The following is a 288,358-nucleotide window of genomic DNA, read 5'->3' on the forward strand; positions in this document are numbered from 1 at the left end:
TGAGACTGCCATCTATTCCAGCTACTGCACTGTTAAATATCACAGATGATATGATCCTGGACTATTGTAAGGGGCTGTCTGACGCCATGCGTTCTGTGTCCCTTCAGGTGCAGGCTGCAGAGGTTCCAGCGTGCCAGGGCCCTTGCCATGACCTGTATCCTGGGGACTGGGTCCTGGTGAAGAAACATGTGAGAAGAAGCTGCTTGGATATTCGTTGGCGTGGGCCCTACCAGGTCATCCTGATCACAAGTACAGCTGTAAAGGTGGGAGGCCTGCCCAACTGGATACACGCGTCGCATACGAAAAGGGTTCCAGCACCTCTGGAAACAGCTCCTCTCTCGAATGGACGTCCAGCAGAGGACCAAGAAGCCATAGAGGGGGCTAGCCAAGCTGTAGAGGTGCCAGTGGAAGCAGGGAACGAGTCTGACCAAGCTGAGGACGGTCAGTACAACAGCGAAACAGAAGACGCTACAGAAGGAGAAGACAGCTGGGAGTACGAGTCTGACCCTGACAGGTCTGAAAGAGAGCGAGAACAGACCAGAAGGAGAAGGAGTAGAAGGGCACGTGGAGAAGCAAATTGGCCGCAAAGAAGAAGTTCTAGCCTGAGGTCAACTCCAGAAGCAACCCTTCCTCCGATATCAGAAGACTCAGACCCAGAAGAAGGTGCTCAGGGCGCTGAAGCATCAGACCGAAGAAGGTCAAGAAGAGTGCGTGTGCCTAACAGAAGATACTCCACACCTGAGTGGACATATCTGGCGACAAATGTCTGTGAAACCGGAGACAGGGAGGATCCGAGCGGTGGTGGTGTCCAGTTCTGAGCCCATTATCACCGTGGAAATACAACTGTTGGTACCCGGTGTCGAACAAGAAGGGTCACTAACATTCGTGCTCCCCAGACCTCCCCGCCTCAGCAAGTTAAAACACATGTTTCTTACAGAATTGAAATTCCCCGACTTTGGTACCACGATAACAGCACATGAAGAGCATACTCTTCGCATGGAAATATTGAACTATGCTATTGAAGCTGCAACCACAAATCTAATAGTCGATTGTTAAAGGACTTTTGTAAATAAAGCAAGCAGAAGGAAAGAAGATTACCTAGCGCCCAGGAAGCAGAGAATTTTAGGGAACCCCTTGAGTGGATGGAGAAGGGCTAGGGTTGTCTTTTTGAACTGTGAAAGGACTTTTTGCGAAAAAGGCTGTCAGCCTCCAGCTGTGTGGATTCTAAAGACAAAAAAGGATTGAAAGAGACTGTAAAGGAACGAGAGGAAAAGAACTTTTTTTGCAAAGAGAAAGGGAAAAGCTAGATTGTCTGACGAAATGGAGGCCGGCACCCCGAACCGCAGAGCTAAATGTATAATAGGTACACTAATAGTAGGAGTGATAATATTAATAGCTTTAGTGGTAACAATTTCTTATGTAAAGGGACATGAGGAAGAGGTAAAGGTAACTGATGCGAATTCTGTAGTAACACTTACACCCACTGTTGCAGGTGAGAAAAGGGAAAACACTCAAGAGAAAGCGTTATTGGCTGCAGAAGCCCGCAGGTTACATGTAGACGAGTCCCAAGGAGACTTTAGGTCAAATGCTTATGCTAAACTTTTGTATGAATACGTGGATGCCATGGAGGTTAAGGATTGCTACGTCTGCATGCAGTTGCCTGCGTCTGTAGATGAAGGAATTCGATATCATCACCTCCCTCTGACATATGGCATTACATGTAGCTTATTGCTTAGTATATTTTATGAGAGAGATAGTTTTGAATACTATTTCTCCAATTATGATTCTGTGTTGCCAGAAGTCCCGAATTATAAGCAGATGAATAAATGGGATTACTGGAAGAGTGAAGACAGATTGGCCAAGTTCTTCATTCCTTGGATTACCTTAGATACTTCACATGCCCGTAGAAATAATCTGACATGCAAGGTGTCAGAAGTCGAGAAAAAGTTCATAGGGCAGGTGGATGATCGTTACAGGAGACAAAAGATTTTGAAAAAATCAGGACAAGGGAAATTAGATTGGACCGAGGAAGAGAAGTCACATAAGAGAAAGGGTAGTAGTGGTCCAATAGCTTTAGATAAAGCGCAGAAAGGAAAGTTATGTCTTCACCGAGCCAAAACGTATTATGAAAATGTATACGTGGGTGAAGTTGACTGTGAACATGCTTTTAATTTAGAGTACTACACTAAGGATTTCCTGAAGGGAATGCAAGTGATTCCAAATGTGTATTTTGTATGTGGAAGAAATGCTTACGTGAGACTACCTGACAACTGGTATGGATCATGTTACTTGGCAATTGTCTTCCCCAAAATATATCATGCACAAGACTTATTGATCATTGAGGGCCAGACATCATCGAGGGGAAGGAGAGATTTAGGCGATGCAGAAATGGTTGGAGATGTCTTTGGAGCTATGTTCCCTCTTTTGGGAATAATCCTTAATGATGTTAAAATTAGACGACTGGCAACAGTTGTCGACAGGTTGTCTGCCAGCACTGCTCAGTCCTTAATGCTGGTAGAAGGAGAGATGCAATCGATAAGGGCTATGGTTCTTCAAAATCGGCTTGCATTAGATGTCTTATTAGCAAAAGAGGGCGGAGTCTGTAAGGCTTTGAAGGTTCAGGAATGTTGCACTTACATTCCAGACCTTTCAAAACCCCTTGAGAAAGTTATTAAGAACATAACTAATATACACAAAGAGATCGAAGACTTGAGTAGAGAAAATGTCTGGGAAAAGGTGGGCCACGGAATGAGTACAGTTGGAGGGTGGTTTTCCACCTTAGGCAAAAGCTTTATTTGGTATATCCTAAAGCCTATCATCATAATATTGATCTGTGGGATAATATTGTGGGGATTGGTGAGGGTATTCAAATGGTACAGAGCAAGAAGGTCAGAAAGGGCCCAAAGAGAACAGTTGCAGAGATTGGCTGCCATACAAGATAATCAGTACAGGAGCCTGAGAGCTCTGGAAGCGCAGAGAATGCCAGCAAAAACTGCAGTTTAAATGTTAGTGATGACCCCGAGAGGTCATCAAAGGGGGGAACTGAGAGAGCGCAAACTGATATAAATATATGAGTACATCACACTTACCTATAGTGAGCATAAGTCATGATGAGAAATGCCATGAGTGCTAATAGTATCTGAAATTATATTCTAAATGTATAGCTAATATAGAGATTTAAGTAGAAGTGGAACTAATACAGAAATGTGTGACTTTATATGATTTTATTAGACGTGATTATTTTGAATCTATGTCGTGTAGCTGTTAACATATAAGATGGTCTGTGGTAAAACGCAGAACGTGGTAGGCCTCAGGGCCAGAGCTGGAGCTAAAAGGGAAGGTGTTTCTTTTCACGACACAGATTGTTTAACGTTTTTGGTCATTGCATTAATGGGCCATGATTTAGAGTAATGTTTTCTAAATAATAGAATAAGAGTTTTAACATGCTTTAATTAAATGAAGAAATTGAATGCTATAATCATAATGTGAAATATTGTAGGCCTGAAATGTTTTAGCATTGATTTACACGTACATGTCTGGGCTGAGAAATGTTGCAAGCCTTTTTAGAAGTCTATGAGAGTTGGGTTCTTGGCGGCAGATATCTGTCTGCAACAGGAAAGGGGGGATCCAATTATAAGTGAATGAATAGAGGTCTGTTCAGTAGACGGCCCAGACATGGAGGAGGGTTCTGGAATGTTTAAGGGGTATCAGCGGGCCGGAGAAGAGACTGAGAAGCAAGGTCAACTCTAACGTCTGAGGCCCAATACAAAGCATCATGGAAAAAGCCTGAAGTTGCACCACGTGAGAGGCGTTTCGCAAGGGGCGTCTCAAATGTTGTTGACTGTTTTGTATTAGGGACAGCACCCCTGGGTGGAGTTAGAGCAGAGACCTGAGGACCCTTTAGAGAGCGGATGGGTAGGCAGTGAGGGGTCATGACTGGAGAACTTTAGGTTTTCACCAAGAGACTTAGAGTGGGTGACTTCCCTTGGGGGTCATTCATGGCTGACACCTTTGTTAGGTTGGGATTTGGTTAAGTAGGGATACCATCTAGAACAGGGTAGGGACGCCTAACCTGTGTTTGTTTTCCTCCAACCTAAATGAAGGAGAGATATGCGTCTATGCTGATAGCTTTGCTATTTTTAGAACTTGTGTTAGTGATTTCTGTTGCTCGTCTGAGGGCTTTTCGAGAGCACATGTATGTAATTGGACCTGTGTATCTCGTGAATCTCATTCTGAGATGCTTGTATTTGCAGCTCATTATATCTTTACAATAAACTTTTGAAACCTAGAAGTTGTCCGTGATCTTTGAGAGTAGAGTCCTTTCTTGGGTGAACTAATTTGCAGATAGGTGTACTGTTTCCTTCCAAGACAGGCAATAAAGGTTCAGTCGACCAGATCGAGGTTTGGATCAATAGAGATAAGGTATCGATCAAAATCTCGCCCTTTCAGAACCAAAACGGCCCTGTAACATAAACGGCCCCCAGGGCCCAAAACCGGCCCCCACCCTTGCGGCGCACCGGGAGGTTGCCCGGTGCCCGCAAAGGCCAGTCCGGGCCTGGAGGGAGCTCGGTGCAGCTAATACGTGCCACATATTTACAAGCCCTTTCTTGTCTCGTGCTGGAGTTCTCCGGTCAGGGACTGCAAACTGTCACCAGCTGCGCCACGGTGAATGACGCACATGAAAAAAGTCCATCGCCAATGCACCAGCCGACATGTCCCTTTGAGGGACCGAGGAAAGATTTTGCTCACGTTCTCCATGCCTGGCTGTCAATGCCCCCTCCGTGACCATTTGCCCACTCCCCGACCATTTGCCCACTCCCCTAAGCGACAAGTTCACCCTGCACAAATTAGAATGGTATCTCCCTGCTGGAGCTGGAAGCCTGCCCTTGGCTGTAGGAGTTGCCTGGGCGCGCCTTCCAATGTTGGCACATGAAACATGTGGGGGTTCCTTGCCCTCTTTCCTGGTTTAGCTTCCGCCCTTGTCTTCCTCATAATGCCTTGTCCATGTTGAGAAATAGTAGGCAGGTGTAAGCAGGAGGGTGTCCCCTGCACACACCTGTGTGTTTCACGCTGCAGAGGCGCACGAAGCGGGCAAGGAGCAGGTCTTGAGGCTGGACAACTAAAGGATAACTCAGGACTGCCATTGACAGGATACCTCAAAGATCAGACGCCTCTGACGCCTGCGTGCTTTCTCTACAGGTTCTTCAAGTCCCCTTCAGGACTTGTCTGCCTCTTGGATTCAGAAGAGAACTTCACATTAGTGGCCAGGACGCTCACGCCGAGATGATGAACGCCCTACTGATCCCTCTGTTGATGCAAATCTCTCTTGCCATCGCTGTCTTTCCAGGTAGGTGCTCACACTGTGCCCGGGCACTCTCAGACACGGTGTCCTATGCCACAGTGTAGCATATACTCAGTTCTCAGGATGCACTTTGGAAGCTATAGTTTCCCTTTTTCCTTTTCTGTACATGATCCACCCATTACTTTCAGCTGAATCTGCTCTTACCTCTTGTAGCCATCTTAAATCCCATGAACCACCAGAGGTCATGTGAGATGGGTTCACTACATTATTCTTAACCCAGTTCAGCATCTTTAGAAACTTTGGAGGAATGTTTCATCATTCTGCAGACGAGGTGTGGAGCGGTGGCTTCTTCTGAAAGTATGCCCCCAGAATACCAAACCCACAATTTCGGTGGGACAGGATATCAATGACCAAATATCGAAAAATCAATATCGACAGATAAGTCTAGATTTTCTATGCCCAACTCTGCATATATGACCTAAGCGGTACATATGTCTTCAAGGTACATAGATGTGGAGTTAGGAATAGTATATCTATACTTCCATATAGCTCCTTACCTTTCAATAGTTTTTCTCACGATATTCTGTCCTCGAAACTCTTATAACACAATATTGTTGCTGACGATATTTAGTAGTACACTCCTTTCCAAAGATAAGAACAAGAGTGGCCATCTCCTCTGAGTTACATATTGGATTTCTACATGGACATCAAATAAGTGTAGCCAGGGGTAGTACCGTTGGCAAGTCCTTTGGTAGCCCTCCTAGTCACAGGGGTCTTGTAGGCAATGGCAGGAACAGAAAGTAGATAGTGCTCCTGGAACTCTCTTTACTTGCTATAGCTTCAGCTCCTTCCTATTCTGAATGAAATTGTATGGCGTTGATGGGCAAAGGGTGGGCTATGGACCAACCGCATGTTATCATGTCGGGTTAAAGGGTAAATGATTTCACGTCCACTCTCCCTGGAATATTGGTGAATCGAGGTCCCCGGAATTCTGTAGACAAGACCCGGTCTGATTGTACCTACTGAAGAATCTTCTTAAACTCAGTTGGGGGTGGCCCAATGACATGGTATCCTGCTAAGGTTTGAGTGGCAGCCTGCTTGGAGTGATGTGGTGTCCAGCTTCCGACAGTAACTGGAGCGACTTTCTGGGAAGGGCGGTATAATTTTCTCTTTTGTGAGAGACATCCTGCATACAATATTAATCAATAACTATATTGGGTGGTGAAAGCAATGCAACTTCATGTTACAGGCCATAGCTAGAAAGGAAGTCTCCTCTGGGCAATATTGTACCCTTCATTACAAAGCAGCGAGGGATGTCTGTCTCCCTAAAGTTAAAGTATATGCTCCCCATATACTAATCCCTTGTTGCATCTCAGATGCAATATTTGTGCAGCATCTAAAAGGTGGTCCGAGAATATAATTTTGTGCATCAATGGACGTACTCATAATGGCATTCAGAAGGATTTGTAGAATATCTGACCATTGATATTTAGTCGGAAGGTATTCCGTTTGCAAATCATTCCAAATGCCTTCACATACAGTAACAGTCCACTTCCGGTCTCAGAACCTGGCTACCCCTCCAATCCTTCACTAACGGTATCTTTGCCTCTGTACAGCACTCGACTGCCTGTCGGGTAAGTTTGTAAGTCTGTGCTATGACAGTACCACCTATATACACGAAGGCCGTCCCTGCCCCCCCCCCCCGTCCTTGCCCTCAAATTCACAGAATGCCAAGATGGCGACTCCTGACCTTGAAGGGACATTAGCTGCCATGTACCTAAACACATTGTGGCATCTTGAAAATGGGCATTGGGAGGGGATTCAGTGGTCCTCTGGAAGGCTGCAAACCCCAAGGCCCTCAGCTGCGATTCACAGGCTTAGTTAGAGCTGTTCACAGGGGGCAGCTTCCACCCTGAGAATTGCTACCACCGAGTTTGACCGATTGGTAACCCGTCAGTGGTCTGTGAGCACAACTGTGGTTGCAAAACATGGATGCATGCCAATGCAATGCACAGGGAAGGGAGGACCCCCTTCAATGCTTCATTCTTCGTCTCCCAGGGCACCCTTGGTACATTGCCACTTACCTCATTGCGGCTGCAAAGATTACACTTATCAAAACCGCCGCCCTGCTGATGGCAAAAATGATCCTTACTTTGGCCCTAAAAGTGGTTTCGCAGCTGTAAAGATCACTGTTGTCTCCAGGACCGGATGACTCGTTGCTTGCTCAAGCCTGGCTGAGTCCTCCTCCGAAACTCAAACTCAAAACGCTCCCATGTGCCCTTTAACTCCCATCTTCAACCTAGATGGACTTGCGGGTCTGCAGCACCGACCTTTGGAGCCCCGGATTCTCAGGACATCTCAGCCCGAACTAGCCCTCAGGGCGCCCCAGCAAAAACTGCGGGGCAGCTGGCAGCGAAAGTGAACCTTCTCTGCCAGTTTCCTGCTTTGGAAGCGAGAACAATCATCACCACACACACACACCCAGATACCATCAAAGAGCGCTTGTGTAACTGCTGGCAGCAGCCAACAAGGACTTACCGCGGTAGATGTCGCTTGCAACCGGTCGCGTCCGTGTGAAAAATGCTCATGTGTCACCTCTGGGTAACATCATTCTTATTTGTGTAGGAAAAGCCACGTGGCACTTCTGGGTGAACCGCAGTCCTCTGTGTGTGGTTAATGCCTTCATGATACCTCTCGATAAACCACAGCCCTGTCTGTGAGGTAAACAGCTCTGTGGCATCTCTGGGTACACCAGAGTCCTGCCTGTGAGGTAAACAACTCCATGGCATCTCTGGGTAAACCGCAGTCCTCTGTGTGGTAACTGTCTTCATGATACTTCTAGGTAAACCATAGTCATGTCTTTGCAGTTCATGCCTGTGTGGTATGTCTAGGTAAACCACAGTCATGTCTTTGCAATTCCTGCCTGTGCGGTATTGTTAGGTAGACAACAGTCCTGTCTGTGCGGTAAAATACTATTGGGCATATGTATCAAGCCCTTTTCCCATTCGCAAACGGGCAGATTCTCAGAATCGGCCCGTTTGCGAACGGGAAAAGGCCTTTTGGGATGTATCATCCCAAAAGGGCATCGCAAATTAGAGAATCGCAAAATTGCGATTCTCTATTTTGCGATTACATTTAAGGAATTGCAAATTGTGATTCCTTAAATGCGATATAGAAGGCACCTAAGTTGTGCGAATTTGGCATAAGTAATCGCAAATTACCACTAACCTAATTTGCAAATTCTTTGAAAGAAGCTCTTTTTTGCTTTTTTCAAAGTGCCATGTACCACACATACAAGCAAGGGCATATATGTGCGCCACATGTGAACACATACATATTTCAGGGGTGCAACAGGGTGCCTTTTTGACACCCTGGCACCCTTGAAATTGCATTCTCAATTGGCGATTCTCTAATTGCGCATCCCAAATTGAGAATGTCTTCCCATTCATTCATATGGGCCTCCTAGCCAATAGGACTGAATGGAAAGGTATTTCTTAATTGCGATTCACAATTTGTTAATCGCAATTACGGAATGCCAAGGAATCACAAACAATTTGCAAATTTTTTATTACATCCTGTTTTGCGATTCTCAAATAGCGATTCTCTAAAAATCGCTATTTGAGAATCGCAATAACGGTTTTTTATACCTATGCACCTATGTGGCATCTCTAGGTAAACCACAGCTATGTCTTGAGGTAAACAACTCTGTGGCATCTCTGAGTAAACCACAGTCCTGTCTGTGAGGTAAACAACTCTGTGGCATCTCTAGGTAAACCACAGCTATGTCTTGAGGTAAACAACTCTGTGGCATATCTGAGTAAACCACAGTCCTGTCTGTGAGGTAAACAACTCTGTGGCATCTCTGGGTAAACCACACTCCTCTCTGTGTGGTACCTGGCTTCACGATACCTCTAAGTACACCACAATCCTGTCTATAAGGTCATATTTGTATAGAAAAATCCCCATGGCACCTCTGGGTAAACCACAGACCCCCTCCCCTGTGTGTGGTAACTGCCTTCATGATATCTCTAGGTAAACCAGTCCTGTCTGGAAAGTAAACAACTCTGTGGCATCTGTGGGTAACCTGCTTCCCAATACCTCTAGGTAAACAACAGTCCTGTCTGTAAGAAATGCTCGCAGTCCTGTCTGTAAGAAATGCTCGCAGATGAAACTTTGAAATAAGTTATCTTTTGTCGAAAATGCATATATGGTACCTCCTTGCAAACCACAGTCCTGTCTGTACAGTAAAATGCTATATTTCTTTATTAATAAGTTTTATATAGCGCTTTCTAGACCAGAAGGTATCAGAGCGCTTTACAAAACCATGACCAGATAATACAGTAAAACAGACATGAGAACACAAACGAGGCGAGAATTCAAAATAGCAAAGTAAACATCCAAGAAATAAAAGCAGTACCAAAAACAAGAGAAGCAATTCGAGAGGCTCTAATAGACAGCATAAAGCAGATAGACAGCCTATGGTTGCCGAGACTAGATCAGTACACGTGATAATTGTATTGTATTGTATTGTAATTGCATTTGTATAGCGCTTACTACTCCTGACAAGGTGACGAAGCGCTTTTTCGGCGAGTAGCATGCTGCTCCGGGTCTCGAAGAGGATTAGTGTTGAATTAGTATAGTGAAACATGCAAGTACATTTTAGGTGGTGGATATGTTAGTCAGTTATTTGGATGCAGAAGGATAGAAGAGGAAAGAAGGTTTGTATTTATATAGTGCTTCTAACTCCTGATGGGATGTTGAAGCGCTTTTTTTAGCGAGTCAAAAAGGGGGGTGGTGATGGACAGAGTATCAGAATTAAGCAGAACACTCCTACCCAGTCAAAAGATCAGGGCTTGATCCATCACCGTTTTTTCGCTCACTGCACCATCCCAGTTCAGAACCTGGCTACATGCAAATTAGTCTGTCCCTGGCCCAGTGCATCATGGGAACAGGACAGACCAAACTACCAAGCCAATTCTTTACTGGAAAGGAAACAAGCTTCCGGGACCGGTTTCTGGCATTACAGCCGTCTTCGGCCCGGCTTGCTTGAATCCTGATGGTCCATCACCACCCCCTTTTCTGAATCGTTTTGGCCACTATAGGAGTGGCAGGGTATGCTCAGACATGAGTCTCTTGCTCACTGCACCATCAGGATTCAAGCAAGCCGGGCCGAAGACGGCTGCAATGCCAGAAACCGGTCCCCGGAAGCTTGTTTCCTTTCCAGTAAAGAATTGGCTTGGTAGTTTGGTCTGCCCTGTTCCCATGATGCACTGGGCCAGGGACAGACTAATTTGCATGTAGCCAGGTTCTGAGCTGGGATGGTGCAGTGAGCTAAAAAACGGTGATGGATCAAGCCCTGATCTTTTGACTGGGTATGAGTGTTCTGTTTAACTCAGATGCTCTGTCCATCACCACCCCCTTTTCTGAATCATTTTTTAGCGAGTAGCACGCTACTAGGGAAACCCATAAAGGATTAGAGTGAGAAGGATAGCGGAGGGATAGAAGGGAAAGAAAGGTTTGCATTCACATAGCGCCTGTTACTCCTGATGAGGTGTTGAAGCGCTTTTCTGCGAGTAGCAGGCTACTCCGGGAACCCATAAAGGATTAGTGTTGAAAGTTAGTATAGTGAAATATGAAAGCATTTGAGTGGTGGATATGTTAGTCAGTTGTTTGGATTGAGACGGGTTGGGAAGGGGTAAAAAAGGAAAAATGGTTTGCATTTATATAGCTCTTGTAACCCTGATGAGGTGTTGAAACGCTTTGTTGGAGAGTAGCATGCTACTCTAGAACCCATAAAGGATTAGTGGTGAATTAGTATAGTGGAATATGGAATTAGAGAAGTGAACATGTTAGTCTGTTATTTTGATTGAAAAGGATAGTGGAGGGATAGAAGAGTGAAGGATTTCTCTTTTTTAGGTCATAGCAGTAGGAGGCTTTTGGATGAGTAAAAAGGGTTTTTGGAGGGGAAGAGTCAGAGGGAAGAGTTTAGAAAGGTTTGTTTTGGAGGATAGGTATAGTAAAATATTTGTCAGATGATGCAAGGAGGGGTAAAGTAGGAGAGAGTCAAGAAAGGGTTATTTTGGGGTACATAGAAGTGGTATGGGGTTTGGGATAAATGGGAGAGTGGGTGTAGAGGATATAATGATAGATGTATAGGGTGAGAGATAGGGTAGTGAATTGGAAAGAGTAGTAGAAAGAAGTTTGAGATGAGTCAGAAAGTTGGGCTAGAAGATGAATTGAGAGAAGTATAGGCTGAGACATAGGGTAGTGCATTGGAAATGCTAAATTAGAAGAACATGATAAATATATAGATCCATAAGTACATTGAAAGTATATAGATGCATAAAGGAGTGTTTATGCAGATTAAAGATATTGATGGAGGTACAGGATGAGAAATAGGGTAGTGCATTGTATATGCTTTTTCAGGCGAAAAGTAACAGACACATTTCCAAGTACATGGAGGTACATAGATGCACAGTGGAAGCAAGTACATGTAGACCAAAAGTGATTTTTTGTGTGTTTTTGTTTTGTTTTTATAACAACATATTTATTGTACATGTTTATACAAAGCAATACACAAAGATGGGCATATATGTATAGTGAAAATAAATGCTTATATACAGAGGGACAAATACATAGGGTGGGTATTAATGAATGGGAAAACAGGCAGCATTCCTGGCCCTGGTCCCAACAGGCTCGAACAGGGTCAAACAGGCACTCGCTCTTGTCCTCTCCACCCTTAGCTTCTACACACGGGGTGAGATGCCCTAAACCATGGCCGTTTATAGCCCTAATAGTCAGGTGACCCCTTCAGCCAATGGAAACCCTAGCCCTAACACCATCCAATCACAACACTAGCCCTAAAATCTAGAACCAATAGGGAGACCAGGACCTTACAGCCAATCTTAGCCCTAGTCCAAGCACCCAATAATGAATCCAGGTCAACAATCTAGGAGTTAAAGTATTTGTTGAGAACGAGTTGTTTCATGTTTCTTTTGAAGCTAGGGAAGGAGGGGTTGCATCAAAGGTCACAAGGTCAAGAGTTCCAAATGTTTCGGAGCATTTCCGTAAAAAGAGCAAGAATTGGTTGTTGATTTTTTTTAGATTTGGAGTTATGAGTATATGGCACTTCCTTGCAAACCACAGAACTGTATGTGAGGTAAACAACTCTGGCATCTCTGGGTAAACCACAGTCCTGTCTGTGCAATATGTGCTTCTGTGGGTAGAACCACATTCCTGTCTGTGAGATACACAACTAACCATAGTCCTCTCTGTGTGGTAACCTGCTTCATGATACCGCTAGGTAAACAACAGTCCTGGCTATAAGGAATGCTCGTATATGAAACTTCTAGGTAATATATTCCTTATCGAAAGTGCATGTATAGGCACCTCCTTGCAAACCACAGTCCTGTCTGTGCGGTACAGAACTCTGTGGCATCTCTGGCTAAACCACAGTCCCAAGATCATGGAAGGTTCTTCTGTCTTTCAGAGTACCACTTGGTGCAATTTTCTGACTGTACATTGCTACAAAAAGTAGTGCATTACATAAAGATTTTGCTGAAGCAAGTTAAACTCTAATTCCAATTAAATTAGGGAGGTACTTTGGGTAACTTAACAGATAGAATTAATTGCATTGCTAAAGATTGCATCTACTTGGGCCATGCAACAAGATACGAGGCAAGAGCAATTTGCTAATAAAAAAAAAGAACTTGGCAGAAACAAGAACTGAAATAGAAGAAATGGCAGTAGAGCAACGGAGGTAATATGAGAGCCCCATATATAAACAGATTAAGGTTAGGGTTTAAGCTATTAGGATGTAATTTATGAACCCCGTGTTCATCCATTCCAAGTGGTTGTAACCACACCTTCGACTAATCAACAGGTCCCCAATCTGGCAAGTATCTCTAAACTGAGTCTCCCAGACAAAAGCCACAACTGTAGATATTAAAGATTTTACTATAAGGTTATTTTTTTTTTTTTAAGTTCAACAGAGTTTATTGAATATTACACATGTACCACAGCTGTGTGCCTACAACCCGGGGGCCGGCAGCGTATATCAAAGGGAACAATCTTCAATAAAACACAGCCCATTAGCCGACATCACAGGGGCACGGCGGCGATTAGGAAAGGACACCCCAAGTGGTCGCTGTACATGAGGGATGAAGATGACATAGCATTTCCAGTTGAACTTTGTTTTTTCAGGTAACCAATAAGATACAAACAAAAGGACAGCGCAGGCATGTGGACAATCCAACAGCAGAGCAAGCAGCATACGGTTTCTCAGATACCAAAAACCTCGTTCTGGAGACTGTGCAACACAGCAAATGCAGCAGAGCAGACATAAAGATAGGGGAAGTGGTCAGCGTGCGCGGGCTAGACTCACATCCACGTAACCCTCTCGCTTCAAAGAACTTCCTACATGCATGATTCAGCCCCAAGAAACATATCGGGGTCAGCCGCAGGAGCCGCCTCCCCTGAGCCCTCCCGCTCATCCTCGATAGCCACAGCAGTCTCAACAGGCACTTCATTATGGACCGCACCCTCCAATACAGCCGCCCAACAGTTCTTAGGTCTATTCCTGGGGGGCATCAGGCCACTATACAGCTCAGTCTGGGTGCAGCAATAAACCAGTTCTCTCTTCCACACTCGCACCGTAGGCGGGGGGCCTCTCATCCAGGTCCTGGCAATACAACGCTTGGCCATCAGCAGCGCCATATCCTCAATGCGTCGCTGGGAGGAGCGCAAGGGTTTGGAGTAGCCCAGGAGAGCCAGTAAGGGTTCCGGGGTTAGTGTCAAGTGAACCGTGTTGTTAATCTTAGCAAAGATCAATTGCCAGAAAGAGAAAACTGCGGGGCATGACCACGCCACATGGAGGAAATCTGCCAGTGGGGCCCTGCACCTCTCACACTCTGGGGATCCACGGAGCCCATATCGGTGAAGCCTCTCTGGCGTATAGTATGTCCTGTTCAGGAATTTAAAATGCGTGAGTCTATGGCGACCATTAAGAGAGATTTTGCGGACGCTGGCGCAGCAATAGCTCCAGAGGTCCTTGGACATTTCGATGTCCAGGTCATGCTGCCAGGCCAAGCGTGGCTTGGTATAATCCGCATACAGCTCCGCCTGGGCTATCCGATACAGGTTGGAAATCAATCGCAGTGGGGACTTGGCCTTGACAACATAATAGCAGGCAGTGTCCGTTACCGGCTCCGTCATATCTGGCCCCAGAAGTTCACGCAAGGCGCTACACACCCTATGGAACAGAAAGCGCGCTATCAAAGGGGGGTCCCCCCCGCAGCGGTCACCTCGGCCCACGTCCGCGCCGTGCCCCCCCAAAAACAAGTCACCCATAGTATGGATACCGAGCCGTCTTAGTGCTCGAATCACTCCCTTTTCCCTAGAGGGACTCAGCCAGTGGCACCACTCAAGATTCGCGCTCGGGGAGTATAGTAGCGAACACGCCTGGGTGTTCGCCATGAAGTGCCAGGCGTGGGTGACCGACAGCAAGGAGTCGACCAGACCAGTGCGGCGATCCCGAGCCTGCGCTAGTAGGGCCGGCTGAGGGGTCGGGTCCGCAACAATCCGTTCAATACGGACATAAGGGGCGTCCTGCGGGCCGTGGATCCACGAGTAAGCATGAGCAGCCTGCGCTGCACGATAGTAGAGCTCCAAGTCCGGGCCGTTGAGCCCACCCGCCGCATACGGTCGCAGTAGAATATGCCACGCGACCCGAGGTTGTTTACCCGCCCAAGCAAGTCTCACCAGCAGTGACTGGAGCCTGCGAAAGAACTGAACTGACTATACCATAGGGATATTATTGAATAGAAAAAGAAAACGCGGGAGTATCACCATCTTCATTAAAGCGATGCGCCCCAAGAGAGACAGCGGAAGAGAAATCCATCTCTCCACATCATCCTCCAACTTCGAGACCGCGCAGCCGTAATTTTCCCGGAGAACGATTTCTGAATCAGTATGGAGCCGAATGCCAAGGTATCGTACCGCCTCGGTAGTCCACTGTAGTGGAAACTCAGGCTCAAACTGCACCGTAGCCGCTGTAAGCGGAAACATAATCGACTTCGTCCAGTTCACCCGAATGCCAGAAAGGGCGCCAAACCGGACCACCTCATGCAATACCGGGGAAAGATGATTCTCGGGGTCTCGAACGTAAAGGAGCGTATCGTCCGCGTAAGTGGAGACAATGAGCTTATACGTAGGGAAGCGGATACCCCGATGTCCATGGTACTCGCGTAGGGCGCAGGCCAGGGGCTCAGCCACCAAAGCGTAAAGTATCGGGGAGAGCGGGCACCCCTGTCTCGTGTCCCTTCCAACCTCAATGGGGTCAGAGGTCAGAGGACCAATACGGATCCGGGCCCTCGGCTTGGAGTACAGGACCGACAATAGCTGCAGGAAGAGAAGGCCAACACCCATCCTGCGAAGAACATGATGTAAAAAGGTCCACTCAACAGAATCGAATGCCTTCTCCATGTCTAAAAATACTGCCACAGCCGACACATCCAGACGAGTATGCTAAAAAGCGGCAAAGACCGTCCTAATGTTGTAAACAAGATTGCGTGTGGGGACAAATCCAGATTGCTCTGGGGCCACCAGGGTCGTGACCATAGGATGTAAACAGTTAGAAAGCACTTTAGCGAAGATCTTCGTATCTACGTTCATCAGGGAGAGTGGGCGATATGAGGCACAGTCATTCGGGTCCTTGCCACAATTATCACCTCATGCATGGAGGGAGGCATAGAGCCAGAATTGGCCATATCTTCAAACAGGCAGAGCAGATGAGGAAGCAGCAAATCAGTGTAAGCCTTATAGAAAGCCACCGTAAGGCCATCACCGCCCTGGGCGCTACCAACCCTCATGGAGGACAGGGCTAACACCACCTCCTCTCTTTCAAAGGGGCGGGCTAAAAACCTACGGTCCATATCAGATAGCCATGGGAGTTCAATGTGAGATAGGTAGTCCACTATACCTTCCTCCGGAGCGGGTCCTCTCGAGGCATACAAAGCCTCATAGTAGTCCCTAAAGCGCACGGTTATCTCATCGTTCGAGAGCAGGAGCCCGGAGGCGCCAGATCTCATTATCGGGACGGAAGAGCGCTCTCTGCCCTGCTTAGCCAAGCGGGCCAGCACCGCGCCCGGACGCTCACCCTCACAGTAAGTTCTGGCAACGGCATACTTTCCTAGGTGTTTAATCTCCAAATCCGCCTCGTCATTGTACTCCCAGAGGGTCCCAGCGATCTCCCGGTCAACCGAGCCGTCGCCAGACCAAAGGCGCAGCTCCTCCAAATCTCGGAGTTTCCGCTCCAAGAGGTCAAGGCGGTCCTTGATCGACTTTAACACGCCTCCGTGCTTAGAGATAGTAACTCCCCTAGCATAAAGTTTAAACGCTTCCCAAACCGACTGGGATGAATTGGTCTCGAAAAAAATCTCCAGCGCCATAAAGAGTTCCTCCTTGAAGAGGGGATCGAGCAGGGAATAAGGGGGAAAATGCCAGGAAAAAGGCGGTATCCGTCACACTGGCACCGCGCAGAGCAGTAAAGGCGAATGGTCCGAGTAGGTCCGCGGGAGGATCTCGCAGTATCGTACGTCCCGGAGGTAAGCAGATGAGACAAACCAGTAGTCTATTCTCGTGTGAATATTATGAGGGGCTGAGTAGTGTGTGAACCCTCCCTGCAATGGGCACCTATGGCACCAGACATCCAGCAGATCAAGATTAGTCAATTGTGTAGCCAGTGTGCGCGCAGAGGCCGAAAGCATCCGAGACGGCCCATCCGACCTGTCCAGTGCTGGACGTAAAGTCAGGTTAAAATCACCTCCCCAAAAAACAATCCTGTCCGCAAGCGCATATACCTTCCGAGCCAGTGTCGTGTAAAAGTCAGGGAGATCAAAATTGGGGCCATATGTATTCAGTATACACATGTCCAGCCCTTTGCCAGAACAGGTCGTAATCGTGAATCGCCCCTCACTATCTGTGGCCACGGGCGTCCAAGCAAGGGAGGACTTAGGAATAAACCAAGTGAGTAACCCCCGGGCGTGAGTGATAAACCCTGCAGCATGGACATTATCATGGAGCCCTCTATAACCAAGGATAGGACTGTGTGCCGGTAGGTGTGTCTCCTGCAGAATCGCAATGTCTACCCTGTGCTTCGCTAAATACTGGAGGACTCGCGGACCTTACGGTGGTCATTTAAGCCCCGCACATTCCATGTCAGGAGTTTTAGTGTATCAGGAGTCGCCGCCCCATCTGTCATCTCCCCTGCCATATGAGCATAAAAGAAGACGCCTCTGCCGCACACTGCATAGTAACTTGGAAGGTTATATATTCATCGCTGTCATCCCCACCAGTTGATTCACATGCCTCAAACAATAATCGTTCCGCGCCGCAAAGCAACAAAAAGTCTCTGAAACAGAGCAACCCCATCCCCCACCCACGTTTGCCCTACCCCAACTAGGCCGCGTTCATCCATCCACCCCGACAAGCAACCTCCCCCTCCCCATGCGTCCCCCAACATCACAACAGTCGCAGACAGGCTGTGTTCATCCGACCCTCCCAACCAACAGACTCCCATCCTCCTCACAGTCCCCAACAACAATACAGCCACAATCACCTCCACCACCCACACAACATCCAACCCCTCCCCCCCCCCCAAAAAAACATGGTAGCAGTGGTGAGCACACAAGTGCAGAAGTAGCCGAACTAACACGTGCCAGTGTCACCCAACGAAACCAGCACAAAGACCACCCTCCGTCACCCCCCGTCCCGGAACCTTGAATAGGTAAGCGCGGCAACGACACCACTATGCGCCCATTTGGAAACCCATAAAAACATAAGATCAATAGTGCATCACACCAAAGTAGGCCATTGGACCCAGGGTAGTACCAGTGCAGCCGCAGCTACGCAACATAAAAGGATACATTGTCAAGCACAGTCCAGCAGGCAATGATTAACAGACAAATACCATGATAGACCCATACCCCTTAGAGTGGTGCAATGACATTCAGGTTAGGATGCAAATGACTCAAGTTCAGTATAAAAGAACTGTCAATACCGGAGAAAGAAAGGTGAAGCAAAGCAGTTTAGGGGGCACCATGTCCCCTGGGTCAAAGGAGGGCTCTGCCAGCGTAAAGTGAATAAAACATCAACCAAACCTGAGGTAACCCATCATACAGCGATCAGCTCGCAGCAGGTCCCAGTCAGTCCTGGTTCTCCAGGGAGCCTCCATCCAGATCGTCGTTTTCCTGTCTCGCCCGTCATTTCTCTCGCTGCCAGTCCTTCAGGGTCTTCTGCAGAGCTTTAGGGTCCGTGAAGATCAGGGACTTCCCCTGCCGGTTGACGCGCAATTTCGCCTGATACAGCATCGCGTAATCTGCACCCAGTTCCCGTAGCTGGCGTTTCATAGGGGCAAATTGCTTCCGGGCCTCCTGGACCCGAGCTGTGAAGTCAGGATAAATAGACAAGGTGGATCCGTCATACTGCAAAGGCTGTTTCTCTGTAGCCAGTTTGAGTGCGACATCCCAATCCCGATAGTTCAAGAGTTTGGCTATAATGGGACGCGGGGGAGCCCCAGGCTACGGTCGTGGTCCCAAAGAGCGATGCGCCCTTTCCACCACAAACATGTGGGAGAATGCGTCATCACCCAGTAGTTTCTTCAGCAGGTTTTCCATAAAGAGCTCCATGTTGCCCACAGGAGTGCTCTCCGGAAGGCCCGTAACGCGCAGATTACAGCGTCGCGAACGGGCTTCCAAGTCCTCAGTTTTGTCCAGGAGCGTCTGCATAGCCCTGACCATCTGTCTATTGTCCGTCTCCAGCGTGGTGTGGGCCTCCTCAACCTCAGTAAGGCGGCGTTCCGACATATCCAGTCTCTCCGCATGCTTATTCAGTCTTTCAGCCATGCGGTCCATACGATAGGTCAGGGCATCCAATTTCGTGCCAATAGCTGTCATGCCGCCCTGAAAATTCTTTTCCATGGCAAGGAGTATCTCTCTAAGGTCCTGTTGCTGCGACCCCTCCTGCTCGTCCCCACCACTCGCGCCACCACGCCCAGCGCCATCCGCCGTCTTCGAGTTTTTCTGCGTGAAGGAGAGCTTTGGCTGGGTTCTATCCGGTCGCCCCATGTTGCGGGCAGAGGCCTCCAGTCCCCAAGCGGAGGTCTACAGTCAGTGCACACTGAAGCAGCAAAAATGAGGCCAGGTGAGCCCTAATGTCCCGCAGGGGGGGAGAGAGGCGGTGTAGCAGGAGATAGAGAAGCACCCGCAGTTCACTATGTTGGTACACAGGGGGAGAGGCAACTCAGCAGGAGAAAGGTCTCGCAGGCTCCACGCGCCCAACAAGTCGCCAGGGACCAGCCGGGCAGCAGCACAGGGAAAAATAGCTGGACACTGCACCTGGCCTGCCAAGTGTTGTCAAGCGGACCACAGGGGCTCCCAGTCCCCCCTCCAAAACCGGCACACAAAGCCAATAGCTGGGGGATAGGTAAGGTCACCACCAAGGGGGGGCCCAGAGGCAGCCAACAAGAGCGCGGGCTCAGAGCACCGCAGATATCCCAAAATGGTCGTCACAGAAGGGCACTCTCCGCCGCAAACAACAGGGATCCCCTAGGGGGGAGAAGTTATGCCCGCAAGTACACACTCCACAGCGTAGCGACAATGGGGGAAGCATAGGAGGAGCCAGGTCCTAGCACTAACGGCAGCTCCCAGGCGGCAGTCCACACAGCGCCGCTCTTCTCGAGTGTCTTCGCCGTGATCAGTCGTCTCCCAGCATGGCCGGCCCCCGCAGCCCGCTGCAGCTCAGCACGGCAGTATCGGCCCAGCCAGTCAATGATATCGCACTCGGGGGAAGGTGGGAGTGGGGGGGGAAATGACGCCCCCGCACACCAACACGCGTCCCCGCTCACCGCCGAGTCTGTAGATCCCGTCTCGCTCTGCAGCGCGGGGTCGCGCAGATCCTCACACCGGCAGGGACGGTCCTGACAGCGGGCACAGCTGGAAATCGAGGCCGCGGCTTCAAAGGCCCACCGCGCGCCTCCTCACCGGTTAGCAGGTCTCGGTCCCCAGGTCGCGGGCCCACTTTTCGCCTCCAGAATGGTCTCCGTAGCTATCGCGCTCAAAGCAGGACTGTGTATTGCCGCACAGGAAGCTCCAAACGAACAGGATAATTGCAGGATGATGGTTCCGAGCGGAGGAGCTCCGGACTCAGGCAGCCATCTCGGTTGCCGGCTAGCTCCGCCCCCCCTACTATAAGGTTATTTTTAGTATTAAACTGGGTTAGAGCCAACAGCATGTGCAGCAGCCCCTTGGAGTCAAATTCAGTAGGATTCTGTTATCTGCATACAGCAAAAGATACGCTGGTCAGCCATTCAATTTTGGTGGAAAAACACTTTCTTCTTCTAAAGAAGCCCCATATCTTTGGTGTAAAGACTGAAAAGCGGTGAGCGAGGGGGGACACAGCCGTTTCAGACCTTCATTAATTCTGATTCTGTTCGATATATGCTAATTCTGACCTAGCTTGATTCATACTCAGGTGTTAGTATGTGATGGATTGATGGGATTCCGAAGGGACTCTGCAATACCCCAGTTTTAAAACTTATACAAGAGTAAATATATAGCAACTCTGTCAAAAGCCATCCTATAGGTCAATAAAACAGATAAAAACCTACACTTACAAAAGGTAATCAGCATATAACTCACTAACTGTAAAGCCAGAAAGTTGTCCATTGTGTAGCAGTTAGGTCTGAAGCCTGTCTGTTGTAATGGGATAAAAAGTAATTCGTTTGCCTAATTTTCAAGATCCTGCAGTAATAGTTTTGTAAAATATTTTGTTTTGTTGTTAAGCAATGGCGATTCTATATTTTGATTTCATCCCAATATCACCCTTCGTACGCTTTGGCTGCAACATAGAATCCTGTCAGAAGCTGAAAAAATATAAAATTCTGCCAAATCTTTAGATAAAGGAAATGATAACGTTGCCTTTAAGATGTGGCCATCTTAGACTCTTTGGTGAAGGAAATGACCCGATTAGGGTCACCCAGGTCACTTACGACCACCTCATAGCCTTCCAAACAAGTGAGGCGTCGGTCAGACAGTAGAGAATACAAACAATCATTTAGTAGTAAAATACACTGCAGCAGAGTCCAATCTGACCAGCACCCATGGATGGCTGTCAAGGGGACTGGCTCCCCAACACTTGGTAACGCATAATCAACCCCCAACCACGCCCCCAGTGGAAAGTTACCGGCTTGAGCCGTACATGAACAAAAAAGGCACAGAAGAATGGGCTACCACCTGCGAGATGGGTACACACTATCACTATCGCAAGGTTGCCTTGCTAGGGCTTGGCTCCTCCTAACGCGGGAGCATGGCTACGGAGAAGGATAGGCATGCAGAGGCAGAATGGCTTATTCATTAGTAAGTCAGAATCCAACTTTGAACACAAGAGAAAAAAATTGTTGAACACAGTCTTCTGCTGAAGAAAGCAATACAGATAATTGGAGCCTAATCCAGTCAGTGTGTAACACAGCCTACAAACTAGCCATACACAGTTCAAGCTGGGATTTCTGTTTCTTATCTTGACGAGACTTAAAACATTCGGATCTGAAAGTATCTACCATGTGTCTTAGTAAGTTGTCAATTACCACAGCCAAATTAATGCTGGCTGTATAAGAAGTGAGATTGGGAGATATTAGCTCAGAAAGAGGTTCTTTTGTTATTATAAGGACATTCCTTTTCATTACTGCCTTCACTTGCGGGGAATCCCATTTAATCCTTTTCACAGCCTCCATGCAGGCAAATACACCAATGGATTTACAATCTTGCAAGGCTTCCAAACTGTACCTAATGGAGATAATTTGAGCTGAAGTATCACTTTCAATTCTATGTACGATTTTATACTCAACGACAGGTACAAGTTTGCGCTGTAGCAAAAGTACAATCTAATGCAGGGTTGTTTGAGTGTGAGAAATGTGCATATCTGATAGGATCATCCTGCCTTTGCCTTGCATTTAAAGCTCTTACATAAAGGGCCTGTAGGGAAGAGAGAAATTGCAGACCTACATTAGTATTTCCAAGAATGGGTGTGTAACTGATCTGTAAGTGAAACAAAGTCATCACACTGAATGCTAAATTCCAATTAAAACCTCATTTAAAATGATGAACGAAGAACCTCATAAATTACTGAAAAGCAAACATGTTTTGTTATCAATCCTAAATTTCAGGCTTGCATAGAGTATGCATAAATTAACAATCAGAAGGGTCTAGGCTTTAAGTTGGACTTGTGAACTTTACTATGATTGCATGAAAAAATGTGCTTTCAGTGTTGATACATGATAATAAACACTGCAACCAATTTGCCAAGTAAATCATTAAACGTCCATAGGCATATCTACAGCCTTTGTCCTATGGGCCTGGGACTAAATATTCTCTTTAGCTGGATTACTAGGCTGATATTAGATGCCGCCTTACCTGGAGAAAGGAGAAAGATGATTCCATACCCAACCACAAAAGCTGCAGGGCAGTAGAGACCAATACCAGTTAAACACTGTCGTTTCATGGTGTACTCTATATGAATAACATGGGGACAAATGCATTAAGCCCTCACGAAGAATACCAACTATGATTTCAAGATTGCTCCGTCTTTTAAAATGTTCTAGAAACAAACCTTGTATGTTTTTTTTTTTACCAGAGATCATTTTTGTGGGAAAAGGGGATCATAATTTTGGGGTATTTGGAAAACAAATGAGGGCCATTGATTGTTGCTATGTACCTTTGTTAACTGAATTCATCATAATGCAAACAATTGCATGCCCAAAGGCATCACCTTTGCAAAGTTAAAGGAATTTTTTAAATAAAGCTTACTTTCGTTTTGAAACAACCATACAGAAAATAAAAAGGCCATTTTAGAATTCTCTATATGAAAAATTAGTTGATTACATTTCGTATTTAATGTATTAAGTTGTTGAATCTCCATCCCATGTGAACTTAAGGTAAACCTATCTGAGTTCTGCCCTACAAGGACAGAGGAGGCACTGGAGAGATATTGAAGTAGCCACTTCTCCAGAAGCAGATTCTCAGATTTGTCCTCCCAAGTTACCACACTGTAAGGGAAGCATTGTGGCCAGCAAATCGTGGATTGCGAGGTTCTGTTGTTATGAAGAGGGTGTAATTTACAGATACAGTCGTCAACCTTTCCTCTTCAAAAAAAGGGCAGACAATAACCCTAATTTCTTTTGATGTAGGGGAGTAACATTAATTGAGAAAATTGTGTAGATATATATCCTTATTTAACTTTCTTAATGTCTTTCTGTTTTGCCGTGAGTAACAGAGAGAGTTGGACTGCTGGTTGTTTTCCGAGAAATAATCTCCCAATGTCAGTGGAGGTGCCTGTCACGTTTGTTGCAATTTGCATCCCACCATTTGTTACCAAATTGCTTCTAAGTGAATATGCAGCAAAGTCTTTGGGATGTGTTTGGCAGACACAATGACCACTATGGTGTGGGTGCAGGTTGCTTTCCAACAATATGTTTCAGCCCTACCTTTAAATTAAACAATACATCCTGTAAAACATTCATAAAAGTGGAAAGATTGTCAATAATGAGGACTCAAGCACATGCTGAAGCCATCGTTCATGATTCCTCCTGTTTATAAGTAGAGGAGAGGGTTCAAATACCCCAATCTAGCATCAGTACTCGCCATCATTCACAATAAATCAATTTGAGTTCCAAATGCATCTGACTGCCTGTCAAGGTGGCATTGGTGGCCTCGGGTATCTTTTCAAAGGAAGTAACACAACCAGTAGGTAATATTAAGAGGGTTGCACATGTTTGGGGGGAAATTTTTGGCAAAATCCTCACCACATCTGGCATTTAATCTCAATTTTGAGGGGGCCTTATTATTAGAAGGTGACACTACAAATAATGTAGATGAAGTGCCGAAGACATTAGAAGGGACGAGCATGGGTGATGGCTCTGTCCCAATTCTCAGAGCTCTAATAGAGCCAGAAAGGGACTGATGCACCTCCTCGGCGACTATCATGGTCTTTCTTCTAGCTCTTGTTGACATACCCTTCTTTTTAACATCCTGAGTGTACTCTAGAGTTGGGCGCTTTAAAAAGAACATCATTGACTGGGAATGTTGAGCTGTTTTTGGGTAGTCATCATTTGCAGTTGTTAAAGAAAGTGAAGGACCTGGAAGTTTAGTAAATTTAATTGGGTGCCACATTTTGTAGTTCAAGTGAAAAAAACTGGGATTTTAAAAGATACAAGTTAGGTCCCAGAGAAAAGCGAGCAGGTTTCATAATCAAGCGGCCATGGTTCTCTCAGTAGACATCAATGCTCCTTGATAACTTCATACCTATCATGTTTGGTGTCCTTTCATTGTGCTGCACCAGTGATACAGTTTTATTTTCCCTGTCCACTGGCAAATGGGAGGGCAGCCATATTCTGACAGCTCCACCTCACACAGTTCTTTTCCTTACACACCGTGACCTTGTGCCATAATGGACTTATGCTGCGAGAGAGAGGAACAATAAGTGCTGAGGGTGTCCAAAGTGCAAAGGTATGAAAAAGCTGTCCTTAATGCTTAAAAGTTCAATCGAATTAGGTGCATATGGAAAATACCTCTATGACTCCTCTAGAGGTCCTGCCGGTGTCGTAGATACCTCTATGACACCTCTAGGTAAACCACAGTCCTAGCTGTATGGAAAGTGCCAATATAATACAGAGTGCTTATTTGATATGGTCTTCTAACGGTTCCATGTTTAAATATCGATGGCAAAATATAGTTAACAAAAATATCGATGTAAAAATATCGATTACAAAAATATCGACTCCCTATACTCAAACAGGTAAGTACAATAATATTGACTCAAAAACATTGATGTAAAAAATATAGATGTAAAAAATATCGACTTTAGAAAATAACATAGCTTAAATTAAATTAATTGGATATTATTATTATTATTATTAACAAAATTAATTATATTTAATATATATTTTAACTAATTATAACAAATAAACTTAATTTAATAAATATAAACACAAAAAATGTGTACATATACATATAATTACTTAAATACCTTTTATTAACTATTTTCTTTATTTAATGTTTAAACTTTTTAGATTATATAAGAATAAACTAAACATATATAAATAATTTAAAGTAAAATTAAATATTCTATATTTAATTACCACATTAAACTATTAAAAAGAACAATAATACATGCATTTAATAACAAAATAAAAACATTAGTAGTTAAAACATTGGATAGCGTGGGGGTAAAAATGAGTATTCCAACTCCAGTGAGTGCAACAGTAGGGAAAGCGTTGGATAGCGTAGGGGTAAAAATTACTATTCCAACGCCAGTGAGTGCAACAGTAGGGAAAGCGCTGGAAAGCGGTGGGGTAAAAATTACTATTTCCACTCCAGTGAGTGCAACAGCAGGGAAAGCGTTGGATAGCGGAGGGGTAAAAATTACTATTCCCACGCCAGTGAGTGCAACATTAGGAAAAGCGTTGGATAGCGTAGGAGTAAAAATTACTATTCTCGCTCCAGTGAGTGCAACAGTAGGGAAAGCGCTGGAAAGCGGTGGGGTAAAAATTACTATTTCCACTCCAGTGAGTGCAACAGCAGGGAAAGCGTTGGATAGCGGAGGGGTAAAAATTACTATTCCCACGCCAGTGAGTGCAACATTAGGAAAAGCGTTGGATAGCGTAGGAGTAAAAATTACTATTCTCGCTCCAGTGAGTGCAACAGTAGGGAAAGCGCTGGATAGCGTAGGGGTAAAAATTACTATTCCAACTCCAGTGAGTGCAACAGTAGGGATAGCGTTGGATAGCGTAGGGGTAAAATGTTCTATTCCGAACTCCAGTGAGTGCAACAGTAGGGAAAGCGCTGGATAGTGTAGGGGTAAAAATTACTATTCCAACTCCAGTGAGTGCAACAGTAGGGAAAGCGCTGGATAGCGGAGGGGTAACAATTACTATTCCCACTCCAGTGAGCGCAACAGTAGGGAAAGTGATGGATCCCAAAACAATAAAACACAAAACTATTGTGGAGAAGCTTGTCCGGGTGAGATCCCTAGGTGGGGGTTAGCTTTGCAGTATTAATGGGGTGTCACATGTTTGATTTATTGATTGCCTAGACATGTTATAAGGATTACTAGGGGCGTCTCCTTGATTTTTGGGCTGTGTTGTATTGTCGACAGTGTTAATTGCCAGTGGACGGGGGGCTTGGTTCCCCCCATTTGCGCTTAAGCATGGTTGGGAAGGGTAGAGGCACTCTGCCATTTTGGGGGGTGAGTCGTTCTACATCCACAGGCAGGGGATCAGGGAGGGGGGTGAGTGGAAGCTGGTGGGGCGTTCATTGGGGGTTGCGGGAAGGGTATTCAGTAAGGTTTAGGATTGTGGGGTGGGATTGAGGGGATTTTTTGGGTTCTGGTTCAAGTTTTAGTTTTGGGCTGCATCCATTTGCTATGATGGACGGGATGTGTGATGACGAGAATGGTTTGGAACACTGTAATGATGGTAATGGAGGACCAGGAATTGATGTGCACTGATGTTTCTGCTAATGCCCCCTCTTTGACCCCTGTGCCCCCGATGACCATTGTTACTTGGAATGTACATGGGCTGGGAGATAAGATTAAACGGGGATTGGTATTACAGTACTTGAGGCGCACAGCACCGGCTATAGCATTGCTTCAGGAAACACACTTGGTGGGATCGACTTGCAAGGCCTTGGACCGCTGGGGGTATAAAATGGTAGCGCACTCAGAATTCTCCACGGGCTCCAGAGGGGTTGGCATCCTAGTGCGGAAATGATTTCCTTTAATTATACATCAGGTACGGGAGGACTCCCTTGGAAGGTTTGCTGCCATAATGTGTCAGTGGGAGGGGAAACAATTCAATATTGTTTCGGTGTATGCTCCCCCCGCCCTCCACTCGGTGACCTTTCCAGCTCTTAGAGCAATGGACCGCCACCCAAGCAGAACGGGATGACGGGCAGACAATCCTGTCGTGTGTAGGGACCGCCCGCCATAAGGGCGGGGGTCCCGTTGGGGGCATTAGGATGCGCCCGCCACAGTGGCGGGCGCATCCTGTATCTTTAGCATTGCGGCGGACGATGCTGAATGCACCGCCCGCCGCAATGCTAAAGATACATGTTGTGCATTACAAAGCACAGCGTGGCAGGCATTGCCGCCACGGAAAGGCATTTGAAAATGCCCATGCTAATATGGCTGGTGGTGTCTGATAGACACCGCCACCATATTAAACCTTTTCCGCCCCGGCGGCAAGGCGACCGGGCCAGAAAAGCGCCGGACGGTCTTTCCGACCACCGCGGTCCCCCCCACCATACTAATATGGAGGGGGGCATTCCGGGTAGGAATCCACCCGCCATCCTAATGGGCCCCTAAGTCTTCAATGTAGCTCACTTTGCAGCTGAACTTGGTGTCAGAGACACCAGTGCAGTAATGTACCCCCCCTCCCCCCAGCGCCTTGAGACCCTCCCGGGTGAGTAGCGCGCTTTACAAATGCCATGATTGATTGATTGATTGAGACAGAATTCTTTGGCAGTGCTTCATTTGTAAAAAAATAGATGCCAGGACTCTTGTCAGTAGGCTACTGCGGCTTGCACCGTCCATTGCCCTTGCCAGCGCTGCCAGTGCCATTACCAACACCTCGAACCTACCACAGGCACCACCTGCGGAGCAGGAAGGGGGGAAATATAACCTGGCCAGCAGCCCCCATCCCAAGTGGGAGGAGGAGGCAAGCCAAATAGCAAGATCTCAGTTTTGCTGACATTGCGTTGTAATTTGCTTGCCCGCATCCACTGAAAGAAGGCTGTCAGACAGTTCTAAAACATCTTAGATAGATCGGGTAATGTCAACACAGCATCTTGTTAAAAATGTTTGATGATATGTCATCTATGTGGGTGTTGGCTTTGAGGGTGTCGAGGATGTCAGTTAATCAAGTATGTAAGGGAAGATTGAAGACTGTCCACCAAGCGGAAGATCAGTGGGGTGTTTGAAGCAAGGTGGATGTCTGGTTGGGGTTGTCTATGTGTATTCTGAGTTTGCTTATCTGCTATTCGTCTCAGTGATTCATGGTATGGCACTTGTCAACTGATTGAGGGATTCGTAGGTCTAGTAGTAGACTGTCACAGTGCTCAACTGCTTAGAAAAGTACTTTGATTCTCTTGGTTGCTCTGGTCCCATCCATGAGAGATCTACATATACAATGGAGTCCAATGAGTTAGCTGAGGTTGGCAGGAACATTGGTCTGTCTCCCTTTCCTGTTGGTGTGTGGAGAACTTGTTCAGTAAGTCCTTCTGCACCATGGTGCTGAAGGTTTGGTTTTGAGGGAATACCTTTTGATTTGTGAGATGAAGTCTTTGTGATTTTTCATGGAGGTGTGTTATAATTCAACGACTATGTTGGCATCTGGTGAATGCCGGTGGAAGCTGGATAGCTTGATAAATGCAGTAGGGAAGAATGTGGTAGTCAGTCCAGGCCAGGGGTATTAAAAGCGTGCATTGGTTTATTGGTGATGTACTTATGAGGTACAGGGTATTGCCTTGGAATGGTGTGGGTTCGGATATGTTCTACTTAATGTCCAATGTGTTGAAACATTTTTGGAAGACATTTTTTCATTTTGTTGGTGCTTGAGTCTTTGTGGGGGTGGAAGTCTCCGAGGAATGCAGTGTGGATGTCTTGAATGGAGGTAGAGGTGATGCGGTCTGAGACTTCTTTGGTGAAGACCTTGATACTGCTGGGTGGTCTGTTGGAAAGAATACATATTGTGGTCTTCAATGCAGAGACAGTCAAACAGAACATTAATTTGAGGGCTTCTAATTTGCTACGGTTGCAGAGCCAGGTGGATTTGAGAATGATGGCAACACTCTTACTTGCCTTATGAGTGTGATCAGTGCATTGAATGCCGTGGCCTGTGTAGATGAGGATATCTATGGCATATGTGAATGTGGTGTGGGAGTCACGTTTTTGTGATAAGAGTGCATTTAGTTTGTGTTATGTGGTGTCAGTGAATAACTGTCAAATATGCATTGGTGAGCATTGGAAGCTGGTTGGTATATATGCTGGTGAGATGGATGTAAATATGATTTTAGAAGTTTGCCATGAGAGTGTTATCAGGGTGGACAAGTGGTACAGATCCTCAGTGCGGGAATAAGACCATGGTTTTTGAGGCACATGGTGAAGATACTGTATTTTTCTGGAGGTATGGAATCTGGATCCTTCCTGTCCCTTACTAGCCAAAACAAGAGGCGCCCTTGACCTCAAATACCGATTGCTGATGATATGCAGGCAAGACAAGCTTTGGGGGTGTCCATTTTTTAAAATGGGGATGGGATACAGTGATCTTATTGGTGGGTGGAACAAATTATGTTGCAGGACTTGGCTGTGGTGGCTAGTGGGTCGCTTTTGGCCTTAGCAAATACAGACTGGCCATAGGTGCTCTAAGTAGGAAGGCAGGAAAGGAGTGAGAAAGCTGATTGGCTGGTGGAGACTGGAGATGTTGTCAGTTTGACTGATGTGGAGTCAGGAGTCTTTGATTGGTTCTACTTGCAATATGTTGGAAGACAAGAAGGGAGGAGGTAAGTTGAGTGGCTGGAGAAGGCTGTTATTTAAATAACTGCAATGACTTCTATGGTGCTTCGGTACTTAGAAGGCATGCTCTGTGATTCCTATATGTCCCCAGGGAGCATTTCTATAGCGCTTATAAGCATGTGACACTAAAACTCCTGCTGATACTCTGAGTGTGTGAGTGAGGTACTCGAACATATTAGGTGCAATGGTGATTTTTAGTGCAGGGCCCCTACAATGTGCTCTGCAATGGAGCTTGCAGGGAGGGCCCCTTGAGGTTTTATTATGTGACCATTGTTCTTTTCAGTCTTGGTTGTCCCTGGTTCCTTGTAATTAAACAGACAGCTCCTGTTTCTTATAAACCTCTAGGTAAACCAACAATCTTTTCGAATTGGAAAGTGGCTTTATAACACCTCTGGGTAAACAACGACCCTGTCTGTGTAGAAAGCGTCTCTATGACATTTTTAAAGGAACTATATACCAGCCTGTACAGTACATGCGTCTGTGTCACTTGTAGACGAACCATAGTCCTGTATGTATGAAAACTGTCTCTATGGCACTTCTAGGTAAACCGCCCTCATTAGAAATTACATTAAAAGTACTCCTATGACAACTCTAGGTGAACACCAGCCCTGTCTGTATGACAAGTTTCAATCCCTTCTATGTAGCAATGCCTCGGTGATCCCTCTAGGTAAACCACAGTCTTGTCTGTATGGAAAGCCTCTCTATGGCACCTCTAGGTAAACCACAGCCCTTTTTTACGGAGAGGGACTCTATGACACCTCCAAGAAAGCCACAGCCCTGTCTATACTGAGAGGGACTTTATGACACGTCCGGTTAAACCACAGTCCTGGATGTATGAGAAGTACTCCTGTGACATCCCTAGAAAAGCGTCAGTCTTTTTTGTTTGGAAAGTATTCCTATGACTCCTCCAGATATATCTAATCCTTTTGTAGTCAAGTTAAGTCAAATATAACTTTCTTTTGGTACAACCCATAAAAGTGTACATTATAAAAGATAAACATGCAGCAATATATACAAATCGTTTAAAGAGAGAAACTCACAAAATAGCAGCATACATCTATTAAAAGCACAAATAGTGAAAACGTTTCTCTCATGTAAACAACCAATAGTGCAAATTCCAACAGAAACAAGCATTGGAAATGCAAGAGGTCCCGCATTTGCTTGAGTTTGTGCTATTTAGGCTGTAAATGACAATGTCTTTTACCCCGGTGTTGTGGAGTGTATGTATGGCGTGTGCAGTGGAATTATGTTGGTTGGATTGGAATTGTTAGTTGTGTAATTGTGTGGCATGGGATAGTGTGGTGTGGAGTGGATATGTGGAGTGGAATTATGTGCCATGGTGTGCAGTGAATTACATGGATAGTAATTGTGGTATTACGTGTCCTGGAATTATGTGTAGGATTGTGTGTTATTGAGTGCAATTATGTGGAAGGATATTTTGTGTTGTGGAGTTGTATGTAGTGGAATTTAATTATGTGGTGTGCTGTTGAAGTTAGTGGCATGATCTGTAATCTTGTGGTGTGAATTGGATCTTTGTGGTGTGTTGTGTAGTTGTGTTGTTTAGTTGAATTATGAGGTTTGGTGTTGAATTATGTGGTGTGGAATGGAAATGTGTGGAGTTGAATTGTGTGGCGTGGACTTGTGTGGAGTTTAGTGTAATTATGCTGATTGGAATCATGTGGCATGGTGTGGAGTGCATTTCTGTGTATCGTTGCTATGTGACAGAGTGGTTTTATTAGGTGTGTATTTATGTGGTATTGAGTAGAGTGTATTTATATGGAGTTGAATTATGTTGTTAAGTGGTATTATGTGGAGTGTAATTATGTTGGGTGGTGTTTAATTGTGTGGCAGTGAATTGTGTGGTGTGGAATTGTGTGTCACACTAAACATCCAGGTATGCTACACAGAATGGAACATTTGAAGATGCTCTCATACATCATAGAGAAAGGTGGGCTAGAAGTGGGCTAGCCACTGAAAGCTTGAAAGCTACAGAAAGTTCTAAAGCCATTGAAAAGCTCTAGCCAGGCTCAGCTAGCGTGTCTTTTTTCACTTCAAGCTCAAAACAAGCTGAGCTTTTATATGGCTTCTCCTGCTATCCATGCCCTACCCTTATGGGCAAAGAGTTAAAATCAATGCATTAGCATTTGAGATACAATGGTAAGACCCATAGCTACCCATTTAGTGAAAGACTTGTACAACCAGAACAAGCCCCTTGTTCAACACAATATCTCTTGCAAGTGAGAGCGCATGCGCTGACGCAGGTGAGACCTAAATAAGAGCAAAATCAATAGGCAGCTCCGTTAAAGTCTCTTGTGCCATATTTTTGCCAGCAAAAAAATGCTAAACTGGAAACTAATGTCCAACAAGATCAGGAAATTCATGCTGTTGTTAGCCAATTAGGTTTGAAACAACACTTTGAATGTGCATGAATACCTAAAAAGTTACAATGTTGTGCCTGCTCACCAAAAATTACATTCTTGTGCACCCTTGAAAACACCCATTTCTCCAACCTTAATTTCAAAATCTGTCTCCGTTAAACATCGTTCTTACTTACGGAGTATGCGAAGTGTTGAGGTACATTTACCAACGCCATTGTTCACAGCAATGGATGACTTGAATTGGGTTATGTAAATTGCACATAGAGATCACTGGTTGTGGGCTGCAAGCTTAACTTTGGTGCAAATAAAATACAAAATGCTTGAATGAAGAGGGTGATATAAAAAATAAACCTGTCACAGGACGGTACGCCTTCAATGGAGTTTAATGGAACAAGGCCAGGGTTAGACCTTGCGTCGCATGTTACGTTAATCACCTCTCTACAACATGCCACTCCAAACATCCTCATGGTTTGTGCGGTGCATACATGTTTTGTAGGGTCAATGTCATTTCCAAAGGTTGCCCTAGGTGGGGCTGACACAACAAAGAGGCTGCATGAGTGTTGGAACTGAGCAATGGGAGTGGGGTAACCAATGGCAAGTCCTCAAACCCCCTGAAACACTTCTCACTTGTGGCTCTTGTTGCGAATTTACAGAGACACGAAATCAGAGCTTCAGATGCCACAAACCCAGTGAAGCATACATTAAGGACAGAGGGGAAAGCAGGGTGAAGCTGAAGTGGCGGAGGGATATAGGACTGAGCAGGGAGAAAGGACCGCGGAATTAAGGGATGTGAGGAAAATGTACACAGCAGTGAAAGGGGGCTGAGAGGAGTAAGAATGGGGTGGAGCTGAGGGAAAAGGGTGGCAAAGAGCATAGCAAAGATAATACAGAGGCAGGGACAGGCCGTAGTGGACACCAGGCGTTTCCCTGGTGGGCCACGAGGGTGAGGGCTGTTTTTGTTACACGGCCGGTTTTGCAGCATAGCTGTAATATCCGCCCCCTGTGACAAAAACAGCTGTGTGTTTTATTCAGTTGAAGTTGTCTCTATTATTTATGAGTTTCTTATTGCGATGTAAATCGTCTGATGTCCGCTCTGGCCAAGCCCCATCGCTGCCTGAATAGAAAGTGCATCTTTTAGTCTCAATATTTGCTTTCTGGTTTAATATTAATAAAACTGTTATTAAACTGAACGAAAGTGCCTCTATAGCACCGCTGACTAAGCCAAATTCTTATCATCAAGAAAAGTGATTCTATGACTGCTCCTGCTGTGACGTAGTGGTGTCTATGTTGGAGGTTTCAACAAAACATTAAGGGGCATATTATCAAGGGCCTTAATTCATGTGTTAGCGACCTTTTCCGGTTGCTAACGCATGAATTAATTATCGCCCTATTATCAATGCGTCACTAACTCAGGTTAGCGACGCTTTTCATGCGTTATTCATCGCCCCCACGCTGGGGGCGATGAATAACGCTAATGAGATGCAGGGTGTGCGTTCCCACGTCCAACCACATGTGAAATGTGGTTGGAGGTGGGATTGCCTTATTCACAAGGCAGACCTTGGGAGAAGAAGACCTGCGATAAAGCGTCTATCGCAGGTCTCCCAACGATTGCTTTTAGAACGTGTTAGGCATTGCTAACATGATGGGGTGGATCATAAAGCTGAATCCACCCCCCCATATTATCAAGGCACACATTAGCGCGTGAAAACAGCGCTTGTTTTCACCCGCTAATGCGACCTATTGACGATTTCACATCACCTGTTGGCTTTAGCGTTGAGAATACGCTGCTAACAGGCGATGTGAAATCGGCGATAGATATTTCCACGTTATCAACGCTGTGCGATATTTTTTGCACAGCGTTGATAATATACCCCTAAGAGAGGCTGTCCACGTGGAAAGTGTCTCCATAGCACCTTTAGATATGCTGGAGTGCATCTACCTATGTACGTGGAAGAATGATGGCCTCCAGAACCTTATCCAACCCCCTTTTTTTCCCTTCCCTTTCCAATGCGGATGTGTAAGAGTGCTGTCTAGTGTTAACATGGAAGGGGGCTCTACTGCGAATATAGATGTGGCAGTGTTTCCCACCTGAGTCCTGTTGTAGCCCAGAGATGTGCAGAGATCTGTCCTCTTGGACAGTGTCTAGTCCACCTATAGATGCCTCAGTGTGAAGTCCACATGAAACACCTATAAAAATAAGTGCCAATGAGCTATCCACATAAAACTTGTCAGTTGCATATTTTGGTGTGCCAGAGAGTGCTGGTAAGTTTGTAAGTGCCTCTCTTACACTACTAGATGTGACAGAGTACTGTCCACTCGAATGTGTCTTTGTTGCACCTGTTGGTGTGCTAGAGTGCTTCCAAATTAAGAAATTCCTTTGTTACACATATAGATAGCCAGAGACTTGCCCACAGAAAAATGTCTCTAGTGTATCTTTGAATAGACAAGAATGTTGTTCTCGAGAGTGAGTAATTACACAGGCCCCTGGGTGCTCTAAATGGGATAAATGTGAAGGTCTGTAGAATCAGCACTTAAGGGGTGATTTGATTTCAGAATTTATATAGTGCAAATGATTACTTCATAAAGAGGGAATCAAAGCTCTTGAATAAAACTGCGGGCATAGCTCATCCACCCTCGGGGTGAATGGGGGATGTGATATTGACACTTGGGCCACATCCTATGTGAACAGAAAGGTTGTTATTTGTATCTTTAACCCCAACAGATTGGGCTGAAGCCTGGTCAGAGAAGGTAACGCTATCCAGATATTGGCTATAATGACTGCAAGACAGCAACCAGCCTGTCTGCTTTCCTATATCTCGGGGTGACTACAAAGTCTCCTTGTGTTAGGTCTTAACTCCATGAGAGGGATATATAATGAAAAAAAATGGAGTTCCTAAACCTATGCTTACTATTTCCTTAAATGGTTATCAGAACCTCTTTCAGAGGGCCACGGGGTAGGTAAGGATTACTGGTTCCACAATGGTGGTTGAGGCATTTTAATCCTGATGTTTTGGGGCCCGACCTATTATGAATTCTGAGCAACTAGGCCAAGTACCCCTTCAGCACTTGACTTTCAGTGGTAACCATAGTCGAACAGTCCAAGGCTCCCTCAAGAGAAAAGTGTGTACACAGATTATGGAATACGGGCTCACGACTCAAAATGCATGCAACAAAATCAATAAATCATTGGCCGGCAAAATACTTTTAAGAACAAAGAGAAGTATTTTATTTTTACCAATACCACACAAAGGAAGAATACAATATTCACAAACAATTACACAGTCCTCTCCCTGAGGTCGTAGCTGTAGTGTCTATCAGGTGATTCCCTGTCCCATAATCCCCTCGTGCTAGTACTCATGGTTATTCTCCATTCACTACTAATAACATCCAGGGTATGCCCCACTAGTATTCTGAGTCTCAAGAGCCCTCTACGACTCTGATTTAAAGTCAATAGTGCTCCAGCGCACACATGCTTGATTTGACAGCAAGGCCCCCTCGGGCCGTCAGGTCCAAAACAAGTCTTACCAGCACCAGCAGGAGGACAGTGTTCAGTGTCCTAGAATGTCCCCATCCATAAGTGCTCGCAGCGGCTCCAGCCCAAGTCAGGTGAGTCGGCCGCATGCAGACTGAGCGGCTACACTCAGCAGGCGCAGGACCTTTCCCTCCCAGTTGCACTCCTGCAGCGATCGGAGGTTTGCTGTGGCTTCCCCTGTGATGTAAGTGTTTACACCTGGGGATGACTACTGCGATCCTGCTTTTGATCCCATGCTTGGGTGAAGGTTTTTCCACATCATCCTCACTTATCCAAAGGGGTCCGACCAGTCGCTGTCCTTGGTGCTTCAGGTGACCTTCTTCGATGCACAGGGTCACTCCTGCTCACTTTCCACAGGCTCTGGCCCGGTCAACATGGCACAGTTATCTACGGCAGCCCCCCCGGCATACTGTGTTGCTCTACTGATAAAACCCAAGGCTTCGACCCTTATCTCACTGCAGTTTTGCACCACGGCAGCCGCTCCTGGCATGCAAGGGCACCGCACCGCTATCACACATGGTTTCAGCCCAGACTGTAAAGCAATCTTTACCATTGCAGCCCCTCCTTGCATACAGGATCGCTGCACTGCTAGCGTGCAAGGGTTTGACAGTCTTTACCATGGCTATCTTTGCAGTGGCCCTAACTTGGCATATGTGGGTCGCAGACTCAGACCTGCATACAAACAATGACCTGAACGGAGCAGCATCAGTTTTCTCACACCTCGCACTGGGAGTCCACTTGACAGTGGCCCCCACTGGACTCTCCCCCCTGGCAATCTCTTCTTCCTCATCGGGTACAGTGGTATTGGCCAGTAGGCAGGCACTGGTGCCCCAGGCATATGGTCTTGGATTACCAGAGTAATTTATCCACATCCAGCAGGGGAACTAATAGGTCTTGGCCCCCAATCCTGGTCACAGCCAGAAGTATTTCAGAGCTCCTCCTTCTCACACAGCCTGTCTGGCTGCTTGGCAGATGACAAGTTTTGGGGTCACAACCTCCTCTTTCCTATAGTCTATTTCCAGACACCAAATGTGAAATAGGGTCTGAGCCTTTGAAGTTTTCTGTTGGGTTTCTGCATCTTTTGAAGTCCATGCTCCTCTTGAAATGCAGTCTCTCACAGTAAGGATGTCTCAAAGCTGGTAGTCCCACAACACAGGCCATGGAAATGGCTAGAGTTCACACCTGGATGTCAGCCACAGTGATATGTGGAAGGTTAGCCCAAGGTTCCCAGCCCTACTCTTTATGATTCTTTTATCAACCCCATTCCCTTCCTGAGAGGAGCCCAGGCCCCTTCCTTGTGATCTCCCACTGAATCAAAGAGCACCCTTTTGATGTGTACAGGGGCGGCCTGGTCCTCCCCTCCCCAGTGTGTGTCCCACCAATCATAAAGGAATACAGCAATCCACAAATATGTCTAACAGGATCGTTCCACCTCCACTCCATGTTTCACCATACAGGCATGGGTTTCCCAAAATGAAACTCAGGACCCTCCATGCATTGTACCATTCACAGGCACACATACACTCAGTGCATGTATACAGCATACAAGTACTGCACATTACTGTATCCTCTATGTACTGTACAATTCAGAGCCACACCTACATCCAGTATTTGAATTTAACATGTGTGCACTGCTTAACACTGTATCCTTTCTGTACTGTACCACTCACAAGTACACATACACCCAGCAAATACATTTATCATGCACGCTCTGTACAACACTACGTCCTTCAGGTACTGTACCACTTCTGGGTAGATGTGCTTCCAGCACAAGCATACACCATGCACGCACTGCTTAGTACTGCACTATCCCTGTAGTGTACCCTTTGCCAGGCACATATACACCCAGTGCAGATACAAAACCTCTGCAGTGCTCAGCACTTCATAGCACACAAGAACGTAACTTTAAAAGACAGGAGTGAGCCTGTAGGCCTCACTCCAGTGACACAGGTTAAAATGAACCTATTCAATCCTGCTAATCAATCCACGGGATGCTGCCACCACTACGCTTGTGCTGCTTTTCTCCTGTAGAAGGCAGTAGCCTTCCACCACTATGAGGGTTACTCTTTGGACGCCCCTCCTGATCGAACTAGACTGGAATGCTTGACACAGGCCTATGCCATGACGCATACACATGATCCATGTCTGCCTATGACAAAACAAAGCAGCATGACAGATCCAGACATCAGTACAGTTGGGCACTCAGGGCAGGGATGCACGTCCATTACCACGGAGAAGACTTTTCTGTCGCAACAATAGTCTTAGGGCAAGTGGATAATGCTTTTAATATACATTTTTTTAGATCAAAGCCTACCAGACAGCACAGCTGGTTACAGAAGGCTTCTTGGGGGCATTCTGAAAGCTGATCTATGAATGAAATCAGCCTATTGCTTACCATTCGCTTTTTGTGTTGTCATTCACTTTTCCTTACTTTCCATTTCCTGGCCTTGTTTGTTTTAGTCCATCTGGCTTGTGTTTGGCCTTCCCATAGAGCATAGACTATTTACCAGCTCTCTGATTGGCCGATCAGAATCTACTTTTTTGGATCTTTTTTTTGTAAAGCACTCCATGAGAGGTCATCTGCTTTCAAGCCATAGTCTCTGCCATGTGCTTTTTTTCTCCCATCCGCTTCCCTTTGTCTTTCATCTGCTTGTGTTTGCCCCTCCTATCTCTCTGCTTTTATCTCCATCCTCTCTCCCAACCTGCTTTCATGGGCTCCCAGCCCCTGCAACACCTCTTCATTTTGATTTAATTTTCCTTTTTTAAGCTCAATCAGCTTTGCTATTTGATCTCATAGACGCAATATATATTAGCTTTGCTAATGCTTGTAATTGTGTCTGGAGTTACTGCTTATGGGCAGGATCATTCGCGAGCAGAGTATCAAGTTTATTAAACAATGGGGAAGCTGCATTCCTGACAAGGTGATAGCCCTGCCCCCTCTTCCTGATTCCAGGCTCTGTAGTTTAGTGCACAGAAGTGAGTGATTCCCTTGGTAAGGTGGAGTCATTGATAGGTTGATGGCCATGTCGCTTATCTCTTTACTTCTTGCCTTACCCCCAAAGATTACATCTATTCCCATCACACACAATGTGGTGGAAAAGTGCTCTGAGCCGTGCACGACCTTCCTGCTTACCATATCCACTTATTTTGAAGGACCAATGGTCAACAAAATGACACCGGCCGAAGCTGTCGTAGAATGAACAGTGGGCTTGCACACCTTCATATAAACCTGGAGGCACTCTAGTGGAAGGTGGAGCAGCATACCACCCCGTCTGCAAATCCCTGAAGGTGGTCCAACCTCCCAGAGAGAGCTGTCTCTGCACCCCTGGTGGTGTGTTCCGCACCCTGACCCTATCCACTGAGCAGCGGCCTAAGTCCGTGCCTAGCTTCAGGGCACTGAATGGGCTCCTTCACTGCCTGTTTGTTTACAATACATCAGTGTTTCAAACAAAAGATCCCTGCGAGCAAATGTAAGGCCCATCTCTTGCTATGTGCATATTACACAGTACATACATATAAAACACTAATTAGGGCTCCATAGATCCCAAATTATAATCATACCAACTGGAGGATTTAATAAAATAAGATTTCATAGCAGTCAGGTATTTTTAACCCATAAAGAGACCCTCCATCTCCTATCTTCCATCATGAGTGGTCTGATACTATTCAGTACTCCTGTGTAACTCAAAGGTAGCAGCACTCTCCGTTCTGAAACAGAACGAGAAGGAACCCAATGATGAAGCATGCCACCAAGGCGTTACCCTGGTGGGTGAGGGTTGCACTTCACAAAAGCATCTGCTTTTCCCAAAGTGGATACACAACAAAATAGGTGAGGAGAAACAGTTTCTCAATGACAATTTATTAGATCAAACTGAACAGATTAGTTTGATCCGCCAACTAACTTAAGTCTGGCCACATACATATAATGAAAATATAATGTAACCATATTTTTTCTGGATCCCAGTCATAGGCACTGTTTATTTTAACTTGCATTTTATAACATTTTCAAAGAAACTATTTACGATACAAAAACATTTATACACATCACAAGAATGTACAAACATATCATTTTGACTAAAAACAAAATTAAGGTTATTCCAGGCCGCCTCACCCAACCGCATCTTGTATACATAAATGGACCAGAATATGTAGTTGTGATATTTTTTTCCACAAGTGTCTAATCCACCAAATAAAATGATTTTAGGGGACTTTTAATATTCTATTTTTCCTAGTATGATTTCCCTACAATCCTCAATGTTGATCTTTGGATTCTATTCCCCTAAAAGATGGATGGTCGACTTGTTTCGGCCTTTGATACATTTAAGGCCTCATAAGGACCCGTCATAAAAGGGGTGACCAATTAATTCTCAGTGCTCTATAGTCACTCGAATACTTATATCCACAAACTCATCCTGGTAATGATTCATAATGGTGAACTAAGCGGGACAACCCCACACTTGCTTGGCAGTGTATTTGCCTTCTTTACTGCAAAAACAATGTTCGGGCTCTATTATGTTGGAAATGTATGCTTTTTATCAATAGCCGCAGTGCGAATTCCACCATTGAGTGAGGAGGGAGAACTTTACTCAACACTATAACTCTCTCAAAGCGAGCAACTCAATCTCCCAGAAGCAATGATAGCCCATATGTTAGAGTGGGGTTCTCAATTTTGTGTTGCACACTATATCAATCCTGTGTTTTGACTTCTTTATACTTAATTTTGGTAAATCTATGACCCATAAGACAGTACAACTTTTGAATGAGTCTCACTGGACAATTGTTATATTAATACATGCCTACTGTGACCCACATGGGCAGAGAGGGTTGTCCTTGTTATTTAAACACAAATACATGATGCTGGTATGCTGCCTTTCCTGATATATAGGTGCCTGTTTCCACCTGAATGTTCTGGTATTTCATGGCACTTCTAAGCTGTTGAATAAACAGCCTAATCAACTGCCAAAATAAATTGGTTGAATAATACGCAATTGCGTCAGACCTCAATTAAACTGTTGATGTTCTTTCCCAATGCCATCTTCTCACGAGTGATTTGGAGAGTTGCAAGTTATTAAATGGTGAGGTTTCCCTTAACAAGACTAGAACCTTGAGGGACCTCCGCGTGAAACTGATAGACTAATAATTAAAACTTCAATCATACATTTGTACTTTCCATTGAAACATAGAAAGCACTGTAAAAGTGCGTTTAGTTTCTACTAGCTGCTCTGAAGATGGCTTGTCACTTTAATGTTGTTACATTTCTGAAATGTGAGCAATGGAATACTTTCTATAAACACATGCAGATAAGCCAATGAAGAGCTGAGTTGTTTCTTCAATGCGTTTCAGTTGTAAAATTATGCGTCTGGCTGTGGACTTTTGCCCTGGGTTGGGTCTCGCTGAGGGAGCTTTAGTCATTATAGCACTCACACCCATCACAGAGCAGCACTCACTGGGGTGACCACTTACTCCATGTCACTACCTACGTGATTTCCAGCCACAGACTTTTGTCTGACAGCCTACCACATTTTTTATGTTGTGGTCTTATTTTGCACCCATTAAACTAATACAACTAACACAGTAGACAGCAATTATTTGCAGGGGAAAACTCAGGACTAGAAACAATGTCCGTAATGATGTGGAGTGAGGTAGTCACTAGGCCTGGGCGGAGTTCCCAGAGTTCGGAGAAGTGAAAAAAACACTCCTCTGCACTCTGTGGAGATCTGCAAGTGGCAGAGTGAGGTAAGTTGCACTGCTCGTGCTGATTTTTAGTGCTGGGCATTTGTCCCAGGCAGTAAAATCAGAACGAATAGCACCACGCGCAGCACAAGAGGGTCCTGTTTCTTTAGGACGCTCAAGTAGATGTTCTACTCGAGTGGCAGCCTCTGGTCGGTAGTGACCTGCCGCGACCGCCCGCATTGAGAAATCTCATGAAGAGGTGGGCTAGCATTGGAGTTTATTTGCTTGCGCTTGCCAACTTAATGTTGGTAAGCCGCAAGAGCAGAAAAACTCTGCTCCGCACCACTCCGTGGAGTTTTTGGGAACTCCGCGCTCTACATGGAATGTGGAATGGGAGAAACACGGCAAACCCCGTGAACAGAGCGGAGTTTACCGCCCATACCTAGTAGTCACCCGAGCACTCACATAATATTTACAGTGCTCAAAACCTGCACATAGTAGCTTTTTTCACACTATCAATGGCACTCACTTCTGACTGATTAGCCATTACACACCCTTCAAAATGCACTCTCCCACCCCTAACCAACTAACACTCACAACTTATCAACAGCACTCTCAAACTCACACTGAGTAGCAGTTGCACAGAACTGCCAGCACTCTCATCCCTCCAATATCGCTAAAAACCATTGGCAAAGCAAATAGGTCACAACGGCCAGACTTATTGGCTTTGTCAATGCTTCTGGAGTTTGTCCAGGTGTTGGATATCAGAGTATCTCTTATTAGACCAAAGATCAGCCTTGTAGCAGCATTCTGTAATAGCTGGAGATGGTAGCTGAGATATTCTGATAGACCAACAAAAAGGGCATTACGGTAATATATGCATGTCAAAATAAGTGTTTAGATCAATTCATTCTTCACTGACTTGGAGGGACAGGAGGATTTTCTTGATGAAATGTAGTAATCCGATGTCATTAGAGCAAATCGGTTTGACCTGTTTGTAAAACTTCCATTCTTGTCCAACATGACTATCCAGTTACGATCGTCTGTTATTGACACTGGTGCAATACTTAAGAAGTTTGGCCACCATTTCTCAGACAATGCAGATTCTGGGCTATAGACAATTGTTGAAGTTAGAAGTGATCCTTTCAGAGGGGCCGATACACAGAACTAATCTGGTTCAAAATCCTAAACTTACTACTTTTGGTATTCACAGAAGGCACCTACGAATTCACAGAATGCACTTACGACTCCTAACTTTACGTCCGCACTCGGGCTGCAATTTCCATACCCGGACCGTAAGATATGCACCCGGAGCGTACTCTCCGGCTAGGGCTGTACTCTACGGGTTGAGCCGTAATCTCCGGCAGGGGCCGGATAAAGTGTAATCAATAGGCCAGATTGCAATTTTTACAAAAAGGAACATTAGGAATGAGTGATAAATGGTAGAGGAGGTCATGAAAAAATTGTTTGGGCATCGAAAAGGGTACGGCCAGACACTACATCATAACTCAAAAAAGTTTTCTCCTTTGCATCATGGTACATGCAGTGCACAATTTGTGCTCCCCTCAGTGTTGACTGCCCAGCATGAGTGTATGGGTACTGTCTGAGTGAATGGATGAGTGCATGAGTAGTGCCTGAGTGGAAGGTTTGATGGCAGGGTAATTTCTGGGTCATTTGACGAGTGCAAGTATGAGTGCAAGAGTAATGCCTGGGTCATTGGTTGAATGCATGGGTAGTGCCTGAGTTAATGGATGAGTACATGGGTACTGCCTAAGTGAATGCTAGAGTGCAAGAGTTGTGCCTGTCTGATTGCATGTGTAGTAACTCAGTGATTGGATGAGTGTATAGGTAATACCTGACAGGAAGAATGGGTGCAAGGTTAATGCATGGGTTTTGGATAAGTGCATGGTTAGCAACTCAGTGAATGGTTGAGTGGAAGAATAATGCCTGAGTGATTGCATAAGTACATGTGCAGTACCTGGGTGATTGTGTAAGTGCAGGGGTACTGTCTGAGTAATTGGATGAGTACATAGGTAGTGCCTGAGTGACTTTATTAGTGCATGGCTAATGTCTGGTTGCTTAGATGAGTACATGGGTAGTGCCTGAGTAAAAGGATGACTGCAACAGAAATGCCTGGGTCATTGGATGAGTGCATGGGTAGTGTATCACTGAATGAATGAGTGCAGAAGTAGTATTAGAGGTGGATGAATGAGTTCAACACTAGTACCTGAGCGATTGCTTGAGTACATGGGTAGAACATTGGTGATGCATAAGTGCAGGGGTAGTGTCTCAGTGATTGCATGAGTGCATGGGTTTTGCCTCTGTGAAATGAAAAATGCAAGGATAATGCTTGCGTTATCCTATTAGTACAAAAAGTACAGAGATTAGATGACAGCATGGATAGTGTTTGTGTGAAAGGATCACTACCTGGCTGATGACATCAGCAATATAATGAACGTTTTTAAATAGTGTAAAGGATCAACACTATTTATAATAGAAATAAATACCATAACAGTGTTGACTGCACAGTCAACACTGAAGGGAGCGCAAATTGTGCACTGCATGTACCTGTTTTTAAAGATTTTTACAGATAAATACAGACAGAAAACAATGTGTTTTCTGTCTGCATTTATTTTTAAAAGTAGATAAATACAGAAAATGTGCTTCTTTTAAGTGACTCTTCATGCTCTCTTTCATGAATTATAGCCCAACAGCTGAGTAGATGGACAGCATGGGAAATTCAAAAACAGGTTGAAATTTCTTTAACCCCTTCGATGCTTGTGACGGAACCATTCCGTCATGCCTCACGGTTGAGCTGTGCGGATGACGGAATGGTTCCGTCACGACCACACCCGCGAATGGAATGTTCAGCACCGGGGGAGAATCGGCGCCGCACGCAAGGTGTTAAATAACTGCATGTGTCAACATACATTTGTGGTATAATGTTAACATATGCCAGTGGATGTACTGCTATGTAATATTTGGCAACTTAAATAGCTAAAACACAACAGTCATCCAAGTATGAGTGCGCATCTATCATTTAAATAAATATGGAAATGTACAGTTTTACAACTACAATGATACGCAAAACACAAAATAAATATGGATAAATACAGATAAATAGGCAAAAAAAGAAATTTGGATAAATACAGCCGATAATGCTAAAAAAATAAATACCATAAAACCGGGAGCCCTAGTTATGATGTGGTGTCTGGCCGTACCCTTTTCCCTGCCCAAACTATTTTTCATGACCTTCTCTACCATTTATCACACATTCCTAATGTTCCTCTTCATAAAAATTGCAATCCGGCCCAATGATTACACTTTATCCGGCCCCAGCCGGAGATTACAGCTCGAGCCGGAGAGTACGGCCCTAGCCGGAGATTATGGTCCGGATGCGGAGAGTATGCCCCCGGTGCGGAAAGTACAGTCCAGATGCGAAAATTCCGGCCCGAGTGCGGACGTAACGTTAGGAGTCGTAAGTGCATTCTGTGAATACCAAAAATCGTAAGTGCCGTCTGTGAATACCAAAAGTAGTACATTTAGGATTTTGACTCAGACTAGTTCTGTGAATCTGCCCCAGAGTTTCCAGCAGATCTGAGGATAAGTTGAGTGTCGTGAGCATATGTAAAGAACGGGAACCTTAAGCATTCCATCAGTTTTGCCAAAGGTGTTTTATAATAATAAAACAAACTGGGGCTCGGGGTTGATTCTTGTGGAATCCCATATGAAATATTTTTGGGGAATGACTCAAATTCAGGGAGCCTCACAGTATGGTAACGGTCTAATAAAATGTCTGTGAATCCTTTCATCACCGTCCCCCAATACCGTAATCTGTAGGGCATTTAATAAAGGTGGTGTGAGAAATGGTGTCGAACACCCCAATGGATCTAGTAAGATCAGGGCGCAAAATCCATTGTGATTTTTAATTGGCCTGATGTCATCAACCATTTTGTCCAGTGCTGTCTCCATGCTGAAACCCATGTGTAAGCCTGAATGTGCTGGGTGTATTTCCCTACGTATATCTCTCAACTGACTGTTGTAATAATGCCTCCGTAAGTTTGGCCTGGATCAGCAAAAACGATATTGGCAAGGAATTGGATACAACCTTGGGGTCCAGTGTAATGCTATATAATAATGGTGTGCTGATAGAAGCCTTTCACTGAGCTGGGATAAGTCCCATCTTTAAGGACCAATTACAGACCATGGTGAGCTGGCACCAGTGAGGAGGAGGCATTTTCAGCTGTTGGAAGGGGGCATCATCCGCTAGAGAAGATCAAATAGCCAAAAAGACATGTTACACCTCCGGTTCTGAAACTGTTTAAAAGTTCTCCCACACAATTGTTGGATGTACATTCTTACAAGGCATAACTTCATAAGTCCCAGTATGAAGATTTCCCCCCAATTTGATAATTTCGGTATAAAAGCAATCTGCAATGTTTTCACAAAAATCTTGACATGGAGTGTTAGCGATACAGTCTGCCATGAACTAGGCCATACTTTTATATGGGTGGAAGACTTCTTGTGTTGAATTTGATGCATTTTTAATCTTATTGTGAAAGAAATTGGCCGTAAAAGGTTTTTATCAAACTATAGCAAGTCTGTAGTTTGTTTCTATATTTCTCTTTCTCCTCTACCTCAGACTGTCTTCTCATTTCTTCTATTTTGCACTCTTGTTTAAGAATCTTTAGTTTGTAATTGAACCAGAGCTGTGAAGGGTGCATCCTATTTAGTGTCCTCTCTAACATAGACGCTTGTGAGTCTAAGGACTAAGGATCCGACTATACCCTCTGAGCATTACTAATCGGATCCAAGTCCCCTCTTTGTGGCTGGGTGTCAACAAGGATAGTAGCCCAGTCTATGGGTTTGATGTTATTCCGCGCTCCGCCCCTGTCTCTTTTCTGTCCTTTCGAGAGCTGGTTCACAGGTAACTCAAAACTAAACAAATGGAGGGGAGGATACAGGACCTAGCAGTAAGTGCAGGGCACTCAAACAACCTTTTGGTAGACATGGGTGAGTAGTCGAAGGTTTACCTCAATTGAGAGGGTGCATAGGGAAGGTCTAGGTACAGTGTAAACAGCTATCAAACCTCTAAATAAATCTACATGTCCTGTAAATGGGCTGTGTGTAAACACCACTTTTGCTAACAACTCACAAAGTTATATAATTACAGCAAAGTTATAACCATAATAAATGGTGAGTTCACAAAACATGGCATTACACAATTCCATGCGATTGCTTAATAATATACAGTGTTGGTACACGACGCAACTCCAGCAATGCCTGTTGCGGCCTATTCCCAATACACTGCGTCACTCCTTACGTTTTGATGCAGTGACGTCCTAAAAATCATTTAGTGAAATCCTGTACATTTCACTGCATCACTTTTACGAGGTTTTCCTGCTTGGGCATGCCTACCCTGCATGCATTATACCTGATGCAGGTATAATGTCACGCAGGGCTTTACAACGTGACGCATCTCCCTAGATGCGTCACGTTGTAATTGGGCCGCAACTTTTAAACCACCGCTGCATCACAAAAATGACGCAACAACAGCGAAAAAATGATGCACGGGGCTTGTAAATCTACCCCTCTGTTGCTAGTGAAGCTCAGACATAAAACAGACAGTATCGTTACTGCGTTTTTCAAAATGGTAATATTATAAGGTGGCTGTACCCGTAGCTGCATGAACTTAAATAGAACAGTTGAAAAAGAACACAACTGTAATAACAGTATCATGTGCATCTGCATTGCCTCAGAGTTCATGGGGTGTGGTGCAAATATGTCAATCCCGTAGGATCACAGACTCAGAGGGCTACAATGTAGAACACAGGACTTAGGGTGGATCACAAAGGTCCCTTGATCTAGCTACCTGTCTAGTACCCGGGTTTTAACCCACTGCATCTGGAAGGTCAAAGGAAGCAATGATACTTTTATAGAAAATGTAAAAAAGGTGGTGCAAAAGGAGTGTGCTTGCTAAGCAGGCTGAGCACTACCTTCTCAATTACACTTACAGCGGGCGATCTGTCGGGTAGTCCTTTTCCATAATTTCTGTGGTTTAATTTCCGCAACTCTGAATGAGATACAGCAAGGGTAGACTTTCTTCTGGGTCTCAATTGCATTATAGGACTTTTTGAGCTGGCTAGAGCTTCAACACTTTGACTTAATTCCACCCCACAGGAACTGTACAGTGCCGCAGCTCAAAACTAATGGGTCAGAAGAGGGGAAAGTACGAGCGTTTCAGGAGTTCTATCAAGGGCTGTATGGACTTAAATATTCCAATCCACATGCCAAACTCTCCTATTTGGCTTCAGTGTGTCTGCCATTGTTCTCTGAATGGGAAGCAGAAGGACTGATACGAGCCAATCAGAGACGTTTTAAGGCATGGGCAAAGTAGGCAATTGCCCAGGGCCCCACAGCACGTTGTCAAGCGGTGTACTTTATGGTAAATGAACGCAGTTAAAATTTGGGGGAGGGGGAGGTGGACCTGCCCCTGGGAGGGGTTTTCCCCTCTAATCTTTCGATTTTGCTCTCTACTATAAAAGATCAGGGAGAACCCTTGGATTAAAGGGCTTAGCTTTCATCTCAACACCTTTAAATGTATGGCATTCACAGACATCTTAATATTTTATGAAGAGCGAAGCCAAAACCTAAAAAGAATTAATCTCCGAATTAGAGGTATACTGGGAAATAGTGGGGGCCAAAATGTGGACAAATCTTGAGGCCTAGTTCTGGGAGGTGACCATCAGTTAGCAGCTCAACTGCAATCCATGACCCTTTTCAAATGGTCATCCCAGAGCATAAGGTATCTAGGCATTAATCTCTCTCATGACCTATGACTCATGCAATGAGCAGCTTCAGATGAGGAAAATTAAGATTAGCCTTGCATCCAGGAAAACCTGTGTTGGGCTGGCTGGATAGCCGCTCTCAATATGATGCTTCTTCTAAGGATCCTATTTTTTTTCAGGTTTCTCTTTACCCCTTTAAAATGAGGAGTTTGTCCAGCATATGAAAAACATGTATATGGTCGGGGGAAAGCCCAGGCTAAGCTGGAAAACATGGACAAAGCATCCAAATCAGAGAGCTCTATGAGTGACCTATCTGCTTCATTACTCCCAGGTTTTGCAACTACTCTACATGGTGAAGTGGCTTCATGGGGAGTCTGAAATGCTTAGGTGCTTCATAGGCCTGAACTTAGCCACCCACTCATTGGGTGAAATTCCTTGGGTCTAGAAACCCCAGCGAGGCTGAAACATATATTTATCCTCATTTATACAAACTCCACAATCGATGTGAGGGACTGTCTCTTCTGTGGAAGAGGTCAAACCACCGACCCATCTCCACTTATGCCACTGTTTGGCAACACTGGATTTTCCCCTGGGCTAGAAAAACCTGCCTTCAAGCCATGAAACGGCACTAGTGTTTCAGACAGCGTACTCTATTCAGGGGAAAAAATATATATATTGGACTATCAAAGGGCATTATAGCATTCCTGAGTCTGAACATGCAAAATTGAAGAAATGCTTGTGGGGAATGTAGGGAGACCTCCACATCATACATATACAATGGTCATGCGAAAAGCTTACACATTTCTGGGTGGAGGTACTAGATGGGGTCACCAAGGCAGCAGGACAAGAGATAGATCAATGTCCCAAAATAGTGGTCCTGGTAACAATCACCAGGGAGACATTCCTCCTCCATTCGGGTAGGGAAAGACGATCTTGATACACACACCAAGAAGCTACCCTGAATAAGTGTTCGATTCTAAAATGGACAAAGACGCACTACGCCTTCTTCTGTGTGGTGTTGGGCATATCAAAAAAATGGATGGACTGTCTTCACACAACACCAGGCGTCATGCTTCATCATCCGCAGTCCTCGCTCTCTAAAAACCACGTTTGATAGAGAGCGGGCCTTCACCTGGAGACAGGGAGGCACTTCTACAACTAAGTGGGGGCCCCTGGAAAAGGTGAGTGAGTGATTAATGCAAACTCAACATGTAATTTTATTTATATGGGGTTTGCTTAATATTAAAAGTTAGGGTGGGGACACGGGTGTTTAGTACCCCATCCCCATCAGTGTCGTCAACATGTTTCTGCCAACGTGGCCAGGAGGGTCCATGGCATTGTTTAGGACATAATAATAGGGCTCGTATCTAGTCTCTAACAGACAAAGATAAATCCACTTTGGTAGGTTGACCTTTGTGAAACTCTACTTTGAGACTTCTTAAACCTAGGTTAGGGGTTGGGATGTCCCATGGGAAGTGAGGAAATTGAGGGACCCCTGTAGTCACACTTGCCACAAGGTGCGGCCCTCGTGGTGCTCCTACAATCTGTCCTCTCCTCTTTCCCACATCTTTTGCTTGGGAAACATAGTTAACAAGGCATGCGATACATCGCATTCTAATACAACGCAGTCATTACAACGATCGCGTTGTTACATCGTAAACCATTACAAGGCAAGTCGTTACAACGACTTGCTGTAGGGGGCAGAAGGTGTTGGTTTTAAAATCCAACACTTTTCCTACTGTTGCACAGACTGGTGTTGGAATAGTAAATTATACTATTCCAAAATCCAGCGCGCCACGTACAGCAAAGTCGTTGTAACGACTTACGTTGTAATGGTATGCGATGTAACAACACGGTCATTGTAATGACAGCATTGTTATGGCATGCGATGTATCGCATACATTGTAACGCTGCCTATTCATTTCGCTTGTTGCAATGAAGGTGATTCCATATGGGGTAAGAACATATGCCTGACGATTGACCTCTGGCCATAGTGTGGGTTTTTAGCGGGTGATGGGAAATTGGATTACGCTATGGCGGGCCTGGAACAAGGGCAACCCATAATTAAGGGCACAGGAGCCCCACCCCTCACCTTTTTTAAAGCATGAAAAGTGTCTGTCAGGCTGAACAAAGGTCAGACTGACAGACACTCTTCATGTTCGGGTCAGACAGTCAGGAGCCCGACATGCGCTAAATGGGGAGGCATCTGGTTCTCTGACCTGAACTTTGCTGGGCTGAAGATTTCACAGCCCTGACAGCAAACTTCTCATTCCAGCACTAGGCTGTGAGGTCCTCCCTCTCATGACAAGGGGGGGCATTGCCAATAGACTCAGACCTGTGCGGTAGAGAGACGAAATATCGAAATTAAAATATCGACAGACAGAATATCGTTTTTAAGGTATGTATGTTACTAATATCGAAATTTACTAATATCGAAATTTTGTTTAGTGTTATGTATTTTATTATGTTGTTTATATGTTTGTTAAATACGTTTTTTAATGTATGTTTTGAAATTAGTAAATTTGTTTACAATTTGCGTTTTAGTATCAGAGCGGGTTGTGGGTTTATAGGGGAATAGGGTGGGAAGTCATTTAATAATAATTAATTAATTAATATTTTTAAAAATATATTTTTAATTAATAATTAATTGGTAATTAATTATTATTAATTAGTTAATTGAATTAATTAGAGTTAATGTTGTATTATTTACCATTGTTTGTTATTGTTAATTAATAATTAATTGTTAATTAATTATTATTAATTAGTTAATTAAATTAATTATAGTTAATGTGCTAATATATATATACATTTTTGTTATTGTTAATTAAAATTAATTGGTAATTAATTATTATTAAGTGATTAAATGATGTGATTTATTTATGTTTAGTGGGTTGTGTGTTTATAGGGGAATAGGGTGTTATATAATTAAATGTAACTAATTAAAGAGATTGTATTTATTGGTATTTATTGTTAATTAAATGGTAATTAATATGTGTTAGTTAGGTCATTTATAATGGCATCAATTTAATAATATTAATTGTTATTAATTGATTAATTGATATTTACATTAATTGTGTTTTTTTGTATGTGTAGTGTGTTGTGTGTTAAAGGGGGAGTAGTGTGGGAAGTAATTTTTACCCCCATGCTATCCAATGCTTTCCCTACTGTTGCACCCTCTGGAGGGGGAATAGTAATTTTTTACCCTACGCTATCCAACGCTTTCGCTACTGTTGCATCCTCTGGAGTGGGAATAGTAATTTTTACCCCTACGCTATCCAACGCTTTCCCTACTGTTGCACCCTCTGGAGTGGGAATAGTAATTTTTACCCCTACGCTATCCAACGCTTTCCCTACTGTTGCACCCTCTGGAGTGGGAATAGTAATTTTTACCCCTACGCTATCCAACGCTTTCCCTACTGTTGCAACCTCTGGAGTGGGAATCGTAATTTTTACCCCTACGCTATCCAACGCTTTCCCTACTGTTGCACCGTCTGGAGTGGGAATAGTAATTTTTAGCCCTACGCTATCCAACGCTTTCCCTACTGTTGCACTCTCTGGAGTGGGAATAGTAATTTTTACCCCTACGCTATCCAAAGCTTTCCCTACTGTTGCACCCTCTGGAGTGGGAATAGTAATTTTTACACCTACGCTATCCAACGCTTTCCCTACTGTTGAACCCTGTGGAGTGGGAATAGTAATTTTTACCCCTACGCTATCCAACGCTTTCCCTACTGTTGCACCCTTTGGAGTGGGAATAGTGATTTTTACCCCTACGCTATCCAACGCTTTCCCTACTGTTGCACTCTCTGGAGTAGGAATAGTGATTTTTACCCCTACGCTATCCAACGCTTTCCCTACTGTTGCACCCTCTGGAGTGGGAATAGTAATTTTTACCCCTACGCTATCCAACGCTTTCCTTACTGTTGCACCCTCTGGAGTGGGAATAGTAATTTTTACCCCTACGCTATCCAACTCTTTCCCTACTGTTGCACTCTCTGGAGTGGGAATAGTAATTTTTACTCCTACGCTATCCAACGCTTTCCCTACTGTTGCACTCTCTGGAGTGGGAATAGTAATTTGTACCCCTACGCTATCCAACCCTTTCCCTACTGTTGCACTCTCTTGAGTGGGAATAGTAATTTTTACCCCTACGCTATCCAACGCTTTCCCTACTGTTGCACTCTCTTGAGTGGGAATAGTAATTTTTACCCCTACGCTATCCAACACTTTCCTTACTGTTGCACCCTGTGGAGTGGGAATAGTAATTTTTACCCCTACGCTATCCAACGCTTTCCCTACTGTTGCACCCTCTGGAGTGGGAATAGTAAATTTTACCCCTACGCTATCCAACGCTTTCCCTACTGTTGCACCCTCTGGAGTGGGAATAGTACTTTTTACCCCTACGCTATCCAACGCTTTTCCTACTGTTGCAATATGTGGTGTAAGTATATATATTAATTTATATGTAGAGTTTTTAATTTCTTTTAAATGTATATGTATTAGTTATTATTTTTTAAATGTTTTAATGTTTTTATTTAATATTAAAAAAATTATATGTATTTGTAAAAAATGTTTACATTATTATTAATACATTTTAAAAAACGATATTTTTAATTTCGATATTTTTGTACTACGATATTTTCCCCCCGATATTTTTGTACTTACCTTTATGAAGATATAACTCCGATATTTTTGATGTCGATATTTTTGTGTCGATATTTTTGTATGTAGATATTTTGTCTGTCGATATTATGTCATAGATTCGACCTGTGCTCTTCAGTGTCAAGCCCTGAAGAGCCCAGACTAGGCTGTCCATCAGTGATATCTCGTCACACAGTGGGGTGAGGTCAGCAAGGCTCACAGTCCCAAGTAAGGGGAGGCCCTCATCCCATTAGCTGACCCATGACAAGGTCAGGCAATGAGACCACGCGGCAGGACCTTTCCCAAAGCCTCCAAGAACCACTGAGGCTTCCCACCCACCGCCCAATATCAGAGCTGCGGAATGGAACGTTTTTGTGAATCAAATCTGTATGTTTGTGCATGCATGTTGTGAATTTCTGCATGTGCTTGTGAATGGTGGGTGTATGTGTGCATGCTTGTGAATGGATGGATGTGAGTGAGCGTGAATGTATGATGGGTAAGTGTGAATATTTGTGCACGTGCGTGTGGTCAACCCCACTGCTCAGGCACACTCTCAGCATGAACTGGCCTGGAGGATAAATGAAGTACACAGGAAGCCAGTTCTCCCTTTCCTAGGTTGGGATCCTGGAGGTCTCGCAAACCCTAGGAAGTTAAGAGTGCTGGGTTGGATGTATAGGCAGTACATCAGCTAAGGTAAGGCAAATTGAGTAAATCTTGCATAAGGCACCAGGCCAAAGCTTGTAGATTTCTTGGCAAGAAAACTGAGGGGGAACAAACAGGTTATGAGTTGGTGGGGAACAGGGTTGGTGGCAGGGAACTTGGTTGGGGACTGATCGTTGGGCCCTCGTGTTGTATTGTTATAGAACGCTAATAAACATGATTGGAAGGACACATCAGTTTCATATGCATTCCTCCCATGCAATTCTCTCTTCCTACTTCATATTCTCTGCATTGCAGTAATGGAAACTGTCACTTTGGACTGCACTGAGAGTGATGTCTTTGAACCAGTGCTCTTGTTAAGGTAGCTGTGTCAAAGCAAACATGGTATCCATCACCTGAGGAAAAAAACAAGCATTGGCAAAGCCAAGCGTTTGCGCCATTGTGACCTATTGGCTTTGACAATGTTTTTCTAGGTACTTTGTACAGCATCCCAGATGCTGAGCAGAGTGGGAGGAGGCAATGGGGAGAAGGCTGGAGCCTTTAAAGTCCGGTTTTGAAAGAATAGTGCGGCTCCTGGTGCCTCTCCCACTTTCTCAGGCCCCCGAGTTTAATTACTAAAAAGCCACCAGAGAGGAGAGAGGGAGAATGGGTTGATGCAAGGGAGAGATTGCACAGGAGAAGGAGGGAGCGGGGCTGTTCTGAGCACTTTTGCTGAGCCTCCTTTGGGCTTCCTAGTCCAGCCTCGGATAGGACAATGTAGGGCTGAAGTGACCCCTTCTTTGCTCATCTCCCTGCAGACAGAGAGAAAGACCCGCAGTACTGGAGGGACTCCGCCCAGAAGACGCTGCAGCAGTCCCTGGAGCTCCAGGTGCCGAACACCAACGTGGCTAAAAATGGCATCATATTCCTCGGGGATGGTAAGTGCTCTTTCGTTGTGAGAGAGGGAACGTGTCACTGGAGGGCCAATGGGTAAAGTGCCATAAATAAATAGGAAAGTGTGTCTATTTTTAATAGAACGTTTGGGGGGTGGGCGTTGTGTTGCTGGCTCGACAAGGGAGGCGGAAACGGGCTTTAGATCTTCTTTCATGGCCTGCAAAAGCCTGCATTCTGGGAATTTTCACCTGGTATGTACCCTGCACAGACTCTTGATTGAGGGCTTGCGAAAGCCAGGAACTAGCTTTTAGACTGGAAAATGGCATTTGCTTCATTGCATAAGCGGGGAAAGCCTCACATTAAAACATCCTCGGCACCAACGCCATACACTCCAATAATGGTCTTCCCTCACACTACCGTAAATCACCTATTATCACTACAGTGGAGAGTGGCGTAAGTGACCGTGTACCGCAAATTGAAGCCCCACCCCTAGTATATTAAGATGGCCTCTGAGACTATCACATTACACATATATTAAGTGAATTTAAACTGTTCCGAATCCCCTCCCCCCCCGAATGGTTGGGAGCCCCTTGAAAGACTGGGAGTTCCTGACCACACTGCCTTCACGGGCCTGCGTGACGCCCCCGACAATAGGCATGGTCTGTCGATGGACATGCCTATGGACGAGCCCCAAAGATAAACCCACAAACACAAACACCTGCTTCTGCATACTGCCAGCAGCCAAGGTACAAGCAGTCATACACTATGATAAAACACACGTAACCAGGGTATAACCACCTCCTCAAGAATGGCCCCCTGGCCGGAGTAGGAGTGGAGCTGGGGGTGGCTCCTGCTAGGTGACTGCCCGCCTGGGGGGCTGCCCCATCCCTTGCCCTTAGGGTGGGAAACATCCTTTACAACGCAACTTTTACCACGCAATGCTTTTACAACGCAAACCATTACAACGCATTGCCCTGGGGGGCGCTCTAGGATAGGGAATAGATTTAATTTACTATCCGACACCTTCTCTACTATCCACGGGGACTGGAGTTGGAATAGTAAATTAAACTATTCACTATCCAGCACCCCAAAGCGCCATGCGTTGTAAAGGCATGCGTTGTAAAACTTGCGATGTAAAAGCATGCGTGGTAAAAGCATGCGCTGTAATGTCATACATCCCCTTAGGGTCCTTCTTGTGCTTCATACGGCGGTACTGGAACGAGATTCTGAAAAGCAGTGTGTTGTGTAGGAGCCTCAAGGCGAATGCTGTGGGAGAGAGGGTGGGACAAAAGAAGTCTGCCTCTTGCCGAAAGAACAACAACAATGCGGGTAAAAAGGGGCAGGCCGTGCCCTGGAAACCACACGATACAGAGTTTTCTCTTTTAGAGCCCGACTTCCTGCTGGTGTAAAAGGTTCCTTTTCTTCTTAAGCTTTTACGCCAGCAGTAAGTCAAGGAGCCCCGTCTAAAAAGGACGGGGCTTAGAGAGAAAGGAGAACGTCACTAGGACCTCTTCTCCAATGGCTGGCCACCGTTTAGGAGGCCAGCCAATGGAGAAGAGGGGCGGGGCTTAACCCTTGCTAGTGAAGTACACTTTAAAACATAAAATCTCAGGAGCTCGACTGGGCATGTGCGCAGTACGCCACACGAGACCTAAAAAAGAAGTGGGGGGACGCTGTCACCGGAAGTGACATCACGACAGGAAGAGACGTCACGAAATGTGGCTTGCACCATCGGGCTCATTGCCTCCCCTCGCTCACCCCTTAGATGCGATTGCATCTGAGAAGCCAGCGCGTGTGCAGCGTGCTGTGAGCTCCGATCTTGTCCCAGAGAGGCAAAAGAGTGAAGTCCAGCTGTTTGGCAGGGGGGACGGCGTCCACCCGGTAATAGAAGTGGGGGGACACCATCCACCCGCATGGTACCCTGACTCGGTGTAACATAACATACTAATATGTGTGCATTAATGTGCGGCTTTTTCCACCACTAACTGCGATATGCCCTTGTTTTAGGAATGGGAGTGTCCACTGTGACCGCAGCCCGGATCCGGAAGGGGCAGTTAGCCGGCCAACCCGGAGAGGAGATTCAACTAGAGATGGACAAGTTTCCCTATGTGGCATTGTCCAAGGTAAGCCTGGATACATCCTGATCCTGGTATGTCTGGATACCCTCGAACCTAGGATAAGCCAGTATGCCCACTATCACAAGGTAAAAATGGATACCCTAAAAATTATGGAAAAATTGTACCCTATAACCTATGTTATGCGCTGATACTCTCTGACCCGAACAAACCATGGATATACCCTTATCTAAGCCTACCCATGGTAATGCTGCATTCACATTGGCCCACTGAAATCTTCTCTATCCCTACCCCTGCATAGCCTAATCACCCCAAGAGCCATTATGTGAATGGGCATCCTCTGGTCAAATCTGAATATAGATGCCTCTGACACAAGGTCATCCTAGACACCTCTGGATAAAGGGTACCTCTAGTGTGAACCAGCAAACCTATTCCTAGCATCCCTAATGTTACAAAATGGTTTCTCGTTTACTGCAAAAAGGGGAAAGCAGAGCAGGGAAGATCCAGATTATTGCTTTTTTTTGCTTCAGGATTATTAATTTATTATGGTCTCAAAAGAAAACAGAATTACACATACAAGAATGGCCCCATTTCAAAATAAAAGAAGGAAAGATAAAGAACCATAACAAATACACAGGAAAAAGAATCAGAAAATCTTCAAACTATACACTTGTATCATATGGCCATGTCACAACCAGAAAAAAGATCCAGTATACACCACTTGACAGGTTCCCACATTCTTCTTAAATTAAATCAATTTGAATGATTATCAATTATTGCAAACTCCACCCCACTGAGAAATATAAACTCCCATCACCACAATACAGAGGGGCATATTTACAAGAAGTGATGCATCAGCATCTATGAGTCCGATTTCTTGCGCCTGCTGCAAATGCCCTAACAACGCCATGGATGCGCTGTATTTACAATACAGTGCTCCATGGCGCAAAGATTCACTAATGCGCCAGAAATTCTGATGCATCTCTTGGTGTTAAAGTGACGCATTGCTGAAGTTGGTCGAAAGGCTAACGCAACCCCAGCAATGTGTCAGAACACAGAGGCGAGTCCGATGTTAAAAGCCCAGCTAACTCCTTACGCCTGGTTTGAGAAGGCGGAGGGATTTTGATGCAGTCAAGTCGTTGAGTGATGCACTAAAAAGTTGTAAATTTCACTGCATCAGTTCTACATGGCTTTTAATGTGGGAACGCCAACACTGCATACATTATACTACACGCAGATATAATGTGACACAGGCCACTACTAACTGATGCATTGAGCCCAAAGCGTCAGTTTGTAAATATGGAGTAGGGTGGAGCACTAATTGCACTTTTGCTTTGTAGAAATAAATGACGCTGCGGCAGTGCTAGCTCCTTGTAAATATGCCTTTGAATCTGGTGCCTCCTTTTGCAGCCAGGTTCGAGCAATCATTAATCTCCTAGAAGTGACTACAAAATAAAAAACACCCACAACCTCGGCCCGGATCAGGACATGTCCAACAAAAGACTTTTATTTATCAGGGATGATACTAGATTTACACAGATTGTTTATGAAAGCAAATGATGTGTGCAAAAATGGTATATTAGAGCCACATGTTGCAAACATATGGATAGTATCAGCCTTGGGTGCATCACAACGAAAAGAACCAGATGTTTCCCTCAGGCCCCACTTTTACCGGTTGAGTGGTGTATAATATTTATAATTGAAAAGCTTAAAAGAGTGTGCCTTGAGAAATTTAGAGCACCCTGGGCCGCATGTTTCTTAACGTATCTCCGGCACTGAGACATTGAACTCAAACTTCATACTCACTTAACAGCAAGTTTCTCAAATGTATTAAGCATTTTGCCCTGCTGTCCCAGAATCAGATAGAAGATATGTATAAAACCCTTTTTCTTATTCTTAATAAAACGCTAAAGAAATGTAATTAGGGTTCATATCAGGGAGTCGCTGCATACATTCTCTTAATTGCAGATAGCAGAACACCCCCGTCTTAGGGTGGCCAATTCCTTATTCATATCATCTAGGGCCCAATGTAGGTAATCTCGATTTACCTACTCTTAAATACCGAATCATACTGATTCGGTATTTAAGAGTAGGTAAATGGGATGTAGGTAATTTCTATTTTTAAATTACCGAATCTGTAACATTCGGTAATTACCCAATCGGTATTTACCGATTCGATAATTGCCATTGTTAATTACCGAATCGGTAAATACCGAATCGGTAATTTTACCGAATTCACAAGGGGGACAGGGTGTCACTTTGACACCCTGTTGCATCCCTGATTCAGGCTTGTGTGCCATGTGGCACACATACATGCCCTCAGGGCATGTATGTGTGCCACATGGCACAGGTGTACATGCACAAATGTGCATGTACACAGAAATTCGTTATTTACCATACAATAGTATTACATGGTAAATAACGAATTCTTAGGGGCCTGTGGCACTGTTTCCAGTGCCACCTACATATCGATTGACCCATTCGGTAAATATACCGATTCGGTATTTTACAGAATCAGTAAATTTACTGAATCGGTAAATTAACAGATTCTGAAAAATATAGGCCCCCTACATCCCAATCACCAAATACCAGTCGGTAACGGCTGAAATCGGCGGCTACCGACCGGTATTTGGTGACCTACATCGGGCCCGAAATAATAAAAAGATACCATTCTTAAAAAATTGGCCCAGATAATGAATTTTCACTGTTTGTTAACATTTAAGGGCTAGATGTAGGTAAATCTAATTTACCGATTCATAAATACCGAATTTTACCGATTCGGTATTTATGAATCGGTAAATTTGATGTAGATAAAAAATCTGTAATTTTTACCGATTTGGTAAGATTCGGTATTTACCGATTCGGTAAATACCGAATAGGTATTTGCCATTGATTCCTATGGGCCTCAATAACAAATACCGATTCGGTAATTACCAAATCTGTAAAATTACCGAATTGACAGGGGGAACAGGGTGTCACTTTGACACCCTGTTGCACTCCTCTTTCAGGCTTGTGTGCCATGTGACACACAGACATGCCCTTAGGGCATGTCTGTGTGCCACATGGCACAGGTGTACATGCACAGATGTGCATGTACACAGGGATTCGTTATTTACCATGTAATAGTATAACATGGTAAATACCGAATCCTGAAAGCCCTGTAGCACTGTTAACAGTGCTACCTACATTTGAAAATACATATTCGGTAATTTTACCGATCAGTAAATTTACTGAATCGGTAAAATTTACAGAATCGGTAAATTTACAGATTCTGTAATTTTACCGATTCAGTAAAATTACCGATTCGGTAAAATTACCGAATATGTATGTTTTCTAAACCCCTACATAACAATGCCCAAATACCGGTCGGAAACGGCAGAAAATCGGTATTTTCGTCCGTTTCCGACCGGTATTTGGGCACCTATATTTGGCCCGAAATTATAAAAAGATACCATTCTTAAAAAATTGGCCCAGATAATGAATTTTCACTGTTTGTTAACATTTAAGAGAGCTATTTGTGAAAAGAGAATGGAAAATTAGGTTAGATTCCTAACAGGGTATATTGATAGAACCTGGGTCTTGACAATTGTCTTGAATAACCTGCCAAACCTGATGGTAGACTAATAACGTCTTAAGCTGCGTATGCTTAAGTAAGCAGGATCGCCAAGCTCTGATCTGACTTAATGGTCGTAGAGCTAAGCTGGTATTCCCCGAATAAGTCTGTAAGGTCCCTTAGGGTAGAACTTACTACTGCAGAGAGCCGAAACATAAACAAAGCTAGGTAGTAATACTACAGAATCAGGAGTGCGAACTCCCCTCCCTACGTGGGAGTTGAAGATAACAAATAACACACTGGGGTTTTTGTAAGCCCAAATGCATTTTTGCGAGCAACTTTTACATTTAAAAAAAAACTTTTTAATAAATACAAAGGAACGGACTCAAATAGGTATTGATAATGTGGCAACACTGTCATCTTTAATTAAATTACATCTCCCGATCTGACCGAGATGCAGTCTGTCCCATTTTCTGAACAGAGATAGGGTTTTCCTATATAATGCATCATAATTCAAGGATACCTGAGTATCCGTGTTGAACAAGATATAGATGCTCCGTTATTTTGCTGAGGTTACATAGCAAGGGTCTTCTTTATTAGATTCCTTATTGATGATAACCTCAGTTTTATCGATGTTTAACTTGTAGCCCGAGACCTGCCCAAACACTATAGCTGTGTCCTCTATTGCTGGCAGTGCCGTTCCAGTGATGACGTAAACACAGCAATAGCATTGGAGTAGCTAATATCATAGCTAATAGTAGCTAATATCATTAAATTTCTCATGCCACACCTTATTAATATGTTTTTTGTCAGCCACAGTTTTCTGCCTGCATTGGCAATCAAGTTTAACCCACGTATTGTGTTAGATCATAACCCTCTATTAATCTTTGCCTGATTCTTAGTCCCCGCGTAGGTGGACATTTGACCGAAAGCCTTTATTGGACACTCCATGAATATATCGATTTTTATGGGTACGGGCCTGAGAGAATTATTCCATTTACAGAGGCACATCCCACTCAACAATGGTTTTGGGATGCTTTAAAAGCTTATATTCAGGGTCAGACTACTGGCTACGTTATTGCTAAAGGTAAGGAGGGGAAGCCAACATATGGTAGGCTGTGGTAAAGGCTTGTTCAACTGGAATTGACATACTCATCCTTCCAAAAGATATCACATTGTGCAGATAAGACTTTCAAGTTTTTCCATCAGTTGACTATCCTGCAGATGCAGTTAAGCAAATGGATTTGGGAGAGGGCATGCACTAAATATTAAGCAAAACGCTTATTATGCTTTAAAAATAGTGGGGAAATGGGACAGCTTTTGGCCTTCCAAATGAAGGCAAAGAGCGATAACAACATGATTTGGTGTATTTGGGATTCAGCTGGGAAGGTGGTAACAAAAAGCCCAGAGATATTAGCAGTTTTCCATCAGTTCTACTCAGTCCTATATAAGTAAGAATGTGTTGCTACTTAGGAAAAATATTCAATCACATGTACAGATTCCAAGGCTTAATCAGTTTCCAGATTAGCAAAATGGTTTGCTGGATGACATAATAATCGGGGCAGAGGTTGAAATGGCTATCGAGCAACTTGCTAGTGATAATGCAGCGGGTCAAGACCTGATTCCAACTGAGTTTTTTAAGCTGTGTAATAACATCTTGACCCCTCTCTTTACTGAGTTAGCTAATTTGGATTTTTTTAACATCAGTTCCACCTTCAGAGGGAAAACATATATCTCTATATTTGTGAAAAAGAACAAAGATCTTTTAAGTTGTGGCTCATACCATCCCATCTCCCTGGTTAATTGTGGTTCTAAAGTTTATATATGTATCCTGTCAAATCAACAAGCTGCTCAGATTTCCTTAATTGACACAATGCAGTATGGATTTGTACACTCAATGGACTCTGTATCTCATGTCACTCTTGCCATGTCTGTTATGGATGTGGCAAGGGAACTAAATGGACCCACAGGGATGATCCTGCTGGATGATGAAAAAGCATTTGACAGGGTTTCCTGACAGTGTCTATGGATCTAGTTTTAAAGTCAAAATATGAGTAAATGGTCTCCATGTGCCTTGGATTTGACTGTTGTCATTGTCCAATAATTAAATGGTATAGTAGTGATTGGCAAGTATTTGCATTTGAGTAAATAGTATTTGTACAACATTGGACATAGTAAACCAATGGTACATAAAGGCATGATCCCCTGATTGGGCTACATAAAGCACTTTGATTGACGGAAAGAAGCATGATTCATTCCTACATAATAAGACAGCAAAAGACACAAAGTTGATAGACGGAATGCAGAACAAATCAAAACATTCACCCCCAGTCAAGAGATCTGGGTTAAATGTATCATTATTTTGCTCACCATGCCACCCCAGTTTAGACTTGGCCATATGCAAATTAGTCTTGACCCTGTGCCTCATGGGAACAGTCCAGCCCGAACTGCCAAGCCGGGTCCTCCCTAGACCAGAAACAAGCATCCAAAGACCGGTTTTGGGGTTTCTTCCCTCATCAGCCAGGATAGCTTGAATACAGTGGCATAGTGAGCTGAGGTACCATGCCTGGGCATACCCCGCGCACTTATGGCTAGAAAGCCTAAGACACACAATTGATGTACAGAATGCAGAACAAATCAAAACATTTGCCCCCAGTCAAGAGATCTGGGTTAAATACATCATTCTTTTGCTCACCATGCCACCCAAGTTTAGAACTGGCCATATGCAAATCAGTCTTGACCCTGTGCCTCATGGGAACAGTTCAGTCCGAACTGCCAAGATAGGTCCTCCCTTGACCAGAAAATAGCATCCTAGGACCGGTTTCAGGGTTTCACCCCTCATCAGCCACAATAGCTTGAATCCAGTGGCACAGTGAGCCCGGGACCCACGTCTGGGCATACCCGGCGCATTTAGGGCAAGAAAGCAAAAGAAACACAATTGATAGACAGAATGCTGAACAAATCAAAACATTCACCCCCAGTCAAGAGATCTGTGTTGAATCCATCAATCTTTTGCTCACCATGCCACCCCAGTTTTGTCTTGGACATATGCAAATCAGTCTTGACCCTGTGCCTCATGGGAATAGTCCAGCCCGAACTGTAGTACAAAGTGGCTCAATAATGCAACAACTAAAACAACTTGAATTTCTATCATGGAGAGAATTAAATCAACAACTACATGCATCCACTCTCATCAAATACCATAAAGGAAAACGGATACCTCGCAGCTTAAAACTCGCCATTAAACCTATGTTATACGGATTGCAACATAACCAGGCGTTTATTGTAAAGTAGTATGCAATTTTAAACAATTGTTCACTTGATTTGATCCTGCTACTAATAGAAGAACTATCCAAAATTATTCGAGAACTGGAAGAAGAAATTCACAGTACAAACTGTGACCTGTCACAAAGAATGGACGAAGGACATTGAAAACAGTTTCTCAAAGAGCTTAACACCAAGCTAGAAGTTTATGGTAAAGAGTTGCAAGAAATAAAAATAAGAAAGTTTAAGCGCAATGGAATAGACTACATATTGAATTAGGCCTACACATGGGCCGAGGTATATGCCCAAAGGAAGAACCTACACTTCATCAGAAGAAAGCTTAGCATCTGAGAAGGAAACTGATTCCGCAAGAGTACCATTGAAGCCTACAACATCTAGATTTGAGTCAATAACTAGCGGCACAATCAACAAAAAAAGCAGTGAACGCGCACATTCAAGTTCCTCTATGATTACTTTTTTATCCCTGTCAACGGATTCAGGGCAACCACCGGACCCACTACAAGAAAAACAAGCTCCGCGCGCAAAAAAACTAGGGGAGGAAAAAGAAAAGGAAAAATCGAAAAAAGGATTAAGGAGCCAGAACAAAGGCTCAACATAAATATTTCTTCAGTCGAGCTAACAGATGCGCAGTGGGTGACATTAAACTAAGGAACATCCTTCGACCAACATATAACAGCACAGCCCTTGAAAACAAGATTGTTTTTTTTTAATTCATGAGAGTGTTGGGGTTGAAGAATTTCCTAACTAACGTCATACCTGATGATACCTCTAGCAAGGAACCAGACAGTACATGTTTCAAGCCAAAGAGCATATTTATGGATCCGGTATCACGTAAAACACTTGATATATTTGAATTACTAGTGAGAGGGACATGAGTAAAGTCATTTATGCCAAGGTAAAGAAAAACAAACACAACCTAAGCCACACAGAACAAAGCACCCTTCTTGGCAAGAAGTCTGGGAATAACATGTCAGAAAGCGGATAAAGGAGGTGATCTAGTAATGATGGATCGCAAATTCTATGTCACTAAAGTGAATGAACATGTTAATGACAATACCATCTAAACACAACAGGAAATTGATCCAAATTCAGAAATATCAAATCTCCTTGACAAGATTCTAACTAAAGCTGTCAACTTGAACTGGAAAGATGAAACCACCAAACAGTACCTTACCACTTATTTTCCTAGATGTCCCAAGCTATATATGTTACCCAAAATTCATAAAAGCACCACGAATCCACCATTCAGACCGATCGTGTCAGGCTGTGGTTCAGTATTTGAAGCACCAGTGCGATACATCGATGCTTATCTCCCAACCCATGGTCAAGTTGGGAAACACATATTGAAGACACAACTGATTTTCTAGGAAGCATTACATCCGTACCAGAAAGAGGAAATTAAGAATGGTACATTTGCACAATTGATGTTGTGGGACTCTATATCTCTATACCACATTCTAGTGGTTTAGAAGCAGTAGAATGGGTATCACTGAGACAATCTCAAGATAGTGATCAAAATATTTTTGTGGTGGAACTATTGCAAATTTATCTTCATCAAAGTTATTTTTAATGACATGAACAATTTCATTTGCAACTCAACGGAACATCGATGGGTTTTCCAGGAGCACCAGCTTGAATATGACCACATTCTGAGAAACTCCGCATAGACGATTGGATTAATCTTTTTTCAACGCTACATTGATGATATCTTTTTCATTTGGAATCACACCGAAGAAACATTATTGGAGAAAATCAGAATCTTGAGCACTAAAGATCCCTGAATACAATTCACCTACACCATCAACAAGAGAGAAATAGCATTTCTTGATGTTTGGATACAATTGTTTTCGCAAAAGATCACGGCGAAAATGTATAAGAGACCCACGGATAGGAATAATTCACTGATGTACCGGAGTTTTCACCCTCCGTCACTAGTCAAGAATTTGCCATACTTGCAGTTCCTTAGGACCCTCAGGATAACATCAGAAATCAACATTTGTGAACAGACCATAGAACAACAAAAAACCTAATTATATGGAAAGAGGATATCCCAAGGGTTTGTTGGATGCACATGCAGAACGTGCATTGTCTCATGAAAGAGAGGACCTACTACAAAAACCCCATAAAAAACAACAAACAGATTGGTATTCGTCTCTCAATTTTCCACAGTGTCAAAAGGGATGAAGAGAATTATATGCCAATAGTGGGAACTTCTTGGGGAAGAGCTGGATTTTCATGGAATTTACGCAGAGAAACCTATCTTAGCCCACACAAGATCACGGAACCTAGAAGAAATTCTAACATTACATCAAAAGAAGACTATCCCAAGAAAGACAGGCACGAAGAATAGCTACAACTGCACTCACTGTAACAACGTGGTAGAGGATGACACACTGTTCGAGCAGTAGCGCCCCCCCCCCCAAGCGCCTTGAGACCCTACGGGTAGGTAGTGCGCTCTACAAATGCCTTGATTGATTGATTGATTGACTAGTGCACCCCAGAACAGGAGAACAAATTAAACTCAGACACATGGCAGATGGCAATACTAAAAATGTTGTATATTCCATCAAATGTCCATGTTGTCTACTATATATAGGGAAGACAGAAAGAAAAATTAAGATTAGTCTAACTGAACATAAGAGTAAAATCAGAAATAAAAACACTACATCAAGCTTGGCCACTCATTGGGAGCAGTGTTAACATACAATAGCTCAACTAAAGTTCCAAATTATAGAACAAGTGTCTATTACAGAAGGCGCTGAAAATTCCTGAAAACTCTTGCAAAGAGAAGCATTTTGGATCAAAAAATTAAACACCCTCACGCCATTTGGTCTGAATGACAAGTTTGGAATAGCATGTTTTCTATAAGTTAGTCATTAAACCATCAGAGATGATTAGAAATATGTAGGGTTTACTTGAAACACTTTACACTTATAAAAAGGTATCAGTACACCCACACACAAGGGCATAATGTACTTATAACAACTATGATTAATATACAATGTATAATTGTCATGAGAAATGTCCTTCATTGTGATGGATAATATGTATATTCGAGTATGTTCTTTATGATTGTATATGTAATAGGAATATTCACAGAATGCCTGAACTGTCACAATAGTAAATGAAACACCCTAAATGTATACCATAAGAGAAATAACCTGATGAGCATACCCTTCGTATATGCCACATTTACAGTAGGAAGGTTGCTTGTTCAATGTAACATGTGATTAGTCAGCGTTATACAGTAATGCAGTTTTAGCTAGTGGAGGTTTTACATGTGAAGTCACAGAAAATGATGTTGGAATATCGACTGATTCGGCAATCTTTATGGTTCTATTCGTGGACGGGTCTTTATAGGTTGTTCAGTTGTCAACAGGATTGATTTATAAAGTTGCAATGTTGCACATTGAAGCCTTCTTTGGTTATCTTTTTCAAGATGGCGCTTAGACATGTGTTAATTCTGGTTATCGCAAGACTCACAAGATGAGCGTTGCATTTATACGCGTATTAGAGATGATGTAATAGATATATCAAGCTATTCGCCGACTTCCATTCGTGGTTGAAGGACGGATAAATCAAAATTACTCTGGTGCCAACGTAACAAGGTTATTGTAAATGTAAATGTACAGGAATTTATATAGCGCAAATCACCAAGCGGTTTCTAAGCGCTTGCTTAGGGAACCCGTCCTGGTATTCCCCTGTGAGATAACCCCAGCAGGGTATCCGCAAGGTGAAAGCCAGGCATCCCGCCGCGAGGGGCCGTTGTGGAGATTAAGCAAGCTATTGCCCAGAGTCTCAGAGTGTGAACCCTTGAATCGAGTAGGCACCGGAGCGAGAATTGTCGAGTCCATGGACATTTTAGGACTCAAGACCCCGCCGAGCCGGGAATTGAACCCTGGTCCCGGGCTGACCTCTGCTTCCAGGTCTGCCTCCTCTAACCAGTGAGCCCCACTTCTCCACTGACTTTCTCCATTCCAATATGGCGCAAAGTTTTTGTTGTTTCTTCAGGTATCGCGAGATCTCGCGGCGTTTTGATAACCTCTCTGCCAGGGAGGGATAGCAACGTCACAGGAATTCGGAGGTTTGATTGCACGGTGAACGCAAGTTGCGTCTTTTAAAGATTCAGGTATATTTTAGTCCAGTTGCCATGCTCCTTTGCCAAATTTTGTAACTAGTCGCCTTATCAACCTACTTAAAGATGGTTTGATGTTGTTTTTGATACAGCAAATGAAGGATTGTTCATGCTAATTCAGATTGAGCACGGGCACACACCATACAAGGTGTTTTTTGAGGTAGATAGTTCATTACTAAATCCGATGGTGACATGATGTTAAAAAATTAGGACAATAGAGTCATTCCGGTTGTTACCTCATGTCTTTCTAGGTATTAGGTGGTGTTAGCACTATCCATTTTGTAAGTTGCAAAAATATTCTGTTTGTAAGTATATACTATAAGCTTTGCATGTGGCATGTACACTTGATGTTCCATTCATGGTGGCTAGGTGGTGTAAACAATTTTTTAACAAAATGACAGTAGGTTTTTGTGCTAGGAGTGCATGTTGGCATTCATTAATGTGACATTGGCTAGCGGTGACATCACTTTGATAATTGACTAAATTGTGATAAAAACAGCATTGTTGATTTTTTTGTGTTGAGCTAACTTTGTACTTAAAAACTGTTTATTTTAAATAGGTTTTGCCCCTGACGAAGGGACAGTCATCCCGAAATGCATTGGGCTGCATCATACCTTCCTTCTATTGAATAGAATACATTTGTATTTTGCTCATAATTGATTGAAGAACGCTTTTTTAAAAATGTTTTGTTTTATTTAAAATTTGATGTGTAATTGTGTTTCATACACACATAAAAAGCACAGAGTAAAAATAAATATACTCTTCAGCACAAATCTAACAAACTGGTCAAACACAATTCATTTAAATTGTTGACTTAATGTCACTATAGCTAAAGTGCACGCTCAAGTCGAAGTCGCCTTAGGGACTCGCCATCTTTTGCTAGTTATTCCATATGCTAGGCAGTCATTTCACAAGTGTGGCATGCTGATCAACCTGCTTTGTTGAACTTGAGTTATCTGAATTATAAGGGAGTGTGCAATCCATTCACTATTTCCTGGGGTAAATGTATGACATTGTTCTGCATTCTGTCCATCATTTGTTCTTTATTGCATTTGTCCCCCCGAGTGGGATGGGTATGCCCAGACGTGCGTCCCGTGCTCTCAATGTGACTGGAGTCCAGCTATCCTGGCTGATGAGGAGTGAAACCCCGAAACTGGTCCTAGAATGCTTGTTTCCAGTCCAGGGAGGACCTGGCCTGGCAGTTCAGGCTAGACTGTTCCCATTGAGCGGGGGGTCAAGACTGATTTGCATATGGCTGGGTTCAAACTGGAATGGCATGGTGAGCAAAACAACTATAGATTTAGACCCAGATCTCTGTACTGTGGTGAATTTATGACATTGTTCTGCATGCTGTCCATCAATTGTTCTTTTTGCATTTGTCACCCCCAGTAGGATGGGTATGCCCAGACATGGGTCCCGTGCTCTCCATGTCACTGGAGTCAAGCTATCCTGGCTGATGAGGGGTGAAAGCCCAAAACCGGTCCTAGGATTCTTATTTCCAGTCCAGGGAGAACCACCTCAAAACTTCAGACACAACTTGCTATGCCACTGTAAAGGGCAATGCAGAACCCGCTGGCTAATGTGAGCGGATAAAATAGACTAGGGCTCTCCACCATGCAACGTCCTTGAGGGGGAGGCGTGTGAGTGGGTGTGTCATGGGGCGGGACCCAAAGAGGCAGGTAGTCTCTCAGTTAGTCATCAAAAACCGGAGCGGACCAGGCACCAAAAAAATAAATAAAATTACAGATTAGTGGATTTACAAAAATGGAGGAATGACAATGATTGTCAAAAGGGAAAACAGAAATGTCGTAGATCGAACCCTGCACCTTCTAAGTGGAAGTATTATGCTGTTAAAAGAGAGATAATCCAGTGTGCAGGTGTTATCCTAAGAAGAGGAAGGGGAAATATTGATTGCATCTGAAGGGAGAACAATATTGTAGTGCCCTTGGGCGGCGGAAGAGATATTGTAGCCCACATATTTTAGAAACACGATTCAAGCCAATATACCAAGGATACATAGAAACAGAACCCCGTGAACAGTTCAGACGGGGGACATGAAGAGCAACTTACAAATATAAGCCATGGAAAATACAAACAAGAAACATGAAAATTGCAAACAAGAAACAATTGAACGCACTGCTTCCACGTCCTTAATAAAAAATACTGCAAAATAAAAACAAAAGCACTAACATAGGCTTTGTAACACAAAAGGGAGTGTACATGTAAAGAGACCAAAGAAGTTTGTTCAGAAGTGCAATGAATTTACTCCACTCCTCCTTAGTGTTCAGTCCATTTCTTTTTGAGTCACACTTGTCTATCCATTTGTACTCCAGCCTCTGGATGACATGTCTCCATCTCTGGGGGAGGGATAGACCTTCTCAATAATTTGCCACCTTATGTTGTCTGCTGTGTAGTGCTTTTCCATGTAGTGTGAGACCATAGGAGCTGTCATAATCAAGCAGCAACACCTGCTTCTATGCTGTGATATACTGGCCTTGATTTGCCGTGATGTCTGTCCTACATAAATCAAATCTCAAGGGCGCCAAATACAGTAAATCACATTTGTTGAGGCACAGTTAGTGTGTTGCTGTAAGGTGGTGTGTATATGTCCGTGTGTGAAGGTCTTGGTGTTTGTAGTATACTGACATGAAACACAGTTCCCACAATTACAGTGGCCCTTTACGGGGCATAGGCCCCAGTCAGATAGAATGGTGTCAGTGGGTTTGGTGACATTGCAATTTGAATGAACAAGGTGACCCTTGATATGTTTGCCTTTCTTGTATGAAAACAAGGGAAGCTCCCTGAAAGCATTGATGGCTGTTAGAATGGGCCAATGTTTTTTGATGATCTTAACTATCTTGTTGGTTTCTGGACAGAATGTTGTGATGCATGCTATCTTGTCTGATATAGGTTTGGTCCTGGTCTGTAATATCCATTCCCTAGGGGGAAATCAAGCCCTTTTCATAAAAGGTTTCACAAGGGGCTTGGGGTTACCTCTTTCACATAGTTTCATGCTTTGTATGGCCCCTTCCCAAAATAAATCTTATATGAGAGTTCAGTTCCTGCACAAACTGAAGAACCCTCCACAGGGAAGGCCATCCTTCAAGGCCCTAGGGTGGAAACTTTTATATTGTAGCAGTGTGGTTCGTTCTGTGGATTTAGTGTAGAGGGAAAACATGAGGTCTTTGTCAATGTGTTTTATTTTGAGGTCCTGAAATGGAATGCTGTCATTGTGTGTGAATTTGAGATATGGTTAACTTTTGTTAAGGTATTGTATAAAATGTAATGGGTCTGATTAATGGACTCGCCATATCAAAAAGACATTGTCAATATATCTCTTCCAACATCAGATGTTACCGAAGAAGGGAGTTGTGATCAGTGGTGATAAAGTCATTCTCAAACTGGCCTACCAAACAAATTCGCAGAAATTGCCCCCATGGATGTCCCGTAGCACTGCTGATAATAATCCTGTTTAAACATAAAGTAGTTGGTGGTCAGGGCTATCTCTAGGAGTTCAGCTATAAACATTGTCGAGACATTCACTTGAGCAGATTGGATATTGAGGATACCTCTGATTACTTCAATGCTTTCTCACTGTGGGATGTTAGTATAAAGTGACTCTATATCTAGAGTCACGAATACTTCTTGCGTGGGTTCAAAGTCAAAAACTTCAATGAGATTGACCATGAATGTGCTGTCACGTACATATGTGGGTAGGAGTGGTGCATATTCATTGATGAAGATATTGATATCATTTCCAAGTGGCTACAAGATGGAGTCACATCCTAATAGTATAGTCCTGCCTGGGGGGTTAGTCACATTTTTGAGGATCTTAGGTAACGTCTAGAGTACTGGAGTCCTTGGAGACTTTTTATTCACAACTTCAAATCTGTGTTGAATAAGAAAGCCATGTTCCAATGCTCTGGTACTGGTCTCGAGGATTATCTGCTGATCTCATGGAGGGGGTTTGAGGAAAACTTTTTATAATGATCAGTGTTCGTAAGGTGTTTAGAGATTTCTGCCTCATATGTGTCTGTCTTGCATGATAATTCCCCCTCCTTTCGCCCCATGTTTAATTATAATGGACTTTTTCATTTTGAGTTTGTTAAGTCTCTATCTCTCCTGCAAGTGATGTTATATGGGGTAAAAGAAATGTTTGTCGAGAATGTTGATGTCATTCAGCACCACTTTCTTGAATGCTAGCATCTCAGCGGGCATTAATGCATTAGGTGGTGTAAATGATGAGTTAGCCCCTTGTTGGGAGGCTGAGGTTAATTGGGGGTGGCCTTGCCGTAGAAAAAAAGACTTCAACCTGATTCTTCTAAAAAAAATTAACATTTCTGATTGAAGCTTGAAGCAGTCTTTCTTTTCCGTTAAAAACAAATGACAAACTCTTGCTGAGTAAACATATCGCTTCTACTGAACAAAGTATCTGATTGACAGATTAAAGTTTGGAATACATTGGGAAGTGTTCCTCTGGTCCACCCTCCTATCAGACAAAACCTGTAGTGGTGACTCTGGGTCAGTTGGGTTTGTATATGTTGTGTATGTGTGGCCTAGTGTCCTTCTGGACCCCCACTTGTAGTTGCGCCTCCGAGTTTGGCGGTCGTCTGGGTATTGGTTCAATGACCTCCCTCAATTCCCTCTGTTGCCCCTGCCTCACTGTTGTGTCCTTGGTTGCCCGAGTCTCCACTAGTACCCTCCCCTGGATCCTCTGAGCCATCAGAGCTCCCAGACGACTCAGAGAAGGTGATTAGTCTTTGATCTTTGTACCTACCCCCAGTAACATGTCTACGAAGTAGCTGTGTCTGAGTACAGTAGTCATCAAGTAGATAGGCATATGCTTTCTTCTTGCTAAAGTTTGTTATATCCTTTTGGACCTTGTCAGCTTTTTTCTTTAGCTCTATGGTGTTAAATTCCGCAATAGTTTTGTTTAATTTCTCTAGGGCAAATTTAGTTTCTTCTAAGTTGTCACAACCCAGCAGCTCCTTTTCTAGCTCCACAATTTCTTCAAGCCCTGCCTTTCGGTTTTCTGTAGTATCCTGAAAAAGGGTCGATACGCCATCGAAAACAATAAAGAGACAGACCACAGTCAGTTGTACAGAACACATTGTGTATTTACCTTTTGTGTCAAGCTATGTGGAATAGTATTGGCTGTATCCTCAGAGAAAAAAAATCAATAATTCCAATCTACCATTTATACTCACATAATTGGTCACTGTGTTCTTTCATGGTTTTGGTTTACTTCACTTGGGGTGCTCCTTCAAATCTTCTAATCGCTCACTTTATTGTGAATGATATATTTTTTTATATTGTGTGGCTCAAAATAAACTTAGATTCTGTTAAATCAAATTGGAAAATGAAATACTGGTTGTTTGTCACTTGAATTTGAACAAACATCAAGCCTTTACAGAAAATGTGCCTGTTTCATTAGAAATTATTCTATGTAGATTAAGTCTCCATAGAATGTCTGTGTTATCACATTGTGTTTCTAAATGAATTCCATTTGAACGCTTGTTTTAGTTTTTTCATATCAAGCATTAACCACCTGAATGTTATGGGGTTTGAGGTCATCTAAATAGATCAATTGGGGAGAACAGTGTGGAAAGGGGACAGTATGGAGTAAGGTGAAGTTTAAGACCCATTTTCTATGACGCAGGACAAGAAAGTAGAATGACAATAGCAAAATTGTGTGTGGATCACAACAATGAGAAGTGAAGGTAAGGAGAGTGTAGATGTGAAGAAGGTGAGCGGCAAGAGAGAGAATTTCAGTCATGTAAGTAGCTTTATTCCATGAACCAAGATGAATAGCTTAAACTGAGAACTATTGCTTGCAGAAAGCCAACTTCACTGCTGTAAGGGCTGGTGAGGGAGCCCACATAGCATGCAGGTTGCACAATTGTTGACTTTGTCAAGGGAAGAGAATGCATATTTCAGGAGCCTTACTTACAGACTAACTTGCTTGTATCAAAAAAATGTTGAAGTACGTAGCAAATTTAAATTGAAGGTACGGATAAATATTTATGATAGTGGGCAGTTTATGTATACTTGCATTAGCTGCATAGCTGACAAGTTTCCCAAGTCCAGTGTAAAGAGCTACTCCTTTCCAGGTTTTTTCCAGTGAATTATGGGGCTTGTGGCCCTGTTTTGTAATGAAATAAACAAGTCCCAGAATTGAGAGACAAAACCTGGACTGGAGCAGCACATCACACATGGACCTTGGGAACATGGCAGGGATGTAGTTGTGATGCAGAAAAAAAGCAGTGTAGGTGAATTTTTGTGTCAAATAGAACTCTAAATCTTTAGCAGAAGGGCAAAAAGAAAGGACTCCAGGGGAAAAAGATAGGCAGAGTGATAGGTTGAAGGTGGAGGCGGGCATAAAAATTTAGTTTTTATATTCTATGAATTGAGGATAAAATAATGTAGAGTCTTGTGATTCATGAGAGCAGCAGGACAGATGAAGGTTGGAGTGTCAAGCTGAGGTGCGAAAGGGGGATAAGGGAAGATTTCGGTGTTGTTGCTTTAGAGGCAATAAGTCAAACAAGTAATTAGTCTCACCTACTGAGGCGGTGTACAGCTAGAAAAGTTGATCGGCCAAGCACTGCTTAATTTGAGCTGGTGGTTTCCGCTGCTTGGCACCAGCACTTAATTGTCAACACCAGCACTTATGACAGAGCACCACATGGTGGTACTGGTTGTCTAATTTAGAGCTGAGAAGAACAACAGTTGTTTATCAGTTTTCCGTTTGTTAATAGTTTGATATCTTGCCTAAAAAGGCATTACAAACAATTGACACTCGCAATACAGAAAAAACAAATCGCATTTAAAAATTTATACTTTTCCAATAAAATATTTTTGTTACTCATATACTTTACTCGCCCACATACATGTATTAAAAACCATCAACTATTCTTTTTACATATGGCCCTTCAATGTCTAAAAACATTAAAATCTCACCTATTTCAGAATAAAACAACAAGCTTTAACCCCCCTACCATGGGAACATTTTTTACATCTTATTTCCATACAGGGTTAACATTATCTTTGTGCAAAATACAATCCACTTGGGTGCAAACTGGAGCAATAGTTTCATGGATGCGAGTATCTTTATCTCTTGGGCAAGTAATCAAAAAAGACATTAGATAAAAGTTTCACCACATGCATAGAACATGTTTTAATATTAAAAATACTTAAATGGTGATAGAGGAGAAATTATAATTCAACACTCTTTTCTAGGTCATACGCCCTTAGATAAATGTGACATTAAAATTTCATACTAAAAATATTTGTTATTGAATGTGTAAACAGTCCTTTTTCCTTTGTGCAAAATTAGACAACAAAGTGCAAATACATAATACTATTAAGAAAGATTACCTTTCCTCACAACACCCTTTATTATATTGGAAATATAACTAAAACATAACGACCTCCATATACCCATTCCATATCCCTAATGAGGCAAGCTTTTTTTTCTTAATTAACTGGTCAAAGTCCACAGCCAAGAATTTCCCTTCTGCATGATACATGGGTATATTTTCAAATCCTAAAATTAGTTGCAGGAGAACCTTAGTATGTTGGATCTGAGTCGATCTGAAGGTCGGTAGCAACAACGTTCTTCTACTAGATGCAAAACTAGGACACATTATAAGTAAATGCAAAAAGGTCAGTGGTCCCTCTAAACAAAAGGGACACATAGCTTTATCCATCCTAGCTTGCTGAACCAGCTTCCATCATAAAAAAGCTGATACCTGCCCCAATCTAACCTTTAATGCCCACCTCCTTATATGGGTGCTCTTTATTTCCCACAGGTAAGGTTGAATATGCCCCCATACCTTATATCCTTTAAATGGCACAGGCTCGCTCTCTTATACAGGTCTTCTAAATTACTCCTCCTAAAGCCCTCCTTAACTACCTATCTCTGACAGCCATAGACGCCAATACCTCAGCACACAACCTCCACTGGTGGATAGCGAACTGCTCTGACGCACTCGTACCACTCATGACAGCACCTAGCAAGCAACAATCCAAGAAAGTCAACTGGTTCACTCTCGCCCTCCATGAGTCCAGACACACATGTAGATGGCTCAAGAAGAGATGGAGGAAAAACAATACACCGGAAACCCATGCAGCCTTCAAAGCCTCTACCTCTACAACCCTACACCTTCCTCAAAACGGCCCTTGAAATCCGAATCAATGCCAACGCATACAACAGAAAAGAACTCTTGCCATTGTCAAGGAGTTCTCCAAATCCCACAGTGAGACCACAGAAGTCCCACCCTCCCAAGACCTCTGCAACAAACTCGGCACCTACTTCCACCACAAGATCAAGCAGATCTATGATAGCTTTGACACCCAAGACTCACCCATCACTCCTGGCACCAACTCATGGGATGACGACGACCCTCAACAGATCCTGCTTAATGGGACTCTGCTCACCACAGATGATACCCTCATAACCAGCGGAAGCATTCACTCTGAAACCCCCTCCCACCCCTGCCTGCACTATATCTTCCACAGAGCTACCGCCACCATTGTCCCCCAACTATGTCATACCATCATCTGCTCCCTCAAACCCGCCACATTCCTTGATGACTGGAATCACGCCGCGATCAACCCCCTGTTGAAGAAACCATCCACCGACCCGACGGACCTCAACAACTTCAGACCCATCTCACTGCCCCCCTTCCCAGCTAAGGTCATCAAGAAGACCATCAACACCCAACTCTCCGAGTTCATTGAAGCTAACCACGTCCTGGACTCCTCTCAAAGGGCTTCCGAAGAAACCACAGCACTGAGACCAACCTCCTCTCCGCCACCAACGACATCTGCTCCCTCCTCGACCGGGAGGAAACAGCAGCCCTCATCCTCCTCGACTGCTTTCTACACCATCTCCCATCGTACCCTAATCACGAGACTCTATAACGCCGGCAGAACACAGCGAGTCATACTTCCCCTGTTCCTCTAGGAACCCACATAGATCAGCCGTAGAGTGCCTCAGGGCTCCTCCATGAGACCCACGCTTTACAACATCTACATGGCCCCGCTCGCAACCTTTGTCAGGAGCCAAGGACTCAACATCGTATCATAAGCCGATGGCACCCAGCTGATTCTCTCCCTCACTAACGAGCCCACCATCTCCGGAAACAATTTTCACAACACGATGAAGGGCGTCGCCATCTGGATGAGAGACAGCTGCCTCAATCTCAACTCGGACAAGAACGAACTCCTCATCCTGGGGCCCAATACCTATGCCTGAGAAGACTTGTGGTGGACACCCAAGCTAGGAATCCCCCCATCCACTAACCATGCACAAAATCTCTGCATTATACTGGACTCCTTGCTCACCATGAACCACTGGATCAACGCTGTCACTGCATCATGCTTCCAAACTCTTTGCCTGCTTCAGAAGACCTGCAGATGGATCCCCACTGAGGCCAGGAAGATGGTCACCCACGCACTCATCAGCAGCAGACTCGACTACAGCAACGCACTCTACGTAGGAGCCACCCAGAAACTCCTCAGGAAACTTCAGAACGTGCAGAATGCAGCAGTCAGACTGGTCCTCAACATCCCCTGCAGGACCCACATCTCCGAACACCTATGAGAACTCCACTGGCTCCCAGTCAACAAAAAAGTCACCTGCAAGCTTCTCACACACGCCTACAAAGCCCACCACAATTCCGGACCAGCATAACTGAACCAAACCTCTCATGCTATATTCCCACCAGACACCTCCGCTCCGCCCAACTGGCCCTCGCCACAGTCCCTCGGATCCACAAGACCAGGACCAGAGGAAGACCTTTCTCCTACCTCGCTGCCGAATTCTGGAACGCCATACCTCTCCACCGCAGGATCTCCTATTCTCTGGCACAATTCAGGAAGGATCGCAATACCTGGCTCTTTGAATGACCCACAGCACCTAGTCAGACCTGCAACCCCCAATGCCTTGTGAACCTCACGGGTGAGTAGCTGCGCTTAACAAGTACTGATTGATTCACTGATTTTAACGTATGCATGGAATCCGACGTTTGTAAAAACTGTATTGTGTTCATCTGGCCCTATGCTTATTACTTGTGATTTTGTTATTCTTTCAATTCTTCTTGTTTCCATTTTTTGTCTTTTCCATGTATAAATATAATCTGTCATGTAATATGCTATGATATGCATAATGGTCACATTGCTGTCCAGTCACTCATTGGGGTTTGCTCTTGATTTCACATAATTCCTTATATGACCACGTGATGTACTTATCACCTTTAAGTATGATATCCACTCTTATCTTTGTTCTTGGATACGGTTACTGATGTGCTTGGATATTCGTTATGTTGAATCTCTTTCTTTTTCTCTATGACCATGACCATATTTGCACCCTTCAAAAAAACATCTTCACTTCCGCTATTCAGTTTATATTTGTTTTCAACCCTTGTATAATACACACTGTTGCTTTTCCGGTACTTTCAATTATGTTTCACCATTCAGCCTTGAGAAAGCCCTAGGCTTGTACAACGAGTGTTGTGCGTCTTCACTCAATTAGTTACCCTGATCATAAGGACTCGTACATATCAACCTGTGTTAAAAAAAACAGGCACAGGCTTTTACCTCAGGAAATAAAGAAACTCCCACAGAAAATTAGAAGACCACGGATCTACTTTATTGGAATACAAAGCATATTTAAGCAACATCTCAGCTCTGTCCTTGCCCTAAAGCATGCACAAATTGGCACTCCCAGCACACTGATCACCCGTACTACTACACCTGCACAACCTGCCACAGTACAACCAGAAAGCTATTCTGTAACAAAAAGCATCTTGCATGTAAACAGAAGATTTCATATGTAGACTTCCACTAATGCAGGATTTCCAACCGCCTAAAAACTAATTGTGTTTTTTATTTTCAAAAAATGTAACTTAATAATTCAATCACTGTGAAACAATGACTTATTATACTGTAAGCTGTTTCAATGTTTGTATTGGCATTTGTGTTGCAATTAATGTAAATTATCAAGTAATCAATGCTATATTGTGTTATGGGATGTTATGTTATGTTACATGGATTTGTGCAGCATGCTAATCACCTGTGAGTGTATCCAGGCACTTGAGCAGGTGCGTAGCCTCTAGGCCTGGCAGAGTTAGTCGAAGAGTCAGGTCTTTAGCTTTTTGCGTGATTCAAGATCCGAGCAAGAGGCTCTGATCTGTTGAGGGAGGTCATTCCAGGTTTTGGGTGTGATATAAGAGAATGAGCGACCTCAAGTTCTGCCTTTGTGGATGCGGGGTGTGTGTGCAAGTGAGCGTGAGGCTGAGCATAGGTGTCTAGTTGACAGGTTAAGGTTCATACGGTTGTTTAGGTATGCTGGTCCCATGTAGTACAGTGCCTTGTATGCATGCATGAGGAGTTTGCATTAGCTGAGTTTGTGTATGGGGAGACAGGGGAGCTCTCTGAGGTGTGGAGAGATGTGAGTACTATGAGGGAGGTAGAGGATGAGTCTTGTTGCAGTAGTCGAGTCTACTAGTGATGAGTGCTTGTGTGGCAGTACGCTGATGTTCTGAGACACCCATTTGAAGATCTGGTGTAGCATGGGTTAGATGTGGAAACAGGAGAAGCTGACTGTTATGATATGTGCTGTCATATTGAGTTTATCATCCAGAATGATTCCCAGTTTTCTGACGTGGTCTGACGAGTCTTAGCTCTGGCACCACCAGGGTGAGTCACAGGGAGAGTTTTTGTTTCCAAAGACCATCACATCTGTCTTGTCATAGTTGAGCTTCAGTCAGTTGTTTCTCATCTATTCTGCTACCTTGATCATGCGGTTGGTGAAGTTGATTCTTGTTGTGGTTGTCTTGTTGGTTAGGGATAGGATGAATTGGATGTCATCGACTTAGGATCTGACGGTTATGTCTTAGAATCTGATGATGTTGGCGAGCAGAGTCATATAGATGTTGAACTAGGCAGGTCTGTGGGATGAGCCCTGAGGGACTCCACAGATCAGGTTCTTGGATTCTGATTTGTAGGATGGTAGTCTGACTCTCTGAGTTCTCCCTGTGAGGTGGGAGCCTATCCAGTTGAGGGGCACTCCTCGAATGCCGATATTGTGGAGTCTTTTGATGAACGTGTGGTGGGAGACTTGTCAAAGGGTGCAGAGAGGTCAAGCAGGATGAGGGGTGCAGTCACTTCTCGGTCCAATATGGTTCATATGTCGCATGGGGCTGCGATGAGTGCAGTTTCAGTGCAATGGTAACTTCTGAATCCTGATTGGGTGTGGTTTAGAAGGTGTTGTAGTTCAAAGTGGTTGGTGAGTTGTTTGTTGATAAGTAACATAATGTTAACACCTTAGGAGCTTCGTAAACAAACCTCCCCAGTGCTGCGCTGTCCATTATCCAGTGCTGAACTGGACGTCCAGCGGTCGCACGCAGCACTGGGGAGGTAGTGCCCGTGACGACCGTTGGCCGACGGCAGCACCTAAAGGGTTAATAAACTAAAGAACTAAGGCACAACAGGTAAGGAGCCTAATGATCTGCAAATCATGTTGCACAGGTGCAATCATTAGAACGTACATACAACTGAGGTGGTTAAATGACAAAAACATGAGCGCATGGGAGTCTGCTGGAGAAGATGGAGTTTTTTGGGTAGTATTTCTACCTGTCTGGCAGTTTCATCTGCAAACAACTTGTTACAGAACTTGTGCAATTGGAGAAAGTATTATTTGAAATTTGAGCTGAGTGGTATTACCACATGAAACCATGTGATAAGCTACTCATCCTTCATGTTCTTCCACCACGACCTCCACATAATGCAAATCCATGGGTTGCATTTTCAAAGTGTATATTCTCTTTTTAATTAATGTTATATTAATTGCAGTGCCTGATATATTAATTTTAGTGCTTGTAAATGCATTTCAACAGGTCACATTCAGTTGAAAACATGCCATCATCATTTCAATTGGATGTCATATAATTTAACCATGCTTCATATTTAATTCAATATGCCTAGGCATTTCATTACCTGTCTCATTTATCTCATATATTCTTCAACCACAGTCATATTCTTTTTAATGAACAACATATTCCTTTAGTCATGGGTCATAATCATTTAAAGAGTTGCCATATTAATTTCAACATGTGTCAAATTACTTTGAGAGCACTTCATATTCATTTCAACACTTAGCATAATCATTTAAAAACTCTTTAAACCCATTACATTAATGTATGTTATTTATTAATTTCGATATGTATCACATTTTTTACAATGCATGCCATAGTCGTTTCAACCAATGTCATACTTATTTCAGTGTAGGCCATGTACTTTTTATGAAAAGGTAAATGGCCGACAAGGAGATCATTTACAATAGGATTTAAATATTTGAAGTTAATTATAATGTTCTGAGCTATGACATGCAGAATTAGATCCAAAGGAATACATCAAAGGTAAAAACAATGATCTAAGAAAACCAAATAAAGACAAGGTTACATATTGTAAGATCCAAACTTTGTAATGATAAAAGCTATGAAATAAAGAGCACGTGATCAGCAAAACAACTATACATTCAACATGTCTGTCCACAATACATTTCTATTTATGCATTGACCATAGACCAGTGTATGGTAAGTCCATTCTTAATATGGAGTCAGTCCATTGTGCAAAGCAGGTGCTTTATGGATGTCGATCCCACAGTTAATTGTTGAAGAAGAAGTCAAAATTTCGGTCTCTATTTGTAAGTAATACGCAAGACCTTCTCCAGGACTGTTTTTGTGGTTGATTTGAGTTGACCCCTAATGGAAGGTTTCAATTTCCACAGGAGAGCTAGATCAAAAGTTATGTTGTATATAAAGTAATATTTCACCTGTGAGGCCGCAGTTCAATATAGAATAAAATTGGAAGGTTTTAGGTCTGTGAATAAACTTAAAGGGAATTACGGCTAGAAGACGGCAACATTCACATGTCACCACTTTGGGAATTATAATTAGCTTCAAATATTTGAAACCTGTTGTAAATGATCCCCTTGTTGGCCATTTTCAGTTTTTTAAAGCAGTGAGCATCCATAAGAAATTAACTAGTCTATGTTTGTTCCTATGTTGTGAGTATTAGTTTTCCCTTTTTCTTGAAAGTGAAATTCAAAACTTCCTAGACTAAGCCCTTATTCACAACTGCCCCTATCGATTTTTCCCCACATATTGTCTGCACTGAATTTCCATATTAAAATATTAAAGTTTTTACATTGTCTTGCTATTACAATTCCATAACGTCAGTGTTTTCTGCATTTGCTTCTCCTAGACTTATAACACCGATCACCAAGTTCCAGACAGTGCTGGTACTGCTACAGCCTTCCTCTGTGGGGTAAAGACAAACATGGGAACTCTTGGCATGAGTGCGGCTGCGGTGAAAGGTCAATGCAACACCACCAAAGGCAATGAGGTGGATTCAGTCCTCAAGTGGGCCAAAGCTGCAGGTCAGTAGAAAGTTGGATACTTGGCCCTTACTTCACCCCATGTTGCAAAGTCCAAAAAGTTGTCAAGCATCCTGGAGCCCTTTGATCAGAAGTAGTCTCACAAAGCAAAAACTCAGAAATGCAGTCCCATCTGAAGCATGCAAACCTGCACAATTAAATAATGCTACACAGTGCAAATTCATAGCATAACATAGCTTGTAAATATTGTGCCTTCACTCTGTTATAAGGGCATTTTTTGCTCAAAGGCTGCATGTGACAAAGACTCTTTATCCATGTCAGTTTGATGTTGTGACCATAGTTAATGATTCCATCACGATTTTCCTGGCATTATACCTGCTCTTTCAATCCTGCTATGGAATCCTCAAGGTCCCCACTTTTTGAACTCGTGCTCCAGAACCCTCAAGACTATGAATACAAATTAGGGGTCGATTACGATCTCGATCGGAAGGGCTCCGAACCGGATTTGGAATTGCCTTAACCAATTTGGAGCTCTTGTTTCCGACCGAATACTTCACTGTTCTGAACTACCGAGTACGGGGCCTGGAAAGCCTTAGCGCTGACTGAATCGGTTCCGGAAGGCAATTGGGGCGATATAGCCCTCCAAAGCTGATTCATACAGCTCTATAGAATAGGTTTTCCAAGCGAGCAAGTACGATGAATGATGCGGACAGCCTTTCAGATTCGGTTTGCCCGGATCAAAAAGGCTTCCGAAATCGGTCTATGGTGGCCCATAGCTGCCCCCCCCCTTCACCCGGGGCTCTCCGAATCAGACCCGTGGGGTACTCATGGGTCCCCTTTACCCAACCATGACCAGTGTGTAAGACACCATGGGGTCCACCACAACACGGTGCACACTTTTCCCCACTCACCCCTTTTTGCAATCAGAGCCTATGTACGTGTTTGGTACACAGGCTCCCATAGAGTTAAATGGGAGTCTGAGCGAACCAAGTCTGTCACTATACGGATGCATCGGAATCAGTAGCACGAACTCCCAGAGCACGATTCGCTTGGAATGCTCCCCAGAACCGAGTCGTTTGGAGGGCTTTCCTAACGTGATCGGAATCAGGCCCTTAGAAGTAAACTTGTATGCAGATTGCTGACTGGTATATCTGCACAAGTTTACTCCAGAATGGCCAAGGGGTTTCACACCTGTTTCCATCACAAACTGCAAGTAGGTTGAAAGCGCAAAAATTAGGGGAAATGGACTACCTCTTAGAAAAACACAAAACCTGTGGTAAAAGTTAATTTGATAAAACTCTGCTTGTTTCTGAAAGCTGGGAAGACAGCAATCCTAGCACAGCAAACCTTTTGTTAATGCAATTTTTAGAAAAATAGAAAAAAACACATGCTTTCCTTACACGGCACTTTCTTTCCCAATTATCCCCAGAAAAATTAAATGTTGCTATATTTTGGCTATTCTCATAGTTTCCTCACTGGGAATCGACAAACACTGAGTTCCTCTAGATCTCCAGCATGGTGGAAAAAAGGATGCAGATTTGGCATGGACACCTTTTGTGGAAAAAGGTATGAAGGTTAAGTGTGCATTGCCCTAAACATCCATAAGAGGCTTAGGGCCGGGAGGGGAAAATCTTAGCAGCGAAGAGGTTAATCTCTATTCAAATGTCATCTCTTGCAATCACAATGTTTGGCAAAGATTTCTTGTTGTCTCTTTGCAAAGGTGCATCACTCAAATGCTCCCCAGGAGTGAGGTGGGTGCCACCAGTGTGGACTCTGCATTTTGGTAGAGGGCCAGACATGAGCCCCGTTATGAGACGTCCACTGTGATTGGGCAAAGGGCACATGTAATGTGAAATTGGAATGGAGGACAGGTTTAGAGGGCAGATTCACATGTGAAGGCGCTAGGGAGACAAAAGGTGGTTGAAACAAGAGACATCTCTCCAGCATGGGCATTAGAGCTAATTGTGTTGCGGGTCCTGCAGCAACCCCAAAATAATATTGCTGGAGTTCCAAAGCTGAATGAGCAGTAAAGATGGATTTACATTTTCTTCTTCTTTTGTAACATTTGTTGTTGTTCACAACCAGAGGTCAAATGTCAGGCTACGTCTTACATCTATTTCGTTTAACATGGATATCGGTGTTTACTTTTCTTTTTCGGATGGCAGATTGAGAGGCTTTTGTAAATTGAACTATTTGACAATCTTGCTGGTGTGAAAGGAAATGCTGCAGGATGTTCTTTTTTTTTAACACTCAACAGAATTTAAATGTCTATAAATGAACTCAACAAAGAAGATATTCCAATTATTCAACCATCACAACCCAAAGGGAACCATCACTTCCAACGCAACTTTTACCACGCGATGCTTTTACATCGCAACTTTTACAACGCAAACCATTACAACACATTGCGCTGGGGGGCGCTCTAGGATAGGGAATATATTTAATTTACTATCCAACACCTTCCCTACTATCCACGGGGACTGGAGTTGGAATAGTAAATTAAATAATTCACTATCCAGCGCCCCAAAGCACTATGCGTTGTAATGGTATGCGTTGTAAAACTCACGATGTAAAAGCACGCGTGGTAAAAGCATGCGTTGTAATGTCGTGCATCCCAACCCAAAGGTTGAGAAAGGTGCGATGAGGCGCCACAGTTGCCAGGAGGGAGAAAGGACAATTTCAGAGAAGCCACATTGGGAACAAAAACAGCTACAGGCCCCGTGAGAACTGGCAGCTCTGGGGAAGAACACAATAAAAGCAGGAGCTAAGAGCATGTTTGGGGTAGTCTCATGATCAAGATAAACTCAGTTTTCCCAGTAGATGTCCCCCATGAACCCATGGTGTGTTAGCTTTGAACTTCTTCCTTTTTTCTTTTTTAAAAACATGAACTTTTTAATTGAGAGTAGAAAGTGCTTTTTACGTCCTTTTTGTATGAATATCATTGATTTAATTAATTGTGCAAATAAACATATCTATCTATCTTTGGGGTAGTTTTCTAACCAGAGAACAATTAGCACTCCGAAACGAGGGACTAGTACCTGAAGCATAGAGAAAAAGATGTACTGAAGAAGGATAATTTTAATGCAAGTCGAGAAGGGGGCAAGGGGCAACTCGAGAAGGAAAGTGGGGAAGAATGCAACTAGTGCAGCAGATGCAAATGAAGAAGGTAAAATGTTTGTATAGAAACACAACTGGAAAAGATAGCAGAGCCGACAACAATCAATGAAAATAGTAGAACCAGATAGGCTAATTAAAAAGAAGAGATCAATGTTGAAGTGTACAAAGGATAAAGCACTAGCATACCCGTTGCGCGTTGCTGTGATCTCAGAAGAAAGGAAATGCAAGGAAACTTGTTATGATAACATTCAATTTACATTGTGTTATTTTTATTGAAACTTATTCTATTTAAATATGGAAAACATGTCAAAGTGTCGTTTAATTCTATTTATTTATTCGAGTGCTTGTGGATACACAATATTTTTTTTTCCGTCTGGTGCGTACACGAACAAATCAGAAGGTTTTCCGACACGTGAGCTGGCCACATACAGTTGTCCATGTGAGAAGTACGGATTCTCCAAATGTAGTTCACACACTTGCAGCGATTGTCCTTGTGATTTGTTGATGGTCATTGCAAAAGTGCGTCGCACCGGAAACTGTAAACGTTTATCAGTATTCGAAAGATTATGAGGGCCCTGGGGGGCCGATATTTTTAAAAACATTATGTCAGAAACCTTCGCGGGAGTGTACTCAACAACTTCCCAAAGTTTCATGGCGATCGGTGAATGGTCATTGCAAAAGCGTGTCGCACCGGAAACTGTAAACGTTTATCAGTATTCAAAAGATTATGAGGGCCCTGGGGGGCTGATATTTAAAAAAAAATTATGCCAGAAATCTTCGCGGGAGTGTTCAGTTCAGCTTTATTCGATTTTTGTTTAAAATCATAAAAGCATACATTTAAAAACACTCATGACAAAAGTTACATACAAAAGGACAGAATGGCAAGAAGATAAAACATTGGTCTATGCAGCATGAATTAGTTTCTTTGTTTCATAGTAGAATTCATGATTTTCCATACCCATGGCCAATGTACATTGTTACGGGGTGATTAAAGGCGGAAAAGCCATGGCCACAAAGTGCACTGGTATTTCTGCCCTTTGAGTGTGCTGACTCTGCCCTTGGTTTTGGATGAGCGATATATACCATGCTTGGGTAAAAGTCACGTAGGTCCCAGACAGATATAGGGCCAACACCTTCACGGGGGTACAAAGTTCGCAGGTAGGGAACGACTGAGGAGCTTCTAAATTTTATTAAGACAAGGTCACCGTCAATATCTTTTTTTAGGGGGCCTAGCCAGCCCACCCTTCTAACAGACATGATGGTACCGTCCAAACCTAGGGGCAGGGGCCTGTTTTTAGTTAACCAGTGCGTGGCTTTGTTAAGTAAGTCTTGTTCCTGCTCAGTTTTTCCACGTTTGAGTCCTGGGACTCCCGCAAGAACACACACAAAGGGTACAGCCTCCGGAGGTAGCTGTATGTGTGTTGTATTGTTAGGCTCTACTCTTGTAGCAGTATATTGAAAGGGGCCGGATTTGGGATTAACTTTAGGGGCATTAGGGGGTGGAAGGGTAGGGACTAGGAGTTGAGTTTGATTGTTACTGCTTGGACCAGGTGGGTTGGGACAGATTGTTGTTACAGATTTTTCAGTACGAATTTTGTTGGCCTTTATACATTTCTCTATTCCCAGCAACCTATCCTCTAGGGTGGAAATTTTGACAATCAGGGGGGAAATGAGTGAGCTAACCAATTGTTCGATGTGGGACAAAAGGTCTGAATTGAAGGATGTTACCAATTGGTCTATTTTTTCTTCCAGTTTTGGAAAGGGGTTAGTAGCAGTGAGTGGGGAGCTAAAACACAGTTTTTGTTGTTTTGATTTATTCCCTGTGGGCTTGACCCCATCCCACTTCCTTTTACTAGATGAGGACTGGGGAAAAACTGTGTTTGGTGTATTAACATTGGGTTGGGAAAGATGTACCAGAGGGCTAGCGATTGGGGTTGACAAACTGGTTCTTTTAGCGGGGCAAGGGGAGGGACTTTTAGTTTCATTTCTGGGTTCCACAGTGGCATACCTTGTTTTACAGAGGGAGTTTAACTCGTCCAACAGCGAGAGTTGTTGCGCTATATCCTTCGTTGGATCGGACGGTTGGTTGGTGGATATGCTGGTCTTGCCAGGTTCATTCGTTAGGGCGGTGGACGGAGATGGCCTACAAAGAACCTGTGACCCTGAGTGCAAGCCTCTCCGGCAGATGGATTTATTGGTCACTCCCTTGTGAGTCATTGTGGGATGTACAATGTTAAGCTATAACACGACCGCAAGAAATTGTGAGGGTATTAGGAAATTTAAGTCCAGTGGGTAATCCCTTGCCGAAATGTCAGGGAGATAAAGTTTTTACCTTGGCAGTGTGATGGAGTCAAGGGGGGTGGCCCCGTCCAGTCCTCCTCCGGCCTCTGAGGGCCACAGAGGGCCCGCCCTTTGCCCGGGCTCAGCCCGGCGCAGACCCGCGCGCGATCCCGCGACGCGGGGGCAGTTCTCCCTCTTATGCGCCTCCTGGCGCTGGAAGTATGGGCGTCGTCGGCTTCCGCCGCTGTGCAGGCTGGGACTTGTGGTCTGTGGCCCTTGTCCCCCTCCGCTCGGTGGCCGCTCAGGCGTGGTGGTGCGGCAGCGGGAGGGAGACGGGCAGACAGGCAGGACTGGCGAGCAAGGAAACAAAATGCAGCGTCCCTCGGGGAAAGAACAGCGACCCCCCTTTCTTGCAATTAACCCCCCGCTCCACAGGGGCAGTTCTCCCTCTTATGCGCCTCCTGGCGCTGGAAGTATGGGCATCGTCGGCTTCCGCCGCTGTGCAGGCTGGGACTTGTGGTCTGTGGCCCTGGTCCCCCTCCGCTCGGCGGCCGCTCAGGCGTGGTGGTGCGGCAGCGGGAGGGAGACGAGCAGACAGGCAGGACTGGCGAGCAAGGAAACAAAATGCAGCGTCCCTCGGGGAAAGAACAGCGACCCCCCTTTCTTGCAATTAACCCCCCGCTCCACAGGGGCAGTTCTCCCTCTTATGCGCCTCCTGGCGCTGGAAGTATGGGCGTCGTCGGCTTCCGCCGCTGTGCAGGCTGGCACTTGTGGTCTGTGGCCCTGGTCCCCCTCCGCTCGGCGGCCGCTCAGGTGTGGAGGTGCAGCAGCGGGAGGGAGATGAGCAGACAGGCAGGACTGGCGAGCAAGGAAACAAAATGCAGCGTCCCTCGGGGAAAGAACAGCGACCCCCCTTTCTTGCAATTAACCCCCCGCTCCACAGGGGCAGTTCTCCCTCTTATGCGCCTCCTGGCGCTGGAAGTATGGGTGTCGTCGGCTTCCGCCGCTGTGCAGGCTGGGCCTTGTGGTCTGTGGCCCTGGTCCCCCTCCGCTCGGCAGCCGCTCAGGCGTGGTGGTGCGGCAGCGGGAGGGAGACGAGCAGACAGGCAGGACTGGCGAGCAAGGAAACAAAATGCAGCGTCCCTCGGGGAAAGAACAGCGACCCCCCTTTCTTGCAATTAACCCCCCGCTCCACAAGGGCAGTTCTCCCTCTTATGCGCCTCCTGGCGCTGGAAGTATGGGCGTCGTTGGCTTCCGCCGCTGTGCAGGCTGGGACTTGTGGTCTGTGGCCCTGGTCCCCCTCCGCTCGGCAGCCGCTCAGGCGTGGTGGTGTGGCAGCGGGAGGGAGACGGGCAGACAGGCAGGACTGGCGAGCAAGGAAACAAAATGCAGCGTCCCTCGGGGAAAGAACAGAGACCCCCCTTTCTTGCAATTAATCCCCCACGGGAGTGTACTCAACAACTTCCCAAAGTTTCATTGCGATCGGATGAATGGTCATTGCAAAAGCGCGTCGCACCGGAAACTGTAAACGTTTATCAGTATTCTAAAGATTATGAGGGCCCTGGAGGAACGATATTTAAAAAAAAAATTATGCCAGAAACCTTCGCGGGAGTGTACTCAACAACTTCCCAAAGTTTCATGGCGATCGGATGAATGGTGTAGTAATGCATGAAGGACAAACAGACAGACAGACAGACATACTTTCGTTTTTATATATATAGATAAGGCAAACATTGCCATATCATGAATTAACAAATCCCCCTAATCCCACCACATGGCTACCACAAAAGAGAAAGTCTGGACCCTAGACTTTGTAAAGATCATTGAGCTAATGTGCAAAGAGATCAGATGCAAAGAAGATTCCAAAGATAAAGAAGAATGAGAATTGACTTTCCTTCCCGGGTGCCGTCCAAGGTGGAAAGTTGGATGTGCACATCTGCACTATATGACTGTTGATCTGTGAAGAATATCCAGACAGAGTCTCATTTTTTAGCAATGGTGAAGAATTCAGCTTATCAATGTGGGAAGATAAATAATTCAAGTGGGTGTATTGACTATGGGCCCGATTCACAGAACTAACTTAAGACAAAATCCTAAACTTACTACCATGTTGGTATTCACAGAAGGCACTTACTCATTTTGGTATTCAGAGAAGGCACTTACTCATTTCGGTATTCACAGAAGTTAGGAGTCCTAACTTTAGGACTCCTAAATGCCTTCTGTGAATACCGAAAGTCTTAAAGTTAGGATTTTTCTCAGTTTAGTTGTCCTAAAGTTAGGACTCCTAACTTCTGTGAATACCGAAATGACTAACAGGTACATGCATCATTGTTGCCGTTTGCGATTCCTTAATTGGAAAATTAGGGAATCGCAATTAAGGAATCGCAAACGGCAATGCATCAAAAAATCGCAATTTTTTTAGCGATTCCTGATTTTTCCTTAATTGCGATTCACAATTTGCGAATCGCAATTAAGGAATCCCTTCCCATTGATTCCTATGGGCCAAAAGGCCCATAGGAATGAATGGGAAGACGATCTCAATTTGCGATTCGCAATTAGCTAATCGCAAATTGAGATTGCGATTTCAAGGGTGCAGGGGTGTCCAAAGGACACCCTGTTACACCCCTGAAATCAATCTATGCACATATGTTGTGCACACACATGCCCTAAGGGCATGTGTGTGCACAACATGACAGTTTGAAAAATGCACAAAATTGCATTTTTCAGATTTTTCGCAAATTACCATGAGGTCCAACCTCATGGTCATTTTTTCCTCCTAATTGCGAATTCGCAATTTTTTAGGTGTCATGCATTGCATTTAAGTAATCGCAAATTGCGATTCCTTAAATGCAATCGCATTTTTAGAAATCGCACAAAATAGCGATTTCTTGTATTTTTGATTGATGCATCCCAAATAGTGATTTAGGAATCGCAAACAGACGAATTTTGCGATTCGCACCGTTTGCGATTCCTAAATCACTTGATGCATGTGGCTTTAAGTGCCTTCTGTGAATACCAAAAGGAGTAAGTGCCTTCTGTGAATACCAAAATGATAGTAAGTTTAGGATGTTGTCTTAGTTCTGTGAATCAGGCCCTATGTACTTAAGACTTTATGGACAGTTCCAATGAGACCAGTCTCAGAGCAATAAACATTTAGTGGACTTCAAGCTGTCTTCCCATTCAATGGTGTTCACCCGACTAGGATCCGTGGCTCAGTATGAATGTTGGATGCACAATGGGAACGTACATTATATTCAATATGGGCAGGTAGGTGTCAAATGATGTAAGGTTATGAAGGAATAAGGGACGTTCCCTTAGTGTATGAGAAGCAAGAGGTGGGAGAAGACCAATGCTGGGAGGGGGCTTATGCACCTGATAAGCAAGATCTCACGAAGAAGTGACTGGTCTGTTATGTAGACAAAAATAGTGTTAAGAAACTGGAAAAGTGTTTTAAAGTTAACTTCAAAAATCTCTGCAAGGGGTTAAAAGTAGGACGATGAGCCAAAAAGCGACACCAGCCAAAAACCAAACAAACATTTTGAGGAAAAAAGGAACTAAGAGAAGACAGAATGGCATGAGCATTCAAACAGAAACCTTTCAATGGAATAAGGATCCCTCCATTATTCACCATTCCTAAAATAGAAAAAGGTGAATTTGGACTAAAACATCAGTTATCCTGGCACCAAGATGAATTCATTTAAAAACGAATTCTATTACTTAGTGGTCAAATCAATTGAACTGGTTAACGCATATGGAGGAGAATCGAATATGTTGATGTGTGAGAAATAAAAATCATAATTTCTTCCCACTGGTGAACCTCGATGACATTAACGTATTTGGAATGTGATTTGATGCCAATATTTTGTAAACAAAGAAATGCCCATTGGTTGCTTACTTATAAGGCACAGTTTTTAAGATGCAGTTTTATGGAGTACGCAAAATCATTATTGGGACTAAGAGAGACTATGTTATCTTAGTGACTTCTGGTTTGTAGGAAAAGTGCATGTGCAAGGCCATTGTAAAGGGAATTTGAACACATGACAACAGAATGTATGGTTCTATTGCCACTGGGAAAACTATAGAAGTCCAAAAACAAATGAGCTCCTCTGTGCTATGAACTTGGCTCAGCCTTGGGGGAATAATGGCTCCCCCCAAAAAACACTAGTGTACTAGTACATGGGTTGGGGAATGGAGAAATGTGAGCTGAGAAAAATTCAACAACTGTCATGACTTTTTTTGTTTTTTTTCATTTCAAAGAATTTTGGTATTATGAAAAAGCAAATGAAGATACACAATACAAGTGTCAGTGATACAATTGATATAATATAAAACAATCAAAATATAGTAGGCAAGCATGCGTTGTAAAAGAGACATCTGTAACAAATGTAGCCCGCCAGAATTAGATAAATAAATTAAGTATGGTAAAAACAATTAATATATATCAGAAAGAAGAATCAAGAGTATCACTATCAGTTAGAGTACCCACGGAAAAGAAAGGAAGGGAAAGAAGAGAGAAGAGAGAAGAAAGAGAGAAAAGAAAGAGAGGAAAAGCAAGAAAAGAAAGAGAGAGGAGGATTTCCACCGGACCATCCCAACAGATAAGACACCATTCAACCAGACATATCAAAGGGGTATTGTGCAACCAACCCTTTGGAAGATAAATCCATATAGGTATCCAAAGCAGTCCAAACACCACTAGCAATAGACGGAGAAAGATGGGCGTGATCAACCGAGGTATGAGCACTGCGTAAAAAGGAAACCCAAGCCCACCAAGTATGATAAGAAACTAAAGAAAATGATTTCCACTAAAATTACTTTAACTGCAACAGTCAATAAAAGATCTAACAGCTGTAATTCCATGGAATCTAAGGGAAGAGGGACTGGGGATGCTAGAGGGCCTAATAGGATTAATGGAAAAGATAGTTGAAACTGAATACCAAAAATGAGCGTGAGGTGTTTGTGAATGAGATCCCAAAAGGGTTGAAGAAGGGAACAGTCAAAGAACATATGAGGAAAATCGCCTGGTAATAAGCCACAACTCCAACAAAGATTGTCCTCTTTGAGATTCAACGAGTGTAAGCGAGTAGGAGTCCAATGGAGAAGGTTAACGGAGAAAAATTTAGATTGCATTAACGATGGTGCGATTTTATTACGAAGAGAAAATTTACCAATCATCTGCCAGGTGTCTGAAGAAATATGGTCCGTGACACTCTGGTCAACCATTTTTGCTGAGCTACAGTATGGGTAGGTATTGAAGTAGATTGTAAAAATTTATAAATTTTAGAAGCTACGTGGCCAGTCCTAATCCATAATTGAAAGAGAGTAATCGTAGGGGAAGTAGGATTAAGGCGCACCTTAGCCAGTGCCACTTTGATCTTGAGAAAGGTATAAAAATCTAAATTAGATAAAGAAAACTGTTGAGCTAAAGAGGAAAACGGTAATGGAGCATTATTGGAATCATAGAGATGATTAACAAGCGAGATCCCTTTAGAAGCCCAATAAGACATTAAAGAAGAAGAAATAGTAATTTTAATTTTAGAATTCCGCCAAATAGACGACCACCTAGATTTGTGTAATGGAGTCGCCACCCTCTTGTCCACCATTCTTACCGCAGCAATAGTATCCAATATAATAGAGCGGGAAAAAGGAATAAACAAGGTAGACGTAGTTAAAAAAGAAGCAGTCGGCAAAGGAGAGGCCAGTTCTTGCTCTATTAGCAACCAAGATGGAACATGAATAGGAGGGGATGAAAACCAGAGAGCACCTTGAGATGCCAGAAAGGCAGTTTGATATGTTTCCCAATCGGGAAAGTTACAACCTCCCATATCACAAGGTTGTCGTAAGAATTTATAAGCAATTCTAGCCCTTTTATTATTCCATAAAAATTTAGAAGTAAGAACATCAATGTCATGAAAGAAGGAAGCAGATAACTTCACTGGGAGCATGGAAGAGACAAAATTAATAATAGGCGTAATCATCATTTTAAGAGTCTGAAGGCACCCCCACCATGAAATGTGTTTCGGAGGCCAGGCGTCCAGCAAACGCCGTACTTTAAGAATGGTCTGATTTTCATTATAAGCAACTGTATCATACAAGGTGGAACAAAAATAGATACCCAAATACTTCAATTGCTTAGATTGCCATTTAAAGCCAGCAGAGCCCATATGTGTACAGAAACAATAAGCATTCAGTGGGAACATCTCAGTCTTGTCCTTATTTAAAGTGTATCCTGAAACCTTTGAAAAAAGAGAGATGATATCAGAAATAGCAGGAATGGCCAAAGCAATATCATCCGAGAAAATAAGGACATCATCCGCGTAAGCTGCAGTTTTAATCCGGTGAGGGCCAAAAGAAAAACCCTTAATATCTGGATGCATGTCAATTAGTCTAAGGAGGGGATCAATGGATAATAAAAACAAAAGTGGAGATAAACGACATCCCTGTCTAGTGCCCTGGCGAAGATTAAAAAAAGACGACGTGGCGCCATTGACTCTTATGTTGGCTCGGGGTTGTGAATAGAGGGACATGACCATATGAATAAAGGAGTCACCAAGATTATGTGCACATAATACAGCACGTAGAAAGGGCCAGGAGACCTTATCGAAGGCCTTTTCTGCATCAAGAGCCAAAGCAGCGGCCGGGAGCTTGGAGCGTTTAGCTGAAATGAGAATATGGCAAAAGGTTCTGATATTATCTCTCGCGAGACAACCCTTTACAAAACCCGTTTGAGATGGATGCACCAGTTTAGGAATGAAGGATTCGAAACGCTTAGCTAGGATTTTAGCAAAGATCTTAGCTTCCATGTTAAGAAGGGAAATAGGACGGAAGTTTTTGGGGTCAGAGTTATCTTTCCCCTCTTTTGGAATCACTACAATGGTGGCATCAGCAGCAGAACCAGAAACAGATCCATCCTTAATAAAGGCATCGAAAACAGATTGAAGCTTGGGAACAAGCAAAGGAAGAAAGGTTTTGTAAAACAAAATAGGGTATCCATCAGGCCCTGGAGCTTTTCCAGAACGAGTGGCTTTAATTGCAGCAATAATTTCGTCAGAGGTAATTGGTCCATTTAAAGAACTACTATCCTCCACAGAAATAGATTTTACTGGGACAGATTTTAAGAACTCTTGACATTGCTCAAAAGAGGATTGATTAGAAGGAGTATATAGGTTATTATAAAAACCATGAAAAACTTCAAGAATTTCCTCAGTCTGAAATTTTTTATTGCCAAGGTGATCATTAATAGAAGAAATCTGAGAAGAGTTATAAGAGGATTCCTGAAATTTTAAGGTAGCCGCAAGAATCTTACCAGCTCGGTTTTTTAACAATAGCCTTTTGGATTTCTGAGCCTGAACCCCAATATGGGCTCTCTTGGTGACTATGGTGTTATATGTATATTTTAATTGCTTAATTGACTGTAGGCAGGATTTATCTTTAGAATGTCGAAAGAGAGCTTCTAGATTTTTTATCTCAGTTGCCAAGTCGGTGAGTTCCTTTTTGATAGCAGCATTCCTTTTCGACATACACTTAATAACCTGACCACGGAAAGTACACTTAAACGAATCCCAGAGGACAATTGGGGAAGTAACTGAGCCTTCATTTTCAAGAAAAAAAGTATCAATTTCATTGGAGAATTCACGAATTTGGGAATCATCATGCAAAATTTCAGTATTTAATCTCCAGGAGCGAGGTCTTGTCTTAGGAGCAAAGGACAGCAACGTAAAAGTAACCGCAGCATGATCAGAAATCAGAATAGGGTGAATAAGCGGAGAGGAAGAAGAAGAAACCAAAGAGGAGTGTACCAATAAATAGTCAATACGCGAAAAGGTAGAATGAGGGGAAGAAAAGAAAGAAAAATCACTACCAGTGGGGTTATGTAGACGCCATATATCCTCAAGATGAGATATAGAACACATATTAATTAGTTGTTTATACGATTTAGGAGGACGAAACTGAAAAGCTGAATTTCTATCTAGAATGGGATCCATTGCTAAATTGAAATCCCCACCAACAATAAGATTACCCGAGTGAGGTGTGTCGTTCAATTTTTTGGTAACTGCTTTCCAAAGAGACGGGTCATCCTTGTTAGGGGCGTAAATATTCATAACATAAAGATCAGCATTGCCATCAGACAGCTTAGTTAATAACCAGCGACCCTTGGTATCGTGCTCAGAAGAGATTATGGACAAGCCCGACTTTTTAGAGATTAAAGTGATAACCCCATTTCTTTTACCACAAGCATCGGAGCAGACAACATCTGATACCCACTCCTTCTTTAGGAAAAGTGCCTCTCTGGTAGAGACCTTCGTTTCCTGAAAAAGAACTAGATCTTAGGAAAGAGATTTGCAATAATCCAAGATTTTTGACCTGTTGACTGGATGGTTCAAACCCTTAACATTAAGGGACAACACATTCAGGCCAGACATAATCTTGCAGAAAAAAGCAAATACAATACATGGATGAGAGAAAGCAAACAAGCAACACCAATACAAGCAGCCAACCACAAAGCATTAAGACCAAAAAGGGAGAATCCTATGAGGAAATCCAAAGAGAGAAAAGAAAGAAGAGAGAAATAAAAAGATGAAAGTGAGAGAAGATAGAGACAGATAGTCAAGGAAAGGCAAGAGAAGGAGGGAAAAGAAATTAACGAGAAAGGTCTGAAAAAGACCAAATTCATACTAGGGGGAACGTGGGAAGACGAGCAAGGGGACCCTCATGAGGTGTAATAACAATCAGCTTGAACAACCCCAATGTAACACATAACTTGGTATGAGTAAACAGGAAAAGGAAGACATCTGAAATCTGGATTGATAGTAAGAGCAATATTACAATAGGAACAATTCAACCGGTAAGTCTATAGAAAAAATATGCATATATCAAATACTACATAGGAGGAAAGAGAGAGCACTATGAAAAAGTGAATGAAACCGAAGGGAGAAAGACATCAAATAAGTGTGAAACATGCCAATCAATGAAGTGGAAGTAGAAAAAGACAAGAAGTAATTAAATAGGAAATAGGTAGAAACTAAAATGTATCAAAACAGTAGCTGACTCTAAAGGGTATAGGACCATTATATGAATAAAATTACAGAAATAGCTGAAATAGATACTAAGACTAATTAAACTAAGCAAGAGCAAACCTCAAATGCATCAGGAAAAAATGAATAATAAGAAACGAACTACCCAAGAAGACTATAAAATGCAATATCTATACTACTATTATAAAGAGAGAACTCTCACCTTTGAGCCAGGTAAACTCGGGAACCACAGCGCCAATCTACACACCCGATACATCCTTGAAAATGTCAGGATGTGTAGATGGACATAGGCTACATAAAATTAAAAAAAAACGTAAATTAAAAAAATTAACTTTAAAAACAAAGTAGCACCCTGAAAGAAGCGCCGGCCGCGACGTAGCGCTGGCCACGACGTAGCGCTGGCCGCGACGTGCGTGATGACGGGACATGGAGCGGCGGTGATCAGGTAAGGCATTTAGAAACACGAAAATGTCGGGGCGGGAGGTGATCTGTGTCCGTGAACAGCTGCCCGTGACGTGCATGATGACGGGACATGGAGCGGCGGTGATGTGAGGAGATCAAGTAAGGCATTTACAAACATGTCGGGGCAGGAGCGGGAGCGGGGACGGGAGGGGGAGGTGATCCGTGTCCGATCAGGTAAGGCATTTACAAACATGTCGGGGCGGGAGCGGGAGCGGGAGGGGGAAGTGATCCGTGAACATGTCCGTGTTTCCAGAGAAGGAGAAGGAGGAGTCCCGTCAGCTGCTGCAGCGGAGCAGAGCTGACCGGCTGAGGGCTGAGGGCGGCTGAGAACGGAGCGGAGCAGGGTGGAGTAGCAATCTGTCAGCGCAGGGGGTCGGGGCTGCGGGGGTCGTGAGGTACATCACACCTACCTCTGCTCGCTCCGCCCCGGCCAAAAAATGCAGCCCCCAGCCCCTTTCTGCCCCAGGCAACGCTGGGGCGGGCTGCTAGTAAATACAATAAATTAGCCCTAGTAGAGGAAGATATTAAATAGTTGTTAAGCAGAACAATCGATGAAACAGCAATGGAGATATGTACAAAAACTAAGTATACAGTAAATATTCAAAGGCACGGATAAGCAATTAATTACTGGTCATAAGATATACAAACTTTGTTATATTTAATCTAATGGAAAAAGGAAGGAACATCTTAAAGATATCAATTGCATATATGATACCTAGACAAGATAGCAATAAAGTGTAATATAAATAGAATAACTTAGACCTAGTAAAGAAAAGCATCTAATAATGGAAAAGCACACTAATCAGTGAAGCACCAATTAAGTAAGCATATAAATAAATAGCACAGACAATAACTGTAACATGGTGAAAACAGCTTAATGCTAGCTATATAGAAATAGATAATAGAAATCTGCGAACAAGCCTTGTCAGCAAACAATAAACAGTACAAGAAATATTCAAGCAAATAGTCAATAACGACATACAAACACAACGAAACACCAAACGGAAGAACCAAGTAAAAAACAAGTGAAGAAAATTGACGTTGCAGAAAACTAGAGGAAACCTAAGAGCGAGGATAGAAAAAAGACCAACTCTCACATACGGATGATAGAATCATAAAGGATACCATAAAGTGAAAAAAACAAAAAGAGGAACCTAGTATGGACATAGACTCTACAAATAGAACAAAAAACAGGTAGACGCGAAAAAACCTAGCAGGAATAAGGGCAACCGGAAACAAGACACTACTACAAAATTGAAAAAGGGAACATAAATTGGATATGTCCAATATAACAATCAATTACATCATAAAGAAGGAAAGAAGAACAAAACATGGGGAAGAAGAAAAACACTACCAAAGCGAAAAGACCTTGGCACGAATAAGGACAACCGAAAAGAAAAAAGGCACTACTACAATAATGAAAAAGAGACAACAATTAGAAAGACCTAATATGCCAATCAACGACATCATAGAGATGGAAAGGAGACCACACCAGGGAGAAGGAAAAGACACTACCAAAAACTTAACTTACATCACCACGCACAAAAACCCCAAAGGCGCACCATCAACAATGGACCAGAAAAAACACCACGCAGGTCTAAAAAAGACAAGCTCAATAGACCTGGAAAAGAGAAAAAAACATTGCAGGCATAGGAATCACATCAAGTGCCAGAAGCACCAGGAACAAGCGAAGCCTCCATTTGAAGGTCCATCTGTAGCTCCATCTGATTGTCTAAGAAAGAGGCCAAATCAGCAGGTTCATCGAAGATTCTGGAGCGACCTTTGAAGGTAATGCGAAATTTTGAAGGGCCAGAGAAGGAAAAGGGGATATTCATCTCTGATAGACGTTTCCGGAGATTAAGAAAGCCTTTCCTCCTTATCACCGTGTCTCTGGCAAAGTCTTGAGAAATTGAGATTCGATGACCTTCCCAGGAGACAGCTTTAACCTTCCGCATATGAGCCAAAATTTGTTCCGTGTTCAGGTGACGCAGCGGTTTAAAAATGATCGCCCTTGGTTGCGTAGCAGATTTAGAACGAAAGGTGGGGACACGATGTGCCCGTTCCAGCTCAAAGTCTCTTTGAAAAGAAATTTGTAGGGTAGAAGGCAACCATTGGTATAAAAAGTCAATCATAGACGGTGCTCCTTTCTCGGCTTCTTCAGGAAGGCCAAAAATGTGCAGGTTGGATCTGCGGTTACGGTCCTCCTGCTCAGTGAGATCCCTCCGCAATGCCGCCATTGAGCGCTCTAACTGCAAAAGAGATCCAGATTGCTTTCGCATATTATCCTCTGCACCACTGATACGTGTCTCCGTGGCAGAGACACGGAGGGAGAGAGCCTTAAGATCATTCCTGATGGCTGACACCTCCACTTGTAGCAAATCTGTATTAGTTTTGGTAGACTGCGCAATGTCATGTACATCATTAAGACACGTCAGAATAGTCTCCAGAGTGGAATTGGTATCTTTTTGAGAAGATTCAGGTGTAGGAGATACTTGTTTGGACCTCTTAAGAGAGGCTTTGGAATCTTTTGCGTCTTTAGCAGTTGGTGACAAGCCCATATTTGCAGCCATAGAGCCCACAAAACAAAGGGAGAAGAAGCAACCACTTCAGATAAATGAGGGAAATCAAAAGGCCAGAGGATATTGGCGTACTCAGTATGCAAAAAAAGAAATGAGCACAAATAGGAGAGCGCACGTCCAGCAGGTAAAGCAGAGTAATAAATAATGGCGGACTTACACGCAAAAAGAGAGGAATCTCATCACAGTAATATCATGACCCTGCCTGTATCAAGAGGACGCCTTCAGAAACCAAGAAACCAAAAAGCAGGGTACCAAAGAGCATATAAGTACCATTGAAAGGCAGTGGAGGCGCTCTGAAGAAAGGTAAAGAAAAATGGAATCCAAAAAAGTCTCACTTTAAGCAGTCACACAGCATGAAGAGTGAAAGAAAACCGTTATAGGCTTATAAAGGCTAACAATAGTCACCAGCACCTGTTTACCCGCATTCCTGGCAAGTTCTTAGCAAGGGCACCGCCGTTTTGTGAAGAAAATCGGAACTTCGTCAGTGAAGAAATACAAAATGGCGGCCGCCCGTAGAAACACCGAGCGCCACCTCAAAACGGCAAAAAATCAGGCACCAGCAGCTCCAGGTCGCAGGAAGGTCGCCCAAACAGCACTCGGCAGCTTCGGAAACATGAGACCCGCTTTGGACAACTGTGGGGTAACTGGAAGCGGTTGAAAACCTCCGACGGCCCTCGTTCGTCTCGGAGCTCAAGCGCGACCCGCCATCTTGTAGCGGCGTGCAAGCCACGCCCCCAACTGTCAGGACTTTTGAACTTCTTCTGTAACATCTCTTCGCACAAGGGAATTCAGTAGACAGATGCGTTTGGCCATGTCAGGGGCATGTTGTTCACACCACGGCACAGAGTAACATATATTTTGTTCTGGGTTTCGTCAAAAAAGTGACGCAAACATGTGCAAAATGAAGGTAGTAGAAACCAGCGCAAAGCCCTTCTTTTCATTATTCTGCGTCAAGTGGATTTTCCATTGGTAGCACATAGGAGTTCCCATGCAACCATCCATGGTTTTTGATGCAAACCTCTATCTATTAACAACAATAGATAGGGGTTTCATTAAAAAAAAAAATACCACTTGAAAGCAGGCATCGAAAAGCATAAATGCTTTCATTTCTCCTTACCTTTCTCATTTTGCATGTGTACTGAACTGTACAGCACAAGTCCAAAGTAGGACATTTTCTAAAGTTTGTCTAACCATAGTATTTTGCATTGGAAGGGTACCCTTCCAGTGCAAAAACTAAGCTAGATTCACAGAGACACCGTTGTACTATGTTGACAAGGTTTTGTGCGTAGCGCTCAGCGGCCTAATTGTGCACTGGTGCTAGGGAGGAAGTAAGTGCCTAACATATCTCTGTAGATATGGTACTTACCTGCTCTATCCCTGACACTCACTGCAGTGAAGGAAGTTTGGGTGCTGGTCTGCATTGAGTGACAATTTTGTAAATCTGGGATCAACTATGGAGGTTTTTGCATTTGTTTAGAAAAGACCTACAAATGTTACAGATGTCTCCATCTCTGTGTGAGCACCAAAAGATTAGCATGTTGAAACAACACCATTGGAGCAGAGGTTTTTTTGTTGTCCTAGTTATATAAATGGCCATGGGGATAGTAAATAAGAGAATCATAGTGTTGCCTTTTACTGAGTTTTCACAGTCTTGGAAACTGTGTGTTTGTTGGAAAGGAAGATGTCTTAAAAAGTTACATTTGCATTGGACAAAACAGAGTAGCCTCGGACAATGAGCAAATTATGAAAATCAGGTGTCTACTAGAAATAGTAGGAGTGTAGGTTTTACAGTGCCCTAGGTGGAAAATCATATAGAGAGGTCAGATACTGAAATTCTGGATTGATATTTGGCTGAACCTTTATACTACACGTAGTGGTCAAGAGTTAGGGGTAGGCTCCAAAGGCAGAAACTTAGATAACCTCCCCAAAACAGTATGACTTCTGGCACATTGGAAAGGAAGAATCACAGCCTCTACCAACTTAACTGATTACATTGAAGACATGGAAAGAGTTTGAGCGAAGTGGGACATATTGAATGAACAGACATTTTCATGGCATGTAACAGAGGTATTATGATGTAGTGTTGTTTCTACAGGACATGATTGGACAAGTATCATTTGAACAGGGTGGGAATGGGAGTGAGATAGCCTGTGGTGACTGACCAGTCTAAGAAGGAAGTTAGCAGAGAAAAAGTTGCATTCTGCAAACAGAGGTGCCCTGGTTAAGCCTGGCTGATAAGGGGTGTTACCCTGAAACCAGTTCCAGGATGCTTGTTTCTAGTCCGGGGAAGACCTGGCTTGGCAGTTCAGGCTGTACTGTTTTCATGAGGCACAGGGTCAAGACTGATTTGCATATGGCTGGAGTGGCAAAGTGGGCTCAAGAACGATGATGGATAGAACCCAGATCTGTGACTGGGGGTGAGTGTCTGAAAAGTTTCAGCGCTCCGTCCATCATCTCCTCTCCTTGTGTTTGCTTTGTTCCCCCTAAGTTGGCAGCGTAAGCCCAGAGGTGGGTTCCTAGCTCACTTTGCCTCTGGATTCAGGCTAGCCTGGCTGATGAGGGGTATTACCCCGAAATCGGCCCCAGGATGTTTGTTTCTGGTCCAGGGAGGACCTGGCTTGGCAGTTCGGGCTGGACTGTTCTCATAAGGAACAGGGTCAAGACTGATTTGCATATGGCTGGGTATGACCTGAGTTGGCGAAGTGAGCTAAAGAATGATGATGGATTCAACCCAGATCTGTGACTGGGGATGAGTGTCTGAAAAGTTTTAGTGCTCTGTCCATCATCTCCTTGTGTTTGCTTTGTTCGCCCTAAGTTAGCAGAGTATGTCCAGAAGTGGGTCCCTTGCCCACTTTGTCACTGGTTTAAAGGTAGCCTGGCTGATGAGGGGTGTTACCCTGAAACCGGTCCCGGGATGTTCGTTTCCTGTCCAGGGAAAACCTGGCTTGGCAGTTTGGGCTGGACTGTTCCCATGAGACACAGGGTCAAGACTAATTTGCATATAGCTGGGTCTGAACTGGGGTGGCGAAGTGAGATAAAGCACGATGATGGATTCAACCGAGATCTGTGACTGGGGGTAAGTGTCTGAAAAGTTTCAGTGCTCCGTCCATCATCTCCTTGTGTTTGCCCTCTGCTACAGTACCCATACTCAGTGCTACATAGGCAGGGGTACTGGAATTATGAGAGGGACAGATTATGTGACTGAGCTGGGTAAATGTGTCAGGAAAAGTCAAATTTTGCTACGTAATGTGGCACATTCTTTGACAGTATTACTTCATTATTTTGTCATTTTCATCCATGTAACACTGTCTTAGCACAGGTTGAAAACTACTTAGCACCACTTTCAGCAGCAGCCCGCCATTGAGGGTGGAGAAGCCCCGCCCCTTCACCTTTTTCCGACAGGAAGACTGTCTGTCAGGCTGAGCAAAGATCAGTCTGACAGACACTCTTTGTGTTCTGATTAGGCATCCAGGTACTGTACATGCTCTAAATGTGCATGCACCTGGTTCCCTGAGTCAATATTTGCCAGGCTGAAGATTTCACGGGCAAAGTCTTCAATGAGCCTCCCTCCCATGAAGAGGGGGAGCATCATTGATCGACTTGGGCCTGGGCGCTTCAGTTTTAAGGCCTGAAGTGCTTAGGGCAGAGTGTCCATCATGGATGCTCAACACAGAGTGGGGTTGGGTCACCCCCTCTCACTCACCCATTCCCACTCTGTGACAAGTAAGGGTTTGCTGCCTCCTCTCATTGGCTGAAGGTCAGGCAAAGAGAGGAGGAAGGCAGTCCTAGTCCTATACAAACCACTCCGCCTTCCCTTCTGCCATCCAAGATTCAGCCCTGTAACCTTTTTTTGTAATGGTAGGATGGTGCATTTGTGTGTGTGCATGTATAAATATTTGTATGTTTGTGCATGGTTTGAATTGGTGCGTGAGTGTCCATGTGCTGGATGTGGGAATGTGTGTGAAAGTGTGTGTGTGTGTGTGTGTCCATTCTGCCTCTGCTGCACATTACTGGCTGCCACTAACCACTTTAACGCTCAAATACAACAATAGGTTACAGAAAGGGGACCAATCAACCTTTGGCAAGGGCACTCACTGCGCAGCTACACATATTGCAGCTTTTTTGTGTGACTTTTGACCTGTTTGAGCTAGAAACAAAGCTTTTTACTAAAATATGCAAGTTATGCAGAAGATCAATGTTTCTGTGGCAAGTGCTAGAAATCCATGCATAGGCAAAAAATGTCACCACTGTTGACTTGCATACTTCCATTAGCCTTGTACATGAGTAATGCTTCAATTTCTTACCGGTACTTGGCTAACTCACCGTACATTCTCACTCTAATTAATTACATAGTGCCGCACGGTAGCCTCACTATGTAATTCATTAGGGAGAAAAAGAAACGACGAGGTAATGCTCATTCACATTTCAACAACAAAACGCATCACTTTGTTAGAATGAAGTGCGCAGGAAAATCATTTTGTGATTGCTCTCGTAGCTTTTAGGGCAGATGGTCTTTGTGTTGTAACAATACACATCTAATAATTATGTATTCTGTGTTCAATGCAGGGAAGTCTGTGGGGATAGTAACAACCACCAGAGTCCAGCACGCCACCCCAGGAGCTGCTTATGCACATGTCGTCGACAGGAACTGGTACTCTGATAGCGACATACCACGAGAAGCTCGAGAACAAGGTTGCACCGACATTGCCTGGCAGCTGTTAGAGAACATCCCTGACATGGAGGTACAGCTGTGGGTGCTGAGCTGGGATGCGGTAACGTGGAGAAGTGGGAGGGATGGGAGAAGGACAAAACAGTTGTGATGGGGCTGCAGAGCAGGGGAGCAATTAGATCCAAACGTTGAAGGGGGCTATGATGATCCCTGGCGTGAAATTCCGCTCCGCTCCCGGAGTTTGCAGAGTTTTTCCCACTCCGAGCTCTGCCTGGAGAGCGGAGTACCAGAAAACACAGCGCAACGGCGCGGAGTGGAGTTTTTCCTCCCCTGCAGCTCACCAACATTAAGCTGGCGAGCGAGGAAAACCTTACTCCAGACCACCTTCCAGCGAGATTTCTCAACGCGGGCAGTCGCAGCTGGTTCCTATTGCTCGCATTGAGAAGACTTACACTCATGTTGAAGGAGTTGCCATTCAAGGAGAACAACTACTCGAGTGGCAGAAGGAAGCAGCGCACTCTTGAGCTGCACGTGGTGCCGTTCACACTGATTTTACAACTTGGGACTAAAACCCAGCGCTAACAATCAGCACAAGCATTGTGATATATCGCATTCTGCCGCTTGTGGAACTCCCCATAGTGCAGCAGTTTTTTGATCACTTGGAACTCTGCAAACTACGCCCAAGCCTAGCTACGATATGACTAGAAGAAATAAGGGGTGGGAGGCAGTATAATTAGAGGCAGTACAAGAAAACAAGAGAGATTGTGCATCTGAAGCGTATTGAACAAGCATTTGCAATGCAATAGGTCTTGCATTAGGAAAGTTTGAGCTATTGGTCTTGTAAATGACACATTTTTTATTTATGTGTTGGTTTTGAAAATAGCAAAATTAATAGCTTTGCCATTTAGCCATTTACAATGCCAATACTTTTATCTTTTGCAAAGGTGACACCTATAGCATTTGTAATGCAACATGTTTTGTATTTACGTGACTTAGATGTATTGATAATACAAATAACAATGGCTTTTAATTTTTTTAAATAATTAATACTTAAATAAAAGTTATTGTAATTCATAATGGCAATAGCTTACATTTTTGTAAATAACTTTTGTGAAGATTATGTTCAGTGTATTTTATTGTGACGAAAATCCAAGAACAGAAGTGAAATATTACCATCTTTTTGTGACATTTGTAATAAAGCTTTAAACATTGAGAGAACATATTTGAACCAGTTGTTGTTGAATGGTTGCACAGATTGATACTATGGTGGCGCTGAATGATGTTGTGGTAGCGACGAGTGATGCTGTGGCGTTCAGTGATGCTGTGGTAGCGCATAGTGATGTTGTAGTGCCCGGAGTGATGCTGTGGTGCCCCTGAGTGATGCTGTGGTGGTGCCATAGATTGAGTGAGGGCGATAGATAGCTAGAGGGAAGGCGAAAGATAGATAGAGTGAGGGCGAAAGATAGATAGAGTGAGGGCGATAGATAGATAGAGTGAGGGCGATAGATAGATAGAGTGAGGGCGATAGATAGATAGAGTGAGTGTGATACATAGATAGAGTGAGGGCGATAGATAGATAGAGTGAGGGCAATAGATAGATAGAGGGAGGGCGATAGATAGATAGAGGGAGGGCAATAGATAGATAGAGGGAGGGCAATAGATAGATAGAGGGAGGGTGATAGATAGATAGAGGGAGGGCAATAGATAGATAGAGGGAGGCCGATAGATAGAGAGAGGGCGATAGATAGAGAGAGGGCGATAGATAGAGTAAGGGCGATATATAGAGGGAGGGCGATAGATAGATAGAGGGAGGGCGATAGATAGAGGGAGGGCAATAGATAGATAGAGGGAGGGCGATAGATAGAGTGAGGGCGATAAATGGAGGGAGGACGATAGATAGAGTGAGGGCGATAAATAGAGTGAGGGCGATAGATAGAGGGAGGGCGATAGATAGATAGAGTGAGGGCAATAGATAGAGGGAGGGCGATAGATAGATAGAGGGAGGGCAATAGATAGATAGAGGGAGGGAAATAGATAGATAGAGGGAGGGCAATAGATAGATAGAGGGAGGGCGATAGATAGAGTGAGGGCGATAGATAGATTGAGGGCGATAGAGTGAGGGCGATAGATAGAGTGAGGGCGCTAGATAGAGTGAGGGCGCTAGACAGAGTGAGGGCGATAGACAGAGTGAGGGCGATAAACAGAGTGAGGGCGATAGATAGAGTGAGGGCGATAGATAGAGTGAGGGCGATAGATAGAGTAAGGTCGATAGATAGATAGAGTGAGGGCGATAGATAGAGTGAGGGCGATAGATAGATAGAGTGAGGATGATAGATAGAGTGAGGGCGATAGATAGATAGAGTGAGGGCGATAGATAGATAGATAGAGTGAGGGCAATAGATAGAGTGAGGGCGATAGATAGAGTGAGGGTGATAGATAGATAGAGTGAGGGCGATAAATAGATAAAGTGAGGGCGATAGATAGATAGAGTGAGAGCGATAGATAGATAGAGTGAGGGCGATAGATAGATAGAGTGAGGGCAATAGATAGATGTGTGTGTGTGTGGTTGTATGTGTGTGTGGTTGGGTGTGGTTGTGTGTGTGGTTGTGTGTGTGGTGTGTGTGGTTGGGTGTGGTTGTGTGTGGTCGGGTGTGGTTGTGTGTGGTTGTGTGTGTGGTTGTGTGTGGTTGTGTGTGTGGCTGTGTGTGTGGTTGTGTGTGGTTGTGTGTGTGTGTGGTTGGGTGTGTGGTTGTGGTTGAGTGTGTGGTTGAGTGTGTGGTTGATTGCGTGGTTGTGTGTGTGGTTGAGTGCGTGGTTGTGTGTGTGGTTGGGTGCGTGGTTGTGTGTGTGTGGTTGTGTGTGTGGTTGTATGTGTGTGTGGGTGTGTGTGCGTGGTTGTGTGTGCATGGTTGCATGTGTGTGGTTGTATGTATGTGTGTGTGTGGTTGTATGTATGTGTATGTGCGGTTACAGAAGGATGTATGTGGAACAGAGCAGCAGATCAGCACAGCAGAAGAGAACAGGGAGTTAAAGAAGGAGGCGGGTGGAAGAGAGCAGCAGATCAGCACAGAAGAGAACAGGGAGTTAGAGAAGGAGGCGGTGGAAGGGAACAGCAGATCAGAACGGGAGAAGAGAACAGGGAGTTGGAGAAGGGGGCGGGTGGAAGAGAGCAGCAGATCAGCATGGGAGAACAGAACAGGGACTTAAAGAAGGAGGCGGGTGGAAGAGAGCAGCAGATCAGCACAGGAGAAGAGAACAGGGAGTTAAAGAAGGTGGTGGGGTGGAAGAGAGCAGCAGATCAGCACAGGAGAAGAGAACAGGGAGTTAAAGAAGGAGGAGGGTGGAAGAGAGCAGCAGATCAGCACGGGAGAAAAGAACAGGGAATTAAAGAAGGAGGCGGGGTGGAAGAAAGCAGCAGATCAGCACAGGATAAGAGAACAGGGAGTTAAAGAAGGAGGTGGGGTGGAAGAGAGCAGCATATCAGCACAGGAGAAGAGAACAGGGAGTTAAAGAAGGAGGCGGGTGGAAGAGAACAGCAGATCGGGAGAAGAGAAGAGAACAGGGAGCTAGAGAAGGCGGCGGTGGAAGGGAGCAGCAGATCAGTACGGGAGAATAGAAGAGAACAGGGAATTAGAGAAGGAGGTGGGTGGAAGAGAGCAGCAGATCAGTACGGGAGAATAGAAGAGAACAGGGAGTTAAAGAAGGAGGCAGGTGGAAGAGAGCAGCAGATCAGCACAGGAGAAGAGAACAGGGAGTTAAAGAAGGAGGCAGGGTGGAAGAGACCAGCAGATCAGCACAGGAGAAGAGAACAGGGCATTAAAGAAGGAGGTGGGGTGGAAGAGAGCAGCAGATCAGCACAGAAACCAATATAACAAAAAGGTCATCAATTCCAAAAAGGAATTTATAAGATCTGAACTGGACAGTGCCAAAAACAGACCACGGAAACTCTTTGAAATCCTAAAGCAACAATCAAATAAACTAGCCAAAACCGCTCATGAGAATTCGAAGACTCCTCTAAGCTGCGAGGAATTCTCGAAATTTTTCACGGAGAAGGCCAAATCGTTGGAAGTAGAGCTCACTAGCGCAGCGGCTAACCTTCCCATCCAATCATTGGCTACGAATGATTCCAACTCGACAACAGAGTGTAGCAAGACAAACAAGCATTGGAAATGCAATAGGTCTCGCATTAGGAAAGTTTAGCTATTGGTATTGTAAATGACACTTTTTTTATTTATGTGTTGGTTTTGAAAGTAGCAAAATTAATAGCTTTGTCAGTTACAATGTCAATAGTGTTAACTTTTGCAAATGTGACACCTATAGCATTTGTAATGCAATGTGTGTTGTATTTACGTAACTTAGATGTCTTGATATTACAAATAACAATGGCTTTTAATTTTGTAAATAATTAATACTTAAATAAAAGTTATTGTAATTTATAATGGCAATAGCTTAAACGTTTGTAAATAACTTGTGAAGATTATTTATGTTCAGTGTATTTTATTGTGACGAAAATCCAAGAACATTGCATTTGCACCTACACATACACAGAGCCACACACACACACATATAGATGTGGTAGTGGTGGATCTGGGGGATATGGTGGTGGTGGAGGTGATGGTGGATGTGGTGGTGATGGTGGTGGATGAGGGAGTGGATGTGGTGGTGGATGTGGTGGTGGTGGTGGAGGTGGTGGATGTGGTGGTGATGTGGTGGATGTGGTGGTTGTGGATGTGGTGGTTGTGGATGTGGTGAAAGTGGTGGTGGATGTGGTGGTGTAAGCGATGGTGGTGGGTGTGGTGGATGTGGTGGTGGATGCGGTGGTGGATGTGGTGGTGGATGTGGTGGTGGTGGATGCGGTGGTGGATGTGGTGGTGGTGGTGGATGTGGTGGTGGTGGAGGTGGTGGTGGAAGTGGTGGATGTGGTGGTGGGTGCGGTGGTGGTGGATGTGGTGGTGGATGTGGTGGTGGTGGATGTGGTGGTGGTGGTGGTGGTGGATGTGGTGGTGGTGGATGTGGTGGTGGTGGATGTGGTGGTGGTGGATGTGGTGGTGGATGTGGTGGTGGATGTGGAGGTCATGGTGGATGTGGTGGTGATGGTGGATGTGGTGGTGATGGTGGATGTGGTGGTGGATGCGGTGGATATGGTGGATGCGGTGGATGTGGTGAAGGTGGATGCCGTGGTGGTGGTGGTGGATGCGGTGGTGGTGGTAGTGGTGGATGGGGTGGTGGTTGTAGTGGATGTGGTGGTGGATGCGGAGGTGGTGGATGCGGTGGTGGTGGATGCGGTGGCGGGGGATGTGGAGGTGATGGTGGATGTGGTGGTGGTGGTAGTGGTGGTGGATGTATTGGATGTGGTGGTGGATGTGGTGGTGGATGTGGTGGTGGATGTGGTGGTGGTGGATGTGGTGGTGGTGGATGCGGTGGATGTGGTGGTGGATGTGGCGGTGGATGTCATGGTGGATGTGGAGGTGATAGTGGATGTGATGGTGGATGTGGTGGTGGATGTGGTGGTGGATGTGGTGGTGATGGTAGATGTGGTGGTGGATGTGGTGGATGTGGTGGTGGTGGATGCGGTGGTGATGGTGGATGCAGTGGTGGTGGATGGGGTGGTGGTGGTGGATGGAATGGTGGATGTAGTGGTGGTGGGTGTGGTGGATGTGGTGGTGGTGGGTGTGGTTAAAGTGTTGGTGGATGTGGTGGTGGATGTGGTGGTGTATGTGGTGGTGGTGGATGCGGTGGTGGATGTGGTGGTGGTGGTGGTGGATGTGGTGGTGGTGGATGCAGTGGTGGATGTGATGGTGGTGGATGCAGTGGATGTGGTGGTGGATGTCATGGTGGATGTGGAGGTGATGGTGGATGTGGTGGTGGATGTGGTGGTGATGGTGGATGTGGTGGTGGATGCGGTGGATGTGGTGGTGGTGGATGCGGTGGATGTGGTGGTGGTGGATGCGGTGGTGGTGGATGGGGTGGTGTTGGTGGTGGATGGGGTGGTGGATGTAGTGGTGGTGGGGGTGGTGGATGTGGTGGTGGTGGGTGTGGTTAAAGTGTTGGTGGATGTGGTGGTGGTGGATGTGGTGTTGGTGGATGCGGTGGATGTGGTGGTGGAAGTGGTGGTGGACGTGTTAGATGTGGTGGTGGATGTGGTGAAAGTGGTGGTGGATGTGGTGGTGGATGTGGTGGTGGTGGATGCGGTGGATGTGGATGTGGTGGTGGATGTGGCGGTGGATGTCATGGTGGATGTGGAGGTGATGGTGGATGTGGTGGTGGATGTGGTAGTGGTGGTGGATGCAGTGGATGTGGTGGTGGTGGATGCGGTGGTGGTGGTGGATGCAGTGGTGGTGGTGGATGGGGTGTTGGTGGTGGTGGATGCAGTGGTGGTGGTGGATGGGGTGGTGGTGGTGGATGGGGTGGTGGATGTAGTGGTGGTGGGTGTGGTGGATGTGGTGGTGGTGGGTGTGGTGAAAGTGGTGGTGGAAGTGGTGGTGGATGTGGTGGTGGTGGATGCGGTGGTGGATGTGGAGGTGGTGGTGGATGTGGTGTTGGTGGATGCGGTGGTGGATGCAGTGGTGGTGGTGGATGTGTTGGATGTGGTGGTGGATGTGGTGGTGGTGGATGCGGTGGATGTGGATGTGGTGGATGCGGTGGATGTGGATGCGGTGGATGTGGATGCGGTGGATGCGGATGTGGTGGATGCGGTGGATGTGGTGGATGCGGTGGATGTGGATGTGGTGGATGTGGTGGTGGATGTGGCGGTGGATGTCATGGTGGATGTGGAGGTGATAGTGGATGTGGTGGTGGATGTGGTGGTGATGGTGGATGTGGTGGTGGATGCGGTGGATGTGGTGGTGGATGCGGTGGTGGTGGTGGATGCAGTGGTGGTGGTGGATGGGGTGGTGGTGGTGGATGGGGTGGTGGTGGTGGATGGGGTGGTGGTGGTGGATGGGGTGGTGGATGTAGTGGTGGTGGGTGTGGTGGTGGTGGATGTGGTGGTGGTGGGTGTGGTGGATGTGGTGGTGGATGTGGTGGATGTGGTGGTGGATGTGGCTGTGGATGTGGCGGTGGATGTGGCGGTGGATGTGATGGTGGATGTGATGGTGGATGTGGTGGTGGATGTGGTGGTGGATGTGGAGGTGGATGTGGAGGTGGATTTGGAGTTGATGGTGGATGTGGTGGTGGATGTGGTGGTGATGGTGGATGTGGTGGTGGATGCGGTGGATGTGGTGGTGGTGGATGCGGTGGATGTGGTGGTGGATGCAGTGATGGTGGATGTGGTGGTGGTGGGTGTGGTTAAAGTGTTGGTGGATGTGGTGGTGGATGTGGTGGTGTATGTGGTGGTGGTGGATGCGGTGGTGGATGTGGTGGTGGTGGTGGATGTGGTGGTGGTGGATGCAGTGGTGGATGTGGTGGTGGTGGATGCAGTGGATGTGGTGGTGGATGTCATGGTGGATGTGGAGGTGATGGTGGATGTGGTGGTGGATGTGGTGGTGATGGTGGATGTGGTGGTGGATGCGGTGGATGTGGTGGTGGTGGATGCGGTGGATGTGGTGGTGGATGCAGTGGTGGTGGATGGGGTGGTGTTGGTGGTGGATGGGGTGGTGGATGTAGTGGTGGTGGGTGTGGTGGATGTGGTGGTGGTGGGTGTGGTTAAAGTGTTGGTGGATGTGGTGGTGGATGTGGTGGTGTATGTGGTGGTGGTGGATGTGGTGGTGGTGGATGTGGTGTTGGTGGATGTGGTGGTGGAAGTGGTGGTGGACGTGTTAGATGTGGTGGTGGATGTGGTGAAAGTGGTGGTGGACGTGTTAGATGTGGTGGTGGATGTGGTGAAAGTGGTGGTGGATGTGGTGGTGGATGTGGTGGTGGATGTGGTGGTGGTGGATGCGGTGGATGTGGATGTGGTGGTGGATGTGGCGGTGGATGTCATGGTGGATGTGGAGGTGATGGTGGATGTGGTGGTGGATGTGGTAGTGGTGGTGGATGCAGTGGATGTGGTGGTGGTGGATGCGGTGGTGGTGGTGGATGCAGTGGTGGTGGTGGATGGGGTGTTGGTGGTGGTGGATGCAGTGGTGGTGGTGGATGGGGTGGTGGTGGTGGATGGGGTGGTGGATGTAGTGGTGGTGGGTGTGGTGGATGTGGTGGTGGTGGGTGTGGTGAAAGTGGTGGTGGATGTGGTGGTGGAAGTGGTGGTGGAAGTGGTGGTGTATGTGGTGGTGTATGTGGTGGTGGTGGATGCGGTGGTGGATGTGGTGGTGGTGGTGGATGTGGTGTTGGTGGATGCGGTGGTGGATGCGGTGGTGGTGGTGGATGTGTTGGATGTGGTGGTGGGTGTGGTGGTGGATGTGGTGGTGGTGGTGGATGCGGTGGATGTGGATGTGGTGGATGTGGATGTGGTGGATGTGGATGCGGTGGATGTGGATGTGGTGGATGCGGTGGATGTGGTGGATGCGGTGGATGTGGTGGATGTGGTGGATGTGGCGGTGGATGTCATGGTGGATGTGGAGGTGGTAGTGGATGTGGTGGTGGATGTGGTGGTGATGGTGGATGTGGTGGTGGATGCGGTGGATGTGGTGGTGGATGCGGTGGTGGTGGTGGATGCAGTGGTGGTGGTGGATGGGGTGGTGGCGGTGGATGGGGTGGTGGATGTAGTGGTGGTGGGTGTGGTGGATGTGGTGGTGGTGGGTGTGGTGGATGTGGTGGTGGGTGTGGTGGATGTGGTGGTGGATGTGGCGGTGGATGTGGTGGTGGATGTGGCGGTGGATGTGATGGTGGATGTGATGGTGGATGTGGTGGTGGATGTGGTGGTGGATTTGGAGTTGATGGTGGATGTGGTGATGGTGGATGCGGTGGTGGTGGTGGTGGATGCGGTGGAGGTGCTGGATGGGGTGGTGGTGGATGGGGTGGTGGTGGATGGGGTGGTGGTGGATGGGGTGGTGGTGGTGGATGGGGTGGTGGATGTGGTGGTGGTGGGTGTGTTGGTGGATGTGGCGGTGGATGTGGATGTGGTGGTGGATGTGGATGTGGATGTGGTGGTCAATGTGGATGTGGATGTGGTGGTGGATGTGGTGGTGGATGTGATGGTGGATGTGGTGGTGGATGTGGTGGTGGATGTGGTGGTGGATGTGGTGGTGGATGTGGTGTTGGATTACATTGAACCCGCATGCATCAAGTGCGGATTATACAATATAAAATAATGATTTATTTTGCGCTGACTCGCAACCTTAACCAGCCATGATCATTTAGAAATAAATAAGACTCCACGTAGCTGTGTGAATACAGCACATTCTACAGCCGATTAATAAAAAGTCACCAACACAACTAAATAAAGAGCATGAAAAGACAAATAAGAAAGCTGGTGAAAAAGAAAACACATTGCCCAAAAAATAGTGCTTCTGCAAACTGCATATATTGTGCAAAAAGAAACGGAGCATTACTGACAAAGACCAATAACTTACTTAACAATTCTTTTAAGCTAAAGAAATCCATTGCAGCGCACGTTCAGTGACTACAAATTGAAATCAAAGCAACCACATTCATCCATCAAAAGAACAGCTCAAGAAGGCTGTATGGTGGGCATCGTAAATAAAAAGTGCACTTTACAAGGCCGGCCGTGAAACTGAAAGCATGGCCGGCCGGCCGTGAAAGCCTTTGATGACGCAGGGGGTGGAGCGGCACCAAGCTGGGCAACAGATGGCTGAAGTGGTCACATGTGTACGACCAAATTTAACAAAAATATTTGATGGTGACAATTGTGTGCTTTGTCGTGAAACAGATAATATTATGAAGATGGCCTAATTTCACACTGCTGCGTAGATCACGGGTGGAGTCGTAGGTGACGCCATCCCCAACCTCTGCGAATATCCGGAAGCCACGTGTGCTTGGCTCATGAACTTCGTGTGCGGCTCCACCGCAAATGCAAATATCTTGTTAGTGAATCGGGTCAAGTACATGTATGGGCGTGTTGACGCAAAGGAGCTCAAACAGATGTTGATGTCAATAGCATCCTACTGGCAAAGAACTAGGTGTACCTTCTGCTTCAAGCAGGCAGTGAGGTTGTATCAAATAATCAGGCACAAAGTGTGCTATCCGTTTACAAAATTACTTTTCAGCCAGGGATAGTTCATTGTAAGTCACTACTACAGAGACTCTTTGTGTGATGCACATTCACACAGTCTTGAGTATACTTAGGAGGGCATTGCTGTGGGGAGGGGGGAGGAGAAATGCGACATGGCGGGCAGGGGAGGAGGCGGAGCGGGGAGAGGGTGTTAAGCAGCAGGGGCCTTTGAAGTCAAAGGTGTGGGAGGAGTGCGGCTGAGGGAACAGACGGCGATTTGGTGATGTGCACGCGCATTTTAGGTCAATGCGCAAGTGCATTGACCTAAAAGCCACGGGCACAGCACCAAATCGCCAAGTTGGGTAAAGTCTGTTTAAGCCCCTATAGAGCTTCGCCAGCTATGCGCATGCGCACAGCAGGCGAGCCCTAAAAACAAGGCATACTGGGACACATTCGTGATTCCATTTTGCACACCATATCGCGCTGGTTACCGCGCTGCCTATTTTAACGCTACCTTTTGGATATTTTGTTTCGTTTATGTTTGTAGCCCTTGCTTTTAACGCTGGCCCCTTACTTGCATATTAATAGGCTCCCGCACCGCCGGTTTGGCGGATTTGGTTCACGGGTGGTGGAGGGAACTTTGGGCGCCATATTGGAGTGGTGCCGAGGCGTAGGGGACGCCAGCTGCGAGCGCTCTAGCGCTCTGTACTGCCAGAGGGACGCCTACTTAAAGCTCCCTTGGGAGCGCAGCGGTATCGCGCAGCGGTCGTGCCTTCTCTGTGCCGGAGTCGTGCCAGAGTCCTGCCCGTCTGCGCCCGTCAGCGTTCCGGAGGCTTCCGAGGCGACGGGCAGGACTGGGCTTTCGTGTGCACTCTGTTCGTATATGTGTGCATCATGCTCCATTACTCGGGCTTGGAGCTTCGCTCGTGGCAACAGACTAATGGCCCCTGTCGTACGGTATTCCCTGCACGCCACAAGGGTAAGAGTTGCTGCCCTGAGTGCGGTTGGTGCCCGCAGAAACATCTGGCAGGTGCACCGCAGAAGGCGGCAGTCAGCGTCAAACATCTGGGCCTACTGCTTAATACTAGATCTCTCGGCCGGCATGCTCTGGATATCTTTGACCTGTTGGAGTCAGAGAAGCCATTGTTTCTGATGCTCACCGAGACTTGGCTCGGCGAGTCATCCAACCCAGATATTGCCACAGCTATCCCGCCTGACTATAACATCTTCAGGCAGGATAGACTGAAGGGGCGCGGAGGTGGGGTGGCATTGATAGTAAACAAAAGTGCCACCTGCATCATCATTCCCTCTGATGCGATTAAGGATTGTGAATCCCTCGCCTTTTCTATTGTTCTTTCACCACACCAATCTGTGAAAGGCCTCCTCGTTTATCGACCCCCAGGGCCCACAGGGTCTTTTTTCGAAGAGTTCCAGTCGGTAACCTCATCTCTGTTACTTACATCAGAGCATTGTATAGTCGCCGGGGACTTTAATGTCCATATGGACGTTGAAACGGATGCCGACGCAATTAAAATGCTGGATGTCACAGCCCCTCTGGGCCTGGTGCCCTATCACGTTGGGCCGACCCATGAGAAGGGACACACCCTGGACCTGACTTTCTCTACGACCCCTATAGAGATGCTTGCTCCTATTCAGGTGCTTTGGACTGATCACAGGCTGGTTAAATTTTTTCTTTTTGAAGTCAGGAAGCCTTCCGGTGCCCCCCGGCAAGCCTCCCAGGGATTTAGGCCACTTCACCGGGTCACTCCGGAACTACTGGCACAGTCTTGTGCGGACCATCCCTATGCTCTGACGGGGGATTTAGATGAGGATGTTGGGCGATTACAGACCTGGCTCTTAGAGAGGTTAAATGATCTTGCTCCTTTGAGGCCTCCGCGCCAACTTGACAAAGGTGCATCCGCCCCATGGTTTACGGAAGCGTTGGCGGCTTCACGTCGACAATGCAAGGTAGCGGAAAGAGCATGGCGCGTGAAATACGACCCGACAGCGAAACTTGCTTACAGGTCCTTGGCGAAAGCTTACCATCGTGATATCCTTTCTGAGAAGAAGGCTTATTTCGCGAGAAAAATCGAAGCTGCCTCCAATTCCTGTAAGGAGCTCTTTGCCATCGTGCGGGAGTTTACGACTTCACGCGCTGCACCGACGCAGACTCCCCCTCCTGCGCCTTGGGTCAGAGCGATCGCGGACTTTTTTACCTCTAAGATCCAATCGATCCAAGACTCTTTCCCTGTGCAGGGACCGGAGGCGCCCTGCTGGGCGGAGAATGTCGCTGCTACCTTGCCCAGTGCAGGTGTGGCCCTGACAGCTTTTCCTCCTCTCTCTATGACCGCCTCATCCGATCTGATGGCCTGTCTTAAATCAGGTTCTCCCCGGGACGCCTGCCCTGCCAAGTTTTTGGCAAAAATGGCAGTTATCATTAACCCATATGTGAACCCCCTGTTGAACGGTTCTCTTGCACAGGGTGTGGTTCCCCGGTCTTGGAAGCAGGCAATGATTATCCCCCTGCTCAAAAAGCCCGGTTTGGATGCGGAGGTGTTGGCGAATTACAGGCCTATCTCGCTCCTGCCTGCTTTCGCGAAGATCATTGAAAAGCATGTGCACAAGGTGCTTGCCGATTATCTGGAGTCCCATGATCTACTGCACCCTACTCAATCGGGTTTCCGCACCAATCTTAGCACCGAGACTGCTCTCCTGGAAGTTTCGGAGGCGATTAAGGAGGTGCTGGATTCGGGTGGTAGGGCGATGCTGGTGATGTTAGATTTGTCGGCGGCCTTTGACACCGTCCCCCATGAGGGTCTCCTTGCGAGACTCTCAGAGATTGGTCTCAGGGGGACGGTGCTCCAGTGGTTCCGTTCATTCCTGGCAGGCCGTCGACAAACGGTCTGGGCCTCCGCCTGCTCCGCCGAGATGTCGCCATTGGGTGTCGGAGTTCCTCAGGGCTCAGTATTGAGCCCAACTCTATTTAACATCTTCATGACCCCTCTGGCGGCTCTGGCGGAGTCTTTCGGGGCTCAGATCGTCTCCTACGCCGATGACACCCAGCTCCTCTTCACCTGTGAGAGGGGTGCGGATTTCGATGGAGGTAGGATCCAGGGTTGCCTTGAGGCTGTATTTCAGTGGTTCCAACATAACCGCCTCAAGTGCAACCCGGATAAATCCGAGGTCCTCTTTTTCGGGTGCAGTTCGGATCCGGACTGGAAAGTGTGGTGGCCAGAGAACATGTTCCCACCAGCAAGTTCGTCCCAGGTGGCAAAAAACCTCGGGATTAAGATTGACAACGGCCTCACACTGCGCTCACAGATAATTGGCCTCACGGGCACCTGTTTTGGTTTGCTCCGGATGTTGCGTAAGTTCCTCCCTTTGTTATCGGAGGAACACAGGAAGATCACAGTGCAGGCGATAATTGGCTCGAGAATTGACTATTCTAACGCTCTCTATCTCGGCCTGCCAGAATATCTGCTTCAACGGTTACAGGTGGTCCAGAACTCTGCAGCTCGGGCCATCTTTGGACTATCTCGCCGTGCTAGAGCCTCGGGTCTCCTGGAGGCACTGCACTGGCTTCCTGTCCGGAAGCGGATAATTTTTAAGACCCTGACTCTGGCGCACAAAGCTCTGCACGCCTCCGGTGCGAAATACCTCCAAAAAAGACTGACCTTCTACCACCCAGCCAGGCCGCTGAGGTCAGAATCCTTGTTCCTTGCTGCAGTGCCTCGTGTGAAGAGGGCACGCATTGGAGGTCGCTCTTTTAGACTACTGGCGCCCCAGTTGTGGAATAAGCTGCCAGTGGCCCTGCGCAGCATTTCAAACTTGTTGGCTTTTAGGAAGGGGCTTAAAACCTGGCTTTTTACTTCTTAGTTTTTTTCTGGGCTCCGTTGGTTCTCTTTCTGTCTTTTTATCTGTTTTCCTCTTGTTATGTTGTGAGATTGGTGTGCAAACAAAGCGCCGGGACACTCTTTGAGTAGCCGTGCGCTATATAAAATCCCAGTATAACATAACATAACATAACATAACATAACATATGACCAGGACAAGGTCACCAGAACGCTCTCCAAAATTAAGCCTAACAACCACTATCATGACCCCCTTCCCGCGAAGTGCTTAAGAGAAATCAGCCATATTGTAGTCCCAATCTGGACCAAAATAATAAACGCATCACTGTCACAAGGGATCCTCCCCGATTGTCTAAAAACGGGCAAGTTGTTCCCATAATCAAAAAACCTACAGCGGATGCAACAGATCCGAATAACTTTCGCCCAGTAACCAACATCCCTATACTGGCCAAACTAATTGAGAAATGCGTACAGTGCCAACTGAGACAACACATCACCAAGTTCTCCCTACTAGATGAATGCCAATCAGGATTCAGATCTGGGCATAGCACAGAAACAGCGATCCTCCATATTGTCGATGATGCGCTACAGGCCCTAGACCAAAACCAAGCATGCTTACTGATTCTCCTGGACCTGTCGTCGGCATTTGACACAGTAAATCACGAAGCTTTACTGACCAGGCTACAGGACAGGATGGGACTAGCGGGAAATGTGCTGAAATGGTTCGAGTCTTTCTTACGGAACAGAACTCAACGATTCCTGGTCAACCAGTCAATTTCATCTATATGCCCTAATTCAATTGGAGTTCCACAAGGATCGACACTTTCCCCTGACTTGTTTAACTTGTATGTCGAACCTCTTACAGAAATTCTCCGAAAATCACAGATATCCTATCACATGTATGCGGATGACACGCAGATATACATAAAGACCGCCTCCCTTGAAGACATTGAGCTAACGAATGAGACTCTAAAAACGGCATTGCAATGGTTAACTTCCAATCGTCTGAAGCTAAACGGCCACAAAACAGAGTTCCTACTAATTTCACCAACAAGGAGCCAGGCAGAAATAAAGGAATGGACCAAGCTGGTGACGGCGCTGAACTGCACCCCAACTCTAGTCAATTCAGCTAAATCGCTAGGAATCACTTTAGATGAAAACCTTGACATGAAAGCTCACATTAATTCAATGGCAAAAAGTGCCCGCTTCCACCTGAATTACTTAAGAAAATTGAAACCATTCCTCTCAGAGGCGGAACTTAAACTTGCAATCCAATCCCTAGTTTTCTCTAGGATCGAATATGGCTGCACCACCCTAGCTGGCCTACCAAAAACGTCCCCAGCACCTCTAAAAGCTTGCCTCAACGCAGCTGCAAGACTCATCACGGGTTCGAGAAAATTTGACCATATATCTCCTCACCTGAAAGCTTTAAACTGGCTACCCGTTGAAGCAAGAATACATCTAAAGATAGCGTGTATCATCCATAAAGCAATCCACTACAACACGCCAAGATACCTACCCAATAAAATTAAGCTATCTGGAGGTAACAGACCAACGAGGAGTGACAAGGAGTTGCTGCTGCGACCAGCCTTTTTCAGAAAGTAAAAAACTTATGACAGAGCGTTCTCAGGAGCCGCCCCCAGAATCTGGAACTCACTCCCTCCAAACATCAGGAAGATTCAGAATATTGGAACATTTAAGCGAGAAGTGGAGAGCTTCATGATGTGTAAATACCTTACATAGGTTTATTGATCACGGTTACAAACAAGTGCAGCTCTACTTTCAGAACATTCCCGCCATCAGTAAAGGGGAGCCTCAACGGGAATAAGTTGTAGGATTCGACGATTTGAGACTGGCGTCATTACTGAGGCAGGCATCACTACCTCATGTCAATGTGAATTTATATATTACCTCACATTGTAAAGCCATATAATCTTCTACCTCATACTGGTTTGCCTAAATAGATATGATGTAAGTTAACCGTAACCAACCTCCTAATGCATAATGTTCATACTGAGGGATATATATCTATACGCTCCTCCCAAAGCCTTATAGCTATCTACCTCAGTTCTATGTGATGTGATCTATATGACTTTATATGTTAATCATTACCATGCTCTCTTTTATGTGAAGCGCTCTGATACCCATGGGTCTTGTTCGCGCTATACAAAACACTATAATGATTATAATAATAATAATAATAATAATAATAACAGCAAAAGAGAACAGGGAGTTAAAGAAGAAGGCGGATGGAAGATAGCAGCAGATTAGCACAGGAGAAGAGAAGAGAAGAGAACAGGGAGCTAGAGAAGAAGGCGGGTGGAAGAGAGCAGCAGATCAGCTCGGGAGAAGAGAAGAGAACAGGGAGTTAACGAAGGAGGCGGGGTGGAAGAGAACAGCAGATCGGCACAGGAGAAGAGAACAGGGAGTTAAAGAAGGAGGTGGGGTGGAAGAGAGCAGCAGATCAGCACAGGAGAAGAGAACAGGGAGTTAAACAAGGAGGTGGGGTGGAAGAGAACAGCCGATCGGCACAGGAGAAGAGAACAGGGAGTTAGAGAAAGAGGCGGGTGGGAGAGAACAGCAGATTAGCACAGGAGAAGAAAACAGGGAGTTAAAGAAGGAGGGGGTGGAAGAGAGCAGCAGATCAGCACAGGAGAAGAGAAGAGAACAGGGAGCTAGAGTTGGAGGTGGGTGGAAGAGAGGAGCAGATCAGAACAGGAGAAGAGAATAGGGAGTTAGAGAAGGAGGCGAGAAGGAAGAGAGCAGCAGATCAGCAGAAGAGAACAGGGAGTTAAAGAAGGAGGCGGGTGGAAGAGAGCAGCAGATCAGCAGAGGGAGTAAAGAAGAGAACAGGGATTTAGAGAAGGAGGTGGTGGAAGGGAACAGCAGATCAGCACAGGAGAAAAAAACAGAGTTAAAGAAGTAGGCGGGGTGGAAGAGAGCAGCAGATCAGCACAGGTGAAGAGAACATGGATATAAAGAAGGAGGTGGAGTGGAAGAGAGCAGTAGTTCAGCACAGGAGAGGAGAACAGGGAGTTAAGGAAGGAAGCAGGTGGAAGAGAACAACACATTAGCACAGGAGAAGAGAACAGGGAGTTAGAGAAGGAGGCGGGCTGAAAGAGAACAGCAGATCAGCACAGGAGAAGCTAACAGGGAGTTAAAGAAGGAGGCGGTGGAAGAGAGCAGCAGATTAGCACAGCAAAAGAGTCAGGGAGTTAAAGAAGGAGGCGGTGGAAGAGAGCAGCAGATTAGCACAGCAAAAGAGAACAGGGAGTTAAAGAAGGAGGTGGGTAGAAGAGAGCGGCAGATCAGCACAGGAGAAGAGAACAGGGAGTTAAAGAAGGAGGCGGGTGAAAGAGAACAGCAGATCGGCACAGGAGAAGAGAACAGGGAGTTACAGAAGGAGGTGGGGTGAAAGAGAACAGCAGATCCGCACAGGAGAAGAGAAAAGGGAGTTAAAGAAGGAGGCAGGTGGAAGAGAACAGCAGTTCAGCACAGGAGAAGAGAAGAGACCAGGGAGTTAACAAAGGAGGTGGGGTGGAAGAGAAAAGCAGATCAGCACAGGAGAAGAGAACAGGGAGTTAAAAAGGAGGCAGGTGGAAGAGAACAGCAGATCGGCGCAGGAGAAGAGAACAGGGAGTTAGAGAAGGAGGCGGGGTGAAAGAGAACATCAGATCAGCACAGGATAACAGAACAGGGAGTTAGAGAAGGAGGCAGATGGAAGATAGCAGAAAGATCACCACAGGAGAAGACAACAGGGAGTTAGAGAAGGAGGTGGTGGAAGGGATCAGCAGATCAGCACAGGAGAAAAAAACAGAGTTAAAGAAGTAGGCGGGGTGGAAGAGAGCAGCAGATCAGCACAGGTGAAGAGAACATGGATATAAAGAAGGAGGTGGGGTGGAAGAGAGCAGTAGTTCAGCACAGGAGAGGAGAACAGGGAGTTAAGGAAGGAAGCGGGTGGAAGAGAACAACATATTAGCACAGGAGAAGAGAACAGGGAGTTAGAGAAGGAGACGGGGTGAAAGAGAACAGCAGATCAGCACAGGAGAAGCTAACAGGGAGTTAAAGAAGGAGGTGGGTGGAAGAGAGCAGCAGATTAGCACAGCAAAAGAGAACAGGGAGTTAAAGAAGGAGGCGGGTGGAAGAGAGCAGCAGATTAGCACAGAAAAAGAGAACAGGCAGTTAAAGAAGGAGGCGGGTAGAAGAGAGCAGCAGATCAGCACAGCAAAAGAGAACGGGGAGTTAAAGAAGGAGGCGGGTAGAAGAGAGCCGCAGATCAGCTCGGGAGAAGAGAAGAGAACAGGGAGTTGGAGAAGGAGGTGGGTGGAAGAGAGCAGCATAATAGCACAGCAGAAGAGAACATGGAGTTAAAGAAGGAGGCGGGTGAAAGAGAGCAGCAGATCATCACAGGAGAAGAGAACATGGAGTTAAAGTAGGAGGCAGGTGGAAGAGAGCAGCAGATCAGCACAGGAGAAGAGAACAGGGAGTTAAAGAAGGAGGTGGGGTGGAAGAGAAGAGCAGATCGGCACAGGAGAAGAGAACAGGGAGTTAGAGAAAGAGGCGGTGGGAGAGAACAGAAGATTAGCACATGAGTTGGAGGGTGGAGTTGGAGTTGGAGGGTGGAGTTGGAGTTGGAGGGTGGAGTTGGAGGGTGGAAGTTGGAGGGTGGAGGGTGGAGGGTGGAGGATGGAGGGTGGAGTTGGAGGGTGGAGTTAGAGGGTTGAGTTGGAGGGTGGAGTTGGAGGGTGGAGTTGGAGGGTGGAGTTGAAGGGTGGAGTTGGAGGGTGGAGGAGTTGGAGGGTGGAGGAGTAGAGTGTGAAGTTGGAGGGTGTGAGGGTGTGAGGGTTGTGAGGGGGGTGAGGGTGTGAGGGTGTGTGAGGATGAGGGTGTGAGGGTGAGTGAGGGTGTGTAATTGTGAGGGTGTGTGAGGGAGGGTGAGGGTGAGTGAGGATGTGAGGGTGTGTGATGGTGAGGAGGTGTGAGGGTGAGTGAGGATGAGAGGGTGAGGGTGTGAGGGTGTGTGAGGGTGTGAAGGTGGTTGAGGGTGTGAGGGTGGGTGAGAGTGTGTGAGGATGAGGGGGTGAGGGGGTGAGGGTGTCAGGGTGAGGGTGTGTGAGGGTGTGACGGTGAGTAAGGGTGGGTGAGGGTTTGAGGGTGGGTGAGGGTGTGAGGATGTGAGGGTGTGTGATGGTGAGGAGGTGTGGGTGAGTGAGGGTGGGTGAGGGTGAGAGGGTGTGAGGGTGTGTGAGGGTGAGGGTGAGTGAGGGTGAGGGGGTGAGGGTGTGAGGGTGAGTGAGGGTGTGAGGGTGAGTGAGGGTGAGAGGGTGTGTGAGGGTGAGGGTGAGTGAGGGTTGGTGAGGGTGTGAGGGTGAGTGATGTGTGTGAGGGTGAGGGTGTGAGGGTGAGTGAGGTTGTGTGAGGGTGAGGGTGTGTGAGGGGTGAGGGGATGAGGGGGTGTGAGGGTGAGGGTGAGTGAGGGTGTGTGAGGGTGAGGGGGTGAGGGGTGAGGGGATGAGGGGGTGTGAGGTTGAGGGTGTGTGAGGGGTGAAGGTGAGTTAAGGTGTGAGGGTGAGTGAGGGTGTGAGGGTGAGGGTGAGTGAGGGTGTGAGAGGGTGATGGTGTGTGAGGGGTGAAGGTGAGTGAGGGTGTGAGGGTGAGTGAGGGTGTGAGGGTTGTGAGGGTGAGGGGGTGAGGGTGTGAGGGTGTGAGGGTGAGTAATGGTGTGTGAGGATGATGGGGTGAGGGTGTGAGGGTGTGAAGGTGAGTGAGGGTGTGTGAGGGTGTGAGGGTGGATGAGGTGAGGGTGTGAGTGAGGGTGTGAGGATGTGAGGGTGTGTGATGGTGAGGAGGTATGAGGGTGAGTGAGGGTGGGTGAGGGTGTGAGGGTGAGTGAGGGTGAGAGGGTGTGTGAGGGTGAGGGTGAGTGAGGGTTGGTGAGGGTGTGAGGGTGAGTGATGTGTGTGAGGGTGAGGGTGTTAGGGTGAGTGAGGTTGTGTGAGGGTGAGGGTGTGTGAGGGGTGAAGGTGAGTGAGGGTGAGTGAGGGTGAGTGAGGGTATGAGGGTTTTGAGGGTGAGGGGTGTGTGAGTGAGGGTGTGTGAGGATGAGGCGGTGAGGGTGAGGGGGTGTGAGGGTGTGAATGTGAGTGATGGTGTGTGAGGGTGGGTGAGGGTGTGAGGGTGGGTGAGAGTGAGGGTGTGGGGATGTGAGGGTGTGTGATGGTGACGAGGTGTGAGGGTGAGTGAGGATGAGGGGGTGAGGGTGTGAGGGTGAGGGTGTGTGAAGGTGAGTGAGGGTGTGTGAGGGTGGGTGAGGGTGAGGGTGCGTGTGAGGATGTGAGGGTGTGTGATGGTGAGGAGGGGTGAGGGTGAGTGAGGATGAGGGGTGAGGGTGTGAGGGTGAGGGGGTGTGATGGTGTGAAGGTGAATGAGGGTGTGTGAGGGTGGGTGAGGGTGTGAGGGTGGGTGAGGTTGTGAGGATGTGAGGGTGTGTGATGGTGAGGAGGTGTGAGGTTGAGTGAGGATGAGGGGTGAGGGTGTGAGGGTGTGTGAGGGTGTGAACGTGGGTGAGGGTGGGTGAGGGTGTGAGTGAGGGTGTGAGGATGTGAGATGGTGAGGAGGTGTGAGGGTGAGTGAGGGTGGGTCAGGGTGTGAGGGTGAGTGAGTGTGAGAGGGTGTGAGGGAGGGGGTGTGAGGTAGGGTGAGTGAGGGTGGGTGAGGGTGTGAGGGTGAGGGGGTGTGAGGGTGTGAGGGTGAGTGTTGATCTGTGAGGGTGAGGGGGTGAGGGTGAGTGAGGGTGTGTGAGGGTGATGGTGTGTGAGGGGTGAAGGTGAGTGAGGGTGAGGGTGTGAGGGTTGTGAGGGTGAGGGTGTGAGGGTGTGTGAGAATGAGGGGGTGAGGGGGTGAGGGTGAGGGTGTGTGAGGGTGTGAAGGTGAGTGAGGGTGAGGGTGTGAGGGTGGGTAAGGGTGAGGGTGTGAGTGAGAGTGTGAGGATGTGAGGGTGTGTGATGGTGAGGAGGTGTGAGGGTGAGTGAGGGTGGGTGAGGGTGTGAGGGTGAGTGAGGGTGAGAGGATGTGAGGCCTGCAGTTTTGGCATGCAGGTGGCGATAGGCGACCACATCCAGAAATTAGTTTCACATCACAGGAGGGGGATAAAAGTTTGCGGCATTTAAAAACCAGTGCCTTACATAATGTCATCGACTTTCACTTAAAATAGTCACTCTCAGTGAGAGACGGCTAGATTCCATGTGCGTCAAGAGGGCCTGCAAGCTGACATAACAGGGTGTGGATAGATGGGAGGGTGTAAGCAGGGAGGGAGAGCGAGAGCAGGGAGATGAGAGAAGAGTTGAAGAGAAAGGCAGAGGGGAAAAGAAATGGTATTGAGAGGCGGTCGATATAAAGCAGAGAAGAGAGAAACAAAGGGGCAATATGTAGGAAAGAGGGGAGGGGGGAGAGAGCGCGTAACCGCGAGAGCCTAACTAAAAGTAGAGAAAAGGAGTAGGTGGGAGAGACAGGGTCTGAATGTAAAAGAGAGGATGGTGGCGAGGGAGAAAGTCTGGGACAGATCGGTAGAGGAAATGGGGCGAAGTGAGGGGCGTGAGCGAGGCTAGAGAGAGTGGTAGGGAGAGACCGGATAAAGAGGCTGCAGGATGGAGGGAATGGCGGTATAGGAAGGGGGGTAGGGAGAGTACCAGGAGGAAAATAACTGCATGGGCAATCCGGAGTTTATTGCCAATGTGTTTGATATGTTCATGTCTGGAGAGTGTTGGTCCGTGTTTATTTACAGCGCTGCGAAGATGAACCAAACATAGGCGCATAATAAGTTTCTGGCGTTTTGTTTGGGGGGTGGTGGGTGAGCGTTGCCCTCAGACTGCTGTATCAGTCCCGGAGACCCTTTGATTGGCGCCTCTACCTCAAACCCAGCAAGGAGAGGCCCGGGCTGCCGTGTGTTCACAAGAGCCGATTTGCACATGCACAGGGTCTATTCAAGGGACACCCAAAGGAAGGGGAGGGGGGTTGGAAGACATTACCTGCTGCCCCTACTGCTAAATAAAGATTTTGGTTGTTTTGTATTTAGTTAATTGTAATGCAGTATTTTGGCGGTATTAACAATGCAACTGTTGTGTGCTTTCACATAACATGTTATCCAGGGGTCGGTGAGTGGAGGCTGTGACGTAGCAAGGTGGGCCAAAGCCAAGCAGGAAAACTGGAGCCTTCCCCCATCACCTAATTAGGTGGTAAAAAAAAAAACAATTGGCATTGCTGTGGGGAGGGGGGAGGAGAAATGCGAGACACGGCCTGGCGGCCGTGAAGTGTGAAGCAGTGGGCGGGGGAGCGGATCCCTTTCAAGTGAAGCTCTCAGGAGCAAATGGTAAAAAAAAAAGCCTGTGGGTGGAATGGCTTTCATGTGGTGATGCGAGGCAGGCGGATAGAAGCGCGTTCACGAGACCACATGCACTTCTGGAAATTCGCATTTTTCAGAGCTTAGTTTAGCTCTTAGTTTAGCCCCAATAGTCTCATCCTATTCATTCCTTGCGGAATGGAATAGGACGAGACCTAAAAAGCACAATGCAACCTGTTTTTGTGTATTCATCCCTCTCTGAAGGCTACTGTCAGTGGTCTTAATAAAGGAGAAAGCAGTTTCTTCAGATTTCAATAGGAAAAAAACTGGAGAACTAGTTTTCATAGAGTTATTTCAAGACAACAACCCTTTTGACATTTCTCACAGAATTTCTTATGTGAAAGAACAATGTGCTCATGAAAAATTGTTCATTATATGTCCAGAAAGTGGCCTCTGCCTTTTTATTGACCAATAGCATGTCTTTAATCTGCTCTTTGGATATTGCACCCTATGGTTGTTGGGGTCCTTACACATACCTGGACAGGTCTTAGAAAATATTGTAAAGTGAGTGGTATAACAACATACCTGTTGTTGGGGTATATGACTCGCAAACGATATGTTAGATTCCTGTTTCATCTTTCCTTTCTCCAAGACTGGTTGAGTACCATTCCGTTGGCAATATTACTGTTGCTTAATTGCTCTGCCAAGACAGTCCGCTACACTAAATACAAATAAATAACAGCTGTTAGCACCCACATTTAGCCATTCTCATTTCCAATGTATTGTCTTAAAGCCAACAACATCAGGTCTGAAAAAATAGGAGGAAGAAGGCAAAAAGTTTGGGGATAACCTTGCAAAAAGGGACGGGTCCAACACAACCCACTTCAAGCCTAAAACCAGGGTAGAATAATCAATACCAAGCTAAACTTCCCTGCTAAGGGCGATAGAATATGGACCCTGGCCCGCAACAGCAGGAGCACGTTCTGATTTTACTCCTTTCTGAACCTAGCTGGATCCCTCTGTCCATACTCTAAGAGCCTACTAAGCTAAACCATGGGGAATACTTCCCCTCAACTGTGGATACCATCTGGGCAGCATTTAACTGCACTTTGCTCACAGATATAGCCCAATAGTCAGAGAGTACCACCGTCCATGTTGGTCCACAGCGCTAGGACACTTCCGGGTAGCCATGCGCTCTTTAAGTGCCTTTTCATTCATTCATTCATGGCTAACACAGTGGTGTGGTACATTCCAGCTCTTGGTTGTGACTTTTGTCCCCAACCCAAGGGCAACTCTGTCCACCGGGACAGTAACCCACAGTGGCCACTGACAGCTGTCAATGATAAGAACCGGGGCTCAGGCCTTTCAGGGCTCTCCAACCTCTGTGGTTTCTCCAAGTGGGAGGCAGGAGCCCCAGGTGACTGGAACCCTTTGTCCTCTCTCCCTCCCAACAGTTCAGGGGTGATATCCTGAGACTGGTACTCCAGCCGAGGGTCTGTACTCCGAGACTGATCAGAAGATGGTATGGGGCCCTCTGGGGATGTATAACTTTCACTGTGTAGTAGTACCCCAAGACTCCAGAACTGTCAGGGCACTTGTGGCAAGTGTCCTGCACAATTCTCCGACCAGTTCAGGGGTGCTACCTTGCAACTGGTCCCCCAACCCCAGGATCTATAACCTTAGGTTGAGCAGGTGCCTGGCACGCCTGGACTTCCGGGTTAGTATATTCACCCTAACCAAGAGAAACACTTCCTGTAGGTGTTGTGCAAGAGTCTATTTGGCAATAGTCTCCTGCCCTCTTTTCATCTGGCAGCGCCTGGAGCCGCTCAAGCCAGATGTGGCCATGCCAGGGTCAGTCCTGTGGTGTTCTGACCATAGAGCTGGCAACCCCTGCCCCACTGGTCCACCTTCTGGGGACTGTCTCCCCCTCTCATCCATCCGTCTAGACTTTTGCACCCTCCCTTCCGGAGTGGAGCGGCCAGACACCAGAACTAGTAAGGTGCTTGTGACAGCCGCCATCCCTCCAGTTCCCCTGACTCCTTCTATGCAGAGAAGTGGTAGAAGAAGAGTTCCGCCAAAACGCATGGATCTGTGATCCACCAATCTGCTTGGATCTCTGAACATGTTTCTTGTTTTTTTGTTATGGTTTCTATTTAATATTTTTGCATTTTTGATTCTTTGACACTACTCGCTATGATCTGTGTCTTTTCTCTTTTTTTCTCACTTCTGTATCTTTCCTTCCTTTTCTTTGGTGCTTATTTGTTTATTTTCTCCAACAGTTATTGTTTATCTCCTCCATTTCTTTTGTTTTGTAAAGAAGGGAGATGTTGTTGTAATGTGCACTTGCTCTTCAGTGTGTTTCCCTAGCTCCATGGTGATATAATGTGTATGTTCAAACTGCCAGAGACTGTTGGTTAGTTCCTTGGAAGCTGTGGAGATGAACAGTCATTAAACTGAAGGTTTCCACCACTTAACTGTTGTGGTGTGGTCACATCAATTTGTTAGAGGGGTGTGACAACCCAAACATCCCTCTGAATCTTCACCCCTGGTGAGACTGGTCTTGGGGCCCAATCCCAGTTCACACATCAGTTAGAACTGGAAGCTGCAGCATCCCGGGCTACAACAGATGACACGGTGGGGGAGGGGGCTGAAGCCCCACAAGCCTAAGGCCCCCATTAGCCTAAAGGGCATTGCACACCTGCTGTAGAGTGAGAAAGTAATTGGTGGAGGGACTGGGCTAGGATGGGGTGTATAGGGGTTGAAAAGGAGGGAGATACTGGTGAAAGGGCTTAGGCAGGATAAGGTGCAGGAGTACGTGAGTATGTTATGGTGAAGGGGCAAGGTGGGATAAGAAACTGGGGGTAAGGGCGACTGGTAGAGGGACATGGCTTGGAGACGGCTCTGTGGGCTAATTCAGTTGATTAAGGTACTGCTGGAAAAGTGGAATGCTGGGAATGTTTTGGTGGAAGGAGGCAAATGGAAGGAGGCATTGAAGAAGCTGAGGTGGGAGGAGGTAGTGATGAAGGTGATGGGCTGGGATGAGCTACAGTGGCGAGAAGTGAGGTGCAACAAGCAACTAGGGACTTATAAGTAAATTAACTATGCCAATTGGGTATAAGCCAGTTCTACCATGTTTTAAAGAGAGAGCACAAGCACTTTAGCCCTGGTTAGCAGTGCTAAATTACGCAGGTTCTAAAAAAACAACGGGTTCAGAGAACAGGAGGGTGAAGGTAAAACGCTTGAGGTGACCCTGCAGATAGGGTCAGGTCCAACACATAACTAACTATAAATTCAATCTAACTTTTGTTTTTTTCAGTGAATTTCATTTTTTTATTGTGTTCACCCAACTCCCTCGCTTCACACGACCATCAGCCATGCACAGCAGAGTTTGGTCACAGGTTCTAGCCTACAGCCAGGCCCTGCCCCCAATGCCCGTGGTCAGCCAACCCCCATCTGCTGCAGTTGGCCATGCACCCGCCAACACCCATACACACCACACACACACACACACACACACAAACACATACACATACAGATACTGCAATACCCACCTCACTTCTCCAATGTTTAGAATCCAACAGAGATCTGCCAATGTATCTCAAATCATGATCTGCCATCTCCTCTGCTCTTCTAGGGTTAGCCCTGCATACTTTTCAGCTGCCACCTCTCATCTTGACCTGGAACAGCCTTTCATTTCCAGGGCTTCAACATTTACCAATATTTAATTGATACACCATAAACACTGCACCACCCTATGATTAACTGACTAACAATATTATTAGCATTAATCGGAATATCTTTTCCATGAGCCATGCCAAGTCTGCAGTTTTGTACACTTATTTTTATTTTACTTGATATTTCCTCTAGTGCAGGTTATTCTTATTCATCTGATCAGTGGTCCCAACATGGAATCAAAAGCGAGATGTCCAAGTGTTTTTCATCTTGTTCAATTTTGCTCCTTGAAAATTCTGCAGATTTGGAAAGTGAACATTTATTTCAACATTTACATCTCACTAAACAGGCAAATGTTTCTGTAATTCAAATTGTCCCCCAGAAATGGAATTAGTAGTGCCTTTTATTACCTTTTTCAATCCAAAGACAACATTGACAACAAGCATTTGCAATGCAATCTGTCTCGCCTTTGGGACATTATATGTATTTAGCTATGCAGCACATTAGCCTGGGTGCTGAAACATCTACTGTTCCATAACATGGAGGGAAAGTAAGCACCAAACTGCGTGACACACCAGGTATGGGAGCACATGGAGAGAAATATTGCCTTTCTGCTTGAAATAGTATATTCCAACGCTCTGCTTTTAATATAAAATCAATTTCATTACCTTGAACATTTCAAAAAAGCTCTCCAGCGGAGGGAGACGAAAGACAAAGGCACTCATCTATTTATCCATCGCTAGCTTAGGCTGAGTGCAGACCAGAAATGTTCAATGGCTCTGACAAGAGCCATACACTGGGTTTGAGGAGGAGACATCCAACAAGTAAACATTCTTTCTAGGAGCAGGGGGCGCTGCATTTATACACAGAGGGGGCGCAGCATTTATACACAGGGGGGGGGGGCACACGAGCTACCTCGCGCGAACAGGAGCCCGCACACGAGCTACCTCGCGCGAACAGGAGCCCGCACACGAGCTACCTCGCGCGAACAGGAGCCCGCACACGAGCTACCTCGCGAAGGAGGCAGAGTAGTCACACGAGCTACGCCACAGAGAAGCAGGTCACGAGCTACCTCGCACACAGAGGCTGTGAAGCATGTACACAAGCAACCTTGCGGGAATATAAGCTCCACTTAGGATGGTGTCTCAGACCCAAAAGACAACTAGTTTGGCCATTCAGGACCGATTTCAAACAAGCTAAAAGTGAAATAAAGCACACCACACTGTGAATGATTAAAAGGAAGCAGGGTAGGAGTGGGGACACTTGCTTTATCAGGTTAAAATCAGACACTCGAGATCTAATCTTGACTGCTGAAGTTATGTGTCGACTAAAAACATATTCGAAAGTTTCATATTTTGCCTCCACAAATCCGCCATCACAACTAAAATACCATTTGCAGGTTCTGGGAGAATGGTTCCGAGCATCCGATTTTTTTATTGCTTCTAAGAGGTAAAAACTAAAACACAAAGATCGCCTCTATGCGTTTATTTTTAAAAGAAGAAAGACCAGACAGTACATCATTTAATATGTAATTCACTATGCTGTAAATCATCACTTTCCATCGCTGGGCTTGCAGATAGACATCACGGAAAGTTGTAAAATAAAAAAAAATAAAAGATAACATGCCCAATGAACACGGGTGCTCCCCGCACGCCACATACGCCTGAAGCGTACCCCTTCGCACCAACCTGCAGCATCCTGGAAAGTACGGCGCGCACGCCGCCTACTTCCTTTGGGCGGGACTTCCGTCTTCGGGAATCCCGCCCACGCGCCCACGGAGAGCGGGGCTCCCATGCCCGAGGGAGAGCCCCGGCTACAGAAGTTCCGAATGGCGGTAAGTGGGGCTTAGTTGTAGGGGGGAGGTGGGTGCGCTTGTGTGTGTGTATATGTGCGATGGCGGCGGCGGCGGGGGAGGGGGTCTCTGTATGTGTGCGTGCGTGTGTGTAGGTGCGCTGGTGTGTGTGTGGGGGGGGTCTCTGTGTGTGTGTGTAGGTGTGCTAGTGTGTGTTTGTAGGTGCGGCGGCGAGGGGGGTGCGTGTGTGTATGCAGTGTGTGTTTGCCTGTGTATGCGTGTGGCTGTGTATGTGCGCATGCATGACTGTAACTGTGTGAGTGCAGGAGAGGGGCGCGGCGCCGTGCGCGCCCACGAGCTACAATCTCCGGCAGGAGAAGCGCGTGACAGTCTGCTGTCCACATTCCCCCAAAAGTGATAACATAAGTTGTCTCGCAGACAGCAAAAGCTTCGCTTTTGCCTAGGCGAGACCTAAAAAACGCTTATTTACTAAAGCACAACAACTAATTAAAATCGCTTGAAACTTATTTTAGAAGATTTTAATAAGAGAAGCACACCTTTTAAGCTAAATTATATGAGATTCAGAACTTTGGAACTATCTGAAATGTTCCTTATCTTCAAGAATTTATAGAAGAATGTGTTGTAATTATGCACATCGGTAGTTCAAAATGTCTTTCCTTTCTCTCTTTAATAGTATTTTTTTCTTTTAACACTCTGAATTCCAGTTTACAGGATATGCCTAATGTTCTCACCACTGCTGTCATGAAGAGGTGTAACAATCCTGTTTACCCGGCTGTTATATCCGAAAGTGCTTAACCCTTTCGCTGCTTGGCCCTCCCCCCAATGCCAAATTTGCGTCCTTTTCTTCCAACATCATGGGGATTTTAAAGGTACTCAGGGTTTGTTGATTCCCCTGGAGGTGACCCAGAAATTAACCAAAATACAGCTACATTTCTGAGTTTTTGTCAAAAATGGGAAAAAAGTGCTGCAGATGACAGTGTCTGGTTTTTCCCCTGCACATGGTATCAACAAGGGGTTTGTGGTGCTGAAATAACCATCTTCCCAGATTTCACAAACTGATAAACTTTTGTCAGAAACCAACATGTTTTACACAGTTTTGGCATTTTACTAGGACATAGCCTATTTTTGCTATTTTTGTGCTTTCAACCTCATTCCAGTTAGTGGTAGAAATGTGTATGACAGCAATAATGGACCCTGGAAAGCTACACACTTCAGAAAAGTAAACTAAATTCTGAATTCAGCAAGGGGTTATTTGTGTAGATCTTTTGAGTTTTTTCAATAGAAACTAACAGTTAAAAATAGGAAACATTGAAAATGAGATGGAAAAAACAGCCATTTGTGCCACCGTTTTCACCTGTAACTTCTAAGTATGACAGATTTTTTAAAGCAATATATGGTTACATTTGCTGGACCCGTAACGTTGTGGGGATATATAGGACTTGTAGGCTCACCTAGAACTCGAGGAACCCAGAGCCAATAACTGAGCAGCGTCTTGCAAATGCTTTTAATGTGTACCAGGTATATAGCAATTCATTTGGGAAAATATAAACAGTGAAAAATTGGTATGAAAGACACCTATGCATTACTGAAATGGGAACAAAAGATAGAGTTTTGAAACAGTAGCTATTTGCACATCTCCAGAATTGTGGGTAATCATACTAGCATGTGAATTATAGGCCATTTGTCAAAGCTTCTTTTTCACACATTCTCTTACATTTGGAAGGCGGAAATACTTCGAAACTCAACAGGCAATAACAGTTGCTCCACAATTCTGTGTTCCCCTAAGTCTCCGATAAAAATGGTATCCCACTTGTGTGGGTAGGTCTAGTGCCGCTGACAGGAAACGGCCCAAAACGCAACCTGGACACACCACATTTTTACATTAAAAACGGACCCCTTTTTTGCAAAGTGCCTAGCTGTAGATTTTTAACCCTACCTCTGCCCGCACATAGGTAAACCTAGAAAACCTATACAATTTTGAAAACTAGACACCCAGGGGAATCCAGGATGGGGTGACTTGTATGGCTCTCATCAGGTCCTATTACCCAGAATCCTTTGCAAACCTCAAACTTTATCAAAAAACACATTTTCCTCGCATTTCTGTGATGGAAAGTTCTGGAATCTGCATGGATCAACAAAAGTCTACCCACCTGCATTCCCCAAAGTCGTCCGATAACAATGGTACCTCACTTGTGTGGGTAGGCCTAGTGCCCATGACAGGAAACGGCCCAAAACACAACATGGACACACCACATTTTTACAATGAAAACTGACCGTTTATTTCCAAAGTGCTTAGCTGTAGATTTTGAAACCTAGCTTTGGCAGCACCTAGGGAAACCTAGCAAACCTATAACTTTTTTTAAACTAGACATCCAGGGGAATCCAGGATCGGGTGACTTGTCTGGCTCTCACCAGGTTCTGTTACCGAGAATCCCCTGCAAAATTCAAACTTTGTTTTAAAAAAATGAATTTTCCTCACATTTCTGTGATGGAAAGCTCTGGAATCTGTGTGGATCCACAAAATTTCACCCACCCCGCATTCCACAAAGTCTTCCGATAAAAATGGTAACTCACTTGTGTGGTTAGGCCTTGTGTGCATGACAGGAAACGGCCCAAAACTCAATGTGTACACACCACATTCTAACTGTGAAAACTGGCCTTTTTTTTGCAAAGTGCCTAGCTGTAGATTTTAAACCCTAGCTCAGCTGGCACCTAGGGAAATCTAGCAAACCTATAAATTTTTTAAAACTAGACACGCAGAGGAATCCAGGACGGGGTGACTTCTGGGGCTCTGACCAGGTTCTGTTACCCACAATCCCTTGCAAACCTTAAACTTTGACCCAAAAAAATGCATTTTCTCAAAATGTCTGTGATGGAAAGTTCTGGAAACTGTGTGGATCCACAAAATTCTACCCGCCCAGTATTCTCCAAAGTCTCCCCATAAAAATGGTACCTCACTTGTGTGGGTGAGCCAAGTGCCCGCAGCAGGGAGGGGCCCAAAACATATTGTAGAGATATCACAATTACCTATTATAAAAAACCATGTTTTGCAAGGGGGATCACCTGGGTTTTTGGCCCAGGGCATGGCGGCCATCAAGGGAAACCTACCAAACCCATAAATTTCGACTACTAGACACCCAGGGGAGACTAGCAAGGTATGGCTTGCATGGATCCCCCAACGTTTTTCTACCCAGAATTCCGTGCAAACCTCAAATGTAGGTAAAAAAAACACTTTTCCTCACATTTCTGTGTGACAAAGTTGTGGGATCACTGGGCTGACACAAATTTCCTACCACCCAGCGTTCCCCCAGGTCTCCCAATAAAAATGGTAATCCCGGGCAGAGACCTCCGCTCCGCCCGCGGAGTGTGCGGAGAAGGCAAATCTCTGCACACTCTGCAGCGGAGCGGAGTTGGCCAGCCCCCACCTCCACCCCCCTATTAACAAGTAATTCAACATTAATTAAAAATAAATGTACAACCATTTGCCTCTGTACTGCGGCGCCCCCGGGCTGCCCTCTTCCTCGCGTCTCGGTAATCCTTGAGAAAACTGCACATGCGTGTGCGCCAGCGCATACGCATTTCTCGCAAGAAATTGCGGGCACACGCATGCGCAGTTTTCTCAAGGATTAGCAAGACAACGAGAAAGACGAGGAGGGCAGCCCAGGGACGCCACAGTCCAGAGGTAAGTGGTTTTAAATTTATTTTTAATTAATGTTTAATTATTTGTTAATGGGGGGCGGAGGCAGGTGGCGTAGCAGAGCAGAGCGAAGTTCCACGGAGTTTGTTCGAAACTCCGTGGACCTCCGCCTAGCCCTGCTACGCCCACTATATCCAGGGTTAAAAAATGGTAGCTCACTCATGAGAGTGGCCTAAGGACGTGCGACAGGCAAGGGCCCAGAACGAATTGAGGAGATTTCAAAATTACCTATCACAAAACGACTTGAGTTGCAAGGGGCGGGGTCACCTGGCTTTTTAGCCCTGGGCTCGGCGGCCATCTAGGGAAACCTAACAAACCCACACATTTCTGAAAGAAAGACACCCAGGGAAGTTCAGGGAGGTATGGCTTGCATGGACCCCCCAACGTTTTCCTACCCAGAATCCCCTGCAAACCTCAAATTTAGCTGAAAGAATCACCAATTCTCAAAGTTCTTTGTGGGAAAGTTGTGGGATCACCCGGCTGACACAAATTTTCCACCCCCAGCGTCTCCCAGGTCTCTTGCTATAAATGGTACATCACTTGTGTGGGTGGCCCAATTACCTGTGACAGGCAAGGGCCCAAAACGTATTGAGGAGACATCAAAATTACCTATCACAAAACAACCTGGTTTTGCAAGGGGGGGGTCACCTGGGTTTTTGGCACCAGGCTCGGCAGCCATCTGGGAAACCTACCAAACCCACACATTTCTAAAAACAAGACACCTGGGGTAGTCCAGGGAGGTATGGCTTGAGTGGACCCCCCAAAGTTTTCCTACTCAGAATCCCCTGCAAACCTCAAAGTTAGCTGAGAAAAATCACTTTTTTCTCAAATTACTGTGTGGGAAAGTTGTGGGATCACCGGGCTGACACAAATTTCCTACCACCCAGCGTTCCCACAGGTCTCCCGATGAAAATTATACCTCACTCATGTGGGTGGCCCAAGTACCCTTTCAGGCAAGGGCCCAAAACGTATTGAGGAAACATCAAAATTACCTATCACAAAGCAACCTGGTTTTGCAAGGAGGGTCACCTGTGTTTTGGCCCCGGCTGCCATTTAGGGAAACCTACCAAACCCACACATTTCTGAAAACAAGACAGCCTGGGGAGTCCAGGCAGGTATGGCTTGTGTGGATCCCCCAACATTTTCCTACCCAGAATCCCCAGCAAACCTCACATTTTGCTGAAAAAAACACGTTTTCCACATATTTTTGTGTGGAATCACCCTGCCGGCACAAATGTCCTACCACGCAGTGTTCCCGTCAGTCTACCAAGTAAATTGATACCTCATTTGTGTGGGTGTCCAATGCAGAATTGGCTAAGAACGTATTTTTAACAAAATATGTGCTATGCCCTCAATTCCTATGTTTTTGGCTCTTCCCAGTCACAAGCCCTTGCCCCATACACACAAGTGAGGTATCATTTTACTCGGGAGACTAAGGGGATCACTGTGTGGTAGGACAGAGGGATTCCCTGTGCCATGTGATCAGATGGCCGGGGGCCGTCCGACAAACATGAGCACTGGCGCGTCACTGAAGGGTGTAATATAGTTGACAGTCTAGTAGCTGGGATGGGAGGAGCTAGATGGGCTGAGGGGAAGAGGAGGAGTCAGAACAGGATGAGGGCAGTTAGAGTAGGGACAGGGTAGAGACAAGTAGCTGTTAATAAAGCTCCATTAATTAAGAACCTGTGTCTGTGGGTCTTTGTAGCAGGATGCTACAACTGGCGACGAGGGTGGGATAGAGCAAGCCCCACTGTGTGCAGAGTCTCACAAGGACACCCTGTCTCGAGCAGCTTCAAAAACGCCAAAAACGCTGCTGAATGGAGCCACGCTGCTGCCTGAAGGACGAGGCCAGCAGCTGTCAAGATTGCCCTTCAAAGTCTGTGAGGGAGCAGAGGGGCCGAAGAAACGAGCGCTGAACCGCTCGAGAGCCAAGCAGTTGATCGCGTTGAAACGCATCGCACGCTGGAAGCGTGTGCCCTGGGTGAGTGGCCCGTGTGCAGAGATCGGGAGCCCACTCCGACCCTGTACTGTGCCCAGGAAGGAAGAAGAAGTGCCCCAGAGCCGTGGACGGCGTCCACGACGTGCCGCCAGCAAGCGCTGCTAAGAGCGCTGCAATTTGAGCCCGGGCGCTGTCGGAGATCGGGAAAACCTCACGCCTAACGCGTGAGGTTTGGCAGGTCGTCGGCGCGAGAGAGCGGGAACTCCGAAAGTGAGTTGAGAGCCTACCCCAACCTCACCTGATGACTGCTATAGCCAAACAAGTGTGAATCCAGGTGGGGACTGCCCCACGAAGGTCTGCTGCTGAGCGCGGCAAAATTGGAGCCGAGTGAATCCCAACGTCGGAAAACCTCACTCCGGATGCGTGGGTTTTGGCATGCCCCGCCGAAGGACCCTGCAAAGTAAGGCGGGAGCCCACCCCATCCTCACCTGACTGTGGCCTTGACCAGAGGGAGCCAAATCCGGAGTGTGCTGACCCTGAAAACGACTGCCGGTGAGTCCTGTGTGAAGAAAGGGGGTCGAATGAAGAGAGAGAAAGTAGTGCCTGCAGATAACCACGGCGGCCATCTTTGAGTCAGGCAACTTTTGGGACATCCTCCCTGTGCAAACTGTAGGCGGCCATTTTGAGGTCAGGCGAGCTGAGTTTCACAACAAGCATTGGCGAACATAACAAACAAGCATTGGCGAAGACCAAACAAGCACTGGCGAAGACCAAACAAGCATTGGCGAAGACCAAACAAGCATTGGCGAAGACCAAACAAGCATCAGCGAAGACCAAACAAGCATTGGCGAAGACCAAACAAGCAGTGGCGAAGGCCAAACAAGCATTGGCGAAGGCCAAACAAGCACTGGCGAAGACCAAACAAGCATTGGCGAAGAACAAACAAGTACTGTCAAGAGTAGAAACCAACAAGCAGTGGCGAAAGGAAACAAACAAGTATTGGTGCATGCAAGTCAACAAGACTTGGATTGTGCAAATAAACATGCACTGGTAAATGCCAAGAAATAGGCATTGGTAAGGCAAATAAATAAGCGTGGATAACGGCGCGTGAACAACAATGAACAAGTCTTAGCAACCAAGACAGAAGAAGCACATGCAAACACGAGAGTGAATCAACTAACAAGCACGAGCAACCACAAGAGTGACTTACCAAACATGCATTGACAAAACAAATGTCAGCACGGGTGGAAACGCGAACATTGAGAAACGCAAGCGAATGCGCAGTGGCGAATGTAATGAAGTAACACGTGTCCATAAAATAAAAGAGGCACAAGCGAACACAAGGACCAAGCAAAGACAACAGCACAATGGAACAAGCATAGGCAAATGCAAGAGACAGATAAAGACGACACTGAGCACAAACAAAAGAGCGCCGAAGAGAGAAGAGCTGCTGGGCAGAACTGCAGAAGACCCAGAGGAGGGCAGTCCTACAGAGGACCCCCTGAGAGAGTAGAACCACCCAAGTTCATTCACCGGCGCATACTGGGATGGTTACAAAGACTATCAATTGCTAAGCAAACGACCAGACCAAAGACCTTGACCAGATTCTCCCTATCTCATGGCGGGAAGAGACGTAGCACAGCGGGTCACTCCAGACATTGAAGTACCGCCCCCAGCGGTGCGGACTGATGAGTGGATCTCGGATCTCAAACGACACTGGTGGCTCGAAGCTTTGGAAGATTTCTTAAAAGCCAATGGTGAGCAAAGAGAGAGAAAATGTCTGATACTACTCCTCCATCTGGTGGGTCCTGAGGGCCGCTGCCCAATCAGGACATTTTCCAAAGAGGATACAGAGATCTACAAAAGACTCCAAAGGGAGCTCTGTGCCCATCTCAACGCACAGACAGATGTGGATCAGAATCGCATAGTTTTCAATACAGCACGGCAGGAACCAGGCGAACCGTTGCCAAACTTCATCACTCGGTTACAAAGTCTGGTACGAGGCTGCCACTTCAACACTTTTACAAATGAGGATGCGGTTCAACTTCGGATCGTTGAAGGTTGCATAAACCCTGACACCAAGCGCAAGATCCTGCAAGGGCATTGGTCGTTAAAGGAAATTATCAAGAAGGCCGAAATTGGAATGCAGATAAAAGCAAGAGACAGATTCAAGGACGTGCACCTGAGAGCAAACCATCAAGATACCTGGGAAGATAGAACTCAGAAAACAAACAAAACTGAAGGGAGAGAGAGGGAAGGCAGACCAGCAAAAAGACAACGGGAAAGATACAGCGACAAAGAAAGTGACAAGGATTACTCAGAATCAGACTCCTCAGCGTCCGGCTACTCAAAGTCAACCAAGGATTACTCAGAGTCAGATGACTCAGAGTCAACCATCCAAAAGACAATTCCAAAGAATTATTCACCCCTCAAGAGTTCCTCAAGGAGTCATTCAAAGTATGACACAAAGTACTCTGACGAGGAAAGAGCGTCAAGTGGGACAGATCGCACTCCTGGACAAGAGAGCATCTTGCACAACAAGTGGGAGAGAAAGACAAACCCTAGAAGAAGGGGTCTCACTGGTCACCACCTGAAGTCGGCGCAGGAACATCAGTTGTCAAGCAGTGAAGACGAGTCCAAGGAAACATCTGGCAGGAGACCACATCACCCCCAGATCAGAGGTGTTAGAGCATCAAACAAGCGTGAAGGAGAAACAGGTCGCACAAGACGGGCTGATCCTCCACAGCAACGAACCAGAAAAGATCCATGCATCTTTGGCTCCCGCGACAACGAAGAAACGGAGAGGAAATCGTTAACTTCAGGCGAGAAGGACAAAGAGGCAAAAGCTTGGGATCAAGCACAAGGAACAAGCACAGGGTCATCAAACAAACCCCCAAATGAGACAGCATTGAAGATGCTCCAACAAAGGCACACGGAGAAGCATCTCAAAGACAATTCAAAGGGAAAGAGCAATTTGTCACGGACTACGGAATTCAAAAATCCATTACACAAGACAGTTTCAAAGAAATGTTTGAGAAGGAATGGGAAGAAGGATCTCTCTGATGCGGAGCGCACATCCATCCAATCCTGGAAGTTGACAAAAGACTTCTCTGACCCAGAAAGCACGTCTATGGCCAGGGACTCCTCTGGTTCAGAGAGCGCGTCTGTCCGATCCTTTAAAAGGGGTATGGCCCGGACCTCCTCTGATTCAGAGAGCGCATCTGCCCGATCCTGGAAGTCGACAAAAGACTTCTCTGACCCAGAGAACATGTCTGTCCAATCCCGTGAGTCGACCAAGTCATGGTCCCGACAACAGACGTGGCGTCAACCACCCTAACGCACCATGGAACCAAAGGACATCCTTCCCGTCAAGAGCAACATGTCACACACTAAGGTCTCTGAATACTCAGTCACTCCACCGGACAACCTGTCATGTCAGTCACAAGTATATCCAGACACAGATCAGACACCGTCACCCCTGAAGGGGTCCGCAAGGCTGACTCACAGAACCTATAAAAGGAAAACAGAGACAGTGGACCTTAGTAACCGGATGGGAAAGGACCAGCCAGTCACTCCGCAAGGAAAGCCGGACGTGTCAGGAGAGAGGGATCATCAGATGAGAGAGAAACATGCCTATGCACAGAAGCCGGACGTGTCAGTAGAGAAATATCATCAGATGAGAGAGAAACATGCTTATGCACCGATAGCTCACGAGCTCGCCAGACAACCCGAGGCCGTGAATGAGTTATCGAACCAAACCAAGACCGTCTCATCAGATAGCACCGTACTGTCTGGCATACATGACCCTGAATTGTAGGGCAGTGTTGCTCTCGACCGGACTAGCCGAAAGGAAGTAAGGGTAGATGCGGCGAATGAGTTACTGAACCAAACCAAGACAGTCTCATCAGGTAACACCGTACTGTCTGGCATACATGACTCTGAATTTGAGGGCAGTGTTGCCCTCTGCCGGACAAGACAAAAGGAAGCAAAAGTAGATGCGGGTGCTCGGAAGAGGACCGGAACATTATCCACTCGTGAAAGAGATCGAGCATCTGAACCAACCGTAGTTACACCACCGGAAGGAAACATGAGGACTGCGGACCGTGAGAGTAAACCGTTTACACGCAACGTGGTCAAGAATGCCTTGATCAAGACAACAGAAAGATTGACCAAAGCCAAGCCCACCACTGATTCGACACTACTGAAGCTTGAAAAACAGGCCGTCCGCCGACCCGTGTGGTGGATTGAAGAATTGCGAACATTGAAGACATTAAGTTCATTTTGTTAAGAAAGGGGGAGATGTAATATAGTTGACAGTCTAGTAGCTGGGATGGGAGGAGCTAGATGGGCTGAGGGGAAGAGGAGGAGTCAGAACAGGATGAGGGCAGTTAGAGTAGGGACAGGGTAGAGACAAGTAGCTGTTAATAAAGCTCCATTAATTAAGAACCTGTGTCTGTGGGTCTTTGTAGCAGGATGCTACAAAGGGGTTAAAGGCACATACTGTATTCAAAGAGCTTGGTGGCATCAGCATGTTTTGCATTAGATTAAAATGGTTTGGTCTTAACTGCTTCTCAATCAAATAGTCAATTAATCAATCAGGATTCGTAAAGCGCGCTATTCACCCAGTGGGGTTCCTGGCGCTTGCAGTCCCGGGAGGCTTATTCAATGACATTGCCTTTAAATTGTGATAGACTTGCGGTTTTGTGTAGGCCTGGGTAAAATTCACATAATTTCCTTTGCGGAAATTATGTGAAATGCCCAGAAATTTAGCAAAGTTAGGTTTTATTATATGAAACATCAGCTTCAGCATTTTTCCCAATTTTTTTCGTATAGGGCAAAATGGAGTGCGAGAATGGTCTCAAGTACGTGATGTGGCAAAATTGCATCATCTCAGGCCTTTCATGTAACATTCATTAGGCAAGATGCAGGAAGTGATTTAGGATTACACCGGTCATCCGGGCATAACTCTGTTTGCAATAGCAAAGCAAAAATGTGGGTGTTCCCTTCTGAGCATTTGCGCACACACACTGGTTCTTGCATTGTTAAAGAGATTGCTACCTTCTCCCTGGTGCTGTTACCACAGGTGGAGTAGGATTTAAGAGAATTGCATGAGGCTAAGGTTCCTGGTACCTTACAGGGCCGTAACACAGGCCTCTGCAGTGCAGTGTGGCCCCCAACCCTCCACATGGCCCGAAACTCTTTAAAGGGGGGCCATAAAGCCCAAGGCCACTAAATATCTGTGAGATACAGAAGAGTTGTGGGCCCCCTCCTTGCTTTCTGCAGCAGGGAGGGGGGCATCATTTTGAGTTACACCTCTGGTACCTCAGTATAAGCCCAGCCGAAGGGTTGGCCTGTGTAATTTTCTTTTTAGACCATCGTACTCTTGTTTACATTTCGGTTAAAGGGTAGCACTACGCATGCCTGACGTGATTTACAATGTCCCCTCAGAACTGTACAGGCCTGCCATAACTGTCCCGCAGAAATGTTATCGAGAAAACTGATTCTTCTTTCACTGACCTCAGGAGGATGAAAAGCAGAGCCAGACATGCCTGGGATTTGAGAGCTTTATGCCCAGGGGCAATCTGTCGCAAGAGATGCCCCCTCTTCAACTGCTGTGACTTTAAAAAATCCGAAAGAATGAAAGTCTGAGCTGCCGCCCCCTCCCCCGGCTAGATTCATACTTCCAAATGTCACACAAACCTCTATCACAGGTACCTGATTTACTGAGATACTTTTCTGCAGTTATTACTGGGCTGTTATATCTGGATACTATTCACGGATGCATAGCTTCCATCTTATCAACCACCATTAATGTTTGAATTAAGACAGATTGTAAGCACCGGAAGAAAGTGTGACGTTTAGCTAATTGCCCTGAACTTCCCTTGACAGCCACAACAGCCAGCGATAAACTCAGCCTCACGGGCGTCCTGGGACAGACCACATAGGCAAAGGCAACCTAGTTCTCATTTCGTATCCTTAACGCCAGTAACCAATCCAAAGAAATGTTCTCGATTGTAGATGAGTTATCAAACCCAGAGAGAGTATTAAATAAACCGAAACCCTCTCAAGCCTTTTGCGACTCTCTAAATACCTATTTCATTGATAAAATAAATATCATCAAAGCAAGTATCCCCCACATTATTAAAGAATAATGGTTCATCCACCATCAGGAACCCCCAAACAACCGACCTATTTCCACCCATTGACACTGAGACTCTGCGCCAATTACTGGCCAAGGTTAAATCTGGCTCCCCTCGGGACCACTGCCCCCCCATGTCCTGAGAACAGGTTTCACAGCTTTTCCAGACCCAGCTCTTGCCCTCCTCAACCAATCCCTGGTTCAAGGCTGTGTACCCAATGCCTTTAAGGAAGCTATTGTAGTCCCCCTCCTCAAAAAACCTGATGCATACCCACAACTGCCGGCCAACTACCGCCACATTTTTCTGCTCTCCTACATGGCCAAGCTACTGGAAAACTCATGTGGCCAGATGCCTCTAACTTCCTGGAACAGACAGGATTTTTTGACCCCTGTCAAGCCGGCTTTCACCCAGCACACTCAACCGAAACTGTGATACTAGCTGTACTTGACTCCCTACGTGAAAAAGCAGACACAGGCACACCACAGGCCCTGGTATTGCTTGACCTCTCGGTGGCCTTTGATACAGTCGACCACGGGATCTTGGCTGACAGGGTCGAAGAGGCTGGCATTAGGGGCCCAGCTCTCTGTTGGATCCAATCCTTGCTAAACAACCGCTCTCAGGCAATCCACTCTGGCCCATTTACCGCCCCCAAGCTAACAACAACTTGTGGGGTCCCACAGGGCTCGTCCCTCTCCCCCCACCTGTTCAACATCTACCTTCACCCACTACTAAGTGCCCTCAAGGAGAGAAGAATCACTATGTTCAATTATGCCGATGATCTCCAACTCCTATTCCAGATCGATATCTCCCCCCAGTCAATTTCTGACTTCACAGACACAATGACCGTCATCCACTTATGGATGGATCACAACCATTTAAAACTGAACCCCAGTAAAACTGAACTTATTCTGATAGGTGCGGCACAAACTCATTGGGGCCCACACTACTGGCCACACAACCTAGCCCCCCCCCCACTCCCGCCACCTCAGTAAAAAAGTCTTGGGGTCACCATAAGCAACGATCTGTCCCTCAAAGCGCACATAGGCACCATGATTTCCACCTGCTTCCTGCAATTATGAAAGATCAGGAAAATAAGCAGGCTTCTATCCCAAACTGCACTGATCCAGGTTGTGATTGCCCTGGTCTTATCCCGTCTTGACTATGCAAACGCCACCTTCCTTGGACTTCCAATTGGACTAACCAAACGACTACAACTAGTGCAAAATCAAGCGGCTAGACTTATTTACCAACAACCCAGGCGGCAACATGCCTCCCCCTCCTAAAAAAAACTGCATTGGTTACCGATCCCCCAGCGTTGTGCCTTTAAAATCGCCTGCCTGGTGTTCAAATCTTTAAACAGCGCACCTCCACCTCCTCACAGTACTCACCTTCAAATTGAAGCGGCAAGGGGGCTGCAGGTTAACGACCCTTGCCCCTCGACTATGGAATTCCATCCCATTGGAAATCAGACTAAGCAATAACCTTTACTCGCAACAAAACACCAGCGTGGAGCACTCACCGACGGGTGCTTTCTAGATGCAGGGGTGTACCCGCACGATCAATTACTCATTAATCTCCTTTGTCTCCACGTTCCCATGAAAAAAGGAAAGCACTCCCAGGGATCGTTTCTGTTATTTAATCACAGAAAATAGCACAACCAAAAACAGACGCGTTTCGGTATAAAACCTTTGTCAATGTTTACCGAAGTGCCTGGCCACCATGTTTTTAACATTACATTTCCTGTACCAACATAGAGGAGGGACTGACTCACGCCTCACTAATGGAGCACCATCTTGAACTTCCCAATGGAAACAGTTTTACTCAATACATGCAGTCAAAACAACATATGTTGTGCGTAAAAGTAGAATAACATTACTATATCTTTACTTTTTCATGAAATCTAGCCCATTGATGGGCCCTGCGTTTAGTTGGCCAATTCTAACATCAATCAAGCCCTGTATGGGCAAAGCCCTCTCTCAATGGTCAATCACAGGAATCAAAATCCACATGGGTCTATTATACACACCTGCAAGGATAGAGGAAAGGAAATCCCAAGAAGGGGAAAATAAAAGCAACAATATTAGAAAACCCCAAAATGAAGAAAATACGGAAAAAGTCCCATCTCTTCCATACTTGACATCCCCTCTAAGCAATAACCTTATCAAATTCAGAAAGTCCCTCAAAACATGGCTTTTCTGATTCACATGTAATTAATCTGTTCGGTCTGGCGATCCCTCTGCCTCATTAGCGCCAAGAAACCAACCGGTGATCGAGCGCTCTACAAAACCCTTATAACATAACATAAGAGCCTATGCCTCGATTATCACAGTACTTAATCGATCAGTCAGTAGCCCTAGTTCTTTTTGTATAGAATACATTTGCTTATCTCTTCTACACAATTTAGAATTTTTATGTATTTATCGGCATATCTTTTTAAAAAATATTCTCAGTCCCAAAGGTGCTCTGGAGATCAGAATTGCAGTATTCTTTCCTTGATATCAGGATTTATTCGTAGAAATTACTTTTTAATTTTTTTATTTTTGTTGAATGTTTTGTACCTTATAACCACAATATAAAAAATACCATACTTTTACCATATTGCATGCCACTCGAAAACTGTCAAACTATTGTAAAAATGTATTCATTCTGTGTAATAATTTTTAATGATTATTTAGGGATATGTATATAGAACATAGCAGAGCAGAAGCATTTGCAAACACTACATCTACAAACTTCTTTATTAATTGTTGGTTTTGGACTGACACGGCTGCTACAGAGAATAAAGGGGGAGGCACCGCGGAGGAGCAGACGCGGCGTGGCCAGGGAGAGCCTACATACCAATCACTGACCTCCAAGGGCCTTAGAGACAGAGGCAGGGAGGCTGAAGGAGAGAGCCAGGAGGTTGGACTGGGAGCTCCGGGAGCACAGGGTGGAGCAAGCAGCAGGCAGCGGCAGATCCAGGCAGCAATGGTAGAGCAAACAAGGCAGCCGCGGAGTTGATGGAAGCTGCTTCAGTAGAGAGTGGGAAGATTACCCGCATCACATGGTGCATTGTTCCATTGCTCCACACCTTGCCTAGCCTGCCAAAATAGAGCGCAGAGATAGACAGCTGCACACCAGGAGAAATATGGTGCGCAGAACTTTGACTCTGATTGTGTTGGGCACCCCTTTTTAAAACAGTTTTTACATTTCTATTTTGTTTTTAACGTATAAAACTGTATCTCTGATTGCGTCCACACTGCACTTTATAGCTCAAACCAGTCGGCTGCGGTCTTTAATGGCTGCTTGTTTTGGAGGGAGGTGGCTCCTCCCCCTGCCCAAGTCATTTCCGGGCAGGGTCACAGTATTTAAATCGTATGGTGTCCCAGCAGCACTGAGCTGGCCATGTGATACAACCTCAACTGTGAAAAAGCGTCACACATCAATAAGACAACCTAAACAGCGACTAAAAAATTCTAAATTAATGTGGAGTAATGAGGCTACTGCCTCGGAATCCAAAAACTCACCACTGTCAGAAGGAATCTGACAGACGAAAACAAGACAGATGCGGCAGCGCAGTGGGCATGCCGGTGGCGCACCGAAGCTGCGCCAAAGGCAAGTCCGTCTGTGCCCCGGAGGCCGCTGAGGCTGGGAACTCTTTGTTTTTGATAGTTCTTCCCTGCCCTCCTCTCTTAGCATAATCTAATTCAGGGACCCTCGTTTGTTTCCTGACCTGAGGCTGGGAACTCTGCCGGTTTTCCAGAACAACCGGATAAGGTACTAATTTATGGCAGAGAGGCTCTTATGGAACTGGGCTCCATATTTAAGTGTAGGAATGCTATCGACTTGGGGATAGTTGACGCACTCCAGTGTTGGCATTATTGCAGCTGGGGAACCACTAATTATACCATAGATAGCATGCCATTGGCCAATAAGCAGAAAAATCCCCTGCATAGTCAGGCTTCGGTGTCACATAAACAAGAACACATTAATGCCCTCCTGCTCAATTGTCGTTCGCTAAATAAACATGATTTACACATTCATGACTTGATATGCGAAGCAGAACCTGATTTTCTGTTTCTGACCGGAACATGGCTATCTGACACGTTGAACCCGACAATTGCTACAGCCATTCCCCCAGGTTACTCCATTGTGAGGATGGATCGCGCTGGTAGTAAGGGGGTGGAGTTGCAATTATTAGCAAGTTGGATGTTTCCATCACTTGCATTCCCATGGAAGAAATCGAAGGGGCTGTGTGCGTTAGTTTTCAGGCCACTCTTTCCCCCATCAATGCTTAGCTGGAGTCCTTATATACAGACCCCCGGGCCACACAGGGGACTCCCTGAAGTCCATTAGCGATCCTATCGCACCATTGGCCTCCAGATTTAACCAGTTCCTTGTCTTGGGGGATTTTAATGTACATATGGACAAACAGGATATCCCCGACACGTCTCTCTGTTGGAATCTCTGGACGCGCTGAATCTTGTTCCATATGTTTTTGCCCCTACGCATGATAAAGGGCACACCCTTGATCAAATATTTTCCAACTGCAAAAACCAGACGGAGGCCCTTATGCCTCTACTATGGTCAGACCACTACTTGGAGGGTTTTAGGTTACAGTAATTAATAAAACGTCCGCTGACCCAGGCCAAGTGGCTGCCATTTACATCTAGACCTTTTCGCAGAATTACCCCGGCTGCCCTCAAACATGAACTAGACCAACACCCTCTTATGCCGAGTGGCAATATAGAGAGGGATGCTGAGGCCCTGGTAAGATGGGTCACGCAAGGTACCTTATCCCTTGCCCCTCTGATCTCTCGCTCCCTTAAAGTTGCCAAATGCTCAGCTCCCTTCTTCAATGATATTTTGCGACAGTGTAGAAGGGATTGTAAACGTCAGGAAAGAGTATGGAGGAAAGATTTTAACGAGGAAAATAAAAGAAATTATAAAAAAGCCTTAAGAGACTACCACAAAAGGATACAGGAAGTTAAGAAAAGCTTCTTTGTATCTAAAATTGAGTCCACAGGGAACAAAAGCAGTGACATTTTTAGTATTGTGAAAAGCTTCTCTTCGCCTAGTGCTGCTGATTGGATTGGAAAGTTAGCAAGTTTCTTTTATACGAAGATCATAACAATTCAATCCTCTATTGATGCCTTGTGTGGGAAAGAAGTGCAGACATCCCCATCAATCTCTCCCCAGAGTCAGGTGGGCAGTGCCTCCCTCTTCCTTTTTCCTCCCCTGCCCTTAGAAACATCCTTGTTAATAATGAAAGGCCTCAAATCTGGCTCTCCTGCTGACCCTTGCCCAGTTAAGTTTCTGTCCTCAATGGCGGAGATTTTGAATCCCACAGTGAATAGCATTTTGAATGTGTCTCTTCATAGTGGTCAGGTCCCGGCAAGCTGGAAGAGCGCTAAAATAATTCCATTATTAAAAAACCTATGGCTGACCCCATGGAATTATCTAATTACAGACCCATTTCTTTGCCGTCCTTCTTTGCAAAGACAATAGAGAAATACGTTCACTCAGTGATTAGTGGCTTTGTTGAAACTAATAACCTTCTTCACCCGAGTCAGTCTGGTTTCAGACAGAACCTTAGTACAGAGACGGCGTTGCTTGAGGTCTCTGAATCTATAAAAGAGACCCTTGATAAAGGAGGCATAGTGGTTCTAATTCTATTAGAATAACAACAAAAGGGTTCCAGAGGGTCTAGGAAAAGGATTTGTAAGGTGCAAATATCAAGAAGGTAGCAAAAGACCCCTATACTAACCTAGAAATGCGGTATTCAAATTACATCGTAGTGGATAAGCCAAAGATACCCATCAGTCACCATTCGGAACCGCCCTTCATCATTTGGGAGTTTTTCAAAGCCATCCACATAGATGTATTCTTATCAAGCAGAAGGAGACCTAGATGTAAGATAGATCTCCTTTGCTGAAAAGAGCAGTAGTATGGTATACCACTTCTCAAGACTAATAAGTGGTGGAGTGCCGTGTGACTGGAGGTGTGCAGTGCAAAATAGGTGAAGTGCAAAAAAATCATACAAATAAAGTGTGTAAAATTGGATGAGAGAGTATAGAACAGTATTTTATTCGGGTGATACTCACTCCGCCAATATTAAAAATCTTATGTTCAGACAGTTAAAGAAATATACTGTCTAGTGGTGGAACTAGGTCAACATGTTTCAGCAATACAATGGACAAATGCGTCCTTGCTTTCTTCAGGACCTTTCAACAAAGAAATGCTACTGCATGTTTAAAAGAAATGATAATAAGTTTAAGCTAAGAAATACAATTCACAGACAAGTACTAGGTTCACCTGCAATCCCTAGGTGAAACGTCTTGTCCTGTTTCTTACAGCTGTGTCATTCACTACAAAAGGTTAGAACAGAAAAAAGTGGGTCAAATGTTAGAAAAACTGACTTTGCACAGACAAACACAGATAATAGCTAGGTCTCATGCTTGTAGATCTTAGACTGAGCCCGACTCACAGCGCTGGCTTAGGACACTCATAAGCGTAGTGTAGATATTTTACCAAATCGGGATATAAATATTATATGCCCTGAAAGAAATCTTACCATGGCATGTACGATGTGAAGACCTCACCCCACCTGGCAGCAGCTCAGGAAAAGAGTGAAGCGCCGCTCTAGAGGACAAGTAAACAAAGCGAAAAACATGTCTCTCATCTGTATACAGAGACCTATACCTAGAAAGTTCATTAAAATCGACTAAAGTGTCAACAAGTTTCTCCTGGTTTTAGCAGACAAAATTGAGAAAGATAGGTTAACACTAGTCCCTACATTCGTGGTATTAGGAGCAACTCGCAGCCAAATGTTCATGGCTCACACTCGGAAATAAAGATAGTATTGCTATTCATTGTCTAACAATGGAAAGAAGCCTCGCAGCCTATCTCCATCAAAATATCACTTTTTCCATCCATGAAACGCCGTTCAGGGCTTACCTGTCCGTCGGTGCTTCAAAAACGGCGTCTGAGCCGACTGGGGAGGCACCGAAGGATCAGACCCTCTCTCATTTTAAGCTCGCATCCGATTGGGCGCGAGTATCACATGATGTTTGATGACAGCCGCTCATTGGCTCTCAGGCGAACAGTCATGTGAGAGCGCTAATCATTGGAGGACACCACTATAGCATCAGGTCGATCCCCGTTGCCTGGAGAATTCTAGTTTATTAGTGCACATTGCCCGGGGACACAAGTGCGTGCGCTTTTATGTGAACATAGAGCCTCCCCGCTTATCAAAGGATCGAGTGAGTCCTTGCAAGCGAAACTAATAAATCTATGGAAGTCGCCTGTGTTATTCACAGGATCTCTGAACCCTAGTGGTTTGATGGAAGTATTGTATCCTACATTTATCTACAAGAGATAAGATATGAGTTATGAGTTATAAACGTAATGGCATGTACAATAAGCAGAAAGGCGATGATATAGCTGCCTGGGACTAAGGGGGATTAAACTTATCCCAAGGGGTGGCGTAGGCATGTATTTAGAGTGTTACTACTAGATCGTGAAAGATGTGGTCACTCAACTTATGTATGGACTAAGACCCTATTGGTTACTGTGCTTGTAAAAAATAGTATTACATTGTTAAATTCATTATCGAAGCACAGTCTAAGTGCACAGTGTTTATGAGAGGTAGTCCTAAGGACTTCAATATGAAAACCATTTTTTGACTGCACTGGTCACAGCAATGTAGAACAGTGGATATATCAAAATCATTTAGTTTCATGATGGAAGATTGTTAATGTCACAGATTCGACCAAGGGATTTCATCATTCAGCCCCCTGTGATGAGTATCAAGCTTAAGCACCCATTTCTGTTCCTTCAACAGGAGAAATTTGCTCACATCCACAATGTGAGAAGGGATGAAAGGTTGTTCCAACACTGTCCATTGAAATGCAGTTGAAGGATGGTTTGCTTCTAGAAAGTGTGTGGTCAGTTTAGTGGCCTGTCTTCTGCACCAGATGGTACTCTTGTGTTCGCATATCCTGATGCGTATTTTACGTGTAGTCATGCCGACGTACTTAAAGCCGCATGGGCACGTAATGAGGTAGACAAGTCGTTCACTATTGCAGTTAGTGAATTTAATTTGTTTCCAGGGTCTTGAGGTTCCTATGTCTAGCTCAGTTGTTCTTGTAGTTTGTGGGCATGCCTGGCAGGATCCGCACGGATGGTGTCCAGTGACAGGTGGCAGGTCCCATAATGTTCCTACAGCTCAGGGTTGTTCCTCACGAGGTCTGGTATGGACCATCCTATCTCTTAAGTTAGGACCTCTCTTAAATGAAAACAATGGTTTCTGGAGAGTCAGATGTCCAGAGTTGAGAATTGGCCAATGTTTTCTGACCGATTTTTGAATTTTATTGGAAAGTGTCCCAAACGTATGGACAAAAGTGAGTCTGTCCAATGGGGCTTTAGGTGTAGCAGGTTCCAATAATGCTGATCGATTGTTGTTCATGGCCCTTTTCATTGATTGGCGTACCATCTTTGGTGGATAATGGCGTGAAATTAATTGATTGCACAGAGCGGTAGAATGTTCTTTATATGCTGTGGTTGTGGAACAGTTCCTTTGCACCCTCAAAAATTGTCCAAAGGGAAGATTTTCCCTTGGAGATCTGGGATGATGGCTATCAAACAGGAGTGAGTTCCTTGACATCGGTTTCCTATAAAGTTCAGATTGTAAACCCTCAGGTGTGGCTATGATTAGTAGATCAAGGAAAGCAAGTTTATGACCTCCTATCTCGATGGTGAATTTGAGAAAGGAATTCCTGCTGTTGAGCCATTCAAGGAATTCAAGGCAGTGTTCTCTGGGGACCCGCCAAACCACCAGCACATCATCGATATACCTTTTCCAGGTGTTAAGGTTATCGATGTAAGGGTTGTTGTCATTGAGGATATGTTGCTGCTCGAAGGAGTGAACATATAGGTTCGCTAGACAGGGGGCGTAAACGCCCTATTCGACCTCTCAGCGACCTTCGACACCCTGCCCCTCGGTCACCTCCTGCAGATATTACGGGAGTGTGGATTCGGTGGCACGGTGTTGAAGTGGGTTTCCTCCTTTTTGGAGAATAGAAACCAAGAGATCTGGTCACCCCCGTTGCAGCCAGTATTCCTGAGCCCAGTACTTATTAATCTGTACATGGCTCCCCTGGCCACCCTGGCAGAAGCGGGTGAGGCAATGATTACATCTTATGCCGACGACACTCAGTTGTTGTTCACATGTAAGAAGGGGGAAGAGTTTAACGGGGAGAAGATAAATAAATGTCTGAGAGAAGTCTTTGCCTGGTTCAGACATAACCACCTTGAATGTAACCCTGGGCGTAGTTTGCTCAGTAGCGCTACACATAGATACTCGAAGTGCACTTTGCACTACGCACGCTATGCGTAGCTACGCGAACTGCATAGTGCGGTAGGAAAAATGCTGTTCGCACTGAAAGCATAGTGCCAGATGCTTGTCCACACTGTGCAATCATTGCGGATGACATCTTGCACAGTGCAAGCGGCCGTTTCCTGTCGCTCGAGTAGATTTATACTCGCGCGGCAGCTTTCTCAACGCGGAATGGTAGTTTCTCGTGGCGAGCGGTCACGAGCATACGCTACCACTCGCAATGAGAAACCTGACCTCCCCTCGTTAAGAATCTTGGCGGGAGGTTTATTTTCCATGCTCGCGATCGGCAGCTTGATGTTCCTGATTGAGAACAAGGAAAAAGTCTCGCCGGGATGTTGATTTTGCTCCCTCGCGGTCACCAACTTGACGTTGAGGACCGCGAGCAAGCAAAAAATGCCTGCTACGCTACGCGTTTTTGCACTGTGCTATGTGCAATTTGCATAGTGCATAGTAGCGCAAACGTAGTCCTACGCCCAGGGTTACTTAAATGTAACCCGGGAAAGTCTAAAATGATCTTCTTTGGCACCCTACCCCTGGACGCCTGGAAACAATGGTGGCCAACTGACATGTCTCCTCCTCAGTCAGCAGTTAAGATCTCAAAGAACCTGGGAGTGAAAATGGACGACACCTTATCTATGATACCTCAAGTACAGTCAGTGGGAGGTGTGTATTTTGGTCTCCTGACAATGCTCCATAGGTTTCTCTTTCTGCTACCGACCTCTCACAGAAAGACAGACGTTCAGGCCCTTATTACCTCCAGATTGGACGATGCTATTGTCCTTTATTTGGACCTACCAGAGTTCTTACTGAATCTACATCAAGTCGTACAGAACCCGGCTGCCAGGGCAGTCCTGACACTCGGACCTAGAGACCAGATCTCTCACCATCTGAAGAATCGGCATTGGCTGCCTGTCCGATGCAGAATTATCTTTAAAGCATTAGTCCTGGCTTCCGAAGCCCTGCATGGCATGGAGGCTCATTACATCCGCAGGAGAGTCTCACACTACATTCCAGGCAGATCCCTTAGGTCAGCACACCAACATCTAATTGTCATATCTAATTGTCTCAGAGCCCGCTGCAGTGGCCGCTCATTTCAAGTGCAAGTGGCTAGATTTTGGAACAAGCTGCTGCTTCCGCTCAGGCATGCCACGAACATACTAGCTTTCAGGAAACAACAGCATGATGGCCGACACCCCGATATTGGAATTTCCCCTTCTGGTTCTCGTATCTTCTGTCTCAGCGCCGGGACACTCTGTTGAGTAGCTGCGCACTCTACAAGTCCTCTCTAACATAACATTAAAATGGAGTAAAACAAGTAAGCAAGCCAAGAGGAGTAAGCACTTCACCAGCCAAGGCATGCGGGCTCTGCGTCCGATCAGGGTGCCTTAAAAATCCACCTACCTAAGGGCAATAGTAGTGGGAAACAGGCAGTCTCCCTTAGCAATACGATCTGTCAGAATTCAAATAAACCTTATGACAGGGAGTAAGCCCAGGAGACTATGTTGCACCGTGATTATTATGATAAGTATGCGCGCACAATGTAAATTTAGCAAAAGATGAGATCCTTGGTAGCAGTCTCGAGCTCTCAAGGATATTTACGGTTTTCAAAACCTTGTCTCCCCAGAAACCAAAGGCCGGAAGAAAAATAAGCAAGAGTGGCCAACATACAACCCAGGGCTCAAGGGCCCAAGGAAATTCATCATTTACTCCCTCATCCTACCCTAAAGAGAGGTGTGAATTAGGATTAACCAGTCCGGAGTTGCAAGGCCAATCAAGAACAATATCAAAAAGGCTAGCCAGGCTTTTTATCCCGACCCTAGCACTGTCATCCCCACTTTTCCTTTGCTGGCAGGCATGATGGTAGCTATCAGGCAAGAACCAATAGAAAAGCGTACTGTCTGGTATCGCACAAACAATGCTGCCCTCTTTAGCTTAACCCTCTACAATCTTGAACTGGCGCAATGCTAATAGAGTCCTTTAATACCAATATTAAATACATTTACCAACAGGAACATGGACGCACTGAACGTTATGCCACTGAAAAGCCCGGGCACAGGCTGAAAGTTCTGTCAATCTTTAAGAGCAAAGTTTTCCTTGCGAGTGAATGACCAATCAGACCTGTATAATTTGCCATCAACTGAGGGGGGAAGAGCAAAAATCCAGTCAGCTGGTCCATAGCCCCACATGGCAAGCCATTATGAATACGATGCAATCAGTAGTTGCTGCAATAAATTACAGCTCAGATTAATTGGTTGGACATTCAAGTTAACCTGCTCAACACACTTGCTGTCTTTGTAGCAGGGATTGATGATAAACTAAGACTTCTCAACTTGCTTTCTGAAAGAGCTTAAGCTAACATAAAAGTAGAAATTCCCTGCACATGCTCACCCATACTAGATAAGTTAACCACGCTCCCCAACCAGACACTTGCTAAATGCACAGGGCTGCTAACTGGGAGTCTGTAAATAACTCCAAATCAAATGCAACACATGCAGGTGGAAGCTCACAGAAGATGGAGGTAAAGAGGACACCCCTTACTGTGATGGACGGACAAGCTGCCCTGGAAACGTTCCCAGCAGTGTACCAAATCCATTCCTGCAGACCCATTCATAAAGGCCACAGGGCTATTCCCTTTCCCGATTAAGTAAACAGGAGAGAAAGAAGTTTAACTAGGGCAGGAATCAAAACACCACATCAGCAATCGCACAGAAATAGGGAAGCTATACCCAATCGTCAATAAAGAGAGCAGCAAGGAAACATTGCTCAAGGCAGAGGAAGAGCAAACCACCAAGGCAGTCACAAAGGTTGAAAACACTGTCCACAAATGGATGCTGTAAGGCTAGCAGGAGGGAGAACTGCATCTAAAAAAAACCTTAGTACCAGTAGGCCCCTGTGGGAGGTGGTGACTACATCAGGAAACTCAAAACGAATGGGTCAATATCGGGTTGCCCAAAATACTGGGAGGAACGTGCCCAGATGTTTTAATCAGCCTCCAATATGCCTTGGTTTGACCTGATTAAATTATGTACCTGCCCCCACTAAAATTCCCCAAGAGTGAACTAAGGTCAGCGATCCATCAAACCACAAATGGCCCCAACGAGGTCCTTAAGAATCAAGAACCAACTCACAAGCTTGAAGGTGCCAAAAATGGGGATACCAAGCATGATCCCAAGAACTTCACTTCAGATGGATGTGTAAAGGTAATAAGACAATCTTTAAATCTGATTGTGACGGATTCTTATCTCGTTTTATCAGATCTTACCATTTATAAGAATCCTCGGCCGACTGGACCTTTTTATCTGCTGGGAAGTGTAAAGGGGAGAAAACCAATACATTCACCATCAACAGTATGGACAAATTACTTCGGACTCGGAAAGGATCAATCAATCAATCAATCATTACATTTATAGAGCGCGCTACTCACCCGTGAGGGTCTCAAGGTGCTGAAGGGAGGGGGGGTGTCGCTACTGCTCGAACAGCCAGGTCTTGAGGTGTTTTCTGAAGGTGAGATGGTCCTGGGTCAGTCGTAGGTGCGCAGGGAAGGGAGTTCCATGTTTTGGCTGCCAGGTAAGAGAAGGATCTTCCTCTGGTGGTGGTTCTGCGAATTCGTGGGACGGTGGCGAGGGTGAGGCTGGAGGAGAGGAGCTGGCGGGTGGGGATGTAGAACGAGAGGCGGTTGTTGAGGTATTCAGGGCCCTTGTCGTGTAGCGCTTTGTGTGCGTGGGTGAGGAGCTTGAACGTGATCCTCTTGCAGATGGGGAGCCAATGCAGGTTTCTCAGGTGGGCGGATATGTGGCTGTGGCGAGGGATGTCGCGGATGAGTCGTGCAGAGGCGTTCTGTATGCGTTGAAGTCGTGTCTGAAGTTTGGCTGTAGTTCCTGCGTATAGGGCATTTCCGTAGTCCAGTCGGCTGGTGAGGAGGACCTGGGTGACGGTTTTTCTGGTTTCGGTGGGGATCCATCGGAAGATTTTTCGGAGCATGCGCAGGGTGTTGAAGCAAGATGATGAGACGCCGTTGACTTGCTTGGTCATCGTGAGGGAGGAGTCCAGGATGAATCCCAGGTTGCGTGCATGGTACGTGGGTGTTGGCGCGGAGCCCAGTGCTGTGGGCCACCAGGAGTCGTCCCAGGCGGATGGGGATTGTCCGAGGATGAGGACCTCCGTTTTGTCTAAGTTCAGCTTCAGGCGACAGAGCTTCATCCATTCTGCGACGTCTTTCATTCCTTCCCGGAGGTTGGTTTTGGCAGTGTCTGGGTCTTTGGTGAGGGAGAGTATCAGTTGGGTGTCGTCGGCGTAGGAGATGATGTTGATGTTGTGTTTGTGTGCGATGGCGGTGAGGGGGCTCATGTAGATATTGAAGAGGGTGGGGCTGAGCGAGGATCCTTGGGGTACTCCGCAGATGATCTCTGTGTTCTGTCAGAGAGGAACGAAGTGATCCAGTCCAGGGCCTTTCCTTGGATCCCAGTGTTAGGAGGCGGGTTGTTAGGGTGCGGTGGCATACGGTGTCAAAGGCTGCCGAGAGGTCTAGGAGGATGAGGGCGGTTGTTTCTCTGTTGTCCATCAGGGTCCTGATGTCGTCGGTGGCTGCGATGAGGGCGATCTCGGTGCTGTGGTTGGCTCAAAATCCGGACTGGGACGGGTCGAGCGAGTTGTTTGCCTCGAGAAAAGCAGTCAGCTGTTTATTGATGGTCTTCTCGATGACTTTAGCCGGGAAGGGAAGGAGAGAGATTGGGCGGAAGTTCTTGACATCTTTGGGGTCCACTGTGGGTTTCTTCAGAAGGGCGTTGATTTCTGCGTGCTTCCAGCTCTCAGGGAAGGTGGTTGACGTGAGGGAGTTGTTTATGATATTCCGGAGGTGGGGTGCGATGATGATGGCTTTGTTGAAGATAAGATGGGGGCAAGGGTCAGAGGGGGAGCCAGAGTGGATGGTGTTCATGACATGGGCGGTGTCTTCCGTGCTGATAGGGGTCGGCGATGGTTTTGCTGAATTGTGTCCGCGGGCCCGGGGGTCTGTAGACGAGCGTTCCTCTCAGGGGTCTTGGGGTCCGTGTGAATCTGGAAGTCTAGGTGTTCGGCGGTGGAGAGTGTGTCTTCGGCGTTGGTCGTGATGTTGATGGTGTCCCTGTAGATGATGGCGATTTCTCCTCCGGTTTGGTTGATGCTGTCCTTCCGGGTGATCTTGTAGCCGTCCGGGATGGCTATGGCGATGTCGAGGCCCGAGGAAGTTTTCATCCATGTCTCTGTGAGGAAGGCAATGTCTGGTGCTGTTGTGTCGAGGAGGTCCCAGAGTTCGCCGGCGTGCTTGTGGACGGAGCGAGTGTTGGGGAGGATGCATTTGAGGTGGTTGCTGTTAGGTCCGGTGGGTGGTCTGCAGGTTCGGAGGCAGGTGAATTTGCAGGCTTGACAGGTGAAGGGTCCCTGGGTTCGCTTTGGGGTTGCTCTGTAGCAGGCAGGTTGTTTTCCGGTGTTGAGTGCGTTGAGGGTGGAGGAGTCGTATCTCAGTCGGGTTCGCTGGCTACGGCGGGGGTCAGGGGTTGTGGCGCTGGGCGCGGTCCAAGCGTGGACGGGCGCAGACGGGCTTGCCTTTGGCGCACCCGCTGCGCACGCCCGTTGCTCACGTCTGCTGCGCGGCCACTGCATGGCGCTGTGGGAGGAAGGAGCAGCTGGGAGGCGGGAGTGGGGCGGCGAATGGGAACGGCGGGGGGTGGGGCCGCAGGGACGCAGCGGCGGGAATAAGGCTCAGGGGAACCGGGGAACCGGGGAAACGGGGGACAGGACACGGGAGGCAATACGGGGGAACAGGGGGCACAGAAGGCAAAAGGGGGTACAAGGCACAACAGGAGAAATTACAAGTGGTCCCTGACTCTGACTTACAATTTACGTTTTTTTATTATAAAGCCACAAATAACTGAACATACAAACACATGGACACTAATACAAAATTCATTCTACGAACCAACCTAAATCGGTGCAACGTGAAGAGAATGAGCAATTCTAGGAAAATGAAACAAGCAAAAATGCCTCCAAATTAGCATTCATTAGTTTACAGAAAGGAACAAAAATAACCGGTTAATTCTGTCCCTACTCCAGCGCTACGGTGACATCCCTACACAGCATCTCCCAGGCAAGATCGAGAAAAGGTGTCAGCTTGTGAGGTTTTCCAGGGAAGTACACTCACGTTGGAAAGGGTCAGAAGCCAAAGCATAGGGGAGAACGGGACCGCCTGCCAGAAGGGCGGGGGTCCCGTAGGGGGAATTAGGGTGTGCCCGCCACTGTGGCGGGCACGTCCTCCATGTTTTGCATTGTGGCGGCGGTGCACTCTGCACCACCCGCCACAATGCAAAACAATCGTACACGCATTTGCATGTGCATATGCAAATGTGGGGGGGTACCATAGGTAACCCCCCTGTCCTCCCCCTACACCGGCATCACCTGGGGGCCCCGCAGCAAACACCACCTGCCTTTCCGTGGCGGCATTGCCGCCGCGGAAAGGCACCTCTAAGTGGCCATTGTAATATGGCCCGCGGTGTCCATTGGACACCGCCACCATATTATTCCATTACCGCCGCGGTCTTTCCGTCTGCCACGCTCCCCCCGCCATCCTAATATGGCGGGGGGGAATCCAGGCATAGGTGTCGGGCGGATTGCCTCTGCCAGGCCGGCGGTGGCTACCGCCAGCCTGGGGGAGGCAATCCGCCCGACATCATAATGGACCCCTAAGTCTTCATTCCAAGAATCGATCCCTTCTCTTACCCTCCTAACGGCTCTCTGCTCTCATCTGCCCTCTCTTGCTCTCCTCCGCTCTCCTCCCTCGGGCACTGTCCCTAATACAAAATGATCAACCCAAAGAACACGCCCCAAAACACCTCCTCTGGCTGGACATCATCGGCAGGTATCTTTCCACAAAACTTGCACTTCATCCAAGAAAGGTTGAGTTGTCCTTGGGTCCTAATTATCAGCATTCCATGAAACACTGTAACAGGTCTCCTCCATACTTACCTCCTAAAACAAAGAGCATCAGTCTAACTAACGAAGGAAGTGTCCTTGCAGCAGCAACAGAAAGCATGTGAACGAATTAACCTTGCACGTACAAATCTGCTGACTGCCTTCAACTGAGAACCTTCCCAAGGAAATACATTTCAGGCCTACTCAATTCAGCTAACATAAGAAATCACGAACATGCCTTTCATAGCAATATGTGAACATTCATTTAGGCCTTTACACACCTAAACTATACGCATTAATAACATTACTCTTATAAGCATTACATTTCTTCACCTTAAGGCACATTTACTCATCTCTACACGTGCAGACTTTTATAGTGCACGTTTAAATCTAATGCATTACATTACACATGAACTAATTCGTTAAGCATTTGCAATAAACAGTTACATTTATAATGTCGCTTTACCCTTTTAACTAACACAAACTAATTTCCTAACATTACACATTGTTCATTATTACATCCACAATTTCTAATGATTAATACGTAATTCAACACAGGATTATATGTGGGTGCGGACTACCAGTGATTATGATGCACCTCTACAATTTTCAGAACATCATGACCCTCTGTCAAATCCCTTCCTACAAGCTACTGATGGACCTCAGCCTCAGAGAGAAGAGGAATTAAACAGAGTTCATAGGCCAAGCAACGACCAAGCATTTATACTTCAGCAAAACAAAATACTGTGATACCCAGAATATAAAACAAGGGGCCATCAGGATGTGTTTAATTACACCAATATTCTCAGGTTGCTGGCCAACATTTCAGTGCTAGCATATCTAAAAGCAAGAGACATACCCTCCATACAGTTTATGCCCCCTCATGGATTTCAATAAACCGAGCCTACAGATGTCACCTTTGCGATGTACCATCATCTCAAACAGGTATATCAGCATGGAGCCTTCTTCAGGACACTAGGGCATAAAGATCTGTTAGTTCATTGGGAATGCATATCCTCGCTGATAACAAGTCAAGAATCCCTCCAATGGGGAGACGTAATTCCATCTCTATTGTGAGAAGCAGCGTGGGGCCATCCTGATCAGCATTCCTCGCGCCCCTGTATGACAGCACCCCTGATCCGGTTCGCCCACAAAAAGCGACGACTGGGCATAGAGTTGGTCAATCACAATGTCACTCCTTAGAGTGGAGTTGGCTTGCAGCAACACTCACAACAAATCCCAGCAGTGACTTAAGGTCAAATGCCATTCAGGCGTAGGAACTAAGAGAATTAAAGAGCTTCTCATGGAACCTGGAGGGTTTAAGCAGAAAAATATATCATGAAGATCGTACAACATATTGGCAGCAATTCCATGTTATAGCACTTCAAGAATCCTGGTCACAGACCTCGGTTTCGCTAACCTGAATACATTTGGCCAGCCGTTCAAGTAAAGCAGCCTGGCTGCCCCAGATGGGGTCTCTACATCTATGTTAGTTCTTACCTGAAGGTACACGTTCCCCACCTCATACTGAAAGGGCCTGGCTTCCTTGCAGGGCTCCCGGTAGGCTGCAAGTCAGAAGGGAATACCCCCCTATTCATCATAACCCTCTATCTAAACCCCCCAAAAAACTAAACCAAGTCATAATGGATGTGAAAGCGGTCTACAATGATGCAGATATCTCTTAACAGGGAACTTCATCCTCGACCTGGTTCACACCCAAGAAGAAGAAAGGGACCAATGGGAAATAGGTATCTAAGGGGTAATCCCAAAATGATCGTTTGCATCAATAAAATGTTTCGACAGACTAGGGAAGACCCTCTTTAATTTTTGCACTTCAGTAGGCCTCCTTGTTCTCAACAGCAGGTTTTCTGGCGATAACCCCCCAGCGTGGACCAGGATAACAGAGGAATGTGTCTCATACCTGGACTACACACTGGCACATATAGTTTTGTTCAGCCATATGTAGCAGTTTAGCATCGACCAACATCTGGATAGTGACCACCTCCCCCAGCTCATTACATTGGCAGCAAGCATACTGATCCACTCCGAGTCAGAGGTCCCCTTATAAGATGGACCTACTGTGAACCTAAAGACGATAAATGGGATGAGGAAATAGCACAAGAAATCCTCCATAGTTGTGCAACTTTCATGTTGAGTAATTCAGGCCTTGAGGACCCTACAAGTAGTTGGCTGGACCTTTCAGAATAAATTGTATCGAAATTCTCTAAGACATTTCATAATAATGGCTATACTCTGAAGGACTGAACAAAACAATGGTTGTATCCTGAAGTCAAGCGTTGCAAGAAAACCATGAACAAGCTTTTGTGGCAGTTAAGAACTGACCCACAATGTCTACACCTAAAAACTGCAGTCAATCTTCACAGGAGCAAACTGAAAAGGTTACTATGGGCCCTTAACTAATAATATGCTAGCTCTTTTAATCTAAATTCTGACCCATCTCGTACAAATCTTTTTGTGACTTGCTATGATCCAGCTATATCCGCCTTTTTGTGATTGTTACCATATTCCATATATACCCATATCTGAGTGAACCGACTTCAGTTCCATCGACATTTAATGATAACTAATTTGACCCTAAAAATAACAAAGGTTTACCTGAAATTTTGCAGGACTGACAGAATATGAGAAGATATGCACTGAAAATGTGCATCACTCACACATCTTCATTTTTCTTCTTAGGTGATCTTAGGAGGCGGGAGGAAGTATATGTACCCCGATGGCACTCCCGATGTGGAGTACCCCAACAACCCTGATGCTAATGGCACCCGCCTAGATGGTCAGAACCTTGTAAAGGTGTGGGCTGAAAGGAAACATGCGCAAAAGGTAAGGAATGTATTTACTTACATGAAGAAAAACCAACCTCAACTCTGATGATCTCTAATGTGCTCTGGAAGTGCTTTCGATGGTGGGCCTCTGTTTGTGAAAAGCACAGAGTGAAGGTCTGATAATAGAAAGAGTTAAAGTTCAAAACCAATGGACCATCTATCTTAATATGTAAGGTAAGTGATTAAGGGAGTGAATGAATGTATGTGCTTAAGGGACCAATTGAGTGAGAATTAGCATGGTTGAGTGAGAATTAAGGAGCTGTTTGGATCAATGTAAGATCGCCTAAGAATCAATAAATTAGTAGCAGAGAGAGGATGTGGTCTGACGGCTAGATTGCCGACTTTGGTGCTGGAAACCAAGTTTCGAGCCTCTGGGTCGTGTCCACATTCTGTAATTCTGGGCAAATCACTTAATCTCCCTGTGCCTGAATGTATCCTTGTGTAACGTAACTGGTGCTCATGTAAAGCACTCCACTACCTTCGGGTCAGGTTTGCGCTATACAAATCTGCATTAAAAAAAATGATACTGAGGGATTATGCAAGTAAGTAAATGTGAGTACAAGTGAATAGGAGTGTGTGAGTGAGAATGAGTTCACGGACATGAAAGATTGATCAAGTAAGTAAATATGTGAATGAGAATATGATTGATAGTAAGTGAAAATTCATGAGTTAGGATGAGTGAGTGTGAGCTACTGATCATTTGATTATTTAAAATTAAGTCTGAATGACAGTGAGTAAGTTATGAAGCATGAGTAAGTGAATAAGTGGGTGTAGAAGAGCATCAGTGAGTTTGTAATCAAGAAAGCAACTGAATTAATAAGTGAAAGAGAAACTAATGTGGCAAACAGGTTGACAAACTTCTAAGCACATTTGCCAGCATTTCCAGTCTCCCAGCTCCTCACTTACAAATCAAAGTCTTTGATGAGATATATTTATTTACTCTCAGTTGAAAATGTACCTTGATTGATTAGGATGTAAGTCTTGCTAGTGCAAGGTGTCAGTGGGAAGGAATGTCCCGGATATTTTCGAAAAGATGAGACTCTAGTGCAGGATGCTCTTGAATACCGGATTCCTGTTGAAGGCATTGGGGAGAAAGTGATGCTTGTCAAAACTGATAACAAGAGATACCGAGAACATTGGCCTATTTTTGTGGAGAGAAATCAATTCCTACAGGAATAGCAAAATATGTCTCCTTGTTAGAAATAAACAAATGAGGGTCTAGGATGTAGTGGTCCTCAAGAATAGAGGAGGCAGTGTCCCTAATGATAAGGTACAAAGCAGAATTTCAAATTGCTGTTAATAACATTTTGCCTTGACTCAAAAAGGCTTGTGACCACTAATTTAGAACCTTTTATACAATTTCACTGGCAGTAATGCTACGGAGGCGCACCTCATTTAACAGTACAATCAGATTGGACTATACATTAGGGAAATACAACAATGTTTATTGTTTTTACATTCACATTTGGGGTTGGCGCCTCTCGGGAAAAAAAGCACCCTGCTACCTAGGTGCACAAAAACAAAGGGAATATCAGAGGCAGACCCTAAGTAATCCAAACTTTATAATCCAATCTCCCGGCACTCAGTTATAACAATTTAAGTCAGTATTTGTTCAAAATAGAACTTACTCTGTGCATAGATCTAGGCATTCATCCACAAGCCACAAATTGGGTTCTTACAAAAAAGATATTTTATTAACACGCATTAGTGAACACAGTCACAATAATTTATGAGGCAGAAATAAATAGTACAAATTTCACAGGTGAAAACTGGCCAGAAGAGGATGGTAAGGGAAATAAGGGACAATTGAAATGTATATGTCCTCCTCTTCCTGGTCCACAAGAGACAACAGCCGACACGTGTTTCGTCACGTCATGTGACTTCCTCAAGGCTTCTAGATGTTTCAAAGCGAAGGTTGGTATCTAAGTCTATATTCTTCTCGCTGATTTCCACAGTTAAGGAATTGGTAACAAATGATTTTGTCCAAATGTTTCTTATGCTCCTGTTTATTGCAGTTATTGTGTTGGACCCGGAGAAAGTGTTGCATCAGCGTGTCTTCCTCCACAACCCGAGTCCAATGATAACGTAAGAAATACCAGTGTATTTATCATATAATAATAAAGAAATCCGTCCTCTCCACGACAGCTAGGCGGACCTGGTAGCTGTCATGGAGAGGACGGATTTCTTTATTTATGTGGCTTATCAGAGCCCACGACTTACGCTCTACAATTGAAAATGCCTCTAATAATCTCAACAAATAAATATATAGGACATGAATAACGATTCTGAGGATGCTACCTTGGGCACGAAAAGAGAAATTAAGGCCATACTGAAAAAATTATTAGTGTGCTCCAAGAGACACTGGAACCTGAGAGATAAATAAATTTGGGAATACAGATTTGAGATTCCAGTATATTACGGTGGCCTTCTTCGGTTTGTTGATAAATACACTGATATTTCTTGCGTTATCATTGGACTCGGGTTGTGGAGGAAGACACGTTGATGCAACACTTTCTCCGGGTCCAACACAGTAACTGCAATAAACAGGAGCATAAGAAACATTTGGACAAAATCATTCGTTACCAATTCCTTAACTGTGGAGATCAGCGAGAAGAATATAGACTTAGATACCAACCTTCGCTTTGAAACATCTAGAAGCCTTGAGGAAGTCACATGACGTGACGAAACACGTGTCGGCTGTTCTCTCTTGTGGACCAGGAAGAGGAGGACATATAAATTTCAATTGTCCCTTATTTCACTTACCATCCTCTTCTGGCCACTTTTCACCTGTGAAATTTGTACTATTTATTTCTGCCTCATAAATTATTGTGACTGTGTTCACTAATGCGTGTTAATAAAATATCTATTTTGTAAGAACCCAATTTGTGGCCTGTGGATGAATGCCTAGATCTATGCACAGAGTAAGTTCTATTTTGAACAAATACTGACTTAAATTGTTATAACTGAGTGCCGGGAGATTGGATTATAAAGTACTAATTTAGAACCAATACGTTTTATTAATGGCATTAAAGTGCAGTGCAGAAGGCAAGGAAATATCAAAGTCAATCAAAATGAATAATGTTTCCAATCATAAGCATAAAGCTCAGGAATAATTTAAAGTAGATGTACCCTGATAAAAATCTAGAAAATAGCCTAAGTCCAGAACATACAGCAAATCAATAGAAAATAAGGGGGTACCCTTCGAGTCCAAGAAGATTTTCTCTAGGTCACCCCCAAAACACATCTTTTTAGAGACAACTTTACAATTGAAAGCAATGAAAATTGCAGTCAGTAAAGGGTGAGCAAATGTATCAACATATCATCAAGTCATAATACACAATTTTAAAAATGTCATATAGAACCACCATCCTAGCACTAACCCCCTAAATGAATAATAATAAAACTCTTCTGACCTAATGTCATCGGATGTATTAGCAAAAATCTGGGTACTTAAACAATACCATCCTTATGAATAAGTAGGGTAACAGTGTGTGAACAGGAAGAGACATTGGAGAGCAACAATTTAGGAACAGTTGTCAACACAAAGCATCAGTGCACATTATGCTGCATGCGATGTCAATGAGAAGTGAAAACATGGATATATCTAAATCCAAAATGGAGTCCAGGTTTAATTTGGCCTATGCCAAGAAAACATAGTTCTGTACATCACATCATTGTTGTTTCAATTGGAAAAATATTCATATTACGTAAATAATGCTGTTAAAACAAAAATAATACCCACATAGGCAAGAAAGCATTATCTGGCTGGAATTCTAACTAGGAGCAAAGTGCAGTATTTCTCCAACTTTAGAAATAGGTACAATATGTTTTCCATCCTTAGCTGTTTTATCTCAGAAGCAGTTGTTTGGGAAAAGTTTTTGGTTTCCTGTCAGCATTATGTCCTCCTCACTTAGGACACCAATGTAGATGCCTTGTGTAGTAAGACGTATTCTAATTTACTAATCCAATGCATTAATGTTTTTATACTCGTGCCTCTACTTTCACTGTACACAGAGGGCTCACTACGTCTGGAACCGGACAGCTCTATTAAATCTCAACCCTGACAACGTCGACTATCTCATGGGTGAGTTCTGGCAAGGAGCAGCTGAAGGGCATCATGCATTGGTGAAGGAGAGTCATTTTGGGGAAGGAAGAAACGGAGGAAAGGGAAACTGCAAAAGTATAGCAAGTGAAAGTTGATATTTGATTTGCATACATGTTAAATAGTTGCCTTTAGTAGGAGGTTTGGATGTCAACTGCATTGTTTTCGATTATATTCTAGATAAACACTTGTAAATGTTCACACTGATCTCTTCTAGGCCCTCTTTATGGGAGACCTGTAACTCCTGATGCGGGAATCCTGATACTGGCCCTCTCAGGAATTATGAGGTCAGCACAATGACTGCAGACCGCTCATGTTTCCCCTGGGAGCCGACGTCTCCAGGAGGAAATTAAGGGTAGAATGAGGAATTATAGGGCACTTTGGGCCCAGTATAACAGAATTTATTCAGGGTTCAACCCTTAATCCACGTTAAATCTACACTCCTGGAATTAAAGGGAATCCCAGTAAATTGGCTCCACGGATGCAAGGATGCAAAATTGTGCCCGAATCCCCACCACCCCACCCCCATTCCGCCCCCCGGCCAGCATCAGGGTACTCAAAATGAAGCCTTCAACTTTTTAGCAAAAAGAAATCTTAAGACTCTCCGTTAGCATATGGTATATTAATTATGGGGAAATCGGCATGTGTCCGATGTGAATCTCTTTCCGACTCCATTACTGACATCATCTTCCAGAGCCGTATATTCCCCAAAACAGCATAAATGTGCACAAGACAGTTCGTAACCATTCCGCCAACTTGCATTTCCAAACCAACCTCAAGAAGTCCTAAACATAAGATACAAAATTCTTTCACACTACGGGCCATATTACCAAGATGTGCGTTAGAAAACGCACATCGCACATTTCCCTATCGCCGGCTATCGCCTGATTTTATCGTCGTGTTAGCGCATCATTATCAACGCGCAACACGTAGGCGATATTAAATCCGGCGATAGGGAACATTAGCACGTGAAAACAAGCGTTGTTGTCACGCACGAATGTGTGCCTTGATAATATGGAGGGGTGGATTCAGCTTTATGATCCACACCCCCATGTTATCAATGCCTAACACCTGATCAGAGCAGGCGTTGGGAGACCTGCGATAAACGAGTTTATCGCAGGTCTCCTTCTCCCAGCGCCTGCCTTGGTAATAGGGTGTTTCCACCTCCAACCACATTTGTGGTTGGACGTGGGAACGCCCACTTTGCATGTCATTAGCGATGTTTCTCGCTGACATGCAAAGTGGGCTTGAGGCAGGCGTTAGCATGCCCTTGTTAATAGGGCGCTAGAAGTATCGCCGCTTTCTCGGCACAATTCGCTGAAAAAGCGGCGATACTTCACCTTGGTAATATGGCCCTACGTGTGGTCCAAAGAAGCTACTGCCTCTGTACTAATGCCTACATAAGCCTCTTCATCACTCAAAAGAAACTGTATTAGAAAATAAACATTCCTGTGTGGTGCTAGGAACCAACGCTCACCTAGAGCAATTGTGTCAAACTTTGCACTAGAGATATTTAAAGTATCAGGAATAGGAAGATCAACTGATTTGCACAGAATCGTGCACTTCGAAAGCTTGGATCAGAACATAGGACTGTCCCCCAGCTAGCAATGCTGATGCAAATTGTACACATTTTTCCCCTTTAATTCTCACTGTATTTTATGGTTTATTTACAAATATTAGATGCATCTTCCTTAAAGTCACAAAAAAATTAACTTCCATAACCAATAGAAAAATTGCATACAGCATTTGCCTCATAAACTCTTGGTCAATTTATCCACCATTTATTAGAAATTACTGCATATCATTGTGAATTGTATATGGTACCGGTTTGTAGAAAATTCTATTTGGCCCAGGTTAAACAACATGGGTTTTGAGGATAGATGACCAGTGCATGAATAACAAAGGTAAATCTGTAGAGGCACAAATGTGAAGATTCCTTTGAAAATCTGGTTTTCATATCAGAAGAAGATGCATATGTAGTCAGACTATCTGCCACAGCAGTGCACTTGCCTGATAGTGACATATGGGATGACGTTTCACACCAAGAACTGCTTGACTTAGGCTAGATCCATATGAGGAATATTGTGCTGTGCTCTTTTCATTGATAACAGTGCTTAATTAGTACCAGCGTTTGCCGGTACGTGGTGCCGTAACTCACTTTGTAAAACCTACACACATTACTGAGTGTCCACCACATAGTGGTACTGTCTGTCCATTTTTAAAACAGCCCATGAGTAAAGGTTGTGTCAATGTAATATACAATTAAAAAAGTAAAAATGCCGGGTTCTCTGGCCATTCTTACATCTTTGGATCACCTGGTATAGTACCATGTGTCACATTTGTAGGACCACAATGGCAAGCAGGTGTCATAGGTGCTGATATTTGGCAATGCTGGCAGTGACCATAGATGGTCCAAGCCGCATTGACCTCCTGAGAAATATCTTGAGCTCCAGCATTCCTTATTTTATAAATTAAGCAGCAAATAATAACATTGTGAACACCTATGACTCAATTAGATTTCATTGTAATTGAAAAATGGTTACTTATATAGACTTAACTCAAGGGCAATGCACTGAATTATGGGATTTCCTTTGGTTTTGTTGCATGTCTGATTTGCCTCAGATCAAAAACCTTAAGGAAGGGTGTTTGACATATGAATGTTAAAATGAAGAGAACATGTTTAATCTTCATAACTTTAATTTAAATGCGTTGACTCGGCCTGTCATCTGTGTTTTTTTCTATATATTTTTGTATGTATTGGAAGATTTGGGACCTTTTCAGCCAGAAGGGCTTTACACATCATGGATAGTGGTACAAAAGTGCATTTATCGGGGAAGGGGCTTTTAGAGATGAGATTGGGATACAAAGCTTTTGAGTGTTGTGACTTAGACATGATAATTCATTACACATCAAGCACAATATAAATAATGCACTTACATTTCTGATTGTAGTTATCCTCATGTCATTAAAGAGTAGGGGTTGAGATGGACTGCTGGCAACTTTTCCAGATTGCGAAGCCACTTTCTAAGAGTGGGTTTGAACTGTGGAAAAGCAAAGTGGTGGCTCAGATTTACGCCAGAATACATTCCTTAGAAATTACCTGAACAATCTCATGCTTATTAAAATATGATGGAACTGACTCATAAAAAGCATTCATTTTTACAGAAGTAGTGCAACAGGAGTACTGTTTGACTTACTTGTTAATGACTTTGTAAATTGTCCCAAAACGTACAACCCCCTTCTAGTAAAAGTGCAAAGAGGACACATCCTTACTATTTGTACTAACTGTAACATAACATGTGTATTTGTGAAGCGAACGTTCACCCAGAAGGGGTTCTTGGTGCTAAATAACAGATGTTTATTGTTACCCAACTCAATAGTACTCATTTTATCGACCTCAGAAGGATGAAAAGCAGAGTGGACCCTCCTGGATTTGAACCTGTGACAATGAGGTCAAACACAGGCCTCTACAGTGGACACGTTGGTCCACTATTCCACCAGTCCCAGCTTTTCAACTGTATAGGAATATTCCCATTTTGTACCTATTTTAGATGTTTTGAGACTAGTTCACAAAGGAAAAGAGTACTACAGGAATATTACTTCACATATTCCTAAATGGCTTTGTGAAACACCCCCTTCACTGTGATTGCCTTTTTATGTATCCACAAACGTATTTACACTGTGCGAGTGTCCTCTAACTCCAGTTGTGAACACACCACAATCAAATAAAATAAGAGCCCAAATAACTGATATCTCTTTTGGTCATGGGAGAGATTACCTTGACTCATGTCCACTGCTCTCCACCTCTGGGCATGTTTCTGTTTTCATCTGACACTAAATAGCTTATTAGCTGCAGCAGGCAGAGGTTTGCAATGTTTTCTCGGTGCTTTAGGTGTTGTATTTGTTTGTGCTCTGTCATGCCCCTGCTTCAATTGAAACAGTGACTGCCAAGCAAACTTTAAATAGGTGTGAACACATTCCTTTGTTAATTATTCTCCCAGTACTTCTTTTAACAATTGCCGTTTTTAGGTTTCGGCCTCTGCCAATGCGCTTGCGCATTGCAGATGTCAAGATCTATAGAAGTTGAAACAAACTCTTTGAACAAGCAGATTCCAAGCAGATTCAATGCAGTTCATGTGATCTATTGAAGCGTGACGCTTCGCCAGCGCGCGCTTGGCCTCACTCACACCCCATCCCCATATGCTCTTTTTCCCTCCCACTCGCTCGCTCCCCCGCCCCCCCACCAGGCTCTTGAATCGCGACGCTTCTCCAGCGCTTCCCTCCCACTCGATCACTCCCCTGCTCCCCCGCCCCCCACCCCCATCCGACTTGTTTTCATTTTGCGCCATTCTCCATCAATCATCAAACACTGTTCTACCTTCCTGTCAGCATTTCACAGACTTTGTGAACATCTAGGAGATACTGGTAAAAAAAAATAATATATATTAGCTGGTGACTTCAGCATTCACTTGGACAAAGTTCATTTGCTCACAAAAGACTTCCTTTTACTAATCGACTCCTTCAGCTTCACCCAGCATTCCAAAGGTCCGCGAAACCCGCGTGCACATTAAACACCATCTGCCGCCTCGTAAGACTTCAGAGGAATCCGTCTCATAACGGCCCCTGCCCCTCCCCCACTACAGAGCGCGTCTCACGGCCGTGCTTTCACTTTCACGGCCGTGAGGCCGTGTTTCTTTCATGTTCTTTTCCTGTTGTGCATCCTTGCTCTTATGCCTTGCTCTTATTCTTTCGTTTACCTCTACCCAGTTCACTTTTCACTTTCTAATCCCTTTTACGATTTCCCCCCTTTAGTTTGGTGCACTCGACCCTACCCATCAGCTACCAGAGCTTTGCAACGGCTTTCCGTCCATTTCATGGTGCATACATTCCCTTTTGCCTCCCTTCTTGGCACCCCAGCTGCTTTGCCACCCCCTCCCTTCCTGCTGGCATTCACCCCTCCCTTCTCGCCCAGTTTTTGCAGCACCCCCAGTTACATCTAAGCACCATGTTTAAATATGAAGAGGCATGATTCAGACTTTTTTTTCTTTCACATGCGAGGCACTTGGGTTTATGTGTGCGTGTCACAGATCCAAATCAAGGAAGTGCCGTCTCAGCCATTTAACCTTTCGAGGTCAGTTAAAGCAACGCCACACGTTTAGTCGACAATAGTTACGTTTGTAATGAGAACAAGGAATCTGCCAAATTTTCTGCAGCAAGCACTGTTAAAAACACCAGTATTATTTATTTACGTGGTTGCTTTTCTGTCCGGTTCTTTGCATTTCTAATTTTATAACTAGTTGCCAATTTTGTCTGATGCCGACCAAACCTAACATCACCACGGGCTGCTTCTAGAGGGAGAGTTGTGGTTGTTCAGAGCTCCCTTCCCATTACGCTCCTTCCATGGTCCCTAACACGGATCCCGCTCAGTCTGTCCCGGGCCTCGTACAGATAGAGCGAGTAGAGTGACTTACATTCTGCAGGCAATCACTGTGGGGACGGCCCGTGATATTGGCGAAGTGCGCACCCTGCAAACGTGTTATCCGCAGGCCCATTGTATTACATGGCCAGACCCGCCAGTACACCCCGCCCCCGCTCCACAAAGCTGTCTGCGAGTTTGGCACTGCACCGTAACCTATTGGAGTTCACATCTGTTCCAAGTTTATAATGCACTAAATTTGAAGGTTGTCATTTACTTTGTCAATTATTTTATTCACTTTAGGATGACAAGTAGTTATTTTTATCGATTTTAAGCACGCCTAATATATTTTGTCCTACTAATAGGAAGTGCATTTATTTTTGTGTTTCTACATCATTGCTGTACAAAATGTGCAATTTTATTTTACATTGATATTTTATCAGGGTCCTTTGCATGTATTGCCTTAATGCTTCATAAAGCATTAAATATCGAACACAAGATACTCCTGTTGACCTTTACACCAGCAATGGGTACTTATTATTTATAGATCACAATTCCCACCCAAGCAAGCATGCAATCTTAGTCCTGCATTGCCTTTTGATTTATTAGTATTGTGTGGGATGAATAATCCAGACTGAATGCTGGGAGTCCCTCTGACGAAAGGGACTAGTGTAGGGAAACGTATGAGGAATATAAAGTGTGTCTGTTAAGACTTTCTGCCCAACTATGACGTGAGAGCTTATTTTTTTTCTTCACTGGACGCAGTGTCATCTTTAGAGTGTTTGCATTTTTTGGGGGGTCATTTTCAATAATTGGGCAGCCCTCACAACCTCTGCCTCTGCAGGCTGCAGCACACAAAGGCGCTAGCTCAATTCCGTTTGCAGCCAGTGCTCCTGCTCAACACCCACATTCGTCACTTTGAGGCTCGCAGCTTGGCCATGGACGAGGGGGAGGAGCAAAAGGAAGGATCTGTGAACTTCCCCAGCCCCCAATACAATAACTCTACATGGGGGGAAAAGTTGTGTCTTTGTTTAAATAGCGCTTCTGTTTTCAGTTGATCCTCGTTAATTGCTTGTTTAACTCCCTGTTCTCTTCTGCTGTGCTGATCTGCTGCTCTCTTCCACATACATCCTTCTGTAACCGCACACACACATACATACAACCATGCACACACACATACAACCACATACATACAACCAGATACACACAAACACACAACCACACCACACACACAATCTCACACACAACCACACACACAACCACACACACACAAAAACACACACCCCACACACAAACACACATCACCCCACACACAACCACACACACAACCACACACAACCACACACTCAACTACACACAACCACACACACACACACAACCACACACATCTATCTATCGCCCTCACTCTATCTATCTATCACCCTCACTCTATCTATCTATCTATCGCCCTCACTCTATCGCCCTCACTCTATCTATCGCCCTCACTCTATCTATCCCCCTCACTCTATCTATCGCCCTCACTCTATCTATCTATTGCCCTCACTCTATCTATCTATCGCCCTCACTCTATCTATCTATTGCCCTCACTCTATCGCCCTCACTCTATCTATCTATCACCCTCACTCTATCTATCTATCGCCCTCACTCTAGCTTTCTATCGCCCTACCTCGATCTATCTATCGCACCACCACAGCATCACTCAGGGGCACCACAGCTTCACTCAGGGGCACCACAACATCACTATACGCTACCACAGCATCACTGAACGCCACAGCATCACTCGACGCCACCACAACATCACTCAGCGCCACCACAGTATCAATCTGTGCAACCATTCAACAACAACTGGTTCAAATATGTTCTCTCAATGTTTTAAGCTTTATTACAAATGTCACATAAAGATGTTAATATTTAACTTCTGTTCTTGGATTTTAGTCACAATAAAATACACTGAACATAATCTTCACAAAAGTTATTTACAAAAGTTTAAGCTACTGCCATTATAAATTACAATAACATTTATTTAAGTATTAATTATTTAAAAAAATTAAAAGCCATTGTTATTTGTAATATCAATAAATCTAAGTCACGTAAATACAAAACATGTTGCATTACTAATGCTATAGGTGTCACATTTGCAAAAAACTAAAAGTATTGGCTTTGTAAATGACAAAGCTATTAATTTCGCTATTTTCAAAACCAACACATAAATTAAAAAATTTGCATTTACAAAACCAATAGCTCAAACTTTCCTAATGTGAGACCTATTGCATTGCTATGCATTTCTTAGCATCAATAGCATCACTTGTTAGATCACCTCTTAACTATCACTTCAACTGTGTGGCTCGTTAAATAATTATAATGAATTTTCTCATTGTGTAGGACAATTTCAAGTAATTAAATATGTTTCTTACACAGTGTATTTTGCTGTTCTTGCGATTCATTCAGAAACGGAGAGAATAGAAATGCATCTTGATGGACCACATTCTCTTACTGGCGATATATTATTTACCTGTAGGGGACAGCATTGTTCTTTTCATATTTATTTCCATCGATGTTTTTGCACAACATCACGTTCATAGGATTCAATTATACGTGCACCAAGTCAAAGCACCATAAATGCAGTCATATTTATACAGGAAAAATATAGTATTGGGTGCGAAAGTGCTCTACTTACAAATCGGGAACCAGAAAATATTCATATTGTACTTTGTGGCACATAACTCTTCTTACTTAGACAATATCATTCATTTAATACAAGTTTCCAAATAGAGATATGCTACGAAGTACCTACGACAAAAATCCAAAACGGTCTGAAATAGTTCATGTAATGGGCTTTTGAACAAAGTACATAATGGCGCAATACAAAATCCTCCATTCATATCTGGCTGAAACAATTTCGACCTGTCATAGGCCGGCTGTTACCATGACAACTCTCCACTTTGCCAGTGGTGCAGACCGTTCTCTATCTTTACCCTTTATTTTACGATATTTGTTGAGCACCTTGATTTCCTGTAATGCTATTGGTTTATTTCAGCACATTTTGTAAGTACTGTAGCCCGCACCTTTGTGGAAAACCTTGTTTCATTTAACATTCATATAATAACTTGTGCGGCGTATATATAGTTATCATGTGGTCAAACCTTCCAGTGGATGGGTGGTGTGTTAGAACACCAGTGCAGAAAAAGGTGAGACACATGCATTCTCGTCACAGTAATCTGGTTCAACTCTAGGGACAAACTGGTTTACACTGTCTATGGATGCAGATCCTACGTGTAACTAGGGTCTCTGGTCCTCAGCAAAAAGTCAGAAATGTATATACATGCAGTTGATATCAGTCTTACTGGCCCTTCAGTGGATGCAGGCTGCACATCTCATCTTTGGGTTGACCGTATCTGCTTCTAATGAACTTAGCTGAAGTTCTCCAGGTAGCTACACATGCTTAGGATGCCGCACTCATAGCACTCTAACTAGCCGTGTGTGCTTCAAGTGCACATGGCCAGTGTCCTTTCCCAGTGGGTGGCAGGTGGCATCATGCAGGGTGGTCGCAGTTAGTGGGATGGTACTCAGTCTGATTCATCACTCCTACCGTCATGGTGCTCTAAAGCAAGGCGCTTTGGAACTCAAAGCCTCTTTCTTTGGGGGTGACAGTAATTACTTTGGACTCATCACTGTCAATGACCAAGGAAGTAAACACTGACTCCTCCTCTTGCTTCAAACCCTCCGCATGCTTCGCAAGATCTACAGATGGATCTCCACCGGAACCAGAAGAACGGTCACCCAGGCCCTCGTCAGCAGCAGACAGGACTACGGCAACGCCCTCTGCCAAACTCCAGAAACAACTACAACGCATACAGAACGCCTCTGCATGCCTCATCCTCGACATCCCCTGCCACAGCCACATCACACCCCACCTGAAAGACCGGCACTGGCTCCCCGTCAACAAGAGGATCAACTTCAAGCTCCTCACTCACGCTCACAAAGCACTCCACAATGCCGGACCTCAACAAACGACTCACCTTCTACACCCCAAACCCCCAGCTTCGCTCCGCTGACCTTGCCCTCCCCACCGTCCCCCGCATCCGACGAGCAACCACCGGCGGCAGATCATTCTCCCACTTCGCCGCCAAGACATGGAACACCCTTCCCATCCGCCTGCGACAGACCCAGGTCCTGCTGACCTTCAGGAGACTTCTCAAGACCTAGCTGTTTGAGCAGTAGCAGCACTCCCTCCCCCCCCAGGTCCTTGATACCCTTACGGGTGAGTAGTGCGCTCTACAACTGTGATTGATTGGTTGATTGATTGCTTGAATGATGAACAAAACAGTGTGCAGGGGGCTTCCCGAGAACACATGGGTGGCAACAAAGTCCCATGTTGCAGCAGCACACAGTGCAGCAGGCCGATCTCAGGGGGGCAGAAAAGATTCCCACCTCAAACAAGCCACCCTCCAAAGGTAGTTTGTGAGAATGAGGTATTCCCTCTCACTACTGACAGCAGGTAAAGAGGAGAGATCAGTCTTGATGATGATCACCTGGGGTCAGGCTCTGTAACGGGGTTGGTCTCCAGTCTCAGCACCAGTCAGTGCCTTGGGTAGTGAGTCTTAGGACAGGCTCACCAGCAGCCGAGCCTTCGTTCAGTCGCGGCCCATGGAGGTAGGAGCAGTAAGACCGGGTTGGAGGATTTCATTTCCCCTCGTGGTTATCTGTCGAATCCCCTACCAACCCGTCCCTACTGCCCCACCGTGCTTACCTGCACAGGCCGCGCCTGCCCTAATTCTTAGGGCTTGAAAAGGCAGGCTCCCTGCACGCAGGACAGAATATCTCCTTCTCTCCCCTTATTAGCAAAACAAGCTTCTTGGTAGTCCTAAGAGCCTAGTGCCTATCCAGAGGTCCTATTGCGCCCGTTGTGGCAGTGGGCCCCACTGGCACTCATTTTGGGATACTGGAAATCTTTCTGATAGCGCAAGAATGTTGTGTAAACAGTGGAAGATTGGTGCTGGCCTCTTAACACAACACAAACAAGTGTACCACAATCCTACTCAGTAAGCGAATGGCTGATCGCTGACCTAGAAGGATTGTGGTAGGAAGAGGGTTGAGGTGGTGAAGGTTGAGTTGTATGAAGATGATATTGAAATTTGGAGGAATGGTAGATCCTTGCCACCAGTTAGTTTGAAGAAAGGAATTATTTACGTGGTGCATTAATGGCATTTGGGACTCAGCATAACAAAGACAAGAGTGATGGAAAAGGTTTGGTGGCCAGATGTGGATTGGATGGTGGAAAAGGAGTAGTTTCTGTCCTGTAACTCCAGTTCTGTAGTAGGGGTATCTCTGTTATAGTCATAATCTAGTGAATAGTCCCGCCCATGTGCGTGGACCCCGGAGCAATCAAAAATAATCTCTTACAGTGTCGAAAAATGCAGAACTGCACAGACACTTAAGAGAGAATTTAAAGACAGATAATGCAGCCTATAAAAGCTACACTGTCCAGTACTTCAACTAGAAATTCCACCACAAAATCCACAAAACAGCAAAGCCTGTACAGATTTCCCTTGCTTTAACAGCAAACACCCTCTGGAATGATAGAGAGGAGAACCTGGACAGACAAGACCCATAGGCTGCCATTATGTGGCTCAGAATAGGATACTGTGCCTTTAAGAGAACCTTCCAGAACTTCACAGTATCCCAGAATGCACTGCAGGTCCCAGTTACTTTCAGTTCTTTTTGAAGGCGTAACACCCCAGACCTGTAGCATTCCTTACATGAATATCTCTCTCCACCGGGGAGGAGGGCGGGCGCTTATGACTATAACAGAGATACCCCTACTACAGAACTGGAGTTACAGGACAGAAACTACTCCTTCTGTAGTAGGGGATCTCTGTGTATAGTCATAATCCAGTGAATAGAATGGCAAGCCCATCCCCACACCAAAGCGGCGGTGGAGAAAAAAGAATTAACCACTTATTGTGCGAACAGATTTCGCAGCGAAGCCTGCCCAACCTGAGCGTCTGCCCTGGCATCGTTCAGTGAGATCTCTGAGATCCAACCAGCGGAACTTGTTGGTAGTTCCCAGGATAAAGCTGGCGCGGATGGGTGGCCGCCGGCTCTCTGTGCATGCAGCTAAAGAATGGAACGCACTCCCAGATAACATCAGGCATGAGTCTAATCATCTCGCTTTCAGGAAGCGTTTAAAGACACACTTGTTTCAATAGTGTCTTCCGGTTCCCTTGGTCTTACAGCGCTGGGATGCTCAAGAGTAGCCATGCGCTATAGAAGAAGGTATTCATTCATTCATTCATTCATCAGTGTCCAGGCAGTAATGCTTAGCAAAGGTATGAACCGACTTCCAAGTGGCCGCCTTGCAGATTTCTGCAATCGGAACATTACGGAGCAAGGCTGTCGTGGCAGCTTTGCCCCTGGTGGAATGAGCCTTAGGTTTACCCCCTAAGGTCTTAATAGCCTTTTGGTAACACAATTGCATGCAGGACACAATCCACTTCGAGATGGACTGTTTAGAGGTAGCAAGACCCGTCCTGACTGATCCATAATTGATAAACAATTGGTCTGACCTACGAATATCTTTGGTTTTATCCAGATAAAATTCCAACACCCTCCTAACATCCAGGGAATATAAAGACCTTTCCGCTGGAGATGAAGGATTCTGAAAAAACGTAGGCAAAGTTATCGTCTGGTTGACATGAAAATCAGAAATAACCTTGGGAAGAAATTTAGGGTGAGTACGCATAACAACCTTAGCAGCATGAAATACAGTATAAGGTTCTTGGCAACACAACGCCTGAATTTCACTCACCCTGCGGGCCGATGTAATGGCCACGAGGAACGCCGCCTTCCAGGACAGGCGCTGCAACGAAGCCTTATGAATAGGTTCAAAAGGCTCCTTCATCAATCTGGACAGCACCACATTCAATTCCCAGGAAGGCGAAGGAAGCCTGACAGGAGGGAATACTTTCTTCAAGCCTTCCAGAAAGTCTTTGATCACAGGGATCTGGAAGAAGGAAGTCTGTGAAGGGCATTTCCTGTAGGCAGTCAAAGCAGCCAGATGAACCTTAATGGAATGGACATTAAGGCCAGACTGCGCCAGATGTAGTAGATATGGAAGGATGACATCCTCCTTGCATGTCGTTGGGTCATAGGTCTTGGACTTTCACCAGATGCTAAACCTCTTCCACTTGTAAGCATAAGAAGTCCTAGTGGAAGGTCGCTTAGCCTCCTTCAGTATGTCCATGCAATCCTCTGGGAGATTCAGATGGCCATATTGCACTATCTCAGGAGCCAGGCCGCCAAACTCAAAGACGAGAGGTTGGGGTGCAACATCCGCCCCCCGAACTTCGTGAGAAGGTCCGGCCTGCACGGCAGCTTCACGTGAGGAAGGAGAGACCGGTGAAGCAGGTCCGTGAACCACCACTGTCTGGGCCATTCCGGGGCAATCAGTATCATCCGCGCCCTGGACTGGGACAGCTTGATGAGAACCGTCTGAATCAGGGGAATGGGTGGAAAAGCGTACAGAAAGCTGTTCGACCAGTCGATCGATAACGCATTCCCCACCGTCCCCGGCTGGTAGTACCTGGAGGTGAAGTCTCGGCATTTGCTGTTTTCGGCGGTGGCGAACAGATCTACGTCTGGAGTTCCCCACCTTGCGAAGACTTCTCCTAGTACTTCGTCGTTCATGACCCATTCGTGCTTTTCCTGAATCAGTCTGCTCAGTTCGTCTGCCTGAACATTCTGCACACCTGGCAGATGAGTGGCCGTTATCGTCAGTCCTCGGGCCAGAAGCCAGTGCCAGATCGCCTGCGCCTCCTGTGACAGAGTGCGCGATCTCGAGCCCCCCTGCTTGTTGAGGTAATACATCGTGGTCGTATTGTCCGTCTGTACAAGCAAAGAGTTGGTCTGGAAGGACGGGTGAAAAGCCTTCAGTGCCAAGTGAACAGCTCTGAGTTCCAGGAAATTGATGTGGTACGTGGACTCCGTCGGGGACCACGTCCCTTGAATCTGTAAGTCTCCGGAATGCGCTCCCCATCCCTGGAGAGAAGCATCCGTCACAATAGTCTGAGTGGGAATGTCCTTGTGGAAGGGAACCCCTCTGAGGAGATTCTCCGCTGAACACCACCACTTCAGAGACTGAAGAGCATGCAGAGACAGTCGTATCTTGTCGTCCCAAGATCCTCTCCTCTGGTCCCACTGATCTTCCAAGCACTCCTGCAGCGGTCTCATGTGCAGCCGCGCATGTGGCGTCAGGAAGATGCAAGGAGCCATCGATCCCAGTAGAGAAGACACCGTCCTCACTATCGTAGCTGGAGTGGTCATGAGAGCCTGAACCTTCCGAAGGAGTGATAATCGTCGCTCCTCCGAAGGAGACACGCTTGCCGACAGCGTATTGATGGAGGCTCCCAAGTACTGAATGCACTGGACCGGAGTCGGGACAGACTTGGACATGTTGATGTGCAACCCTAGCTTGTTCAATAGAACGCACGTCTTCCGGAAGTGCGCTTGAGCTTCCGAGAAGGAGGAGGCCTTGATCAACCAATCGTCCAGGTACGGGTAGACAAACACCTTGTTCTTCCGCAGGTGTGCCGCTACCACCGCCATGCACTTCGAGAACGTCCTGGGCGCAGACTTCAGCCCGAACGGAAGTACCGTGTACTGATAGTGATTGGTGCCGACTTGAAATCGCAGGAACTTCCTGTGTTTGTGTGCAATGGGCACATGGAAGTATGCATCCTGTAAGTCTATGGCACACAGCCAGTCCCCCTGTTGCAACTGAGGATAAATCTGATGCAACGACAGCATGCAAAACTTTTCTCTGCGAATCCACTTGTTTGCCTGTCGCAAGTCCAGAATGGGCCTGAACTCGTTCTTGTCCTTCTTGCGGACCAGAAAGAACCGGGAGTACAGACCTCTTCCTCTTTGAGACAGAGGTACGTCTTCTATCGCCCTTTTCCTTAACAGGATATCGACCTCCGCCTGGAGCTCGCACAGTTGATACTGCGAGCTGACCGGAGGAATCGATGGAGGAGGGCTGGTGAACCAAAGACTATATCCATTGCAAACAATATTCAGCACCCACTTGTCCTGAGTAATTTTTCTCCACTCTGCCAGAAAAAATTGAACGCTTCCTCCCACCGGAGCGGGTAACGGATGAAGGGGAAGTAACCGCTCAGGGTCGAGACCCGGCCGGGCCTTTGTTCACAGTAGAGGACTGCTAGCCACCTCTACCCCTCTGGCGTTTTTGGAAGGGTCTCCGGAACTGCTGCTGTTGTTGTTGCTGCTGTTGTCCCGAAGACTGTCCTCGTCCTTTTCCCTGCGAACCGAACCGTCTCTGGAACGGGCGGTAGGGCTTCTTTTCTTTGGGCTTCTCCAAGCCCACAGCCGTCAGGGTCTCCGCCTCCGCCTTCATGCGTGCCATTTCATCATCTATTTTTAAGGAACAAGGGGGACCCAGCGGGTAGCTACGAACCATGGGTAACAACTGAATTCTAGAAAACAAGGGTTCTTTAGCTTGTTCGGGAATATAACAATACTGTATAGAACACAATAGGCTGCTATACGTTTAAACTTCCTTGCCCAGACGGACAAGGAATTTATTTACCAACAATTTTCAGATATACTTATAATACATTTCTACAACAGTAGCATGACACAATCCTGTGCCGTACTAGAAGGAAAAAGGAAAATAGAGAAGAGTTTGTTAAGATATGACAGTAACCATCCAAGAGCCCTCAAAGACTCACTCCCGTATTCCCAATTCCTCCGAATCAGGCGCAATTGTTCATCAAAACCTGATTACTTTAAAGAGGCCAATATCCTGGCAAATAAACTAAAAGCCCGTGGCTATCCCAGGAGATTAGTCAAGAACGCTTCAAAGCGAGCCTGGTACTGTCCCCGCGAAGTCCTATTAGAACCAAAGACTCGGGGGAGAACAGAGAGAATTGCCTGTGTCACCACTTTCTCTCCGATCTCGAATAGAATCCGCAAAACAATTCTGCAACACTGGCCAACAATAAATGCGGGATAACTAAATTTAGATAAACCATTGTTTGCGTTCAAAAAGAGTAAAAACCTAAGGGACCATTTGGTCCGGGCTGCCTTACCTACTTCAACTCCGAACAATACCATTGAATCCATCTGGGGTCTACCACCCATCATAGGACATGTAAAATGTAGGCAATGCATTGTTTGTGACCTAACATTGGAGGGACGTAGTTTTAGTCACAACAATATAACTGTTGATATGAAAGATCTCACAAATTGCAATAGTACTAATGTTATTTATGCAATTGTATGCCCTTGCCCTAAAATGTATGTGGGGCAAACTACCCAAAAGGTCAAGACACGCATAAGCCAGCACAGGAGCCGCATAAGGTGTGGCACTCCCAACGCACCATTAGTGGAACATTTTGCTTCTATGAAACACATGGCAGACGATGTGAGGTGGACAATTTTAAAGTCTGTGAAACTACCACCGAGAGGAGGTAATCTGCAACAACTTCTGAATCGTGAAGAACTCAAATCAATAATACAATTCAACACCATTCACACAGGACTCAACCGAAGTGAAGACTGGACAACACTTCTGTGAAAGAACAATAGCACACATATGACTGGTGTTAAATTGAACATTGGTCGTGTAGACAGAGCTGCTGGGCTCAGCAACCTGATGTAACCTTTTTTCTGATGTTCATTGAAGTGATAACTGTCATTTTAATTTTTAAGTTTTATTTTTCCTTTTATTTCACACCCAGCATGTCCTCCCTTCACCACATTGTTAGTATCGGCCAAATCACTATTTTTAGTCTTCACTGTTCTGGACCCTCATCACTCTCACTCCTCAATATGTCACCAAAAATGCCTTGAATTGAATTGAATTGATTTTGCCTCCTGCCCGAATTAATTCCCAAGGCAACTGTACCAAAAGGTTACATGCCAGATCACCATTACAAGATGGCGCCCATATCCAGGTTCACGTGACCAGGTACGAGCCCTTACATGTGGCCCCGCCCAGGTTCACAACCAGGAACTGGCAGCCAGACCGAGCACCAGGAAGGTGATCCGTGAGTTCGACTCCGACCCGGTAAGTAATATGCACCTGGGTGGCAGACCAACCCCTCGAAGCACCTGTCTCTACATGAGACGTCCGACGCTTAATGAATGTATTTTTTACTTGCAGCGGCCTATTCCGACATTGCTCGTAAAGGAGACGACGGCCATTGAGCCTCCCTCTAACTTTCTAACCTGTAATACGGTATGTTGTGCATCCTAGCCTTGACCCACCTTTTGCTTGCCGTACCTGTTTAAGTCATTTACGGCTTGTTTTTAATTTCGCAGTTCGCCGCATCCGGCGCAACCAATAAATGGGCGACCCCCCGTCTCTGCCCACATCTCATCAAGAACTGAAAGCACAACAAAGAATGGTATGCCCTTTACTCCTTCAATAACTCTAGCCCTTTATTATTCTGGTCGAATCCCGATCACTGTTTTCCCTTCTGACCTTACAGCACGGCTTCAAGCCGTAACGGGATCACGAGAAAGTCAACAACCGTTCAGCAACCACCGCACTATCATTACGACTTTCGAACTTTTCCAAGGTACGCCACCATTGCATATACAGCTAGCCTGCACCATTTACCACTTAATAGATGACAGGCCTTCCTATGTAAAACCTCTTTGTTTACAGGAACAATTTCCTGGATGTCCTGCTGTAGACTCTTCCTGGCGACATCACGTATATCAATCAATCAAGTCTTACCATCTCTCACCTCTCATTAAGAGGTATGCCTATAATTACCTTCAGCCCCCTGGAATCGTATATGTCCATACCCCGCTGCGCTCTATGATACCTATCCCCGGATATTGCTAGATGCACGCTGCTCTGCTCAAACACCAGATCACTGAGCCTCGAGCTTTTTTTAAATCACAAGGTCTGCACAATCTCGGATTATTTATTCACAAACACCAATGTCACTGCGATTTCGAGGACAATTGTGTGTGAATGTTGAGCCTTAAATTTAAAGGCTAGCACTGTCACCCCCACCTTGCACACACTGCGATTCCGAATCATGTAAATGTTATGAACGGCATGATGTGACCGCCCTCCGGGACTCCCCCCTGATAATCTTTTTTCTTGCTTGTTTTCCATTGTTTTCTCTAACAGGCGCTCCCAAACTCAGGCAAACTATATTATATAAGTCCTGAAGATGATCCCCTTTATGTAATTGAGCAAAGGGATCGAAACGTCGACACCCATGAGTTGACATACATGAGAATAATTTTTATATGTGGTTTTGTATGTACTACTCCAGGCGACACTGTCACTATTCTTTACTTTTAACAGTGCCCTACCTGCTCCTTTCTTTTGCCTGAAAACACCCCTTTTACTCTTCTCTATTTTCCTTTTTCCTTCTAGTACGGCACAGGATTGTGTCACGCTACTGTTGTAGAAATGTATTATAAGTATATCTAAAAATTTTTGGTAAATAAATTCCTTGTCCGGCTGGGCAAGGAAGTTTAAACGTATAGCAGCCTATTGTGTTCTATACAGTATTGTTATATTCCCGAACAAGCTAAAGAACCCTTGTTTTCTAGAATGCCATTTCATCATCGGCATGTTTTCCGAACAGTGTTTCTCCGGAAAAAGTCAGATTGGCCACCCGCTGCTGCGCCTCCGGCTTGAGTGACGTAAGCCTGAGCCAAGCATGGCGGCCCTGGTTGATCCCGTGACAGTAACCATGAGCCGCCAACAGCGAGATATCCGCAGCGGCGCTGATGACCTGGTTTGAAACCAGCATCCCTTCCTTAACTATTTCTTGGAAGTCCTCCCTCCTGTCACGTGGCAGAAGGTCCGCGAACTGCTCCAGGGAGTCCCACAGTGCACGGCCGTACCGCCCCAGCAATGCCGAATCGCTGGAGGCCTTCATGGTCGTGGAAGAAGTCCCACAAGCCTTCCTTCCAGCCGAATCAATCCAACAGCTTTCTTTATCAGGCGGCACGGTGGAGGACGGGGAGGTAGAATGTAACTTCCTGGCCGCCGCCACTATCACGGAGTCGGGTACTGGGTCCATCCGCAGGAAGGCCGGGTCCGAATCCGGTGCCCTGTACTTCTTCAGAAGTCGGGAGGGAGCGGCCTTCACCACCGCAGGCGTAAGGAACAGCTCCTCCGCAGGTTCGACCAGTCCTGACACCAATGGCAGCAGAGGGCGAGACAGATGCTTCTTGTGAAGAGTCCCGAATATCACGGACGTCGCAGGTGTAGGAGTCGTCACCGTGATGCCCAACTTCGCAGCCCCCCTGAGGAGAACCTCCTGGAACGTGGTGATGTCGTCTACCGGAGACACCCTTGTCTCCGGGGAGTCCGATAAGGTAGGTGAATATGAGCGAGTCCTAGAGGAGTCCGTACGGGACCTGGATCCTCGCCTCCTATGGCGATGCCTAGATCTAGTGGAGGACCTGTGTCTACTCCTCGATCTTCCTCTCCGTCCGGAGCGTGACCGTGATTTCCTAGGTCTGGGACGCTCTGCCGGCTTCCCCGGGGCGGGCGCCTTGGGCTTGGACGGGACCAGCGGCTTAGGAGTCCCTTTGGGAGGGGTCGGAAGCCTGGGCAACGAGACTGACCTCGGTGGAACCGGGGGCGGCCTCTCTGGCACATGAGGCCGAGGCACCGGTGGAGGCGGTGGAGGCAGAGGAGGCAACGGAGGATGGGTCGGGGCCCTCGGAGGGAGACCCCTCGGCAACGGAGGCGGGGGTGTAACATGCTTCTGTGATGGAGTATACACCTCGGAGTACACCGATCCCGGTGATCCGCCTTCCTTTCCAGATCCGGACTGTGAAGAGCCTCCCACAGCATCAGGCCTCTCACCACGATTCCTCGACGTCGAACAACGGTGACCAGACGGCGAGCGTAGGCCCCTCGATGTCGAGCGCCCCTTCCTCGACGTCGACCGTCTTCCATGTCTCGACGGCGACCTCGGCCGCCTCGACGTCGATATCGTCCGCCTTGACGACGACCTCTTGCGTCTCGACGACGACCTCTTGTGCCTCGACGGCGACGTCTTCCGCCTCGACGGCAACCTCTTCCGCCTCGACGGCGACCTCTTCCGCCTCGACGGCGGCCTCGACGACGAGGATCCCCTCGACGACGATCGCTTCCTCTTCACCGACGGCGAACGGCGGTGTCGCTTCGACGGCGAGCGCCGACGCCGGGCCCGTCGACGTCGATCACTCGACGTCAACGATGACGACGACGAAATCATCAAAGGAGACTTCGACGGCGGCCTGTGTAACTCCCTCGACGTCGACGTTTCTTCGACCCAGAGCCCTGGGGAGATGGGGAACCGACCGTAGTCATCCCTCTCGACGTCGTGGTCAGTGCCACCGAACCAGGCGGAGAATGGGAACGTTTGCTGGTCTTCCTGCCCCTGGGGAGCCCCCCATAGGCCTCAGCATGGGCAGAATAAGCCCCTCCAGACCCACCTTGCGCCTTCAACCTTCTTTCCTCGAGGCCCTGAAGCCTGATCTTCTGTCTTTCCTTCAGGGTCCTGCCAGAGAAACCTTGACAAATCTCACACTCCTCAGGGATGTGGGAAGAGGGAAGGCAGAATGGGAATCTGATTTTGCCTTCTTCCTGGAGCACTCCGGGCATTTGTCAAATAATGCAGGCATATTTGACATCAAAAAGGAGCAAAAACCAAGAAGAACAGCACTAAAGTACTTTAGAAGCACTCAAATCGAAATTAATAGTGAAAAAAAAACAATAACCCTTGAAAAGGGAGAGCTCAATGCTCCAGGGTCCTGCTTGCAGGAGTCGGAAAAGAAGAACTGAAAGTAACTGGGACCTGCAGTGCATTCTGGGATACTGTGAAGTTCTGGAAGGTTCTCTTAAAGGCACAGTATCCTATTCTGAGCCACATAATGGCAGCCTATGGGGCTTGTCTGTCCAGGTTCTCCTCTCTATCATTCCAGAGGGTGTTTGCTGTTAAAGCAAGGGAAATCTGTACAGGCTTTGCTGTTTTGTGGATTTTGTGGTGGACTTTCTAGTTGAAGTACTGGACAGTGTAGCTTTTATAGGCTGCATTATCTGTCTTTAAATTCTCTCTTAAGTGTCTGTGCAGTTCTGCATTTTTCGACACTGTAAGAGATTATTTTTGATTGCTCCGGGGTCCACGCACATGGGCGGGACTATTCACTAGATTATGACTATACACTGAGATCCCCTACTACAGAATGCAGCAAAGCGGTGTCTGGCACTTGCTAAGACTGATAAGGGCTTGAAGGTAGTGAGAGGACTTTTAGTTCCTGTCTCCGTTCCTGATAATGTGTGTAAACAAATATGCTATGCAGATTCTGGGGCCATTGGAGTGTCTTGGTTGAAGCTGTAGGTGCGCAGTAGTCATGGTTAACTATTTGTTTAAGTGTATTGAAGCTGCTTATCAACGACAGCCATGTGTGATGTTATAAGAATGTTGGAGAAGCTGTTTTTGAGGGAAGGGTAAATTATGGACAATAAGCAGCAGTTGTGTTAAGGGGATATGACTACGTTTTTGTCTGGACAAGTTGTTGAATACACACTGCCCTGCAATATATCACCTGTTATGCCATTGGTGTTTTTAGTTCAATAGTCACCTGTGAGGGTATCCAGGTGATCTGTAGCAGGTGTGTGAGTTCAGCCCTGGTGCTTACTCAAAAAGCCAGGTCGTCAGCTTCTTGTGACGCTGAGGTAAATGGACAAGCAGAAAGGGTTACTGCAGGTTTATGGACACCATGCAGTTGACTTTTAAGAATCATTTGTCATAGCATAATGAGTTGGAGACGTGACTGATGGCATACAGAGCAACACTCACCAAACCTGCAATCCAAAATATTTATTGGTGGAGCAGTAAGGCAAAGTTTTAAAACAATATTAGTGAGGTGGGTGTAAGACTGGGTAGATTGGCCGGTGACATCCCAATGTGGTGATCAGGTGTGGTCAAATTTAACAATTGAACCATCACTTTTTGCACCTCCACAAAAATCAAAAAACCTATAATCAGGTGTCGCAGCACACCAGAGAGGCACTCGGCCTCTCTGGTGGGAACCCAATGATGAAGCATGTCACCAACCAGGTTGATGAGTGACGGTTCTTCTAAAAACAAGAGTGACTACTCTTGCTAGCTCTTCATATATTTGGCTTCACTCTTCTGTTGTTTATTTCACTACGGGGACCAAGAGTGGCTCCTTTGTTTTCCCTCTCTCTCTCTCGTTGTTTAAAGATACAGAGCAACAACCCATTCTGGGACCAAATTTGCTCCATTTCTGTTGAAGAGTGGAAGGTCTGCGTTGTGTCCCACATGAATGGGACATAAAGACAAAAGTGTTGATTTGGAAGAAGTGAAGAAAAAGGATGACAGGAGGCAAGCAGAGTATAAAAATATGTATGATGGTGTGATGAAGAGTTAATTTCTTGATTCGTAATTTTGTTCTTGTAAGAAAACGTGTGTTTTTTGTGTGGAATGTGGTATGGTGTCCTTAAGGTGACCGATGTGGTGCTTAATCATTTAGTAGGGGAAGGAGTTTGTAAATAGAGAAATAATTGTGTAGGTAGTGCTACGTAGCTTGCTAGAACTGTGGTGTGGGTGTATTATTTGGTGAGTGTGTATGTCTTCGTGGGTGTATGGTGTTTGAGAGTATTAAGGCGGGAAAGGGGTCTTTGGTGTGATCTGTCATTCATATTCTACATTCTTGTTCTTCAAGTTGTTACGTCATTTGAAATATTCTTTCATTATCTACTTTACTAAGTCATTTGGAATGATACTTGTGGCATGTGGAGTTTTCGTAAAATAATCCAATGTAGGGTATTTAACCCTCAATAATTCTTAAAAGATATCCAGCTGTCTCTGTGACATTCATTAACAATCCCCTCATGGGCAATCCCTGACACCTCAGCGACACTCTGAGATACTTTTATCAAAGTGTCAACAGTGTCAATGTTGGCAGATAGATCAAGCACTAGTAACTATAACACCTGTCTCTGATTCTCTGCCTTCAGGGCCTCCTCCCTGTATCCACCCAGGCTACCTCCGCCCCTCTGCCAGGTGGAAAACTAGTACATCTGGGCCTTAGCATCCTAAACCTTTGTATAGCCATACCACGTGTTACCGAGGTCGTTTTTCATGAACATTGTAAACAGAACTCCCAGAGTCACGCATAGAGGTAACCGAGAGCTGGACATCCGCACTTAAATCCCAACCCTTAGCTTGTTTCTCAAATGTGTGCTGTGTCACAGATTTTCATTGTTGAGTCTGTGTGACTTTCAATTGTGCGTAGTGTTCGAGACACAAAAGTGATGCAAATCGATGCAAAATCTTTTTTTACCAATTTACTCTCCATCACAATAGCTGTTTTGCACTGGAAAATCACATTTGAAAGTAATGCAAATCAGCGCATAGTGCTGCTTTGCATTACTTAGCACCAAGGGGGTTGGTGCGTGGGCATTCCCATTCAACCACCCAAGGTTTTTGATGCAAACCTTATTTACTAAAAAAAATAGACAAGGTTTTGCGGCACAAAACACCACCCATTTAAAATAGGCCCTATAACGGAGAAATGTAAATGTAAATGTGTATTTGCACGGCTGCCCATGCGACGGGGCGTCCCTGCGCTGCACTCATACCACTGTGGAATCCTTCCTGGCTTTTCCATGTGAAATGTCCACTCCTGGGCACCCCCAAGGTGAAGCCAGGCATCCGAGCGCTGCTGGGGCCGTTGTGGAGACTAAGCAAGATATTGGCCAGAGTCACAGAGTGGGACCCATGATAAGACTAGGCACCGAGGCGAGAACTATCAGGTCCGGGGAGATTGAGTCCAAGAGCCGCCGAGGCAGGAATTGAACCTTGGTCCCGTGCCAGACCTCTGCATCAGGGTCTGCTGCTCTAACCATTGAGCCACGCTTCTCCTTCTATAACGGAGAAATGCTTTTACTTCTCCTTTCTTTTCCGACTTTGTATGTGTGCTGCACTGCACAGCACACATACAATGTGGGAACAGTTTTAAAGTTAATCTAAGCATAATAGTTGGTACTAGATGGTATCCTTCTGGTGTAAAACCTATGCTAGACCTATGCAGACACCCTTGTACCATGGTGAAAAGGTGTCTCCATGGTGCATGGCAGCAAATTTCAGCCCTGGTGCTAGTGAGAGGGGATCCGAGTGCCATATTTCTGTAAATACGGCTCTCTCCTCCTCTATTCTTCCCTTGCAATGCTGTGCAGCATTTTTTGGGTGTTGTGTTGCATTGCAAGAGATTTCAGTAAATCTGGGCCAAGGTCTCAAAAGCATATTGACCAATGTTCAGAACACACTACACTTACAAATGCTCCATTTACCACGAAATGTTTGAATCAAGTCTTTGAGGAAAAATGCATCTGCTATTTAATATGTAAATCATACAAGATTTTGATCAATGGTAATAGAATTTAGGGGCATATTATCAAGGGGGTTTATCTCCGCTTTTTTGGCTTTAAAAGCCAAGAAAGCGGAGATAAAATTATCTCCCTATTACCAAGTTGTCGCTAACACCAGTTAGTGACAGCTAATAGGAGATAGCGACCATCTTGGGCCCCGCTTTGCATGTCAGTGATATTTATCACTAATGACATGCAAAGTGGGCGTGCCAAGATGTTAGCGACTGGAAACAGTCGCTAACATCGCTATATCCTATTACCAACTTTTGGAGATATTCGCGCTAAGCGTGAATATCTCCAAAAGCCAACACCTGCCCTGAGCAGTTCTTCACCATGTTATCCAATGGGAGGTGGATAACATGGCTAAGAGCATTTGCTCGATAATGCATGAATATCGCTGACTTTTCAGCGATATTCATGCATTGCGGCCGTTTTTTATCGCATTTGCGATAAACCTTGATAATAGCAAGGTTTATCTGCGATAAAAATCGCCGATGTGCGGCGATAATTTTTGTCTCTAAACAAGTTAGAGACAAAAATTATCGCTAGTTGTTGGTAATATGCCCCTTAGTGCTTTCAAACTGTTTGACAATTAGGGCCTAATTTACAAGAAATTGGCTTAGGGCAGTGCCGCAAGGCTTCTTGCTGTGCTGTCCTACACCAATTTGAAAGGGCAGGCATACACTGTATTTGCAAGATACAGTGCATTCCTAGCCTTTCTGCCAAAGCCAGTGAACAATTTGCAGCCAAGCTCCAACACAGACACCTTTGCACCATGGTGCCACGGTGTTTGTGTTGTTGGGGCAATTGTTTTTGTGCAAGAAGGAGCCCCTTCCTCCACTAAAACCACCGAAGAGTTAAAACAAGGGGGATGAGTGAGCTACATAAAGCCAATTATTAGATATATCAGGTCATATTAGTTTTGTGTGGCTGAGGTCAGTGCTTGAAATTGAAATATAAAAACATGCGTGTTCACTAATCGAGAGTACCTGTATGCTACTGAGAAGTGCAGGTGCTTTCCTATTAAAAGTATTGCATCCCTGCTCAGAAGTGAAGGTCCTCTCTCTTTCAGGTGATAGAAATGCATGTATTAAGTACTTGTGAGTACCTGTCCATTTAAAGCACTGGTTAGGGTAGAATGATGCCCCAGAAAGGGCTTTGGACAGGTTGACCACACCTTTAAACTAGTGGCTTTGCAAAGGTGCCTTGAGCAAGTACAGATAATGCCCACGTGCCCAGAGTCTGGTATAAAAGACTGCCATAAATGGGGTATTGATGGCCTTTGCACCCATAAGCCATTGCACCTGCTGCACTATTGCAGACAGGCCTTTGCTTCTAAGTGGAAATGTTTAGTACTTCTATCCCTATCACCCTCATCCAGTTCTTATGTCTGGGTGCTTCTGTCCCCTGTCACAGGTCTCTTCGAGCCCATGGATTTGATGTATGAATTGGAGAGAAATATCACTACAGACCCCTCTCTGACGGAAATGGTGAGTGTGGCCATCCGCATCCTCAAGAAGAACCCTAACGGATACTTCCTGCTCGTGGAAGGTGAGTATGCCCCAGACCTGGGTTCCGTATTCATTACACCACTGGATTCAAGCTAGCCTGGCTGATGAAGGATGATGCCCTGATACTGGTCCCAGGATGCTTGATTCCGGTCCAGGGAAGACCTGGCTTGGCACTTCAGGCTGGACTGTTCCCATGAGGTGCAGGGTCAAGACTGATTTGCATATAGCTGGGTCCAAACTGGGGCGGTGTGGTGAGCAAAAGAATGATGGATTTAACCCAGATCTTTGTGACCGGGGGTGAATGTTTGCATTTTCCGGCATGCCGTCCATCAATTGTTTTTTTTGCATATGTCGCCTTAATTGGGAAGGGTATGCCCAGACATGGGTTCCGTGCTCACTACACCACTGGATTCAAGCTAGCCTGGCTGATGAAGGGTTATGCCCTAAAACCGGTCCCAGGATGCTTGTTTACGGTCCAAGGAGGACCTGCTTGGCAGTTTGGGCTGGACTGTTCCCACAAAGAACAGGGTCAAGACTGATTTGCACGTGGCTGGGTCCAAACTTGGGTGGAGTGGTGAGCAAAAGAATGATGGATTTAACCCAGATCTTTGTGACTGGGTGTGAATGTTTGCAATGTCCAGCATTCTGTCAATCAGTTGTTTCATTTGCACGTGGAAGGTGAGTAGCAACCTCCCTCATTGTGGATGGATACTGGAGGGATACAGGTGGCACATATTATAGGCGAATAGTGTGGAGATGGCAAAGGCAGATTGGTGGGAGGACAGTGAGAGAGAGGGGTGGTACCATTACTAGATGGGTGTGGGGGTGATCATGATGGAAGGTTTTCTTTTCTTAACCTATAAAGGAGTTTGGATGCACTAATAATGGACAAGCAGTTGGGGAGATGATCAGAAGTACTCATGAATGGAGGATTTAGCAATGAGAGGATGGCATAATGGGTGGACAGAGGGGAACAAAAATAGATTTAATAGAGGGATGTGCAGATAGGCATTAACAGGTCTACTAGAAATAAGGGCTATGAAACTATATGGAGGATAGGCAGTGGAAAAGAATAAAATTGCATTAATAAGGCTCTTTTAGGTCAGAGGAAGTCAAAGACTAAACTTTGGTTTACAGTAAACGAAGTAACTGAAAATAGTGCCTTTCCCTTCCAATCTCGCTCCCTTTGACCATGCCCCTTTTCACCAGAAAGTTATACATTGATATAAAGGTTTAAGAGGATTCAAAGTTAAATGAGTAATATTTTAGCATGGTCTGCGTTAGAAATTGGGTTGTTGGTTGACTGGCATGTGAACTTTAGTCAAACAGCAACCACTATCCTAGTCAGGGTACGTCACAATCACACACTAAATTAACCTGTGCTCACCCTCTGGTACCTTGGCAGAGTGCAGTCAGGCTTAACTTTAGAGGGAATGTGTAAAGTATTTGTGCAACACTTTAAAAAGTAACACAGTGAAAACACCAACAACAATACTCCGGACCAGCTCTGAAAACTAGAGCGTAATTGTATAAATAAAACAAGATGAAAATGATAAAAATATAATAAGTAGAAGTAGAGATATGAATGTTTGCAGAATAAACTGGGGCTGGGGTGGCACCACTTGTCAGGGTAGATTAACAGATGAGATGGCAGAGTCCAGGTGAAGCAGCACAACAGTTTGAAGTCTTTTATGCCCTTAAGACTTTAGATCAGGAGGCAAGCCAGCAATCCCTTTGAGTTACTCTGGGGTCAAGTGATGCAGATCCATTCCACACCCCCACCCGCCAGCTCCGCTCCGCCTGCCGCGCCGTCGCCACTGTCCCCCGCATCCAACGCGCGACCTCCGGTGGCAGATCCTTCTACTACCTCACCGCCAAGACCTGGAACACCCTCCCCACCCACATACGCCAGACCCAAGACCTACTCGCCTTCAGAAGACTCCTCAAGACCTGGCTCTTCGAACAGTAGCACCTCCCCCCCCCCCATCCCCTCAGCACCTTGAGACCCTCACGGGGTCTCAAGGCGCTTGCAAGTACTCTGATTGGTTGATTCTCACCCAATCAGAGGAACAGCAGGCAGCAGGGCAGCACAGCAATGCAGAATTCCAGCAAAACAGCAGACCAGCAGCAGTCCAGCAGAGTGGCAGTCCTTTCAGCAGCACAGTTCAAGTTCCAAAATTTGTATAGCGCACTACTCACCCAGAGGGTCTCAAGGCGCTTGAGGGAGGGAGGTGCTTTACTTATCAAATATCCAAGTTGTTAGTTGCTTTCTGAAGGAGAGGTGGTTCTGTGTAAGGCGGAGGTGGGTGGGGAGAGAGTTCCAGGTTTTGGCCGCTAAGTAAGAGAAGGATCTTCCTCCCATGGTGGATCTGTGGATGCGTGGAATGGCGGCGAGGGCTTGATTGGACGATCGTAGTTGGCGGGAGGGGGTGTAGAAGGAAAGTCGCGTGTTGAGGCATTCGGGTCCTAGGTCGTAGAGAGCTTTGTGTGCGTGGGTGAGGAGACGGAATGTTATTCTCTTGTTGACAGGGAGCCAGTGGAGGTCTTTGAGGTGGCCGGAAATGTGTGCTTGCCGAGGGATGTCCAATATGAGTCTGGCTGAGGCGTTTTGGATGCGTTGGAGTTTTTTCTGTAGTTTGGCTGTGGTTCCGGCATACAGGGTGTTTCCGTAATCCAGTCTGCTCGTGACCAGTGCGTGGGTGACCGTCTTTCTTGTTTCGGTGGGGATCCAACGGAAGATTTTTTTGAGCATGCGTAGGCTGTTGAAGCATGATGATGAGACGGCGTTGACTTGTCTGGTCATCGAGAGGGAGGAGTCCAGGATGAAGCCCAGGTTACGTGTGTGGTCCGTAGGTTTGGGTGCGGTTCCCAGGGGCGGTGGCCACCATGTGTCATCCCAGGCAGAGGGGGATGACCCTAAGATGAGGACTTCCGTTTTGTCCGAGTTTAATTTTAAACGGCTGTTTTTCATCCACTCGGCTACTTCTTTCATTCCATCGTGTAAGTTGGTTTTGGCGGTGTTTGGGTCTTTGGTGAGGGAGAGGATTAACTGGGTGTCGTCTGCATAGGAGATGATGTTGAGGTTGTGTTGGCGTGTGATGGATGCGAGGGGACTCATGTATACGTTGAAGAGGGTGGGGCTGAGTGATGATCCTTGTGGTACGCCGCAGATGACTTTGGTGGCCTCTGATTTGAAAGGGGGGAGGCGGACTCTCTGGGTTCTTCCGGCAAGGAACGAGGTGATCCATTCCAGTGCTTTTCCTTGTATTCCGACGTTGTTGAGGCATTGCATGAGGGTGCTATGACAGACTGTATCAAAGGCTGCGGAGAGGTCAAGTAAGATGAGGGCAACTGTTTCTCCATTGTCTAGTAGAGTTCGAATGTCGTCTGTTGCTGCGATGAGGGCGGTCTCAGTGCTGTGTTTGGCTCGGAAGCCGGACTGTGAAGGGTCGAGGGATTTGTTGGATTCGAGGAAGGCAGCGAGCTGACTATTGACGGCTTTCTCAATGACTTTGGCAGGGAATGGGAGGAGCGAGATGGGGCGGTAGTTCCAAAGTTTGGTGGGTTTCTTCAGAAGGGCGCTGAGTTCGGCGTGTTTCCAGTTTTCCAGGAAGGTAGCGGTGTTGAAGGAGCAGTTGATGACATCGCGGAGATGGGGTGCGATGATGGAGTCTGCTTTGTTGAAGATGTGGTGGGGACATGGGTCGGTTGGTGATCCTGAGTGGATGGAGTTCATCAGGCGGATGGTGTCGTCGGTGGTGATTGGGTTCCAGGCGCAGAGGTTGTTAGAATGCGGTTTAGGTTCGGAGGTGGGTGGAGTGGACTGGTCTTCGGACTGCTTTTCAAAGCTGTTGTGTATTTCTGCTATTTTGTTGTGGAAGAATGAGGATAGGGAGTCACAGAGGTCTTGGGAGGGAATGATGTCGTTGGTGCTGGCGGTGGGGTTAGTAAATTCTTTGACGATGTTGAATAGTTCCTTGCTGTTTTGGGCATTGTTGTCAAGTCGATCCTTGAATGCTGATTTCTTGGTGGAGCGTATCAATTGATGGTGTTTGCGGGTGGCGTTCTTGAAGGTGGCTAGGTTGTCAGTGGTTGGGTTTTTTCTCCAGGTTTTCTCGAGAGTACGACAGAACTTCTTGGATTTCTTTAGATCCTCGTTGAACCAGGGGGCTTTTTTGCTGCTTTGCTTGATTAGATGGTTTTTTAAGGGTGCTAGTTCGTCGGCGCTGTGGGTGATAGATTGTGTGAGGTTAGTGGCTGCTTGGTTTGGGTCCGATGATTTGGCTGGGGGGTTTTGGTGAAGTGATGTGAGGAGCTGGTCGGTGGTGATTTTGTTCCAGTTTCTTCGGGGAATGGGTTGTTGGGGGTTGTGGGTCGTGGTCTTTTTGTAGTTGAAGTGAACGCAGCTGTGGTCCGTCCAATGGAGAGCTGTGGTGTGATCAAAGGAGATGTGCTTGCGGGAGGTGAAGATAGGGTCGAGCGTGTGTCCGGCAGAGTGGGTGGGGGTGTCGACAAGTTGTTTGAGTCCAAGATTGGCTAGGTTGTCCAGAAGAGTGGTGGTGTTGTTATCGTTTTTCTTTTCCAGGTGGAAGTTGAGGTCTCCCAGTAGAATGTAGTCCTCGGAGGGGAGGGCGTGGGGGGTGATGAAGTCAGTGATGTCTTCGCTGAATAGTGTGCGGGGTCCGGGTGGTCACACAGCAGTTCTTCTCCCTGGGAGAGTGGTCACAGGTCCAGAAGTGTACTGAAATCATGGTTCAGAGGTCCAGTACTTATACCGAGTTGTGCCTTTGAAGTGGCTAGGACTTCAAAGAAGGGTCTTTGAAGTGCACAGAGGTCCTCCCTTCCTGCACTGGCTCCAAACTCACCACAGGGTGGGTATGCAGCCCGTTGTGCATGGACAGGACACAGCCTATTCAGCTTTAAGTGTGAAGCTGGGCCCAGCTCCTCCCTCCCATCTCCCAGGATGGCCCATCACATTACACCTAAGCTCCCTTTGTGTGTGGCTGTCTAGAGGGAATACACAAAGCCCAGCTGTCACCCAACAGAGAAAGGCAGCATGCACCAAATGGCTAAAGTAAGAAATTCCAGCTTTGTAAAAGTGGAATTTATAGAATTGCAATTTAAAAACCTACTTCACCATACGTTGTGATTTTGAATTGGGATTCCAGAGACACCAGACTTGGGGACTTATCTCTTCCCATCGGAAATGATACTTATAAAACTGCAATATGGTAATTCTAATGTTATCCTATGGGAGAGATAGGCCTTGCTATAGTGAAAAATGACATTGGTACTTTTTCCACTGTGAAGACATGGAAAACTTAAAAGAACATGCCCTGCCTTTTAAATACATTGCACCCTGCCCTGTAGATTATACATGGTGTACATTAGGGGTGACTTATATAATGGTTGTTTTGCCTGTTCGCATGGCAGAGTAAACTGCACACACAGGCTCGGCAGTGATATACCTGAGTCATGGTTATAGGGCTACTTAAGTGGGTGGCACAATCAGTTCTGCAGGCCCACTAGTAGCATTTAATTTACAGGCCCTAGTTATAAGGGGTACCACTTCACTAGGGACTTATAATCAAATTAAATATGCCAGTTGGGGGATAAACCAATGTTACCATGCATATGGGAGAGAGAACAAGCACTTTGGCACTGGTTAGCAGTGGTAAAGGGCACAGAGTCCTAAAGTCAGGACAAAAACAAGGTAAAAAAAGTGGAGGAGGTAGGCAAAACGTTGGGTGGGGGGGAGACCACCCAAAGGTTGTCTAATCTATCAGTTTGGAACCGGCCTGTGCTAGAAAATAGAAAGTTGACAATGCCTTATATACTACTACAAATGCTATGTTGTATCAGGAAGTTAAACCCAACAAAAAAGGGATTCCACTTGATTATATCCGAAACCTTTTTATATCATCATGATTGTGAGACCACGTCACTATTTCCTTAACTGATGATAATTACATAAAAAATATATCATATTTAGTTTGCTTAAAACCCATAGACAAAATCGCAAACATACAACATATGTTACAACAAAATATTAAAATTGTCTATCCTTTAAAAATTGTTTTTTTCTAATAAAAAGTCCCCAGATGTTTTTACTTGATCATGTCTCATTAATATTTCATCAAATCCTATTATTTTGTGTTTTTATCTTCACACTGAATTACAAATTACAAGTTTTTAACTGTTAATACATTGTATAATGTAAAAAGCAGTGATGGTTTTCTAAGCAATTGTCAATGCCACGTTTCGGTCATTGTTGGTTTTCTCACTTAACTGGCCTGTTAATTTAGAGTAGGGATGAGATTAACTTGCGTAATTCAGTGTAGTTTAACCATGCAGAGTTATCTAAGAATTCTGTGAAAGTACACCCAATTACACATGAAGAGTAATTCTGTGTTTAGCAATATTTCTTAGCACAAATATACTCTCTTATGTCTAAAATGGGCACAAGGTGCATTTTGCACTAAGAAATATCACTAAATGCTACAAAACACAAATGTACTCTTGGGTGGGATTTTTCCCCATCTTACTTCCAGCATTTAGCGCCTTTTTCTTAGTGCAAAATGCCTCCTTGCTTCCAAAATGGACGCAAAAATGCATTTTGCACTAGGAAGTAGTGCTAAATGTACCCCTGGGGTAGGATTTTACCCCAACTTACTCCTGGCATTTAATGCTATTGTCTTAGCACATTATGCACCCTTTGTTCCAAAATGGATGTGATGATGCATTTTGGGCTAAGATATAGCTCTAATGCAGCTGAACAAGTATAGCAAGCGTGAGCAGCTGCTCACTAAATGCGCTCTCGCAGTGGGATTTCCCCCCCAAATTAGTCTTAATTACACGGGCAGGGGTAATTGCATTATTATATGTAATTCTGAGTCAAAGAGTAATGCAGAATTTCAAAATTACTCCAAATACTCTGGCATAATTGAAATTCCACCCGGACATATTTTAGGGGGATTACTCTTTTTGTAGTTGGTATTAAAATGGTGTTAGGGTACTGAAATGTCCGCATTAGCTTTCCACATAGGATATAAATGTAGCTGATGCCCTCACAAGATAGTTTTGATTACCCCTATATGTCAAGAGAGGTTTATAGTCTTAATCCCACATTTAAAAGTTTTTCAGTGCTGTCCAAAGATCCACGAACTGAGAGAGAAGAAGGACTCATCCTGAGATCTGCCCCTTAATGGTTCCTGCTTCTGACCTTCTTCTCTTTCACCAGGAGGAAGGATCGATCATGCCCACCATGAAGGGAAGGCTCAGCTCTCGCTGCACGAGGCGATAGAAATGGACAACGCCATTGGCCTAGCAGACAAGATGACTTCAGAAAGCGACACCTTGACCGTGGTCACAGCCGACCATTCTCATGTTTTTATGATTGCCGGCTACCCCGGCCGTGGAAATCCCATCTTTGGTAAGTACCATTGCCTCTTTTTTGTAGTGGTCCAAAAGCACATACAGTGACAGAGGTAGGAATTAAGTGGTAAACTTTAATACTGCAATAATCTTCGACCATTACTCCCTTATTGAATAACGCTATCCCAAAGATCTGTCCATGAAATGCTAGACTATCTGGTTTCACAGAGGAAAATCCAGAACAGAAAAATATTGTCATTTCCGAAGAAGTCTCAGGCTGTTTCAGTGGAGTTTATCGCTGTGTGCATTACAGTGATGCAGAGAGTGTGAAATAAGTAGCCCTTAGGGAGGAAATGTGGCCAAAAGGCCAGAAATCCCACCGTGTAACTGAGAAATCTGGTTCTTTTCACCATCCTGCGATTCTGGGTAAATCTCATACAGCCAGTTTCATCAAGCTAAATTGCGCTCGCAAAGGGCCAGATTCTGAGAATCTGGCCCTTTGCAAGTGCCATTTTTGCATTTGGGATTCATCATCCCAAATGCAAAATTCGCTAATAAAGAATTCGCACATTTGCGAGGAATTGCATTTAAGGAATTTCTATTTGAGATTCCTTTAATGCAATTCATGAACCATTTTAAAATTGCGAAATCGCAATTTTGGGCCGCTATTTACCGCGAGGTCAAACCTCGTGGTAAATAGCGAAAACTTAGAAAAATGCATTTAAATGCATTTTTCTAAGTTGCATGTTACACACACACATGTCCTTTGGACATGTGTGTGCGCATCACCAATGTAGATTATATTTCAGGGGTGCTACAGGGTGTCCTTTGGACACCCTTGAAATCACAATCTTATTTGCGATTAGCAAATTGCTAATCGCAAATAAGGAATGACTCCCCATTCATTCCTATAGGCCTTTAGGCCCATAGGAATGAATGGGGAGTTATTCCTTATTTGCGATTAGCAATTAGCTAATCGCAAATATGGAATCAGTGGGAATCGCAAATTCAATTGCGATTCCTACATGAATCCCGTTTTGCGAGTCCTTAATAGCGAATCCTTAAAATTCGCTATTAAGGACTTGCAATTCCTTACCTTGATGAATCTGGCCGTTAATCTCACCATGCGAAAAAAGGCAGTGTGTAATATGATCAGATTGTTATTTTAAATGCTCTAATGCCCTGGGGTCAAATTTGCCCTACATTAAATTGCAAAAAAATCATATTTAAAGACAAAAACAGGATTCCGCGGCTTACACTCCAGGCGCCATTCCTTTATATGGTGTATATGTTTTAGTAGCTCCCAATATTTATCACCGGAGGGGGACGGTACTATTGTTGATTGGGGAATATTGGAACCAACATAATGCATTAGTGGTTCTCTTTTTTCTCATTGCAGAGAAATGTGATGCTTTTTACTCTGTTCTTGTAAATTATATAAAGGTTTCTTGCAAGAGGTAGAACACATTTTTGGTTCTCTATTTCCACGAGCTCAGACCCTATGTCAAGACAAGTGCTTCCCCCACCTACAGCCCTTTAAATCCTAGCCCAGATTTTTCAACATTGGTACATTTCCCACCAAACCACATGTTCCCACCCATCCAGGTGCAACCATCACTGAGACCTGGTTCAACCCAGCATCTCAGCCTGGCATAGACTCATGCTTGCATGCAGCATTCAATGCAAAGACAGTTCTGCCATTCCAGAGAGACAACTACACCCACGTACAAAGAGCACCTAATGTGCAGCATCATCAGAATTCAATCTTTCTGCATGTTTGAATCCCTCACCACGAAAATTCCCTTCAACGAGGATAAACACATTAGAACTAGCGCCATCTTCCACCCAGTGTCATAATAAAACTTTCACTTGTGATCTCACCAAATGTATAGCCTACTAACTCCTTTCGCCTTATGTCTGCTTATGCTTCGACGGCTTCAAACACAATCAGGCAAAGGTAAAAACAAGACCACCAGTAACCTGAAAGATGTTCTGGAAAAAATATCTCATCCAGTACCCCAAGTCCCATACATAAAATAAAGTTCTCATCTTGACCCCATTATTGGCAGGCAAGAAATCATGCCACCTTTACACTCTCTGCCTAAATATTGCCCTAATATCTCTCTTTTTAACTCCACTGCACTCATTCTGTGCAAGGTATGACACCCGGAGAAAGACAGACAACTGCCAGGGACCACCAAAACATTGATCAATAACATGAATGCCTCCTTAAAGGCTAGCCACACACCGTGCAAGGATCCTGACTTCGTGGAATAAAACTCCAACCTTATCAAAATACTGGTATACACTGCCCCTTCTCTCATTACTATCTTCTCAACCAAGAAATTGTTTTGTTCCTTACTGTGTATGGATTTTTATTGAAAAGTAAGTCCATTATCTCTCTTTTCTTTACAAATGTTCCCTCAAGTCTTGCAAAGGATGAACAGACAGACAGCTCAAACCTGTAACCTCACTTGCTGTATGTGTATTGATCAATGTTGCCCTTACTGACTTGCCTTTGTCTCTTGTGTCCAGGCCTCTCACCTGATTTGAGTGATATTGATGGCAAACCTTACACGACCCTTTTGTATGGAAACGGGCCAGGGTACAAACTAGTGAACGGCAGCCGAGAGAACGTTTCCAGTGTTGATACCAGTAAGTATCAGTGACAGACCAAAAATGGCAATCTGTGCAGATAAGGTGAATGCGCTAAGAAAACACATTAAGGTATATCCCTGGTATGTTATGGAACAAAAACCCAGTGCAATCAGAGACTTTGTGCCATGTGATTTGTTCTCTGCTCAGTCAACGAGTTATATTGACTGATTGTTGTTCTTTAAAAAGATCTGTATTTTTGCATTTTATTCCTGGGACACTGCAAGGATCCCTCAGCTGGGTGGGGCCAGGCTTGGAACGATTGGGAGCGCCATCTTGTGGAAGTCAGCGCTCTAGATGTGCAAGGAAGACTATTTAAGGAAACTTGATGTGCAGACACCCCGCTGGCACACAGAAAGTGCTCAAAGGAAAGCCCTACTGTGCCCGTCTTTTCCCGCAGAGGACCAGGGGCCAGCCTTAATGTCTGGTTTGCCATATATTCGGCAAAACAGCTTCACACACTGAAATAAGTAAAATTTGAAGCCATAGCAACGATCCAGAGTAGCGGGATATTGAATTAAGAGGGGAAAGAGTCAGTAAAGTCATGCCAGCTGTTCCCTGAAACTAACCAGACTGATATATTGAAGTTTATGCACCTAAATACTAGGTCACAGGTAAAACACAGCACTGAGATATCTAAAACACTATGCTCCGAACAACCAGATTGTCTTCTATTATTCCAAAACTTAGCTTATTGAAACGTTGAAACGTTGGTGCCTTGCTCGTTAGAGGCAGTCCCTGATGTCTACGACATTTTAAGTGATAACCGAAAACAGGGCACAACAGGAAGTGGAGTAGCCGCCATCATGCAGCAGTCTTTAGATGTATCTAAAATCTAGATTGTCCCATTTAAACTATTATTAGAACACTGGATGATTGTTGGGAGCTCCACTGAAAACAATGGAGTGCTCCTGGCTACTAATAGGCAGTAGAAGACCAGAGCTCCAACATTCCAATATTTGTTCACAGCTGTTGCTATGTACAACGGCCTCACAGAGCCCAAGGGGATTTCAATGCCCTCAGGCTCCATGAGGCATTTGTTTTACTAGTTAGAACATTCTACCATCTAGGGACGGAATGTTCTAATAGCCTTAGAGCCCTCTGTAGCGGGCTCTACCGGCCATTAAAGGCCCTCTCCCTTGTTAAAGGTAAAAAAACGCTGGAGCGGGCCTTTGATGGCCGGTAGAGCCCACTACGGTGGGCTCTAAGGCTATAGTAGGCAATGTCTCTGTGACAATACAATACTATTAGTTTACTGCCCTCCACACTACATGCCAAGTTTTCCTATAGATTTTTAGAAGATCAAATGCTCGCTAGGAGAACATTTCAACAAACTATTCATTATTGGTGATTTTAACTACAAAGCAGATGAGCTTAACATACACCCAAAGGAAGAATAGTTTTTTGAACTAATGCATTCTTTACATCTAATGCAATATGTAAAGCACGCTACACACTGCAACCGCCATATACTTGACCAGGCATGGTCGCAAAAAGACCTGCATATTAACTGCGGTATCCAACCATGTGGACGGTCCGACCATATGATGATCCACTTCTCACTTAATATATACTAGTGGAAGAGAACGTGTCCCCCAGCACTAAGAGAAGTAGATCAAAGGTGGGAGAAAGTAGATACGTTTGCCATCAAGAAATGCTATATCAAAACCAAGAACCAGGAACAAAACCAAGAACAAAACCAGCCCTAAGTAATATTCCTAATGTGGCTGCATTGGAATTCAGCAACATGTGCCACTAGAAAGAACATGGCAACAAAAGTGTAGTCCCTGATCCACTAAAAAAAACTGCGTAAAGTGAAAATAGAGCTTAGCAATACAGAGCAAAAATAGTGGAGGAAGTATGATGATTGTGCAAAGTCAGCCTTCGAATACAAATAATTGATAGTGCAAGAGGAATCAAACTTCATCCCAAATAAATTAGAAACTTTCTTCTAATACAGACAGAATCAGTCATGAGGCGACCCACACGTAGGAAGGCTGTGATGAATTGAATAACTTCTTGAAGGATAAAATCAGGCTTATTAAAATGGATACTGTTGCCCAACAGTAGACTGGGCCTGGTTGGAGAGTAAGGAAAACAGCCCTTAGCTCGATGAATTTACTAAACTATAGTGTGAGAATGTTTATCGCCTGCTCATTAAAGTAAAATCTATCTCACTAATCGATCCATGTCCAACTAAACAATTTCAATGGATGGCTCCCTCTGTAGTAGACCCTCTTACTACTCTTATGAAATCCTCCTAAAAAGCTGGAGAGGTTCCCACCTCTTTTTAAAAAGCAACTGTTACACCACTTTTAAAGAAATTTGGGAACCCCCCAAAAATCCTAAAAATATTTTTTCCCATCTCTTTGTTTGCTACCATATTGTGCAAAATTACTGGAAGCCCACATAGCCAAAGAGATGAGTTCCTTCTTCTCCAGCTCTAATTACCTCATAACTTTTCAAGCACACTTTCGAACACAACACAGCACAAAAGCGATAATCATGGCAGTGATAGATGATCTGCATGGTGATTTCAATTATGGACACAGTCCATAATGATATTGTTGGATTTGTTTGCATCCTTTGATACTGTCGACCACAGGATACTGTTAGGTCAACTATAGCTGGCTGGCATTAGAGAGAGAGCCTTTAACCAGCCCGACTCCTTAGAAAACAAGACATAGGCAGTCCAAATAAAACCTTTTACGGCATCAGACCTTAAGATTGAATGCAGGGTCCTCCACGTCTACAATATATACATCTAGCCACTTCTACAATGAGCTTGTGGAAAGAAGGTGCAGGATATTCAACTATACAGACAACTGCCAGATCCTACTCCAGCTTGGCACCACAGAACAAATACAAGCTCAGTTCAGGAACATGATACACTTTATCTGTAGCTGGATGAGATAAAACCACCTGAAATTAAATGCGGGAAAGACAGATCATGGTGTTAGGCAAAAATCCCACGTTGTGGACTAACACCTTCTGGCCCCCAGATCCGGATGCCATGAAGCCTCCTACAACTGTTATTGGCACCAGACTGAATTAGGTAAATTGCATACATCTTGGGCTTTCCGATAGTGGCCTAAAGAGACTTTAGTACATTCAGAATAGAACGGCCAGATTGAACTTCAGAGTACCCTGCAGAACACACGTCACCCCCTATTGTAAAATTCATCACTGGCTCCCTATTAACAGCATGTTACATTTAAAGGCTGCGGTATAGTCTTCAAGTCTTTAAAGGGAGTAACCTCTACATTTCTAAAAAACAGACTGGTACTCCTGTAAAAAAGACCCACCACTCATCATCAGCTAACATTTTGGTGGTATGTAGAGTTAAAAAAGTAAGGGCACGGGACAAAAATTCTTAGTCCGGGTGCCCAATGAATTGAATGACCTTCCTATAGAGATATGAACTATCATGGAACTGGAACCCTTTAGTAAAGTATTTAAGACATGTTTTTTTAATCAATCCTTCAGATAATGAAGCTGGAAACAGACTTTCTCACTCATTCACCCTTCTGTGACCCCACCAGCGCCAAGATACCCTTGAGCGGATGTTGCACTTTCGAAATACCATGTAGCATAACATAACTTAACATTGGGTGTGCTTATGTGTTCAATAGCGGGTTTGATATTAACAAATCCTGAGTTGAGTGTTCCAATCTTCATCTGTCTCTTTTGTACATGATAATACTGAGTTTTTAAACATTTTTTGCTGTGTAATACCACCGGTAAAACATTGTATTAATGCAGAAACCTTCAGTAGCGTGATTTGTGATCATCTCTGTAGGAAGGTGGAATCTGACTTCATTGTTGCCCCCATTTATTTCCTGGTGTTTTGATGGTTTTCGACTTAGTTTGGCTGGGATCCTGCCTATCTGCTTTCCTCTCTAAAATGATTCCATGTACTTTAGGTACACTCCAGTTTGGTTACTAGGGTACCCTTATAAGTCCCTAGTATCCTATATACCCAGGGCATAGGTACCCCAGAGCCTACCAGGGGTTGAAGCATGTATTATGCCACCCCTGGGAAGCCTTCCAAAATGACACTACAGGTCTGCTACTGCAGCCTATGTACGGTGGTGTATGCACCCCTTACTTAAATATAGGTTTCCTATATCTACCTTATATCACTACATATATAAACCTATCAGTCACCCCTATGGCATGCCTTATCAATCCTGAAGCGATACAAAAGGGGATGATGGACGGAGCGTTTGAGCAAATCAAACACTCACCCCCAGTCAACTGATCTGGGTTTAATCCATCGCCATTCTTTAGCCCACTCAGCCACCCCATTTCAGACATGGCCATATGCAAATCAGTCTGACCCTGTGCCTCATGGGAACAGTCCAGCCCGAACTGCCAAGCCATGTCTTCCATGGACCGGAAACAAGCATCCTGGGACCGGTTTCGGATTCATAATCCTCATCAGCCAGGTTATCTTGAATCCAGTGGCCAAGTGAGGAAGCGACTCACGTCTGAGCATACCCTGCCACACTTAGGGCGAACAAAGCGATACAAAAGGCGATGATGGACGGAGCGTTTGAGCAAATCAAACACTCACCCCCAGTCAACTGATCTGGGTTTAATCCATCACCATTCTTTAGCCCACTCAGCCACCCCATTTCAGACATGGCCATATGCAAATCAGTCTGACCCTGTGCCTCATGGGAACAGTCCAGCCCGAACTGCCAAGCCATGTCTTCCATTGGCCGGAAACAAGCATCCTGGGACCGGTTTCGGACTCATAATCCTCATCAGCCAGGCTATCTTGAATCCAGTGGCCAAGTGAGCAAGGGACTCACGTCTGAGCATCCCCTGCCACACTTAGGGCGAACAAAGCGATACAAAAGGGGATGATGGACGGAGCGTTTGAGCAAATCAAACACTCACCCCCAGTCAACTGATCTGGGTTTAATCCATTACCATTCTTTAGCCCACTAAGCCACCCCATTTCAGACATGGCCATATGCAAATCAGTCTGACCCTGTGCCTCATGGGAACAGTCCAGCCCGAACTGCCATGCCATGTCTTCCATGGACCGTAAACAAGCATCCTGGGACCTGGGATCCTGAAGGCAGGGTGCTGGGGTTGGTGTGAGAGGGTGCCCATGCATGAGCAGGGCCGCTCTACAGCTTTCGGAATCTATTCTCCGAGGCTGTTCTGTGATGCAGCCAGACCATATACTCCTAAGTGCATTATAACCTTGCAGTAAATGCTAACTTTGGAAAGGCTGCAAGGAAACATGTTGTGTTTGGTGTCAAACACTTTGGAATCATACCCCGCCAGTCCTGGTGTTGGGGGTATGACTCCACCCTTCTAGAGGGAGAGACATTTACACACCGGTACAACCGGTACCAGTTTAAAAGAGCCCTGGCCTCACAAAATGGATGCCACAGACACAAATCTGGCCTCCTGTTTCTGGACGAAACTCCGGCTGGGGAGGTCTGGACAATAAGTTTCCTGTCAAAGGGAGGTGTCACCACCTCCCAGACAGGCTTTAGTGTATTGGGGCTGGGTTGGTGCACTCTGAAAGTGATTTGAAGTCAGCACTGGGAGCACATTTGGTGCCCCTGTGCATAGCCCAGTTCAAACAGGTAGCAGGGGCTACCAGCCCCTGCTCTTGTGCGAAACTGGACAAAGGAAATGGGTGTAGTCACCCCTCTTTCCAGAATCTCCCACATGGGGGTCCCCAGAGTTTGTCCCACCCCTTCCTTGGGTATAAGATAGGAACCCCTGGCAACAGGACTTTAGTTTACACCTGGACGAAACTCTGAAACTGAATCCTGGAATTTCGACGGTCTGCACGATGCTGGATGACTGCAAAATCTCCCTTGGAGTAAAGGAGTTACTTCCCTGCTTGGTAGGCACCAAAGACGCATCTGACCAGTTTGCATCTCCGAAGCTCCTGCCTGACTCTGAAGTATGTGCAACACAGGAGGAGGATTTCCAGACTTCATCGAGGCTGACCCGAGTCCCCAGCAAAGCTACGACCCAAAGCTCTCTTGGGTACTGTGGAACCGGAACCCCTGGACACCGTGTACATTTGCAAGTGCATTAGCTTCTCGACGTGCCTTGAGACTGTGCATTGGGTTACTTGTATCCCAGACCCCGAGCACCTTTTCCACAGAAGATTGCTGGCCTGTACTCCACGAGTGTTCCGTGACCAGGCCCTTTGTGTTTTCGCTTGAGGTACCTTCGTGATCCCTGGTCTGTCGACTGGTGGGTCCCTGAGAAGGCAACTTTGACTTTTATTGGGCTTCCCTGGTTGCTCAAGATGTGCCCTGACTCTCCACCACTTGAGGAGTCCCCTGGACCTTGCTGGTCTACACCGAAGCATCTTTCCTCTTCTTGCGTGGGTTGCTGTTGCCAAGGCTTGTTGAGTTCACTCCGGGCTCCGATACCACAGCACTCAACATCGTTCGTGGGGCAGCTTTCATCCAGCTCCTGGTTGTCATCGACGCCTCTTGGTCTTCGTGGCTGCAGAGTCAAGCTTCACCTCTTCACACATGAATCACCCTAAATCGGTGGGCATTCGTCTATCGTACCCCTGGTCACTGGCAAGTGACCCAGACTCTGTCCCCTCTGCTATCAGGTTCTTCACATCTTTGATCCAGGCTCGGATCACACCGGACACTTTTCTTCTCCACAGCAGCAGCACTTTGCAGCAGATCCCCATTGAAATCAACGACGATTCCCGACACCAAAAGAGAGTCCTCTCCTAAGTGTCCTTAATCTTTAAATTTCCAACCACGACTCTCCTCATAGAAGATAACGGCGATTCGCAGCTGTGCTCTCACACTGCACGCGCCCCCCTGTGGGTACCATGTGTCACCACCTTGGGTGGTTCCTTGTGGTTCCAGTGATTCTACAGGCTCTAGGCCTTGTGTCTAGTCAAGTTGTGGTTCTTGTACCACTTTCTTAATATATGATTTGGTACCCCCCTGGGGCCCACTGTATATTGTGCTATTTACTGAAGTTCTAGTGCATTTAAATTGTGTACTTTGCTCTGTAATCTCATAAAGGGATTACTAGAGAGTGTTTAGAACTAAATACATATATTTTATATATATATCGTGTGTGGTTCTCTTTTCATTTAGACATTCAAGAGGTTATAATCTGGTAAACCAAGCTGCTTTACACTCCTTCAAGACTTAGCCTGAAGACTGCTCTCCATAGCTACCACCAGGATAGCTTTCAATGAAGGTTGTCTTAAACCTATCATCAATAAGGGTTGTTTAGATTGGTGCAAGGTGGCCACTAGAATAGTGTACAGCATATACCAGGCATATACCAGGCCAACTTCTCACAATCTCCTAATGGCCATTAGTACCCTGTACCTCAAAGGAGGTCACTTAGACTCGCAAAGATCCTTCCTGATAAGGAATGAATCAGCTCGCAGCTCCTTGTAACCTACCAAGAAAGCTGGGACGGAAGCCTGCATGGGACAGCAGACCTCCGTTCCTGCAGAATGCTTTTTTTATTGGAGCCGCTGCCCCTTGCATGGGGGCTGCTATCAAAAAGAAGAAAAATAAACCTTGTGTGAATGGCATTGGGAGGGCAAATGTATGCTTCCCCAAATACCAGAGACAATCTTCGCAAAGTTGAAGTTGTAGTTCACAAATAGCTTCCATTTTGCAAATCCAATCCTGCCTGCTTTACGGACGTGGCATGGCATCAGTGAGGGTTGCTAAGTATTCATGCATGTCCCATCAGTGGCGGCTCCTCCACAATGGCTGAGGAAAGTCGCCCCACTGGCTTAGAACCGGATGCTGCACGGTGAGGTGAGCGACCCCTGACCCTCCTGGTAGGTCGCTCCCCCTCCACGCAGCTCCGCCTCTGTGCCCCTGCTACCGCTGCCGAGATCCCCTGGTAAGTGTGCTCAGCCTCCATTCTCTGGGCCCCTCCTTGTGCCCCATTTTTTGTTTTCTGTACCACTCATTCTGCCCTCATTGTGACCCGTTTTTCTGCTCTGTGCCACTCGTTTTCCCCCTCTTAGTGCCCTATTTTCGTTTTCTGTACCACTCGTTTCTGCCCTCATTGTGACCCATTTTTCTGCCCTGGGCCACTCGTTTTCCCCATCTCTGTGCCCCATTTTGCTTCTGTGCCACTAGCTTCCCGCCCCCCCTGTGCACTCGCCGCTCCTGCCTCCCGCCTCCCAGCTGCTCCTCCCTCCCACCTCCCCATGTATGCTGGATGCTGCGTGGTGAGGTGAGCGACCCCTGACCCTCCTGGTAGGTCTCTCCCCCTCCACGCAGCTCTGCCTGTGTGCCCCTGCTACCGCTGCCGAGATCCCCTGGTAAGTGTGCTCAGCCTCCATCCTCTGTGCCACTCGTCTTTCCCCTCCTAGTGCCCCATTTTTGTTTTCTGTACCACTCGTTTCTGCCCTCATTGTGACCCGTTTTTCTGCTCTGTGCCACTTGTTTTCCCCCTCTGTGCCCCATTTTGCTTCTGTGCCACTAGCTCCCCACCCCCCTGCACACTCGCCACTCCCAGCTGCTCCTCCATCCCACCTCCCCATATATGCCGGATGCTGCGCGGCCGCGCTGCTGGCGCGCCTACAGCAAGCCCGTCTGCACCCGTCCGCGCCTGGACCGCACCCAGCGCCAGAAACACTGGACCCCGCAATCGCCACGACGCCAGACTCCGATACGACGCCAGGACCCTCAACGCACTCAACATCGGCCGACACCACAGCTGCTTCCAGGCCACCCCAAAATGCACCCACGGACCTTTCTCCTGCTTCACCTGCGACAGAGCCACCAAACCTCCAAGGACTGGACCCAAACACCTCCGCTGCATACTCCTCAACACCCACTCCGCACGCAAACACGCCGTCGAGCTCTGGGATCTACTCGACACCTCCACCCCAGACGTGGCCTTCCTGACCGAGACCTGGTTGAACGACTCCTCGGTGCCCGACATCGCCATAGCCATCCCGGATGGCTACAAGATCATCTGCAGGGATCGCGCCAACGGAATCGGAGGAGGAAAAGCCATCGTCCACAAGTCCACCCTCAAGGCACCACCCACGCGGACGACACCCTCAACACCGCCGAACACCTGCACTTCCGGATCCACACTGACCCCCACACCACCCTCAGAGGATCACTCATCTACAGACCCCCCAGGACCCTGGGCCCAGTTCAGCGACTCCATCGCTGACCTCGCCAGCATCAACGCACTCGCCGCCACGGATTACTTCCTCCTTGGGGACCTGAACTTCCAGCTCGAGAACAACAAAGATGCCAACTCAGCCACCCTGATGGACAACCTCGCCAACATCGGCCTCAGATAACTCATCACCGCACCCACCCACGCCACCGGCCACACGCTGGACACCGTCTTCTCCACAAGCACCCACGTCACCTTCAGCCACACCACCGAACTCCACTGGACCGACCACAGCTGCATCCATTTCACCTTCAAGAAACAAACCACGCACTACCGCACCCAACAGCTGCCTCGCCGATGCTGGAGCAAAGTCACCGAAGACCAGCTAATCACCACCCTAGTCCAGAACTCACCCACCGACCCCACCGATCCAGACGCCGCAGCCCACAACCTCAGACAGTGGATCGACGACTGCGCCAACACCCTTGCCCTGCTCAAGAAACCCTCCAACAGCCTTGCCAGCAAGAGAGCCACCTGGTTCACCGACTGGCTCCAGATCTCCAAACAAGCATGCCGGAAACTGGAGAAGAAATGGCTCCACGAACGCACGCCAGACAACCACACAGCCCACAAGGACGCCACCCTCAGATATCACCACCTCATCACATTGGCCAAGAGATCCTCCTTCAAGGACCACCTGGATATCAACGCACACGACAGCAAAGAACTCTTCAGCATCATTAAGGAACGCTCCAACCCCAGCGCCAACGCCACCCCGCCCTCACAAGAACTGTGCGACTCACTAGCCATCTTCTTCCACCGCAAGATCACTGACATCCACGAGAGCTTCATCACCTCGACCGCCCAGACTACGCCAGACTTCACCTCCCCTGCGAACACCACCAGCGCCAACAGACTGACCACCTGGTCCAACGTCAACAACGACGAGAGACACAAAGTCATGAACTCCATCCGCTCAGGATCTCCGTCAGACCCGTGCCCACACCACGTATTCAACAAAGCAGACACAGCCATCGCACCCCAACTACGGAAGATCATCAACATCTGCTTCAAAACAGTGACATTCCTGGAATGCTAGAAATATGTCGAAATCAACGCCGTCCTCAAGAAGCCCAAGGCGGACACCAAGGACCTCAAGAACTTCCGGCCCATCTCCCTGCTCCCGTTCCCGGTGAAGGTCATCGAGAAATTCGTCAACATGCAATTGGCCCGCCACCTCGAAGACAACAACATCCTAGACCCATCCCAGTCTGGATTCAGATGAAACCACAGCACTGAGACAGCCCTCATCACAGCCACAGACGACATCAGGCACCAACTAGACAACGGCGAAACCTCAGCCTTCATCCTCCTGGACCTATCAGCCGCCTTCGACACGGTCTGCCATCGCACTCTAAAGACACGCCTCCAAGAAGCCGGAATCCAAAAGAAGGCCCTTGACTGGACCACATCCTTCCTCTCCGGCAGAACCCAGAGCGTCCGCCTCCCACCCTTCCGATCCAAAACCACCGACATCATCTGCGGCGTCCCCCAGGGCTCATCCCTCAGCCCAACGCTGTTCAATGTCTACATGGCCCCCCTCGCACAAGTGGCCCACCATCACAACCTCAACAACATCTCCTACGCCAACGACACCCAGCTCATCCTCTCCCTCACTAAGGACCCACACACCACCAGGACCAACCTCCACAAGGGAATGAAGGCTGTCGCCGACTGGATGAGGAGCAGCCATCTGAAGCTGAACTCAGACAAGGCAGAGGTCCTCATCCTCGGACCCACCCCCTCAGCCTGGGACAACTCCTGGTGGCCGACCACACTGGGAACAGCACCGACACACACCGACCATGCACGCAACCTAGGATTCATCCTCGACTCCTCCCTCTCCATGTCGAAGCAGGTCAACGCCGTCTCCTCCTCCTGCTACAACACCCTTAGCATGCTCAGAAGGATCTACAAGTGGATACCAACCGACACAAGAAGAACAGTGACACAGGCCCTTGTCAGCAGCAGACTGGACTACTGCAACGCACTCTACGCAGAAATCCCAGCCAAACACCTACAATGACTACAATGCATCCAAAACGCCTCCGCCTGGCTGATCGTCAACGTCCCCCACCGCAGCCACATCACCCCCCACCTGAGAGACCTACACTGGCTCCCGGTCGTCAAGAGTATCACCTTCAAGCTCCTCACCCACGCACACAAAGCCCTCCACAATGCCGGAACAGCCTACCTGAAAAGCAGACTCAGCTTCTACACCCCCACCCGCCAACTCCGCTCCGCCAGCCTTGCCCTCGCCATTGTCCCCGCATCCAACGAACGATCTCCGGCGGCAGATTCTACTCCTACCTAGCCGCCAAGACCTGGAACAACGTCCCTACCCACCTATGGCAGACCCAAGAATTACTTGCCTTCAGAAGACTCCTCAAGACCTGGCTCTTCGAACAGTAGCGGCACCCCCCTCCCCTCCGCGCCTTGAGACCCTCACGGGTAAGTAGCGCGCTTTACAAATACTCTGATTGATTGTTAGAGCCACAAGCTGAAAAATAAAATGATATTTTACTATTGTTTTATTTTTCAGGTGCTGGATCTGAGCCAGCGTGTGCAGAGATGGGCAGGCCAGACCATGGGATGGGGGAGGAGGAGTGGTAGATGTTTACTTTTAAGTGCACGTGTCAGTTTAGCTGGCCCTCTTAGGCCTGCTACACGTACCTTTCTCCAACCCGGCTGTATTGCACACCTGGGTTGGAGAAACAGCACAGACCCCCTGTGCCTGAGCGAAAGTTAATCCAGCCCCCTTAGGCCAACCTAAGCAGCGGGGGGATTGGATGGGGAATCCTTGATGCCAGGAACTGGAAGCAGAGGAGCGCGAGGTGGCCGGCAGCACCTGGTAAGTGGGCTTTTTTTATCATGAAACCCCCCACGCACTTCCCGTCGGCCCTCCCCTCCATTTATGAAGGCCTTGTGCCACCGGTGCGTCACTTTTTCCCATGTTAAAAGTGACGCACCGGCGGCGCAAGGCCTTCATAAATGAGGCCCATATGTATTTATCTGTGTCAGCCCCCACTGGCAGTTAGTAAGGAACAATGGACGCCCAATTTAAGCCTGAATTGTAGGTGGTCTAGGAATGCACATTGCTGGCCAGAAGGAAATTCTGAAACGCAGTATGAATTTGCTACATTGTGACTTGCGGTTTTTCAGTTCCTAGATTTCGTAAATCACAGCTGCAATAGCGAAATATCAATTGTAAGTGTATTTTGCATGCATGCGGTATTTTATAACGCCATTCCAGTTCATATAATTGCCTCTAGATGTCAGCATCGCTCAAATAATTTGTCTTTCAACGAATTTAGCGTCTGTGGAAAGCGTGGAAGGGGTTTGAACTATATATTCATGGCAGACATTCCAGTGCTCAGCTGTGTGTAGCGAGCCTTAATGCAGGGGAGGAACTAGTCAACTAAATCCAAGGACATCTGGATTTTAGCGCAGAAAATCATTTGCATAGGAGAACTTGTGATTGAAGATAATTATGGCACCATGAAAATTCCAGACTTTGGAGTATCGGCTTTTACTGGGTACGAACATTCTGACACAACCCTCTGGGGCACTCGTAATTAGGGCTTAAATGTCCACTTGAACAACACAAACAAAGGTTGGTCTGCTAGTTAAAAATTAATAAAAACGAGGAATATACTTTTGGTGGACAGCAATCACCAGTTCACAAATGCAAATGGAATCAACTGCAGTTTTTTCCATCCCTGTATTGGTTTTACAACATAGAGCAAGAACATTCCCGGGCCTACTGGATTTAACTGCAGCTATCATTGTGGCAGTACATTTAAGGCCCAAACGCTCGTTTACACACCAGTGGTTCCATTGCTCACTCTTCCCTCTTCACACTACGTAAGCGTAATCTTGAGGATTTTTGGGTTCCTGGGTAAAAAATATTTTGAGCCTCCCTGTTCCAAACAACTTTGTAATTAATTACCAATTTTCTTCTGTTTCAAGGCTGCATCATGCCATGCAATATTACATTATATGTTAAGCTTTCAGGGAAATAGAGGCGAGAGAGAAAGAAAAATAATTTGCCCGTGAGGCCCCTTTGGTGGGGGCCCTAAGCAATTGCCTACTTTGGCAAAGCTTTAAACGTCTCTGCAGGACGTACTACACAATCGATTGCAATAACTCCTTCAGTAAGTACTGTCATGAGAAAGAGAGGACTCGGTGTAATGTAGAGATAAGTAGTCAGCAATTACAAACATTTTGCAACTTGTTCAAGTGGAATTCCAAACATGGTCTGTGCCCAGATGGTCTCTCTTTTATTTGTTTACATGTTAACAACTCATACCCTGAGAGTACTTTTGCTGTAGGTAGAGAATGCACATGTTGAATGAATTTGAAGATCTCACGTTCATCTTGTCAGTTCTCTTGGTGCTACGCCCTGCCAATATATGACCCCTTTAAATAATGAAAGGTGAGGTTCTCCAAAAATCTACAGATGGGAGTGAATGCCTTAGGGTGGCAGAGAAGTATCTCTCTTAGGTCCTCCTGATGCCACCATAGAAATGTGCTCTCAGTGGATGGGCAATAGCATAAAGGTTAGGAATGGCAATGTATACGTTTGATTCACCAAAAACAGTGGGCCATTCTAACAGAGAGGAGAGGGAGCAGATAAGTCCCTGCTGTTCAGCCCAGTATATAGATCCACAAGCAGCCTTTACCCCAATAAAACCGAGCCCACATATTAAGCTTTATTCCCGGTGAAGTGACTCGTAATGGGCGGATTTATTTGCAAGGACATGAGCAGAAAACATTCACTCTGACCACCCAGTAACCCTTTACCTAAATTCGGCCATCTTGTAATCAGGCTATTAGTAGCATACTGAAGTCAGTCGTTGAACACCGCCATCTGAGGGTTCCGCCACTTCCAGCCGCGGCCTGTGCAGGTAAGAGCGGTAAGGATGAGTTGGGGGAGGGGGGGGACGACAGGCGATCGCAAGGGAAAATTAAATAAATAATTAACTTTCTCTCGTCATCGTCTGCCAAATTCTCTCACCCCCGCTATCCCCCAACCAGTCCCACCACTCCACAGCTCTGTTATGTTATGTTATCTTATGTTAGCAGGTATTTATTAAGCGCGCTGCTACTCCCAGGAGTGTCCCGGCGCTAAGAACAAAAAAGACCCGCCACAGAATACACCCAACGAGCTCTAGTTTAAGGCTGCTGTTGAAAAAGCCAGGTTTTTAATTTCCGTCTAAAGGTGATGAGATCCTGGGATTTCCTTAACGCAGGAGGCAAGCAATTCCAGAGGCGAGAAGCCAACACTTGGAATGATCTGCCACCCCTCCGAGAAAGCTCTTACCTGCACAGGTCGCTGCTGAACACTTCTCCGTTTGCTTCCAGGCATGACTCCTAGGTGAGAGTTTGTGACTTGAAGCCCAATAGGCTGTCATCTATTCCTGAGGTCTCCCGATTGGTGCCTCAGATCTTATGTCTCATCCATTTTGAGTATCCTTCTCAGGGCACTAGTAGAGGCATAACCCATAAAGGTAAAGATGTGTAAGTAGGAACACTGACATTTGTGACTGTTTTTGGGCTTGGTTGAGCATCAAAAGCTGTCTGACAGTTCACACATGTGTTTGAAAGGATTTCTACAGATTATAACATTATAGTGCCTAGAGGCTGTGGTGCCCAATTTACCCCAGAAAGACTGAAGACATAACAGTCATATATTACAGTAATAAACTTGAAACAATATTTGACATTCATCAAAGAGGAGACAAACAGTTCTTCCATTTTGTTGGAGACGGGATCAACAGAATCCTCAGGTTATCCCCTTCAGCCTGGCTATCACAGAAACTGTCTGGTTAAGGGTCAGGTTATTTGAACATTTAAAAGGTTAGCACCTGGCTGAATCTCATTTCGTCAAGCTCTTTCTGCACGTGGCAATAGCATACAGCATGCTGCTTTTACCTTCACAATATTCCTCAATGTTGAGATAGTTTTCACCAGAGCTATGTTTCCTCCATTCTTCTCAATGTATCCCACAAATGTATTGCCCCAGGCGGGAAAGACCCAAGAATGAGACAGTGAAAAGTGCAAGAAAGAAGCGTAGGATTGGGTTGCTTTTGGATGTGGTATCTGCGATATGTGGGCCTGGGATCGTCTGGCACCTACGGAAGCCTGCCACACCAGACCACTAGAGACCGGGAGTCCTTGCATGGATGCCACCACTTCATCTTACCCAGAATGGCCTGCACAATTCAAAGTTAATAAAACAGTATTCCCTCACATTTCTGGAACAGAAATGTCCAGAATATTTGGAGAACTGAAAAACCCAGACTATCTGGTGTTTTTCCACACTACTTTGAATAACAAGCATTTACAATGCAACGGTCTCGCCTTTGCAAAAGTTAGAGCTATTAGCATTGTAAATGACAAAACTGTTATTTATGTGTTGGTTTTGAAAACAGATAAATAAATGGCATTGTCATTTACAATGCCAATAGCTTAATCTCTCGCAAATGCGAGACCTATTTCATTTGTACCCACACACACACAGCAACACACACACAGAGCCACACACACACACACACACACACACAGAGCCACACACACAGAGCCACACACACAGAGCCACACACACAGCCACACACACAGCCACACGCACAGCCACACACACAGAGCCACACACACACACAGAGCCACACACACACACAGTAAAACACACACAGCCACACACACACAGTGCCACACACACACACAGAGCGCCACACACACACACAGCGCCACACACACACACACACAGTGCCACACACACACACAGAGCGCCACACACACAGAGCGCCACACACACAGAGCGCCACACACACAGAGCGCCACACACACGGAGCCACACACACAGAGCCACACACACACAGCCACACACACACATACACAGAGCCACTCACACATACACAGAGCCCCAGAGCATAATTCCAAGAGGCAGCAAAGGCTTGAAGCATAGGAACCAGGTTACACAGTATTCCCTTTTCATGGCTGCCTGCCCCCTCCTTCCTCCTGCCCCCTCCCGCCTCTCGGCAGCATGTTCTGCTCTCTGAATCAATGATCAGTTGAGGTTTCCAAAGCTGGTCAGTCAGCATTCGGGCAGTCATTCCCCAGTTTAGGCCGTTCACCTACTTACCTACTCATTGCCCGAGTTGTCTAACCTTGTTCCCACAGCTGCCCCGCCTTCACATCTACTGAATAACACAGCAGCACTGCACATTCCCAAACAGCTGCGCTAACACCCCATGGGTCACCAGAAATGTACAATGGCTGCTTAAGAGGCATCTGAAATTACATTCCCTGGGTGTTTAACAGTCTGTAATGACATTTCCGCAATCGTAAAGAATCTAGAAATATGTGGTTAGGCTTCCTTGTAACCTTTGACATTGGTAATCACCCTGCAAGCGCCATGACGGGATATATACAGCTACATACTTCAGGGACATTTACCCATCTACTTTTCCTGGCTGTGGAGGTTACATCATCTAGTAATTCCAGTGTGTCCACATGTATGGTTACATTCCACAGTCATTCCCTTGTATTAAGACATCTGGGACGGTACTTTCAGGGCATCCAGGCGTCTACAGCAACAATGCTTTGGCAGGCAGCCATCTAGGCTTACATTCCCTTTGTAGGCAGGTGCTAGTTACATTCCCTTCACAGACAGGCCTCTTGGCACTGTCCCCCGTGAGGACAGACGTCTACGGTTACACCCCCTTGGTAGGGAGCATCACTGGTTACATTCTCTGGGTATCCCGTCATCCTCCGCTACCCTCCTGGGGTATTGTGGTACCTACACTGAAGGAGACCCCAAGCCCTTTATAAGTCTGGGGCTAAAACCCCACAGGGTCACCTTGGAGGGGACAAGGTGTCGACCACCTTCTGCATATGGAACATATGAGAGTGGGGGTGGGGTGCCAAAGGAAGAGCACACGCTTCAGTGGGAGAAAGCCTTGTGGCAGATGAGGAAGTGGGCGTGACCGGGTCACTGGTGAGAGGCGTCCACTGCAGGGAAAGAGAGGGCTGTACTCCCTTTAGCAGTGAGAGGGGGCACAAATTAGTCAGTACATGTGAAGGCAAAGGTGTAAATTAGGACCATCAGACTTTGGATCAATCAGCGTCTGACAACGGGAGGGGGTGCTATCCGGGACATATGTCTGGATGGAGAGAGATAATCCTCGAGAAGGCGGACAGCGAACAGTGAAGGCACGCTATACAGCGCCCTCGACAGCTCTGCAGAGTGGACCAGTCGCAGCACCTAGGTGCCACTTCAGAGACCGTGGAAACTAAACACACCCGCGCTCTCTAAGTGAAATCATAAACACACCCCGCACTCTCCAAGTGAAATACGCAGCATTTTCAGAGAGCGGTAAAACTGTCTTGCGAGCCCAACTCACCCCTCATGAGCCAGGAGTTTACAAGGGAAGTCATCACCCCAGGCAAGCCATGTCCGTGAGGGTGAGGGTGAGAGTGAGAGGGTGTGTGAGGGTGAGTGAGGATGTGTGAGGGTGAGAGGGTGTGTGAGGGTGGGTGAGGGTGAATGAGGGTGTGTGAGGGTAAGTGAGGGTGGGTGAGGGTGAGAGGGTGTGTGAGGGTGGATGAGGGTGACAGGTTGAGTGAAGGTGAGTGAGGGTTTGAGAGGGTGAGTGAGGGTGAGGGTGAGAGGGTGTGTGAGTGTGAGTGAGGGTGTGTGAGGGTGAGAGGGTGTGAGGGTGAGAGGGTGTGTGAGAGTGTGAGGGTGAAGGGGTGTGAGGGTGAGAGGGTATGAGGGTGGGGGTGAAAGGGTGGGTGAGGGTGGGTGAGGGTGTGAGAGGGTGTGTGAGGGTGTGTGAGGGTGAGGGTGAGAGGGTGTGAGGGTGAGAGGGTGTGTGACAGTGAGGGTGAGGGTGTGTGAGGGTGAAGGGTGAGGGGGTGTGAGGGTGAGAGGGTGAGGTGTGTGTGAGGGTGAAGGGTGTGAGGGTGAGGGTGTATTAGGCTGAGGGTGTATGAGGGTGAGGGTGTGTGAGGGTGAGGGTGTGAGGGTGAGGGGGTGGGAGGGTGAGGGTGAGGGGGTGTGAGGGTGAGGGTGTAAGGGTGAGGGGGTGTGAGGAGGTGTGGGTGAGAGGGTGTGTGATGGTGAGGGTGTGGGTGAGAGGGTGAGGGGGTGTGAGGGTGTGTGAGGATGAGAGGGTGTGTGAGGGTGTGAGGGTGAGAGGATGAGGGTGAAGGGGTGTGAGTTTAAGGGGGTGTGAGGGTGAGGGTGAGAGGGTGTGTAAGGGTGAGGGTGTGAGAGTGCCGGTGTGACAGTGAGGGGGTGTGAAGGTGTGTGAGGGTGTTTGAGGGTGAGGGTGAGAGGGTGTGTGAGGGTGTGAGGGCGTGAGGGGGTGAGGGGGTGTGAGGGTGAGGGGGTGAGAGGGTGTGCGAGGATGACAAGGTGTGTGAGGGTACAGGGTGAGAGGGTGTGTGAGGGTAAGAGGGTGAGAATGAGGGGGTGTAAGGGTGAGGGTGTGTGAGGGTCAGGGTGTGTGTGAGTGAGGGTGTGTGGGTGAGGGTGAGGTGGGGTGGGGGTGTGAGGGGGTGAGGGTGAGAGGGTGTGTGAGGATGAGGGTGTGTGTGAGGGTGTGAGGGTGTGTGAGGGTGAGGGTGTGTGAGGGTGAGGGGGTGTGAGGGTGAGAGGGTGTGTGAGGGCGAGGATGTGAGGGTGAGGGAGGGTGAGGGTGAGGAGGTGTGTGGGTGAGGGTGTGTGAGGGTGAGAGGGGGTGAGGGGGTGTGAGAGTGAGGATGTGAGGGTGAGGGTTTGAGGGTGAGGGGGTGAGAGGGTGTGACAGGGTGAGAGGGTGGGTGAGGGTGAGAAGGTGAGAGGAGGTGAGAGGGTGAGAGGGGGTGAGAGGGTGAGAGGGTGAGGTGGTGGTGGTCACCCACTTACCGTTCACGTTCGCAGCAGCCATTCCTTCATCTCACGGGCGGGGTGTGGCCGCACACAGAACTGTCGGTTCGGCAGATGAGGGGGTCCCAAGTGTCCCTTAAACCCCATTTCAAGAAGGCTCCACCAACTCCTAATGAGCCAGGAAGAGCCTTCCTTCTCCGGGCAGCAGCGTTGTCTGTGACAAGAAGGGTGAAAACAAGCGCTCGGAAAAATCGCTCGGGATGACGTCAACTTTCCGCTTTTAGAGCCGTCCTTTTCAGACTGGCTTGGCCTGACTTACTGGTGGTGTAAAAGCTTGCTTATCTTCGTTATGGGGCCATCTGTTGGCCCCATAAAGAAGATAAGAAAGATTTTACGCCAGCAGGAAGTCAAGTCAGCCAGTCTGAAAAGGACGGGGCTTAAAGAGAAAGAAATACGTCATGGCGACCTCTTCTCCAATGGCTGGCCACCGTTTAGGAGGCCAGCCAATGGAGAAGAGGGGCGGGGCCTAACCCTCGCTAGAGAAACTCACCCTAAAACATAAAATCTCGCGAGCTCGACTGTGCATGTGCGCAGTACGCCACGCGAGACCTATAAACAGGACTTCACATGTGTGGCGGGGCCTATTACACCTGACTGGAACAACCCTCTTCTCTGACCATGTGAAGTCCCAATAGTGTTAATGTGCTCTTCACATGGTCACTATTTTGATGTGATTCTGTCCTAAACAATAGGCTGCACCTCAAATTTGAGGTACTGTTTTAATGAGAGAAAAGTCTGAACATTGGATGATATAATTTTTGCCTGTCGCTTGATGTTCTGGAGGGTTCTGTCACACAGAAGTAAAGATATTGTGATATTTTCACCCATGCTTTGATATTTGCAGAAGATTCACTGTAATTAAATATGCGGAATTCATGCAAGCCACATTATTGCGGCTTCTGCTATGTTTCTAGTTTTCAGAAATGTTTGAGTTTCTAGGATTCCCTGGCGGGCATTTATCCCAGGCTAAAATACTGTAGACTTTCCAAATGGAAGCTCCCAAATTCAAAAACATTCCCTGGAGTCTCTTGTGTGAATGCTTTCTCAAATCCATAAAACCCCAGTACTTGTCTGATAAACCCAGAATCAGAAGACCCAAGAAAACACAAACCTGATTCAAGCCTTGACAGAAGTGTGTTTCTGCGCGAGGAGACTGAAGCAAACTACCATGTTTTGGGAACAAATGTTGAAAATCTGACTTTTGTCTTGTTAAGTGTGTTGTCCTGGCCAGTTCAATAAGCTTTATTCGGTTTGCGACAGCAACCCTAAAAGCACAGATGAAACAAATCAATAACAGCCACAGTAACATTCTCAAGATAATCGATACTTAACAGGAACAACTATTTGATCAAGGTAAATATTATACATGTGTGCAAAACGCGAATATATGTCCAATATTGTGCAAATGCATACATTTCATAAAAGTCCAATGAATATCATACAAAATGTGCAAATTACAGCATAAAGTGATAAGTGCTTAACATACCCTAGATTCCTAGTGCAGAGATTCCACATAAAGGTATCTACTATACTTATCTTCCTAATGTACAAACTTTGCAAAAAGTGGCAAGTGCAAGCATTGTACAATAAGTGCAAATTACGCTATAAAGTGTCACATGCCAACAACATTCCTTCTCGTGCAAATTATGCAAAAGTGCAAAGTGCCCTAGTTTCCAACAATACTATACAAAATTTTAAAAATATGATGGATTTTCTAATAGCAATGCATTTTAGAATATAGCATGCCACATAGTAGCAAACGTCCAGGCTTTCCAAGGCGGATACCATCCTCATAGCATTCTTAGTGGATCGAACATTATATTTTAAAAATAGAGGTTGCAGATAACATTTCCTAATAAAAAAGTAAAATTTACAAAACAGTAAAAAATGGCAGCAACTTTGTTTAGACATATTGTCGCATGGGCAAATAGAATTGACACTTTTTTCATAATCGGGAAAGCCACGAGATGATGAGCAATCCCTAACCTGAGGCGTGTCAGGAAAAACAGATGGGAAATTTTTGTTACATTGGTCAAATATGCCTGAAAACCAACTTTGAGATTTATTTGTTGGTAGTATACAAGGGTACGTTGTTCACCAATACGTCTCTCTCGTGTTTCCCTTTTGTGGGCCAAAAAGGTGTCTTTGAGTTCTTTTTTAAAAATAGAGCTGCTTGATCCGGATCTGTATGGATATTACACTTAAACAGAAAAATTAAACCAGTAGTGGATAAAATTTAACCAGGGGATACGCATCCAATAATCAAGCTTTAGACAATCTTTAATAATGTGTTTAGTGAGTAGAGTTTCTTCTTTCGACCAAATAGAGCGCCATAATAACAAAGGTCATAGGGCGGCTAGATCAGAAATGTAATTAAGACCCACTTCCTGGTGGATCAATTCTATAGAGGCCGATGGTGGGACACTCAATAAACGTTTAACCCCTTCGATGCTCATGACGGAACGGTTCCGTCATGAGCGTCGGTTGGCCTGTGCTCATGACGGAACCGTTCTGTCATGAGCCCGTTGGCTCATTAGAACCTTCAGCACAGCGAGAAAATTCACGCCGCGCTGAAGGTGTTAAGAAAACTGTTTTCATCTGTCTGAAGTGTCTTTTCAAAGTGGTGGCCCCAGATACCTGCGCCATAAAGTGCAGATGGTACGCACCTGGTGTTATAAATGGACACCTTATCTTTAATTCTTCGGGCTCCCACTTTTGATGAAAATCTAAATATACTATTTGTGGTCCTACTCATTTTGTGTCAAATGTTATCGTATTCACCTGTCCATTTCCCATTTCCTGCAAATGTTATTCCAAGGTAACAGAATGTTTTACCCGGATTTTTTTTTTTTTTTTTTTATATCCTCATTTTGCGATTGTATAGATAAGGAGGTTTCGGGAGTCTGATGATCTTTTTAGTTGCCTTTGCCTTCACAGCCCCTTCACTTCTCGGAGTTGTTTTGGGGAGTATCTCTTTCGTAGTCATGATCCATCAGTTTCTCTCCACTTACCCTTTATCGTTTCCAATAATACCATTGGTTAGTGGGGGAGAGCTAGCCAATTTGACTACTCGGCAGAAATCATTTCTGCCTGGTATTATGGTTTATCGCGGTAATCATTGGATTTGTTTGTCTATGACCCAGTAGAAGATTTTAATTGATTTGAAAGTGCTGTTCCCAAATTTCCCAAAAGTTTGTTCTCTTCGTGTGTTTCCTATTTCTATCGAGGTTATTTATTTTAATGGTGTAGTTTAACCAGTTTGTGTGACTTGGAGAGACTGGTTTAACCCAGTTGATGCAGATCTCTCTCTGCGCTAATAGTATTAAAACAAAGAGTAAGTTTTCCTGTTTTTTATTTAATTTATTCCTATCAATACCTGTATTGTTGTGTATCCCAAAAATTATAAGAGAAGTACTTACAGTTATGTTGGTTCCCAGTACCGTGTTCAGTGTCTTACCAATCTTCTCCCAATAGTTTGTTATTGCAGGACATTTTTGAAACATATGGATGTCATCCGCTCTTGCTTCTCCGCACTTGGGGCAGGTCTTAATGTTAGTACCTTTGAATTTAGATAGTTTTTTTGGGGTCCAATAGGCACGGTGAACTGTAAACAGGTGATTTCTCCTTAATGGTGATGATTTTATACAGGACCAACATTTTTCCATAGAGTTTTGCCATACCAGTTGTAAATCCATCTCTTGATCAGGTATGTCTTTCTTCCGGGTTTTTTCCGGGATTGAGGAACCTTCCTCTCCCGTTTCAATAAGTGTCCAATACCACTTTGATATTTCTTTTCTTATTAATGTGGTTTTTATCATTTCGCTTTCAAGAGTCTCATTTCCGGTATTTTTCTCTTGTATCGATTTGGCCCAGTTTGATAGCTGATAATATTTAAATTTCGATATCTTACCGTCTGTGAGTTCATATAGCAAATTCAATGGGATTATCTCATTTCCTTTTAGTATTTGCCCCCATAGTTCTATTCCTGCTACTTTGAGTGGTACTGCTAAAGAGTCTTTTAAGCATTCCAGTGACCCTGGGGAATCCCATATTGGCGCTTTTATACTATAATATGGTATATTTGCTGAACTTCTAATTTGAAACCAAATTCTAGCAGCGTTATATAAAATCTTCAGTTTTATTTTTCTGAAAAATTTCGGATGTCCGAATTTAAAAAGGAAATGGTCTGTTTTTTCCGTCATATTTTGCAGAAAACTTGGGTAATCTTGGTACTTCCTCAATAATGGTCTGAAGTTCTTAAATTGGAAGGACCTGTAATATTCAAATAAATCGGGGCTAGCTATTTCTCCTTGATCTTTCTTCCTCCTGAGTTTACTCCTGGCTATTCTCGTTCCTTTTGAAGCCCAGATGAAACTTACAATTTCGTCTTGAATCTTCTTTATGGGTTCTTTTTTGAAATCCAATGGGATGGTATTGAAAAGTTATGTAAATTTTGGGATAATAGACATTTTTATTACATTGGATCTTCCTAGAAAGGTTAAAGGTAGGCCTGACCATGTTTTAAGTAGTCTTCTCATTTCTTTAGTGATTATCGTTAAATTTAATTGCGGGACTTTCTCCATTTCTTTTACCAGAGTAATTCCTAGATATTTTAGTTTGTCCCTACTATATGGAGTAGTTGGATTACAGTTCCAGCTCATTGCTTCAGCTTTTTCTTTGTTTGTTGAATACCCGGAAACTTTACCAAAATCATTCATCATGTCATCCAGTGCTTGGTAGGCGCTTTCATAGTTTGTGGTAAATACCATTAAGTCATCAGCATATAGTGCTACCTTCTTTGACCAGTTTTGATATTTAAAAGGAGAGATTTGTGGGTGGTCCCTAATCAGAGTGGCCAGTGGTTCAATGTAAAGATTAAAAAGTAACGGCGACAACGGGCAACCTTGTCTTGTGCCACGTTCTATTTTGATGTTCTTAGTTAAACTGCCGTTAACTATTATTTTAGCCCTTGGATTCTTATATATTTCTTTTATCGTGTGAGCGACACTTTCCCCCAAACTATATTTTCCTATAATTTCGTTAAAAAAAGCCCAATTTACCCTTTCGAACGCTTTAGCGGCGTCGTAGGTGATTATAGTGAGGGGGAGTTTTTTGGTAGTGACAATATCAATTGCTGAAAATAACTCATGAGTAGTTTCATGGATTTGTCGCCCTTTTATAAACCCCTTCTGACCTAGGTTAATCAATCCTGGCATTACCTTAGCGAGTCTTTTAGCTGTAACTTGCGTAAAGATTTTATAATCGCAGTTAAGTAGCGATATTGGTCTGTATGACTCACATAGTTTTGGATTTTTTCCAGGTTTTAAAATAATGCTAATTATCGCATCGTTTCAGGTATCTGGGATTTTTTCATGATCTAAATATATGTTATTTATTAGGTCTGTTAGTTTATCGACTAGGGGTTCTTTTAGTGTTATATAAAATTCATTTGGGAGAGCATCTGGCCCCGCAGCTTTTCCTCTTTTTAGGTTGCTTATCACTTCTCTAACTTCCTCAGGCTTAATCTTTTGATTTAATTCTGTCTTTTCTTCATTTGTTAATTTTGGAAGAGAAGTAGCTTCTAAATATTTACCAATTTGTTCTTTAGTTGGATGTATATCTTCTTTATATATACCGGAGTAAAATTTTGAGAACTCCTGTCTTATTATATTATCTTCGGATGTTTGTATTAATTTTTCTGATATCTGAATGCATGGTATATTATTCCTAGATTGTTCACATTTTGTTTTCCATGCCAATAATTTTCCGCACCCTTCCCCATATTCATAATTTGCTAATTTACTGTTTTCCCATTTTTCTCTCACGATGTTTTCCAAATAGTTTGTTAGCTTTTTTTTTTAAACTTCGATGTCTTTTCCGGATGCATTTTTGTTTTCTCTAGAAAAAAAGCCTTATTGATTTTAGATGTTAATTTCCCACATGTCATTACAACGGTCTTAGATTGGTTTATTAAAAGCTTTCTGTCAATAATAAATAATATAAAATTATTAATAAGATGCTGAAGGCCATTTGGGGTACGTGACAATAAAACCGCATCATCTGCGTACAGTAAAATTGGAACAGGCTGTCTGTCTATCATGGGGGCATCCGCGGGTATCTGTCTTAGTACTGCGTCAACTTGGTTAATAAATAAAGAAAACAAAAGTGGAGCCAGGATGCAGCCCTGCCGGATGCCCCGTTTTACATAAAAAAGGGAGTACATTCCCCTGCAAGTCCATAGCGCACGCTACTAGATAGTCTCTCGTAGACTCTTTCCAAGAAATAAACAATTTCTTTTGGGGCACCTGTGACTAATAGCGTATTCCACAGTATAGAATGGTCCACGAGGTCAAAGGCACTGCTTAAGTCTGCAAAGCATAAAAACAGGTTACCCCATTTCACCAATGTATATTTACTTATAAGAAGATCAAGATTGACGCACTGTTCTAAAGTGCCCATGCCCTTCCTAAACCCATATTGTGCCTGTGAGAGGCCTTTGTTGTCTGAGGCCCATAATTCGAGCCTCTTCAACAGGACCCTACTCATTACCTTGATTGACGAATCCAGCAACGATATGGGTCGGTAATTACAGGCTTTGAGCCTTTCTTAAAGAGGGGTATAAGCAATGACTGTGCCCAAGATGGTGGAAAATGGCCTTCTGCAGCGACATAAAAAATCCTAACTAGGATCGGGGCCCACAAATACATTTCATTCTTGTATAAATCAATAGGCACCCCATCTGGCCCTGGTGCTTTGCCCACTTTGCTATCCACTAGACCTTCGTACACTTCCTTAATACTGAATGATAAAGGTAAGGTGGGCCAGGTGGAGACAAGGGGCAAATTAATATCAATTTTATCCGGGTTAAAATTTTAGTAAAATGTTCGATCCATGCATGACAACTTACATATGAAGTAAGTTCTGGGCGGCAGTCATCCTTTAAAAACGGACCAATTATTGTCTCCCAGAACAGTTTGCTATTGTTGGTTGCTGCTGCTAAATTGAGATTGTCCCAGGCTTTGCCGTGCAGTTCTTTCTTTCTTGCCTCAATCTTTTGCTTGTAGTTAAAACGTAATTCCTGTATATGCACTTTGTTCCGTGGCTTTATTCCTAGTGCTAGCTTCAAGCTATGTAGAGCTCGGGCACAATTCTTATCAAACGATCCTACATAAGCTTTTTTCTTTACATTGTGTTTCTTCGTGAATATCCTTTCTATAGACTTATTTATCCTAAGAAAGCTAGACATCAGTGGCGCTGGATTTACCTCATCACTAAGGCAATAGTCTATTTCTGCTCTACATTTGGCAATCACGTCCCCTTGGATTTCTTGTGGTTTAATTCCTGCCCACTTTATCCTCATCCAGTTAGTTCTTATGGGAGTAATGTCAGTGACACAATTCATTTTAGTTAGATGTCTATGCCCCCAACACAACAGCGATAATGAGATGCTGTTGTGGTCACTGACTACCTGGTCTGTTATCCATAGGTTGGTATAATTATTGTTACTGGAAATTAAAACATGATCAATAGTAGTAGAAGCATTTCTGCCAGTAAAGGTTGGGCATATAATATTGTCCCTAGTCATATTACAACTCAAAAGTTCAAGGTCAAACTTGGCTAATTAAAGAATTTAGGGCTGTACCATACTCGCCATGTGAAAAGTGCACGTAATCGACATTTTCCTCTATGTTGTGACCCTTCATAAAATCACATGTGTTAGTGGATGCCAGCGGACATACTTGAATATTAAAATCACCAACTCAGACTATGATGGCTTGTCTGTTTGGTACTAGCAATGCCCAGTCAATTTCTTTTTCCAGATTTTTAATTATACTAACCCTGTTATTACTAAAGATGTTATTATAGTAATTAACTAGAAGCAGGTCCTTCCCTTTATGAAATCTAAGCCTCATTAACTGGCAATAGGGGCCTATTGATATGCACCCTACGATTTTGCATTCTGCTAGTTTATTTTGAAAACAAGAATCAGGAGACCACCCTTTGCCTTACCTGATGTAGAATCAATAGCGCTTACCCAGTTTGAAGTATATCCCTCTATAAAAACCGAATCTCTATACCAGGTCTCTTGTAAGCAAATAATATCATAATTGGAAGTAATGAATTCTGTCCAGAATGGTGTACCCAGTTTCCTTTTGAGCCCAGCTATATTCCACGTCATGATAATATATCCTTCCGGACCATTGATTATAGCGGGCTTATTTGTTGGGGACGCAATGTTCGGGCTCTCTTCAGATGTAAATTCTGCCCGTACATCGCTAACTAGTATCTGTGTATCTGGTTGACCTCCTACATTTATATCTTGTATTTCACTAGCCAAGTAAGTAGTAAACGACCAACTAGTATCTTGAACTATTCTTTGTTCTTTAGTCTCCCTGTTCCTTATTGGTGTAGGGTTCTGCGTTGTTCCTACTTTTGACGTAAGTCAATCATTATCTTCCATTGAACTTAATGCCTGGTATCTGTTGTATAAGGGGATATTCATACTGGGGGGCTGTAGTGCTAGTAGTAGCACTTGTTTAGTGGGATAAAAATTGTGAACTGGTCTACCTTGGTTACCACACATCATTAGGTGTCTGTAGAAGTATCCTAATGGCAGGAGGGTCGTATTATACTCCAGCTGGGACGGTGGAGGGGCATTTGCAAGAGGATTCTGTGCCCAACCTGGGGTTTTAAAGTAAATGATGATACAGTCTCCCGCAAACTTTTTCTTAAGCGGGCCGATCCATCCCACCCGTTGTGTCAACAAAATTTGATTTGCCCCCATCATCGGGAAGCCACAATTGTTTGACAACCAGTGTAGAGTTTTATTTTTAAGTGCAACATGGTTTTTACCCTGATCTCTCCCAAGTTTAGGTACATTTACTAGGACTGCCACATAGGCCCCACATTCTGGCGGCAGGTCAATAGACAAAGGTACTTGTTTACTTTAGAGGACATAGGGACTGGAGTATCTACTCTAGTGTTCTCTAGGTCGGGGACATTACTGTGTCTTGAGGTTGGTTTATCGCTATGCTCCATGCCCTCATTAGGTACAGTAACGTGTTCGACTCTATTCTATGTATAAATTTCCTTCAGTACTTCACCAAAATATGAATGGCCTATGGGTATGCCGTCCGTATTGGGTTTAGTTGGTTCGGGGGCTGGTAAAGTATGACCCCTATTGGTTACCACTATAGGGATCTCTTCGCTAACAGTCCCGCTCGGTTGCCCTTCTCAACCCTAGCATAACATTTTTCAATACTTCCAGTTAATTTGTGTACTTCCCTAGCTATGTTATTGATCCTATCATGGAGTGGCCTAAGTAGTACAGTTAATTTATCAAAGATGGATTCTAAGGATGTTACATTTGGTGCAGGATCTTGAACTTGTTTTAATTGTGCGTTTACTGTTGCTGTACCCCCCCCCCCCGCCCCCACACCCGTTTTGGATATTTCTTGTCTTTTTTGGCCTTGTTAGTACCCTGTCAAGTAGTTTTCTTTTTGTCTCCATTACCTTTAGGTAACGGGTTAGGGGACACATTAAGTGAGGGAGCCAATATAGTTAGGGTAGGTGTATTGGAGATACGAGAGGGCTCATCGGCAATATCATTCACTCCCGCACTGCAACCATTTACATCCTGACCAATAGGTGATTCTGAGAAGGTTAATCTTCCTCCGTTAGTCTAAAAGGAGCCTTCATTAGACTTATCCCCATGTATAATACTGGACCCCATAGACAAACGTCTCTCCGTGCGGTTAATTTCCTCAGATAAAATGCTAACTGCTTTTATTAGAAAAGTATCTATGGTAGTGCATGTTTTATCCAACAGAGGTTTGTTTGTCCGCCTCCTTGCCATTATAAAAGGGACAATAGTATCTCCACCTCTAGGGAAAATACTTCTTGTAAATACTTCTGTGCCTTCCGATGCAAATTTGCGTACAATAGCAGGGACAGTACCTTTCTGCAATTCTCTTGATGTCAAAAACCAATAATGCTGGAAACATTAGAGGGATGGCCCGGCCCGGCCACTTCTGGCCCCTGACGGTTACAGATGGCCTGCCGTTTGCCCGGGTGTGTGAGGGCTACGCGCCTTTGAGGCCGCTGTGACACCGCCTCCCTGCGCCCGATCCCAGGTGCTGCTGGGGAATGTAGTTCTTTCCATGCCGTTCCCCTCACGGCTCGGGAAAGAGGATGTGAAGCAATGCCGCCGTTCCCCTCACAGCACGGAAGGCAAAGCAGCTGCCGCATTGTCAGTCGTTCCCCTCAGGCTGTATCGAGAGTGTTGTCCTGGCCAACTAATCAAAGTGAGAGTGGTCTGGAACCCAGCAAAGCAAACCTTATGATGTGCAGAGGTTGAAACTATATGGTTGTGGTATGTTTTTTAAAAGGCCACAGGTGAGACCTGTGACCAAAAATAAGTCGCCTAAGCCAGCATTTTTCCCTCGGTTACTTTCCAAATTTACAAATGCACTGTACCCAGTTTATCTCATGTGGGCACCCCGAACGGATAGAAAGCACATACATGTCTGATACCGACAAGCTCAGCAGACTTATAAACAAAGCTGGGCTCAAACCTTGATAGGAATATGCCCCTACGTGAGGGAGACTTGATGGGATTAGCATGTTTTAGAAAGAAAAATGCCAAAGATCTGGCAAACGTCATGTTCAACAGGATTTCCAGGTCATTTAAATCAGGGTGAAGGAAGACTGGCATCTACTGACTAAAACCCAAGGATGTGCAAATGTTAGAAATATATGGTTGTCGTATATTTACTTACAACTTGGGGGTGATAATTCAACCAAAAGACAGATAGATAAAGCAGCATTTTGCTTGTAATTGTTTTCCAAATTTCCAAAATGTATTGAACCTAGTCTATTTTCTGTGGACACTCAAAACGCACCGAAAACCTAAGCATCTGGAACCCCTTCACTCAGAAGGAACAAAGTTGTAGGTCAAGCCAAGGGAGGTATATGTTCCTGCCTGAGGGAGACTGAAGGAATATATGTTTTGTCAGACAAGTACCAAGGATCAGATGTCATGTTGAGCATGATTCCCCTAGCCAGCCAATCAGAGAGACGTAGGACAGGTACCCCGTAATAGAATCTTTAGCATGTGTAGATGCTAAAACTATATAGTTGACCATATGCTAACAAACTCCTGCACATCTATCACTCTGGCTTCTGATCAGGCGGCATCAAAGAGACCGCTACCTCACACATTTTAGACAATGCCCTCCTGACCACAGATGAAGATATGCCCTGCCTCCTGATAATGCTGTACCTCCTAGCTGCCTTCAACACAGTTGACCATCTGACCTTCATCCACAGCCTGGAGTCTCGAATAGCATTCACCAGCAATGTCCTTTAGTGTTTTTTTCTCCAGTCTTCACACCCAGCACCAGTTTGTGCACATGGGCACCTCCAGGTCCAAAAGGATCCAGATAACTTGCACAGCCCACAGAAATCCATGCTAACACCGGTCATCTTCAGTCTCTACATGGAGCCCCGCTTGGTGCTCGACTTGCAGATAACAGCATCATAATTTACCATGCTGATGATATATAACTCTACTTTAAAGTCTACTTTTTCACACATCCAACATCTCAGGCACTGTCTGAACATCATCCCGATGTGGATTTTCAGAACCTACATGAAGCTCAACGCAACCAAGGCGGAATTCCTGTTATTTGCCAAGAGCAACAAAAACAAACAGTGAAAAACTGTCTCTTGTCAAACCCCAACTTCCGCTGGATGCCAAGTCATTTGCATTCACCATGGACACTAGCCTCACTTTTGATGGACATATTGCCAAAAACACAAAGACAGGCTGGAACCAGCTGTTTCTTCTAAAATAAAGTAAAACCCTTTCTTGCAGAAAGCATCTTGAGAACTGCTGTTCAAACCCTTGTAGCCCCGCATCTGGATAGTGGTAACACGGTCACCCTGCTCCATAACACGCCACAGACTGCACACTGCAACTCTTAAAGGCATCCTAAATGCCACAGCACATCCTGAAGAAATATGACTACATCACCCCATCCTGATGGAACTCCATTCACCTAATTGCCGGCCCACATATCTTCAAAACCTGCTGCATTATTTACAAAGCCATCACAACCATCACCCGTGCTTATGTTGAAGACAAGCTCACCATCTCTAGTTGTTCTTGGCACAACTGTAGCCAAGACCCCATCAGATTGCAGACATAGGGCCCCATTAGGAAGGCGGGCGGATCGCCCCCACCGGGCTGGCAGTAGCCACTGCCGGCCCGGCGGGGGCGATCCGCCCGCCATCCTTCCAGCAAAGACCCCCGGCCATATTACTATGGCTGGGGGGATTCCGCGGCGGACGGAGAGACCGTCCACCGCTTTTCCACCTGGTCGACAAGTCGACCGGGCGGAAAAGGGTTCAATATGGTGGCGGTGTCTGTTAGACACCGCCAGCCATATTTGGATGTGGCCTGGAAGGCATGCGGAGTCTGCTTGCAAGGGCCCATTGCGGGGCCCCAGGGACTCTGGGGGGTGGGGGTGCACATGGGGGGTTCCATGCACAACATGGCAGGCACTGCGCGGTGCCTGCCATGTTGTGCATGGAAGTGCACGACATGCCTTCCTAGCACAATGTCAGGAATGCGCCCGCCTGTGTGGTGTTCGCATCCTAATGTATGCAACGGAACACCCGCACCGATGGCGGGCGGTCCAATTCCTCCAGAGGATGGCAGGCGGACTTTGTGCGCCCGCCATCCTAATGACCCCCTAAGATGGTAAAAATGAAAAAACAAGGCAGCAGGCATTTCCCATCTATACATCTAGCTACAGCAATGCAGCAGCCATCAGGACTTACCTTAGATGGCTCAAGTTTAGGAAAGAGTTGAAGACACACCTCATTAAAGAACAGAACATCGCAGTGCATTAACAGTCCAGAACCAGCTACCACCCTATCACTCGTTCACTTTGTGCTTGTCTTTGACCCTGGAACAGTGCTCCTCTGGCTTTTAGTTAGATTTGTACTTTGGATAGAACCGCATACATGTCCACACACACACACACACATGGTTGTTGTATGCTTCAACGCAGCCAGGTGTGATACTTGGAGAAAAAACAGCATTTTGCTTACAATTGTCTTCAAAATTTCCAAACTCCACTGCACCCATTTTTTGCCTGTGGAAACTCACAGAAAACTCAGACATGTCTGCTACTGCCTTGTTCAGGAGGCCCAGAGGAACAAAGTTCGGGGTCAAGCATTGACAGTTATATATATGTTCCAGCGCGAGGGAGACTGGAGGGTGTTAATGTGTTTTGTGAAAAAACAAAATGTTAATTTGACAAATGCTCTGTTCTCATGGCAGCTAGCCAGGGTAGTCAGTAAGCTTGCACTAATAAATTCCTTATGTCATGTAAAATTAAAAAAATATATAGTTTTTTTTTCCTACAGTCTTGAGTTTGGTATCTGTCATCAAATGAACAGTGCCCTATTAAAAGTGATTGTGCCATCATTTTGCGATCTGCTCTAATAGCACATAATTGATTGTGCAGACTACATTCCCTTGGAAAATCCATACTTATTTAGTATTGGCCGACTCCTGACATTCAGGGGGACATTTCCTTTGTCAGCATTCTGTACATTAGAGAAACGCAACGAAATATTCAGCAAATTTAATACAAAAATCAAATATCTACCCATTATGTATTGTATCTATAGGCTGCAATGAGATACTTCTGCCTGATATGCACCAATGCATAGCCTTGAATGTGCTGAAAAAATGTTTAGTTAGTATGAGTGCACAAAGGTCAGACAAAGAGGCACAGGTTTTTAAACAAACTAATGCCAAGTGTTTGAGAAAAAACGTTCAGTCACAGAGGTGCTCTATCACCCCAGCCGTAAAAAGGTTAAGTATGGTTAGTATTTACATGCCTTTATGTGTTTACCTTCATGATACTCTAGTACTTGATATTATGGCCACAATTTTTGGTACATTGATATGTTAATGCCATTATGCTGGTAGTATACTCTGAGAACCACTTCTAGTCCTTGGATACAATTGGACAGCATGTCAGCCTCAGATTTTTCCCCAGGGAAATATAGAAAGCAGATTTGTTCTCCCTGTTCCCAAGTCCAGTCGTGTTCCTATTCCTGCATCAGGGTCTCCAGATATAGTGATACCTTTAGCAGTGGTTGATGGAGGGCTCTCAGCCTTTATTCACCCTCTGACCCTTCCATATCTTTATAAGTCTTCCCAAATGCAGTATAACAATCATAAAAACTTATTTCAGGTGTTTTCTAAGGTGGGAGGTGTCTTCTTCCCTTATTTGAAGCTCTCTCAGTCCTACTCATGCAATACGCTCCTGGTCTGGTTCCCTTTAAACCCACTACCCAAGAGAAGCCACCCTTTTTGAGCCCAGCCGTCCATTAAAGTAGGCCTGCACATAAGTCTCATTACTACAGGAAGAGCACCTTCACTGGACCTGCTAGTGACTTGCACCATCCCTTCCAAGAAAATATAATTTAAAGTGATAAACAGAGTCACCAGTTGTGCTTCATATACCAACAGCTTTGGTTTTCAAGAATTCTTCAATCGTTGTGACCTGTTTAATGACACTTTTACCATCAGCTCATTGTATGAGCTTCTGTGGCAGATCACCTGAGGCCATTTCATTACTGGTTCTCATAACTTTCTGCTAGTTTCCTGAGCAGTGTGTTAGGACAGATGTTCCCACGTGGGATAGGATTGATTGTGTGACTCCTGCGGGCATCTGCCCAGTGGTACCAGGGCTTTGATTTGACTCTACTTTGATTATTTTTATTCAGCTTGGAATGTGATGTGGAGAGGGAGTAGGGGGTTATGTTCTGGTTAATTTAATCCTTATCAAAGTCCTGAATGTCCTCAAAATCCCGCCTGTGCAGTTTATGTCTTTGGTCATTGTGATCCTGCTCACTCAGAAGTCACCTGTAGGGAAGGTTATGTATTTGTGTCTTTGGAACAAAGGTATCAGCTAAAAATGGTTTAATTTAAGGGTGTAGAGGGCCAGATGTATGACCATTTCATTTTGTGACTCGCAAATGGCGATTTTTAGTAACTCGCAATTAGCGAGTCGCAAAATGAAATGTACAAATGTGTCTCAGACACATTTAGAAATTTCCAATGAGGTTGTCTATGACCTAACTCACTAATATTCATGAGGTAGGTCACAATTTGTGACCTCTGGGTATTGGCTTGTAATCACAGGGATGGTGGCCTGCTGGGGTAAGCAGACCACCATATCGGTGACTGCTTTTTAAATAAAGCAATTTTTTTCTGAAATGCAGCTCTGTTTTCCTAATAAGAAAATTGGATGCATTTAAAAAAGAAAAATGCAATGTTACCTTTTCATTCTTTAAGAGTAGGCTGTGGTATGTGGAACCACTGAATGTTCTTAGAAAATGTGGGTCCCCACATTCACAAAGGGGACCCCTTCCCCTTTGTGAATGGGCTACCACCTCCTTCACAGAGTCGGTAAAATATGAATGTTTTGCAACCACATTCCCGAAACAAAACATTCAGAAATGCCACTGAAACTATCTGTTCGGAAGGGACACCCTTGCAACATCCCCTTCCTAATAGCGACTCGCATACCCTATTTTGCAAGTCGGTAATAGGTTACCAAATCGCAAAATAGGGTTAGTACATTGCAAAAGCTGTTTTAGCAGTCACAAATGGCATGATTCTACTAAGGGCCCGACTGGGAACCACAACCGGCCCTGGCAAAGTGCTCTGCCGGCCCCACCTCCCCCCTGGGGGGTGTTGGGGGTGCCGTCAAGCAGTTTGCCGATTTTTTCGGCCGATTTTGGTACAGGGCCGATTTTGCAGCTATGCTGCAAAAACGGCCCTGTAACAAAAACGGCCCCCAGGGTCCCAAAATCGGCCCCCACCCGTGCAGCGCACCGGGGGATTGCCCGGTGCCCGCTATGGCCAGTCCGGCCCTGATTCTACTTCTCCGCTGAAAGTGATCGGACTTCTGGCCCTAGAGCACTTGGAACTTTTTTTAATACTACTTGCCATCGTACTGTAAGTGCTTTGCCCAGGAAGAGTAAGACTGTCAGTGGTAATCTGAGAATGGATGCTATCACAGGCAATAATGGCACTTCTATTTGTGAAGAATTTTAATGGCTCTGTCTCTTTCAAAAGGAGAAAACTCAATGGCTGCTTGAGACAGTATTAATTTCGTAACACTTTATTTTTTTGTTTCCACAGCTAATAGGAACTATGGGGCTCAGGCGGCCGTGCCTCTGAGCCAAGAAACACATGGTGGTGAGGATGTGGCTATCTTTGCCAAAGGTCCCATGGCACACCTTCTGCATGGCGTTCGCGAGCAGAACTACATCCCTCACGCAATGGCCTATGCCACCTGCATTGGTCAGAATTTGAACCACTGCCAACAAGAGTACCAAAAAAATAGGTCCATGCAGCCTACAGCTTCTGTATACTCCCTACTGTTACTCATCCTGTTATGGTGCTTGCTCTAAGCGAATAGGCTGCGCCTTCAGATGTGAACCTTCAGCTGTTCTGTCTTGCGTGAAAACCTTGAGTTAGCGTTTAACAGTAGAATTAACCATAGTTGTATATATTCTGTTTTTTATTTTTTATGTTTTTGAAACCTACACAGGCTCTCTGAATCATTATTTCTTCAATTACTTCCCTTAGAGAGGACAGTACCAATGTAAATTCCTCCTCCAGAGAGGATGGAAACAAGGCTTTCCTAAAACAGCAAGTAAATGTTCCCAGAGTACCACTGGCACTGATTTTCGAACATGTTCTGTAGGAGAATGCTAAATAAAGAGCCTTGAAATTCTATTTTAGTGGACGTTTTTATTAAACCCTTTTCACTATTGATCTGATGCAGATCTCGCATCAAAACATATTGTCTGTCTTAACAAATACCATGCATTGATTGTTGTTTTAAAATTCTGCAGCAGTTATTTGCAACTGGCGCTAATCATATTCAATATTCATGTTGCTTACAGTTTTGAATCCAGGTAAAATTAGATAAAACATATTTTTAAGTGTTTTTAATCTTTTTCTTCTAGAGCTCAGTGTAGCCACATTTTTAGGCCAACCAGACAAAGAAGTATTAAACTCTTATTTTACTGTTTCCGTAAAAAGTCAAACAAGCAATCTAATTTTACCTAATGCTATGCACCATCTGTCAAATTAGTACATCGCAACAAACTCTGTTTGTTTAGTTCCCAACAACACAAATCTGCAAACACAGAACATAATGGCTATGACTTCTTTATGTTGAGCTCCAGCAAATTTTTAGTGACAGTCAACTGATTATGCATTACCACTGCCACTGAAAAGTATGGGGCATATTACCAAGCTATAGCCGATAATTATCGCTAAGCTTGGTCAGCGGCCAAAATTATATCGCCGAGCTTCGCCTATTTTTATCGCTTAGGAGGCTTGATATTATCAAGGTTTATCTCCTAAGCGATAAAAATCGGCCGAAATGCATGAATATCGCTGAAAATTCAGCGATATTCATGCATTACCGAGCAAATGCTCTTAGCCATGTTATCCACCTACCATTGGATAACATGGCTAAGAACTGCTCTGGGCATGCGTTAGCTTTTGGAGATAATCGCGCTTAACGCGATTATTTCCAAAAGTTGGTAATAGGGGATAGCAATGTTAGCGACTGTTTCCAGTCGCTAACATCTTGGCACGCCCACTTTGCATGTCATTAGCGATAATTATCGCTGACATGCAAAGTGGGCCCCTAAATTCCCGCTATCGCCGATTAGCTGTCGCTAACTGGTGTTAGCGACAGCTAGGTAATAGGGCGATAAAATTATTGCCGCTTTAGCGGGAAAAATTCCAGCTAAAGCGGCGATAAGGCCCTTGGTAATATGCCCCTCTGTTTTTTGAAGATAGATTGAATATGAACAAATGTGTTTGCCATTGTACTGGTGTTGAATTATGCTCGTTATTGAGTCAGACACCTGTACACTACAAAAAAATGATGCATTTTATTGGCCTCCAGCTAGTCGATATCTACCCAGGAAATTCAGAGTTAGCTCCTGAGACAAGCCTCATTACTGTATCAACCATATCACCACTCCTTCATTCACAACAGATGCTGTCAAGTTCACAGAATTCTAAGAAAGAAGTAGAATATCCCCCTGTCTCGCAGAATGTTCCTTCACTGTGAGACATGCATCTTGAGAAGACAGTTTTAGAATTGATCACATTCCTACAGAAGCTTCAATATGCACATGAAAATGTTTCTTATTTCTATTGCTACAAGTCCCTAAAATAAATGAATCCCCAAACACATTCCTTTCCGTGTGTTAGCATTTTATATATATATTTATAAATAAAGTGTTGCAAGTGTGAGGAAACTGTGCTGTTTTTGATAGTTTTTCAGTTGGTTTTAAAATAGTACCCTCATTGTTTTGCCTGATTTACAATGTTGATTATTTTGAAATATGCTTCTATTATCTTTAAATGTAGCAGTTTATAAGTTATACAGAAAGACACAGAGACATTTTGCAGACAATCTATATTTTAAATGTTTTATCATTTCCTTGTATTTTTAAATCACAGTAAAAAAGATTATGTTTAAACCAGTGCACTTTCATCCAGTGAGATGCAACTAATGACGATCGAAACTGGGATTAAGTTAAAAAGAAAATATAAATATACAAACAGAAACTACTTCAGGCCTCTAACTACCCACCAAAGCAAAAATCTATTAATTTTAAATATCAGTTCTGTCTGTAAATAGCTACTCACACCTCTATGAAACCCTTCCTTCATACATTTAAATGGAAGATTACAAAAACTTTGATGTCTGTCAAAATGCTACTAAGGGCAAACTGTACTAACATTGGAGACAGCGATTTCCAAACTGCAATTTTCTGAGAATCACAATTAGGGTATCACTATTCCTAATGTATGAAACTTTTTTTTTAATTTGTGATTCCTAGAGGGTTGTAAATCAACCTACCTCATGAATATTAATGAGGTAGGTTGCAGTTTGCAACCCATTAGGAATGATAGCCCTCACAAGGATGGTGTCCTTCGAGGTTCAACAGACCACCATGTCCTTGATTGCTGTTAAATAAAGCAATCTTTTTTTTTCTTTTTATATACACCCCTTTTTCCTTAAATGAAAACTGGATGCGTTATAAAAAACGAAACATTTAACTTTCATGTCTTAAGAGTAGGCATTGGTCCATGGCCTGCTCTTAACATATATTGGGGCATATTCCCAAGGACTTATCGCTGAGTTAGCAGCACTTTATTGCAGCCAAAGTAGAGATAGATTTATCGCCCTATTCACAAGCTGGTGCTAACAGCCGATATCACCAGTTTTCCTGCGATAGCAGCCACAAAAAACATCGCCACGGATGACACAGGCAACTAACGCTAATGAGATGCAGAGTAGGCGTTCCCGTGCAAAAAGCCGCAACAACACCACTTTGCAACATTCTCAATGACCAGCCAGATCGGCGATAAGATCACAAAAGATGCGATAAGGCGAGTTAGCAGCAGGGAATGAACACCTGCTCTTTTCTGGTATTAAGTCGGACGATAACCTGCACCAGAAATTGGAGCCCAGCTCACAGCCATACCAGAAGAAAAAACAGATGCCATGGAGCTACTGATCATGCAGCTCGGACACCCAAGAGGGTCACAACACCCACTGCCAACCCCCCCCCCCCCCCCCCCCCAGGAACCTACCCCCCTCAACCCCCAGGACAAAGATATTTTACATCAACTTCCCGAAATCATGAACAAAACAATTCGCCTGATGTCGCACAATTATAACAATTAACATACATGTGTGGTCAGAAAAAGGAGAATCATTCATTTATCTCTGAATTTCCAAACAAATTATTTTATTCAAGTTAAACTCAAAACAACTATTTGGAAGAGTCATGGCGGGTCTTCTCTGGACAATCTGTAAGTCACAGCCTGCAAGACAAAATTCAAGATAAGAAGGTGTGTCATGCGCTCATCAAAGGAGCGAGAGAGAGAGAAAGAAATGGAGAGAGAGAGAGAATGAGAGGGCAGGAGAGAGAGAGACAGTGAAAGGAAGAGAGGGAGAGAGAGAGAAAGAGAGAGAAAGAGAGGGAGAGAGCAAGACAGTGAAAGGAAGAGAGAGAGAGAAAGACAGAGAAAGAGAGGGAGAGAGAGAGACAGTGAAAGGAAGAGAGATAGAGGGAGAGAGAGTGCCGACACTGCGGACCCAGGCCTCACTGCTCCTCTGCTGCCACCAGTGTGCCTCGAACCACGTGCCGGTTTACACTGCAGTCCACCAGGTCCCTTATCTGAAACAGAATCAAGATTTATGAATGGCAGAGTTTATATCATTGCACACGCCATCATTGCTTACCCGCCCCTGCGCACACAGGCTGCTGCACCCCAGCCCCTCCTGCCGCCCAGCGGTGATTGCCCGCCCCTGCGCACCCAGGCCTCACTGCTCACCTTCCGCCACCCGCTTGTCTCTAAGTGGGCCCACCACGTGCCGGTGCAAGCTCCAAGCCCGGGCCCGGGGCCCGCAACCTTGGCAGCCTCCACATCATGCAGCCCTGCACCGTGGGCCGCCAGATCACACACGTGATTCGGGGTCTTGATTTCGCAATGGCAGAGAGCATATCAGTGCACACGGCATCATCGCAGGCTGCACACCCGCTCAGCTCTTTAGGTGCCACTAACCCTATGAATCACGGGGCAACTCCATGTGGCAGTAGGCCCGCGCTGCCCGCTGGCTCAGGTCTACACTGTGGTCCAGCAGGGCTCACAGAAATCCTTACCAGTCCAGACAGTCAGGACGGCACATCATCGCAGGCTGCCCACCCGCTCAGCACTTAAGGTGCACGCCCCTACCTCAGTGCACCGAAAGTCACTGTCCCGTGGCGGTAGGCCCGGGCCAGCGCAATGTATCAGGTGCCACCAAATTTGTGCAATGCAAGTCATGGACCCTTGTAAGCAAAGTCCGATGCACACAACAAATGAGTTTGATGTGAATGATCACCAACAAGTAACAAGGATGGAGTCGCACAGATGTGTTCTTATTGTGTCGTTTTATTGGAATACATATATTAGGAACATGAGACCAGCTGAAATATCACCGGTCCCTCTGTGAGTTATTTCTACCCCACCCCCCGCCCCCTCCACTCTGTTCCACTTTTAGAACTCCATCGTCTCATCTTCCCGTGCACCCATGTTTTCTCGTATTAATTATTCCCTCCTCTCCTTCTCCTTTACAGACCCCGCCCTTCATGACCATTCTACAGGTACACTGTTGTTGACTTGTACCCCTCTAAATGCCCTGTGAGAATCGGACCTCTTTCTTTTGTCTTCTCCTTCTTACTCTACTCTCTCCGCTCAACTTATTCTCTCTATTTTTGATCACTTTCCTTTCAAATCGCACCGTTCCTCAGACAGCCTCCAATATAAAAAACCAATGCATGTCTTAAACTAATATGCTCATGACTGTGCCTCTTGTGATTTTATATTGCTTTCCCTTCAAATCTGAATCTCAACCCAAGCGCAATTACAGCAACCAAATTTACATGTGGAGACGAGGTTTTCTTTCTCTTTTCCACTGCAGGTATTTCAGGCTCCGATAGAAACAAGACAAGACACCCTCTATAAACCGACCCATGGTTTTGCGATACTTAATTTTAGGACACAGTTCACTCAATCACAATTGATTTCTAAAAATGACCATATGCCTCAAATTAGGTTGTTTGCTATCACCGTCTGCATTATAGGAGAATATAATTTATCTTTTCCCTCTGCAGATACCTGCTGTTCCGGATAATAGTTAATGACAACCCATTACATCATATTGGGCTATTTCTAGTACCAACCTATTGGAGAAGACTATTCTTTCTGCATGCATCCGCTCCATGTTCTCCATTCTCCTCAGCATCTGTGCCAACTCTCGGCTGACATCGCTGAGGCCACTCTGACTAGACAGTTGTTCTCCTCTCAGAGTCATGACTTCAGCGATGTCGCGCATGGAGTGTTGGAGGTCATGAAGCGAACTGTGGGTGTCCGTTAGGGAGTGTAAGTGGTCCCTGATGTGACTTAGACACCCACGTATGTCATCTAGTTTGGCTGCCATGAGGTCAAACCCCACCGCACCTGTTCAGCCACCTCCTTCTGGCAGTCTAAAACCTGGCCTTAGAATGTGATGTGTTCTTCAGTGAGGTGCTGGGAGCCAACCGTGATGATGGTTGCTTCCTGCTATGTGGTCTGTGCAGGGGGTGGGGTCTCTTCGATGCCCCTGGGCTGCCCTGCTCCTGGAGGTGGGTTCCTGTAGCTGTCCATGAGCTGTTATAGGGCGTTGGTGTCAAAGGTGTGGAGGTCCTCTTCATCATCAAAGATGAGTTGTCTGGTCTGCTCTGCAGGAGGTGTTGATTGTCCCTCTGCAATGTGAAGGGGAGATGCATTTTAACATGTATGTTGACGCATTGTTCAAGTTTACATACAAACTGCATGACAATGTATATTGTAACTGTTTGCGAGGAGCTGACAATTTGATGCGGGACAGTGGATATTTGAACTACATCACAGATGGTAGCTTGTACACGTAGATTATCATCTCACAGTTTCCTGCTATGCCAGATGTGATTGGCCAGTTTCTACTCACAACCGGAACCAGTTGTGAACTCTGTCCTGTAGTGAAAGTGTTGCACTTTATGCCACATGTTGATGTGCTGTAATTGCTGGTAAATAGTCTAAATATCGAGTTTTTTATTCCAACCTACAAGAATATCGAGTTGGAAATATCGTAGGGACAGAATATCGAAATCCAGAATATCGATAACCAGAATATCGACATGAAGGTAAGAAATATCGTTTTTGTTAATATCGAACTTAGTTATATCGATAGTAAAAATATTGATGGTCCTAATATCGATATTAATATTAGTGTTATGTATTTTATATGTTTGTTTTTATAATTTTTGTTAGTTATTGTACTAGTTTTATAATATATGTATTACATTTTATTAAGTAAATTATGCGTTTTAGTACCGTAGCGGGTTGTGGGCTTATAGGGGAATAGGGTGGGAAGCAATTTAATTATAGTAAATTGATTAAATTTTTTTAGGAATTAGTAAATATTTTTAAATACATTTTTAGTTTTAGTTCTGTAGCTGGTTATGGGTTTATAGGGGAATAGGGTGGGAAGTAAATTAATTGTATTTTAGTAATGATTACATTTTTATTTATTGGTATTGATAATTAATTTTATGTTAAATAATTATCAATTGGTAATTAATTTTTATTAATTGGTAATAATTTTTTATTAATTGATTAATTGGTAATTATATTAAGTATATTAATTTATTATTGAAGTGTGTTGTGAGGGTATAGGGCAATAGGGTGGGAAGTAATTTAATTGTAATTAAGCAATTATTTATTTTAGCGTGGAGTATTGATAATTCATTTATTGTTAATCAATTATTAATTGTAATTACATTTTTGAATAATTATAATTTTTGGGGAAAATTAATGTATTGTTCATTAATTATTAATTGGTAATTAAATTTGATTATTTATAATGTATTGGTATTAATCAATAATTCATTCTTAATTAATTATTAATAGCTAAATGTTTTTTTAATAATAATTGTTTTTTGGTATTGATTTTTTTTTAATTTTATTTTATTATTATTTGATAATACATTTTTAATAATTATTATTTAATTGTATTTATCATCAATTTAATTGTTAATTAAATATTAATTGATACTTTTTTTAAAATAATTATTTATTGGTATTGTTAATTACTTTATTGTAATTTAATAATTAAATTATAATTTTTAAAAAATATATATTTTAATTATTAGTAAGTTATTTAACCCCTATGCTACCCAACACTTTCTCTACAGTTGTACTGTCTGGAGTTGGAATAGAAATTTTAATCTCTACGCTATCCAACACTTTCCTTACTGTTGCACCCTTTGGAGTTGGAATAGCAATTTTAACCCCTCCACTATCCAACACTTACTCTACTGTTGCACCCTCTGGAGTTGGAATAGTAATGTTAACCCCTACGCTGTCCAACACAACACTTTCCCTACTGTTGCACCCTCTGGAGTTGGAATAGTAATTTTTACCCCTACGCTATCCAACGCTTTCCCTACTGTTGCACCCTCTGGAGTTGGAATAGTAATTTTAAACCCTACGCTATCCAACACTTTCCCTACTGTTGCACCCTCTGGAGTTGGAATAGTAATTTTTACCCCTACGCTATCCAACACTTTCCCTACTGTAGCACCCTCGGGAGTTGGAAAGTAATTTTTACCCCTACGCTATCCAACACTTTCCCTACTGTTGCACCCTCTGGAGTTGAGATAATAATTTTAACCCCTACGCTATCCAACACTTTCCCTACTGTTGCACTCTCTTGAGTTGGAATAGTAATTTTTACCCCTACGCTATCCAATATTTACTGTTTTAGTTAATGTAGTGTATAATGTATTTACATTTTCTTTTTTATTATTTGGTATTAATATTTTAGTATGTATTTATAATTTATCAAATGTTTTTTAACAATTTATATGTTATTAGAATAATTAATTCTAAATATTAAGTAAGTATATACATTATATTTTATCCTTCAAAAACGTTACTCCTTCCAAACTTCTAAGGACCCGTGGAGGTTGGCGTGCACACCAGCGGAGATCACGGTATTTATTTATTTATTTTCGAGATTATTATTTGCGCAAACAAATACCCGAAGGTGTCTCGGCGCATGTGGCGGATAAAAAGACCGAGCAGCAGGCTTACTGGTTGAACAACCATGTATTTAAGAGCCTCCGAAAGCTCATCAAATTGGGGGCAGTTTTTATGGCGAGTGGCAGAAGGTTCCAAAGTTTGGGTGTGGCAACCAAGAAGCGCCTGTCTCCCCAAGTTGCCGTTCTCGTGCGAGGTACCGGAAGCAGGCAGGTGTTGGCGGATCTCAGCTGTCTCTTGGGGCTATACAACTGGAACGCTTCAATCAGAAACTTTGGACCGACGCCGTGCACTGCCTTGTAGGCGATGCAGAGGGCCTTAAATTTAATACGGCCCTCTACTCTTAGCCAATGCAGATGATGAATGGCTGAAGTGGTTGGCTGGCGGCGAGGGATGTCAAGAAGAATTCTTGCAGCCGCATTGTGTATGGACTGCAACTTAGATAGAGCGAGTTTCTGAGTATTAAGGAAGAGGGCATTCCCGTAGTCGATTTTGGAAAACACTAGGGTGGAGACCAGGGTCTTCCCAGCTGAGGTGGGGAGGTAAGGCAGTATTTTCCTAATTTTCTTTAGAATAAAGAACGCAGATGACACAACCTTGTTGACATGAAGGTTAAATGACAGCTTGCTGTCAAAGATAACTCCCAGGTTTCTAGTCTTTTCAACTGGGACAGGTGGAGAGCCCAGCTGGTTAGGCCACCAAGTGGAAGACCAGTCCGGGGAGAGTTTACCAAAGGTCATGACCTCGGTTTTGTCTGAGTTAAGCCTCAGACAATTGGAGGACATCCAGGTACTGACAGCAAGCAAGGCCCTTTGAAAATTATTTGCCACCGCTGGGCTGTCCTTGTGGATCGCCAGAACCTGTTGGGTGTCATCTACGTAAGATGTAAGTCGCAACCCATGGGCCTTTATTACCCTCGCTAAGTCTGCTACATAGATATTAAATAGCGTTGGACTTAGCGAGGAACCCTGTGGAACTCCACAGGGGAGTGCAGAGACAGGAGAATAGAAGTTACCCAACTTCACTGTCTGGGTACGGTTGGCCAGAAAAGATGAAATAAGATCTCTAGCCGTACCGTTTATCCCCAGGGCTGTGACACGGTCGACCAGGATAGCATGGTCGACCAGGATAGCATTGTCGACCGTGTCAAAGGCTGCGGACAAGTCCAGAAGGATCAGGACAGCCGCACCTCCCTGGTCCATAATGGCTCTGATCTCAATGCGTAATCACAATGCGTCACAAGCTTCTAGAGTACGCACGCTCTCAGGAAACACAAAACCCGCAGAGTAGTGGTTTAAACTGCTGTTTAATGCACACAACTCGTTCACTAAAAGGCTTGATTGCGTATACAATGACACCATCTTGACAAATATAAATACCAAGGCATGCCAGCAACATAGAAGATGGCTGCCGAGTTGTCGACCGCCCATTGTTAAGTGTCACAGAAATAGTAAGCAACATAACAAAGTAACATACCTCCTAAGTAGTATTCTGTAACTACACATTACATAGATTTATCGTGCACTGGGGAGACTTCTGCCTTCATCCCCAACAATAATTAATTACAGGTGCAGAAATAACAATGGGGGGAAAAATGCCCGCCAACTAATTTTAAATAAGAGCTGGAGTGTTAGGCATAAAGTGACAAGTGTCGCTGGTGGGTGGAGCATGTATGGTACATCCAAGTCCTACGAGTCTGAGGGGAAGAACTCGCCCGCTGGTAAGCGCTGCACATGTCTGATTGGGACCCAGTATGCTGTTACCATGGCGCTGTGATGGGAGTGCATACAGGAGAATAATAAAGTTGCATGATCTCAATCCTCGCTAGTGCGCGCAGCGCATGTCAGAGACCCAGTGTTCTGTTGCCAAGGTGATGGGAATGCAATTCCACCCGCACTATGTAAACAGTGAATGGATCTCCTTGCAGTAAAGGATACCCGACTCGCCAGCCGGACCGGATAATGTTGAACAAGAGAACTTGTCCAACCATATGGAGAGATGTGTCCCACCTCTGTGTTGTACTTCCCGTGTCTTAGTAGGACAGATGAACCCAGAAAGCCACACTGACCCTGTTGGCACATGCCTGGGGGTCCAGGAGTACACAGTCTGGGTCTGCAGAAATAAATGCAGCTCTGTGAGTGGTAAGCGTGCTAATCACGGCCAATGGCAAGTACCTTGGAACAACGGAGCGTGCCAACAACCCCAGTCTCACTGATGTGCCCATAAGAGTGGCCCTGCCATGGTAACATGTGAGTTTGTCATGGTATCCCCAGAATCCTGTGCTCGTGAAGAAGTTGAAGAGAGAAAGGTTAGGCAGCCCGTGCAGGTGAATTCAGGTGAGAAGGGCCCCTTCCTTTCTTCCTGAAATCAAAAAGAGAATATAAAAACATGATTAGTGAACAGTGATTTAAAACAGGGAGATTCACCCCTGCTACTAATGCTTACTCACAGTTAATATTGCAAAATGCACGAGTACTACACAGTCATGAAATAATGTAAAGATATCTATCCAGTACAAAGCATGAGACAAAGACGAGGGGTTAGCACCATATCACATCACTCCTTGAAATGTACAGATAATTCGTCCTCTTGGTTGAGCTCCCCCTTGGTCTTCGTTTGGAAATCTATGATCAACTTGGATTCACGTTGTCTAAGCTTGAGAGCCCTGTTATCCCCTCTGGGATTCCTCTCTACTTGTTCTAGGAGGATGTATCGTAGCTCTCTAGTCTTTGATTAATGCTTCTCCCTGAAATGACGTGCTATGGGATATTTGGGATCAAAATTTGTGATGGCTCTGCAATGTTCGAGAATTTGTTTCTTGGCCATGCATGTGGTGCTCCCTATGTACCATAGCTTGCAGGTGCATTCTATGGCATAAATCACGTACATGGTACTGCAGGTTAAGAATTGGTTGATGTTCTTACTCGCCATTGTGTGTGACCCTCTTTTGTGATGTACTATTGCTGCACGCCTTGCAGTGACCGCACGGATAAAAACCTTCAAGACCCTTAATGTTACTGGGGGTGTACGTAGTGATATCACTGTGGACTAGCATGTCCCTGAGGTTCCTTCCCCTCCGGTATGTTATACTAGGTCTTTCAGGAATGCTACCACCTATGACGGTATCACTTTTAAGAATGTCCCAGCTCTTAGCAATCATGCGTTTGGTGGTCTTGGAGTCAGAGCTGTATGTCATAATCATTCTAGTGGTTTGTTCGCATTCACTCATGTTGGCAAGTGTGTCCGAGATGGTCGGGCCCTCTCTATCTCTGCTGCTCTAGACAAAACTAGGCAAAAATTATTTAGTCTTGAGTACCCAATTCGGGTCCCCTCTTTCCCAAAACCTCTCAGTGAAGTTCTTGCTCTCCAACCTGTATGCTTCCTCAGTGTTGTAGTTTCTCTTTGCCCTCAGCAGCCTCATATGTATTTGTTTATTTTTTTACCTTATATGTATTACTTATAATTTTAAACATATTTTTAACTATGTATATTTTAATTATATGTATTATTTATTTAATTTTACATTATGTTAAACATTTTTAAAAAACAATATATTTAACCACAATATTTTTTTTGATATTTATGTACTTACCATAATGTAGATAGGACTTCGATATTCTTGACATCGATATTCCGCCTCCGATATTTTTTACGTCGATATTTTTTACGTCTATATTATGTCAGACATTTGTTATTGCTATGTGTGTGTGCTGCATTGTGGGAGAGTTTATTTTATTTATTTTATTTTTATGTTCTTGTAAAGCGCCTGAATAGACCCCCGAAGGGGTATCTCCGCGCTGTTGCTGCAAAGGGAGTGTTCTGGATAGGTATGTTATGATGATGGTACACAAGCAAGAGAGGCATTAATTACTGGGATACAAGTATGTTTTTAAGGTTTTCCGAAAGATCAGGTGACTGGTAAGTGATCTTAGTTCGGGAGGCAAAGAATTCCAGAGTACTGGTCCAGCATAGGCCAGCGCACGGCCACCTTGTCTGGTCTTCTTTACTCTGGGTACCTGCAGTAACTGCTGGTTACTGGAGCGTAGAGAGCGCCCAGGGATATAGGACTGGAAAATTTCCGTCAAATATTTAGGGCCTTCCCCTATCATACTCTTGTGGATAGTGCATAAGGTTTTAAACTGGACTCGTTTCCTCACTGGGAGCCAGTGGAGTCTGATCAGCAGGGGACAGGAGGGAGTCCTCGGAGGAACGTTCAGGACAATCCTTGCTGCTGTATTTTGGATTACCTGTAGTTTGTTAAGTTGTCCCTCGTTTGCTCCAAGGAGCAAACCGTTACAGTAATCCACCCTGCTGATGACAAGAGCCTGCACTAGCGTTTTCCTGTGATGGTCCGGTAAGTAGGGGAAGACTCGTCTTAACATCCCAATAGCCCGAAAGCAGGTACCGGCAACTTGATTTACATGATCTTTAAATGTGAGTTGCTGATCAAGTAACACTCCCAAGTTCCTAACCGTACTCTTGGGGATGGGGACAGGGCCTAACTCTAAGGGCCACCTCAGTTTTCCCTACGTTACACTGCAGACAATTTGATGACATCCATTCTGCAATGGCTCTCATGCCATCTGCAAAAGATCATTTTATTGCAGGTGTAAGGTTTTTGAAGGGAAAAAGGAGTTGGGTGTCGTCAGCGTACGACACCGGGGTGAACCCGAAAGATCTTGCTAAGTTGGCTAGGGGGGCCACATACACGTTGAAAAGTGTGGGGCTTAAACAAGAGCCTTGTGGCACTCCCTTGTTGAGCTCCCTGTGGATGGATTTATGGGAGCCCAGCCTAACTTCTTGGAATCGGCCAGATAGAAAGCTCTACATCCATGCCAGAGCCCCTCCCTCCACGCCTAACTCCCTTAGGCGGTTGAGAAGCACCACGTGAGACACCGTATCAAAAGCGGCGGAAAGATCCAACAGCACCAGAATCATAGAGCTGCCGTCATCCAGTGCCATTTTGATGTTATTGGTCACTGTTTGAAGGGCTGATTCTGTGCTGTGGTTTGGCCTGAACCCAGATTGTGAGGAGTCCAGGCCATCCGTCGCTTCAAGATGCTGGGAAAGATGGGTGTTCACGTGCCTCTCCGCAACCTTGCCGATGTAGGGTAGGACAGAGATAGGTCGTAAGTTAGAGAGGTCTGTCCATGGAGATGCCGCTTTTTTTCTTATCGGGTTCACCACCGCCTTTTTCCAGTCTGCTGGGACCTGGCCTTTCATAAGGGAGGTGTTAATCACTTCCAGTATGGGGGATCCCAGGAGAGAAATCAGAGGGCCAACCATTTTGGCAGGAATGAGGTCGTTGGGAGATCCTGATTTAATATGACTGCAGAGGGAGAGGAGCTCTGTATTGTCAATTGGAGGGAAGGATATCAGAGGCAGTTTATTGTATATTAGCGGGGTCTGAGGAGGGCATTTGTTGGTCTTATTTGTGATATTATTAGCTGCTACTATTCTTTCGTAAATAGTATTTATTTTGTCCTCAAAGAATAGTGAGACTTCATCGCATAGGGCCTGCGAGAAATCGTCGGAGCTCTCACATGCAGTTGGTTTTATACAATTCTGCAAAATTTTGAAGAGCTCCTTAGAGCAATTACCCGCTGCAACTTTGAGTTTGCTGCCCCTTATCCCTTTGAGGCGATGTGCCTTTGACTTCAGTCTTTCTACAGTGCTGAGAAGTTGCAGACTTGGCTAATTTTGGCTCTTGTTCGGATTTTGGACTCTTGGGCATGGTTTGTCCGCAGATGTGTTGTTAACGTCAGGGGTTGTTTGTGCACGTGGGTGTGTCAGAGTGTGACCTGCTCCTTTCCAGATGTGTTCCACACTCAGCCACCTCAGTGTCGTGGCCTGCACCATGTCCTCATAATTGGACTGCAGCCATGCTATTCATCTTGCAGTGTCACTTGCATTGTCAGTGTGGCTCACTGACATGCAGCTTTTCTGGTTTTAACATGTGTGCATGGGTTGGTTGTGAGATTGGTGCTGTGTGGGGAGGGACTCCTTTGTGCCCATAGTGGACGGGGGCCTACTTGCCGTTTGTGTGTGTGCTGCAGTGTGCCAAGGGAATCAGGGACACGATCCAGAGTCATTGTGGGTGTGCAGCATGCTCTACTTAATTGTGCATGTGTGCCATTGTGCCCATCTCCTCCCGTTCCCCCCAGTCCCTGTTCGGTACTTACCCTGGTGCTGTTGTGTCAGATCATGTTGAGCAGTGTCCAGACCCCCAACTCCTGCCACCGTCTCCCCACTGATGACTGTGGACTCAATTTTCTCTATCTCATTCAGCTCCTGGTGTTCCGATGGAGTGACACCTCCAGTCTTCATTGCTACCTGATGGTTGTCAGCGAGTTTCTTTTTGGTGTTGCACTTCACATCATTCCATCGCCGCTTGACCTCTCCAATTGTCCTCCTCCTCCTCACTCCGACTGCATTCACCTTGTCCAGGATGGACTAAAATATTGCATTTTTATTTGTCAATGACACATTGGAGGTGACGAACAGTTGTTGGTTGTATTCTATCACCTCCGTGATGATGATCCTGTTTTCCTGCGGACTGAACCTCGTCTTCCTCGTCTTTTTCTCCTTGCCCTTCCGTGACCCCGAGGTCCAAGGCTGGTCCTCCTGTGGGCTTGTGGGGTTCTGGTCGTCCTCTGTACTTGCTCTGGCTCCCTTCATGGTGCTACACAGTTTAAATTATTTTGTTTGTTTTTTTCGGTGCTTTTATAGTGCATTTTCACACATGAACCATGGGAATTGCAGGTCTGTTGCTGGTTATCGCTGATTTTTTTTATCGCGGTTGGCCACATCGCAACTTTTTTCGTGTTCATGTTTTGTGTTTTTTTGCCGTCACAGTAATTTTATTGCGGTAATTTGATCCGTTAGCATGAGACTATCGCATGGTACCACCGTGTTGAGAATACAACGTTAACACAACGTTATTTTCCCGCAAAAGACTGCGATGTGAAAAGTTACGTTAAGCTAATTTGGGGATAATTATCACACGTTCTTGGGAATATCCCCCATTGTATTTTAACCTTCTCAAAGGGGAAGTGGCCTTTGGGGATTCCTTCCCATTTATGCATGGGTTATCACCAGGTTTAAATTGGTGGTAAAATATAAATGTTTTGCAATGAAAATTCAGTTGCAAAACATTAATACTTACCACTGCGATTCGGTATTTGGAAGGGATGCCCTAAACACTCACCTTCCAAATACCAAATTGTAAAGACAAATTGTGATTCAGTAGAATCACAGTTTGACGTTTGTACATAACAAAGGGCCAGATGTAGTTAATATCATTTACCGATTCTAAAATACAGAATTTTACTGATTCGGTATTTTAGAATCGGTAAATGGTGTGTAGCTAATGATTCGGTAAATGTAACCGAATCTGTAAAATTCGGTAAATACCGATTTGGTATTTACCGATTTGGTATTCCCTATTCATTCCTATGGGCCTGAAGGCCCATAGGAATGAATGAGAATTACCGATTCGGTAAATACCGAATTGGTAATAGGGGATAGACTTACAAGGGTGGCAGGGTGGCACATTGACACCCTGTTGCAACCCTGAATAGTGCATGGGTGCCACATGGCACTGTTAAAAAGCACAAAATTGCTTTTGTAACGGTTTTCGTTATTTACCACCAACTGGTAGTTGGTGGTAAATAACGAATCCTTAAATGTGAAAAGCACTCACTTGAGTGCTTCCTACATTAAGGATTCGGTAATTTACCGAATTGGTATGTTAAGAATTTGGTAATTTACCGAATCCTTAAGTTACCAATTCGGTAAAATACCGAATCCTACAATCATGCCACCTACATTCCAAATGCCAAATTCGGTTCTTTCGGCTTTTACCGACCGGTATCTACATCTGGCCCAAAAAGCCTTTTTGAAGTTGGAAATGGCTGATTCTTCGAATTGGGTTGTTTGCGGCCTCCAAAATGCTTTGTACATCTGGCCCCAAAGAACAGGGAAGACAGCCAGCTGGAGAAAAACACTTGTAGACTGGAGGTCCTAGGCTTTTGTAGGCCTATCTCTCTTAAACAATTTTTAGCCCCTTTAAAATATATTATGCTGCTTGAAATGCCTGAAAACCCATACCTCCCCTCACAATATTTTACCCAGCTGCTTTCATATCTTCATTAACACTTCAACATTCATTTACTTCAGTCTGCTCACTAGGAAAGGCTTTACACTCAAACGCTCCTTTTCCAACAAAATGGAGTTCAGGAGTGTCTCAAACTGTCTTGAATGCAGAACGTTAGCACTTTTGCTGTTCATTAGAGCTCTATGCAGGTTCTACCTTAAACATTTAGGAGTCAGCTGGCAGACTGTTGTTGGTTTTGGAGATACATGTTTCAATCAGCATGCCAGACCTTTTTTTCTGACATCAATAAGGAATATACTCATTGATTAAAGAAAATGTGTCCTCATTTTAGCTTTCTAGCGTGCTAGCTATAACTTCTATTACAAAATTAAACCCCTTAATTTGTCTGTTTACTACAGTCTCCTTGTAGTGACCGTACTGGAAGTCAAATCATGTGCACGCAGAAATTATTTAGTCTTAGTCCAATAACCCAAGCAAGAAAACGTCCCAAAATGTCCCTCACTCTGTGTACCAGGCACCGCTCCAGACTTGCCTTCCTTCAGCCTCATACACCGCTCAACTGTAACACATTCAAACCATAGCATTGTCAGTTCCACACAGTCCACTGTAAAATTTTCCAACCACAGCATTCTACTGTTTACCCAGTCCAGTTCTGCAACTAGTCCAACCAGGAAAAGGTGGGAGCTACTCTTCATTCAAAAATGTCTTTGTGGTAAATGAACTTGCAGGGTAGCCAGTAGTATTGGTGAAACAGGATAAGGTTTATTCTTAGGAAAGGCGTCTCAGGTTACTGGTAGAAGGTGGCAGTAAGGAAGCAAGATGGCATCTGGGAAGCTGCACCGGGAGCAGCATCCTGGCTGCTTAGCCTACACACTCCAATAGACATTTCATCAAACAGGCACACATCAACATTCTAATTGCATCACATTCACTCTGGCTGAGCATCAGGGGACATAAAACAGAGGGGAGAATGTATTGCATAGAAATTAAGATACTACAGTTCTCTCTGTAGAAAACCAAGAAATGTAATGCTATAATCCTCCCCTGACTTGGAAGAATCCACCATCATCTTGGTTCCCTTTTCCAGTTGTCTTTCCCAGTGATTCAAGGTTTGGCACATTCTGGACAAGTATCTCCTGACTTCCGGCTCAATTATTATGTACGTTAGACCCTCTGGTAGCGTTGATTAGTTACTTCATTATCATTACTGCATACAGTTTCTTATTGTCATTTACACCTTGGTGTTCGTAACCCACTTCCATTTGTGAGTTGTAATACAAAATAATTCACATTTGATTAATAGTGGTCTCTTTGCATTGTATTTCTTGGTCTGGTATCTTCCGCATTGAATTGTAAAAACCGAGGACTACTGACGTAGTTTGGTATCCATCACCTATAGCCTCTTGGTAGAAATATCTATACCTTGACATGCATCTGTCGCCTTATTTTTCATGTGCAAAATGCAACAGATTTTTGATCAGTCACAAAATGGACTCAAACTCAGGAAAGCTGAGCCAGAGCAAACCAATTAGCTCAAATAGAGACCTGCCGAAAAATGTTAGATGCCACAAATTGGCACACCCAGACCCTACATTTTATTTAAAATATTAATAAATATATTGCAGTCTCTGGGAAGCATATAGATAATAGAAGGATTGGGCACTCTGTCGTCGGATGTAGGGATTCGAAACTTTTTTCTCCCCTGCCAATGTTTTGAGTATCTCAGATTTCTCATCCTGCTTACGTTTCAAAGATTCTCAGTTTACCTTACCCTGAATAAAGGGGCTGGTTTACGGAGGAGAGACCCTGACGTTTAAAGCTCTTAAGTCTGAAAAGCCCTTAAATATCTCGGGCTTGCCCCATGTGAAAGGATAGATTGCTGGAGTTGCGTCACTTTTGTGACACACTCCAGCAATGCGCCACTTTTGCGCCATACATATACGTCAGAAATACTGACGTATCTGTAACTCCTTGCGCAATGATGTGTCATACTGTAACTATGACGAATCATTGGTGGTGCAAGGAGGGCACAGGGAAAAGTGACGCATCGCTGTTTTCACGCAGTGATGCGTCACTTTTCATAAATGAGGCCCCTCGTGTTCTTAGGGTTTGCAAATCGCAAAGTGTCGTACTTTGAAATGTCTTGAAAATGGTCTTATAAAATGGGTATTTTGTTTCAAATTTGCTAAAGTTAGATAATTGTTAATTCATAAATGTCATATTAAGTCATTGCAGAATACACACGGGAAATCAATAAAAGAATCACACATGATAAGGGTTTTGCAAAAGAAATGTTAGTCAGTGCCACCATCTGGGATCAGACTCGCAGTACACTTGCCAAATCAACTCTCAAGAATGCATGCTTATCAGATCTAAGCACATGTACCAACACACACACAGCTATGCATGAACATATTGCTCAGTACAACAGTGTCCACATGTACCTTCCCACAGAACATGAGAAAGTCATTCTGTGCCCAGGAAAACCGCGCACGGACACTGGCACCAACAACTGCAGTGTAGTATCTTATCATGGACCTCATTTAGGGGTCGCCAGGAGCCGCAGCTGTGTCCCCTGACTTCCACCTTGCGACCCCTGTCACTGCCTCTGCGACCACTGGCCTCAGTAGTGTCAAAATCAGTGCCAGGAATACAAAGGCAGTTGTCCTTATGGACGTCGGTTGCCGTACACTTTCCCTGTTTTCTGTCCAATTTTATTACACTAATAGTGAACAATATTATATTTTTCACTATTACTGCAGTATAAAATAGATCACAATTAGCTGCACTATGACCCTCCCTGGCAGCTAAGGTAAGGATGAGATGCTCTTAAATTTATGTTGTGTGCATGCTTGCGGGTGAGAGTGTGTTAAAGTGAGAGCGAGTGTGTACACGTGTAAGCATGCAAATGTGAGTGAAAATAAAGCTTAAACAGCACGTGATGTCACTTCGTTACCCCTGGCATTTTTGTGAATTGACGTCCGTGAATCTTATGATTGCATGTATGTATATAAAATAAATAAGGATGCACAGAATATGTGTATTCTGTGCATATGTTCGTAAGGTAAGTAGGAACACTTTGTTGACACTACTTAGCCTAGTGCAAATGAGGTATACCAGTGGAAGTGGTATTTCCCATTGAAGCTGGTAAACAGCCTTTACAACGAGGTTTTTACCTCGTTGAGCCTTTCCACATATTTTTACCTTGAATATGCATTTACAACTCATGCCAATACCACGCATTTAAGGTAAGTTGGGAGGTGGGGGTCTCCCCCCAGAAATACATCGTTTTTGAATCTAAAAACAATGATTGGTATTGACATGCGCTGTAAATACATATTCGCTGTAAAAACGTGCGCTAAAAAATCCATGGCAAAGGCACACAATGTATTTACATTCGCTGTACCATCGTACAACCGTGAAGCTCTTCAATTTTATACACCAAGGGCCTGATTCACAGAACTAACTTAAGTCAAAATCCTAAACTTACTACCATTTACTCATTTTGGTATTCACAGAAGGCACTTACTCATTTTGGAATTCACAGAAGGCTCTTTCTCATCAATGAGTAAGTGCCTTCTGTGAATACCAAAACGGTGGTAAGTTTAGGATTTTGTCTTAAGTTAGTTCTGCGAATCGGGCCGCAACTATTCATTGGACGTGCTGGGTGGGGTTATGATTTTGTCATGAGAAGAGATAGTTTGTCTTGTTTGAATACTGGGACCCACCCTGAAACTCCTTCAAGGAATTGTAAAACAGTTTTGCAATACATGTTTGTCACGTTAGCCACTCCTAAGTTAAAGGTGCAATTTCGTGGAATAATAGCCTGTACTCATGATTCGCGGAAATGCAATCAATCTCACTTTCACAGGGTGCGTAGGGGAAGAGATGTGCTGTGGAGAAATATTTTGGGGTGAGAGAAAAATGTTCCCGTATTTTTTTCCTTTTTCAATCTCATGGTTGTGCATTTGCTCCCCTAGCCTATCTTATGCATGGCATATGTTATGCCACTTTTCAGCCACGGTCATTGTTTTAAGAGCTTTTTTGTGAATACCATCTACCTACATTTCAAACTTAAAACATTCTTCTTAAACCATTTTATTTTCATTTGAAATGCATTCAAATACTCATTAAAATAAACATGAGTTACACAGCAGGCTCACACATTCTATTATATGTCCAAGTGGGTTGCACAACTCTGGCAAACAGTTCAAAGCTACAACTTTATTGTTGTCTTGAGAGAGTCAAAGGAGAAAAGAACCAGAGACATCCATGTTAATGAATCATTATTATCTCTCTGCGGTGAAGTGAGGACACATAACTGGGATTGTCTAAGTACATCTGACACAACTGCCGGGCCTCTGCCTATTATCTGGGTCCTTCCTTGTTATATGTCTAATAAACTGAAGCCATACCCTGTTAAGTGTGTGCATGTTTTTGTGAACTATAGCAGACAGTTTCTCTATTCCCAAAATAGCCCACACATTGCCCCATCGCATACTGATAGGCTAGGCCATAAATTGTTTCCACATCTGGGCTACTAAAGTTGTACCAAAAGCAGCAAAAAGGGGGATCTGTTTTCCTAAAGGTGTTCTCTTCTGGGTCCCTCAGTAACAAGACTCATGGCTGCAGGGCCACTCCTGCCCCTGTTATAGCTGCTTTATGGCACAGGGACCTCACACAAGAATGTTTTGATATGTCTAATGGACCATTAACCTCATAGCTGCTGCCTTCGGCCGCCGAACGTTCGGAGCACTACCTGGCTGGTGCTGCGAATATTCAACGGCTGATGCGGCCCCGCCCACTCTTTGGAACGCCCAGCACTGCGCCGAAATAACGTCCGCAGCTAAGGCGTTAAACGTGGATAAGTGTTCCTCCCTCTACACAAATCTTCCAACATAAACCTGAGCTCTTAAAAATCACCTGTTTTCTAACAGGTTAGAGGTATATGATGAGGTGAAAGTCCAAAGAACTCCAGGATACCAAGTAGGTAAGAGGTTTTATTATCATTAACTGGGACTCACAAGAGACAAACTACACGGTTGGAGGTGTCTCAGAAGACCCTCTCAACATTCTAACCTGCACTCCCTTGGGTTCTAGAAGTTCCATGGGTCATGGAACTATGATACAAAGGTGGGGGGTGGACGGGGGGGGGGGGACAGCTGGGAAATATCAACTACACAATTTACTGATAATGCTAAATAAAGATTTACAAGTATCTATAAATATAACAAAAATTACAACAGTACAATTGTGCCATGAGCTTTTAAGCGTTTCCCTGAACACAGATATATCACTCTCCTCCTGATTGCAGTCCACGAGTCCTCCGTGATTTCCGTCCCTGGACGTTTCTCCGAATTCAAAATAGATTTATGTTTTGGTCATGGTTTGGGACTTTTAATGTTTTAAAGAATATACGTGATGCCCATTCCATTCTCTTGATCTTCTCTTGATCTTCCTCAAAAACAGGGGGGCATATTTACGGGGGCATTGCTCCACCGGAGTGCTACATTTTGTGATGCTCCGGTAGTGCTGTGCCCTGCTCCATATTTACAAGGTGGCGCTAAGCTACTTCGTGAAGCCTAACACCACCTTGTAAATATAGTACTCCTTGGCCCAATTTACTGTGGCAAAGGGGCATGGAATAGGTGTTGCTGATTGCGTTCCCACGCAACACACATTGCTTTTTGGCACTGCTCCAGATTTACTAGGATCTGTATATCTGAGGCCGCGCCAAAAACGTATGCCTCCCCAGGGGAGGCGTAAGTGTGGCATGAGGAGAAATACACTTATTTATCTTTGTTTTTTGCACTTTCTATGTGTGATGCAGAAGCAAACCATCATTGATGATTGTTTATGTGCAGGAAGATATCAATTCCTGCACAACAATCATCCCTGCAATACATGCACCCTTGCACCATGGTGCAAGGCGTGCCTGCACAAGTGCTTGGCTGCTTTTTTCCCCCGCCAGCGCTGGGGTGGGTACAGGAATGTGATGTATTGTAAATATCACGCTGCATAATTTTCTTGTAAATCTGCCCCAGGGTCTCCAACTGTAAGTTCTTTAGAGAGTTTTTCGTTAAGGCCCTAGTTAGACATTCAGGCTTTCATTTACAAGAGGCCTGTGCTGCCAGAGAGTCCCTTTTTATGACGATCCAGTTGTACAGGTCTCTTAAGCATATCTATGAGCTGACGCAAAGCCACCTAGCGTGGCTTTGCATGGCCTCGTGGAAATGGAGTAAGCAACGCTTTGTGCTGCCTTGCCTTACTCTGCGTCAAGGAGTTGTTCCATGGGCGGTGCTGTGAGTGTCCCACTCGACACCCATGGAATTTGACACTGCCCCAGATTTACAACATCATATAAACCTGGGGCGTCGCCAAAAAGATACGCTTCCCCATAGCAGGTGTAACAAGAGGAAATGTTTGCATTTGTCCTCGTTTTTTCCTCTTTCCTCTTAGTTCTGCATTCTGCAGCACACATAGAATGATTGTTTTTGTGCAGGAAGGTGGCCCTTCCTGTACAAAAACAATCATGCCAACAACACAGACATTCTTGCACCATAGTGCAAGGATGCCTCGGTTGGCGCTCGGCTGCAAATTGTGTGTCGGTGCTGGCTGAAAGTACAGGAATGCACCATGGGCCCGATGTAGGTAAATCTTTTTGACCACTTCTTAAATACCGATTCATACCGAATCGGTATTTAAGAAGTGGTAAAAAAGAGGAGGGCAGATGTAGGTAAATAATTACCGAATCGGAAGGAATCGGTATTTACCGATTCGGTAAATACCGATTCGGTAATGCCCATTGATTCCTATGGGCATTGAAGCCCATAGAAATCAATGGGCATTACCGATTCGGTATTTACCAAATCGGTAAATACCGAATTTTGCTAGGGTGCAGGGGGTGTCACTTTGACACCCTATTTACAGGCATGTGTGCCATGTGGCACACAGACATGCCCTAAGGGCATGTTTGTCTGTCACATGGCATAGGTGTGCATGCACACATGTGCATGCACACCTGGATTCGGTATTTCACCACCCAATTGGATTGGGTGGTAAAATACCGAATTCTGAAGGCCTGTAGCACTGTGAACAGTGCTACCTACATCTGGGATTTACCGAATCGGTAAAATTACCGATTCGGTATTTTACAGAATCGGTAATTTTACCGATTCGGTAAATTTACCGAATCAGTGTAATAATGGCCCCTACATCTCAATGACCCATTTACCGGTCGGTAACGGCCGAATTCGGCCGTTACCGACCGGTAATGGCCACCTACATCGGGCCCCATATCTTGTAAATATGGTGCATTTCTGCCCTTTTGAATTGGTGTAGGGCAGTGCAGCAAAATGCCTTGCAGCTCTGCCCTACGCCAATTCTTTGTAAATAAGGCTCCCAGTGCTGTAGGTGAGCAAAACGGAAGCCCTCTAGTCCAGGTAAGTCAAAACGATCTCTCATTACCTCACTAGATAGTAGCTCTCCATCTTCAAAGTGCTCTCCTAAACTTGTTGGGGCTTCCGAGTTATATATATTCACATTGAAGTATGACATACCTGGTGGGAAGCATGGGTTAGGTATAATAGGTGTCACTGGGAATGGGTAAGCTGAGGAATCCTTGTATTGAGTCACCTTCTGTCAATATTCCAGGAGGATCAATGTGGATTGAAGCAGGGTATATACCCTCGGCTGAGCTCTGGGGGAAAAACCACAGCAAGAGCTGGAATAGGATTCTAGAATACGTGAAAAAGCCTTTACAATGTGAGCTGAGCCAAACGTGCCATTTCCCCACAAGTGGAACCACGCTTGCCTTAACCATGCATAAGCGTGGTATGCGTGGTTAAGGTAGTGAGCGGTCTAGATGCTGGGATAGGAGGGCACAGGAAGAGGAAGGATCAGGAGAGGGCGCTATCAGGTAAGTGGAGCTGGGGGGGTTTGGGGGCGGTGGGGGAGCTTTTAAGGGTTTTGGGGTTTCTTTTAAGGGCTCAGGGTTAGGGGTCGTTTTTAGGGCTCAGGCGGTGTTTGGAGTTGTTTTCAGGGCTTGGGCGGTGGGGGTCGTTTTTGGGCTCGGGGTGGTTTGGGTAGTGTTTAAGGTTCAAGGGGCAGGGCCGGACTGGGAAACAAAACTGTCTCTGGCAAACTGCTCGGCCGGCCAACCTGGGGGGGAGTGGGGTGTGGCCGAGTTGTTTGCTATGGACAGTTTCAGCCGATTTTGTTAGAGGGGCCGATATTGCCGTCCCCAACAACAAAAACGGCCCTCCAGGGGACCTAAACCAGCCCTCACCCTGGCCGCCCACCGGGGAAACGCCTGGTGCCCACTACGGCCAGTCGGGCCCTGTTGGGGTGTTCAGGGTAGTGTTTAGGGCCCAGGGGTCTGGGTAGTTTTTAGGGCTCAGGGGGGTTCAGGGTCGTTTTTAGTGCTTGGGGGGTCGGGTAGTTTTTTTGTGCTCAGGTGGTCAGGTAGTTTTTAGGACACGGGTAGGTAGATTTTAGGTCTCGGTGGGGGGCTGAGGTGTGATCTTTACCACATCCCTTTACTAGTCATGCCTTTACCATGAAATTGTGTGGTATAGGCATGTGTGGTAAAGGCATGTGTGGTAAAAGAATACGTTGATCAGCTGAATTTATTGTTCGGGACGCGTTGTAGAGGCACACACGTTTTAGCCATGCATGCCTCTCTCATACAACCCTAGAATACTCTTGGTCAACCTGTATCCAAGTTTTCCTATCTGGTTTATAATTCCAGTCGAAGGCTGGGCAGATTTGAATTGCCTGAATATATGTGTATATCTCTGGAGAGCCCAAACTTCTGTCCACCATAGGGTGGGTTAGAGCTTTTTTGGTGATTCTTGTGTTTTTTGCCAGTTCCATACAACTTTTAGCATTGTGTTTTGGATGTGACTCAGAGTTGAAGCGTGGAATCGTAGAGGGAGGGTCTGAGGGATATATGATAGGTGGGGAATAAAAATCTTTAAGTAAGCAGCTTTCACCATTCAGGAAATCTCAAGATTTCCCCAGTGATACACGTCTTTGAAAAATGTCTGGAGGAGGGGAGAATTGCAGCAATTCTATAGATCTTTAGCTTTAGGTGGTGGATATACACCTAGATATTTTATTGATCTTTCATGCTAGGAGAAGTCGATTTCACCCATCTTTTTGTACTACTCTGAGTTTCTGCTCCTTCCATGACGTAAGATTTGGTGTAATTAACTTTGAACTCTGAGAGTTCTCTAATTTATTTTGGAGATCATGTAGTGATGTTTCTGGCTCAACAATAAAGCACAAAGAGCAGTCTGCAAATATGGCCAGTTTATGTTCAAACTCCTCCACCTTGATGCCCATAACATCCGGATTTCGCGGGATTCTCTGGACTAGCGGCTCTTCCCAATGAGGACAGCCTGCCTTGTTCCTCTGGATATAGGAATGGACCATAAAAGCTCTCACTTTATTTTAATTTTGGTGGACGAAATGCCACAGAGCTTGCAAATGAATGTTTTTATCTTCTCTCCCATAGATTTTTTATCTAGGACCTTGAAGAGAAGCGACCAGCCTGCCCTGTCAAATTCCTTCTCAGACTGCTGCAGCCTGTTTTTCTCAGTGATCTCAATCATATTGGGATCTAGCCTCGTATTGCTCCCCTTGCCCTATAAAGGCCAGATTGTTAAGGGATATTAATAGTGGCCAGATTGTGTGGAGTCTGCCAACGAGGATGAAAGCAAACAGCTTCACATCACAGTTGAAGAGTGATGGGCAGCATGACCCACATCCTGCAGGGTTTTCTCTGGTTTGAAGAGTAATGTTAGATGGGAGAGTAGCATGTAGTCTGTGACTACTAGTGACTTAAAAAAGGAACTGAATACCCTAACCAGGGGTTCTGCCAGTATGTTTGCCTATGTATTGTAAAAAGAGGCAGGGATGCTATCTGGGACTTGGGCTTTATGACTAGGCATGTCATTAGTTGCCCCTCGCACCTCTTCTAGTGTGATTTCCTCCACTAGTTCTTAGACTCTGCTAAATCCCTGGGAATAACTATAGACGGCAGCTTGAATATGCGTGGCCATATCAATTCGATGGCCAAAGCTGCCAGATTTCACCTGAGTTACATAAGAAACCTGAAACCCTTCCTCGACCCTCCCGACCTAAAAATGGCAACCCAGGCCCTAGTCATCTCCAGATTAGAATACGGATGCTCTACTCTTGCAGGTCTACCTAAGAACTCTCTGGTCCCACTGAAAGCCTGCCTCAACGACGACGCCAGACTCTTAACTGGTTCAAAGAAATTCAACCACATTTCTCCCCACCCTGAAACTGGCTTCCTCTCGAGGCCAGAATCCAACTTAAGATGGCCTGCGTTACTCACAAGGCTCTATACTCTAATTCCCCTGCATTCCTCGCCCAGAAACTCGTGATATCCGGAGGGGCCAGAAACTCCCGGTCTGCCAGAGACCTTTTGCTCCAACCAGCTCGTTTCCGGAAAAAAAAACCTACAATAGGGCCTTCTCTGGGGCCTCTTCAAGAATATGGAACTCTTTCCCACCCACCACCTGAAGACTGTCCTCATTTGCACGCTTCAAAAAGGAGACAAAAATTTTCCTTATGGGCAAATTCCTCGCCTAACAATCGCATTACAATCTCCTCTACGACCTTGTACCACCCTCCATTACGGCATTATCCTTGACTTTTCCCATATGATACCTTTCCGGCCCTTCTGGGCTTCCCACCCGGGTGCTGAGACTACTTATTTTCTTGTATAATGACCCTTTGTATCCCATTGGTATCCTCGCCCCCCAAAGCCCTTTGTATACCACCCTTCAATCCTGTAAAGCGCTCTGATACCCTCACAGGTCTGGTTCGCGCTCTATAAAACCTTAAAATAAAATAAATAAATAATTAATAGACGTCTTCCTCTAAGAGTGGCGGAGTGTATTCAGAAAGATCGGCATCTTCACTCTGGAGCGGGTGAGCTGTGGACACTTAAAGATTGCAGAATAGTACATTTAGAAAATATCTAATATTTCTTTATTGGGGGTATGTTTGTTACCCTCCCCATCCTCAATTTCTTCAGCATGAATTAAGTGTTTGAATTGCTTCAATTTGCATGCTAATAATATCTCAGTTTTTTCTTTCTTCTAGTAATAGTTTTATTTGATATAGAATACCCAGGGCTATAAGTGGGCCGGGTCCCGCCGGTGCTCAGCACTGGCAGTTCTAAAAAGCAGGTGTTGAGACAGGTTCCTATCGGGCCCTCCATTTTTGCCATCAGCCACCGGGTGAAAAAAAAATCTTAACTCTGCAGCAGTGGCACTCTTCATTGCCTTTGGGGTAACTTCAAAGAGACTCGTTATAATTCTTTCACAGTCTCATTATTTCAGAACTGAATGATTGTCATATTATATTCAACGTAGTCATAGTTGTTACTTATGCAACTCTCAACCATTGACAAAGCCGATAGTTTTAGCTTGCTTTAGGTGTAATATTACTTATTATATTATATATCTGAATGCAATGGCAGAAGCAGCAAAATACCTGTCGGCTGCACTTTATCCTACCCACAGATTATTTGCTTACGTGTTTTAAGCCATGCCTTCAATTGCGTTTGCCACGCCCCTTTGAGAGTACCCCTCGTTTTTTCATCCCACCTAGAGCCCTGAGAATACATTTGGGTCACCTTTGTCAGAGCTCAATGAATTTGATGCATCACCGTACCTTATTTGTGGCATTGTTCGGCCTGAAGTAGTTGAGATTCTAGTTCCTCTTTTTTGCTTGTGACTAGGCGCTCAAAGTAGCTGACTGGGATATTAGCTCACTTCAAATGACCGCCTTTGCAGCATCTCATCTGGCGGATTTCCCATTGTTGATTGTTTAAAAATACTGCTCAATTACTTTGTCGATATCTTTGGGCTTTGAAAAGCTATCTCATTTAGCAGCCATGTGCTGGGTTTTTGGGGTCGGAGATTGTTTATGTGTTGGCAAGAGGATATTTTGTGGCAATCCCCTGTGTAGGTTAGTTGTTATTTCTCTATGTGCCCCCACTGGTTGGACTCACTCTAAGAGTGGAAAATGCCCAGATGTAAATGTAAATGTACATGTATTTATATAGCGCAAATCACTGATTTCACACAGTATCTAAGCGCTTGTTTAAGGAACCCGTCCTGGTATTCCCCTGTGAGATACCCCGGCAGGGTATCCACAAGGTAAAAGCAAGGCATCCCGCCACGAGGGGCCATAGTGGAGATTAAGCAAGCTATTGCCCAGAGTCGCAGAGTGTGACCCGTGAGTCGAGTAGGCACCGGAGCGAGAATTGTCGAGTCCGTGGAATTTTTGAGCCAGAGACCCGCCGAGGTGGGGAATCGAACCCTGGTCCACAGCCGATCTCCGCTTCCGGGTCTGCCGCCTCTAACCACTGTGCCACGCTTCTCCAGATCCCTGCAGTAAAATTGTTAATAAAAAAGAAAATCTTCCTTTTTAATTTAAACACAAATGTGTCCCCCAGTATTAGTAGATCACTCCGGTCCAACAATAATTTGTCACCTGACAATACATGTTCAGATCACTAGGCAACTCATGGGGCTGGCTCAACAGGACATAAGAGAGCCTCTGCCTGTCCGTCATGATAAATGTCCTGATATAGATACTTTGTTAAATGGTCTATATATTTTTCCTGGTACCCAAAGGCAAATGTAATCCATGTGACGGTGAAATTGTTGGGTGTCAATGTACATTAGAGTATGGGAAATGTCCTTATATTTCTCGCTGGCAAGAGAGACCACAAATTTGTTTTCATGTTCTATAGAATCTCGGGGGAGCACTTTATTCACATCTCTCTCCAAGGGAGGCAGATTAGTTCTGTTTCAGGTGACCATGACTTGGCTATGCCCATTAGCTCACATGCTTCTCGCCCATCTTTCATAATGATTCATTTGCCTTTGACTGACAAGTGCAGATAAAGAAGGTAGCCCCATCTCTAGGATTTTTTTTCAGATTAGAGATAGGATATTATCTCTTTAAATTCCCTTTGTCCGGCCAGAATAAGAACATAGTGGTAGAACGTGATCATGTCACCTTTAAAGATTATTGTTTTTTGTTTATGACCTTTACATAGACGTATCAGTCATTGGAGCTGCTGAGCGAATAGGGCCTGTAGATGAGACTCTTTTTTTAAAGTTTAATAAGCTTTATTAAAACCTTATTTGTAACATAAAACATATGGCAACATTTTAACAATATTTGAGAATAACCAACATATGAAATAAAGATAGGCCATAAAACATAGCAGAAAGCTGTTTACATTTTAGGGTTTACTTAGGAAGCAAGAGGGGAGAGGAAGAAAGGGGAGCGATAAAAATACTCTGCAACTAAGTATCAAATAGCAATAAATACTCATTAGAACAAAAAAGGAATATAGTTAGCATATTTTTCCTATACATTTTACAATGCTAAAAATTCCAAAAGAGAAAAAAGGCAAAGAAGTAGAAAATTATGGAGGCTGGAACTTTTCAGAACAATTACAGGAGACCTGAGTAATTTAGGACGTATTTAAATAAACAGTCAATGGTAAACCAAATGAGTTATCTATTTACATGTGGATTACAACCGGAGGCAAAAGCAATATCCAACCTATGATAGTGGCATACAGGGGTTCCACCAACACCTGACTGAGAGCTTATTTGAGCATTTCCAATTTAGTGTAATCTGTTGAAAAGCTAAGGCTAATATGAGGTCAAACAACCCTCGCTCATGAGACAATAATCCAAGTAACTTCCCGTGAAGAGAAGGATATTTGATAAAGGAATGTATAAATTAAAAATAATCAAGATCTGGGACCAAATTTATAACCAAAAAGAAGCTACAGGGGAACATGAAAACAGGAGGTGGTACAGGTCAGCCGAAGGGTGGTCACAGGACCAGCAGGTTTTATTATTAGAGTGTGTGAATTTAGCAATAGAAGAGGGGGTAAAATAGTCTGTGATATAGAAAAAACATAGATTGAGTGGTAGATGTAGATCTAGAGATTTGTAACATTCTAGCCCATATTTTGCTCCAAAAAATCAGTCCTCCATTCACAACCCAATTCTGTCTCCCATGCGAGCTCCATCTTAGTCTTAGGCCGCACCGGATCAGCGGAATTGAAGAATTTTTAAATCAGGGAGACCCTTGGGGATACCGGCAAAATTCTTAGAAGCGGATCATGTGTAGATAGGGAATCTTCGGGGGGGAAGGAATAAAAAATTTCAAGAATTCTTTCCATGAGTAGTGAGAATTTGTGTAAAAATGAGCGAAGACACTTAAAAGTAGCTTGGAATTGGGGAAAAGGACAAGGAGAAATGACATCAAACATGACCTGAATCCAAATAATACCTTTAGTTCTCTAAGAGTACCAAAACAAAGGTCTGTTGTTAATGATAAGAAGACAATTATGCCAAAGAGGAGAACACAAAAAAGTGGTCCTAGAGATTATCTTTGGTTGACAGTGAGGTTTTAAAAGTGAGCAAGTATATTTAAATAGTGGAAGGGATGTGAGATTGGTTTTGGCCGCAAAGGCGAGAATCCCAGGGATAGAGAAAGGGGGAAATAGGCAACGTTCAATGCTAACCCATTAAAGGGGTGATCGAGGATACACCTGTATGGAGCCAGTAAGAAGCTTGTTTAAGACAAAAAAGCTTTCAGATACAATCTAAAGTCTGGAAAAGTCACACCTCCAACAGATTTTAGTTTTCAAATTGAAGATCGCCATACAAAAACCCAGAAATAGAAGTATTATGGCAAATGTGAGTCAGAAAGGGTTCGAAGGATAAAATAAAAAGAAGAGGAGATAAGGGGCAACCTTGTCGGACACCGCGAAGTGAAAAACATTTTGAAAAAAGACCATTAACTATAGTAGAAGCAGAAGGTATCAAATAAAGTAATGAGACAAAGGAAATTAATTTAGGTCCAAAAGCATGCCAACGGAGTGCAAAATAAAAATGACCAGTTGATTCTATCGAAAGCCTTTTCTGCATCAATAGAAACAGCAGCTAGGGAATAGGATAAAGTAGATGTTTTGTTTAAAACATTAAAAGATAACCAAGAGTTATCAGAAGTTAATCTGCCCTTGACAAAACCACATTGTTCCAGACCAATTAAATGGGGTAAATATGGTTCAAGACGTAATGCTAATAATTTAGCAAAGATTTTATAATCTACATTTATCAAGGATGTAGGCTGGTCATTTTTGCAGAATTTGGGATCCTTACCTTCTTTATGAATGAGACAAATAGAGGCTTCCAGGAAGGCACCACTCACCTTACCAGTAGTGCAAAAATGTTGAAAAAGATTAAAGAGTTTTGGGAGTAAGAGATTTGAAAATTGTAGGTAGACTTCTACTGAAAATCCATCCGGACCAGGGCATTTATTTTTCTTTAGTGAGCTTAGAGAGCTAGTGATCTCCTGGGGCGATATGTTTGAATCTAGGGTGTTGAAATCAATATCTGAGGATGAAGAATGAGGAATAAGATGGCCTGATGCGGGTGTGTCTGGAGTATATACGTTTTTATAGAAAGTTGTACATTTGTCTAAAGTGTCTTGATCTTTGAAAAGATGCTGTCCATCTGTTGACTGAATAGAATCTATCATCATCCTCTCTTTCCAGGATTTAGATAGTTAGCTAAGAGTGACCCAACTTTGGTACCACCCCCATAATACCGGGCACTGCTACGAAGCAGAATAGAAGAAGCATTGTCAGTAGAGATCTTGTTAAAATCCAGTTTTGCATGAACAACTTCTGTAGAGTGGAGTCTGATGAGGAAGTATAAAATTAATATTCTAAGTGATTGATATTGGCTAGTAGGACCTTATGTTGAGCAAGGGTGTGTTTCTTTTTTCTGGATATGTAATCAGTGATGAAGCCTTGGGCAGTGGCCTTAAAGGTGTCTCATACAAAAGCAGGAGATACAGATGTATCTTCATTAAAAGAAAATAATTCTTATGCAAAGGAGGAGGAAAAATCTGGATCCTGTAAAAGGAAGTTGTTACATCTCCATATAGAAGATTTGGGCTGCGGATGAACCAAATCAAAATCAACAATCACCGGAGCATGATCTGAGATAAAAAATGGGTTCAATCGAAGAAGAAATTAGATTTTGAGCTAAAGGTTTGGATAGGAAGATGTAATCTAAACGAGTTAAGGAACCATTTGGAGGGGAGAGAAAAGAACATTCTGTTTGATCTGGGCTACATAGTCTCCAGGCATCTACGAGGTGTGTCTGCGTAATTGTACTGTGAAATTGTTTCTGGGTTTTGTGAGGGATAAAACGTACTTGTGATTTGCGGTCAATAAAAGGGTCTATGACCTGGTTGCAATCACCCCCAAGGATAAAAAAATGAATCTTTGTGTTGGATACACTTATTTGTAATCGTAGGCCAAAAGGTATAATCCTGTTGGGTCAGACCATTTATATTGAAGACAGTTAAAGAAATGTTATTGATAATGAGTAGTTTAACCAAAATCCATCTACTATCTGAGTCTATTTCTTGCGAAGTAACAGAACATTTCAACTTTTTATGGCACAAAATAATGACACAATTCTTCTTTGTAGGTATAGGAGCAACAAGAACAGAACCAACCCCATTGTGTTTAAGCTTAAGAGCCTCAATTTCTGACAAATGAGTTTCTGGTAATAAAACTAAATCAGGATTGTAGAAGGCTAAATGAGAGATAATTCTCTGCCTCTTTATAGGATTAATTAAACCTTTTACATTCCATGAAACAACTCTGAGTGTAAGAAGATAACAGTAAGTATGTAACAATAGAGCTTACAATAATGAAGGAGCATAGCAAAAGTAGGAGGCAAAGCTAGAATGAAGAAAGGAGATAGAGTAAGAGCCATAGGGGACAGAGTAGAAAGGGAAAACAAGAAAAGGGAAGAGGGAGATATAGATAGAGAAAACAGAGGACAATACATGTCAAAACAAATTGACGACTGCAATACATACCTTTCGGGGAGTACAAAAAGGAAAAAGGACTGGTGACAGAACTAAAGACAACATGACCAGTGGAGGGAAACACACCATATCGCGAAGCCAAACAAACAGATAACAGGAGTGTGGAGTAGATCCAATGAACTGTAATAATAATAGAGAAAAAGTATGTGACTTAGTAGGAAAATATCAACAATTCACAACCTGTAAAGGAAGTAAAGTGTAATGGTAAGATAACATTGACCACAAGATAAAAAGTCAAGTATTAGAGGAAGGGGCAACAATTTCCATGAAACCCGCAGAGTGAGAATTAATGAATTTCTGAAAGGCCACAGGTTCTTCAAAAGTGGATGTGTGATTTTGAAACGACTTCTGTCTCTTGGCAGTCACTGTAGACACATCCTGGTACAAAAACAATTTAGCTCCAGACCAGCATAAGTGGTTTTTAGTTTTTGCAGTGTTCACAACTTGAAGAAGATCAGTGAATTGCCATTGCAAAAATAAGAGTATCACCCCACGAGGTTTCGAGGGTGCTGAAGAAGAAGATGGGCGAGGGCCTAATCTGTGCGCTCTTTGGATATTCAGAACTGTTGATGACTGTAAATGCAAAAGTTTCGGGAGAAAAGAAGAGAGAAGGGTACCGATTTCCCTCCCTCAATGCCCTCCGGGAGACCATATAAATGGAGATTATTATGTCTATTCCTGTTTTCAAGGTCCTCAGCAGATTTCTTTAAGAGCAAAATATACTTCTCCAAAGACGAGACTCTTGTAGAAGTGGCTTGCACCTCACCAACTTGTTGTTCCACTATGGAAATTCTGGAGTCAAGTGATGACCATTTAGTGTCCATGTCCTGTAAATGAGTATTGGTTTCCTCTGCAAATGGTTGCAGTGCCCTCCTCTCCTCCAAGATAATATCCAAGGATTCAGGAAGGATAGTTTTCGGTGGAGAAGGAGGGTCCTGTTTAGGTTGTTTGTTTGCAGGAGAGGGTGACTGCAGTTTAGGTGGAACAATGGGTGAAGAAACTGCCTTGGAAGAATTTGAGTGAGCCAGAGTATGTAGAGAATTTCCCAAAGGATTAGAGACAGACGATTGCAATATAGGTAAGCCAGGAGAAAGCTTTCTATTTGAATGCAGCTGTTTTTTTTTACTTCTGCCCATGTATCTGAGGAGACCTCCAAGGTTTAGTAAGTTTGAATAAAATTAATAGAAACCAGAATGATGAGAGTGCTCCTGAGAAAAAGGAACAATAGGTACAAATGTAGTACGTACTTTTATGCCAGTGAAGAGGACCCAAAGCCCCAGAGAGCAACGAAAGTAAGGATAAAAAAGCCACAAAGTGAATACCTGAGGAAATATCCAAAGTGCAAAACATGAGAAAGTTGTGCCATGCACACCTTTTGTATTCTGAAGTAATCGTGATGTTCGTCAAAGTTACATGTAAAAAAATCCAGTCAGGAAAATCCAAAATGGTGGGCGGAGGAGGATGTCTGAAGAAATGTGACATCACATGTAGCTGTAGCCCTTTAAATAATATTCAGAGGCACCCTGTGGGTCACCAGGTATTCCCTTCCTTAAGCATCCCATTTTCGAGAAGAAAATCGGGGAAAAACTCCAAAAATCAAAGCAGCATCTCCAACGTGGCATGGATCACCTCCCTAAGCAGCCATCCTGAAAAGCGCAGTCCCATCCTGTAGATGAGACTCTAAATCCTGGTTGGAGACCTCTTTTTGAATTCCCCAGACGCGCATTATTGTAAAGTGGGCATGCAGTTTTCAAGATCGTTGTTTTTTCAATCACCACCTAGTGATGTTGCTCTGAGGCTCTGATTCTATGAGCTTGCTCACCCAGCTCATGTGCTTATTCAGCCAGGCTACCTTCCATCTGATTGAGTCAGAGTCTGGCCCTTTGAATGGAATGGTCTATATTAAAGATTTTTGATGTGAGGTGTTGTCTCAGCGACATCAGGCCCTTCCTGAATTCTTGCAAGAGAATTCAAATGTTGTCTTTTGTTTATGGGGCCTGGGGATCTATTGACTTTGCTGACCATGTTTCTTTGGAGGAATCAGAGCTGATTTGAGTCAGGCGGTTGTCTGTTTTTTGGCTTTGTAGCATTTCTTTCATAGATGCTGTCTTTGTAGTTTTGCCCTATTTCCAGCCATTATGAACAATGTATACCCAGAATGGAAGGAAGGAGTGAATACGTTTGCTATTGGCCTACGTGACTGAAGTATGAGAGAGCATCCGCCAAGGCTCAAAATTGCCCCTTAGACACTGCAAGCAGATGCGTATTCTTTATAAGTCTTGGTGCTGACGCATGAGTCTTCGAGAGTCAGTATACTCTTACGGTATTCAGAGACCATCATGTTTGGCTTATAGATTTTTGTGGACTCTGATCCTCCCAATATTTGGGGTGCTAAGCACGCTGCCGATATTGCAGACCTTATCCTGTACAAAAATTTTGACTTAGCAATCCTAACAGAATCATGGCTCAACAAATCCTCATCTCCATGCCTGAAGCTCATAGTCCCTCCCAACTACAACATTGCAAGCCTGAACAGCAGGGCCGGACTGGCTACCGGGCAGTTTGGAATGCTGCTGAGCTGGGGGCTAATTTCGTTGATGGGGACCTTTGTGTACAAAACGAAATTTGTTTTGTTTTCATTATTTCGAAGTACACGCAGGTCTCCATGTACGAAATCAGCCACCACTGCAGTAAAATCTCCCAGCAGCTCAGCAGCATTCCAAACTGCCCGGTAGCCAGTCCGGCCCTGCTGGACAGGCAATCTAACAAGAAAGGAGGAGGCATCGCCTGCATCTACCGTTCTAGCCTTCTTGTCACAGAACTTCTGGCAGATACCACTGAATCCTGTGAATACCTTGCCCTCGCTATTCGCAGCAACTCCACCCCCATGCATGAACGACTCCTTCACCGACCACCTCATGGAAATCATCACAGCCAAGATCTCCACTTACACTAAAGATATTTTCCTTGGTGATTTTAACTTGCACTGGAATGATCCCAAGGATCCGCATGTCAATGCCATCAAAGACCTCCTGACCAATCAAGCCCTGACCCAAGCCTGCTCACTCCCAACTCACTCAAAAGGGGCCACTCTTGACTGGAACATCGCCAAAGAATCAATACTAAAGCTTATCTCGATAGACCCATGCGACTGGTCTGACCACCATGCCATCACATTCCTCCTACCTGGCACCCACAAGACAAGGGCACGGCAACCAGTGATTCCTAAACGCTGGACACCAAAAACCTGGACCTCAGGGAACTTGAGACTCGCTGCAAATCTGACCCCTGCCACCTCGCATATCACAACGGTCAGTGGCCTCAACGATCACTACTCTGCGACTATATCGAACATCCTGGATGACCTAGCCCCACTAAAACTGAAAAGAGCCCAAATGAAAGACAGAAACCCCTGGTTCACAAGATCCCTCAACAATGAGAGGAGATCCCTCCGGCAATCTGAAAGAACCTGGAGGCAGCACCCCTCTGCCGTACATCTAAAACTTCTCTGCCAGACCATAAATGTCAATAACAGGAACATCCTCAATTAAAAAAAAAAATTCAGAACTGAACTAGAGAAGGCCAAGAACAGACCCCTCAAGCTCTTCGAACTGGTCAAACACCAATCTAATAAACTTACCAAAACAGCGAAAGAAACCCCCATGTCTCATATCCTCCGAGGAATTCTCATCTTTCTTCTCTGACAAAATCAAAATCCTAGGAATCAAACTCAGCCCCGCCACATACTCTCAACCCCTTTCTGACCTGCCTCCTTCTGGCGCAACATCCCCACAGGCTCCACCTAAAAATCGAGCTCACTGGACCGACTTCAACGTACCATGAAGAAGACTCTGTTTCTAAAATCCTTTGTTCCTTAAAACCGAATAACCATTTTAATGACCCGCTCCCTTCCAACTGTCTAGCTACCGTCGCCCAATCCATTATTCCTAGCTGGACTGCAATCATTAAAGCCCCTCCCCGGCAGGGATCGATGCCTGGCTCTCTAAAAGCCCACCAAGTCCTCCCCATTTCGAAAAAGCCATCGCTGGATCCAGCTTCCACTGACAACTTCAGACCCATCTCCAACATCCCACCCTAGCCAATGGGCTGGAGAAGTGTGTGCTACAGCAGCTAAGTCAACACATCAACAACTTCCACCTACTCGATGACTTCCAATCCGGATTTAGAACTGGGCACAGCACTGAAGCCACCATGCTCCACATCGTTGATGATGCCCTCCAAGCCTTGACCAAGGCAAAACATGCCTCCTAATCCTCCTAGATCTATTCTCGGCTTTCGACACCATCAACCATGAAAAACTACTTGAACGCCTCAAACTCAGGATGGGATTGGATGGCACTGTTCTAGAATGGTTTAGGTCCTTCCTCCTAAACCGATCACAGTGATTCCTAATCAATGGCAACCTATCTGCACCCTCCCCTGCCACGGTTGGAGTCCCTCAAGGTTCAACACTGTCCCCCACGTCCCCCACCTGTCTTCAACCTTTACCTAGAACCACTTGCCAAAGTGCTACGCACTTCAAGTATCTCCTACCATATGTATGCTGATGACACTCAGATCGCCATCAAAACCTCATCTCTCGAACAGATTCTCTCACTGACCAAAGTCCTGAAACTCACTGTCCAATGGCTCGCCTCCAATCATCTCAAACTCAACGCTAAGAAAACTGAATTTCTCCTAATTTCCTCTCCTAATACCAACCACAAGATTCAAACATGGAATAATGCTATCACAGCCTTAAATTGCCCACCTAGAAAACTGGGATCTTGTCTTGAGTAATGGTAAATGTAATCTGTAAATACGTGTCTCATCTTGAGTAACTGTAAATGTAATTTGTAAATCTGTGTCCTTCTATCTCTTATGTATCCTATACCCCACCCCCTACTATCCGTTTTTTTTAAAAGTTGCTGATTATATGCCTTTTTGTACAATGCTATGTTTCCTGTAAAGCGCTCTGATACCCTAATGGGTCAAGTTTGCTCTCTATGAAACACAGTAATAAATAAATAAATAAAAACGTGGGGTGAGATGTGACAAGAGTCTGTCTCTCTTGTTGTTCCTCTTCTTAGGTGTTGGTGTCTCCATTGACACAGTCAGAGAGGTGCCCTGTGAGTGCCTGCGGGCCCAGTGCTTCCTCCCATCTTGGTCTGCTCAAGGCAGAGCCGCAACGGTCTTCCAAGATCTCAAGGCCCAGGTTATAGGGCTCTGAGCTGCTTTAACTCTGTTTTTTTATCGGAGTCATATTCATTTATCTGCTAATCTAAAATCAGGGTCCTCAAATATATTGTGCATAAATATCAGGGCAATTTTAACTCTGGCTCCACCACCAATATACTCCTCCAGTTTCTCAACAGAGTTTGGGCCAATGGAGGTTAGTCGCCTAACTGCCTGCCCGATTCAATGTGGGTGAACTGATAGCTTTTTATGGCGTCTGTCCCAGCAGCAACTGATATGTAACATTTAGGAATGCAAACAACGTACTATCTTGCTATCACCAGTCTGTTTTGGAATTGTGCCTAGCCAAACATGACACTCCCAACCATAATTGTAATTGTGACAAGCCAATGCCATAGCATATAAGACTAACTCATCCGTGTAATGTATTCATTCTTGAAACTTTTAAGCTCGAGAGCAAACGTTGGCCTTTCTTTAAAACCAAAGTAAATGAAATTCAGGATACCCGCAGTGCAAAAGAGGGCTCTGATCCATTTCTAGGAGTCTTCAGCATTTTCCTCTATTTTCCAGGTTTTGTTTTAGGACAGAAACAGATGGAGTATCAGGATTTCCTATTGAAACACAAAAGTATCCCATCCAGAGCCAGTACTACTCCTTAGGACGGTCAAAGGTGGGGGAACACTGGTGCATCTAACCAACTCACATTTGAAAAACCACTCTTCTCGTTCCAAAGGAATGGAAGTATCAGAGACAGACTAGTACACAATAACATCACTCCGAGCAATACAAACCGCCAGACTACACTATGGGACTTGCTCCCTATCACAGGACACTTCCCATGTGTGAAATGTTCAGTCTGTCCATTTACGTACCACACTAAAACTATAGACCTCGGACTGACTACCCCTTGGGAGCAGAGAGCACATACCAATTGGAACAGTAATAATGTGATATACATAATATCCTTCCCATGGGACCTAAAATATGTCAGGATTACGACAGGGAAAATCAAAACATGCATCAGTGAACATAAAAGTTCTATAAGATGCAAGAGAATCAAAACCAAACACACTGCCCACTTTCTTGCGATGCAACATCATGACACTGACATATCCTGGTCAATCATTGAAAAACTAACTCCACAAAGTGGGATCAGTAAAATACTGCTTACCAAAGAACAATGATGGGTGTACAGATTGCAGACATATATGATAGGGCTAAATGATGATATCTCTTGGAATCAGCTGAACAATTTATCCTGATGTGCAGGTTCAACACCCAATGGTGGACTGACATATTGCCCCTTAATAACATGATAGGTGAATAAACTACCCCAGACCCGGAAAGGATATATATATATATATATATATATATATATATATATATATATATATATATATATATATATATATATATATATATGTATGTATGTATGTGTGTATGTATATATATATATATGTATGTATGTATGTATGTGTATATATATATATATATATATATATATATATATATATATATATATATATATATATATATATATATAGGCGCTCACTTCTCGCTCCTCCTTAGTCGCAAGAAAAGTACTCCACAGGGACCATAGTAGTTGCAGATTCCTTTAATTCATGATCAGCAGGGACATATAAAACACGACACGTTTTGGCGATGCCTTAGTCTGTTTTTTACATTTCAGATGCCGAGAAACTGCAATTTTTTAAAGCACAGTAAAGAGAATCACATGGTCAATGGAAATAGAGAACGGACTAAGTTGTCTTAACATTTGACGCCATTTTGCGAGTATCAATACAACTTTATCAAGCACATTCAGCCCGTTCAATGTTCATCTATTCCAATGTAAATTCATATCTTGTCACAGGTTGATTCCTAAACCATTATCAACATTTTTAGCGGGCAGATATGAAAACCCCATATGAACATTGCGTATAAATACATTTTGTCAAATCCGGCTTCAATTATGCACCATTAAAACATATACCAGTTGCACAATGTACATTCCTTCAATGATGCATAATGCCTAAAATGACCGGAGGTGATATCTTTTGCTGTGATTATAATCCCGTGTATCGACTTAAGTAGCAACCTACCTCCCATACCATACAATGGCGCCGTGTATCGGCTAATCTATAGTGATGAAATACAGAAAATTACATATAAAAGACCTTATATCCCGACCAAAAACCTTTCAAAGAAAAAAGAGAGATTCGCATATCCAAAAAGCACCATCACAGAATACAAATCATCATAAAAATGTCAGGAGCCCCTGACTATTTAATCTCCCAGATGTACTGACAATTCTTCACCCACATTCATCCACTTCGGGATTTTGGTTCCCAGATCTATGATATACCAGGATTCTAGCCTACGGAGTTTCCTGATTCTATCCCCTCCTCTTATACTTAGTGGGACATAATCCAATGCATAATAGCGCAATAGATCCCTATTGCTGCTATGTTTCTCTGCGAAGTGTCTTGCGACGGGGTAGGTGGCATCCCCCTTGGCCATAGCCCCCATATGCTCTAAGATTCTTATTTTAACACAATGAATCGTGCTGCCAATGTAGCATGAGCCACAAGGCACTGTAGGCAATACACCGCATAGCTGGTTGTACATGTGAGAAACTTTTTTATCATTTTAGGCTTGGATAAACCCTCCACCTGAAAGGAGAGCGTCCTCCTGCTTCCTGCACACGCCTTGCATTTTCCACAAGGATAGAAACCCCTAAGATCCCTTAAGGTTCCAGCATTCTTTGTTACTGTGTGAAGGTGGCTTTGTACCAGAGTATCTCTCAATGATCTGGCTTTCCTGAATGTAATTAAAGAGGCACGTGGAATATCAGATCCGATCACATTGTCAGTCTTCAAAATATGCCAATTTTTTCTCATAATCTTACGTAATTCATTGGCATTGCTAGAGAATGTAGTGACCATCCTAAATTGATTTTTACTTGTTTCCCTCTTCTGGATATTATTTTTACTTGTCTCGTTTAGCAAAGTATCTCTTGGTATGGTCCTGACCTTGTTTAAAGTCATATCCAAAAGTTCTTTATTATATCCTCTAACAGAAAATCTCCTAATGCTGCCTTGGGCCGCCTTCTCAAAATCACTGTCCAGGGTGCTATTGCATTTTAAACGCAAAAGTTACCCATAGGGGATACTTCTGACTAATCCCGGAAGATGATTACTTGCTGCATGTAGTACAGAATTTTCCCGCTGTGGGCTTGCGGTAAAGAGATACATTCAAACGATTGACCTTAGCACTAACCTTAAGATCTAAGAAATTTGCTGTATCAGAGCTAATACTTCCAGTAAATTCCAAATTCACTACATTTTTGTTAATCAAGTCAATAGCGGCGTTAGCAGACTCAAAGAATCCATCCCAGATTATATAGACGATCTGTGTATAATCTGATTTTGATGGGCGTAGGCAATAGAGCATGAAGGTACTTGCAGTTTAAATGCTCTCAACCCTCAAATGCGTTTAGCCAAGAGGGTGCCTCTGAAAGTCCGTATCTTAATGTTATACCCCAATGGGCAGAAAGGCATGTGGTAATTGCCGTTTTGCTCCCAATATTTTCTGGCAGCCAAGGGCCCCCCGTTCAAACACTGCTCGTGTTTACAAGCAGCGTGAGAGTGCACCGGCGGCGGGGCATCTCCACAACTGGACCAGCCACATCTTCATCACACATAAGGTTGCCCCATTGGAGACGCCACACTCGGGGTTTTTTTTCACACAGGCGACAATGGCAGCAGCAATCCAGGCTTTACACACAGCTTCCCCTGCAATGCCAAACGCGTTTCGGGCAGCTTCCTGCCCTTTGTCACTGGCTTGTACGGATGACAGTAGGCTTGATTAAGCATGTAATTTCTTCAATTTCACAGGTCCCACCATCATGGGCGTAGTAGGCAATTGAGCATGATGGTACTTGCAGTTTAAATGCCCTGAACCCTCAAATGCGTGTACCCTAGTGGGTGCCTCTGGAAGTCTGTATCTTAATGTTACGCCCCAATGGGCGGAAAGGCATGTGGTAATCGCTCCAACAGAAGCCAGGAGGAGCACAGAAGAGTGGCAGCGGCTGGCCAGCCACCCGGCCAGCAGGTAAGTGATTTTTTTAATTTTAATTTTCTCCCCCCTCCCCGCCCCACTGCTGATTCGCGGTAGCAGCCACGACTGAGAAACACTACGGACAAGATCTATCAACACTATTCACTCGTGCAAACTCACCAAAAGTGATGTAAGCCAATGCAAAGCATTGATGTAAGTTGCCTTAGATTAAGACAAAGCAGCATTTTGGGTTTTTTTTGCATTATTTTGCAGCAAAGGGCATCCCATGGGTGGTTCATAGGTTTTCGCATGCAGCCACCCATGGTTTTTGATGCACAGCCCTATGTACTAACATTTGTAGACAAGGCTTTTTCCCAAAAAAATACACTCCTTCGAGACAGGGCCAAAGAAGAAGAAAAGTTTCTTTCCTCCAAACGTTTTTTAATTTTGCATGTGTGCTGTACTGAACAGCACATATGGGAACGTTTCAAAGTAAGTCTGATCATATTATTTTGTACTGGAAGGGTACCCTTCCAGAACAAACCCAATGGCAGACTCACACAGACACCTTTGCACCATGGAGCTAAGGTGTGTGCGAGATGGAAGGCAGCCAGAAAGTGTGCTAGCACATGTTAGGAGAGCAGCCATATCCATGTAGTTAGTACACTGTCCTGCTCTCTCTCTGAACACAACGCAGCATAGCATCCAGAGCACAAAAAATACTTGCATTAGTAAATTCCTTTTGCCTCTTCCCTGTATATATATCGAAGCAAAAAGATACACAATGTACATAATGGAGCATGGCTTTTGCTTCCTAAAGGAATGGCTCGGCTATCTGCATCATACAGGAGGTGCACTCCAGTCCACTCTTAATAAGATGACCCACTTTGTTATGATATGTGCTATACTCCACATCATTGCAATAAGGTGACGTGTAGCAAAGCCTCAGGACAGCAAGGAAGGAGTAGATGGCATAGACGATGAAGACATTGCAGTTTAAACATAATCTGTTTATGTGCCAGGGTGCACTGTTCCCAAGCCCAATATGGTGCTATTAATTGAGATTATGAAATGGTAATGATAATACATCAAATCAAATAATATATTTAGTGCTTATTGTCCAACAGTGAAAATACAATCCACAAATTTCATCATTTGTATATCTGCAATTAAGTGGTTAATCATGGAACGTCGCAAACCAAGTCGTACATCTTGTACGTGAATATGTGAGAGTTTCAAACAAGCAAAAGGAAAACAAGAACAATAATAAATCCTCTATATGCAGTTTTTATGTTGGAAAATGTCCAATGTTCCAAAGTTCAATTCTTCAACAAAGTGTCCAACATAGATAGATGAAGAAGAGCCACAGCAACCACAACAGGTTGTATGACGGAAAAAAGCATGCAATTTATATGCCTTAGCAAAGTAGTTTCAACCACGGCCCGGTCTTTACCACGCATGCCTTTACCACGCATACATCAACAACAAATTTCATTGTAATCACATGATTGATAAAGGCATATACATGGTAAAGATCTCACCCCAGCCCCCTGCCCTGAGCCCTAAAACTTGCCCCCAGTCCTGCAAACGACCCTGCTCCATCCATAAAATCTACCCAACCCCCACCTTGAGCCCTAAAACCGGCCCCCAGCCCTAAAATCTGCCCTTTCCCCTCGATCTGAGCCCTAAAACCCACCCCAGCCCTAAAAATTACCCCAACCCCAGCCCCCGCCCCCGCCCTGAGCCCTAAAACTCGTCCCCGCCCTTAAAAATACCTCAACCCCCACCCTAAAACCTAGATCTGAAAAACAATTACTCACCAAGCCTCCGTTCCTTCCATTGTCATCAGCAGGAAGTCTCCAACACCTCCCACCCCCGGCCACCTCACTCCAATCTAGACCCCTGACTCCTTTAACATGCATATGCCTTTATTACCTTTACAACATAAATTGTTGTAAATGAAAATGTGTAGTCAAGGTATATGCGTGGTTAAAGCAAGCGTTGTTCCTCTTGCGTTGTAACGGCACACATGGTTTAGACCACATTCTTAATGCCGTTTCCCACCACAATAACAACAGAAGTTGACTGCCACTGAATACGATGAAGACATTATCGTGCATTATTTTGGATATCACATTGGATCAATCACTTACCACAAATAAGATATAAAGAGCACATAAGATTGTGTGTTTGAAATGCTTTATATTTTTAAATTAAACTAACTGCCTTGAGACTTTGTGATATGATTGCAGTGTTGTAGTTTGCTTATTATGATGAAAAGCAGGTATAATCAAAATGATGAGTCAGACATGGTACAAATCACTGCCAGTAGTTTCTACAACAGATACTGCAAAGAGCTCTGTAAATGGCCCATTGCTTCTTTTTGAGTTCAGGAACCCTGAAAGGTACTGCTAGTTGAGCCACATGAGCTGACCTCATCCTGCTCTCTGTGGGGAGACCTGTGATGAGGGAGGGTTTTATGTGGTGGATGGTGCAGTGTAGGGAAGAAAACTTTCCTGTCCTGCATACTGCCTCATTTGCCACAGGGTAACCGACTGCTTTTCATGCAAATTGCACAAAGTTGCTATTGTTTTTATTGCTAATGGATTCACTTCCATTTACCGTTTACTGACTCAGGGCCAGTATTGATGGTTACAGGCTATTCAGAGAACATGTGTGAGTGGTACAAGTGCCTTTGTGATTTTCTGTGCTGACTGCTCTGTCTGACGCAGGTTTTTTCACCTGCCCCTTTAAAAGGATCCATGTCACAGGAAAAGCAGGACACCAGTGTCCTGTGCCCTTTCCATTTTGTACATGCGTTTGTCAGTTCTTGCTGCAGTGGGCATGGCACTTAGGCCTTCATCCTACTATATTGCTGCTATGTTTTCCACTTCCCCTGTCAGTTCTGGTAGGCTCCAGATATTCTGGTCCTCAACTGTTCCTACTCGCTCTACAGTTTCCTTCCCCTTGGCATCCACCTCAATGGAAGGAAGTGTGAATTAAATGATATCCTCTGGGTGGATGTGGGTCTCCATCCCTTCTGATATCTGAATCGGAAGTACATGGGTTTCTGCCAAAGAGACAGTGTTTCGACCAACAGTTTCAGTTCTGGGACCAGCAGAAAGAATATCACAGCCGGCATGGATATGATGGTTGTGGCCATGGTGATTGGCCTGGTTGAGGTGGTGTCTGTGAACAGCTGGGTGATGGATTGGGCTACACTCATGGTGCCACTCACCAGTGGCTGTGAATGGCTTTGACTTGGCAGGGGTGATTTCAGTAAGATCTTAATCTGTGGTGGTGGGTGTTGCCTTGTGTTGTTGGCCAACTCTTGGTTGGTTTGGGTGTGGATGGCTTCTTGCGTCCACTGATCAGGCCACTCTTGGCTAGTGAACAAGTGGGGATGGCTTTTTGGGGGCATTCGTCAGCCACTCGGCTAGTGCTTTAGCCTTTTTCTCTCCACTTGATGGACACAGATGGTTGTTTTAGACTTGGCAGCTGTGCCAAAGGAGTGTGATATGCCTTAGTCTCTGGTGCCATATTCTTGTGACTCACCCGCAAACCAAGGATGTCATCATAAATGCCATTCTTTGGCAGCTATTGGCAAGAGCACAGATCTTTTATTCCACCGGGCATTTTTCAGTAGACTGGAGCCCTTGGAGGGAGGTTTTGAAAACTCAGGGCCCCTCCTTGTGATTCTGCTGCTTTCCCCCGCTCCCAGAGTTAATTCCAGCAGACACATGGAGGCATCAAGAGAGAGAGATAGAGAGAAAGAGAGAGAGACAGGGGGAGGCATAAGGCAGAAAGAAAGTAACCAGAGAAGGAGAAGAGAGAGTTAGAATGGATGGAGGGAAAGCGAAAGTGTAGGAGATGAAGGGAGTGAGGCTGGTCTTAGCATATTTGCATGGGCTGCTTTTGGTTCCCTAGTCCGGCCCTAGCCATGGGTGTTTTTGTTTTCATGCATGCATGTGGAAAGACATAATAGTGGCTCCTTCATAGGGTGTGCCAGGGCACCGACCCACTCCCTCTCTCTGTAGTTGATTGCTTCAGGTGTTACAGCTTTTACATGAAAACAAATGATCTCAGATTGTTTGCATAGCTTTCATATTCCGTTTGGCAGCAGAAGGGGGCTCCACTGCTTGTACTGCACATGTGTCAGGCAGGGACTGTTACAACCCAGCTTCACACATTCATAATATATATCTGACATGCTGCCCTAGTGTCACGCAGAACAGCATATCAGATAATGGAGCTTTGGGGCTTGTCATTCATGCGTCCTTTTACCCTATGAGAAGGCGGAGTAGAGAAAATAAGTTTACCCCTAAACCTATCCCAGCTTCTGATTGGGTAGAATCTCTTGGATGTGGCTTTGAGGTGCTGCTTGTCGGAGTTACACTATTCCGAAATTGTGGCCCTGCTGAAAAGTGTCCAGCTGAGTTTGTTGCATGCCAGGGGCTGAAAGAAGTTGATAACTGATTTACAAAGGGGAAGTGCTCCACTTGGAAAGGCCTCGCCTTTGCAGTCGTGGTGGAAGTCTCAGGGTCAGGAGAGTATATAGCGGTCCAGAATACGACTGCCTGCTCTCACAGTACTGTGTTCTAGAAGGAAACTTACAAAAAATAATAATAATAAGCACTCGTTCCTTAAGGATCAAGGCTACTTTAAAAAACAACAACTTTGGAGTGCATTCAGAGGGATGGTGGTCTGCTGTCGCTTGCAGACAATCACAAGGGGTTACAAATAATGACCTGCCTAAGAGATAATAGTTGTCAGGTTGGTCTGTGACCAACTGCAAATGGTTATTTTGCAAACCGACCTCATAGTATGTAGGTCGGTTTGCAATTTCAGTTCCATTTGCAAAAAGTCAGTGCACAATGTGCAAACATTTTTGCGGAAGACATCTTTGCATAACTGGCCGTTGTAATTTTAAATATTTGGGATATCGCCGTTGACAGGAAGACAATCTGGACAGAAAATGTTTCCTCTATGTTAGATGTTGGGAGAAGAGATTTGCCGAACTTGATTCCTCTACCACTACCCAGATGGACAGGGAACATATAGTAAAATGGTCATAGTGCCGGTTCTGCAAAACCACCCATTTCAGAACCAGTGATCCTTCTTTAAAAATGCATTAACTCCTTATTGTGGTCCTACCTGTGGCAAAATGGAATGTCCAGAGTATCCTTGACATAATGCAGTGCTTAATTTGCCTGTGGTTTCCGGTGCCTCTTTATTGCCAGTACCAGCACTTATTACAGTCTGCCACATGGTGGCGATGTTTATCTAATTTAGAGATTAGCACAACACAGTTGTTTATCAAAAAATTGTTAATACCTGCCACCCACGCCATTCTTATAACTTCGGGGACCTGGAATAGTCTGAATTGTCACACTTGTAAGATGGTAAGTAGTTGTGTTTGTATTGTCATTGGAAGTGCTGGCAGGGACAATATGTGTTGCAAGCAGCAGTGGCCTCCTGATGAGGACCCTGACACTTATGTTTTTTTTTACAAATTAAGCGCTGACCAATGTTGCAAGTCTCATTTTAATAGCGATTTGGAGATGGCACACATTACTTTACTCTACCTCCGTGACTGAACGATGGGTGCTGGAGGATACATTTTCACTGCACTTTCTTCACAAATGGCCTCTTGCAAGGGGGATGCTCCCATGTCCTTGGTAGTACTCAAAGTGTAGGGGGACATACTGACTCCCCTGAAATAGTGTGGGAAACTGACTCAAGAGATTCCACTGTGGGTGGGAATGAAGCTCTTTCTGGTGTATGCTTTCTTGGAGATCGAATGATGGGATAGGTTCAGGATATCCACACTTGGGTCTACGGAACTCAACACAACATGAAATCCTTTAACGATATAACCTCTCCAGCTCAGGTGCATCCTCTCTCCTTACCGTGCTGAGGCTATGGTACCAACTCACTGAAGGCAAGGCTGAACTCTTCGATGCCCTTCAGGGGCAAAAATATTCCTAAGATTTACAGATCACTGATCATTCACAAAGATGATACATTCCAAACCCTCAGACAAGCCTAGGAACCAGACCATTGCATAATTGTTTAATAAAATAAGTACCAGGATCTTCGTCAGGAGGCCGCTGCAGCTTGCACCTCCAATTGCCCCCTGCCAGCGCTGCCAATGACAATACCAGCACAACTACTACCCATCACAATCCTACAAGTATGAAAATTCAGAATATTATAGGCCCGAAAGCTATAATAATGGCATGGGTGGCAAGTATTAATCATTCTTATTGTATATTGTATTAATAAACAACTGTAGTTGTGTCTTATCTCTAAATTAGTCATACAGTATCCCCATGTGGCAGACTGTCATAAGTGCCGGTGTTGACAATTAAGTGTCGGTGCTAAGCACCGAAAACCACTGGCTCTAATTAAACACTGACCCAGACCTTGTACCCTTGGAGGACACAGAGTGGAAAGACTCAAGGCGCCCTATGTTAGGCATGGGTGACTATTTGGTAGCATTATTCTTCCCAAATCTTGTTTAAACCAGTGGCAACCCACATTCCAATAGTCTTCTAGCTAATCACCAATATTAATCTATATTTGTAATCTTGAACTTTTTTATGCTCTACCTACGAGAATTAAACCAGCCTAGGGACTGAGATTTTATTGGTATGTTTATTTCTTAGAATCATGACTCCTAGCATAAAATGTCTCTTGCAAATTCCAAAACTGCAAAGGCCTGGTAAAATGTAACAGTTGCCTTGTTTGTGGAAGAAACTTGGGGCAAGATGTACGACCATTTGGAATGACGACTCACAAATTGCGAAAAATGGCGAGTCCCAAGTTGCGAGTCGCAATTCCAAATGTACAACAGTGTCAGAGTCACTGTTAGCAAATCCCAATGGGGTTGCAAAATGCGAGGCGCTTCAATATTCATGAGGCACTTGCATTTTGCGACCCTATTGAGAATGGCTGGCCCTCCAAGGGATGGTGGTCTGCTGGGCTCAGCAGACCACCATGTCTGGGACTGCTTTTAAATAAAGCAGCTTTTTTTTTAATGCAGCCCATTTTCCTTAAAAGAAAAAAACGGGATGCATTTAAAAAACCAAAATTAAACGTTTTCGTTTCATTTTTTAAGGGCAGGCAGTGGTCCGTGTGACGACTGCCTGCCCTTAAAAAAAAAAAAATTGCATACATTTGCAAAGGGGAAGGGGTCCCCTGGTACCCCCTTCCCATTTCCGACTGCATTACCACCTACTTGAAGTAGGTGGTAAATTGCGACTGTTTTGCGACCGAAATTGCTGTCGCAAAACAGTCATACATAGAGGTCAGAGTTGCAATTAGGAAGGGACACCGTTGAAACACTCCTTCCTAATTGCGAGTCGCAAACGCTATTTAACGAGTCGCAAATAAATTGTGAGTCGCTAAATAGAGTTTGTACAGTCTGTAGAGTTTTTGCATGCGCAAATGGGTCGCAGATCCGATTTCGCATGCAAAAACGGGTCGTACATCTGGCCCTTAGATGCTCCCACATCAAATTCTTTCACTAATCCTTGTTGGGCTCCGTAGTACCGTGCTACTCGCCAAAAAGCTCTTCGACGCCTCGTCACTGATAGTAAGCGCTACATAAATACCATTTCAATTACAATTCAAATCAAAGGTTTCTATGTTTCCTAATACCCCCTGACCACCATTTCTAAGGCCTTGATTGCTAGTAAGATGGTTAAAACAGCAAAGCCCTTGCAATTGTTACATTCTAATTTGATTAGGAAAAGGCAACATCCAAAATATTGCTTAATTTAACAAAGAAATCCCCTAAAGTCCACAGGCTCACTTGAATATGATTCCGCTACATTCAAGTTTGTTTTCAAGCAGAAATAATAACTTTCAGCTTCAATGTAATACCTTAGTTTATCGTTTTGAAGTAAATTATGTTCTT

The 288,358-nt window shown here is 45.0% G+C and overlaps 1 protein-coding gene across 1 annotated transcript; it reads left to right on the forward strand.

The window, feature by feature from the left end:
• Nucleotides 1–5,185: 5,185 nt before the first annotated feature.
• Nucleotides 5,186–238,175, forward strand: LOC144754585 (alkaline phosphatase-like). The gene is made up of 11 exons (XM_078642552.1): nucleotides 5,186–5,347; nucleotides 54,390–54,509; nucleotides 56,473–56,588; nucleotides 81,782–81,956; nucleotides 103,954–104,129; nucleotides 162,576–162,719; nucleotides 166,736–166,805; nucleotides 192,101–192,235; nucleotides 199,436–199,627; nucleotides 202,105–202,224; nucleotides 237,576–238,175. Exons 1-11 carry the CDS (start codon nucleotides 5,284–5,286, stop codon nucleotides 237,845–237,847), a joined length of 1,584 nt encoding a protein of 527 aa, XP_078498678.1. The 5' UTR covers nucleotides 5,186–5,283; the 3' UTR covers nucleotides 237,848–238,175.
• Nucleotides 238,176–288,358: the final 50,183 nt, after the last annotated feature.

This window comes from Lissotriton helveticus, chromosome 5_1 (assembly GCF_964261635.1).
Source record: "Lissotriton helveticus chromosome 5_1, aLisHel1.1, whole genome shotgun sequence".
NCBI classification, from domain to species: domain Eukaryota; kingdom Metazoa; phylum Chordata; class Amphibia; order Caudata; family Salamandridae; genus Lissotriton; species Lissotriton helveticus.

Coding starts and splice junctions, on each gene's coding strand:
- LOC144754585 (XM_078642552.1), top strand. CDS start 5,284: ATGATGAACGCCCTACTGATCCCTCTGTTGATGCAAATCTCTCTTGCC. Junction 56,589..81,781: donor CCTATGTGGCATTGTCCAAG/GTAAGCCTGGAT, acceptor TGCTTCTCCTAG/ACTTATAACACCGATCACCA. Junction 166,806..192,100: donor CAACGTCGACTATCTCATGG/GTGAGTTCTGGC, acceptor CCCCTGTCACAG/GTCTCTTCGAGCCCATGGAT.